This window comes from Leuresthes tenuis, unplaced genomic scaffold, assembly GCF_036924035.1.
Source record: "Leuresthes tenuis unplaced genomic scaffold, fLeuTen1.0.hap1 SCAF_6, whole genome shotgun sequence".
Taxonomy (NCBI): domain Eukaryota; kingdom Metazoa; phylum Chordata; class Actinopteri; order Atheriniformes; family Atherinopsidae; genus Leuresthes; species Leuresthes tenuis.
The window spans coordinates 18,339,059-18,611,951 of record NW_027325360.1 but is presented as its reverse complement, the minus strand read 5'-3'; the positions used below and the strand labels follow the sequence as shown (position 1 = coordinate 18,611,951).

At 40.9% G+C, this 272,893-nt stretch overlaps 20 protein-coding genes across 31 annotated transcripts in view; 12 read left to right on the top strand and 8 right to left on the bottom strand.

Moving 5' to 3' along the window:
* Positions 1-21,854: 21,854 nt before the first annotated feature.
* On the top strand, positions 21,855-26,277 carry slc14a2 (solute carrier family 14 member 2). 2 transcript variants are annotated; one of them, XM_072388039.1, is made up of 10 exons: positions 21,855-21,980; positions 22,931-23,002; positions 23,086-23,269; positions 23,630-23,819; positions 24,036-24,164; positions 24,453-24,645; positions 24,867-25,014; positions 25,330-25,464; positions 25,612-25,661; positions 25,746-26,277. In XM_072388039.1, the coding sequence occupies exons 1-10, from the start codon at positions 21,957-21,959 to the stop codon at positions 26,166-26,168; spliced, it is 1,548 nt and encodes a 515-aa protein (XP_072244140.1). In that variant the 5' UTR covers positions 21,855-21,956; the 3' UTR covers positions 26,169-26,277. The 2 variants fall into 2 exon arrangements, with proteins under 2 accessions (XP_072244140.1, XP_072244141.1); XM_072388040.1 differs by lacking the exons at positions 21,855-21,980; positions 22,931-23,002 and having other exon boundaries at positions 23,184-23,269; positions 23,601-23,819.
* A 6,097-nt stretch (positions 26,278-32,374) lies between these two features.
* Positions 32,375-49,385, bottom strand: lnpep (leucyl/cystinyl aminopeptidase). Its single transcript, XM_072388038.1, has 22 exons — positions 48,935-49,385; positions 46,144-46,238; positions 45,246-45,448; positions 44,057-44,168; positions 43,621-43,878; positions 43,352-43,542; positions 43,069-43,207; positions 42,333-42,467; positions 42,039-42,159; positions 41,774-41,925; positions 41,573-41,686; positions 41,346-41,477; positions 41,051-41,185; positions 40,577-40,731; positions 40,415-40,503; positions 40,137-40,320; positions 39,866-40,022; positions 38,826-39,010; positions 38,455-38,616; positions 35,986-36,126; positions 35,795-35,876; positions 32,375-35,689 (listed from the first exon to the last, which is right to left on the bottom strand). The coding sequence occupies exons 1-22, from the start codon at positions 48,960-48,962 to the stop codon at positions 35,558-35,560; spliced, it is 3,102 nt and encodes a 1,033-aa protein (XP_072244139.1). The 5' UTR covers positions 48,963-49,385; the 3' UTR covers positions 32,375-35,557.
* A 462-nt stretch (positions 49,386-49,847) lies between these two features.
* erap2 (endoplasmic reticulum aminopeptidase 2) lies at positions 49,848-57,455 on the bottom strand. Its single transcript, XM_072388037.1, has 21 exons — positions 57,366-57,455; positions 56,251-56,576; positions 55,944-56,130; positions 55,698-55,867; positions 55,482-55,620; positions 55,267-55,401; positions 55,040-55,160; positions 54,804-54,958; positions 54,559-54,672; positions 54,338-54,469; positions 53,940-54,071; positions 52,629-52,697; positions 52,354-52,529; positions 52,204-52,283; positions 51,931-52,114; positions 51,668-51,824; positions 51,386-51,570; positions 51,090-51,251; positions 50,733-50,873; positions 50,467-50,548; positions 49,848-50,372 (listed from the first exon to the last, which is right to left on the bottom strand). The coding sequence occupies exons 2-21, from the start codon at positions 56,430-56,432 to the stop codon at positions 50,226-50,228; spliced, it is 2,850 nt and encodes a 949-aa protein (XP_072244138.1). The 5' UTR covers positions 56,433-56,576; positions 57,366-57,455; the 3' UTR covers positions 49,848-50,225.
* Positions 57,456-60,330: 2,875 nt separating this feature from the next.
* rgmb (repulsive guidance molecule BMP co-receptor b) lies at positions 60,331-68,669 on the bottom strand. The gene is made up of 3 exons (XM_072388036.1): positions 68,070-68,669; positions 63,835-64,382; positions 60,331-62,562 (listed from the first exon to the last, which is right to left on the bottom strand). The coding sequence occupies exons 1-3, from the start codon at positions 68,185-68,187 to the stop codon at positions 61,804-61,806; spliced, it is 1,425 nt and encodes a 474-aa protein (XP_072244137.1). The 5' UTR covers positions 68,188-68,669; the 3' UTR covers positions 60,331-61,803.
* A 45,431-nt stretch (positions 68,670-114,100) lies between these two features.
* riok2 (RIO kinase 2 (yeast)) lies at positions 114,101-118,847 on the top strand. Its single transcript, XM_072388035.1, has 10 exons — positions 114,101-114,273; positions 115,613-115,751; positions 115,856-115,972; positions 116,211-116,386; positions 116,518-116,606; positions 116,715-116,906; positions 117,006-117,098; positions 117,261-117,665; positions 117,925-118,024; positions 118,316-118,847. Exons 1-10 carry the CDS (start codon positions 114,208-114,210, stop codon positions 118,475-118,477), a joined length of 1,539 nt encoding a protein of 512 aa, XP_072244136.1. The 5' UTR covers positions 114,101-114,207; the 3' UTR covers positions 118,478-118,847.
* An 897-nt stretch (positions 118,848-119,744) lies between these two features.
* LOC140309164 (protein limb expression 1-like) lies at positions 119,745-124,769 on the top strand. Its single transcript, XM_072386989.1, has 6 exons — positions 119,745-120,053; positions 120,491-120,696; positions 122,205-122,351; positions 122,431-122,526; positions 123,426-123,503; positions 123,598-124,769. The coding sequence occupies exons 1-6, from the start codon at positions 119,972-119,974 to the stop codon at positions 124,057-124,059; spliced, it is 1,071 nt and encodes a 356-aa protein (XP_072243090.1). The 5' UTR covers positions 119,745-119,971; the 3' UTR covers positions 124,060-124,769.
* Positions 124,770-125,035: 266 nt separating this feature from the next.
* epg5 (ectopic P-granules autophagy protein 5 homolog (C. elegans)) lies at positions 125,036-144,407 on the top strand. Its single transcript, XM_072388034.1, has 45 exons — positions 125,036-125,672; positions 126,283-126,945; positions 127,224-127,484; positions 127,567-127,765; positions 127,895-128,031; positions 128,131-128,238; positions 128,325-128,398; positions 128,503-128,611; positions 129,298-129,412; positions 129,492-129,642; positions 129,749-129,910; positions 129,999-130,156; positions 130,372-130,523; positions 130,829-130,969; positions 131,069-131,230; positions 131,307-131,429; positions 131,541-131,803; positions 131,906-132,046; positions 132,154-132,298; positions 132,635-132,832; positions 132,963-133,070; positions 133,170-133,292; positions 133,619-133,785; positions 133,872-134,108; positions 134,485-134,608; positions 134,736-134,880; positions 135,507-135,678; positions 135,782-135,944; positions 136,029-136,171; positions 136,346-136,502; positions 137,218-137,412; positions 137,504-137,717; positions 138,450-138,598; positions 138,695-138,902; positions 138,996-139,071; positions 139,324-139,427; positions 139,517-139,692; positions 140,572-140,796; positions 140,881-141,090; positions 141,421-141,565; positions 141,666-141,908; positions 142,129-142,342; positions 142,434-142,652; positions 142,743-142,857; positions 142,943-144,407. Exons 1-45 carry the CDS (start codon positions 125,619-125,621, stop codon positions 143,123-143,125), a joined length of 7,731 nt encoding a protein of 2,576 aa, XP_072244135.1. The 5' UTR covers positions 125,036-125,618; the 3' UTR covers positions 143,126-144,407.
* A 3,563-nt stretch (positions 144,408-147,970) lies between these two features.
* dnajb5 (DnaJ heat shock protein family (Hsp40) member B5) lies at positions 147,971-156,511 on the top strand. 2 transcript variants are annotated; one of them, XM_072388033.1, is made up of 4 exons: positions 147,971-148,099; positions 149,317-149,581; positions 150,321-150,982; positions 154,565-156,511. In XM_072388033.1, the coding sequence occupies exons 2-4, from the start codon at positions 149,371-149,373 to the stop codon at positions 154,796-154,798; spliced, it is 1,107 nt and encodes a 368-aa protein (XP_072244134.1). In that variant the 5' UTR covers positions 147,971-148,099; positions 149,317-149,370; the 3' UTR covers positions 154,799-156,511. The 2 variants fall into 2 exon arrangements, with proteins under 2 accessions (XP_072244134.1, XP_072244133.1); XM_072388032.1 differs by lacking the exon at positions 147,971-148,099 and adding an exon at positions 148,108-148,580.
* Positions 156,512-157,508: 997 nt separating this feature from the next.
* Positions 157,509-160,529, top strand: akr1a1a (aldo-keto reductase family 1, member A1a (aldehyde reductase)). Of its 2 annotated transcripts, none has more exons than XM_072388030.1 (9): positions 157,509-157,635; positions 158,250-158,347; positions 158,434-158,553; positions 159,044-159,195; positions 159,302-159,497; positions 159,577-159,626; positions 159,722-159,871; positions 159,995-160,154; positions 160,415-160,529. In XM_072388030.1, exons 1-9 carry the CDS (start codon positions 157,545-157,547, stop codon positions 160,478-160,480), a joined length of 1,083 nt encoding a protein of 360 aa, XP_072244131.1. In that variant the 5' UTR covers positions 157,509-157,544; the 3' UTR covers positions 160,481-160,529. The 2 variants fall into 2 exon arrangements, with proteins under 2 accessions (XP_072244131.1, XP_072244132.1); XM_072388031.1 differs by having other exon boundaries at positions 157,566-157,635; positions 158,206-158,347; positions 160,415-160,528.
* A 284-nt stretch (positions 160,530-160,813) lies between these two features.
* On the bottom strand, positions 160,814-169,496 carry vcp (valosin containing protein). Its single transcript, XM_072388029.1, has 17 exons — positions 169,353-169,496; positions 166,962-167,073; positions 166,675-166,847; positions 166,404-166,546; positions 166,152-166,282; positions 165,927-166,058; positions 165,469-165,571; positions 165,106-165,239; positions 164,796-164,931; positions 164,208-164,320; positions 163,829-163,993; positions 163,599-163,721; positions 162,818-163,030; positions 162,378-162,686; positions 161,864-162,019; positions 161,558-161,712; positions 160,814-161,413 (listed from the first exon to the last, which is right to left on the bottom strand). The coding sequence occupies exons 1-17, from the start codon at positions 169,367-169,369 to the stop codon at positions 161,308-161,310; spliced, it is 2,421 nt and encodes an 806-aa protein (XP_072244130.1). The 5' UTR covers positions 169,370-169,496; the 3' UTR covers positions 160,814-161,307.
* Positions 169,497-169,892: 396 nt separating this feature from the next.
* On the bottom strand, positions 169,893-178,394 carry fancg (FA complementation group G). Its single transcript, XM_072386988.1, has 14 exons — positions 178,265-178,394; positions 177,566-177,659; positions 177,328-177,453; positions 177,044-177,216; positions 176,585-176,723; positions 174,839-174,969; positions 174,596-174,742; positions 174,220-174,380; positions 174,043-174,109; positions 173,591-173,913; positions 173,473-173,513; positions 173,178-173,351; positions 172,102-172,216; positions 169,893-170,237 (listed from the first exon to the last, which is right to left on the bottom strand). Exons 1-14 carry the CDS (start codon positions 178,343-178,345, stop codon positions 170,144-170,146), a joined length of 1,866 nt encoding a protein of 621 aa, XP_072243089.1. The 5' UTR covers positions 178,346-178,394; the 3' UTR covers positions 169,893-170,143.
* Positions 178,395-180,825: 2,431 nt separating this feature from the next.
* Positions 180,826-184,724, top strand: LOC140309945 (neurofilament medium polypeptide-like). The gene is made up of 4 exons (XM_072388028.1): positions 180,826-181,617; positions 182,851-183,050; positions 183,164-183,288; positions 183,381-184,724. The coding sequence occupies exons 1-4, from the start codon at positions 180,867-180,869 to the stop codon at positions 184,606-184,608; spliced, it is 2,304 nt and encodes a 767-aa protein (XP_072244129.1). The 5' UTR covers positions 180,826-180,866; the 3' UTR covers positions 184,609-184,724.
* Positions 184,725-187,196: 2,472 nt separating this feature from the next.
* Positions 187,197-195,058, bottom strand: thoc5 (THO complex 5). 3 transcript variants are annotated; one of them, XM_072388026.1, is made up of 20 exons: positions 195,017-195,058; positions 194,616-194,720; positions 193,195-193,338; positions 192,394-192,507; positions 191,957-192,054; positions 191,581-191,727; positions 191,367-191,481; positions 191,030-191,162; positions 190,849-190,926; positions 190,695-190,738; positions 189,755-189,854; positions 188,858-188,966; positions 188,665-188,766; positions 188,486-188,582; positions 188,293-188,404; positions 188,109-188,212; positions 187,938-188,025; positions 187,748-187,863; positions 187,478-187,668; positions 187,197-187,388 (listed from the first exon to the last, which is right to left on the bottom strand). In XM_072388026.1, exons 2-20 carry the CDS (start codon positions 194,712-194,714, stop codon positions 187,325-187,327), a joined length of 2,055 nt encoding a protein of 684 aa, XP_072244127.1. In that variant the 5' UTR covers positions 194,715-194,720; positions 195,017-195,058; the 3' UTR covers positions 187,197-187,324. The 3 variants fall into 3 exon arrangements, with proteins under 3 accessions (XP_072244127.1, XP_072244126.1, XP_072244125.1); XM_072388025.1 differs by having other exon boundaries at positions 194,920-195,052; XM_072388024.1 differs by having other exon boundaries at positions 194,956-195,052.
* Positions 195,059-195,430: 372 nt separating this feature from the next.
* Positions 195,431-200,328, bottom strand: tfip11 (tuftelin interacting protein 11). The gene is made up of 15 exons (XM_072388023.1): positions 200,215-200,328; positions 199,629-199,836; positions 199,375-199,543; positions 199,108-199,264; positions 198,866-198,993; positions 198,609-198,770; positions 198,190-198,381; positions 197,862-198,041; positions 197,620-197,754; positions 197,380-197,483; positions 197,066-197,234; positions 196,682-196,925; positions 196,407-196,549; positions 196,115-196,280; positions 195,431-195,940 (listed from the first exon to the last, which is right to left on the bottom strand). Exons 2-15 carry the CDS (start codon positions 199,832-199,834, stop codon positions 195,594-195,596), a joined length of 2,502 nt encoding a protein of 833 aa, XP_072244124.1. The 5' UTR covers positions 199,835-199,836; positions 200,215-200,328; the 3' UTR covers positions 195,431-195,593.
* A 344-nt stretch (positions 200,329-200,672) lies between these two features.
* srrd (SRR1 domain containing) lies at positions 200,673-202,498 on the top strand. Of its 2 annotated transcripts, XM_072386987.1 has the most exons (7): positions 200,673-200,940; positions 201,072-201,112; positions 201,215-201,399; positions 201,475-201,573; positions 201,937-202,088; positions 202,175-202,207; positions 202,316-202,498. In XM_072386987.1, exons 1-7 carry the CDS (start codon positions 200,792-200,794, stop codon positions 202,413-202,415), a joined length of 759 nt encoding a protein of 252 aa, XP_072243088.1. In that variant the 5' UTR covers positions 200,673-200,791; the 3' UTR covers positions 202,416-202,498. The 2 variants fall into 2 exon arrangements, with proteins under 2 accessions (XP_072243088.1, XP_072243087.1); XM_072386986.1 differs by having other exon boundaries at positions 202,175-202,498.
* A 1,280-nt stretch (positions 202,499-203,778) lies between these two features.
* On the bottom strand, positions 203,779-215,871 carry LOC140309942 (clustered mitochondria protein homolog). The gene is made up of 28 exons (XM_072388022.1): positions 215,575-215,871; positions 213,970-214,079; positions 213,705-213,876; positions 212,990-213,127; positions 212,741-212,895; positions 212,495-212,649; positions 212,189-212,311; positions 211,944-212,076; positions 211,744-211,836; positions 211,497-211,663; positions 211,140-211,319; positions 210,589-211,026; positions 210,417-210,490; positions 210,220-210,324; positions 210,028-210,128; positions 209,781-209,933; positions 209,621-209,683; positions 209,280-209,512; positions 209,109-209,193; positions 208,801-208,954; positions 208,546-208,685; positions 207,381-207,461; positions 207,172-207,297; positions 206,955-207,064; positions 206,785-206,878; positions 206,570-206,695; positions 206,413-206,486; positions 203,779-205,226 (listed from the first exon to the last, which is right to left on the bottom strand). The coding sequence occupies exons 1-28, from the start codon at positions 215,621-215,623 to the stop codon at positions 204,710-204,712; spliced, it is 4,149 nt and encodes a 1,382-aa protein (XP_072244123.1). The 5' UTR covers positions 215,624-215,871; the 3' UTR covers positions 203,779-204,709.
* A 1,312-nt stretch (positions 215,872-217,183) lies between these two features.
* On the top strand, positions 217,184-229,081 carry ddhd2 (DDHD domain containing 2). Of its 2 annotated transcripts, XM_072388020.1 has the most exons (19): positions 217,184-217,272; positions 217,830-218,009; positions 219,108-219,300; positions 220,409-220,602; positions 221,662-221,751; positions 221,899-222,019; positions 222,107-222,196; positions 222,310-222,451; positions 222,558-222,766; positions 222,864-222,925; positions 223,040-223,156; positions 223,269-223,364; positions 223,621-223,785; positions 223,892-223,918; positions 224,326-224,481; positions 224,736-224,838; positions 224,932-225,084; positions 226,887-227,055; positions 227,137-229,081. In XM_072388020.1, the coding sequence occupies exons 2-19, from the start codon at positions 217,890-217,892 to the stop codon at positions 227,216-227,218; spliced, it is 2,289 nt and encodes a 762-aa protein (XP_072244121.1). In that variant the 5' UTR covers positions 217,184-217,272; positions 217,830-217,889; the 3' UTR covers positions 227,219-229,081. The 2 variants fall into 2 exon arrangements, with proteins under 2 accessions (XP_072244121.1, XP_072244122.1); XM_072388021.1 differs by lacking the exon at positions 223,892-223,918.
* Positions 229,082-230,841: 1,760 nt separating this feature from the next.
* LOC140309939 (transforming acidic coiled-coil-containing protein 1-like) lies at positions 230,842-250,670 on the top strand. Of its 5 annotated transcripts, XR_011916409.1 has the most exons (14): positions 236,009-236,707; positions 238,176-238,267; positions 241,672-242,092; positions 243,480-243,534; positions 243,639-243,720; positions 246,043-246,089; positions 247,077-247,211; positions 247,313-247,389; positions 247,599-247,642; positions 247,790-247,950; positions 248,395-248,501; positions 248,597-248,717; positions 248,846-249,468; positions 249,509-250,670. XR_011916409.1 is itself a non-coding variant. In XM_072388019.1 (13 exons), exons 1-13 carry the CDS (start codon positions 231,083-231,085, stop codon positions 248,912-248,914), a joined length of 1,473 nt encoding a protein of 490 aa, XP_072244120.1. In that variant the 5' UTR covers positions 230,842-231,082; the 3' UTR covers positions 248,915-250,670. The 5 variants fall into 5 exon arrangements, 4 of the variants coding, with proteins under 4 accessions (XP_072244120.1, XP_072244119.1, XP_072244118.1 ...); XM_072388019.1 differs by lacking the exon at positions 236,009-236,707 and adding an exon at positions 230,842-231,147 and having other exon boundaries at positions 247,080-247,211; positions 248,846-250,670; XM_072388018.1 differs by lacking the exon at positions 236,009-236,707 and adding an exon at positions 230,842-231,147 and having other exon boundaries at positions 248,846-250,670.
* Positions 250,671-255,404: 4,734 nt separating this feature from the next.
* Positions 255,405-265,596, top strand: plekha2 (pleckstrin homology domain containing A2). Its single transcript, XM_072388015.1, has 12 exons — positions 255,405-255,666; positions 258,043-258,204; positions 258,340-258,396; positions 258,916-258,964; positions 259,098-259,195; positions 260,962-261,093; positions 261,321-261,410; positions 261,488-261,556; positions 261,639-261,709; positions 262,382-262,445; positions 263,590-263,673; positions 263,818-265,596. Exons 2-12 carry the CDS (start codon positions 258,064-258,066, stop codon positions 264,268-264,270), a joined length of 1,308 nt encoding a protein of 435 aa, XP_072244116.1. The 5' UTR covers positions 255,405-255,666; positions 258,043-258,063; the 3' UTR covers positions 264,271-265,596.
* Positions 265,597-272,609: 7,013 nt separating this feature from the next.
* Positions 272,610-272,893, top strand: part of tbx5b (T-box transcription factor 5b) — a 10,081-nt gene continuing 9,797 nt past the window's right edge. The window contains exon 1 of the mRNA XM_072388014.1: positions 272,610-272,723. The gene's annotated coding sequence lies outside the window, so the exon portion shown is untranslated. The remainder of the gene's footprint in view (positions 272,724-272,893) is intronic.

Sequence of the window (272,893 nt, the reverse complement as noted above, 5' to 3'; positions counted from 1 at the left end):
ATAACAACATGCATGAAACAGGCACATGTGATCAGAAATTGTAAAATGTTGGCATTTCCAAGGCATGCCACATTTTACTGCTAATTATTAGCACATGGTTTGGCCCACATATTAGAAAAAAACACTGCTACAGTTTGGCATCCCTTCCTGATACTGCAGCCCAATACAAAAGAAAAGACAAAGTGAAAAATTACCACCACACAATTTCTGTGCCTCTATTGTGACTCCAATATGGTTTGAACATGGTAACACGTCTATCTGTTATACATTTTCTTGTGAGACGGGGCTGGAACGAGCCCTAAAAAGTAAGGCCAAGCCCAAACCTTTGCACGACGTTTCCTTTCTTTATTTTAACTGTCAAACTGTACAAAAAATAATCTGTCAGTCTTGCATAGAATATAGAAAAAATAATGTGTGAGGCCTTTCGGAGGCATCATACACCTTTTCATTTTTATTCACTTAACCATTCACAGTACAATTCATCTTGACTCTATGCCAAAAATTTGTATAATTTCAGTGACACCTTTTGTTTAAGAAATTTCAGGGTGGGTTTTTTTGCTCAACCATTTCTTCAAGTTGTTTTGCTAAAGTAAACTAAATGTCTTCTGGCTCCAGATTTGTAGCAATGTAGCAACTCAAGAAAATATGAGCGTGGAAATCGGTGATTTCCTGCAACTGAATGAGTGCATGTCCAAAAAGTTGATCTGTCTGCCGTGGAGATATTTTTCAACAAGTCGCACACTCTGCAGGTAAGAAATGTATTTACAAAAATCCAAGCAGAGCCGGACTTGTTGAAAATATCCGTTTTTAAAAAGTATTTCCACATCTGCGATTTCTTAAACTAGCTCCTTAGCCATCAGCAATGACATTCTGAGTAAAGTTGCATGAGTGAATGCCAATGAATACCAGATTCTGTTTCATGCACATCCAAAGCCACACAGACCACCAATAACAAACAGAGCCATAAATTTACAACAGATACTCCTGCAGTCCTGGCCAACTAACCAGGAAGCCTGCCGTAACCAAGCGTCCCCTCAATTTATCTCTGTTGGTGTTTTCAGAGGATGACTATTGCTTGTGTTTATGAAGATGGATAGAGCAGGCAACAACTAAAGCACCTCCTACCTCCCTCCTCCTTCATTCTTCTCTGCACTGTGATGGGAGACACCATCTGGTGGTGAAACATTACAATGCGACTTCAGCCCTCCAAAAACATTCACGTCACAGCCACAGGACACAGAGCATCACCTATCTGATTGCAGTTAAAGCAAGAACTGTGACAGCTTCTCACACACAGTTTAAGAGGAAAGAAGGAAGATGAAATCCCTTTTCAAGATTCGAAGGATAAAAATCTCCTCCGTGACCTGGAGAAGTCAAACGTGCACACCAGCAGTGTTTTATTCACTGAACCACTTGAGACATCAGTGCAGAAATGATTGTGGCTGAACGGTGGTTATGACAGGAAAAAAAGAAAAAAAGCAAAAGCAAAAAAAAAAAAAAAGCAGAGATATGACAGCACGTGTTCTGCATGGAGCCGGCCACTGTTGCCACGGTGACAGTGTGACTCATGGCAGTTTGATTTGGGTTTAGAGTGGTGCCCTGTTTTGTGTAAGATGTGTGTGTGTGTGTAAGAGCATGTACCTGCCTGCATAAATGTCTTTATATTTCATGTATGTGGTGTTATGAGAAGACAGAAATAGGAAGTAATTGTCCACCTCTCGTGTCTCCTCAGTCACAGTAAAAATCTTTGTCAGTAGATTGACTCTGCCCGTGTCTTATCAATGATGCCAACACTTATAGTTAATGTGGCTGTTTGATGAGAATGAACCATTTAATTGCACTATTTAGGTTCCATCTCTCTCTCTCTCTCTCTCTCTCACACACACACACACACACACACCTCCCCCTCATTCCTCCTAATAAGCTGTCTCTCTGTCTCCTGCAATTTGGCAGACGAGTCTATTATATGATACAGTCATATTTTATTAATGGACCCCAACGGTGAACATGCACACACCCCTGAGTGAATGAGATTATGTGACGCACAGGGAACCTGTCTCCATGTTAAAAATGGTTTCAACTCCTCAGTTAGTTCTCATCTGCATCGTTCGTCTACTGCGTTGTTAGCACTGGGGCTGGAAGGCTGAACCGCAGGCATTTCTGCTGAAGTTGGCACCATTCCTCCACACTTCATTACACTTCCATCAGCTCTGTGATAACATGGAACAGTGCAGCTTCAAAAGGGCGAAAATGGCAAAATAAAAGCAAGCGTTCAATTATAGCGTTTAACGTTTGGTGGAAATGTTCTTCATGTCTCTGTCTCTCTCTGTGCCTCTCTCCTCCACAGTGCTGTGCAGATAATTTATACCATATGCTTCAGCGGTGCCAGGCATTTCATGCAACTGTGGTTACGTTTGCTCCTCCAAAACTAATTTTCTCAAATACTACATTGCTTCAGTGAAATAAAAGCCCACAAATTCAGTACGGTTTTCACATATTTGCAGTCATATCCTGAAATGTACTGTACGTAATTGTCCTCTATGATACAAATATTGATATCAATAGCCAACAATGACAGTGCTAACATACAAAAGACATCTGAGTAACATTACTCAGAAACACAAAGCTGAATTTGAATGCTTTTAGTTTTCGAGGAATTTAATCATAAACCAAATTGTGGGAAAATGACATTTTTGGCCTGATGGTGTCATCATGACGTGACCATAGTTATCTCCAGTCATGCTGAGGGGACGTTAATGTGCACATGCAAGGTTTTTCAACAACCCATTTAGCTGTTTTTGAGATTGTTAAATCAAAATGAGAAAAATTAGAAACTTTGTGGTGCCACAAAAGGAGAAGTCTGAGGATCCTCAAACTAAATAGGACTCATTCTCTTGGGACCACAAAAATACATGGCAATCTGTCCATAAACCTGCAGTGATTCAGGCTGGGCAAACAGATGGATGCCAGCCTCAGTTACTCACTCAGACTGACATTGATTTGATTACTGAAAGATTTGTTTGAATTCTGCCAATTTCACACACATACACACAAATGCAAGCACACATAATGGCCAACTCAGGGGTTTCTTAGCTCTGATTGGAGGATGAAAGAGAAACAGCAAAACAAATCCATATATTCAAAGTTCATGTTTTGTTGTTTTCTCAGTGAAGGTAAAGGTGCACAGATGTTAACATTAATTGGACAAATTTTATACAAATTCTCTACTTCTGCACTACTCGTAAACAAATCATTATTCCACAGTAATACACAACAAAGTAATATATCAAAGTGCTTTAAGTATGCTTGGAGGAGTGGTTTAAATCACTGCCTCTGAGAGCATCATTATAATCTGTACACTCTGATTTACTGCCTCCTAACGAGTCCAGACGATTGCTTCTGTTGTTGTATAGTCTTGTTAGAGCAGATTAATAGATTAAGTTCTTTATCGGACTGATCTACTCGTCCATTCTTTGCTTTAATGCCTGCAGTGGCTTGTACTCATCAATCCACTGATAAGGAAATACTATCTCATTGCAAATTCTTCAGGAAATAGTCCAGTCCACTACAGCAAAAAATGAATTGCAGTATTTATAGCAACATCAAGCTTTGTTTTTTTTTTTTGTTGTCCAGACAAGCTTTCTGGAAATATGTGTCTACACGCATCTCTTCGTTTGTGTACATCTGACATATATGTGTATAATAAAGAAGAGTGAAGCTGTGAGGTGTCAGACGCACGTGAAGCTGTGTGACACTCAGGAGTTACATGCTGAGAAGAAACATATGATTAAAGTAGCTGGACTGGAACCGAGAGGTTGCTCATTAAAAACACTATATGACAATGTTTGATTGTGCACCTACATATAGAAATGTTCTCAGGCAATCATTAGATTAAAACATCTGTGCAGACTCTTCAATGTGTCAACAGAGGTGAGTGTGAGACAGAGAGACTGAAAAAAAGAGAGAAACAACTCATCCTGTATATGCTGCGTGGGAAAAATACTGAACATATGCGATAAATGTAAAAGTAAAGTTAAGAATACAACATCTGGAGTTAATACAACCTGAAAAACTAGTCCACATAGGTTTTTGTGGTAGAGAAGAAGAAAATACTTTTATAGAAAACAGCAGGTACAGTCTGACCTCTGCTGCCCCTCTCCGTGAAGCCAAAGCATTTTTCCTTCCTCTGTCTGTGTCAATTTCAAACCTCTAAAGCACCTTACATAACCACTCTATTATTTTTTCCATCGCCTGACTCTTTCTGTCTGACTGACATGGCAGCAAAAACACGAATCCAAACAAGGCAATGATAACGTCTAGCTCCTCTCCTCCTACCAGACTACTTGTCCTACCATGCCATTTATTTTCAACATTTTCTCTCTGCCTGTCTCCTATTCTCTGTCATCTCTCTTTCTTCTGTCCCAGAACAAGTTTGTTTCTTCACCCAGCGTGGTGCGCCGGCTTTACATGAGTTCATTTCCCTTTCTCTCAGAATGTGCTGGTGTGCTGCATGTATGTACGTGTGTGGGTTGTGTCTGTGCACACGCACACGTGCATGTGTCTCCCGAGTCTCAGAACAGTATTATTGTAAACATATCATTTGATGGGGCGAGTGGTTCACGTTGTTGGCCGCCTGCCCTGCTTTCTTTCGGAATTGAGCTGCCAACATCTGGACTGTGTCAACACTCACCGACAGCGTGTGTGTGCGTGTGTTTCTGTGTGTGTATCGGGGTCCCTGCCTCAGCCCCAGAGCTGTCTGCCATTGGATGGGGAACAGATTTGTGGAGATTAATCAAAGGTGTAGCATCAATAAAAGAAGCCCTGTGCCTCCAAGCAGCCATTTTAAAAGCCTGGGAGAGCAGCTTTGCATCCTGCAGAATGACCGGTGGACGCAGTCAGTGTGCAGACAGGCAAGCAGTCCAGGAGAAGGTTTTACATGAAACGGTCACAATCTTGTTAAACATGAAACATAAAAATGTTAATATACTTTTATGTTAGATTCTGAGAGGCAAAAGGTAAAAAAAAAATTAAAATTTGGTTGAAGAACAGTGAAACATTTTCTGTCTTTGCTGTCTATATATAAAAAAATAAATAAACAATTAAAAGAAAAAAAAGAAAAGGAAACCAGATTGCAGTTTGCTGCCAATCTGACTAAAATAAAACACGGAGAAACGGAGAAACAAATTATGTGTGATATGTGAACTTTCTGAACTTCTTTATTTAAATCTAAGCCAAAATGTGTTGCTATGGATGGATTATAAAACATCGGGCCCATCACCACAAAAGTGTTCTCCGAAGAGTGGCTGGGCTTACCCCCAGGGATGCGCTGAGGAGTCAGCCATCCGGGAGAAGTTCGGAGCAGAGTTGTTGCTTCTCTGCATGAAAAGAGCCAGTTGAAGTAGTTCGGGCAACTGGCCAGAACGCCTTTTCGACATCTCCCATGGGAGGTGTTTTGGACATGTCCCCCTGGGAGGAGGCTTCTGGGCAGGCCCGAGTCTAACTGGAGAAATTATGGGTGGAGTTGAATAGTCAAAGAATTGACCTCCAATTGTCTTTTCCTACGCTGTTTTCCTTGACCTCATTGGAAAACGTCATTACATTATGAAAAGACGCTGGGACAAATTTGCCCTCCAACCAAACTAAGGTGTAATGTGAGTCTGCAGCACAGACTGTTCAGTGAATAATCTAATAATTCAAAAGGAAAAAAAGGAACCAAAGTGAAATAGATTGCTGTTACAGGCTGGTCACTGTCAACCCTCTGTCCCCATATTCATCCAGAAAAATCACAGTTTGTATGAGTAGTTAAACATAATCAGGCATCACTCAAAGTCGAGGCTACAAGGAGTTGTTGGAAAAAATGAGTTGTTTCCATTGTGAAGGATGCTCCAATGTTTCCTATTTTGAAGGAGATTACAAAAGAGGCACTGAAGCTTATTTTTTTTGTATTTAGTGAATTTGAACAGCAAATACAATTTGTTTTGTGTCTCAAACTATGTGTCTTGCAGAGGTTTGGCATCGTTTTGCTTCTCTTTATCATGCTTTAGCTTTCATTTAAGTCATTTGCTTTGCTTTGCTCTGTTACACTGAGACTTGGCTGCACGAGACAATGCAAAAGTCCCTGTCAGACGGCCCAGAATTGTCTGAATATGTCCAAATAAACCCTTGTATGCACAGAGGATTTTTTTGAGAATTCTCAGCAAATTAGTCTTCATGCTGATAACAGTTGCCACGTCCCACTCCTTTAAGCTTACCTGTATGTTGCCTCCATCCTCCAATATCAAACATACATAAACATGTAACATTCATATCATAACCAAAGCAGTCATCATAATGGATAAGTAGGGAACCTCATCCATCATCCTCAATGAGCCATAAATAAAACACAGTGAGTTTCCCTGCACAGTATTTTTCTTCATGTCATGCCTCTTGTGGGCTTTAGCCCGTTGCCACTCAGGAGTATTGTCAGTTGTGAAAACTCTCCTCAAGCGAAGAATCTCCTGCTGTTTAGTGCATTTGGGAATGAACATCTGCGGAGAAAGTCTGGATCCAGTGTTCCAGATATTCTCTGCTGTTCATTTCCTTTAGTTTACCATTTTAGTCAAATTGTGTTTAATTTTCATACATTTTGATTATGTATTATTTGTTTCCATTTTGATGTCTTACATCTTTGTTTTAATTTTGTGTGACATTTCGTATAACATTGGTCATATTTGCTCGTATTCCGGTGATTTTGTGTTTTAATTTTCATTCAGATGATTTTGAAGGTCTTTTATTGTCATTCGTTCATTTTGAGTCTTCTTTTGTTCATTTTCTGGTCTCTTTCTAGTCACGTTGTCGCATATTTTTCTTGTTGTTTGTTTGTATGGTAATTTACATGTGATCCTTTTGTCTCTTTCTGGCAAATGATACATCTCTGGGATAAGACAAGGGGCTCCTTGGCCTGAGCCTGGTTGGCAACTTCATTAATCTTTTTGTGTGTGCAGCCACCAAAGATCTTGAGATACACATGGTGCTTAACTGAAAAACAGACTATACTCATAATATTATGCAAACTGAGTAGAGGTGCACGTGGATCACTGGTCTTTACATCACAGTGACACAAATGCCATAAAAAAAATAACTGGCTATGAAAAAGAAGTAGAAATTAGAAGAACTTTAAGACCGTTCTCTGAATGTTTACTCCAACCTGACTTGTATACTTGTAGCTATTATTAGAGCAAAATCAAAATGACAGTTTCCTTCCATTTGTGGTGGAGAAGCAATATCTTAAAGTACATGCATGCACACATCATACAAGACGTTTAAAACCTCAAGGTTTTTGCAGTCATGAGACAAACAATTTGCTCTTCTCTTTTCCAGCTCGATGAATGTTATCTCTGAATCCATTTTTTGTGGTTACATGTTCTCAGTGAACGTAAAGTAAATGTGTTAATATAAACATTGCTGTTAATCTTCCCTACAGCAGAGTCTGAATTCTCCGTCAAGCCTCCAACGAGCAGTCTGGGCTATTGGCTCTGGCAGGCCATCTGATCCGGCCTCGCTGGGCTACAGATATTTGGGTGTAGTGCATGGTGGTGTTATTCCTAAGCTCTGGTTAAAGCTGGGCTCAGATATATTTGGGTTGGCTGGCTGAGGGATGAAGCCTGTTTGCCTACCGGGGCCGAGGACTCTGCAGGGGGCCTGTCTGATCTGCTGCACCATCCGACAGCTTAATTAGTGTTTCACTGCTGCACTCACATACAATCTGCGTACACACACATTTCCTCTTTTCCACACATGCACATCACACTGGGGCATAGCTCGTTAGTCTAATAAAGAGCCATTAGAAGGTTAAATGTGGGTCTCATTAAAGATTAGTCATTTACTACCATGCATAATAAGACTCTCTTGTGTGATTCTGATAAATGCTCATATGGCTGTGAAAGTGAGGAGTCAACTCATGCAATGTTAATTTACCATGCCACAGCCTGGGATTTGGCTCGTCTCCTGCTGAGAGTATAAACACCATGAGAAATGGATACAGTCACTTCCAGTCAGAATCTGAAGGCTTAAATGTCATTACATGATTGTGTCTTTATGCTGTGGGTGCAGACTACACGGCGTAATTGTTTGAGATGATTTTGACGAGAGATGATCCAGGATGCTTAAGCTATATGGAAAGGAGCCTAGATTAGCTTGAATGGATTTAGAAGAACTTGTGGAAGCTCGGACTAAAGACTATTCAAATGTCAAAGATGATCATTTTACCTCTGCTATTTGTGAAGCTCCTTGTCCTGATACCATTTAAACAGCCACATTGCATGGAAGCAAGCTCACTCTTTGCTCGTCAAACTTTTCTGATCCAAACAGTGCTTTTGCCTCAACTTGGACCTTAAGGACATTTTAGTTTTGGTCACAGCTACATGAAAAAGCAAATGAGCAAGAGCCATTGGAAGGTTAGAGAGAATTCTTTCTTTTTTATAGCGAGAGCTGGCCAATATTCCAGCCTTGTTTTGGACCTGCCAAATTTTTGACTTAGTGGCTAAAGCCTCTGGGCAAGTTTGGGTGGAGAGAGATAGCGCAAGAAGCTGTGAGAATGTCAAACAGCAGGCGGCTTTATAGACTGAAGACAGGGATTAGCCATTTGAAGCCTTGTTTTGGAGTTAAACTGTTACTGAACAGCCAATGACTAACCTGCAGTGTGAAACAAAGTCTTCGCTGCATACCGATTACAAAAATTTGCTGCATAGATAGACACGAAGGCTGTAACTAAGTTGTTAAATCGACTGACAAAGTTCCCTTTTTGGCCAAGCTCTATGCATGAAATAGTAGAAATATCTGATGTCTTCTGTTGTTGTATGTTTCAAATGATATGACTCACAGGATGACAAGTAATGGTACAACAAGCTGACTGGGGTGAGTATTTCAAGATGCATTCTTCCCCCTTTGTGCCACTTTCGTGTTATCTGCAAGCTTACAGCCTGCATGTTTAAAACAAATGTTTTTAAGGATTTTTTTGACACTAGTGGCCTTTTTATTGAAAAGTTGCTGTACAGCAAATGAGGGCATAGACAGAGAGGGGGGGAGTGACATGCAGCAAAGGGCCCCGAACCAGGACTGGAACTCAGGGCAGCTGTATTGATGAGTTTCAGCCTCTGGACAGCAGCCTGCTCAACCAGTTGAGCTCCACAGCAATGTTAAAAATCTTTTGATCAAGATTTAGACCTTTTCCTGCCTTCTTTGTCTCTGTGGAGATAAGGCTGACAATACAAGACAGCGCTTTAAATTTTATTGAGCGAAACGTCCATCCATCCATCCATCCACTTTCCACACCCTCTCAATCCAATTTAGAGTCCTGCGGTGACGCGAGCCCATCCCAGCTGCCCCAGAGCGAGTACACCCTGGACAGGTCGCCAGTCCATCACAGGGCCACACAGAGACAAACGAGACACACAACCACACACGCTCACACTCACTCCTACGGACAATTTACAGTTACCAATGAACCTGACTTGCATTTCTTTGGGTGGTGGGAGGAAGCCGGAGTACCCGGAGAGAACCCACGCCTACACAGGGAGAACATTCAAACTCCACACGGAAAGGCCCCAGCCGTTAATGGAACCTGCAACCCTCTTGCTGTGAGGCGACGGTGCTAACCTGTGCGAAAGATTTGTGAGGAAAAATGAAAGTCCAATAAAGTCCTTTAAATGGACTTAGAACTTCTTCTTTGAAGTTCAGAGGCATATACTATCAAATAATTTGATATTAGTTTCTTTCTGGCAGCTCATCTATCTCCTCACCTGATAAAATAATTTAACAGTGTCATGCCCACAGTAACAGATTGGATTTTATGTTTTCTGTTTTGTTAAAGTATAAGTCTGAAGACAAATATATTTTTTCCCATCAGTTGTTTGAGAAGAGTGTGTGTAATTTGTAAAATTGTTAACTCAAGCACTCTGTCATTTTCTCCAGAGTTATTTATCACATTTCCACTATTGAATGTTTATGACAGCTTGTCTAATGACTGTGTGGTTATGTAGTGCTGTGCTGTCGCTTTGTGTGTGTGAGGGAGCAATTTGTTATGAGTGACACGCCTCACTTGCAGGCAAACTTGCTAATTTATTGTTTCTCAAACAGATGCCACATTTAGCTTCTGATATTCACTTACACACAAACTTACAGTATATCACATCCAAGCATGGTCACATCTGTCCATATGTGCAGCTGTCAGATGATTTTCTTTTTTTTTCACCAACAGCTGACATCTCCAGCTGAGTTTCAACTCTTTACAGGGGACTCAAATCAAAATCTCCTCGCAAGATTTAAGCTCTGGTGCATAAACATGACAGTTTTCTGTCTCTGTTCATGCAAAACAAAAATCGTGTTGTTACAAAAAGCATGTCAGTGAAGAAATGGAGATTATATTATCCATCCATTCTTTCGTCGGTCCATCAATTATATGTAGAGGGCCACGGGGGGGGGGGGGGGGGGGGGGGGGGGGGTTGAAGTCTAGCTCTGTGAGAGGTGGGGGATACCCTAGATGGGCTGCCAGTAAATCATAAGGCTAACGTAGAGATAGAACTATGTTTACGCCTACAGCCAGTCAACCGAGCATGCATGTATTTGGACTGTGGAGGAAGAAATCAGAGCACCAAGAGGAAGCTTAAGCAGGCTTCTGGAAAACATGCAAATTCAGACAGACTCCAACAACAAAGTGCAAAACTCTAAATCATTATGCTTCCTACAGAGTAATACAATTTTTTTGTTATGTAGTATGTCTGTGTGGTCTTCTGCACCCTAGTGGTAGATGCCACAATCCCTCAGAAGGCTCTGCTGTAGAAATATGTGTTTTTTACAAAATTCTTTTTGGCCCCTGAATCCTGCAGCCAAGATGAACAATCATGCATTTCTATTTGTGTTATACATTTTTAACAGAAAGAACAGGAAGAAATGTGTTTCTTGTTAATAGTATCAGGTCATTATATCAATCATAAAATAGATTTTTCACGTTGAGCAACCAAGCTTGACATAGTTATTAACATATATTATCAGAAACGGCAAAGATCTTATGTTTATAGTGCAGTGTGTCTTTGTGAGTGTGCACAGCACGAAAACTTATTTTGGCTATGAGCCATGCAGCTGGAAGCCATCATAGAACCAATTACTTTCTGTCTCATGCTCTCCTTTGCTCTGCCTCTTTCCTCCCTTCTCTTAGTTTGTCGTTCACTTGATCCCTCTCTTCCATCTGCTCTTGTTTTTTCTGTCTGATTTTAATTCATTGGGTCTGTCCTTTTGTGAACCATAAGTTTGCTTCACCCTTGTTAACCCCTCAGTTTGGCTTTCTTTTAGAAATTTCTTGTATACAACTCATCACAACCCAATCTGCTCTGCCAAGTTATTTTCAGTACCATCTACCTCCTCCTGATTATCCTCTTGAATAAGTTTATTTTAAGGCGTAGATCTCTCCTCGTCTTATATTATCACCTCCATTTATTGATTCATGTGAAATGATTGTGAGCCAACGTGTTCTGCCAATGCTGCAGACAAATTTACAGTTACATGTTCGAGCTGCGTTTCATGGCATGAGTGAAGGGTGGAAAGAGTGTAAACACTGATTACAAACTGTGTACTAAATGAATGTGTCACCACACTGAGGGATGGAGGAAGTGGGAGAGTTAACAGTGTAAACAAATGAGGAGCATAATGAGGATGAAGTACTGCTGTGAACAAGTGAGCCTTTGTTTTCCCTTATACCTGCTGCTCTTTCCAACTCTCATTCTGTCACTCTCACACACACATGCACGCTCAAGTATTAATGACTGTATCATGTTTGGGTTTCTGGTGAGTACAATTTACTGAACATTAAAAGTGAAGAACGCAATCCAGTGAAGTTTTTCAAATTTGATTTTTTTTTTTCACAAAAAGGCCCCACATCAGTGAAGCAGATCAGGTTCATTAATGTAAACAACAGCTGAAAGGCTCCAGAAAGCAATTTGTCAAACTGTTTTCACATCATCTTGTCAAACAGCCTGAGAGTGATTATTCATGCAAAGAAGCTACAAATGCAAAGATTTGTAACGTGCTCCCAGAATGTCTGACCATTACTGGCTAACTAAGACTGATGCCAAATGTTTACCAAATGGTTAACCCTCTGTTTTTTTTCTCTGTGATTAGAGTAAGCCCCGTCAAGCAGCTGTGTGGATGGTGAGTGAGTCACTTATTGGCAGAATTATGACATCATACTAAATACAGTAGATCTGTGGGTTAAACACTATAGATCAACTTAAATATATCTTTACAGGCTTTAAATTTAAATCACCCTGAATAACTATGCCAGCGGTTCTTAATCCTGTTTTAAAAGTTACACACACTTAACTTTAAAGCCCTAAAGTTGGACAAATATAAGAACTTATGCTTCATTTGGCTAAAATGGCTCTTGCCCTCTTTCAGTCATCAATATTTGCTGGGCCTATCATGATTGTTTATCTATTACAGAGCGGATTGTATAGGACTACACAGATGAGGGCCATTGAGGCTTACTTAGAAACCAATACGGCTTCCTGTCTCTGATGTGGAAGCATTTTGATCCTCATCCATTGACAACATGAACCGAGAGCTCCCAAGAATACTCAATAGAGTAAAATGCACAAGCTGGAACTACTGAGTTTGCATGGAGGCTTCAACTTCAACTATCTTCATCCTCTTTAACTGGCTCTGGACTTCCTTTTCAGGTAATCTCTATGTTCATTTGCACTCAAACCCAAATTCTATCAAGTGGTTTCTCTGCTAACTTCTACTTTGGAGCGTAAATCATTTTCCCCTCCAGTTCAGTTTATTACCTTTTTTCAACATTGTTTCCACAAAATGATTTCTAATCCTCTCCTCAGTATCAGACAGGGAGGTATAAAAAAATATGTACGGTCATTACAGTGAAATGAGCACTGCAGACAAGTTTCAAGAGAACTTTTGATACAACAATTAGAAAATCTTCCAATAGGTGATTAATAAAACAAATAAAATCACACCAGTTTTCTGAGCAAGGGACAGTCAGACCATTTCATCAACTATAATAATTAACCAGGGAGACGAAAGAGCTGGTCATTTCTCATCGGAAACTTTTTGTATTTCCTCAAAGGATTTAGCCTTACTTCCTTTCAGAGCTTGTTAAAACTATCTGAGAACTTTACAATAGTGTGATGTTGGTATGTTATTGGCAAAGATTTTGGACGGGTTTGTATCATGCAGTGCACCCACTCTGCAAATGTGAACACATTGCATTCCTTAATGATGCATTAAAAAATGAATTGATAAAAAAAAAAGAACATTGTATTTGTTTTATTAGTGCTATTGTTTTGTAACATAACTAAAATGGTCTTGGAGCTCTTTGAAAAGCTTCAGAAAAAAGTCTGACCTAAGCCATGTGTGTTCCTCAGTTTTAGTGATCCCATGAGAGATAATGAAGAAGGCTTGAGGGGTCTTCTCATTCTACACAGCAGGATTAATTTTCAGCCTCCTTGTTTTCTCTCCAAAGATTCCTATGGCTTTAGTGGCAATTCAAGACACGTTTGTGATTTTGACATCTTGGAAGTCAAAAGGCTTTTGTTTGTTTACTGATTGCCACAACCACCATCCATGGTCAATATGAAGCCAGATTCCACATGCTTTGTCACTTTTTCTGATTATTTTTTGTTTTGTTTTTAAGCCTTTTTCTGCTGATTGTTCTTTAGTTTCAGCAAATAAGGGTTTTGTGTATGGATTACCTCTATGCTGGTAAGGTAAGGTGTGATATTAATGACCGCTCATGGTCTGTTTAAGTACATGTGATATCATTACACAAGAAATCTACGCAATGACTGAGAAAGTAACAACAGCAAAAATTGTTTTTGTGATTTTTTTCAAAACTGGCTCGTTTTTTCAACCTTGACTGATCATGGAATATTGGATTCCTGTGATAATGTAGCACACATTAATCTACTCATATTTTTCAAGACACCTCTCCCTGCGCTTCATATTTTCCTGTAAATGTTTGTCTTTGACAGGGCTTCACTTTAAAAAAGCAAAAATGAGAAGATGCAATCTTTTTTAAATGTAAAAATTGAAGGGTTTGAACTCCTAGTGGATTCTGAAGTTTCATTAGTATTGATACCAGGGGATTTTTTTGATTAATAAACTGTACTTTAGGCTACTGATGATGAAGAATTGGTTTCAACTCATTTGTGAATTTGATCACTTCAAAGAAAGAACAAGGGTCAAAAATAGTGTATGTCTGATTTGAAAGGCGAAGAAAAACTAATAACTGCTGAGAAACCCATATACTAGGTTCTTTGACTCCATCAGCCCTGTTCCTTGAACAAGAAGTTTTACCTGCCAGAAGTTCCCACAAAAACAAACACTCTCCTGAAAAATGTTGGCCCTCAGCTCCTGTGGCCAAGAGTGCAGCGAAAGAAAGAAGTTTGACTTCCACATGCTAATACATTCTTGGGCTTGTACAATGACCTTCGTTTCTAAATAATCAGCTTAGGCTTAGGAACTCCTGCAGAAACTTTGGAGATGCTTTATCTCTCCATCTACACTGGACTGCAAAACAGTGACCCAGTGCACAATTTGTGCAAAATATACACGTTGCAATGAATGTGTAGGTAGGATATGAAAGTGATCAGTGAGTTGTATATATATTACATGAAATGCTACAGTAGGCTGTTTGCAAGATAAGACAGTGTAAAGATGATTGATGTCAATCAATAATCAATTTTCTGACAACCATTAGTGACTGAAAAATGTTCTTGAGTTACATAAACATGTTTTTGTACTGGTAGAGCCAGTATATGTAGGTAAATCTATCTGAATGAACTGAAGTCAGTAACTTCAGTGGCCATGTTAAAGGGGAAAAGCAGACTCTGAAGCTTTCATGCGACATAATCAAAACCTTACAAACAATCTGATTTGAATAAATGTCTTTATGTGTCAACTAAAAGTGAAACAAGGTGAGTTTAAAAATCAGCTTGTGGATTTATGTGTTAAGAGCATCTGATCTGTGTGATGACCATGTGGAGAAAGTCCCAAATGACAAAGACAAAGAGTACAAAGATTTGCGTGGATTTCCTACTGAACATGGCGGACGCTCAAACCAAAATGCCCTCCAACATACAAAAATATCCGGATGTATCAATGTGTGCGCACGCAAGAATCCAAGCACATTTCGTTTGTACAGCCCAACGTGAAATTAAGCGCACATGTCGGAGTACCCGACTCCTCCCTGTCCACGCCCCTACTTAAATATGCAAATAATATTTAAATGAGTCCTACACCTGCGATTCCTCTCTCTGCACGATCAAAAGTTAAAGAAAAAAGAATAAGTAAGACGGAAAAAAATAACTTAACGGAAAGCGAGATGGAGGTGTTACTTTCTGAAGTGGAGGCCCACAAAAATGTCCCCTTTGTCACGCTGTCCTACGATGTAAGCAGCAAACGTAAGAGGAGTGGGTGGGAGAGGACTTTAAGGCTGTGGAGTCTGAGAAGCGCACACAAGCAGAGGTGAAAAAGAAGTGGTCCGATATTAAGGTGGATGTGAAGCGGAGACTAGCTGCTCACCGCCAAAGTGTGGCCAAAACAGGCGAGGGAGGCTGTTTGAACAGAGACTCGGCACAACTATCGCGCACATTGCCAGCTTGCAGTCTGTTCCCAACAATTCTGTTACTGAATGTCTGAATCGTGCGTTGAACCAGGCCATCCCCACAAAGCATTTGTGCATCACATTTGATCTGTACATTGATGGAATGAAAATGTTTCCAGTTGATATGCAAATTCATCATGTGATTGCGCTTTTATAGCACTGTGTCTGCAGTCAATAGCTCCGATTACATTAGGAAAACCGGCTCTCGCTTCAAATTACGCTTCAATGTTGGCCTGTTCAACTGCATTGTGGGAATTTGATATACCTGCTGAGATGCAGATAATTCCGTCCCACTCGGCTGGCATGGCTCGGCTCAGGGTCGACTGGCACAGTTCCAGTCGGTTGGCCAGCTCCCTCTGGAATGTTCCGGTTGCTTAAACCCCAGTGTGCACATCACCTGTGGCACAAGCAGCGCATGGTTCCTCGCTGTGTTGCACTCCAACGCCGGCCGCAGCTCTGCCACAGTTCCAGGAGGATTGCCCTCAAAACGGCTGATGAGCCAGTTGTCATCATGTGCCAGCAAATCCTGTCAGTCTCTGAACACACGCTTTCTTCCAATTGCACCATTTGCAATGTCTTCCAATACCGCTAAAGCAGCCATTTTTTTAATTGTATGCATTGCAGCACTTTGCGCATACTTTTATATCCATCCATCCATCCATCCATTTTCTATACCGTCAATCTGTTAATTGGGTAGCGGGTGGGCTGGAGCCTATCCCTACTTTTATATCCATTTGTGTAATTGCAGACACATGGGTGTGTTAATTGTTCATCAGTGTTAATTGTTCATGTGTCTCAAATGTGCACATCGCTCATTCTGAGGACAAATTGTGTTCACATTTATTTATTATAACAGTTTCCCAACATCACCTCGAAGTGTCGCCAAAGAATCAACAGCTGTAGAAAAGTGCGTACGACAGCCCTGAAGTTTTTTGTGCGTAGTACCTTTTGTACATGAGGCCCCTGGTTATGAAAAAGAAAGTGAGTTGTAACTGTGGGGGGAAAAAGTACTCACTTTAGGAAGGCCTTACTTGCTGGCCTTTGTTTACTTTTTGAAATCAGCTCGTTCTTCACCTTTGACAAAAAAAAAAACATAAAAATACAAGCATACCATACAAAAACAGCGATGGGAAGGTGTAAAACAATGTACCAGATATTATAGTCATCTAAGAAATTAGCTGCATTTTTTTTGTTTAATTTACTGAAGAAGTGAAGGGGAACAGAGATTTGAACATTTTTTGTCCATTTGTCTCTGTTTAGCAAAGTTAAAATATGTAGAGAATGCAGAAGATGAGCACACACACACACACACACACCTATTTATGGTGAGATAATATTCTTGTATTATTTTATAGTAGACTTATCATGTTGCATGAATCATCACACCCATTCAAATTTGGATAAAAATCCCTCTTTGATTGTTTGCTTTGGCCAATCCATTTGAACATTCATCTGCAATCTATCACTGCAGAAACTGCATGGAAGATGAATGTAGCTCATTTGAATTCATTGATTGGTTTGTGAACTTCTGTTGTTGGACTTCATGTTTGACACTTGACAGCTGCAATCATGGATTTAAGGAGCCGGACGTTGCCCATATACAAATGAAAAAGAGGAAGGATAAGTTTTCGAGCAAAGTCACTGCCAGCTAACCAGCTTGGTAACAGGGTAAATCTATAATTCACCTAAAATGTAATATTAACTAAGAAGCTAAACGTCTCCCTTTCCTGTCAACCCATACCCCGACATTTGGGGTATATGCATTCGACTTGATGTTTATATTGCCCATATAAGTGCATTAAAAGCTATCTATGAAATAAACAATTACTTACCATAAACAGTGTAACTAACTAAACTAACTAAAATCCCTTGATATTCTGCTGGTGCAACATAACTGAAGAACAAACATAGCAAACATAGCTTTTTGGAGAATGACTCGCATACTTCATCAAAAAATTAAAGCTCTGTCAAGGATCGACAACACGTTTATGGCTCAAGTTCACAGACGAATGAGTTTTCTGGGCAGTCTCCCCTAAAAGTCTTGTCAATCAAGCGAGTTGCATCCCCCAAACAAGTCTTGACATTGAGACTTAATATAGCCTTAATAATCAAATTAAATTAAATTCAGAGAAACCACCAGCACACTGATCAGGATTAAAATGAACTCATCTTACTGACTTGTGGGAGAAAGGCGTTAACTTAGTATTTACTGAGAGAGGGTAACGTTGTTGTATGGGATTCTACTGGGTTCACCGATGTTTTGGGGGCCATAAAGGGAATTGCACTTTAAGGTACTTACAAACTAGTTTTACTTATAACTCAGTGGTAATGCCCATCTTGTACACAGTGAGTTGACACCATATATCCTTGAGGAGTTACTAGTGGCACCCTAACCCTGGCACTGATTTAGGAAAAGAAACAAGATTATTTTCATAATAAAAACAATTCTATAAAATACAATGTTGAATACATATGCTTTTTACAAATAAAGATTCTATCTTCAACCTTTTTCATTTGAAGGAGGGTAAATAGTTCCCATTGCCCGTGCATCCATAAATACTCCACAATGTCCCCACAGGATTTTTCATCTTTGTGGATTTCCTCACATGTTTCCAGGCCATTAGATCAAAGCTGAAGAGTCATTCAGCAATCTGAACTATAGAATTTCACGGCTCTAAGTGCTGTGCGGGGGTCGGTTGTTTGTATTCTGGTGCAACACCTTTCAGAGGTGTACAAGAGAACAAAACCTGTGCTTGTACATGACACACTTCCAGCACTAAAGAAAGCTGAAAAACCACTGGAGGTCAGCAGAGATGTCATTTTCATAGCTGTGAATGACACTTTTTTTTTCTCCTTGTTCTGTCCAGCATTATGGCAGCAGAATTGTAATCTGAATACCTTTTATGCCAAACAGATTTGGGAAGCTTTATAAATGAAAAGCTCCCCTTGATGCCCATCAACTGCCCATTTATTTATTTTTGTTTACAGTATATATAACATGTAATAGAGCCCCAGGAACCCGGGTCCGGTGAATGTGAATGTGAAAGTGAATGTGACTTTTTAAGTGTTTCCCATCTGTCTGGTGACAATGAAAAACCTTAAAAATATCTAGAAGTGAAATTACACAAAAAATATTTTCAGTTAACAATCAAACAAACATTTGCCTACATGTCCCAAGGCAAATGTTCTGAGGCACAAAAGGACAGCATGTCAACAAAAGATCGGACAACCATCACACGAAGAATGTCTCACTCTGCTGAAAGAGGCCACTCATGAAAAGGGGGCAAATTGTAACAAGTAACACTCTCATACACATACAAACACACACACAGATGGAGATGTGGCCGGGCTTCAGGCCAGATGCTCCAAGAGAAGGAAACTCACATTCTTGTGATGGAGAGTCATCAAGTATCAGGTTCCATAGAGCTGGAGCCCCTCACCACTTCACCACACATGCACAATACAAACACATATACAGGGGCATACTCTGCAGCCCGTTCATTTTCTCCTAAAAAAAACCCCACTGAACTGCTGCTTAATATAATCTTTATGTTCATAATCAGGCCGTTTTCTGCAAAAGTGTTTAATTGTGACTGTAGATGTCATCGTCAGGTTTCTATTTTACCTGCAAAACAAAGATAGAGATGTTAAAAAATGTTAAACAAAAAGTTGATTCAAAGGGTCCCTACAGATGAATGGACCCAGACTAAAGTGGTGAGTTGGATTTAGTAGTGGTATACCGACAAAATGATCACCATGGCGACAGAACTGATACGTAATTTCCCCTCTTTCCACTAGATGTCAGCATGTGGCAACTCTTCCTCCACTGAATTTTCCCAGCATTCGTCTCTTTGAATGTCAGAGATTGAATGTTATATTGCATGACCGTTTCTCCAAGTCTCCATTAGGAATTTAGTGATTCCATGGCAGTTACATGACCTTAAAGAAATACTTCTTGATTCTTCATCCTAGTCACTTGGCATGAAAAGTTGGCCTTCAGGTACAGCCTGTACCTGAACTGAACTGGATGGCAGATTGGATCTGTAGATCTATAGAGATCATGATCGGAACTGTTATGTAACAGTTACCACAGCTGACCTGAGCAGTTATATGAACACAGCTCTAAGGCCTGAGAAGAGTTGAGAAGAGCTTTTTTCTTATTTTCTTAATGACTGGTGGCTTATTTAACTGCACTTTATCTATATGACATCTATCTAAATCTTTGCATATTCAAGGAGGTAATGCTTCATTTCACTTTGGTCAAGCAGCTTTTAACATATCAGTAACCTTGTAATAAAAACATAAAAACAACAAAACATAGTTTTTCATATAAGTAATCCCCTGGGGTATTGAGAAATATTCTGTTTGGCATTAATATCTGATTTTTTGATTGTTTTAAGGAGTGCAAGCAAATGAATGCCCATTTGGTGAAACCATGTGTTATTTTTACATTAAAACATAAAATTCTAGAAATTGCACAAAACATATTACGCTTGATTATTCAAAGCCCGCTGCTTACCAGAAGCAACTCTCTTAAAACTCAATCCTAGAAAGATCTACAGAGTTGCGATCTGTCTCACCGGACCTGTTTGTTGTTCATGCCTTTCTTAATGGGGGAATTCACCTCTTCCACCCCATGACCACCCGCAACCCCGCCCCCTTTCAACACCACGCATGCTTTTTCATGCTGCTCCTCTTCTTTCATCATCAGTGATAACAAGATGTCTGCAGCAGCAATCTGTGCTGCGAATCAGTCATGTGATCATATTTAACTTCTGGTTTTAAAATAAAGAATAAAAAGCCCGTGCATAAACTCACAAGTTTACTTTCACGTTATTGATCTACGCGCGTGCACGTGTGTGCTGTTTGTGATAATACTGCGAAGGTTTTCTTCAACAAAGCTAACAATATGTATCAAAGTGCATCTCTACTGGTGTACATCATGTTACATTACACCTTTACTCATCTAAAACCCTGACAGATTAAAATCTGTATCTAGAAAAAACACTTAACTGTTAAATTTAGAAACAAAGCAGTGATTGAGAGATTATGCAAATTTGAATAATTAGACTTTTTACTTTGTTACATTCACCAAACCAAAATGAGGTGAAAGTCACACAACTGTCAAACTATTTGCATTAAGCAAATAGATTAAGGTTTATTCTTTACTTTTTGTTGTAATCTTTAAAGAATCTGTTCATCTTTCCTTTTATCACTTGTTCAAAACCACTCTATTTCTGTGAATATGTTAGTTTTGAGCTGTATCGCGTTGATGTTTTTCCTTTCTATTTGTGTTTAGGTTTTTATTTAAATTCTGATCTATTTCTTGTACTGGTCCAATGTGAGTGCATCTACACCTTTAATTAGTTTATTCTAAAGGGTTTCCACAGTTCTGATGGTTTTAATGAGCCTCAGAAATTTAAACCTTGAGGCTGTTCAAAAAGTTGACCAAAGCGCTTCATAAACACATAAGATTTACAGCTAAAATGACAAGTAACAATTTTGAATGACATCAGATCGGAAGGGGTTCTGAATGGGTACCTACTTTCTGAAACTTGTAACCTATATAGACGATCACGCTATCTCTCAGTAAGTAGATCTGTTGATTGAAGAGGTTAAGTGAACAAAAATGCTGCTGCTGCACAGCTGGAAAACATTCTTGAAAAAGCTCCCTTCCACTCTTCCACCTTAGGAAGTGAACATACAGCATACCGTGTGTTTAAATAATTTTTTTTGCATAGGACAGAAGAAAAGTGTTGGGAAAAGAGGTCAACCTAACAGAACTATACTCAAACCGCCTCAGGACTAAAGAAACTCAAACAAATTAATGAACATAACGTAACATAAGGGAACTTAAATACTGGTTCAGCTAAACCAGGGATGTCCAAAGTCAGTCCTTGACGACCGCTGTCCTGCAGGTTTTAGATGTTTCCCTGCTTCAACACACCTGATTCAGATGAAATGGATCTCTTCAAAAGATTGCTAAGTTCTGCACAAGCCTGCATGATGCATTGATCTGATCTGAACACCTGAATTTAATTATTTGCCTGGGTGAATAAATACTTATAGTGTAACTCCCTTTGTGACTCCAGGTGTCATGTACAAGTCTCTGGCCTGACTTCACCTGACCTCATATCTACCACATCTCACACATGATAAAGGACGAGAAAAAAAACTAACCTATGGGTGGGTGTGAGGGAGAGGTGGAGTTTTTTCACTGTTATAAAAGCACTTCTCAAAAGCACCTGCGACACAGCTTAAAAGAAGCTGACAGTTTTTGCACCCTTTGCCTATTCTGGGACATATGACTGGATCACACTGCACAAAGGTAGGAGCACTTTCTTGTCAAAGTCCCTGAAGTCAAGTAGAGACATGAGCATGATTAAACTGGAGATTATGTGTTTGATCAATATGAGCTGATATTTAAAGAAGATTAGAGAATTATTGTGTGGTTTTTGTTGCTTTATCTTAGGGCACAGATTTTCATGAATGATTTATTAAAAGACAAACTCTAACAGGTAGTCCTTTAACAAATGTCAAAACAGACTGATGTCATGTGGTTAATCAGACTGGGTAGGAGGCAACATGTTAACCTTAACTTTAGCGTAACACAATAACAAGTGAATAACCTCTTTTGCATCATGGTAACAAAAAAGTCTAAAAACAAGAGGCAATATTTTTTTCATTCATGTTGATAGAATGAAGACACAGCAACAGATCACATATAGTTACACCTATAGTTACACTTTTTTGTCCCCTCACAAACATTTTCTATGAGCTAGAGTTGTATTGAACATATGCCATTCCACCTTTTAACATAGAGAGGGCATATACAGGTAACATATTCATATGTATATGTTCTCACATTGTAAAAGTGAAAACTTTAATGCGCTAACAACAACACATAACCTGTCCCCATAATAATGCTCGTTCAGGGGACTATGGCCCCTTTGGCTCAAACTAGTACATAGTTGTAGTACAAAGCTTTTCCCCCCCAGGCCATCCGTCTGTTCAACAGTGAGTGTTAAACTGGACTATGTCACTTTCTTTCTGTTAATACTGTACATTTTAGATGCCTTTTTAGATACATTTTTTATTTTATACACTGACACTTTACACAGACATTTTTAAATTGTGTGTGACTATTGTGATAAGGCTCTTATATTACTCATATTTAATTCTAATTCTTATTTTATTGGTAGCAGTTGCAGTTGAGTTGTAGCAATTAAGAGTGCATTTTCATGGAAAATATCTAACTTTGGGATTTTTTCTTCTCAGGATATTCAGAGGAATATCAATTACTCCACATCTGCTGCTCTGTCCACCAGTTCTCCTGGCCCTATCTTAACTGTAGGTATGCGTTCTTCTTTCTCTATACAGATACAAATTTTAATGTGATTCAAAGAATACATGAAATTCTAAAATGGCTCCAGGAGCTCCAGCCCCTGATGGATCACTCTGACCTGCCGCCTAAAAATGATAACTCCGAGGAAGACAAGAAGGAGGGTCAAGTGCAGCCTGTTGTACCAACAGCCCTGCAGATAGCCAGGTCCCGCTTCCTCAAGGGAGTTTCCTACTTCTCTGGAGACATGGAGGTGTTTGGAAAATGGATGGAAAGTAAGTCAGCATTAACACCCAAAGATAGTATATTAGTGGTGTTACATAAACAGACTGAGATTCTGTTTATCAGCTCTGTATCTGGTATTTGTAGAGAAACGCAAGACATAACTTGAATGACAGAGGAGTGCTGCGGTACAATATCTAACATGTGCTACAGAGAAGGAAAGTTTGAACTGTGCTCCAAGGTTAACGGGGCCATAGGGAGAATAAACTGACCTGAAACAATTCATTTTTTTTATTGATTTGTAGGGTTTATGAGCCATAACACAAATGTAACCTGTGTTGTGTCCGAGCCTCACTGTGTCTTTTCACGACCTTTTTCTCACAGTCAAAAACTTCTTTGGTCCTGCCTTGTAGAACGGTTCTTCTTGCTGCAGCTGCTGGACTGGGTTTTGCGTGGAGCGGCCCAAGTGATGTTTGTGAACAACCCTCTGAGTGGCCTCATCATTTTTGCGGGTCTCATTCTGCAGAATTACTGGTGGGCCCTCAATGGTTTTGTAGGGACACTCTTTGCAACCATTTCTGCCCTCATTCTGCAGCAAAACAGGTGTGAACACAAGCTGCGTCTTGACGAATGTGTTTAGTAGCAGTAAGCAAGCATTAATTTGAATACACTGGCAAGAAACATACAAAATCATTACCATTCAATGATCATCATTTTCTTTCCAACAAATGATTAAATGACTTTGGAGAAAAAAAAAGCTACTTAACTTTGTTTTAAACTAGACACACATAAATTTATGAATTCAAATTCTTTCTTCAGGGGTGCAATAGCTGCTGGGCTATATGGTTACAACGGCATTCTGGTGGGTCTGCTGATGGCTGTGTTTTCCAATGCAGGAGACTGGTACTGGTGGCTTCTACTGCCTAACATCTTCATGTCCATGATGTGGTGAGCAGACAGATCGTATAACAGTTAAACAATCCAGTGAGGCCATAGTAAATAATGAGAAAATGATGAACCAAGAGACCTGATTAGTTTCAGCAAAATGATCACATGAATGTTGAGTCTTTAAAAGATCATTTAATTGTATAAAATTAGGCTTTTAAACCTAAATTCAATTAGTCTGATTCAATTCCTGCTGATACAGTCAGACATAGAAGAAGCCAACGCTTTACGATAGGAAAAAACGGTGTAATTATAACAGAGATTGTGTTGTACTGGTTCATTGTGTTTCAGTCCGATTGTGTCCAGTGCCCTGGCATCTATTAACAGTCGCTGGGATCTGCCAGTGTTCACCCTGCCCTTCAACATCCTGGTGTGTCTCCACATGGTCGCCACTGGCCACTACAATCACCACTTCTCCCAAGTCCTCATTCAGCCACGCTCGGAGCTCCCCAACATCACCTGGGCTGAAATCGATGTAGCCAAGGTCAGTGACATGCCATGTTCTCAGAAATCTCAGAAAACAGGTCGACACACAATAAGGAGTAGCTATGTCATACAACCCTAAAGTCTTAGCTGTACTGTAACAGTATAGTGACACAGGCAACAGAAGAAATCTACAAGTTAACACTGGTGAAAAACACATCTGCATCGTTGTTTACATCTGGAGTTCTACTCATGTTGCCCTTTCTGGTTGTACTTTTTCAGCTGTTCATGTCAGTGCCTGTGGGAATAGGCCAGGTCTATGGGTGTGACAACCCTTGGACTGGAGGAATCTTCATCATCTCACTCTTCATCTCCTCCCCTATCACCTGTGCTCACGCTGTCCTGGGATCTACAGTGGGAATGGTTTCAGGTGAGAGTACTATACAACGACTCAGCCTGGACTCGATATAGGGAGGGTGTAACATAACAAACATCAGATGTATATGTCATTCTGTCTCAACCCAATAAACTGCACATCTTTTTTGCTTCCCTACATGCCTACAGATTGAATTCAAGCTACAGTCAATATGTTCCATCACCAAGATGACACCAAAAATATCTGTTAAAGGTGCAAAATAACCAGTAGGGTTATTACTTATTGAGATAATTAAAACTTAAATTGAACTTGGGCCTGCTTTGACTTACCGTTTGAGGCTCTTTTGTCTCTGTTGTTTTTCTTTTACAGGTCTGGCTCTGGCAGCTCCTTTTGGTGACATTTATTTTGGCCTCTGGGGATACAACTGTGTATTAGCCTGCATCGCTATTGGAGGAATGTTTTATGCTCTCACCTGGCAGGTGCACCTGCTTGCAATCACATGTGGTAAGCAGACACTCAGAGCTATGTGAAAATGCACCTTATCTGCACATACAGGTTATATAACAAGTCATTCATTGTAACAATAGGAACAACTGAACAGGTATTTGTAATCTGTGAATCACACAGCACATACTATCCTCTTATTTGCAGCTTTTTTCTGTGCTTACCTCGGTTCGGCCATTGCAAACATCATGTCCACGGTAATTACATCTTTAAACACCACTCCGCACACTAAACACATCAACCTGTTGAGACGCATGCTACAAACTGTTTTTCTTTTACAGTTTGGTCTGCCAGCCTGCACCTGGCCTTTCTGCCTCTCTGCCCTCACCTTCCTCCTCCTAACCACGGGGGCCAAAAGGATATTCAAGCTGCCGCTGGCCAAAGTCACCTACCCTGAGAAAAACTTGGCCTTCTACTGGAAGCTGAAGAAGCAGGAGAAAGCGGAGACAGTGGAGACAGCGGAGAAAGCGGAGAAAGCTAAGAAAGAGAGAGAAGAGCAGCAGAAAGCTATTGAGGAGGAGATCACACAAAACGAGAAAGAACAGCTGAAGTTGAAGCTTCAATTAATGGAGGAGGGGAAAGCAGGTGAGACAGCAAAAGTCAAAAATGGGAAAGCACATGTCGAAGACAGTACTGTTGAGGTGGAAGAGCAGGTTACTGAGAGTGACAAAAACAGAAAAGACATACCTGATGATTATGTTTGATACTTCATTCCTGCAGAGACAGAAGGAAGAAACTATATATATGGCACTGAAATGTACAAAGAATTGTCTGGCTATGATGCATAGCTGATTTTTTGTGGTTTGATGGCATTTTGTATTTTTTCTGTAAAGTTTTGTTTAGAATTAAAGTTCTATTTTTATAAGTCATTTTGTTTTTCCATCTTTTTCTTATGCAGTGTTGTCTAAAAGTACCTAAATCAGGCTGAAAGAGAAATTACAACAAAAAAAACCCCAATGAAATAAAAATCCCAACATATTCCAAAGTCCTGATAGTGCAGCAAGTAGTGTCCAGCACTGTGAATATTATGAGAACCAACTGTTTCCCTTAGGATAATGAAAAACTTCTTCATTAATGAAAATTAATTGGTTTAATGGAACTTGTCACTGGGTGTGGCCCATTGTGCGTTAGTCTTTGTGGCCTGGCTCTGCTGTTTGAATAGCACAGTGTGCTTGGAACATTCCCGAGTTCAGTGACGCAGGCAGGTCCTGTTTTGGATGGTTGCGTCATGAATTCAGATAATCATATCTGCACTGGTCTGAGGGCCCAGCATATGGAGCAGCCATCTTCTATAATTGGAGAAGGCATTTGTGACACTTCTAGCTGTTGAAATGTGAATCTGTTGAAAACATACTCATAAACTTTGGATTGGTGGTCAAGGCAAAATGGTACAGCTCTATTATTCATTACCTGTAATCATGTATGGTTAATGGGGTAAAGGTTAATGTTTCCCTCAGTTATTGGGTTTAGTTAGTTAATAACATTAGTTAATAATGAAAAAAAAAAAGAATGAAACACCTAAAGACAAAAGTCACCTTCAGACATAACCCAGTTGTCATGGGAGCTGTTTTGGTAGCATGTGGATGTTTCTAATAGGAACTATGCTGCTAAACGATCTGGCTCTAGGGGCTGATACATTTTTCGGGTACGTATAAGGAGTTTTAAAAATATTATCGTGTTATTAGAGGAGAGAGTCCTTGATTCCATGTTGGAAGTGTCAAAACTGTGATGTTCACTCTGATAACAACTGTTAGAGATTCATGAAAAAGTCAAATCAGAGGAGGTCATCTGTTGGACCTTCCGCAAAGGGGCGAAGGAAACCTCTCTGATTTTGTATTTCAGTGAAGTCATGCTTACTATCTCTGCTCAAAAAGTGAGATGAAAAATATTATTACAGTCGACTGATGTTTTAGCTCTACTTGAGGGTTTGCAGATTTTTAGTTTAGGAGGTCGAGTAGTCAAGCCATGGAGCTGCAAAATAACAGCTATAGCAGCATGTGCATGCTTTTCTCCAGTGAAAATATGTAACCCTAACCTTTCTGGAAGCTTGCTGTGTCTCTTTTCCAAAGCCAAAACTGTGAGATACAGAATGAAGATAAGTTTTATCGAAGATTATGTAACTGTTGTGACAACATGTGACAACAGAGGTTTCCAGAATTTCTTGAGAGTCCTACAGAGGATGATTCAGCAGTATATGAGCAGTTTCAGTCAAGCTTTGATTTTAAGTTATGCTTAAACTCATGCAGGACCATGGTATTTCCTGGTGAGCTGTCAGATGAAAATGCTTTAGAGGTAGAGACCTGTCACAGCACAAATCATTTTTAGGACTCTTTTTTTCATTGCTTTTGTTTGTATGTTCTTTAACCAAAAATTATATAAAAACGAAATGATAACTCTCCATAAATCTTCAAGTCGAGACAAAAGCACCGCTTATAGCTACTGTGTGCTGTTCACATAGCTAGTCTGGTCTACTTAGATTCTTTGAAATGATTTGAATGTTTTTTTGTCAGTGTTGGAACAGGGCATGTCTTGGACATTCACTTTTAGTACCTAAAACCAAAATAACTCAGTTTGCTAATATGCTCATTGGCACTGGATGTACCACAACGTCATGGATGTTCAGGTAAACTCTGGTGGTGCAGCACAGCAGTTTTGCCAGAAGCATTTTAAGAGAAAGTGGGACATATTTCAATCCAAACATCGCTATAACACAGAGGTTACTGAAAGTCTGAGACAGTCTTATCAACTTCCTCAAACTAAAATTAGGAAGATATACTTACTAAAACACTTCATTAGAAGTTATACAATAAAAAAATAAAGGCTGAAAAGGTAACTTCAGAATGGAAGAAAATGTAAAATGGAGGTCTATGCTATCAAAATAACCTAACTTTAGCTGCATGTCTTAAGTTTTGTATCAAATTGCATGACAGTTTTAGTTCAATCACAAGGCTGCACATCTCGGACAGTTAACATCTGCAGATTTCCGTCATGCCCTGTGCTTCACGCCATGACACTGTACATTCTGGAAAGCCCTCAGGTACTTTAATTTTACATGTTGCGTCTAGCAGTGACTCCTCTAGTTTAAACAGCAAAACTCTGCAGTAACACTTTTGAGCATCAGTGAGCTCGGTCTCAGCAGAAATGATAGCTGGAACAGTAATATATTCACTCACACTGCTGGTTTATAGCCACCCTTTAAACAGTTAACAGAAGGAAAGGCAGAAAAAGTACGACACAGAGAGTGAGGAGCTGAGGGATGCTGTGCTCTAAGCTCTTATTAATGATAGTTGGTTCCTGAAACCAGCGCAAACAACATTTGCATGTAGTCTGCAGGTCCATCAAATGTGTATCTAATCAATTTCATATTTGGGGTCACACTCACATATCCTCAATTTAATATTTTCAGTTTTAGATATAGAAGAAGTCATCAGTTGCTCTGCAGTTCACCCCATCATGTTAATCTGATACATTAATGTATTCAGTCAGGTGACCGTGACAACCCTGATAGTGTCAACTTGACATTTTGCTGGGCTGCATAATTCAAATGGTTGGTCAATAAGGGTTGTCGCAGAAAGCCAAAAACTATGACAGATGGATGGCTGATGTGTGATTGCATCACGAATCCCAAATAATAGAGTGGGTGTGTGATTCATGACACATATGGATGTACCCTGTGATCTGAATCCGTTTGGCCTTCTGAATGTAAACTGTTACCTGATAATCACTGCTGATTAGCATGTGCATCACTTCAGGAATTTTGTCTCCTAGAGAATGAGGCCTTGTGTTATCGTGGTCCCTCTTACCATATCTATTCTTTCATCGACTGTGCCATGTCTACACTTTGATCTCCCCCAAAACTCAGATGACTAAATGTACTCTGGATATGCGGGTGGTAAGTGTTTGCAGGTGACGCAGTTACTGAGTTACTGATTGGTCCGATAAGCTTTGTGCGTCAAGACAAAAACTTACAGTCGCTGCGTTCTTCAGGACTGAGATGATGTAGAAGTGCTGCGCAAAAGACAGAAATGAGGAACAAGTATCAGCATCTGTTCAAGTATCACACTCACCATCTGTTTCAAAGTACCAGCCAAATGCTGAAGTATTAAAAAGAATGTTTGTGTTGTTTTTCTATGATGTTTTTGTACATATTTTAAATATAAAGTATCTTTAACCTATATGTTGTTCACAATAAAAAAATACAAAACAAATCAAAAGTTGAAAGTGAGAGTGACATTATTCTATTGCATGAAAAATATTAACTCATCTTCAGTTTGATGGGAGAAACACATCTATAAAACATTGGGACAGGGCCATGTTCAGCACTCTGCAACATCCTCTCATCTTCTGACAACACTCTGTTGACATCTGGAAACTGAGGAGACCTGTAACTGGACCTTTACGAGAGGAATTTTGCCTCATTCTTGTCCGATATTGGATTGTAACTCCTGACCAGCCTGCGTTCTTCTTTTGCCGTACTCCTGATGCGCCAAATGTTTTGCAAAGGTCTGCTATCCAGATTTTTTCATTTTAAAGTCTTGACTGCAGGGAGGCCAGTCCAACTGTTGTAATACATGCATCATGTGGTTTAGCACGTCTTGTTGAAAGATGTAAGACCTTCTCTGAAAAATGTGTTTATCTGGATGCTGCATATCTTGCTATAAAACCTGTATATACCTTTCAGCACTGGCAGTTTCCCACTGTGTCTCAATTCATTTGAATGATAATTGACAGTGCTGCTTCTAGCTCATGTTCACATATGGCTTCTTCTTTGCATGACAGAGCTTTAACTTGCATTTGTGGCAGGCAAACTGAACTGTGTTCACAGACAGTCACAGGCAGTGTTCCTGAGCCTAAGCAGAGACGTCTATGACAGACTCAAGCCTGTTTTTAATCCCGTTTCTACCTATTTTGATCTTGGCTGTGGCCTTGGCTCATGGAAATGTCTCCAGAATCTTTGAATCTTTTGATGATATTATATACTACATGATGATAATTTAAGAATCAAAGTCACATCAAAGTGCAATTTTACATTGAGGAACAGTTTTTTGCAAATAACTAAACCTTAATCTTTACTTCTAAGAGACTCTGCCTCTCTAAGGTGCTCCACTTACATCCAATCATGTTACTAATCTGTTTCTTACTAAATGCAACATGTTCCCCCACTTACAATTTCCTACCATCTCAGCTTTTGAGACATGTTGCTGCCATCAAATTCAAGATGAGCTTATTTAATAAAATATTGAAATGTATTGCCTTCAACATCTGATGTGTTTCTAACACACACGATGTCCAAGCTGTGCGCAGTGATATGGTGGTTAGCACTGTTACCTCACAGCAAGACGGCTCCTGGCTCAAATCCCAGCTGAGGCCTTTCTGTGTGGAGTTGGCATGTTCCCCCTCTTCCCCCTGTCCAAAAAACATGCATGCGTGTGTTTGGAAATTTGTCCAGTTTGTCTCTGTGTTGGTCCTGCAATGGATTGGCAACATGCCTGGGGTGTAACTTGCCTCTCACCTAAAACATCCAGTATGTAGAAAATGTATGACTCCCCCAACCTTAAATTGGACAGAGTGGGTATGGAAAATGGATGGAAAAATGAACAACATCCAAAACCTTTTGTCAACTCCAACTGCACTAACAAATTAACAAACACATTATTGCCAGTCAGCATTTTTGCAACTGCTGCTAGACCACCACCTTAACGAGATTTCTATATATTCAAGAAAAAATAAATACAATTAAAATCAAATCAAATTAAAATGCCCTTGAAGGGTGAGTCGTTCCTCGATGAGTCTGGCTGCTGTGTCTGCTTGTAGATTCTATAATTGCTCTGGTACATGTCGTATCGGCTCATCAGCAACATCTGTGGCAACTTGCTGGACAGTTCATCATCTTGTGAAGAATAATGCTGGAACCACGTTTTGTTTAAAATGTGCACACAAACAGATTACACATGGCGTATATATCCAACCAGTGGCTGATATCTTAACAGCACTTTTGATGGATAACTGGCCTTCCAATGATATGTTTTCCGTTACTAAGACTCTCAGCTAAAAGATTTGAACTAATTTGTAAAATTAGTAAAATACATGATACATTTAAGAGAAATAGTTTGAAGTGATTACAGTGATTAGCATCATTCACATTCACAACGTTTAATATCTACAAACAAGCTTGACCCCAGATTTCAGGAAGTTTCCAGAGGAGCCAGAATGCCCTCTGGTGGTAAAGCACAGCTGAGAAGCATTACGGAGCAGGAGCTCTACTCTTCTTTGCTGCATCAAAAAGTAAATTTCACTTTTACATGCAGCAAATATTGCAGCTGTTAGAATAACAATTAAGTAGTTTTCCAGATGTTCTTTGATGAGCTTTTCTTTCCCTGCCATCACCCCCCCCCCCCTTTCCTTTATATTCTTTTTCAGAAGAATGAAGATGAACTGAAGATGAACTGAGGCAACGTGGAAAACTGTGCTGTGGTCAGACTGATTTGAAATTGGAAATCATGAACACTGTATCCTCTGGACGAAAGACAAGAAGGGGCCACTCGGCTTGTTCTTAGCACTCAGTTCAAAAGAACTTTTTTTTAAAAAAATGTATTACTGTGGTTTAAAAAAGGGCAGAAAAATGACTGCAGAAAAATGACCCCATGCCAACTTTGAGCAAATATCTTTCACGAAATACTAAAACTTTATTCGAAATATTTGATACCCTTTTTGTTCTATTGTGAATGAAATATTGGTTTATGAGTGTAGCTAATATTTAAATTTGGATGCAGCTTATTTCTAATTGCAGTCTCAATACTGAAGATCTCTAATCTCATTTTTTGTCAATAAGTGACTGGAAGCTTACAAACAGGAATGAGTGAACAATTTGAGAAACTCTGATCGATTGTGAAAGAATGACGACCCAACGTTAATCAGAAAACAGCTTACTTGTATTTTGTCACGTGAAGAGCAATAAAATTACAGATGCATGTACAGCATTTCGTCCTAGTGCAAAAACAAAGATAAATCTGACGGGTTTACTGCACTTACGGTTCTCTGCTACAGTCCTGTTACGTATTGGTAACACCGAGGAAAGAATCTAGACATATAATACTTGCCAAAAAACAAAATGAGATGATAATAAGGTGGGCTGTAAGAATATGAGAAGTGTTAAACACACAATCACAGTTTGAGACTGCGATGGAATGAGGGGGAGCATCATTATAACCTGTTAACAGATATAAACTATAATAGAATCTTTAAGTAAGCCTGATTCACTCATTGTCTCAATCGATCTCACTTCTCACTACAGTTTACTGAACTGTGGTTCATCCCACACTGGCCCGCGTTAACGTCCCAACCAACCACCAGGAGTCACAAGCGTTCAGCTCAAAGTCAAACTGTGATCACTGAGGGCAACGTTAACAGAAACTTTACACACATCTCACGAGTTACCTCTTTAGCAAGAGTTTTTTTGTTTTTTTTACATACATCAGACAAAGATGCTTCAATAAGAATAACGTAACAAACAAAGCAAATGCAAGCAAGTCAACCTGAATACGTACCACTTTGGATGTGCTTCTCTCTTTAAATAAAATCTTGGGAGAAAACGAAGGGAGAAAATATAAAAACACTAAATAAATAGCTAATTCGAAGAGACATAGGTGGTTAAATCTGGAGTGACCTGTATTTGATTTGAACTGACAAGCAACCGCTATCAACAGTTCTACTAAGTACCTGCACATTAGCCCTTGTAACAACATTCTTAAGTAAAGGACTTTCCTTTTGGTTTTATTCAGGAGGAAGAAAAGAAAAAAAAAAAAGAAAAGATTTTTGACCTAGACTTTAAATAATTTAGCCGTCCTCCTTTAGACTCTATATACACGCGCGCACACAGAAAGCAAATGTTAAATGCTAAAGGTGAAGATATTTAAAATGGTACGTCTAAAAGCTCAAGGTTGAGAATATTTACATAATTACAACTTTTACAAACGAGTAGAGTGAAAGAGTGAGTTTGCACAATGACTGCACAGCAGGCAAAAAGAAGCCATCAAACTGAAACGTGTTGATCGGAGCTAGAGCTGGGCGACATGACCAAAAAAATAAGGAAATCTTGGTACTTTCAGACAGAATAGCAGTACCTGGTATACATCTTGGCGTTTTCTATGAATATTTAGCATTGTCACACTGCTAATACTGCTAACGAAAGCTCAAGTGTTTCTACCTGCGGTTTCACTTTCAGGCATCGACCTCTGTTTGTTTCTCTCCTGCGATCTCTGCTCTCATTACTGCATTTCAATCCAACTAAATAACGAACAAAGTTTTCTTATGAACATTTTTTGCTTCCTACTACCGTTATCAGACATCAGTAGTCAACATTAGAGATCGAAACCTGTAAATACTGCAGGTGCATGAGCAATGACACTGAAAATGTTATTGCGTTTTTCCATTACACGGTACAGAACGCTTCAACGCGGTAACGCGCTTCCATTTTTTCAATTTTCACTGGAAATTGTATCTGTGTGGGAAGATTTAGCAGATGCTTTTATCCAAAGCAACCTAAAAGGAGTTAAGAGGCGTACAGGGCGGCCGTTGCACTGACTGAGCTGGTAACAGGCTTTGAGCAACGTCTGAGTATCTTCATGGAGCGATCATACCCACTGAGTGCAACAGAGCTCACCTCTGGCCAGTGGAGAAGTCCATACTCACGGCTAATAAACATGCTCATATATCCATAAATCGTGCTCACAATAACAGCAAGAAGTGTGTCGTTGTGTGTGCTTCTGCTGCAGAGACGTTCTTCACACTCACAGGTGATGAGTCTCTCTGTCCATTCAGTGGCCTGCTGTGTTTTCACGTCACCATACAGTAATAACTTGGCTCACGTAGAACCTTGTTTGAGGTAGAACCACCAAACAGTACCATGTAATGGAAAGAAGCCATCAAGCACAGCTCACAGCTGCTCTGCTGGGCAGATGGAGGTGGAGAAGGAAGCGTGAGCGCTCAGAACGCTACTCTGGCGACACTCTGCATGGGAATTTAACCATGGATCGTCAAAAATGTCACTACATGTAAAAAAAAAATAAATAAATAAATTAAAAAAAAAAACATACTCCGACAGGGTTGCTGAGTTGGTGGAGCTGTGTGAGCGAGAAGTCAACACGCAGCTTTAAAGGGGACATGGATAGCAGTGGCATATAATGACATAAACAGACTATTTCTCTGATTTTCTTGTTTGACCAAAAGAAACTCATATCGCCCAGCCCTAATCAGAGCTAAAATGCTTTTCTGGCTGAAGGAGGAACAAAGAAAGAAAAAGGACCTTTTGGCTCCAGTGTGCACTGCCTGCTTTCACCCAAGACACATTGGTTGTTGATTTAAACCTGCACTGTTTTTAGTACATCCATCACAGTACACAGTGGGAAGGTTTTCAGTACATTCAACGGATGCCAAAACAAGTTTGGCATTTCGAGCTATCAATCAATCAACTAACGCAGCCCAACCATGACTAAAACATCAAATGCTTCACCTTAGTTATTATGGGCTGACAGGCAATTATTTGTTCTTAACATTTAGTTTCACACTAACTAAAAGCTGCTTTCAAGTAGCAGTAACTTCAATTCATAGTTGCTGGGGAAACCCTGACAGCTGCATCAAACGACTGACAGTTCTCACACATACAGCCATGCTGACATTCATCATACTTTTGATTAGTCAAGAGGCCATTTTGCAGCTCAAACGGTTAGGTGCCTGAGATTTGGCTGGGTTAAAGGAGTTTGTTTTGAGCATGACTGTCAGCTCAGACATGAGGTTCAAATGATCTGAAGAGGAGATTTGGTCGACAGCATAAAACGTGAGGAGTGTGTTTTGTGTCTGACGACATCTTGTCAGACACACAATCAGAGCCACCCTGAGGGATCATATTCATCTATCTCAAGTCTAAAACCCTGTCCACCCAGCTAGAGCACAGCCTTCACCATTGATTAGTACTCCAATCTGGATTCGTGGGAGTTAAAGAGACAGAGTCCAACAATAGTGCAAACACCGCTGCCTTCTTGAAGACACACCCCAGTTGTTTGTTACTGAGGCGGACACTGGATGGAGTGCCTTTTTAAAGCCATTTTCGGAGTGTGGAGATGTTATTGTCCATCCAGCGTTTGTTCAGCCTAATGGTTTCAAATGCTTCCTGCGCACTCCTCATCTGAGAGCCACGCTCCTTCAGACTGGAAAAGAAAGCCTGCACCTGCACATGACACAAAAACACACACAAAACTGTTACCTCCCCACAAACCTTAAAATACGAGAAAGCATAGGTGTATTGTATTGGTAAAGAACTTTAAAAACATACTTGATCAAGGTGTGCCTGTGTGGAGAACTGCGAGGTAGCAGATGTGATGATTGTCTGGATTGCAAAAGAGCCCACACGGAACCTACGGCCAAGAGGCACGGAAACTCTGATGATGCTTCATCCTTTCATTTCCAGGTGAATAAATCTTAAACTGCATTCTCATGCATAGCGTTTATGAGGCGGACACTTACTTCGCAATGAGGCTGTCCCAGTTCACTTGTATGAAATCCCACACAAACAAGTAGCCAGCAAAACCCTTACACATAGTGTTGATGACCAAAGGCAGCTCCTGTGTCTGGATGATATTCCCATTCAGACCTTCCTTAAGAATCCTGGAAAGATTGTAACCAGTGTTAATACGCTGCTCACCGTACACTCAATCGTAACTACCATGCTGCCTGAGTAAATTGTCCAGATAAGAATGTCATCAAGTACAAATACATAAGCTAATTAGCTTCTTGTATATATATATATATATTTTATGTATAGGTCTTATTCAAAGTCCAATAACGGAGAACAAGGTCTAAGGTATTCTATGGTATGTTTGTCCATGAGAATTGACAAGAGGATTTTTCTGCTGTTCTGTGTGTATGTAGCTAAAGCCATTTTCCCACAGTGGCCACATCTTATCAGCACCAAAAAGACATCCTCGATAAGCTGCTACTTTTCCTGTTTGGTCATTCAGACAGACTGAACAGCGGCAGCTTTGCCCCAAAGCAGTCTGCGCTTACAAATTGTAAGCCGGTGTTATGGAATCAACAGCTTAGCTGGTAAGAGAGGTGCACACCGTAGAGCCTCCCGCTAGTCACATATAGTCCATTTTCAGTCCCTATGCCGTGTTTGTACGAAAGAAAAGGGCCACCTTAAAAAGGGTTTAAGTCACCTTGACGATAAAGAAAAAGCAAGTTGATCAAGACTCTGTTTGAATATGTTGACAGAAGTTTCCTTTTGCAGGTCAGACAATAATACTCCTCAGGGTAATTAATACATTTCATACGTAAAGTGTATTCTTACAACCAGTCATGCTAAGGTTATAGGTTTTCAGGAGGATTTAACCAAAGTATATCCGACGCTGCAATGCTGTGGAATGTATGAGAGAACGTGCAAGATATGGTGCTTTATCTCACTTTCTCTGTGGGCCATCAGCCTACATGTCAGTAAAGACACTGTCTTTAAGTAACTTTTTTAAAATGACGCTTCAGTTAAATATCAATTTCTATTGTCTTTAGCCATCTAAGAACGGTAGCAAAAATGTGTGAATGACGGCAGCTTTATTGGGAATTCAGATGAATCGACATACACTTAAACATTGGAACACTGGATCACGCCTACGTCAGTTTGAGCGTATACATGCAGGGCGATTTGAACCCCAACCTGGACTAACTGGGTGTTTTAATCCAGTCACAATTATGATTTCAGTTGGATTGATATATTTGCATTTTAAAAGTCTGTCTTTGGTCAGATTACCACAATAATTTGTGATTCTGAAGAAAGCACGTTTAACATGACGCAAGATTAAAAAAAAAATTAAAAAAAGATAATTATGTTACTTAAACCAAAACCAGACTTTTAAACTGATCAAAGCAGGATTAATACACCCAGATAACGTGGTTGGGGTTCAAATGACTCCTGAAATTAGGCTAGAATCAAATGGGCTTAGGTGTTCTGTACATGCGCCAAAGTTCCATCTTTTTGTAAAAACAGTATAATAATACAGGCAAATTCCCAATAAAGCTGCTCTCTTTCACATATTTTACTGTTACTTTTGTCAGACAGTTAAACGGATAAGAAAGTGTGACTGAAAATCAGCCCATTAAGACAACATGTCAACTCTCAGTCACTAAAAGCATTTCCAGAAAAGCTCCGTTAGCTCTCCTATAGCCGCAAGTAGCCGCATAACAGCACCTATGAGCTAGCAGAGCAATAACACACATTTGTTCATTCATTCGTCTGGAAGTATTGGTGAAATAAAGACAGATAATGTCTTATTTAGAGGCTGCATTGATTTTGCCCCGTTCACACGTTATATGGATCGCGAGTTATCTAAATAGCTTCCGAAGGACGCAGACTTTCACCAAACTGTTCTCGGTGAGTAGATAAACGTATTTCATGCCAGAAATAAGGTCTCGGTTTAAAAATAGCGGAGTTCAACTGTAACAGTTTCTCACGAAGCATCAGACATACTTCAGTCAAGAGCTCTCTTCAGATCCCCTGCACGTTTACTGCTATAAGGATGGAGGTCCGGTTACATGGCCAACTCCAGCCGTAACCTTAGCTCGACTAAACTGTCTATGTGACCGTGCTTGGTGCAAATGTGCCTGATAATGTAGGTGGCATTCAAAATTAAAAGCTTCTGTCTCTCCAGTGCTGGAATAGGAGGAATCTTGTTTGGTTAATTGGAAATCTGAAAGATGAAGACATTTCTGAGAGGTTGGTAGGACTTTACTTGTAATGTAGATGTACCACTTTGTGAAGAGGGAAACTTTACACCAGTCAGTTAGAAGCTGAATCACATTTAAGAACAAGCCAAAGTGCAACTGGTAAAATAATCCAGAAAAGCTGAATGAACATAGATTCAAAGGACTTAGACCTTAGACCTAGACTTAGAACGGGCTTAATAGGCCTATGCCTGTTTTATGAGCTCAAACATACATACTCACCACACAACACGCCTTGGGTCCTGAGTTGATGCCAGGCCCTGCAGGATTTTTCGCTTCTCAGCATCATTGGTGGCTGTTCTGTACATGGTGAGCAAAGTCGACCAGTCTTCATCTGACTGGGCAGCCACTGAGAACACAACCAGCTGCAGATCACCTGGGATCCTAAAGAGTTAAATAAAACAGGGAAAAAAGCTGTGAAAAAGCATCAATGTCTTTCCTACAAGCCAATGCTCAGTACCCATTCAATGAAGTCTACAAATCCTTGCTTGAGATGGCTTCTCTTTGTAAACAGGTGTCTTGGTTTTACCGTTTCTCTTATTGCCACTATGACCCTGAGCAGAATACACATAATTCTTGTGTTCTTTACTTACTTGAAGGTGCCATTGGATTCCACATATTGTTTAAACAGGGATTTGGCTTTCTTAGTGCAGTTTTCCTCTTCTAGACTACAGGCAGTCCCCAGGAGAGCAGATCGCAGCTCCTCTTTAGAAACACTCTCCTCCTCTCCCCATGTTTGTTTTTCAATCAGAGAATCAAAATGCTTCAGAATGTAGGTCTGTAGCATTCAGGGGGGGAAATAAAATCACGAATACATTAGAACACAGAGACCGTTTCGTCAGTTTAACTTTGAACAAAAATGATTTTCACAATATGACATTACAGACCACAGATGTTTGCTTGACCACACGTCCTTAGAAACTAAATGCATCCAAACATTTATATAAGTGCAATAGCTCTTTGTCCTGTTAATTTAGAGGAAATCAAAATGATGCTGTGGCTGATTCAAAAATCTAAATGTGAATAAGGCAAATGTCAAACATAACAAAAAGTTACATTTTGAGATGGGGATTAACTTCAAGAAATCAAGATCAGCATTTTTGACGCAGTATGATTTGTGGTGGGGTGTGTTCATTGCTCATCTGCAGGGGCTGAGAAGCGGGACAAAGGTTTTGGGGAACAGTGCCAGATTGAGTCTGATTAACACAGCTGTCAGGGCGTCATTACTCACACTCACACTCTATCTGCAGTAGTGTTTCAAGGTCACTACAAGCAGCCAGACCACGGGAGACAGCAGGCAAACAGACAGAGCTTCTTTTAAGTTAACTATGAATACTGTTTCTGTATTAGAGTGTGTGCTGAACAGAAGGCCACAGGGACTCTGTAAGAGCGTTCATTTTTCTGCAGGTAAACTGAGGCTGTCACTGTGTGACTGAGCTGGGAGATAACCTGGAGGAGCTGGAGCATTGCTGCGTGACTCCAAGCTCTTAGCCATACAGACAAAATTAAAAATGACACCTTAAGCTCCTCATGCAGCCAATATCAGTTTTCAGTAATATTCATTTGGTGTGGTTGATGGAGACACAGTAATCCTAAATAGGACTTTGTGTGCATGTGCGTTTATGTACTGTACCTTCATGCGAGCCACGAGATTGTATTCCTGTCTTTTATCGAGCAGCCTGTAGATGCTATTGAGCTGTAGCAAAGCCTCCGTCACAGGAGAGGTCTCAGTTTCATTGGACATATAGTTCAACAGGTTGAGAACTTGACGGAAAGACACACGTCCCAGTCTGAAAGGCAGTAAGTGAAGCTGTAACAGTGCTGGAAAAGACTTTACTTTAATCACTGAATGAAGCTTTTTTTTTTTTTTTTTAAATGAGACTGTTTAGGTTGTTTTTTTATACCTGGAGAGAGCAAACATGTTATGTATGAGCGAGGCACGGTCTTCGTGCGTAAGAACACTGACATTTGTGGACAAAGCCTCAATAAGAGCGTGCCAACCCTCATCTCCATAGTGGACGATGTAAAAGCCTGTGTTTCTGTAGTTCAACTTGAGCCACTTTACGCTTTCTGGCAGCTTAAGAGTGTCTGAAAACAGGCAAAGACACAAACAAAAAAATACTTGGCATGGCATCTAAAACACTTCTATTTGATGTGAAAGATTAATGTTTTTGTATTTTACCCGACTTGGACTTCAGAGTGAACATCTGTCTGCACTCCGGGGCCAAACTACAGCTGTCATTTACGTACGTCACAGGAATATTCCACAAGCTAAACGGAGTACACAGTACAGTTAGGTTCGTCTTGTGCTTCTATGATCTCTGTATGTTGTGATTAAACCCACCTGGAGGTACGCGTAGCATTGTCAGAGGTGAGCAGGAAGTGCTCCTGTGTGAGGGTCACCTGATCTCCCTTGCGGCTTATAGTAACCAATGGGAAGCCTTTCTGTGATGTCCATGAACTCATCATCTCTGATACATTCTGGTGCTGTGTGGACACCTGTACACAGGAAGAGAAACACAGTGTCTCTGCCTAATCCAACACCACATGAATTGTTTCTCAAAATGAATAAAAATGAATAAGAGTGTCCTCTGAAATGTGGCAGGTATGAGTGGCTACTATGAAAATATGCAAGAGAAAACATTTAGATACAGAATCACTAATATGATGACAATATGATTGTGAAAATAAAGACAGACGGTATTGGAAAAAAAAACTGATCTTGTTTATAAGACAATGGATGAACATCCTTTTTAACAAGCTGATAAACGACTCTTAACAAAGTGCCTAGTATAATGAAATGAACACGCTCACATACCTGTGAGAGGCTGTTCCAGAGGTCGCCAGTTTCTGTATTCAATCCACTGAATTGTTTGAGGTATTGAATGATGCCCTTTCGGAACTGCTGATCCCCCGGAAAGGAAGAATTCAGCATCAAGAGAATAGAGGCACCCTTAAAAGCAGAGGCACAAAGAGCGTGAGATACAACCCAAATTAGAGGATCACCTTATGACTGAGTGCGAGGCGCAGTGAGGAATTCTTCACTGAAATAAACAACTGAATGCTGAATATTTTTTCTGCTGATATATCAGAAGTGTAAAGTAAAAGTTTACCTTTTCATAAGAGACTGAGTCAAACATCTCGTCCACTTGTTCTGGAGTGTTGACCTCCGTCGACACGGCGTGAGAGGAGTTTAGCGCATCTTTGTCCATGGCTCTGAACCTCACTGCCAGGAATAAATTACCCTGCAAAAAGACAAACAAGACTTACTGCAAAAGCACACAAATGCATGTGCTTCAAAACCAGAGAAGTACTCTGCGGGTCAGACGCTTGAACTCACGATGTCCAGCTTTGGCAACACTGTCTGCAGCGACATATACTGCATGTAGGTGGCAAAGCCTTCGTTGAGCCACAGGTCACTCCACCAGCTCATGGTTACCAGATTTCCAAACCACTGCAACACAGCACCAGATGGCTCAGTACCCTGAACATACCCTCTGTCTCTGCTGCTTTTACAGGCATAAAAGTGAAAAAAAACTACCTGATGTGCAAGCTCATGTGCTATGACGGAGGCAACCACTTGTTTTTCCAGAGGGGAGGACTCTTTGCCCACCAGCAGGCTGGTCTCCCGAAAAGTGATGAGCCCCCAGTTCTCCATGGCTCCTGCCAGGAAGTCTGGTATGGCTACCAAGTCTGACAAAGGGAAAGGGAGCATATAGGTTAGAGAAAAGAAACACTATAAAATAAAATGTACAAAATATCATTCATATGCAACATGAGAAATAAGCACGTATGTGCGTGCTCACCGAGCTTCTTGAGGGGGTAGTTAATATCAAAAAAATTGTTGTAAAACTCCAGCAGTTTGGAAGCAGTTTCCAGAGCATAGTCAGTGTACTCTTTCTTCTCTGGCACAGAGTAGACCGACACCTTAAACAAACAGACACGGAAATGCCATTTGCACTGTACGCACACAAGCGTAGAAAGTTTATCTGCAACATCACAACCTCTTGACATAATAATGCAGCTCTGAAACAGGCTTAAGATGCACAGCCTGAACTGACATTTGAAATGGGAGTAACGCATATCTCTGTCACACCTACCACGGTTTCCGAAACATTTTTTGTGATAGGGGTGAAGTTGGCAACAGTGAAGGCCACCAGGTATGTGCTCATGTTGACGCTGCTCTTTTCAAACTCATCCTGCACAAGGCCGTCGGAAAGAGGTGTGGATTTGGCCTGAAATGCACAGCATACGTATGAGATCACTATCAGCTGATGTAGGAAGTATTATAGTCAACTATGTTGTCAACTCTGTTAGCTTAACTGTACCCACGGACAAATCTTAGTGGGAACATGAATGACTCCAGCGCCTCTCTCCCCAGCTTCAGACAACAACAGCCGACTCAGCAACAAAAGTAAAGAAAGAGCATCTCCAGATTTCAGCCAAGTCTTTCTCACTGCCACATTTCTGTTTTTTATCCATTATCTATTTATTTGACTTATTATTGCTATTTTTCAGCACTTATTTGTCCTGCAATAATATAATTTCCCTTCAGGGACTAATAAAGTATAATTCAATAAAATTCAATAGACTCAATAGGTATTTGGTACATTCAAAAGGCTCGTCAAGAGTTTAACTAGAACTAGTAAGTTTAAGTGCTCCAACTTAAGGGAACCAAATGTAATTCATACTGTATCTGGGTTCTGCTTTATGTAATATTTCATTCAGCTCTCATATCCTCTCATATGCATATAAATCAATGTATGCATAAGCAAAAAGAAGTAAGATGTTTCTACATCTGTTACCTTGCAGCACAAATCACTCATTTTACAGTACCTTAGGCATATTGGAAAGACTCATGTAGTTTTGTTTTCGGTTGATTTTTATCAAGAACGTTGCTTTGAAAGTTGGCTCATCAAAACAAGGGAAGGCCTTCCTGGCTGACAGCGGCTCAAACTGCGTGGCTGCTAGGACCCTGTGACATGAGACAGAGCAAGCTTAAAAAAATCCAGTATCGCGGCACTGTTTTGTAAATGTGTCATTATGAGTTATTGTATTGGACATATTCCACAGCACATCTTTCACCTGCACTTACAGCACAACAATTAGATATGTGTACCTTCTGTTTCCATCTTCATCGGTGTACGAGCTGTTGTAGAAACCATCATAGCTGTGTGAGAGGTTGGCAGAGTAATCCAGGGTCAAAACACAGAACTGGCCTGCTTTCAGCTCCTCTTTGAACTTCACAGCTATCTGCCGTCTGGGTTTGTACTCCAGTACAGTCACAGCACTCGCCTGCCCATCACCCAGCTGGAGGACACAACATGTTTACGAGCAACCAGCAGATAAAAGAAAACATTTTTGGACACAAATGTCTTTCAATCCCACCTTGAAGGTCGCTTTGGTAATGTTGAAATTCTGAGCATGCAGGACGATGAGCTTTGAATTGTGAAGAATAGACATGTTGATAACAGTTCTGCCAGTGAAAGTCATGTCATCAAGGTCAGGGGTCAAGGTGAGCTCATAGCTGAGGGGATGTATGCTGTGAGGCAGTCGGAGCTGTGTCCATGGAAACAGTTCACCACTCGTGGACACAGGGTAGACTGGCTCAAGCGGACTGGTCTTATTCGGCTTACGACAGCCTGCCTGCAGAAGTATTGAAGGTTAAGGTGAGACGGAGGAATGAGTGTGTGACTAAGAATGAAAGAGAAATAAAAAGGGAAACTTTCTTGACAGACACACTGGCTCAATGAGTTTGTCTAGACATTACTACGAATACTAGCAAAACTGAACCACCTAAATATTTCACATTATATATTCTTACCTTCGTGAAGGTACAACCAGGTAGGAAGTACAGTACCATGATCATAGAGACCACTATCACCAGGAATAACACACATACAACCATGGTACGGGCTGAGGGTCGGGTACAAGACCTGGGATCAAAAAGAATGCGACATTACTTCTATTGCATATAAATGGTAATAAGGTGTAGAAAGGTTTCTAAATATTATGAAGGATGGTGCAGCAGAGGACTTTATCTATGCTCTTTGTGGAGTACCCGCATCACATTGACTTTAAACAGACTGTTTGAGCATGAAGTCATCTATCATAAAAAAAAGAGTGAACTAATTTGGCCACATGTTAGTTTTACTATCTGCTCCTTAGACAGCCAGGTTTGTCTCAAACAGAAAATAAAGCTAAACTGCTCAGTGTGGAAGATTATTCTTCTAAACACTTCCCTAACTCGAGTGATTTGACTGGAAAAGTTGCAGGTTTTGTGTGTAAAAAGCGGTTCTATCATTTCATAAACAGCAACATGGCATTACAGCACAGCTTCTAATACGCATCATGTGAGTTCAGTTACGCACAGATGCTTTTTTTTTTTTTTTTTCTTGTCTGAGACTTTGTTTAATGGCTACTTTTGGTGGTCTGGAAATACAGCAATAAGTTGAACAGTACGCTCACTGGTTTTACCACATTTACACTGATTTTGTGATGACTGACTGTTTTAAAGCAAATTGATACTTTTTTCTTATCCAACAATGTAACTGTAACCACAAGATTATCATCAGGACTTGTACGTGTAGCAGCAGTTTCAGGAAATGTTTCAACGCGAATCTGAGCTCCATTCGTTACACATTATCACGACAGGTTATTGTATAATTCTACACATGTCCGTTTGAATCTTGAGATCAAGCAGGTAAATAGATTATCATTAAGCCAGAAAAGCACTCACAACACTGTCCTCGCTACCGTCTCTTTATCTCTTACATCTATAGGTACTTGCTCATTAACTGCTCAATATCAATTTCACAGAAAGGTTTTAGAAATGTTCCTAAAGTGGTTGGACGATTAGAAAAATTTAGGCTGATTTCATCCTTTGCTGGTCAACAAAACTCTTGAATAATTAACCTCAAATATAATAGAATACTTCTAAGAAATGTCACAACACAACAGTGGAACAAACACACTGTGAAAGATTGCCAATGATGACCTTCTCCATGCATTACCTTGGCGGAGCCTGTCTGGCGTAAGGGGAAGAGCTGGATCTGAGAGCAGAGCTGCGATTCATGAAGGACATGCCCAGGAGACGAGCCGAAGACTCGCAGTCCTCCTCATCCTCATCCATGTCATTTTCTCCCAGGCCTCGCACAAGTAACCGTGAGCTACGAGGCTCATACGCCACCTCATCTGGGTCAAGAGCAGGAAATGCCTAGAAAGAGCATGTTCAGGGCACTCTGTCATTCTCCAGTTAAACTCTGCAGTGTTTCTCATAATAATAATAATAATAATAATAATAATAATAATAAATGGATTGTCTTCCCAGGTAAATCAATCAACGCAGATTAAGATGACAGTGGAAATTCGATGCTGAGAGAGGATAAAGGTAGGGAATATAGGGAACACAATGACAATATTGCTTTGATGTCATACTAAATTGTCCCTCTTTGCCTGGAGAAATTCATTCAACTTTGATTATAATTAGATGCAGCTGAGATTTCTAAAATTACATCTAAAGATCAGTGAAAGGCAAAGTGATGTGACAGAGTACACATAAGCATCGGTGGTCACCGTAACCTGGGAGCTACATGATTAAAAGAGCTCATGTTGAACCCCCCCGCCCCTTCTATCTTATTTAAACAGATTCCCAGCTGGCCTTGCACAGGCTGACACAATAAGCAATGAACTAATATTGGGTGGATTTATTACAATAAAACGCCACTGAGGCATTTCTCTAATTGGTTGCATGGCTATCTAATTTCATAAACTCCCTCTAAAAATCAAAACAAATCTGATACCTTCTAAACTAATGTGTATTTGCAGTGCTGCCTGAGAGTGTTGGGTATTCATGAAACAAATGAAGCATGCTTATGTTACTCGTAACATAAGTATATGAAAGAGACATACTGGAAATGCAGCGGAGTCTTTGGCTAAATCTACAACATCAGGTTCCTCTTCAAACATGCTGTTCTCAATCATGTTCCTCGGCAGGTTAGCACGCTCTGCAACACACACAGAAGAAGAGGAATCAGACAAATGACTCTCAAAAAGGGAAATGGGCCATGAGAAAGACAAGATGTGCACCCAAGGGAACACAAATGATTTTTGTACAGTGGCACTAAGTGACCCAAATCTTTTCGCATACTTGCTGTGTTTTTCAGAATTTCCCTCAAAACAAAGTGGAAACAACGTGCTCGTCAACAAAAAGGCTTGTTATGGGCAATGAAAGTGCAGGAAACATGAACCTAGATTTAACAAAACACTGACTGAGTGTCTGCAATTTCCTGTTAGCACACCGAGTTTCTTTCCTTTAATGGCATTCTGACCCAAATAAAACAGGTTCGTCAGGCTGGTGAGACTCTGCACAGCACACTTCTAACTAAATCTGTGTGCAGGAAAAGAATTCTCACTCTGTCTTCATAACATCTCATTTTAGTTCAATGTTGCTGCAGTAAAATCAAACAACTGTGGGTGTCCCCACAAATGAGAAGAAATGGAAATGCGCTGAGTATTTATTATCTGGCCATGTCACATGTCACTGCGGTATACAAAAGCCTGCACTTCCTCAAACTAACAAGCATCTTCGGCAACAGCGCAAGAATGAAGCCTTGTTTGACTAAATTCACGTCAGTGTCTGACTGCAGCCAAATTCTTTCCTCAGTAATTCTTGAAACAACGAGAGTCATGCTCAGCTCCCTAATTCAATACATTAAACAGTAAAACGCTGCGAGTCCCCCGTGCTTCCAATCAATCCATGCTTTTACAGAGGATGGCCATTACATTATCAGGTCAGTATTAAATGGATGTGATAGGGAAGAGAGGAAAAAGAAAAGAAAAAAAGAGGGTGACACTAAACACCTGCTGAAGTCACACTGTTCACTAAATGACAGCAAAGATTAGCTTTAAATACCCAGAACATCATCAATCCAAAAATGTGGGAGGTGGTTTATTTGACTCCTTGACTACCCTGTACAGTGTTTCTGATATGACTGCAACACAGTCTCTCTGTCTGGACTACACTGCTGTGGTATGAATGCCTATTAATAGATGAGGAGCTAAGTGGTGAGGTACTATGTAATGTGCAGAGGAGTTTCTGATAAGAATATTACCCATAAAGACATATTACACTTCATTGGCTAACATTTCCACTTCTAACAGCTTTGGATTGTTGTTGTGTTAATATGGTGCGAGACATTTTATATAAGCAATATGACATGTCTGGTTGAGAGAGGTAGTTATCACACTTGTTACTGTCAACCCAGGCTAATATAAATTACGGGTATACATGTAAATACAGCATCTTATCTGCCGACTGTGGTCTTCCTGTTTACACCAAACAGTATTATTATCCCTACCTTAGACTGACACAAGGGTAGTTAAGTATCTGTTTGAGTTTAGCAGGTGCATCCATTTATTTGGCCCCAGTGGAAACACAAAATAAACACCCAACATATGGAGGACTAAAACTGAAAGAAATACAAATATATAAATTAAATAAGTTCATACGATGATGAATGCAGCTAGAATTACAGTTGAAACTCATTTAGAAAGCAAAAATAATCATATAGAATGTGAAAGAAATGTTTTTTTTTCTGATTTAATCTTAAATTGCATTCATTTAGGCTTGTTTTAGTGTCACTGTTTATTTACTTTGTGACTCAGTTTTCAATTACCTTTATCTTCATTGGAAAGTAATGATTTATTGCAGGTTGAAATCATAGTAGAAAATAGGATTTCTTTAATTATTTTTGCATTGATTAAAACTACATTCAATTTCGAAAGCATTATTCATCTAATAAACTTATACACTTTTTTGTTTCAGTCCTCCATACCTACGTGGTTGCACTGAACCATGCAACAATACTGTAATCAAATACTGTAATACAATACTGTAAATGGCTGGTTGAATGCGTAAGGCATAAAGGAAGCATTTCGCTTTCGCACCATTAACTGACAAACATGTGATTGTACTGAAAAAATCACAAAGTCATAACGAAGAATGCTCACAATCAAAAGAAAAGAAGAAAAAAACAGGAAGTCACACTGCTGTGATTGGGCTGTTGTTTCTTCCTGTTTAAAAACAGTCAGTTTCCCTGATAACTACTATGGTGTTTGGCCTCTTGTTTGTTTTAATAAAGCCCAGGACACCCTGGGGCCACAGCAGAGGTTAGAAAACAGCTGACTGCTGGCATCCTGAGCTGAGCCGAGTATGACTTATCAGCTCTTCAAACCAAGACAAAGAAAGAAACAGACATGTGATTCTTAACAGGAAGACACTGTCTCACCTTTATGCACGAAATTGTGTCAAAACAAACTATCCTATACTTTCTGCTGACGTTGTTTGGCTCAAATAAAATAAAAATGTTACACCATGAGCTGCTAGACTTGTACATAAACAATTCTGCTCAGCCTTATGAGAGGGAGACGTGTAATTGGTACCATGTCATCGCAGGACTGTCAAATGATACTGAGATCAAGTTAGCCTCCGAGAATTTTCCAGCAGTGGAAATAAACTGGTTTACTCTGAAAATAACGAGTTGCTTTCACGAGGCTTGTGAAAAGCCCGTTGCACCTCTCTAAAAATGTGTCCTCGAGTGAATGTCACTCCCCCTGAGCCTGCAACCAGTGTCCCGATAGTTATTAGCTGGCCTGCTGCTGTTAGCTATCTGTTACTGTACCTACCGTCTTGCGTCCTTACCTGTACTGTTACTGTCAAACAGATCCATGGCAAGCTCTCTCAAAGACCTCCTCGCGTTGAAAAACGGGGTAACTTCTGTACGTTTAAGTGCCTTCGACGGAGGAGATTTTCTGGCTGGCCACAACCCACCGCAGGCGCTCACAGACGCTCACAATAAATCGCAGCCTACCCCACCGTACTACCGTTAGCTAACTACGTAGTAGCTAGCTCGGAACTAGCCAACTTTTGACAATTCTAAGTGACTGAACAACATTCAGCAAGCTAACGTTTGCCGCTTTCCTTTATCCAACTTTAACGCCCATAGCTGTATTTTAAAATAATGGGTGAATACAGGGTATGTGTCTCAAAATATAAAAGCTTAAGCTAAAAACGTGAAAACAAATCTTAACGCCAAGTGTTCTGCAAACTAACACAAGAGCGAATGTCACATTTCCTTCTCTCCAGACTCGTTGTTGACAACTTCCCATCAAATCACAGTGCTGATATCCGATTGGATGTTGCGGTCAGGGGTGGGGTCAGAAAGACGTACGTACGTAAGCATAACAACGTAAGCGCTTTTCTTTTGACATATTTCAGAGGACAACTCATTCTGTAATAGGCTGTCATGGCTACTGCATCAATTGACCGTATCTCTTCGTCATTTTTATAAAACTTGCCTTAAATCTAAATCTGAATCCATGAATAAATAGTATGATGAATACTAAATACAGAGACCCGTTGGGTGAAAGCACCCTGTTTTAGACTCAATTCCTGGAAGCCAACCTGAATTTCATGTCAAGGTTAAGAAAACGTATAAACACCAAGCGCAGTGTCAAGTACAGGCTCATGGAATTAAACAGCAGGCAGAGTAAACAGGACTAAATAACAGATACATGTGTTTTTAGGTGAAAAGAAAAACATACAAAGGTGCCAGGAGGTTAAAAGAACCATTTTATTGTTCATCTGGTGAAGAGTAGATCAACACCCGCTTTGTCTGTCACCCCGGAATGAATCTCTGTCTCACACACACAAAGACAACGCAATGTTCATGGTACATGTTGAGACTGTCAGACATGCTACTGTCACTCAGCTCCCCTTTCTACCAATCAAATTGTTTCCCTCTAACCATTAAATCCGCAGACATTTACAAGTTTTCATGTACAGTACAAAACTGTTCACAATTTCGAGACGTCAAGCATTAAAATTATCAAAAGAGAACACACGTAAAAATCCAAAAAAACAAAAAAACAACAACATTTCAACCTAGCCTTCTTTTGGTAAGTGCTAGACAGCACTTTGTATTTATCGTATTTCACTTCATCTGCTCATCCAGCCAGTTACTTAGAGTTTCTAAGTTTCTCTGAAACCAGCGAATGTTTTTCTGCATGTTGTCCAGGGCCATCTGTGTAACCCTCAGCTGAGAGGCCTGTTCTTTGATGGACTCGAAAAACAACTGCACCTGAAAGTCAAAACACATATATTTGAAATAAATATGGATAACTGAATTGCCTTATAGACGATACAGTAGTTCATCATTTAGGAGAGAATTTTACTTCAGTGAGATCGTCTTGAGATGAAAATTGGCCTGTGGTCCCAATGAGAATATTTCTGATACAAAATGAACCCAACTGAAACCTGCAGGTGAGAAAGAAAAGAGAGGAAAGTCAAGACATTTCAATATCTAAAGGGCTGCTTTTGACATGAATCAAAATATTTAAGCTACTCTTGAAAAAAAAAACTTTAATTATCGGAAAGCAATGCTTTTATGGCATCACATGTTTTGACTGGTTATTTTCAGCATCTAGCGTGATATACTTACTTTTGAACCAGTGTGTCCCAATTCTTTTTGACAAAGTTCCAAGCGAGGTAATGTCCTCTTGGGTTCCTGGCCACCAGTATGATGAGACTGGATAGGTCTTGCGAACGAATCACATCCCCCACCAGACCCAGCTCCAGCAGTCTGTAACACAAATACACGCAATGACACGCAATGACACGCAATGACACAGTCACTGCTGACTTAAATTTGCTCATAATCGTTACTTGGGGTTACTGAGCAGTTGCAAAACAAAACAAAAAGTAGAGCAGCTGAACCATGATACAATAACCCATGTTTGCCACTAGGTGGTAGCATCAACTGTTTGGGGAAAAAAAGCAGAAAGAAGGCGTACATCACCTTTTGAGTTTATCTGTGTGTCTGCTGCTGGTCAAAGCAAACATGATCTTGTGTTTTTGTGTTTCAGAGAGGGAAATCTTATATGTTTCTAGAAGTGAGGCCCAGCCATGGTCATCCTGAGCTCCCACTGAGTACACGGTCTCGGCAACATCAGTGGGTAGACTAGAGAAAATACAAGCAGAGACATGCATTTAAGGCACATGATAAAATATCACATTTCATGATCCATTGTGCCATAGCATGTATACATATATATATATATTTTGTATGTTATATATAAGTATTTTTAGACAGACTTTAGTGTTCCATTGGACTTAAGCCAGTCTTTGAAATGCTGATTTGCTTGCTCCAGACAGGGAGGGTAGTCCAGGTGGCAAGCCAGTGACAGGACCTCTGACCTCAGACGTCTCTCTGACACGGTGCCGCTGTCACTCCAGGTCTGCTCATCAATGACAGCACGGAAAAAATGCAGGATGTACCTCTGAACAGAAAAACACAGAGACACAGCATTTCACGTGGACATACATTTCATATAAAACATCAGTAATAATGAAAACTTTGTGGTCTTGTCCTCTTACTGCCAGGTTCTGTGTTAAACGGAGCTCATCTCTTTTCTCGATGATGTGGTAGAAGGCCTCCAGATAGCCCAGTCCTTGGAGGAGGGGCACTGTGTGTTCCTCCATCTGAAGATAACCAATCAGGTCCATGGCTTTATTAAGTGGCAGATGCCCTGCACTGAAGAGAGACAATAGTTAGCATGCTGTTTCATGTGTAATTGTCACTGATGTTTTTCTGTATAGACAAACACAAAACTCTTGCACGTGCACACACTCGTACTTACGTGACCAACTGAAATGCATTGTGTATCAAGTGGGTCCTATCTTTGTAGCTCAGAGCAGTGTGGTTTTCCCTCAGTACTTTTGTCATTACATCCCAGCCACCATCCTCATAATGAACCACGTAATAGCCGGTCATGTCAGAGTTTATCTTCACCCAGCTCACTTCCTCTCCTATGTGTATACTGTCTAAATGAAACAAAGCAGCAAACATATTATAACTGAACTGCAAAGAAAAGTTAGGATTGTAGAAAATTTCACACAACATATTCTCTAACCTGTGTGTGATGTCATCAGGTGTCTGTGAATGGTGCCTGAAGCGTCTGTCTTATATGTCAAAGGGATATGCCAAAGGAAACTATGCACGAGACAAAAGAGTATTACTCTGAACATTTGAAAGCTACTTAGAATTACACCAGCTTACTTACCCTTGTTGATATGTAGACCACAGAGGGTCAGAAGGTAGCACAGTCCTCAAAAACCTGTCCTGTCTGAGCATCAGTTGAGACCCCCTCCTGGTTACAGTTACCAGAGGAATACCTTTCTGCAGAGTCCAAGTATTCATCATGGCAGTCAGGTCTAGATGTTCGCCAGCAAACAGGTACTTCAGGAGAAAGTATATTGAAAATCAATACTTGTGATCACGGTTTTGCAGGCTGTATGATGACAGGTCAGTGAAACTGATGTTTAGATGTTTGCTCACTGCATTCTTAGAGGCCTGGCTGCTGCTGTAACAATGTTTTCCTGAGATGAATTCCTCATCTGAGCATGTCTGAAAAACAAACAAAAAAAAGACTAAACATTTTGCATATTTTAATTATTTTACTAATTATACAGTCCAGCCTTCGAAAAAGCAGCGTAAAATATAAAACTATTAAATGTTAAAAGCTGGGCAAGTTGCACATTTACCATTATATTGCATCACCTCCTTAAAAAAAAAAAAAAACACTCAAAGGTGTTTGGGAACAGAGGAGGCCTGTTGCTGTTTTCCTGTTCTTAATGGATGTTTTCCTGTTCTTCAGCTTTTTAATAGTGAAAGCCTCTTTTGCTGCATTATTAATTTTACAATTTGCTAAATATTGTGAGTGTCTGACAGTTCTGGGCTACAGACAGACCAGAATAGCACTCAGACCCTTTCATTGTGGAGCCATGACATGAGATAGTTTGGTATTGTTTTGTTGACAAAAACAAAAACTTCCCTGAAGAAAACCTTGTCTTGATGGCAGCATATGTTGCTTCAGAACATATTATCATTCTGCATTATTGGCGCCTTTGGAAATGTGCAAGTTACATGTGCTCTAATGCTGATAACAAGCTGGATATACTGAATTTCAGAGTGAATGTCTTCAATTTCTCCTCCATCCATTTTTAATGAGCTTAGGACCAGAGACTTTTCTGAGAGAGTGCCTTAGTACCCAAAACATTTTCAAGATTCTGAACGTGATCTCTTTACTACACGGAAGCTGTCTCCATTACTGTTCAGTTGAGTTACAAAAGTAACTCTGAGAGACTCTAAATTTCCTTTATATTGGTAATCCATCACAGCGAGCACTGTGTGTGCTTTTGTTTTCATCAGTGTTCCTGGAAAGGGAGTGAGTTTCCAGTTTCAACTCTATTGCTAGGAACAGAGAAGAGAACTTTGCAATTAAATCACACATAATCTTCACTTTGATTAGTGTGAAGAAACAAAGTCTTATCTACCTGATATTCACATTATAGCTAATTCATTGAAAATGAACGCTGCCTGGATGGAAAATGACTGTAACGCAAAATACACTGGTTTTGTAATACGTTTATGGGCTTAAACATAAAAAGACATTGAGTTGAATTGAATAAGAATAACAAATAAGAACACCACATAAATACATCCCTTTGCTCTTTGTCTGATGAAAATGCAAAGGTTATTTAAAGGTAAGTGATTCATCACCAGTACAATTTGTAAGTAGCCACATCGAGAAAATTTCCCAGAATATTTGAGCTACAAAGAGACAAAAATAAGTAAACAGTGTCTTACATTGGCCAGACTGTCCCACAGGTCCTGATTCTGAGCATTTCCATAACTGAACTTGCGAAGATATCGCACTATTCCTCTCTGAAACACCTCATCAGTCAGAAAGTGTCGAAGCATGTGCAGGACACACGCTCCCTGGAAAGAGGTGGAGAAAACATTTATTTTGACAATTATACATGACGTGCCATGAGTGCTGGAGTGACTAGCTGTAGCTTTTTGAAATCATGTATGTTCTTATTGTCTGTTTTCCAACATTTTCAAATTTGGCTGAGCTATACAGATGCGAGAAAATATCCTGTTTTAAACTGACAATGACTGAATTATTTCTGCAGGTTATTTAGTCACAATGAATTGGTAATATCAGTTGGGTGATTGAATCATTGAAGTGATTGAAATCATACTTTGTCATACGAGACTGTGTCAAACATCTCTTTGATCTGAGTGGGGTTCTCCGCAGCGCTGGATATTGGCCGAGAAGAGTTCAATGAATCATAACCAGTGGCTTGAAAGTAAGTGTGGAGTAGATACTCCTCCTGAAAAAGTATGGGTTCAGAACATGAATACAAGTGTTTCAGCCTTTTTGATTGATAATAATTCATAAGCCAGCAATTAAAACACATACCACTTTGAGGTCAGGGTAGGTGGCCTCCACCGAAATGTACTCCATGTATCTGGCAAAACCCTCATTCAGCCAGATATCATTCCACCACTCCATCGTCACCAAGTTACCAAACCACTGCAGGCAAGAGGAAAACTCACCATTCTGTTTTAATGCTAAATACTGCAGTGAAACTGAATGACTGCAGCAAAACAGTGAATTTTGCATCTTATGACTGGACAGATACAAGTTCAAACAATCATTCTCACCTGATGGGCAAGCTCATGACCAATCACCATGGTAACCCAGAGTTTATCAGAAACAGAGGAGGTGAGGGGGTCAAAGAGGAGGCTGGTCTCTCTGTAGGTGGTCAGGCCCCAGTTCTCCATCGCACCGGACTGGAAGTCCGGGATCGCAATCAGATCTGGGCATTAAAAATCATATGTGGCTTGATTCCAGAAAATAAATAAATAAGTAAATAAATGAATGAATAAAGATTCCTCACCTTGTTTGGGTAAAGGATAGCGGATGTTGAAATATTCCTCATAGAAGTCTAGCATTTTGACAGCAACCTCCAAGGCATAGTGGGTCTGATGCCACTTCTCAGGGGAAGCATAGATGGAAACCTGGCAGATTTAGGAATAAACCAACCAATAAACCAGCATTCATGGCTGAGAAAGTAATATATCAAGCAAGAAATGAAAGTCTGAAATATTGTCATAGAGCCCACACCTTCACCCCAGATGAGGTTGTTGCAGTGACAGACTTGAAGTCACAAATGACAAATGCTACCAGGTACGTGCTCATCTTTACACTTTCAGCAAACTGATCCTCAAGTAGGCCACCATTTATCTCAACTGTCTTGACCTGAAAAACGCAAACACATAAGTGAGGGCTTTCTTTTCCCCACACATATATGATATATCCTGCAGATGTGCAACACTCACCACAGGCATGTTGGAAAGAGAAATAAAGTCTGGACTCCTCCTGATTCGCACAGAGAAATTTGCTTTGAAGCTTGGCTCATCGAAACATGGAAATGCCATTCGAGCGCTCGTTGGTTCAAAGTGAGTGGAAGCTAAGGTTCTGAAAAGCGACATAAGCAGAGTGTATGTGTTGGATACTTTGCCATGTGTGCAGTGAAACAGTGAAGCTGCCCTTACCTGGTCTCGCCTTTTCTAGTTCTATAGGTGCTTTTATAAAAGCCATAGAATCCTTCTGCAAGTTCTGCCTCAAAGTCAATATAAAGGAAATACTTCTGCCCTCTGCTGAGCACCCTGGGAGAGAAAATGCCTATTTGCTCATGGGAAGGGTTATGAAGAACTGGAAGAACCTAAAACAGGAGGAAATCAATGAGTTGACTGAAGGCAACAAAGACAAATAAACTGATCCACAACATTTAAAACTACCTGATCAGACAGATGATCAAGGTTCTGGTCTAAAATGGTGGCTTTGGAGATCTGTAGACCCTTGCTGTGTAATACAACCCAATTTGTATTGTTCTGGACATCAATCTGGATCTGCACTGAGCCAGTGAAACTGAGAGTTGTGATGTTAGGCTGCACAAGGAGGTGGTAGTGAAGAGGAATGATGTATCTAAGACGAGGAAACACATGTCTCTTTTTTGATAAGTGAGTCAAAAAATAGATATCCTGCATTTTTTGTCTTTCCATTTATTTTGAAATTGTGGCTAGAGCAAATATGTGCGTAGCCTACCTTGGCAGTCGGAGACGACTCCAGGGAAAAGACAGATTGTCATCACCCAAAGGAGATTGTTCTCCTGTAGGATGAGGAGCGGGTGACACCTGCTGTGAACTCTGGGAGGGCTGAGACCCAACCAGAGACACACTAAACAGCAGTAACAGCCTCACCAAGCCCATTGCAAAGGAAATGTCCATCAACCAGTGATCAAAAAATTGTGTGACAGGCTGACAGCTGACGCTGAAATCATTTGGTCATAGCAGCAACTACTGTAAGGACCACCTAACATGAATGGCGAACGATGATGTGATGAAAAGTTCTCAGGACGTCTTCTCTTAAACCTGGAAGACAAAAGTGAAAAATACAAAGATCCCATGACGACAAAAATCTAAATGGAAATCTTTTCAGACAAAGACATTATTCATACAATGTCAGGGAGGTTTCAAAGCAGGATGCACCAATCCTCAGAGAGACTTAGAAAAAAATTCACCTAGTGTCTGTGGGGTCAAACAGCTTAGTTGTGATACTATGAGCATCCAGGCATTGGCTGTTTTGTTTACTCCAGCTATGTTAGGCTTATGACCTTCCTGTCTTCACTGAAACTTTGTCAAACATTGATGGATGAATTCAGTATTTAGGCCTCTGCTCATGACCCCGCCACACTGCAGCAGTTAAAGTGACTTTTGTCCAGAATAATTCACTCTTCCCCGTACAGAGCTGCAGGGATGAGGAAAGCTGCTAACTTGACTGTACTGAGCGCGTGTTCACTTAATACGGGCAAGCTAATCTCATTTGAATATCAGCCCACAACACATCTCGTCCTGAGGGATACTCAAACATGTGACATAAAAAAAAAACATCACATGATTTACCATGTGGAGAGAACAAGACGAGGACGCTGCTATAACTGTGAGGTGACAACAGCTGCAGTGTAAATCAGGCTGCATGGACATTATTAATGCAGCACTGTAGCATGCTGAACAGATAAAAAGGCTGGTAACAACCTCCAAGTTCACTAAAAACGCAGCAGTTTGGAAAGAATTGGCTGAAATGAGCTGTTTGTACAACAATCTATCTGTCTTGTGCCTGCCACACAGATCTTGTTGTAAAGAAATGTGAAAAGGTTTTACCTCGATCATTTTAGCTTCATCATGCTTCCTTGATGTCCCTGCTGTAAAGTTTCACTTTCTCTTTCAAGCTGCCACCCACTGCTAATAAAAAAGAAAAAGGCCAGTGTGTGTGCGCATGTGTTTGTATGTGTGTATGTGTGTGTGTGTGTTTGTATGTGTGTATGTGTGTGTGTGGGGGGGGGGGGGGGGGGGTACTATAACTGTGTGTGTACTATAACTATGAGTAAGTGATGATGAAAGAATGTTGGACAAGTTGTTGTACACTTGAAACAATATTACCTAAAAGGCTGTGTGTGTGTGTGTGTGTGTGTGTGTGTGTGTGTGTGTGTGTGTGTGTGTGTGTGTGTGTGCAGGGGTGTACGTATGTGTGCATGCAGGTGTTGTCTAATGTTCTGGGTGTGTTGATATTATCTCACCTCAGATCTAACAGCCGTAAGCAGGTGTGTCCCTGGTTGTTAGTTCCTCACTGACTTTCTGCCGTCCACATTAAAGTCCTGTCCTCACTTTTCTGTTGTCTCTCGAAACGCTGACAGAGCTTCACATGTCTAATAGCTCTCACTGTCCCCTCTTTTTCCCTCTCATTATGTCTGCGTGTGTGTTGGGAGGGGGTGAGGGGGTTCCATTGTTAGTATAAGGTCACAACTATGAGACATGTCAATCCCCCATAATGCAATGCTCCCGGTAAAGCCAAATGGCATGCTCTCATTTAGCGCACCCATAAACAAGGCACACAAATGCGCGCGCACACACAGAGCAGGCTGTGAGATCATAAAAGAGATCATAAAAGCTACAGTTACTGTAAGGTAGATATGACTAAGCCATCCAGGGGTCTCTTTTACCTCCCTATCATCTGTTTATGGACAGGTAAGAACTTTAAAAGCATTATTATTTTGAATAAAAAGACAAGAAATTTGACTATTTTCTTATCTTTGCTTTTGCAGAAGGATTGCTTAGTTTTTGTTTAAAGTTAAATAAGTCATTGTTGTAAGTGAGACAAATTCAAGTCAGTATTATCTACCAAGTCCAAAATGACAATTTCAGCTTTGTGAAAAAAGTGGTGGAATTTGTGTGCATTCGGTCCATTATTATTGATAATGAAACGGCTTTTAATATAGCTAATTGGAGGTATACAGATATTAATCAAAATCATAAAGACTGCAAGAGCCTCACACATCTACTCTCTCCCTCCTAAACTATGATCCTCTCTCCTACACTGGGGTCCCAGGGGGCGTAGAGGGTAATGTCCTGGCATCTCTGGCCCCTCCGGTCCATCTCTCGGGGGAAAGGCTTGGCTGGACCTTGTTAGTCTGTGTAGTGAGTGACTTCAGAAGAGGACGCCTGGAGATCAGCTGGAGGTCAGCATCAGAGGGCTATTTATCTATTGCACCATACAACACAGCTATAACCAGGAAGAACCGTGGCCACAACGCTGTGGCCATAATCACAGTGGCGACCAATAACTGGCCATCGTACAGTTGCTCTGTAGGCCACAGACAACACTCCAAACTAAAGAGGAAACACCACATCACCTCTGCAGGTATTCCCCATCACTTGAGTGCTCATCAGAGTCTGAGTGTATTTTTCATTACAGCTGCTTGAACTATTTGCCACAAAGCCTTTTAACACTTTCTTTCATTACAGAGGATGAAGAGAAGATTTGCAGTGAAGATGAAGCGATTGGAGGTAAAAGTTTGCTGTTGGAAAACTGTTAAAAAAAAAATCCATGTGGGTTGTGCAGATGACTTATGTTGTTCTGTGTTATTTGATCTCCAGATTTTGCTTTGTGGACGAATGCAGCAGTGGTGCTGGCTATGAGGCTGCTTCTAATGAAGATCATTGTCTTTAACACTCTGATGACCATTTATCTTGTTGTTAAGTGGTAAGTGTTTGTCATCATTTTAGCATTAACCACAGAAACAGGCAGCACACACAGCCCAGTGGGAAGAAAACTGGGGTGTCATTGTACTGGAAACTGGCTGTATTTGTTAACAAAATGCAACTAACTACATTTTTATGTTTGCAAGCACGGTACTTTCCACTTAAAGAGGCCGTCTATGTGTAAGTGTGAATAAAACTGAAGTAGCATTTGTTTTTCTTCAATTATCTTGCCACAAATTTGGTCAACGTGCAGATGTTAACTTCTATACTAGGTTCAATAACATCATTGTCATTGACTCCATTGAGGGTGGTATTTGTTTCTCAAAGAATTCCACAGAATGTTTCAAACCTCCTGCTGCATGCGTGATAATGAAAGTAGGATTTGCTCTATTTTATAAGCCTCTAATGAAGAACACCCAAGATTTTCTGTTTTTTTCTTTCTTGTTTCTATAGCGGAAGTTTGAAAACATTAGGCTCAATGAGTTGAGTCTTAATGGAATATTTGATTTTTCAGATTATTGGAGATGAAGAGCTTCAGAAGTCCAATGTGACATTGAAAAGAAAACCCAGCCAGAGGAGCTTCAGAACTCTGCACAGTGGGGGGATTTCACACCCAGGAATGGAGAGTATGTTCCTGCCTTTGTGGAGTCTTACACTTTTTAGAGTGCGCTTTTGGAAAAGTTACATGAGCTTAAGGGGAATAATCCACTATCGGGATCAAAGTCGGTTTCCACATATTAGCAGTCTTGTCTTTTTCAGTCTTTTCACATTGGCATCCCAGGTGTTTCTGACTGTGGCAGTTAAAAACAGGCTGTGTTTGTGGGGCCAAACCTGGTATCTGATCGAAACCTAACCTCAGACAGGTGGTTTAATGCTCCTACTTTGTTTGTATGCGCTCTTGTAAGAAAATGTGTGTGAAGCTACACTCGCATTAAATAATGAATTCCTTAGATTACTGAAAACACAAAACAAAAAACGTTTTGGGAATTTTTTTAACGCAAAAAAAACAATTCAGTAATTTTTGCATCCATTTTTGCTTTCAAAATTCTTGCCAATGTAGAATTAATGAACAAAAAAAGTAAGCATGAACTGTTCTCACTTTATTCTTTTTTTAAAATAAAACACTGGCACACAGTTTGTGTTCCTTTTTTTTTTCTTTTTTTTTGAGCACACACTGACATAGCAAGAGAATACCACTAGGTGGCAGTACAATCACATCTGACATTTCTTTAAATTATTATCCAACAGCAAGAATATGGAGCTTAACTTCCTCTACAGGACACTACGTTCATAAATAAGTTAAGAGTTTCAACATTGACCAGGCACTCTTCACCAAACCGACACTCACACATGATCTGAAAGATCACAATGCCAAAAACTGACATTAACAAACTGGGTGTAATCATACAGAATGTTACTTTAGAAAGGGTTGAAATTTCTACCAGGCACCAAATTCACATGACACAGTGCTTAAGCACATACTGGAGCACAGTGTAATGACATTACATGTGTAATTTAGAGTTTTATCTACATGTATTCCAACAAGAAGCCAATTCTACACTAGCAAGTTTTATTTAAAAAAAAAAAAACATGAAGAAGGGTGCTGGTTTGGTGGCGAGTTCTGAATTATTTGTACTTAAAAAAAAAAACATAAAACATACGTTGTCTGTCTTTGGCTCAAATTATACAAAAAAAAGCATCTTGTGAGTAAAAAGGAGCCTGTATAGATATGGCAATTTGGCAAAAAGGTGGGAATACCCTTAATGTGACTCATAAAAATAGGTCACATTTATCAACCCATACAAGACCAATGACGCATCCAAACACCTGCACACACACATTAGCTGAAATCATTATGCAACAAAATAGTATTGATGGCATTTGCTGCAACAATATACCAAATACATTCAACAGAAAAGCTCACATTGACTGACTTTAAATGAGATGCTGAGTTCAGCCGCTGGAAGAATGAGGCATTATAACAAAAAAAATGAATTCAATCGACTTCTACAATGAAAGGAGCAGAAAACAGATAATACACTGACAAAACGGGAGCTGTTGTGGGTTTTGGTGGAGAACGGCACGTGAAAAGAAGAAACACTGACTGGCATTTGTGAAAAAAAATTCAAATAAAGTGCTTTTGTTGAAACAAACATCCTCTGTCTGAGGTATTAAAAAAAGTCACATCAAATGGCAAAAAATAAAATAAAAAAAACTCTACACCATTACACTGTGCACTGATGAAAAAAAAACAACTATTTACAGTTGATTCACCCACACAGAAAGATTTGTGTCATTGTCAATTGCGTTCTATGTTTCTGACTCTACCAGGTAAATGCAGTTAGTGTTGCCAGTCTGTTCCCCACTAGGGGGCTTGTTAGTTCTTAAAAAAAGAGACACTTCCAGTTTCTAGTAACTGTCCAGCCTGCTGTTTCCTCTCTGCATGACAGAGGCATCAGTGCTCAGTATCAGTGTTCAGCGAAAAACTCCCAAAACTCTTTCTAGTGCACACACATACATAAGCCTACATGCATGCAGGCACACACAAAGACTGACATTCTTACATCAAAACAATGCTCAGAGCACATAGCAAGAGCACAGCAAGCCGTTTGATAGACTGAGAATCAGAGCGTAAGTTGGAGGTGGCAGAGCCGCGGGGGTAGATCCTCCATCTATCCCGGTGTGGATGAAGACTCTCCAAATCCTTCTGAGCACTGTACGCTGCCACTGTGAAGTTAGCGTCCCCGGTGGTCAGGAGATCAAACACGCAGGAGTGGAAGTAAATGTCCAGCACGTCCAGCTGCTCCCTGCAGCGCTCCTTTGCCCCCTCCACACCAAATACGTGCGTGGCACCATAGGGATATGCCTGTGTCTGTGAGGCGTAGCTGGGCCGACGCAACTGCTGTAGCTGCAGGCCAAGAGCTGGAGGAGAGAGCGGTAGGGGAAGATGCCCCGCTTGGTCGATGCGTTCACTGCTGGGGCAGCCATTCAGGCAGAGTTGCAGGTCCTGGGTGGCATCATAGGCCTGCGCCAGCTCCTCAGGGATCCGCACTGCCAACGTCAGGTAGCGCCCCAGCTGGCGAACAATTACAGTTACACCAATGTAGCCAGCATGCAGCTCCACGTGGCGCCCGGGGCTGCGCTCAGATATCCACAAAGCCCGGACCTTCCCAGTTGCACCATCTGCACCAACCGAGGTGTGGATTGGGTCTCCACTGCTCACGGTCCCATCATCAAAGGCAGCGGGGAGGTTGTCTGTGACAGCCTGGTAGACCCTCTGGTCTGTGCAACCCTCATAAGGCTTGAAGATGATGGTGATCTACAAAGCAAGAGAAAGACTATGTTCATCATTTATATCTTTTGCCAAATTCTTGGGTTAGAAAAATCAAAACTTCTCATTTTAGACTATGTACTGATCAATAAATTGGATGAAAAAGTTCCCAAGACAGGTAGGAGGGGTAATGACACACACAAATAAATATTATACACGTTGTTGACTCATCTCACAAAAATTAAGAAATGATTTAATGACTTTTTAACAAGTTGTAATTTGACACACAGCTATGCAAACATGCTGACAAATGCACAGACGCATACACACTGCAGCGGTGTGTGGAAGCAATGGTGGATGAAGGGTGTGGTGTGAGCACTACGGTTAGCACTAGCATCATAGTTCCGGTGAATGGCTGCTTTGTTCACATGACAGCCGTGAGGAATGAGGCCTGGCAGCCCATTAAGCCTGGAGGGCTGTTAATGTGAGTGTATATAAGAGACCATGTGTGTGTGTGTGTGCGTGTAAGTGTGTCCCTAATAGTCGTGACTAATAACTTGCTCCACCTCTGACACAAGGTCAGACCTTCCGCTCTAGTGTAGAAAATCTACTATTTGCTCACTGTGTGTGAGTCTATGTCTATGTGTGTAAGATTAAGTGTATGCATGGGTGTGTATGTGTTTTAATAATTAAAGCTATTGACTGAGCTAGAGAGTGCAGATCATCAGGGGAAACATCAACATCGTTTCTTTAACACCACAAAGATCACCTTGTGTGGCTCATCATCCATTTAGTGTTGTGCATATATGTGTATGAGTATCTTTCCTGTTGCACAGGGACCTTTTAACACACGTAGTGCTTTAAGCTGAGTGCAAGGAGTGCCACTTATGAACTTATGAGACGCGCGTGCACACGCAAATGCTTGCAAAGGCACTCATAAGTAAACAGTGGCTCCTTTCACACATCTCATTCCACGTTATTAGCGGGCAGGCTATACACAGCCATTAACCAAGTTAGGTTTGCAACACTGCTGCGGTCACAAGAGACAGTCACAAGATCAAGGCTGCTTGCCTCACACCTGTGGGAGCGGGTGACACACAGAATGAGGCTGAAAGAGAGAGTAAAGTAGAGCAAGGGTGTTTTCCACTTTCACACTTTTTGATAAGATTTCTGTAGCACAGAAAAGCATCTTAGAGGTCATTATAGACACACACACACAGAAATAAACCTAATTACATCAACTGTTCTCACTTAGGAAGCTCTTTTAGCCTTAATGACCTTAATGATAGCCCTTTCTTCCTCCTCTTTGACAGTTCTCACCTTATTGGTTGCTGTGGCACTGGAGCCAGGAACCACAGGAACATTAGTGACCTGCACCGACAGATAGTCATTATCAATGAGAGGCCACGCCCCCTCCACCTTACAAGTCTGGAAGCTGTCCTTAAATGTCCTCAGGTGCGGGTCCCCAAACAGCCCGCAAAACAGGTATCCAAGCCTAGAGTGGCCATGGCCATGGCTGTGAGCGTGGGAGTGTGTGTGCACGTGGGAATGCGTGTGGGCGTGTTGGGTACGGCTGTGGTAGTTGCAGGGTTCAGGCTGGACCTCCGGGTGCGTAGAGGACGTGGGCCCGTCTCTGGAGCAGTTCCTCTGGCTCATGAGGTCTGAGATGCCCAGCACGGCCGAGTGGAAGACCAGGTTCCCCCGGCAGGATTTGGCTGTCCTCTGGGTGCAGGCCGAGTACGCTCGTAAAGCCTTGCAAAATTCAGTGTGAAAGCCATCCACGGCAGGTGTCAGATGGGAGGTCAGGGAGACAAAGTCAGTGGTGCACTTCTGAATACGACACTGGGGGGTTGCCACCTGACACTTTCCTAAAGGGGACACATGGATAGAATCAGAAATACAAATAAGTGAATACGAAATGATAGTAGCTCATGAATGATACGCAGAATACAAGTAGAAGTAACCACAGATGTCTGTCTAGCTTTAAACTAGACTAAACTGGATCTTACTAGAAATGGAAAGTTTGTGCACTCACATGAGACAGCTAAGGTTACTGTGTGAGGAAGGCTTTGATCTTAAACACACAATGGTACCAGCCTGTTACAGTCCAACATAATAAAACTAGAAAAAGAACCAGCTGCTGATTGAAAATCCTGATCAATCAGCAGTGCCGCTTTGTGAGTGTAATAAACCTCAAGAGTAATAAACCAAAGAGCAGCCAGACAGGAAAGATGAAGCAAGTTTTCCCACAAGGAGTGAGATAATACTACTTGTACAGCCAAGAAGCACATAAAACATACAGTACTATAGTGAGAGGGAGAAAGAGGATGCAGGTGTGCTGTGCGTGCAAATCTATTACCATGATTTAGTGAAGCTTGTCCTATTTATTGAGGAAGGTCAGTAAGGTACTGTTTGAGATCCTTAGCTTTAGCAGAGGAAACACACGATCAAAAGTTCCCCATGAACCCGTCTGGAAGAGATTTGTTTGTCTGAAATGGTCCGTGATCTTTTATCGGTTTCTACAATTCTGAATGGAGCAAGGGTCAAATCAGCCTTTTTGTATCACTGATCATCAGGGAGAAAGAGGGAGTTAGAGCCAGAGAGAGATTAGAGACCAGACCTAATGCATCAGTCACAGCGCGCTCCTATTAGATTAAGCCAGAAAGAGAGGCTCTGCAGTGTGTGGGCAGCTGCACACAAACACCCACACACACACACACAACGAGCGATCTAAAAAAGAACGCTGCTTGTGCTTCCATTAAACGCAGAGTCTGTGATCTTCAGATGGTGGTATGACTTCCTAATGGCCTAGCAAAAGCAGAGAGGGCACAGTTCTTCTTTACTGAAATCCTCTGATTCCCTCCGTCTCAACACCAACACTTAAGTTACCGCTAACAAATAAATACACAAAAGCCAAAGGCTAAGAGCACATTCAATCCTTTGTAGGCTCATAAGGTGTTGGGTTGCCACCATTTGGGGGCAGTAATGCTCTGAGTTTTAGAAGTCAGGGTTCAGGTACAGACCCCCCACTCACACCATGCTTCAGAATCTCTCTCCTGCCTGTTAAATACTGACACAAACCCACAGATACGCACATATACATACACAGGCTGAGTGCCACACCAACCACCACTGCGCAGACTGTCTGAGCACTGAGGACACATTGTGTCTTTTGACCGGCGCACCAACAGCCTCCCTCTTACCCTACTATCTGGCCTGCCGCACCTAAATACTGCTCCCAATCTAATCAGTGTGAGTTTATTTTCTTTCATAAGGTATCAGGATCATGAGCTGCTCCAAAAACACACTAAAGCTCCTATTCAGGAGCATTTTTCCCAGCAGAGTGACACAGCAAGAAGAGAGCTGACCCTGTTACAGAGAGACACAGGCTTATACCTCTGACTTGTAAAGGTTCAAACTTTGCTGATGACGAGCATCTACTGGGATTTAAGCCAAGTCCCATTGTGTGGCTGCATAGTTGACTCTACATTCAAGCTTTCCTGTGTGTGTTTCAAGCAAAGAGAGAATTTTCATGCGGCAATTAATTGAGTTCCGACTATATCATATTCAATATTAAAGCACAATTTTCTTACTTTTGTTCCTCAAGGATTTCTGTGATCTTTTTAAGTATTCATAGCTGTAATTTCAGAGGAAAATCTATTCTTCTATGCATATAAATAAGTTGAACTGAGGTGATGAATACTGAATGGGGAGGAGAATAAAGAACTCCTCGTGTGAGGGAGTAATGTGTTCAACACATTCAGAGCTTTGTTTGTATTATCCTCGGTGGTAAAACTCTCATGGAGACACAATAGTAGTGAGCACAGTGTTCAAAATCTATTTCAGTGTTCTATATGAACCTTTCTTTTTCACTCCATCCTCCTGTTTTTTCTCCCTACATCATCTGCTGTCTTTGTTTTTTTCTTAGCTGAAATCCCTTTCGTTTTCAGCCCTCTTAGCCTGGTTCCCTGGCCAGTCCCCCCTCCCCGAGCTAGTCACTTCGCCCCCTCTCCTCCCGCATCCTGAGGCACCTTCTCCACCATCAGACAGAGGTCAAAAGATCCACCAGGCTTGGGTTTTAGCATTTCTTTGTCTCCCAATCTAGCTGCCCCCAACTTCTCTGATCTTCGAACATCAGAAAAGGATCTACTGGGATCATCTCTCAGCCAAGGGAATGGCTTGTGAAGTGCTTATTGATCACCTTGTTGTGTGCACTCTCTCGCATTCTGAGCTCAAATCACACAAATAGTCCTCTAAGCTTAGAGATGCAAAAGCTTTACAGGAGCTCACCACAGCATGCGCCCGACTGAACAATGGTCCTTGATTCAGACAGTCCTGCCCTCCTGTCCAAACAGACCCATGCAGCTGACAGCTAATGACATATGTCTAAATACCCTAAACATGCACAAGTTGTAGCAAATAAAAGATTTTGTTTGCCTCAACATACTAAACTATACAAATTCCTTCCAGGTGATGCAAGTGTGGCAGAAGGTGCCGCAAGGGTCTTAATGTGAAGTGGGTATGTCTGTTCCCACCAGGCTGTGTGCAGAGGTAGTTTTGTCCCGCTGCCTGAGCCGTGTTAAACTAATTACTGGAGGTGTGACTGCCAAACAGACAGCCGCCACTACAGCTGACCCCCTGCACACACAGAAACACACAGGCCAAAAAAAAAAAAGATTGCTTCTATGAAAAGCGGATATTATTTTTCTGCAATAGATGCAAAAATATGAGCTTTTACACAACATAAAATGACCAGTAAGCAAAGTGTCAAATAAGAGGGCAGTGAATCAATATGTCCAAGCAGCCAGAGAATAAATTCATTTTATTTTAGTCAATAAGCTTTTCTAACATTTGGCTCTCAGATAAATCAAGCATATCTGAAGCATTTATCTCACACTGTGATCACTAAACGATATGCACCCAATATAATAATAATAACCTGCCAGACTTTTAAGGAACCTTTAATCTACTTTTATTTCTTAGATGGAACAACTTCATATATTTTGAATAACACTTTTTTTCAGTAGCATTTTATTCAAGTAATCCACGTTAGGTTTAATTAGGATTTACACCGTTTCACATTTTCCAGTCAGCAACATTGCAAAATACTGTTTTAAATTTTATGTTCTGTGGATTACATATGTTGTATATGGACAGGAGAATAGTTACTCCATTCTGTTCTCCTCCTCCATAAGCTATTAAGGGGCAGACAGGAGAATGACGGCCCAGGAGAGAGGAGGAGAAACTCGATCCGTGCTCAGACTGCTGCACTGCCGCTTTGGAGAGAGCCATTGTCAGGCAGCACTGGGCCCAACTCAAGGATCGGACTCCACGATGATTACAAACACTTAATAACTAAGAAAGTGGCTATATCTACCCGCTACAAACTGTAACAGACAGAAAAAGAAGTATTGTAAACTGAGGCTGTAACTGGTGCGGCGCGCTGCAATTAGTCCAAAATAGAATAACAAAGTAGGTAAAATTACAAAAATTGTCGCAACTGTGATGGAGAGGTACGCGTGCTGTTGTAGTGTTGAAGTGTGCGAGTTAGTTACCTATATGAGCACCGAAGCAGAGAACGATGATCAGCAACAGCAGTGGCCGGAAGCGACGCACTACAGACGGGGAAGCGAGGCGCTCAGCCCCGCGGCAACAGCATCCGGCTCTCCCCATCCCCGTCCATGCAGGGCCAGGAGGGGAGAGTGGACAGACCTCCAAGGAGCGAGGAGGGGTGGTGTCCAGGCCTTCCCACTTCTCCTTCTGCCTCTTCTTCCTCACTCTTCTCTCCTTCCTCGCCTCCTCGGGTACGCAGGGGCATGAAAACACAGCTGCTCCGCGGAATGCAGGGCGGAGGGGCAGGAAAGGCGAAAAGGGAAGGGGAAGCAAAGTACGACCAGAAGTCACTTCGACGCCACTTTTACTTTTTTCCACACCCCATGTGATTTAAGAGCGCTCTCTAGCTCGGCGGCCGGACTTTTGCTTTGATTATGATCACTCTCCTCTCGCGTCCTACACGCACAATCACATCCCTCCCTTACCAAGCCGGGATCTCTCTTCCACTCCTCCCATTTCACTTTCTCCTCCTCCTCCTCCTCCTCTGCCCCTCCAGCAAATCAATAGAGAATCAACCGAACCCTGCTGGCGAAAAACCCGCCTACCACTAGACGGAGAAACAAGACCACACAATTGTGAGGACGACTAGGTAGCCTAAAAGTTATACAACTGGGAGATGCAATGATGATCTTGTATCAGAGTGTATCACAGAACCTAATGGATTTCTGATAGTTAGAGTGTTGCCATTGTAACTGGCAATTTAACACTGATCAAGACCAAACTAAACATTTTTAGCGTCTTCCTGTGACCTATAGAGTAAGGATAAAGACATTTTTTAAAAATTAAGAAAAGTGGAGGGGTGTAATGCTGCTTTCTGAGAAAGTGGGGACATGCCAGCTACGTAAAAAGTGGCAATGAAATTGTGAGCTCATTAGAAATGAGCATTTTTTCAAATTCTAAAAGTATATAGTCTATACACTCTGGCATTGTGAATAGAGCCTATATCAATATGAAAACTGTTTAGTATAACAATAATGATGTATTTGAACCACTTGCCAAATGAGCTGGATGTGAGGAGAGAGACATTATTAATTGGTGAGTATTTATTATCAAGTAAAAATCCAAAATCAATTTGAAGTTGTTTTATGTTCTTTGATGAAACCATGCAGTACTTTAACATTTGATTTTTAAACTTCAATCCAAATAATTCTGTTGCAGATGGAAAATATACATAATCTTTCATCTGCTGGTTTCTTCAGTTCGTCTTCAGCACATAAGATTATAGGAGCTCTGTGACATGCAGACTACAGACATGACAACACTGACAGCAAACGGTTAACTCTGAAACTGTCGTAAATCTCTGCAGTTAAATGAACAGAAGTGCCAAAAGTACAAGGTGAGCAGACAAAGCAAACACCGCCTAGAGATAATGACACACACTGAATATATGCAAACCAGCCAATCGTTCTCTCCACCTACAACTATAAATCATGAATGAATAACTTCAGTGTGCATTTCATAAGTTTTTATTGCAAGGGTTTGAGCCCAAGCCAAAGTCACTTTGTCTAATAAATGTTACAAGTCTGGACAGATTTTAGAACAAGTGCCAAAGCATCAACAGTTCTAGATAATCTCAATTTACTCACAATATATTGTGCATATCTACACTGTGTCTGTTCAACATATGAATATGTTCAGGATTATTCAACTAGTTTCATTCTGACTGGACCCAATTTCAGCACACTCAAATTACTTCTAGCCATACGTTTGGTCAAGGTTCCATTCCAACTGTATCAGTAAAATAAGCACAGACAGTCCCTATAGAGCTCATGAGGGTTTCACTGTAAGTGTGGCCAGAGGAGATGATGTGCCCAGCCAAAGCAGGCTCTCATATTAGATTATATTAGCTTCCTGTTTGTACCAGAAGTCTCTGATCTCACCAGTGAAGAAGTCTGCATGTGTATTTGTCCATTTGTGAGGAAATTATTTCTAATGTCCTACTGGAGTTTGTACAAGTGTGTTTTTTCTACTGTGTATCTGTTGTGCTTATTCCAGAGGTGCCTTTAAAGCAGTCCTCGATTTTAGGCAAAATAGGTGATAAATTGATAAATACTGAATGGTATCACGAATACTGACTGAACTTAACAGAAGAAATGTTGGGAAAAAATGTGGAAATTGAAAAATAAAACAAAACTAAAGCATTTTCAAAAATGTTAATCCTCAATTTGAATGAAAATTGTTCATTAAGGAGAGATCAATTGGTTATAATTAAATTTACTAAAGTACAGGAATTAAAATTTGCATCAATTTGTCTGTCACTCTGATACGCCATCTTGATGAAGCAGATATACGGACAAAAGAAGGGGATATGATAGCTGGTGGTGGATGAGCAGAGATGGCACAAGCTTCTGATGAGGCTCCTGTGGAATCAGGAAGAGGTGAAGGTAGGGAGAAGGCATTTCAAAAGTCAGGCTGAAGGGAGAATGACAATAAAGAATTGAGTTTTTAAGAACCAGAATCAGATTGGCTGGTTTTAAATCAGGCAGGCAAGAAGACTTGTTGAGAATAAGGTGATTGCATCAATCTTCGATTTGATTAAGAGCATAATTCAAAAACATTCAGACAGGGGAGTAACAAAAAAAACAAAACAGAAATGTTGCATAATGCTAAAGGAATAAACATCTCACAACCAGGGGAAGGCACGTCACAACAGAATGGCTGTGCAGTTAAAAGAGTCCTGATGATAAACTGGCCTGCCTGCAGCCTACACCTGTAACCCATTGAAAAGGTTTGCTGCATCACAAAGGGAAAAATCTGACTAAGTCAACTTTGAAACGTTGAGCGACTAAATTCCAGCATTGAGGGGGAAAAAAATGGGAATAATACGAAAAAATGCGGAAATATTTAAGCTTGGAAACTTCACCATTTGGTCTCATCAGTTTCTGAATACTTGCAGAGAGTTGCATCGCGGTGGTAGACAAGCACTGGTCCCAACTTTTTAAATTTGTGTTGCAAGCATCAAATTCAAAATGTTCAAAATACTTTTTTAACAGCTCATGTTTCATAATGTGTTTGCACCAATTTCAAGATATCATAGGGTTTGGATGATTTGGAAGAAGTCACATTTCACAGTTATTTACATTTTGAACAGAAATCTCTGAAGCATTGAATATTAACAATGTATGTTCACATCTGGCTGTTTTCGCTCTAACATGAATGCCTCTGTTATTTGGGGCTTTTTGTTTGTTTGTTTTAAAAGATATATTCAAAGCTTATTCAGAATTTACTGGAGATTTGGGGACATCATCTTGTTAAAACTATAAATGTGGTCCACATTCATCCTGCCACTGACACTAGTTAGTGGCTTCCTATGGTCCGGTCCTTCTGAGAAACTTACCACTGTTTAACTTTAATTTGCCACTCAGCTGTGCATCCTGGATACCAAATATTAGGGCAGGAATTAAGCTTGCCATGTTCCGACAGTTCGACAGATTCACTGACCAGCCTGTCACCCTGCAGCGCACCTCTCTGCAGGATGAAGCACAGACAGGTGAACATTTCATTTACCCTAATGCACTGAACAGAGACTGGCTAATTCAATTACACGTGTACGTATGGTGCTATTCATCAGGACTAATTTCCTGTTTCATTCTAGTCACACATCTGCCAACAGACACACAAAGCAGACACCTTGATAACACATGACCCTGTTCATGGGGATTAATTCTATATTTCATACTTATTCATTTAATCACTTACACCACAGCTGAGGACAGGGAGGAGAGGAAACTAACACACCTCCCCACAAATCTGCTTTGCCTGGTTGCACATGCATTCACACACTTGCCTGAGGCATAAAGACAGTCTGTCTCTGAATGTCTAGCTTGTCTTCACCTCCACACCTCTGCCTCCCTTCTCCACTTCTACCTCTCTCCACCTCACCCCACCCTCACTCCAAACAGGCCATCATTCAACAGCTCACACAAGTCCATAATACACTTGTGTGTTCATGTGTGAGCGCGTGTGTGTGTGTGTCTGGCAGAGAGAGTAAGTGTCGAGAGCTTGCATTGTTGCAAACACATCGAAGGCCGTGTTTGGACAAGGTGAAGTGATGCATTCTTTCAGGGTCAAGATACACAAGTACACAAACTTTACAAAGCAAGATTAATCGCAGTGTGTGTGTGTGTGGGGGGGCTTTGTTCAGTGTAAAACTCCACAAAAGTTATGATAAAAGTAAAGAAATCAATAACTTATGTATTAACTATGTGATTACATTGAAACTTTACTGATGTGCTCATGTGTGAACAGTAACATGCCATTGCAGCACTCTTCTAAAACCAATTAACTGGGCTCTACAACAGTACGTCATTTTTGCAAATAATTTAAATGACTTCAGATTGTTTAATATGGGGAGGAACAACTGCACCATGATTTTTTTTTAAAAAGAGAAATACAGTGGGTAAATGTCTTAATTCATTACTGTGAAGTAAATACTACATTATTTAAGTCTACATTATTCAACCTGTATCACCATTTCACACCACACTACATATTATATATTGTGAGTAATCTTCTATTCATAATCTCTGTCAACCACCACAGCACACTCACACAAATCCCACGCACCTGACTCATAAAGGTAAGGGAGTACTGCAGGTGTGTGCGTTTGTGTTCCTGATGTGAGACGATAACATAACAGATACAATCCAGGTATCAAAGCCTCTTGTAATGTGAGAGGAAACCATACCCTTTAATAGCCTGTTTGATAGCCTGTTTCTCTCTGGGGTCAAACTCATGTGGTGTTTTACCTGAGTGAGCCTTATCGGACCATCCTGTGTAGCGAGATGGATGCCGGTTTCAGGTACCAGGGTGGAGGAAGAAAGATTTTGTCTTTTAAAAAGCTGAGTAGAAATGAAGCGTCATCAGAGAACTCAGTGTGAGGGGATTCCTTTAATGTAGGTCAGAGAGGGAGATCATCACATTGTCTCTTTTTCTCTGATAAGTCAGTTGATGTGCTTTGATTGATGGTGGTGATTTAAAACCAAATTATCTTAATGACACTTCGAAAAGCAGCTTCACCTGAGGTAACTACGACATTCAAATGCTACTTACAGGTTAATGCATCGATGATGATTATCTAGTGTTATATGCTATTTACAGTACAATAACACTCCTAAAATGCATAAGCACCTTATAAGTTAGGTTGTAAGAAATTAACAGGTAAATTCTATGTGCTAATGCTGCTTCAGCATCTGAATATTTCCTCAATGTTTCTACAGACACAATACAAAACTGTTTAGTGTTGGTTCATTAAAGCGCACATCAGGGTGTCTGCTTTTTAGTGAAAAGGGAATTTAGATCAAATCAAGACCTGGCACTGAGATGATTATCATTTGTAAATAGTACACCTGTCCAGTAACATGTCACTGGCTAACAGAGGACACTCTTAGCTTGGCAAGGTATGGTACCTTAAAGAAATCTGTTACAGCAAAGTGAATTATTCATCAAAAAAAAAAGTGTTGCCATTTCAAGGTGAAAGAAACAAACATTTCTGACAATTGCTTAAGTTATTTTCTTTACCATTACCATCACCAGCATCTTCGTTTTTACTCTCTTCTTTTCACTCATCTTTCACCTCATCCTTTGTGTAAGAAAATCTGAAGCGCACACAGCTGCATCTGACAGCGCAGTCACAATGAAGCCTCTGTTTTCTTTGGGCAAACACACACACATTTGCACACAGTGAGCAGTAAGAAGGAAACAGCTGAAGGATGTAATAGGGCAGATGAGGATCATGGGGTTGCAGTTTGGTTTGGGTCAGGGTGAATGTTTGGCAGCTGTGAGACAAAGACGTGCTATTAAAACTGCTCCTCTCTCGCCTCAAGCTGGTTCTGCAATTAAACTTGTTTTGTCAGTCACTCAGTGAGCTAACAACGGCTTGAATAAGTAGAAGCCTTGTGATTTTCTCAGCACTCGTTAGGGAATGAGAGATGTCATATTTGTATGTACCAGTTCAGGGACTTTCAAAACCTGGAACGTTCTCGAGCCTGTGCAACCGATCAGGGGGATAATTGTTCACTAACTTTGTTGCTGCTTTTTTGTGTTTAATTAGATCACATTACATACACAACCATCTCAGTTGTCATTCTCCTTGTCTCACTCACATACATGCACACGCATACTTTTGTTGTTTTGCTGTTTTTGACACAAGCATACACTTATATACACACTTAGTCATCCTCTGTATTTTGATAGGTGGTCGACATATTTCCTGCTGAGTCCTCCACATCCTCCTGCAGAAAAACACAAAACCTCTGTCAGTTCAGACTCATGTGTACACACACGCGCGCATGCACACACACACACACACACATACACAGAAAAGGTATGAACATCTATAAATCACTCATACTTCAGAGCCATATACTCATACCTGTCTATAAGGACGGAGGAAGCCCAAACACAGGTGAGCACCTCACATTCCATCAGTTTTCAACCTGACAGATATACAGAAGGGGGAACAGAGAGGGACAGAGGGGGAGAAAGCTAACTTCCCCGCTATCTCTCCTAGATCCAGCTGTGAGGACCCCCTATCCTCTCCTCCCCCTCTCCTCCCATCTCTTCCCCTTGGGATAGAGTGCTCACAGAGTGGCAGATGGGTGGAATGCATAATACATAGACTATTTTGGGGGGCTGGGAGGGCTCTGTAAGGGTGTGTGTGTATGCATGTGTGTGTGTGAAATCAGTCCACAGGGAGTAGGCTACAGAGTCATTATAGATCTAATGGTTGTATTTTAGATGCTGCGCTGCGCCAATCTCATTTGAAGTGCGAAAGCCAAATGAGTGTGAAGCGTTTCATTACTCATACCCTGTGTGTACGCACTCCCCTTCAGTTCATGTGAGGCAACAGATCAGTGATGCAGTCACAACTTTGTGACTTACACACGCACACACAAAAGTGTGGGCATGTTCATGTGTATGTTTTAAAGATGTCTAACGTAGATGGGACTGTGTGGATTTGAGTCTTTTGTTCTCCGCTGTCATGGTTCTTCTGCTTCCCTGCTCTTGTAGACTTCATGTAGACATTATTTCCCTAATTACTGTGATTACAGCAAGATGAGGCCAATGTATCATAATGTTGTGTAATTAGCAATCAATTGTAACCTAACAAGGCTTCCTCAGGCATAGGTAATGGATTTTGGAAAGACAAGCTGAGTTGAGGCATGACTAATACGGCATGGGTAGGTATAATTACAGTCTTTTCTCTAGAAGGAGGTTCCATCTCATGTCATCCGTGTTGCCAGAATGAAATGTTGGCATTTAATTTTTTTTTTTTAAAAAACCACAGATAAGTGTAAAAATGAACCATGTTCACCTAAACTAGCACTATTGTATGGAGATTTTGAAATGCAAGTAAATGTACCATTGCCAGCAGCACATGGGCTCCTCCACTGTCCGGGTACCTTAGAGATGACACACATTGCAGTAATTGCTCCCATGAACAATAATGCAGACAACTAAAATGAGAGGGATGGTCTTTAACTCTCTTGCAGCCATAATTCTGACAAGCATGACCTTATGAGAGAATTTGTGATGATACCTGGCATAAGCCCAAAATACAAGGGATTCAGAATGAGATGCTAGTTGTCATGCAGACTAGTAAAATTTCCTTTGAAGTGGGATAGATAAATCTTATCTTATCTTATCTTATCTTATCTTATCTTATCTTATCTTATCTTATCTTATCTTATCTTATCTTATCTTATCTTATCTTATCTTATCTTATCTTATCTTATCTTATCCTATCCTATAACAATCAAATCACGATCCGTGCTCAAACCAAATAGTCTTGGTGCCTAAACAAAACTAAAGCAAACCAAATCAAATTGTGGGTGAGAGGGGGGAAACATAAACAAAAAAACTAAATAAAAGCAGTGGTCCTGTGTAGGACTTAAATACAGGTATCCTGGATGGTTTCTTCCAGCACCATCCCTCCAACATCTCAGAGGACTTTGTTGTGATTGATAGGCAGAGTAGTCATGCATCTTGCATGACTTTAGTTTTTGCTGTTCGTGTTATGATGCCAGACGACACTTGGTGCATATCTGAGAAGTCCAGAAACCTTAAGAAAATATGTGTCCATGGTTTGTAGAAACATACAGTGTGAACCTGTACTGTGGCAAATAAGTTATGAAATAAATGTTGAAGTTTGAGCGACCTTCAACGATGTATTGATAGAGTTATCACATTTGTGTCAACAGCAAGAATTCTCTCACAAATTATAGTTTATATACAATATAAGAAATTTACCCAGAGCAGATGAAAGCGGCTGGTGAGCTGATTTAGGCAAAACCCCCACTGCAGAAGAGATGTGGCATTGGTTCAGGCAGACAAACTGCAGGAGGAAGAAAACAAGAAGGTAGAAAACAGAGAGCAACAACAATGAAGACAAGACAGAACAAGAGAGAGCTGGCAGGAAGCCACTCTCTGGAGATTCATTAGGGTTGTCAAAAATGTTTGCTGTGAATGTGCTTGCACAGCAAGCTCCTCCGTGAGCACACACAAACATACACAAAAAACACATACGTCAACATAGATTGCTGCAGGTGTATGGAGCACTTGTCTGCTGTCAAGTAAGGATGAAAGCTCAATGGAGATTTGGGATTTGGAGTCACACTGTGAGGACAGCAGGCTGCATGTCTCCAAATGGCTGCTGCGGGAATTAACATATTCCGTATGAAGGTAAGTTCCGTGCTTAGTGAAACACAACATCAAGTGTTGAGAGAAATATCCATCTTGTGTAAATGTTACTGAAAATCTTTTTTTATTTTTTTTTATTGGGATCGTAAACACAACCCCACAGCTGCTAGTGCTTCAAAAATAACGTGTCAGTATTATTTAGAGAAGTTGTCCTTTAAGAGGTTTTCAAGTATCCACTCATATTGTATGCTGGTTGAAAAGGGAAGGGTAAAGCACTACCTACAGGACTGAGTTTGTCACTTTGTCTGATCAAATAGGCTTAATTTGTTGTTCAATGATCACTGAATGAACTAAAACAGCAGGAAACGTGTTATATCACAAGTAGGCTGCTTATATTGGAAGCATTTTATACACATGGGATCGTCTTTCTTTCTGTGTCTTTCTCTTTCTGAAATAATCAGTGAACATGTTGCATTTGTCTGTTTAAGGTGAAAAGCTTAGGAAGCAAAATGACTAACAGATGATGAAACAATCTGAAATCTATGATGTAAGCTGTGCAAGTGGGAGAGTCCTTTGTTTAAATGAGTGTGCATGATTGCATGCATATGCATGTTCATCTTGGCACAAGAGTGCTGTGTGTCTGGGCTCTGGGCAGTGTGTAAATCCCAGCGTTTAGGAGGGAGACAGCATCACTTTCTGATTCCCCAGATGTTCTCACAGCTGTTTCTCTCCCTCCTTGTTAACAAAGAAATGCTTACTACACACACACAAAGACACATCCGCATGGAGAGCTTACAGACAATTATTTGGGATTTTTCTTTGCAGACAAGTGTCCACTGAATGAAGTGCCAGCCCCCAGTTACAGCCTCTCATTGCAGAAAGGATCTCAGAGGGAGATGGAGAGACGCTCCACATCAGCAGCTGGAAGCTAGATGACTGTTCCATGTGTTCATGTCTCACTGGAGATCCATAAAGTTTGACCATCACAGCCTGGGGCCCATCCTGCTTGTGTGTGTGTGTTTGTGTTCACTGAAAGAGACAAAACCACATGCATATATTCATCACTATAAGGCAAGTATTTTAATTTCCTCTGCACCTCAGTTTCAGTGTTCACCAGATAACACTTCTATCTTTTTTGTGGGTCAATATATTTCTTCACTGCCAGTGGGCACAAAAATAATCTTTCTAACTGGTCTTTTTTTCCTGACACATATTTGATAAGTAACAGCAGTTCATATTTCCAACTCATTCTCTGTTGAAATGATCAGGCTGGCACTGGGCTTTTATTATTTCTCTTCCTTCTTCCAGATTCAGCTGCGGGCTTGGGATCATGGGACTATGTTTCCGTGACAACCAGACATCATCCATGAATGCTTACGCTAAAATAACAGACTGAATAATTTAGACAGATCCATTTTTAAACAGCATGTCAATTCACTGGCAAAAGACACCACCCTTGGCACCCTGCAGACAGGCCCACCCAGGCTGACTGCAGGGTGAGGAGCAGCGTCCAAAACTAATTTAACAACCGTACTGCCGCCGAGTGCCAGGGAGATCCTAACTGTGAAAATTAGAGTATTGTATTTAGGTCAGCGCTGACTCTTGTAATTTGCTACACTCAAAAAGTTTAAAATTAAACCCAAAATTTGTGATACAGTTTTTAAAAAAGAACAACCATAGAACATGTAGTTTTGGGAAAAATCGTGCCCCACTGTTTGTTTGATGTTTATGTCAAGACAGATGAAAGCAGCCCAGTTTAATGGAAGCAGCACATGGTTCCATGATCAAAGTTCAATAGGCACCATCCATCAGGGATAATCTTCATGTCTGATTTTCTCATTAAACTCCATTTAAAAAAAGAGACTACAGAAATTATCATTGATGACTGACCATTTATCAGGATGATGCAGTGGAGTAATATGATAATAAGCAGGTCTGATTAATTGAGACACATTTTTCTTGCATGTCATATAAAATCTGGACGAAATGAGAGTTCAAGATCTTATTCATTATGAAAGCTTCAGTCCTACCTTATAATTTTATTAATATAACAGAAAAGGATCTTTAATATCTCTTCATTAGTAATTATCACTAATCAGAACTTCATAATTTTTTGCTGCATGCAGACTCTAGTTCTTTGCAGTGCATTGTGACAACCACCGGCACACACTCAGATCTGCAGTTCGTTCTGCTCTAATTTAACAAAAGACAAAGCAAAAGCAGACACGTACATGATCACATGTCACTCACAGCTCCTGTTGATGGCTTATTCATATGGAACCCTGGGCTGTGAACCAAATATTTGCACACATTATTCATCCCACTTTCCTCACAGCCAGAGTGTTGAGAAATAACCAGACACCATTGTGTCTGCACGTGTGTGTGTGTGTGTGTGTGCTCTCCCATCATTTTACAAGCTCATATTCACAACCACACACGCCCAGTCACCAGAGCGCCAAGCAGAATAACACAGCAGGGTGGGTGAATACCCTTGCAGGTGTCTGTCTAATCTGTGTCTCTTTATGTGTACAACTGATTCAGTTTAGCTCATCCCATCCTCACCTATAGTTGGGTTTTTATCCAATCATGTGTCTTTAATACTAAGAAAAATGTTCCCCTAAAACTAGGTATGCAGGTTTAACAAGAGTTACACCAACAGTCAGGAAAAAATAAAAAATGGTATATGGAGTCACTGTTCAACCCATTAGTCCTCATCTAACAGGAAAAGGTATAGTGTCTACAGGGGATGCCTCAAGTGGTAATGGGTTAAAATTTATTTCAAAATTCTTTTTAAAAGTGTGCAGTAAGTTATGCAGGTTAAGTCCATGTGCTCTGCAGTAAAAAAGAAAAGAAAAATACCAAATTGATACTTTTCCACAGCAGTCAATACTCAAGACAAGTCCCAAGGACTGCCTCTGAATATGTTTGTAATTTCTGGCTTTAACTCTTCTATTCTGATTCAGCGGATGATTGTCATTTACATAAAAATGCCCTCAAGCTCTGTCTTTTCTTCCCCTTCTTCTGACACAGTATTTTGAATTTGACCTTATTTCTTCGTCTGGAGTTTTCGGGAAGAATCCTCCTGACACACCCTGTCATCCCTGAACTCACACAAACACACAAACTCCCTTCTCACCCCACCGACCTCCAGGCAATGCACCTGGGTACAACTCTCACATGTAAAGACACAGAGATATGTGTACTCAAAGACACACACACGCACGCGCGCATTCCCCACACATATAAATGGACAAGGACATAAAGGCGCACATGTATGTCCTCAAACTCATAAAGTAGGTCAGTCCAGTCTCCAACAGTCACTAAAGATTGTTTGTTAAATCCAGTGTTTGTGCTGCTCCTAACATTTATTGTCAGGTGGTCTCCCATTAGGTCTTATAACAGCTACAACACCATGACCACCTGGGAAATGACACACACACACAGAAACACACAATTTTAAAACCTCTGAGAGGCGCACAGCAGGATTGATCTCCCTCTGCGGTATTGATTAGCCAACCCCCAACTCAGACCAGAAGATACCAGCTGTGTCAAGCCATTTAGTTCCTGGAGCGTCCGTCTCCTGCGTGGAAGATGAAAATAACGATGCTGCGAGCTTCTCCTCTCTGAGAAATTCTGCCGACTGCAAAAGGGCAAAAAGTCCACAGGGACACAGTTACTGCAGATGAAGACAGCTCCAAGCCATTTTTTAACCTCTACCCTGGTCTTAGTAAATTTGTGTGTCTAATGCCGTTTCCTGTGCAATTTATAAAATGTAGCTCTACAGAGAGAGTGCATATAATACAAATGCAAGCAACTCTTTTTTATGTGTTCATTTGTCTGCAATTTGCATTTAGAATTTATACACACAGAGCATCACACAACTGGTAATATCATCATCAACAATATGATTTATACAAAAATCTGAAAGTTTCTTTTTCAAAGCTACAGCTTCGGCATAAAACCATCTTGCTTATAAATCTTTACCAAGATTGATTAAAAGTTAATGAACTGAACTATCTGAGCTATTTCACAGTCCAGCATCATACATCTTTTAGTTTCTGTCCTTGTTAATATCTGATTATATTGCTTCAACTAAAATCAGAGCAAAAAATAAAGAAGAAACAAAGTGAATGACCAATGCTGAAGTTTTCATTCAAAACAAAAATTGTCTTTACAGAATAAGTGTAAAAAGCTTTGTAAAAAGCTCATTTCACAGAACTGAGATTCAAGTAAAGACTGTTGTGTGAAATGTAATTAACTGAATTTGCTGTTGAGTAATTCATAAATAAGTTTTCAGTGATCAATTTGTAAATGATGACATCATATTAAGTAATTTACGCCATAATACTGACTCATAGCCAAAGAATTAGCTGTACTTGCTTTTTCCTGTAACCTCAAGCTGCACAGTTTAGTTTTCCCTGAACCCCTGTTCAAAATTATTCATTTATATTCATAACCTAATCCCATGTGTAGGGACTCAAAATCAGAAACAAAGCTCATACAAAAGCATAATTGTCCTCAGTGTTATCATGCAGGAAAGGAAGAATCCCTGTTCCTTTGAACAAGCTTCACATTGGAAGAAATTCTAAATAAATTACATATATTTTACCGGGGAGCATATACAGTAAATCACATTCAGTCACTTAATGCAAGAATCTGTGCATATTCAGCAATCATGCGTGAGAGCCCGTTTGTCATGATAAATATACCTGAAACAATACAAAACAATACTGGATACAAAGATAGGACCAATGTGTTTGTTCTTTCTGCGCAGCTGCAGCTACCTTTTCCACCTCAGCTCTTCAAACATCTCTCTGATGTGACAGACTGCTGTTTGGGTCTGAGACAGCCGTCCATTTCTCCCATGTCCAACTCAGCATGTCTCTCTGCTCTTCTGTAGTGTCTCTCTCCACACTTTGCCCTCTCTGTATTTTTGATAAGCTGGCACACTCAAAGGGCTTTGTCAAACTGTCAAACTTTATGAACTATAGAAACAGATATAGATGTAGGGAGACATAGGAAAGAGGGAAGGAAGATGAATAACAGGGATACGAGAGAAGTGTAAAAAAAGTAAGAAGACAGATTGAAAGTGTGGGGAAAGAGATATGAGCTCTCTGTGGTGAAAGACAATAAAGTGAGAAAGATTCTTTCTTTGCTGGATGTCCTCCCCTCGGGGGGAGTGCGACAGAGAGCGCTGCAGAGCCCCAGTTAAAAGAGGAAAAATGACAGGAGCCATTTCTCTCTTTCTCTCTCTGCGGCTCTTCAGTGTGAGTGTTGTCTGTGTGCGTGCCTGTGTGTGTGTGTGTGTGTGTCAGAGAGTGAGTATGAGGCAGGCAGAAAAAGCAAGACAGGAAGCCCTTGGGGCCTAGTAAATCAGGCCTGCATTGAACAGGAGAGTCCTGGAGGATCTTGTGTGAGAGGACAGGTGTCCGTAGCATTCTGGGGCAGAGGTTATGGTGAGACCCACCAGTCATCTCATACAATACACACACATCCACACAGGCTGAAAGTACCTCGAAACAAAACCTATTTCCTCCTCTTGTACCCCTTTACTATGCCTTTACTGCTTCATATTTGGTTTGCTTTTAAACGTGAGATACTGCTGTGATCAAATGATGAGAACAAACGGCAATGCCAGCCGCTTTTGTAAACAGTTTATCATTGATTATTCCAAAGCGTATTGTGTTTCACCGTGTTTTTCTTTTAGTTTCTACAGAAGCGAGGATGGCACCTCTGAGCACAATGGTTCCCTGACAACATTAGCATAACAATATTTCACAGGCAGGAGTTATGGAAATGAAATAAGATATTGTTCTTTCATTTTGCAGAATGCAGTAGAATTCCTTCAAGACATCCAGTTATTAGATACGACAAATATAGATTAAAAATGGGTGGAATGAAGGTCTGTCAGTGTCCAAGAAATCCCATCTTGGACACCGCCTCTCTACTGTCAGTGTGTGAATGGCAGTGTCTGTATGCTCAGACATAATCAGAATAAAATAAAACTGAACTGGCAGAACAGAATTTTAAATATTTTCAGAAATAAGTGCAAATAAATCAGTTTAGTGTCATATCAATACAATTATATTATTATTATTATAACATATATATGATATAGAATTATATAATGATAAATCAATTCTTTAAATTATTTTTAATAGCACTACTACGATCAATGATGATTAAAAAGAATAACAATAATTGTAATAAAAAACTACTTTTAATGAAGATTAGTTTCCACCAGTCTTCCGAAGCTATGCAGTCAAGCTTTCTTAAGTTTGCAGAGGTCCCGTATTGGATGTGTGACTCTCTGATGCCTGGCAGAGTGGTGGTTAACATTGTCGCCTCACAGCAAGAGGAGGCTTGGTTTCAAGCTGGGGTATGCACGTTCTCACTGTGAATGCATGCATTCTCTCAGGGTACTCCGGCCTCCCACCATCCAAAAACGTGCCTGTTTGGTTAATTGGTTATTCTGAACTGACCCTGAGAGAGACTGTGAGGTTGTTTTTCTCCTCTGTCTCTGTGTTGGCTCTGTGATGGACCAGCTACCTCTCACCCAAAAGCAGATGTGATGGGCCCCTGTGGCCCTGACCTGGATTGGTTGCATTGACTTTTTGCTCTCTCCAGTGGTGTCAGTGGAACTTAGGTCTCATTTCTGGACAGTTTAAAACAGTCCAGAACGCTCTACGTGTTCTACTGCTGGATACGTGCCTGAGGTCTTTGATTTCTGACCCATTGTGCGTTAATGTTTCTTGGAAATCTTCTGATTTCTTCAGTCCTCAGTTAGCAGGGGAGCTGTCTCACATTATGACAGAACCTCGACTTTGTTTTACTGTGGGTAGGGTATTCTTTTCCTGTTTTTGTCACATTTACCGAAGATCTCCACTTTGGTTTCCTGTGTCCTTGACATAACATTATTCCAGAAATACTGTGACTTATCCGGGAAAGTTTTTATTTGACACCATCCACCTTTTTGAGCCTTTTTGTATAGTGTCGTCATACTTGGCATCATACTAGGTTTAGTGTGCAGTGTTTCGTACAAACTGAAACCACCACTCTAGTGTCCTTCAATCAGCCTGAAGCTTTTTAAATGTCTTGTAGTGCTTTCTAATAATTCACACAAACTTTCATAGATATTGTGCCTTCTTAGTATCATATCCATTAAGCTGCTTAATGGCTGCCCATGCAAAAAATGTTGATAAGGTTTGCAAAAACATCATAAGGTGGAACAGCATTGTTGTTCGAGTGAGCTGTAAAAAGTGAAAATAAAAGAGAGGCTGCTGCCAGTTGTGGGAAAAAAAGGAGCAAATCAGAGACATAAAAGCCTCTTTACCAATTATTTCACAGCTGTTAGGTTCTAAAGCACAAATAAACACATTCACACCACCGCACAATCCCACACTGCAGGTGCCACATAGCTGTATGTCTGTTGCACAGATAAGTACAAAGACAGAGCAGAGAGGGAGGATGTTCAGACATTTGAACGTTTTTACAGTCCTCACCCCCACATTCTGAGATGTAGTCTAAACACCCAAAAGATTGTAGACCAAAAATGTCTCAGACGCAACAAAATAAGTGGAAAACAGGCAGAATTATAATTTGTTTGATAGTTTGGTTTTGTTTTAAAAGCATTTGTAATGCTTTTAGACATCCTTCTTTTTTCATGAAAGAAACTGGAAATAATCAGCCTTATTTTATGCAGTAAAGCCTCCTTTTTCTTTTTTTTTGGTTGGTCAATTTAGGGCACAAGATCACTGAGGCATTTACATGATAATAGAAAAAGACAAATATTACATTATTCTGACCAAAACTGGACTTTTAAACTAATCATAACTATGTGAAACTAGGCTTCTCCAAACTGGACATACACATACAAATAATGCAGTCGGGGGGTCAAATCAGTCTGCATGTAAATACTCTGCAGAACTAAAATGGACCTAAGCATTGGCATTTTTTTGGTAAAATAAAAAAACATATGTCATCTTATCTTATCTTATCTTATCTTATCTTATCTTATCTTATCTTATCTTATCTTATCAGGGTCACTGAAAGCATTTCCAGGCTATTGTTCTGTTCTAATATAGCATATATATTTATATAAGATTATAAGATTTTATAACTGCAGCTTCATCAGACAAAATACCATCAAAGTGATCCAAAGACGAAGGCTGTGCAGTGAATTTGGCTATACTTACATGTACAACGTTCTCCCACAGAGGAAGTTACAAGCAGTAGAGTATTTAGATTGTTTACTCACAAAGTCCATCACATTTTTCCATGCATTTATACCATCACAAAGACAGTGATGAAGTCCACCTGTGTACCTACAGCTCAATTGCTCAATATGTCTTCCTTGTTGGGACAAAAATCAAGTCTCAGTAACATACATTTTCAAATTCATGTTATGGTGACGTAACGGAATTATGGCTACGTATCCAGGAAATGAATGTAAGTCAATGGAATGTCATCTGAAGACATGGATACACCAGAGTGTATGTAACTGTGCTCCCCGCCCTTCACGTCCTTTTTTTCACCCTTACAGATGCAGAAAAATGAAACACACACACAAGCTCAAACTGTACACACACTAAAATACACACATAGAGAAGTCAAAGAGTGAAGGGTCCTACAGAGTTCATAAGCTAGTGAATAATAAAGGCTCCACGCTAGTCTGGGTTGTCTGTCTGTTGTAAAAATGGCCTGTCTGTGACATGAATATGATTTTTCCTGTGCATGTGTGTGCATGTGAGTGCATGTGAGTGCATTATTACACATGTGTTTGAGTGTGCTGTCTATGGTAACAAGATGAATTATTCACTGCTTACAGATGAAGAAGCATTTAGGCTCCTAAGAGTAGTGCTCAGAAGCAGGCCTCACCTCAATCCACCTCATCTCCATCGTCCATGTAGCCTCTTGCTTTTTCCCACTCACCTCCACCACACTGTCAATGACATCTCCTGTCTTTGAATCTTTTGGTGCTCATGTGATGACTTTGTGGAAGAACCACACTTTTTCAGAAATGTTCCCGTTTAAAATGTTCTGTACCTGCAGCTCCAGATCTCTGCCTGTCTGATCCCACTGTTCTAGTTGAGAAACAAAGTACTGATGGTGAAAAATCTGAACAGAGATTAACTGAGTGCGTCTGTATTAAGCTGAGGAATGGATTTCACTGCTTCCTCTTTGGCTTTACCATAGCTGAATTAGCATCACTTCACTGACAAGACCCTAATGTACAGAAATACCCACACAAGCAAAAATCATTAAAAGCCAAATTCTTCTTTATGCATAGAAAAGGGTACATGCAAATACACAACAGACACACACTTATACACACACATATTCACAATGTGCTAAAACACAGTTAATATACACACTAATCAAGCTCCTATTAGCAGAAGGAGGCTTTCACACCTGAGGACCAAACTCCCTTCATCTAATTGGTCCACTGAGAAAACGACTAAGCTTTTCACATCTGCAGGAATATATGCACACAACACACACACAGGCACACGCACAACACACTCACGCGCATTCATTCTAAGCCAATCAGTGAGGAGCTCCTTGAGCAGTGTGCACAATTCCATCCTTTCCTTTATCCATCCCTTATCCCCTGGTTCATCCCTCGCTTTCAGCTCCATCGGTCCCAATTACCACAGCCAGAGACCCCAATCCCTGGAACAGGACCTACCTAAACACACTCACAAACACACACACACACCCACCGATATAGTGCACAACCTGGTCCTTACCATAACAAAACCAAAGCTTAAAGCCCTTTTAGCCAATTTGTGTCTTTCCTATGTGCTTATGGTGTTTTGCTAAGTATGTGTGTGTGTTTGTGTGTGTGTGTGTTTTTAGAAGAAGGTGGCTTCCCATCCAAAACAACCACTGTGCTGCATATTAAACAAAGCCTGTTTAAAGCCCATTTAAAGCTGTTCTAATCCTTTCCCATTGCTATCCCTGACAGCACATATATGTATACACGTTAAAAAAAAACACACATATTTCTGAACGGATATTGGTGTCCAGCACTCAGCACCACATTTTCTCCTCCGTTAACACCAGCAGATAGAGAGAAAGAACTAAACTAAAAGAAAGAGGGAAGAGATGGAGAGGACGAAAGACTTGATTTCTCACGCATGCACATGCATACACACAATCGCACACTGCTGCAAACACTAGTTTGCTGTTATCTTCAGTCCCAGATGGGCAACTTGCCACCCAACCCTGAAGATCTGGTGCTATTCTGTGTGTGTGCAGTTGCAGAGTTTACGCCATAAAAAAGCCTATTGCCAGCGACAAGCCAGGGGCAGCATTGCCCAGTGAGCATAGTCCTGGAATATGAAGGGAACTAACTTTTCAGGCACTCTCTGAATGATAGGCTCACTTGTTATTTGCCCACTGGCAAATGCATGACTGCTGCTGTAGTAAATTTCTTTTTAGCTATTTAGGTTGTTTTGTCTGAGTTACTGTGTCTTGGACATGTCAGTAATATAGATATCTGATCTCTCTTTAAAAAAAAAAAAGTACTATCTTTTGTCCACCCAACTGAAAACCGTCCACTGCACTGTGCATATGTGGCTCATGCTTATCACACACTATAGATGTAAACAATGATTGGCCCATCCTCATCCACTGGGCTGTAAATGAGCTACAAACTTACCCGTAAAAGCTAGATATGTCGGACTATGATGAAGACATCATGACATGCATTCTTTACATATGGCTACATCTAGAGAAGAGCATGAAGTGGTTGGTGCAAATGTTGCAGCTAACCTTGAGCACTGAGCAACATGTAGTATTGGTGATGGCTTTTCCAAAATTGCCAGCAAAAACTATCTAAGACCGACTGTCTTTCTTACAGATATTCATACATCTTGCTCAATCTACAGAAGGCTTGGATATCAAGGTTCAGACTTTTTCAACTGCTCCATTTGCATATTTGATCACTGAGATCCCCCCTGCTTACCAACAAAAGAGTTCAGGTAGCCCAGTACTGAGAGCTAACGCTTCAGGTCTGCTGAGAAGGGCGAAAGTTTTACTTTTGTAGAGAAATTAGTGACAACAAAGATTGACAATGTTTTAGGCTAACCAGGTCGTGATTTCCAGACAGAAAAATGGCTGATGTGTTTTTCTGATGTATTTTCTTTTGGGGGGACATTCCCTCATATACAGCACTTCTAAATATGTGCAGTGTTATAGGCTATGCAGTGATTTTTTTTCTCTATGCTTTTCTCTACGCATTCTAACACCGATGGATGCATAGTTCAGTGTCTTGCCCTTGGACACACCGCCCTTGAATCAAACCAGCAACCTATTTGGTAGAAAACTGCTCTTCCTCCTGAGTTACAGCGACCCCCGAGTACATCATTATATTCTAAACAAGTTAGACATCTCTACGGCCAGGGTCCAAAACTTCATACCAAAACAATCTTAATGGCTAATATCACAATATGCTGAAATAAATTAATATAAAATCAAATACATTTTCTTTTAGGGGGCACCTTATATATAAGTGTTATTTCTTGTTAGTTTGTTAAGCCACGTAACAATAAATATGGAGTAACTGAATCAGAAGAAAAAGGCACTAATTCTTATATTATGTTCTGTCTACGCATAACAGACATTTTGGCAAAAAACAGTTTTAAATTGTATTTTTAGACACTTTCATTTTATCCTCCTTTTCATCAAATCCTCATCAGAAATGGTCTCCATAGAGGGATCACAGTCAAGAATCCATTCTTAAGGAAGGAAAACAGGGAGAAAAGCCTGCGAAATGCCAAATGACACAAGATTTGGACTGAAAATTTTATGGCAATAGATCTCATGGAGTAATGCATCCTCGCCAGACCCTGGACCTCAACATTATCAAAGCAATGTGGGACAAAAAGCAGCCAACATCCAAAGAAGAGCTTTGAGATGTCCTTCAAGAAGCCTGGAGAACTATTTCTAAGGAATACTTGGGATTAGGGAATGGGGTTATAAGGGATTATAGGAATGACTGTCTAAGAGGGTGCAGGCTGTGTGGAAGAATAAAACTGGTCATACAAAATATTGACTTTCAAGCTTGTTAGAATTGTACAATGTGTGTACCATTCAATGTCAATATTAAGTGTTTCAATAAATTGTTCCATCTATTTGATGTTTTTCTGGCAATAAAAGAGGGGTGGCTCAAAATTTTTGCAAACAACTGTATTGTGTGTATATTGTGCAACCGTTTGACAGTCACATTGTCAGACCTTTTTTTGTTGATGAAGCTTAATTCATTTGAAATTTCAGGATCACGGTCATGGCAACTTGAGAATCTGTCTGACCATGCTTCAAGTTATGTTTGTGGCTAAGACATACTCGTTCAGACCAATCAGCATCTGCAACTGGCAGCTATTGATTTGTTGAAGGTGTGGCAGCAGTCAACAATGCCGGCTCCAGAAAAGCTATCGCAATAGCATCAATTATACCTGAACTAGTAAGAAAAAGTCTTTCAAATGGCTTTGACAGGAGTTACGTTTATCATCTGGCTCTATCATTTGGCTGCTTGGTGCTTTGTTTTTCTGTTTAATTAAAGTTTGATTCATCTAATCATCTAGTCTAAATAACAATAATAATTTAAACATTATGATGAAGGCAAGTGATGCTTAGGCTTATGATCATTCAAAATAATGATTCTGAGGTAGTCAATACAGGTCTGTGTGTGTGTGTGTGTGTGACTAAGTATACAACTGCATTTATATAATGAGGCATGTCTTTGTGACTGTTTCCTCACTAAATGTATGAATGAGACTGGAAATGTGTCCAAATCTCTGTTTGTCCACGGCTGTTTGTTGTGATATTTCCAGCTATGGTTTGTTGTTGTGTGTTGTGTTGTGTGTGCATGTGTGTATATTGTGTGTGTGTGCCTTTGTGTAAAACTGACCAACAATAGATATAACTATTTGAAAATATGCCTGCACTCTTGAGTCATCATTTATGAAGATTGCACCCCTGCACAGGTTTCCTACATTAATGCGCTTACACACACATTCCCTTTACAAGCCCACTCACACTGAAATAGGTGTGAGTTAAAAAGGCTGGGGCCGGTTTGAAGAGCTGCTTCAGACACATGCATCCCAAATAATTTCAATGCATTTCAATGAAGAGCCCTCAACATGGGCACAGCTGTCAAGCACACATATATGTATATAACACATATATTAGAGTTTTTATTGTATTTGTATCCACAAAGAATGTGGTGTGAAAATACTGCAGAGACAGACATTAATATTAGATACAGAAGGCTATATAGGCCTCCTAAGACCAGATTTAGGTGGCCATATAGTCCCTTAAAATGGTGACGGAAGTGACACACCAACAACCAGCCCGTTTTCCTACTGAAAATCCAGACAATCAACCAGAACCAGCAGCCAGAAAGCTTCATTGCACACCAGAGCAATAAACAGTCCATAAACTATTCTGCCAATATAACAACATTACAACACCTGATGAAGATCAAAGAAAGCAAGTTAATGGTTTCCATATACTGACTTGATCTAGTTACTGAACAGAAACAAGGATGCCTTGATCAATCTGATTACATAACTGATTCCCATCTCTTGATGTGGACAGTATTGCCATCTGTGGACACACTCAGCTCAAATGGTGTCAAATGCAAAATATGTTGTGTTTTTCATCTTGATGGAGATTAGAAATGACTAAACACTTATGGATTAAGATAGGTAGTGTGCGTGTGTGTGTTTTTAACAGTTTAGGACACTGAGCATTTCAGCTTAATGTCTGAATGAGATGAAAGACCTGCTCATTTTCTTTAAAAGTCATGTCTGCGCTCACACTTGGTCACAACATCTAACATTTACATATCGTTTTCAATGACACAAGTCTGAAAGGCATTCAGTCAAATTTAAGGATTTAAATGCACAGACAAAAAGAGGTGGGTCCAGATTTGGTAAATAATCAACTGCTGTAAGAATTTTATAGAATTTATCTTTGTTTTGTTAAATTACTTTCCTACCTCATGGTTGTTCTCAATGATTATTCAGTGTTAACACCTGAGACAAATGAACTGAACAAACATATTTCTTCCCCGCAGACACCAGTCAGCTAAGAAGCAGCAGAGATGGTGAGCAATGGTGAAGTAAAAGAAGGTTTGTCTTGATTTGGCAACAACAATGCTCATTACTGTAAGTATAAATAAACCTTTGCAAGTTAGAAGATAAAGGGAATCCTTTATCACATCATCTGTTTTTGGACAGATGATGTGATCACATCCACTGCTGAAATTTTTTACACATGCATAACTTTCATGGGGATGTCTGAATGAAGCAATATGGGACTTTAACATACAAGTGACTGATTTCTGACTGGCCAAATGTTATCAGTTTATGAAGCTGGCAAAGTTATGTATTCATTGTTTGATGAGCCTTAAAAGGACTCATTGAGAAGGGCAATTGGATGGGTCTGACTGGGCCATGTGTTCCGTCAACAACCTGAGAGGGCCGGATGGCCTTCATTTTTTTGGAAGATAAAAAGAAACAATGACATTTAGCAGACCATGTTTACCATTTCCTCACTTCTGAGAATCCCAGAAGGATGTGAGCGGATCAGAGGAGTAGATAAAAGCATCACTTCTTTCCGAGATAGAGAGTAGGTCAAAGACATCATTAGTCAAGACTGCAAGAGACGAACTCTTACACACATCAAAGACACACTGTTTTCTGCATGCTAATGCTATTGCCAGCAGGAATTGTGGGCTCTGAGGCTCCAGTCACTGAGCATGCTGTAAGGAGAGCATTACTTGTTTCTGGCATAAACACATAGGAACATTTCAACCCAATAGAAAAAAAGTAAGAAAAGAGGAAGAGTCAAGGCTAACAGGTATGGAGAGGAAGCAGGAGTGAGAGATTTGTGTGCACATGTATTGTCCAGCTAGTACAAAGCCACGAAATACGGGCCACCTCTGTGACCTTTTCCTCATACATCAAGATATAAATCACTGTAAATTGTGTTTGTTCACACTAATCTAACCTTGGTGAAGCATGGAAATGTGAAGTCAGCACTTACTTCCACATAACCTTTTAAACACACACACAGTTGTGTGTCCATTATGTTAGAGAACTTCAGATTGACTTATATTAATTTCCTGGAGACTTAACCTCACGGAAGTTGCTTAAGCCTTACCTTATGGCCTAACCTTAAACCAAGTCTTCACAATTGATGCTTTCTTTGTGTCTTCAAAAGGAGCAAGTCCTTACAATGTGAACGTGTCAATAGGTTTATGACCTGACTATATGAGTAATACAAGTACACATATATTAATATAAACTTGGATTCTTTACTCTTTAAGTTCTCAGTTGAGTCACAGGTAAAGCTTTGATGTCCACCTTTAGCATCCCAAAAATGTAAGAAATTTTTCTTTGTGATTATACAAAAGCATTGCACTTGAATGAAGAATATGCTATATTTTGCTTCAGCTGTTACTGAAGTGATGCACATGCAGCAACACCACATATTACAAGCTATTTGATGCCTTAATATTAACACCCACTATTCTATCTCATTTTCCTTGTCCTCTATCCTTCCCCCTCTCTGCATGACTGCATGGTGTAATCCCATTCAGGCCAGAGGAATTCTCCGATGTTGTTCTGGTGTCTGAGTCTATATACACAACCACTGCACTGGAAAAGCAAAGGATAGCAGCTCAGACATATCCACACAAAGTGAGGCTGTACTAATATAAGCACATTGCGGAAACACACACCTCTCTGGTGGTTTTCCACCAGAGAGGGAGTGATGACAAAGAGATGTTACACCTCTCTGTCCCTCCTCCTCCCCACACAACTCTCCTCCCTTCCCCCATTGTTCATTCCCAGACATCAAGGTCGGACCGTGTTACAAATGAAGCACTGCTTCACCCCACTCCTATCCACTCTAAACACGCATAAACACACACACAGGCTGGAGAATGCCTGCTGTTGTAACTCGTTTCTTGCTGTGACATCATTAATGCAACATACTGTCCACACTGACATCATTAATAAGAACCAGGGAGCTGACTCTACCTTAATGGCACTCTAAATATGACAGGCTTGACATATTGACCATGAGGTGGTCCTGTGTTGGTGTGTGAGAGCCTCTACATGTCCAGCAGAGAGGGCTGCTCATTCAGTGCTACCTGATTTACACTACAGGCTGCTGTTTGCAGGGTGCAAGCAAATGTCATCCTGGCCAGGCTCCCTGCCTTTTTTCAGCAATTAGGAAAACAATTTCTGTCCCATCCTGTGATGCATCAGCACACACCTACACACTAATACACACTCACAGACTGGGCTTGTTCCCCCTTTGATGGCCTACACTGAGCTGAAGATGGATTGTGAATAATTAGGGAGATAATTGCCCAGGCAGGGGAGAAAGAGAAGATCAATGACCGATCTTTAAGTGAGGTTGTGTGTGTTCTCCAGTGAGAGGGGAAAGGTGAAAGTTGAAGGGCATATATGTCTTTTTTTTGTTTTAAAACTATACGTGGTTGGATTCAGTTTTGTTTCAAAGCGTTGCACACACACTCAGAGCTTGGAACAGTATCCTACATATGAAAAGGAAATGTATATGAAAATAAAAGCAGGTGTGGTGAAGTAAAAAATAAAATCGGTTTGAAAGCAGTGTGCACATAAAAGGCAATGCTGCTATGGAAGAGTGTTTCATCCTGTGTCTTTGTTCAGCCTGACATCAGTAGAAACAGACTTCCTTGCTTTTGTTTGGCAGAGAGGAGAGATGGAATAGAAAAACCAAAGAGATGCAGTTGGGGCGGCAGAGTGTGGCAGGTCAGACTGCACCTGCTAAGCAACGGATATATTGTCATGGCAAAGCTTCTTCCCCCTCCTGTCTCGCTCCATCTCTGACACACACACCAACACACAAATCTCTGACAAAAGCTTGATCAGAGCCTCCTGCTTCCTCTTCAACTTTTTCCAAATCTTCATCTCTCTCACGCTCCCGTTGCTCTCCTTCTGTGCTCCTCTTCTTTCCTCCTTCCTCCCCTCTCCTCCCTCAGACAAAGGTGAGCACATGCCAGACTCACAATCAGACAGGAGCTTGGAGCTTGCATATAATTAGCACACACACACAAACACACACAGTGACATACACGATGAGTCGCCTCCCATGGCAGCCAAACAATGAGCTCTTACTGACATTCATCTCCATCATATTTATCTACTGGCAGACTAGAGAAACGCAGTCAGCCATGCTATCTGGGATGTCTTTTCTTTTCATTTTGTCTGTATCAGACATTTGCATTTTTAGCACACTGCTCTATTCACAATGCCTGAATCTGGAATCATTCATTTAGTATCTGGTCTACCAATAAAGGCAAACATCTGGGACAGCATCAGTGTCTTAACTATTTATAGAAGCTGCAGTGCATATTGTTAAGGGTTATTTTAAAACATGGATCTGACACAGAGGGAGGAACAGCACGAACAGAGGAGGAAGAGAGGAAGGATAAGAGATATGTATTAAAGACAGCAGGGGCAGCTGTGGGTGTAATGCTGTACCAGATAGGCAATCGCAGGTTAAAGCCTGGACCCGTCAGAGACATCTCCATATGAAAAGAGCTCTGTGCCTCTCTAAACACCATGTATGCATCCGTAATACAGCTCAAACACAGGACTGGGAATTCACCCAGAGCTTCATGTAAGTGTGTAAGCAGGTGCTCAGAGGACAAATAGTAATCAATCTGAATTTGACTTGTCCTGTCTCCAGCTGGCACATATCTACCATCACAAATGCCACATCATTTTTTTCAGCCATTTCAAACAGATAACAAAGGAACTGGGAGAACTGGGTGTTCACTCGTGTAATTGTGCACTACAGTGATATTAAGCAGTGACGTTATGACGTCTGCATTAGCTTTTCACGGCATGCCTTCCTGTTTGGATAATAGAGAGAGAATCCCCAGCAGTGCAGGTCTGTGTATCTTTGTGTCTCGCTGCCTGTCGGGTGATCTGAGACAGAACAAGAGCAGCTTACAGTAAAACTGGCAGCTGAGTGACAGCTCAAGTCCAAAACATGAAATATGTTATGTCTCAGCACCTCCTGACAGATGACACGCTGGGGACGGATAGTTAACTTTAATGGTTTGCTTAGTTTGGAGGACTGTTTGTGTGCACGTGTGTGTTTATTTTGAAGCGTTGGGGCATTAAACTCACAACAGGGCTCTGTGGGTTGATGACTTGGTTATTTCATTGCAAGACTAACCACCGGAGCCAGACCACATTCGCCTTTAGAAAGACACACCTGCTAAAATCAAAATCTAAACATAAAGTCCGCTTGTGCCAGATGTTAGTTTCTCTTTACTATACTGGCAGTTACCATGATCTTTCTGATGAGAAACACTGTCATGGAATCTCCTAGTGACAAACAACTCTACTTTTTAGCCCGGAAAATATGCCTATGTATGATAGAATGACAAAAGAGCGTACAACTAACTAACCCCCCCCCCCCAAGTCTAAAGGCTTATGGCGCATTACATTTCCGGCTTTGAAATATTTTCTGCAATGTGACACATCTGAGATTTAAACATTGCCAGCAGAGGAAACTCTATCAAAACTTGATGGGGAAATGGCTTTTTCAGAGTAATATAATGTTCACAGATGAAAAAAAAAGTGAAAAAAAGTAACCACACATGGTGACAGAGTTGAGAAATAGCCCCATTATGCCTTCTCGGCAGAACACAATGCGCCATAATGGAATAATCTGCTAAACACATTAACTAAACATTATATTGTCACAAGGTGGTTGATATACTATTAACAACTAGCACTATTACTGAACTGCAGGGGCATTGTGGTCGTCAGAGGGGGTTGTACTACGACAGAATTTAAATTCCTGAAGGGTTTCCATACACATACACCTGCAGACACACACACAAGAGGGCAGATTATTGGTTGCTTGTGTTTTTGCCTTTTGTGTCCATAAACAGATCTGTCAGGACAACAGAACACAACCGTCTGGCAAACCCAGTTATCCTCCATCCACAGAGGAAATGACCTGGACCAGGCCATCTGTGAGTGGAAGTGTGTGGAAGTGTGTGTAAGAGTGTGTGTGCGTATGTATGCGTTTTAGCAAGTAAGAGGGAGCAGGATAGGGTGGGGATAAGAGTTTGCCGTTGATGCTCATGTGTTATTCATGAGAGCAAAGAGAATTTGTGGAATAAAAGCTCTTTCAAACATTAAGCAAAAAAGAGCGGGCAGCGATGTATGGAAGAGAAGGGGGGGGGGGGGGGGGGGCAGCAGCAAGGCTGAAAGTATGACTTCAGTTGGCTTTTCTCTGTTTTATCTTTCTCTCTCCATCTTCTACTCTATCTTTTGTTTCCATTCTGAGACTGTCAGACAGAAGACAGCAATGTAAGGAGCGCCTTGTCAAGAAGAGAAGGGCAGGGGAAGAATAGGAAGCAGACGGGGAAGAGCTTAAGAAGTGTTAAAGGAAAGGAAAGGAAAGGAGGGGGGGTAAACTGGGGGTGAAGGTGCTGGAGGGGGTACTGCGAGGCAAATGGGCTAAATAAGAACACATTTCAGAAAGAAAGGTAATGTGTGAGACTGTCATCTCTTTGTTTCAGTCTAAACAGCATAAGAAGAGCACTGACAGCAGATTAGCTCACAAATGAAGATAAACAAACAACATCATGCAAATATCAACATAAAAAAGCAAAGTAACATACTCTAGCCAGACATGATTGTGTCATTGCACTAACCCTGATGCATTGTTGCAAGCAGTCACCTGCGCTTTTTTTGCTATTTTTGATCAAGTTTATTTCAAAGTTTATATTGTGCCCTTTTGGAGCTGCTGTAATAGAATTGTGTAATTAATTAAAATCTCATTAAATTTCAGCAACTAATTATCTCTCTCTCTCCATAATGGAATTTTTAATTGCAGTGATTGGTCCCAAGTGATTGCTGCAGGGCATGTGTGTGTGATAAATGTTCTTGTTGAAGTTTTTCCACAAAAGAAAACACTCACCAAAGAAATCATACATTGATAATGCTAATCATTTTCTAATGCAATTTCCATTATTGAGGAACTCCAGTGCGTTTACTCTTCAAAGTCTGTTTATAGGTCACAGGGAGTCCTACCACATATGTGAAAAAAACGTTTTGTTGCTTCCAAGAGAGATGCATAAATATCTGCTGAAATGATTACTGATCAAATATATTGGCAGTAAAACAACAACAAAAAAAGTTTATCCTGTGTGTTTTGTTTTCCTATAATTAATCACAGGAAGAGTAGCAACAAAGTCTAAATGATAAATTCAGATTGTCTAGATTTTTTCTTGGGTGGCAAGAGAGTAAGATCTACACGGCGAAGGAAAAAAGACAAACAGAGATTGAATTTAAAAACAAATACGGAGCAATTTGTCAGCATGAGACTTATTTATCATAACCAAACAATTTTATAATTAATTTCTAATGGTGAATATTTGTATGAAATCAAAAACTCATCATCTCAGCTTAAAATTACTATACAAACAACTTGAAAAGTACACAGACCTAAAATTGCATTATATGAAGGTCAGATTTCATCAGGGGAGTTAAAGGCAACAAGTTGAAATGGAAGACAATCACTTTGAACAACAACGGTCCCTTTTTTTAATGAATTCTAATGTTATAAGAATGCAGTTGTGATCCAGTTATTTGCGTTTAAAGAAACGCAAATAACAATACAGTTTAACCCATCTCAAAAGCACCTCTGCCTTTTTAATCAGTGAAATGGAAAAGTTAGAGTCTGTAATAATGAATGAGGCGACAAATCAAACAAACAGCCCTGCTTCAGGCAGTGTGGACTATTTTTCCATTTCACTACCACCAACAAAAAATGAGTGCATTAAACCTGGGGCACAGCGAGAGTGTGTCTGTGAGGTCAGTCCCATATAAGTGCACCAGCAGGTGCCTGCTACACTACATCACACAGAATTACGCATTCAGTCATACACACACAGATACACACGCATAAATGGTTGAGCAGACACATCCTGAGGTCTGACTCCTGGGCTTAGCGCTGCTCATTTCCTCAAATCACCTTTGGAGAAGGCAGATACAGAGAGATTTTTTTTCCTTTACTTCTTTAATTGTGTGATAATTCACAGCAAATAACATGTTGTGTTAGCCATAAGGGGCACCATAACCGATATGTACACTATTCATGAAACCACAGAGGTAGGTCAGACGAGCGTAGGAGCTACAGATTTACTCCACGCAGATGTCTGTCTGATTAAGATGACACAGTGTTATGCTGCTTGGTTCTGCCAGGGGGGTCTGGTGAGGACTGTACTACAAGCTCTCTGATTGGCCGGCCTCTGGGTGACCTGGAGCGTGTGCAAGTCTTGAGATGACTCCAAGGAGAGCTGCATGTGGAGTATGATATTCTGAGGTCACAGAAAAAGCATTTGGGCTCGTGTCGACATTCTCACTTCCACACGAAAAAGTGGGATAAAAGGTTCAGTGTGCCATTGTTCAGGGAAAGTGTGTCTCTGGGGTTTCTTCTGTGACAAATGTGCAACTTCTCTGTCATTACAGTACTTTCAGGTGGATCAGTGCTGCTTTGTTCCCCCCTTTAGGATCCTTTCACTGCTTTGAAATGACATCCCACTTTTATTTCCCTCAATTCTTTAACCAGTAGGGGTACCTGCAAATAGAAGTCAAACATGACATAGCCTATCGAGAATCTAAAAAGGAAGCTAAATGTGCCCACTGATAAAACCATTTAACAATATCAAGCTGAGCTGTTTTTCTTTTTTATCGAGCCCCAAGTCTCCCTCTGATTGGCTTGCTTAAAATGCTGTCAGGAAACACTTAAGTTCCTGAGCTGAACCAGACAACAGCAGTATTTCAAAATATATAACACGAACACATGCCACATAAGGGGGACAGAGTGGAGAATGATGTCAATATATTGTTACATGGAACATCATTACCAAGTAGCCAAAGGAGAGTGACGTGATTTGTGGGAGTGCATGAGTGACGGCCAAATTATGTTGTGCAGCCATCTGTCAGAGCAAGGAAGATAAACTTTCATCTCTGTGGATGTAACAAATTCAGTCTTCCAGGAAAAAAGAGACACTGTATGTACGGACGAATTGTCAGGGATAATAAAAGAAAGATTGAACTGCAATGTTTAAGTTTCATTCCTTAGTCTCACTGTGGGAATTAAATTCTAAAACGTGATGTTCATTTTAGGTCCATAACTTTCAGCATGATTTATTTATTCTTTATTTGAATAAAGGGACTAAATTAACATTTTAAAGATTTTTTAAGTTCCAGTTAATACTTGGTAGCTACAGCCCTGAGTTTTACAAAAAGACAAAACTAAAAAGGCTCCATTTGTCAACCTCCACACCTCCAGCAGTGCTGGACAAGCATGGACTCTCAAGGCAAATTTTCAGTTTAGCTGTGCAGTGTCATGTTTCTCATTTTTGCCTCTCTCATTTGTGGTAACAGAATGAATTGTCCTTTTTTGTTCCTCACTCAACAAGTTTGTTTATTGCCTGTCTTTTATGTTGCATTAAATGTTGGACATACAAAAATAATATAAGCTGTACATTTTACATGAAGAAGAAGTGGCCATGAGTGTTACCCTTTCAAGGAAATTCTTATTGCAAAATACAATAAAATTTATTGCCAGTTTTGCCAAAAATACCTGTACTTTGTACACCACGGTCTTGTTTTATTCTTCTATGCACTTATTAAACATACCAGTGAGAAACTGATGATGCAACAAATTTGCAGTCAAAACTTTTTTTGACAACCTTAAAGACCACTTTGTTTCATATCATCCCACAAGAGCTCCTCAATATCAGAGTTATATATCAGGCTCGACTACTGTGGATTCAGATCTCTTTTCTGCTTAAGAGTAAGCTTAAATTTTCACTGAATTTGTTTATCTTTGTGTTTCTTTTTTTCTTTTTGCTTGTATCTACACTTTGACTATATTTGCTATTGCTGTTAATAATAAGGTCTTAATCTTTTATTCTTTCACTTGCATTACAAATGTTGGATGGGGCTCACACCATGAATACAAGAGAAAAAGATGCTCACCGATGCTCCAGACATACTTAAGGCTGATGAGGTTGATGTCCACCTGGTGTCGGCTTGGCTATTGGAAAGCAGCTGTTGGACTTTAAATAAAAGAATATAAGGCACATTCATCTAGGTTTGCATTTTTCTTTCTTTTTCTTCTTTTTTTTTTTAAATCTACGTGGTCTTCTTGTTTCCCTCATTATAATAATATAACATACAAACTACATTCCACACTCTCACACAAATTATGTCTTCTTAAGCAGGCACAGATTGTACATACTGGTTGGCATGGAATTCGTCTTTGTGTTGTGTTCATGTGTTTTCTTGTTTTTTCAGATTTCACTGATGCAAAGAGGTCCACGGTACCTCTAGTTGGCGCTAGTTTTTCATGTTAGTTCGGTGTATAAGAGCTGGAAATTGATAAGATAGAGATTCACAGAGCAGATTTTTTTTTATCGCATTAAAGGGTACAACTACGTATTTACTAATGGCCAACATGACTGACAAACAATAATAAAAGAGAATCCCCCAAAAAAACTGAAAATTGCAGTTGAAAGATCATTGCAGCATTGGTACGAACAATTTATTTATCTCCTGATATTACAAAGCAAACGTAGCTAAGCAAGGATCACAAAACACTGACTGTCACAGGCTTAGTTAAAGATTCAGTAATGTGTTGCTTCTTAGTCAACAGTGATCACTGTAGCTCAGTTCTAAAAATGCAGTAGTGTGAATGAAAGCTAATTTGACTGATCATTTATTTTTCATTTTTGGCGTAATATTAAGCAAACTTCCTGTTTCCATTCAGAAACAGGCACATTGCTATCTTCACACTTGTCTGTCCACCGGACCATCCATCTGAGCGTCAAACTACCATGCAGCCATGCATACATTCACATAAACATTCATAAAATCAGTCTATTTATCCAGGCAGAGCTGCTCTCTCCTGGGAGAGGCTCAGCTGGCTGCTGCAGCCTTCAGACATGTTTTAATAGTGAGCCGGAACTTTTGGCTCCTCTGGTTCTCCTGAGATGCACACACACAAGCACTGGATTGCATATATATCAGCAGTAGGGACAGAACCAATATCTCTATCTCATTTTTATTCTTTTGTTACTTATTCCTTGTTTTTTAGTTTGAAAAAAAAATGTTTCTCTTGTACTTTTCACTGCTTGTAAGTAGAGGCTATTTTCCCTCTATAGCAACCTTTTTGTCAAGTGCTTTCTTTTGTCCCTTAATACTCTGCTCCCCTTGTCTGTTTTTTCCTCTTCCTCCACATAAACCTTGCCCCTCCTCTTCCTGTTCACACACCATTTTTTTCTTTCAATTTTAGACCCACTCACATTTCCCCAATTTCAGTCTGTACTGTCATCCTGCCCATAATGAGTGTCTTCATGTGAATATGTGTGGACAGGATGTCTTACTAAAAGATAGCAGAAAAAGTTAACTGTGATCAGCACAGATGGAAGGACACCTGCTCAGTAATGATGTTTTGCCCACTCTGTCTCTTTTATGGTCTCATGCAAGCGCTCAAACACACACAGTTACCTCAGAGAGGCAAAACTGGGCACAACATGAAGGGACATACTCCTCCTCCTCCTCCTCCCACTCCCATGAAGCAACAGACAGATAGTGACTGATGGGGAGGAGTGGGAGTCTGATAAAAGGACAATACAGAGCCACGGAGGCAGGTCCAATGAGGGGAAGAGGGGTGTGTGAGATGGAAAGTGACAAAGAGGGAGAGACAGGGTGTGGTTCACACATTTGGCAGCTAAAACTAGCTGTGATTAATCCTGCAGACTGGCCTTAACTGTGTTCAATTGTGTGTTTGTCTGTGGTGACTGTTGTCCTGTGAGGCTGAGAGAGCCGATCTGTACAGCTACACGATAGACAGGGAAACAGGTATGTAGGCCATGAAACCCTCATAGTCCACTAAAGGGGTCTGAGGCCTGCCGCTGAGATGTGTGCAGATGTGATGCTGTGTTTAAGCTCCAGTATGTATTTATATATTATCCATAGAAAATACTAGACTGATAAATATCTAAAGCAGTGAATTTAGGCTTTAACTTAAAGGTATTCTATCAGCTGACAGATTTAACATTTGGATTCTTAAGCTGATGCTCTTTATGTGGCCTTAACATACACAAAGATGTATGATTAACAGTTTAGTAGTCATTCCAGCCTGAGATAAATAAGGCTTCAAATTCAAATGCTGCAAGAAAGGCAAAACTATTTTGTAAGAGTTTTAGTTGTCTTGTAACCTTTCTCAAACAGAGGTGAGATACTGTTGGGTTAGATGGGAAGATTTAGTCTTATTTTTCAACATTTAAACTCTGTATGCTAAGCTAAGCTAACCACCTACTTATGATTTACAGCTCAGATATGAAAGATTCATCAGACTGGGAAGAAAATAATCCAGCCTAAATGACTGTAGGCTGCTGATTTGGCACTATGTAAATAAAACTAAATTGAATTTAACTGAATTGCACAATTGACTGCTGGGATAGGCTCCAGCCCACCCGCTACCCAACCACGGATTGACGGTATAGAAAATGGATGGATGGATGAATTGCACAATTTTACCATGAAACTATAGCTGTCAAGTTGTGTGGTGGTTGTGACGTGGCTGAACCAGAATACACAAATCTAACCTATGGGAAAAAACTTGGCAAAACAAAAATCTGACTATAAAAACATGGGACCAAACCTGACTGGACATGAGTGGCTGTGACATAGCATGGATGACAGTGACTAGGCAAGGGATGACAGTGATGATCTGGCACTGAACATGAAACCTGGAGACTAAATACTGCAGGGAGGTGATTGATGAGTGAAGGCAGCTGAGGGGAAAAACACAGATGATGTGGATGAAGCTTATGGCAGGGCAGAAGAAACTGAGGTAAACATCTAAAGACAACTAAAGACTAACCCAGAAAAAAACTAAAACCGAACTTGTATAGAAAAGAAAAAGAACTTAAAACCTAACAAAACTAACAAACATGACAATAGTTTGGTGTGTTCAAAGTAGATAATTGCTTTCAGCATGTGAATAATTAGTTTGCATTTAGCTTAAGTGGATTTTTGTGCGGTGAAAAATGACAGGAAGAGGCGGTGTGGTGAATTTTCGAACAATGGTTTAGATCTAAAAAGAGACGGAATAGTACAACCCAGCAGGCAAACACACAGCTAAGCCCATTACCAGTGGTTCAGATGAGGTTCCCGGCACCATCCATGTCAATGAGGGGAACTTGACGCACAAGTGGATAAAAATACACACTGACATTCACTGTGTAGGCACACACACAGGCAAAGCAAATGAACAAGGACACCCTCACTTGGAAAATCTGGTAACTCAAATACCTACAATTACACACACACAGCACTATCTCACTTTATTCACTTATGAGAAGATTCACTATAACATAGCCTACAGGTGTCATTAACATTTCAAACATGGAAAATTATGCAAACACCCTGCCATGCTGTGGGGGTAAGCAGCTCTGCCTATTTAACACACTCCTCTGGCCGCTCAGATGGAACTGTTTTCTCATCTGTCAATGTTTTGCAAAAACAAACATCTTGTCAACATCATGCACTTTCACATTTACATTAGCACACACAGCCAACGGGAGGATGAGACAGACAATAAACAGTGCAACTAATGTTGCTAAGGAAAACCAATTTCGGAGGAAAAACATACACTTCAACATCTCACATATGAAAGATGGTATCAATGAACGTTTTCTGCTCCCATCATCTTTTCTGACCTGCTTGGATAGACTGTTCAGCTCTTTGCCCAGCAAAAGCAATCTGCTCTTATTTTATTTCATCCCAATCAATTCTTGCTTGGATGAACTGACCACAGAGTGCGTGTCTACGTGCGTGTACACATGTGTGTTTGTGTCCATCACGCACAGTGGAGGTCTATATATATATATATATGTGCAGGGTCTCAGAATGTGAGGCAATCAATCACATCATACAGCCTTAGATTAGAGCCACATCGATCTGGTCTCAGCTTTGACAAACAGCCTGACCCAGAATTCATCCACCTGGACAGGGCACATGCACACACACACAAACACACAGCATCTTTTCTTTTTCTGCATTTCTAGTCGTCCCTCCCAGGAGCGTACACCACCACATCCACACATTCCAGGAATATTTACTGAGAACCGCAGTCTCACACAGTGCGGTCCCTATGCAGTAAACATCCAAGGTGGGATGATTTTCCCCGTGGGTGGCTGTTCGTTTGTATGCTCCTTTCACTGTCCATCACCTTCCACTGCCTCTGTCCAGGAGAGTAAACATTGCTGTCGAAGCGTGACATTCTCATCATAATTTTCAACTGACTAAGGTGTGTTAGAGATTTTTCAACCTGTGTGAATGTGTGCACGTTTCATTTATTAATGCTCCATATCGTTTTATTCAATGGTTTGTTGGTGTGATGAAGGTCCTTGCCTGAGGGGAGAGATACCAAATGGGAAAGGATCTGAGATGTGCAGCGTTCACAGAATCATCAAGTCTGAACTCATGTGCCTTAGTGCATCTGAGTATTCCTGTATGCGTGCATGTGCGTACGTGTATATTTTTGTGTGCGTGTCTGTGTGTGTGTGTTGTGCTTAGCTAGAAATCATTAGCACTAGGTATGCAGTGAGGGTGTCAGAGTCTTATCCAGGCATTGTTTGAAGATCTCGAGCTGTCTACCCTGTAGTGCAGACTGCGTAAAATCAAAGCTCTGAACATCTAAGGATTTTGTGTGTGTGCGTGCGTGTGTGTGTGTGGCTTTGTGTGTGTGTGCGCGCGCGTGTGTGTGTTCAAGTATGGGGACTTCTTCCAACGATACACATTTCATTCAAATGACTGAAACTTTCCCAGCATCTGTGTTTAATAATCTGAAACACTTTAATAGTGTTTCAGGTTACTAAATGAGCCTCCATAGTTTAATCAAGACAAATTGATTTGCAAATGTAAATATGCTTTTCAAATTTAGATTCTGGAAATGTATCTTAAGTTTTTACAAAAATTGAGATCTGATTTAAACGAATACAACAACTGAAACGCAGTTTATGTGCTTTTTTCTATATGTAGCCGGAATTTTCTAGAACTTCGCCAAAAATGAAGGGCTGCTTTCTTGTTTAGATGATTGACGGATTTAGGAATTGATCAGCTACAAGAGGCTTGCAGCTTTTAACCATGCCCCACCCTAGTTTTTGTTTTAACTTTACTGTAGAGAGTTCTGTGTGTAGATATTGCACACAGATCAAATGTAATGAATTGGATCATAAGCAAACTGTATTGCTCTTTAGGTTTCTTTTGTTCAGTGTCTCTTTGTTCTAGTTTTTGATCTTTGCATTTCCATGTTTCATTTTTTAGTTTTGATTCCTGTTGTATTCTGTTGAATTTCCTGCTGTTGTCTCACACCAGGTTTGAGTTACTGATTGCCACCAGGTGTCTTTTGTTCACAGACAGACACTTGTCTCTTTTTTAACATTGTTAATGTGGGGGTAGTTTGGTTCTCTCTATACCAAGTTTTGCTCTGTTTCTGCTACGGTCAACTTTAAATTTTGGATTTCTGCCTCTAGACACCCTGCCACTGGAGCACTTGCCTGTTTGGGTCATCTCCTCCCTAACTTCTTCACCACACCATGACACAAACTGCATATTGTTTGATAGCATGTGTTTCCATAGTTCTTGAAGTAGGAGTACCTCAGTGGGTTGTCAGACTAGTAATGAGCCACACACTCTCTCTACACATCAGTGTCTACAAGGAAAACATTAAGCTGTTTTTACACTTGGTTTTGAGTGGATTTAAAAAAAAAAAAGACGTGGCTATATAGTGATATCAATTATTTGATCTCATTCTTTACAAGACAGCTAAAATAGGTATTTTAAAAAGTTTTTAAACAGATTGTGTCATAGCTGATTGTGTACATCTTCTCTCATTAAGTGGCTTGGTGTCATCAAGTTATTCTGTACTTTGATTCTCGATGTTCATACTGTAGCCTGGACGCGGTCAGTCTCAGCTGTGTTCGGTTGAGCAGCAGTTGCACAGTGAGACTCACAGAGATACACAAGTGACCAATGGGGTTATTCTGAAGGTGGGAGGATTGACCAATGAGAGAGCTGGACTGATTGGAGGTGATTTACGTTCCTGACATCTTTAACTAAATTACCCAGCATCCCTTGCGCTGTGATTGCTGTGATGCACAGTCTCTGTTGGTGTGTAAAGTGCGTGTGTGGCTGCGTTATTTTACTTCTCTCAACTGATGTAGAACTATATGCTGGAACAAGTGTGAATCAAAACTAGCAGACAAGAAAAAGAAAATCTCTGTTTTCGTGGATTCTGTTTTGGTCTGATTTCTGCTATCTCTGGCAGCCATCACAGTTATCATGCCCACTGAACTGCAGGCGAGGCTTAGACAACATGTTCTGGGTTTAATGTACTAATCTCATTGATCGGAAGTCTGGATTGCTGTCAGGACATCCAGAAGCTTTTCTCAGCATTTCTTCGGATTCATGAGAATATAACAAGCTTGTGTTTCTGTTTGATTCCAGTGCAAAATGATTTGACACAAAGGTTTTCCTTTTTTTACCACTCTGAACTATAATACATATTGATCTATGTATGCTCTGATAGAAAAATACAACAAAACTATGCTGACAAGCATTTCATTAACTGTCTTCCTGAAGGACTGAATCAGTGGATTAGAGACAATAAACTGATATGGGTTAAGTGTTGCTTTGCAACCAGAAGTAGGTCATTCCACATTTTTTCTCTTAAAAACAATATGCAACCAGCAAGAATAAAGCAGGATCAGTATGTGAGGATTTTTGTGGAAGTCTCTTTACTGAGACTAGCAGTGTTTCTATTACACTTGAAAGGCTCATCTGACAGCCTGCATCATCCATCAGTTAATTTCAGCTGCTGCACTCTCAGCCCTTAAAGACAGATAGAAGGAGAATGGCTCATTTCACAGTTGCAGTAGTTAATGTTATTAAACTAGACATACAGATAGATTGAAATGCACACATTCACACACATGTGCAAACACACGCCAACAAGATTCAGCTACTATCTGATGGCCTGAGCATCCTCCCTCATAAATAGCAGTTTTCCTTTTCCCATGACTCACACACATTTTCATCCTCTAAATAATGTGATGTGTGTGTGCCTTTGTGTGTGAGTACGTTTGCACCACCGCTGTGACTGATGCCCAACCAATCTCTCAGTGATCCCATTACAAGAGTCTGACAAGCAAGGGCCGTGTGTGCGTGTGTGATGGAGAAGATCATCTTAGCACTGCTGTTAGTTAGCTGTGCTCTCGATCACTGTGGCATGTTATTATCTGGCAAGAAGCTATGTTACATCATTCATGTTTACAGATACACACAAGCATATGTCTGAACGCACATATTACCAGCTCACAAACTCATACACACAGTCATACAGATACACACAGATCTGTCTTTTTCTATGTATTATTCCTCCCCATCGCCACCAAGCAGCAGCCTCCAGGCCTGAAAAATGCAGAGCCTTCAAAAACTGCACTTCCTCAAATGGCCACTCGAGGCTGGCTCAAAAAAGTGGTCGGGAATCTGTCTAAACAAACTGCTATGTTAAGGTGCTCAACTTTACAGCAGAAATAAACAAAAAAAAACAAAACAATATCAATTTTGGTCTGTGTATCTAACACTGACGTTCATAACAACTTTTCAAGGGGTGAATACTCCATTTGACTCACTGTCATCGTCTATGGTTTCTGTTGCTAGGTTTTGTTAGATCTTCTGGTTTTGTTTGGTTTATCTTGGCTTTGTGATTCAATGCTTCGGTTTAACTCCTGTTCTGTGTTTGGAAAGTATTTACTTTATTTCCGTGCTCTGCATCCTGTTTTTATTTTTGCAATCTATTCCCTTTGTCATCCCACCAAGTTTAGACTTCTGTGCCTGTCACCAGGACCTGGTTTTCTAATTAACCCACCTGCATTGTGTCAGTCATCATCCTCCCACAGTGTATGTATACACCAAGGTTCACTTTGTTTCCATTGTCTATTTCATGATCTCACTCTAAGCTTAGTTTTGGTCCTCACACTCTCAGCTCTGAATTTTGAAATGTACATCCTAGATAATTCCTGACACTGCAGCTCTTTTAGTTTTATTTAATTTTCCTCACCTTCCAGCCCCCAGCCTATTAGTCTGCATTTGGGTTCTCAACAACACACATCTGTGAATCTCTTTTAAATTGGATTAAAAGCTGGAGTTCCAATATGTGACATTTAGGGCAATTTGTTAGCAATGATTAGTATGATGTACATGGATTATATGGAGTTAATCCATATAATGGAGTTAAATACTGTATGAATCTAAGAACTTTTGTGTTTTTATTACTTTAGAAATTGTTGCTCACTCCTTCTGCCATGTCATAGTGTATAGTCCATACGCTGGCTCCAGATCAGGCCTTTCACATCTTTTGTTGTCAGTGTAGCTTCAGGGTATGTTGGGATAAGAGTCTGTTTTCGTCCTGACCCTTGGCAGGTAGCTGTGTACTTGAACAGTATCCAGTCCTGTGAGGCAATGCATGTATTTTCAATCTGTCGGTGAAAAGAACAAAAAGTAGTGGCACAGTCAACTACACACCCTCTGGACAATATGTGTATGTATGTAAGGAATTGGAAACAGGTATTTATTTTTGGTAAAAGTCTGTTTTTCTGCAATTGGTTGTTTTTCTCAGTAGATAATGTTGTACCATGCTCTCATTTTTAATGGCCATCTTGAAATGGAAAAAGATTACTCTTAAATGTAACTTTACTCAGCACTGATCACTACACAAACAATCACAAAACTTAATTGTTTGAGATTTTTGGAAATATACAGTTCAATACTGTTTTTCGTTTGGAGATGACAATTGGTGATGTTTTCATATTCCCCTGTTTAATATAAAGGTAGAGCTAGGAGATAGCTTAGTTTCAAACCTGGACTTACTTGTGAATGCTAACCTAGTTAAACGTCAAGATGATAAATAATTGCACTTCTTAGCACATATCTAGTTTGTTTTTATGGGCTTGGAACTTTTTTTCCGTCAGGCCATTTTCCATTTTAACGTTTAGCTGTTAATCTTGTCAAAGCAGCATCCCAAAATTACTTTATGACATTGAAACCAGCCACATAAAAGGTATGATTATTACACCTTTGATGCATTCAACACTTGTCACTGTAGCTTAACAGAGAATACAAACACAGATCACCGCAGATGTTATTAGATAGCAAAACAATGCATTTGTAAGCACACATAATTTTGAAGATGTCTTAGAATAGCAATAAAACAGGAGCCTAAAAGTACTGTGGTGCATACCAGTCTTTATCTCTATGCAAACGTGGCCTCCCAAAGCTTTACTACTTCTGGCACTGCCATTTTGCTTGCCTGAAAATTGAGCACAAGTAAGCAAGCAATTCAAGTATGCTCAGAGTGTGAGACATTTAGATGATATTGACTGTAAACCTACACACAAACACACATAATCACATCAATTCCTAATACACTCACATATACACATAATATATATGAAATATTTAATGCTTTCTGTACATATCACACACTGACACACAACCTGTTTTTATATGTGATAGCTAAAAATGCATATTTATGCTTTCTTTGAACTGGAAAAGTTGCAAACAGTTAATATAGAACAGCACTTCTCTGACTGCTCAATCAAAGCTTTCTATACATCCAAACAGTAAAATGTTTATAGAGGCAGAGATAGAGATGTTTAGGGGTAAACTGTCTGTCACATGAGCCATTGTGTATCTCTGTCTTGGACCAGGTTATGTTTCGCCTCCTCATATTTCTCCTTAGGCCCCTCATTTACAAGCCACTTGTACTGGCACCTGAGAGTAGATTATTGTTTAGGAGACTGGCAGCAGAGCGGGCAGAGAAAGTAGATCTCTTCTCCTCTCCTCTAATCTAATCAAATTTGATGTTTCCAAACACACAGCAGCTGGCTGAAGGCACAGTGATGATAACCCAGGAACAAAGCCCACGCTTGTTGTTGGAAACTTACCTAAGCTTCTCCAATTCCTGCTTCAATTTAGCATTCCCTCCCTGAAGCTTAGAGCTGGAACACAACAAGAAAGCAATTTACCGGCCTGACACTGCATGAGTGTGCGCTTACACATGTGCGTGTGTGTGTGTGTGTGTGTGTGCTTTACCTTCAAAATTGTTCACGTCTGTTTGTGGAGCAGACATCCTCTGTGGGCTGATGGGGGCAAGTCCTCCATGATCCCATGTTTACTCTGTAGAAAAACAGTAAGGGAAATTCAAACACCTGCAGACAGTGCAAACACAAACAACCCTGCAGGCCCTCTGAAAATACACCATCTTTTTACAAAGGTGCATCACATGTTCACATTTCAGATAAACAGCATGACCACATTATTTTTCTCTGTATGCTCTCTTGGTATTTATGTACAGTAATTATTATAAAATCTATAAAATCCATGGATTCTGGAGGTCAAACTAAGATGAAGTGGTAGGTATATGACAACCTTTAAGCTCTTGTACATTATTAAAACATCATAGGTACTCATTTTTCATGTGCATGTAATAATAGGGGAAGAGTCGATTACTTTGATATACTATGTGTTCATCAAATGTGGAGGTCATTTCAGTCTGTGCTGTAGAGGTCCTTTCATCACTTTGACCTACCCTGCTTTTACTTTCATCTTACACTAACGAGGGGCTCATTAATTTCTAATCAAAGGAGTCTTATGCACCGCAGGACCATAGATAATATTCAACTGTCTATACACGGAAAACTGATTGAGTCATCGCATTTCAAACAATACATCTGAGGAGCAGTGAGTGCTTCCATAAATGCAAAAGGTGGTGGGGAATCTGCCCCAGCCCACTTTTCAAGGAGATGTACAAATATCTATGCAGCTGATATTAGGGTGAAATGAGGAAAAAAACAAATGGGATTGAAGATTGAAAAGAGAACTGCTTTATGCTGAAGCAAAAAGTTCCCTCACCACATCTGGAAAGAAGACACTGTCTCACTGTTTGAGTGCATGTAGGTCTGTGTGCACACACATGCAGGAATGGCTGTTCCGCCACGTTCCAGATAATTCCACACTCTCGCTCTGTGCTTCCAGTCAAGCTCGGCTAACACCGTTGACCACTTTGGTCTACTCTTGTGTGAAACCGTCCGTCCAGACTCAGTGAAACAGATTATTGTGCCTATTTGTCAAAGGCTGCATAACAAGAAATTCTGTGTCGAGACTTAAGCTATGCAGCTGCTGGGAGCCATAGCCTTGAGCCTGTTCGATAAATCAATCAATCAAATGTCTACCTAGACCTACTGTAGCAGCAGAACATTAAGAGAAAGCTTATGAGAAATTGAGTTATGGGATGGTATGATGATTTAATCTAAATCAGACATGGTCTTTTATTACTGGTAGCCAATCAAGTTAGAGTGTTATCATGTGCTCTAGTTTGCTTCGAGCATGAAATGAGAGAAAAAAATAGTTGAAAAAGTAAAGATGAGATGAACGGGATGATACATGTATAGTTTATGCAGAGTATACGCACACAAGCCAAAACAAAGAACAAGTTTATGAAATGGAGCCTTTTATAAATCAAATTATGAGAAATTGTGTGCACAGTATTGGTCAATTGGGGGTCAAGGGCAATCTGCTCCATTGCTGAGACTTGATATCTTAGATTATAACTACATTACATATGAGAGTAAATAGCAGAATGTCTACTAAGACTAAAAATGCTGCCTCTTCAAACTGTCTTTTAATGAAAAGCTTCTCACAGTTTAAAACGTTATGCCTATTGATACCTTTAACACACACACACGAATACTTATACAAAAATCAGGAAACAATAGTGTTTGAGACAAAAGAAAGCACATTTGAAGCTTCTGTGATTTACTGGTGCTACAGTGCCATCTAGCTTCAGAATAAAGAAATAAACGCCATCTGCAATTGCTGAATCACAATCACAGTTTGTTGCTTACTTCTTGAAAGTAAAGGTTAAACATCTTTAGCATATGAGTAACTTTGTATGTAAAACACAGTGATGACATGCTGCAGCAAGGCTAAATACTCATTTGTCTAAATCCCTCACTGGGCATGACTCTCTCCAACATTTTCTTTATCAGGATTTCAGTTTTACATGTCATGGGGTGATATTATGTTTGGAGAAGCCATCTTTGTCTTACATCTTTGACATGGAAGCTGTATGACATTGTGTATACAGTATAGAAGAATAATCTCAGATAAAGGTGACTGTCACCAGCCGCATTGCTTCCAGCCTCCTTTGCCACTTATGCCTATTGGTACTGAAGACATCAGAACATATGTCTAAAGAACATCTGTATTATCTCGTACACCTCAATGCTATATAGCCCTGCAGTACAAATTGAGTCTGTGAGAATACAACTAATCAGATTTCATAGAGGATGTGTCAGAGGTGTGGGAACTCAATCATTTTAGAGTTAACCTGTGGTGGCGGTGTAGTATTATTCTGCATTTTATGGTGGTGTGTCACTGCTGAAGACGTATATCTTATAACCCAAGACACTCATTCTGAAGCTGTGAGTGAACACAACACAACGTGGTGACAAGCTAAGAGACAGGTGTTAAGAGTAGTCAGAGGTACTCTGGATGTGATTGGCTATTGCAAACAATGCTCTAGAGACTTGTTTTGCACTGAAAGTAAGTGATTCGCAGTTTGTTTTCTTATTATTGCTCGCCACGCATACACTTTTCCATTTGTTATGGGTAATAAACTTCTAATGTGTGAGAATAAATCCGCAAATAAAAGAGGTAATTTAAAGTGTGTGATGGAGTGTGTGTGTTTACTCCGGCCTGGTCTGTCACAGACAGACACGCTCTGTGCTAAAGCACACACACACACTGTTTATACTACCTGCCCCTGGAATGCACAGAATCCAGCTGCTATGGCAACCGAAACTTGCCAGTAAATCTGTTTAACATACTGTCTCTGTTTTTCCGCTCTCTAACATGCACACACACCTGACCTTCAGATTTCATACGAGTGATTAAGTGTTACCATTAGCATCTCTTTAGATGTATGCCTTTCCAATTTTCTGATATAATACGGTGTAATTGTTGCCGTTGTCGGAGAATTACTTGATGATCTATGAAGGAAACTGCACAAATATCAACTGAGCAAGGAACCATTCAATAAAAACATCACACAGCAGCAAATTAAATATTCAAATATAGAACAAATTCAAACATTGACACAACCTCATATTGTGGATAATTTGATTAGTCAGAACAGGAAAAGCACAGGCGTTGCTAATAACATTAAGAATGGCCTCATTTTTGCTCTCACTGAGCCATGATAATGTGACCAACAGTGAGACAGATGTACAGTTCAAAGACCCTAATCTAACAATGTCTGTGTAACCTCATGTTTGTTACCAAGAACAGAACAGAACATTGTCTGTTTTCCACACATATCCAGACATACTCATCTTGATCCCTGAAATAAAAGAAATGTATACGGTTAAAAGGCCCATAAAACTTACTTTCAGTTACTCCGAGTGATTACACTTGATGACCCCATTGTTTGGTATCTTGTAGGAGAGTACTGCACACTGAGGATGTTAGTGAGATTATGTCCACTGCAGTCAGTAAAAGAAGGAGACAAGAAACATTTAACTTTTTTTTTTTAAGTGTTGCACACAGCAGCACCGTATACATTTCTATTTATTGATTGACATTTCGGCCTTCACTCCCTCCTCAAGGTCATCCATGTCCTGTTTAACATTTGAATCATCATCATGGAGCTGTGAGGTATATACCTAATAGGCCTCCTTCACATCATACTGTATTTTGACTTGTCAAAAACAATTACAGTTCCAATCATTATTATAAAGACAAAGCCATGACAGCGAGCCGTCATGTACAAAAGAAGGAACTCTCAGGAGTGGAGTAAAGCTTTTACTAATAAAGCCAAGATATCTATACTGTTACAAGCCAAATGGCTCAATGTCACCACAATATATACTATTTATGTTAAAGATGTGTACTTCGAGTCGAGTAAGCTCATTGTATAATGATGACATATAGTAAACTGTATCAACTAAAAGCTCATGCTCATTTGTGGTGTTAAACAGTTTTCCTCCTTTTTATTGCATTCTATGAACTATGTCGTTGAAAGAAAAACGAATGAAAAATAAAAATTATAACAACGACGAGAAAAAAGGAAGTGACGTATCTTCTGGTGCCCTGAACTTCCGTCTTCCACGTGTGTTTACTAAAATGTGGGCATCCCACCGGTAGCTCAACAGTTATTATCATTATTTTTTGGCCTATTCGCTATAACGGTTTTTGAGCCGGTTGAAATATGGGGAAGTTGAATGTCGTGATATTGAGATACTTATCTCGAGAGGACTTCCGAGTCCTAACTGCTGTAAGTAGCGAGCTAACTGATCAGATCTATCCCGACAGAGTTAGCTTGTGCAAGGCTAACCGTGGTTGTCATAATAACTAACCCTGTGTGAGCTAACGATGCAGTTAGAAACCAGTTTTATCAGCTGCTCATTGGCTACTTGCGGTATAGGTGTTAATTAACATTATAGAAATCTTGTATAAATAGTTCGTAGCTATCTAAGTATCACGTGTAATTATATTGGCATTTACAGTTTGTGTGTTTCAAATAAACTTCATGGTCAGAAGTCTCCTGGGTTCCGGAATTAGTTACCGCTATTAATGAAAAATTATAGCATCTTTTATTTGTTGTTTTTAACTTTAAATGCCAAAACTATATATGTATGGTTTATAGGAATTAGTGGTCCTTATAATCATCCCTATGTTTCATACTAGCCCTCATTTCCTTAAGTTGTTTTATTGTAGGTGGGGGGGGAGTAAAATCAACAGTACGCTGTGGGTGCAATAATGTTTGTTTCAATACACCAGCAACTTCAGAGATAAGTGTTGGTTAAATCAAGCGGCTCCTCACTGCACCTGCTAACACGTTTCCATTTCCGTCTCTCTTTTAAAGACCAAATGTCCATAAACTCCCATTTATTCCTTTATTCTAGAAAATGCCAGAGTATGCAGGGGCCTCTAACTTTATTAGAAATTACATATGTCTGCTTGTCTGTTACTCATGTTCAACATTTTAAATACAAAATAAATTTACATGTTCTGTAGCTGTCGTTACTTGCAAATCAGCCAATCATGGCAGTCAAGTAGGAGACTTTGAAACATTCAAAACAACAATGGCATGTCAAGATATTTGTGTTCTAGAGATGAGCTGTTTTGCTGTGTGATAATTTTCTATGATCAAAGAACTTGAAGCTAACCAAAAATAGCTCAACATCACATATGAAGTTTATTTTAGTTGCAAATTTTGACTTTTGCAGACCTCAATGTTGTAGAACTAATAGAAATATCTGTAAACACTGAGCATGTTAAACAGTGGCTATACCATCAGCCACAAAGTATGCACAACCACAAATAAAAAAGGAAAAGAAAACCCCACATGTGAATCTGACAGTAAACTTGAAATGAATGCATATTAACTGTGGTATGACTTGCCCCATCTTAAATCTGCCCAGGGCCATAAAGAGAGGGAATGTGAAGCAAAGTGATTGACCAGGAAATGATTGCAGGATCATGTGTGCTCTGTGCCAGTTCATTATATAACTTTTCAGCAGTTGTACCTTTGTTAAAAAAAAGCTTTTGTTTTTAATTTTTATTAATGATTATATTCTACTTCTTCTCTCTGTCAATTTTCCCTCACACAGGTTGAGATGGGGATGAAGAACCATGAGATTGTTCCTGTGAGTCTTCTGTCCTCCATTGCAAGCCTCAAACACGGCGGCTGCAACAAGATTCTCAGAGAACTTGTGAAACACAAACTTGTGGCCTATGAACGAACCAAGGGTAGGAACACATGCATGCAGACATACTAACTTTGTCTTGTGAGTTGTGATATAGACGATTGCATGTTGGTAATTTTGCTGACATGCTGTGCGTGTTGATTTTAGCTGTGCAGGGCTACAGGTTGAACTATGGAGGATACGACTACTTGGCTCTAAAGACCTTTTGCTCCAGAGAAGTGATATTGTCAGTTGGCAACCAGATGGGTGTGGGCAAAGAGTCAGGTGAGGAAAAAGAATCTCAATTCTATAAAAATATATTTACTTCCACGTAGAGCCACGTTTTTAACTGATAACCGCAGCTGTATTACTCGCAATCTAATAATCAAGTGTTAAGTTATTAGGATAAATAATATTCTTACCCTTTTACATGTAATCGTAAAACAACACTAAGAAAAGAATAGGAGGAAATTCAACAGAATGTTACGTTACTTTTACAAACCTATCTGTTTGCTTTGTGTAGACTTATATATTGTGGCAAGTCCAAATGGGGAGCAGTATGCTCTGAAGCTGCACAGGCTCGGTCGGACCTCCTTCAGGAACCTAAAAAACAAGCGAGATTACCACAAACACAGGAAGAACATGTCCTGGCTTTACCTCTCACGCCTCTCGGCCATGAAAGAGTTTGCCTACATGAAGGTAATGGGCCAAATCTTAAGAAGTTTGTAAGTTATGTGGAACATGACAAATGTCACCAGCAACTTGGGATATCAAAGAAGCATTCATTTGGTGTTGTTGATCATTTTGAGTGGTCTGCTCTTTCTTCCCAGGCGCTGTATGACCGAGGCTTTCCTGTTCCCAAACCTGTGGACTATAACAGACATGCTGTAGTGATGGAGCTTATCAATGGATATCCTCTGTATGAAAGCAGGACATTCCTCTTTCTTGCCTTGCATTCAACAATACAAACAGTGAAGTGTAATGTGGTTTCCTTATCTAAATTGTGTGCTTTATCTGACTTTTGCAGGTGTCAGGTGCACGAGTTGCAGGATCCTTCAGCTCTGTACAGCGAGTTCATGGAGCTCATAGTCAAACTGGCCAATAATGGTCTCATTCATGGAGACTTTAATGAGTTCAACCTCATGCTTGACGACCAGGACCACATTACTATGATCGACTTCCCTCAAATGGTGTCTACATCGCACATTAATGCTGAATGGTGGGTCTCTTTTTCAGATAAAGATAAAACGCAACCACTGAAATAATGTAACTGTGAATACGTGTTTCATCCTTTCTCATATTCAACCTCCGTCTGCAGGTATTTTGACCGTGACGTCAAATGTATCAGAGATTTCTTTGCAAAAAGATACAATTATGAAAGTGAACTCTTTCCAACCTTCAAGGACATCAGGTAACTGCTTTTATTTATATTAGTTGCGACAAATGCACTCATACGCGCTGTAATTGTACTGGAAGTATACATTAAACTTCTTGAGTGTTACCAGATTACATTTTGTATTGTCAGTGGTCCTCAAAATGGACTTCTTACTCTCATCCCCTTTCACGTATACAGGAGGGCTCATTCTATAGATGTTGAAGTCTCAGCCAGCGGCTTCACTAAAGATCTAGAGAGGGATGGTGAATTACTGCACCCAGCCGGACCTGAGGAGGAAAATTCCGAAGAAGAGGAAGAGGAGGAGGATGGAGAAGAAGAGGAAACAGATGAGGAAGAAGACGGAGAAGAGACGAGTGTGGACATCGAGGAATATAAACATGCAATGCGGGAACTCGAGGGATTGAAAGTCAGCGAAACGCATGCAAACACACAAGATCGGGAAGGGGAAAAGACTGAGGTGCCATTCACAGCTGGAGGTGACGAAGAAACTGAGGAGTTGGAGGAAGAGCTGAAGGAAGCAGAGGACGAGTGCCCAGAGCTAACAGACCTCTCTGCCTCCAACAAAGAGTTTAAACCTTTCAGGTAATCGTAGTGGACTGATGACACCACAGGATTTTCGAGACCAAGAGCTACTGATTTAAAGACTTTATGTTGAAATAACCCACTTGGAGCTTCACTTTGTTAATAGAGTTGTACGGCAACTTAAAAAAAATCAGGAATTTAGAGACACTGGGCAGATATATAGGATGATTTGTGTCAAATTTAGGAAGTTTGTTGTATTGATTCCACATCTAAAGTTGACTTCTCCACCACAACAACTACTTGTGTTTTTCTTCGGCAGAGACTCAGACAGTCTTCAACAAATTGCAGAACATAGGAGAAGGAGAACAGACAGCGAAGTCACGACTGGAAGCACAGGGAGCTGCTCTACCATATCACCGGTAGGTATCTCACACAACTGAAAGAAGCAAAATGGCATTTTCATGGTACCGGAACAATTTACAATAATTCATACTTATTTGAAAGAAAAAAAAATTCCCAATTTGAATCATTGCGATAACGGGAGCTGTCGTAGTATTTACTTTTTGGCAAAAAGGAGAATGTCCTGTAGGTGTTACAAAAGAGCCTCAACGTTGTGTTACAGTTTGCAAAAGAAGCAAGCCTTCATAATGTTGTGGGCACGCAGACACACATTCATCTGTAGTAATCCGCTGTTGTTGTGCGTGCTGTAGGACGTAGTCCGTCAGAAAGTGCGGAAGCAGCTCACCAAGCAGCAGAAGGCAGCACAGAGGAGACGTCTGCAGAAGGGAGAGGCCAACTTGGTGACCAAATCCAGGAGGGAGAACCAAAATAACATAAAGTCCAGCATAGAGGGCGCCCACTTCTGGGGATAAAAAGGACTGCAGGGATGAACACGTGGAAACCGTGACAGCTGCTTTTTTTGATTAACGATCATCTTTTGTGGTTGCTCTTTGTCCAGAGAGAACTATAAGCTATGATGGATGACAGAAAAAAATACAGCAGCAGAGTCTCAGTGAACGACTGTTTTGTTCCATCATGATGAAATCGGAGAGGAATGACAAAGTGAAAATGAACTGTTCATGTTTCTCTTTTTATTTTTATGAAACATCCTTTGGTCAGACATGAGGTTTTCTTTCCAACCACAGTGCATTACATGCTGCTGTACATAGAGTCTAATGTAAATATAGACCACTCATTATATGAAGTGATGTGACCGACAATAAAACCATACATGACTGCCGAGGTGTTTTTTTTTTTTCTCCTTTCTGTTCAAAACAAGGACAACTTAACAGGAAATTAACAACTCTGAAACTATTTTACATTGTGATTGTTGAGCTAATTCTGTTATATCCGTTACACCATTTCTGCTACAAGTGTGACATAAAAGTTTTCAACATGCACTTGCAATAGACGAGAAGGTTTTAAATCCTCTTGCTGTTACCAAAGTTGATTGTCAGTTTGGGTATACTACTCACAAAGTAGTCATGTGGAGCCTTTGTTGATGCTCAACTCAACTCAAATGGTTCTCTATTAGACCTGCACAAGCTTGTGGGAGCGTGCATCTTTAAAGGTGCATGAAACATATCCTCTACCTTTAAATGCAGAGTGAAGCACTCTATAGGAAAAGATAAAAGAACTAAGTAGCCAGGAAACCACTTTTTTTTTTATTATTATTTTTTTATTCAGAATTTCGCTAATTTATGTGTAAGCTGCTTTTAGAAAGACGGTGAATTCAGACTTGAACAATAGCCATTCATATTGAAGAGGATGAATGGAGCTCAGACCCAGGGCTCAGAGGGTTCAAATTTGAGTGTGGAGTCAGAAATACCCCACCCCCCACATGTCCCGGCACCATAGAGAAGTTTTTATGATGCCAGATACCTACATGTAAAGGAATCATCAGATGGTGCTCGAACTGTTTTCCTTTTCTTCAGTATAACAATTGTGCAGTCTGGTTCACTTGGCAACTTTGTGCAGGTCTTAAACTGTGCAGCTCTATTTGGGGATTAGCCAGCTGCACAGCCAGAGGGGAGGGGCTCAGCATTCCAGCTCTGCACCTCTGTGTGTGTGCATGTGCACAGGGAGTGAGGGGCCCTCAGAGCTAATTGGCAGGGAGAGTGACAAAGGTGGTCCGCTTCAAAAGAGAAACCCCGGCGACATGTTAACACACGAGAAAAGGAGGGGAGTGAGAAAGTTTGGGGGTGTTGGAGGCTCCTTAAGAGTTTGAGTTTTCTTCAAAAAGTTCCTAACCTGAGCTAGGGGGGACAGTGGTGGCTGCTAAGCCTTAGAGTTATGTTTTGGTGGATCATTTGGATGAAGAAACGTGGACTGAGTGTGTTTGAGGCAGCAGATGAACTAAACACTGGATGAAGATGACTTATGTAGCGGCAGAGGAGAGCATCATGTCGTATCTATTACAATGTGAGACTGACACCAGCCCCAGAGACTGTGAGTAACTTTGTAGGAAATTTGAAAGTTAGTTTTAACAGGAAATAGACTCATCTTTGTTTTCGATATCACTGAAAGTTACTGTTGTTACAACTTAGAATTGTGTTTATAACAAACCTGATGATGATGCATGATTCTACCAGAACAACTTTGTTATTTGCAGGCCTATAAGCTTAGAATTGTACAAACTGCTGGTCTGAGTTAAGGGGTGTTTGCCTGTAGCTCTTAATTCAGCTTAAATAAACCCTGTCTGGGAATGCAGCAGCTCTCAGCCTGAAAGAATACACGCTTTCATTGAATTGAACTTACATACTCACTCAAAGTTAGCAGAATGATTTCTAATTTAGAATGAAGTTGATACACGTCAGCTTTCTTTATGTAAATATATTCACTCCTTCTTAGAAAGTTTTGGCATTGTGACATCCATGTCTGTGCAGTGAATGTGGTGGCCATTCTTCACAACTTCTGGGAGCAGAAGCAGTTGGGTCAGTTGAATGAATTATCCAGTGAATCGAATGGCTTTGGTGGGACGACGAGCAGACAGGCAGAGACCCTGCTGCTGTACGTGTCTGCTCCTTCTCCTGGTCCCCCGTATGTCTGCTACGTCACGCTTCCAGGAGGAAGCTGCTTTGGTAACTATAAGGTATGGCTGTCACTGCAACATCACTGCTGTCTGTCAGCAATATTCGACAAGTGATCAAAGGGGGCCAAGGGATTTTCAGCATTGTAGATGTGAGGGATGTTCCTGTTCAGATAATAAGCATAGTTATTGATTCAGATTAAACGTTAGTTTTGTCACATAAACACTGCTTTTTGGTAATATTTCAATTCTACAGTCGCTCTGCTGTAGCACCAAGTACACAGTGCTCATCAGAACTATTTGTACCTGTTTAAACTATTTTAAATACAATCAATAAAAAAGTAGATTAATAATAATAATTAAAAAAAACACTTTGTATAATTAAACTATTTAACCAAATATCAAGAGATATTAAACGACAACTTAACCGCTTTTATATATAAAATATAAATAATAACTGCGCTCTTTTGATTGGTATAAATTACCTTCTCAAACAAAATAAATAAAATTAGAACATTCCTGTGCATTGTTTTCATGGAATAAATCAACCATGGATGAATTATGTTTCTTTTCTGCTTAAAAGGGAGTCTGAGTTCTTTTTACTATGGCGAGGAAAAGAGAGCTACCACATAGCAGTACAAATGTTATATTGCCTTGTTTTCACCTCCTTTCTCCCATCTGGATTTTTTTTTCTTTCTTACAGCACATCATTTAAATCATATTGCATATAATATATTAAAAAGCATTTTGGTTGGGTTGCATCACTTGATCAACGCGGCATGAATTTCACTTTGAAAGTGCAAAAATGTCTTAATAGTGAATCAAACAAGAGACAGAATTCAGGGCCCAGCTGATTACGAACATCTTCACAATATGATGCTGTAACTGCTTTATGCCACATCTGGGATTCTCTCTGATAGTCAAAAAGTTTGGCTGAAGTTCTGCTGTGGAGCTTTGGGGCTCCTTCAAGAGTTTTTATTCAAATTAATTTTTCATTTCATGTCACTTCATCAATTCTGGTTGCTTTGTATTGGTACATTACATACGACTTCAAAATATATGTCCAGGGAAGTCTCAATACTTTCTGTTGCAATATCTAAAAAAAGATCTGCTTTTGTAAAACTGTGAAGATGCCTCCAGGATGTGGTGCAAAGTAAAAAAAAATCAATGAGATTAATCTGTGAAAGTTGGTGAGACACAAAAAATCTTATAATTTATTCAATATTAACACACCTTTACAGTTGTTTTGCTTTGTCGTTGTTCAGTTTAAATGCTACGATGCATATGTGGGCATTTTATGACCCAGACAGCAGCCCCCTGTTCACAGAAGATCATGTGATTGGTTCACTGCGAATGCCTCTATGTTCAGGTCTCAGCAGTGATTTGAGTTTTGATCCCATGACTAGCTGTAGTGAAGTGTAAAATCATCAAAAAAAATGTCAGAGTAAGTGCTTGCACACATCCATTGACCCTGAATTTCAAGCATGAAGTGGCATAACTTTTCATCTCAATCCCTTTGTGCTTTTTCTTCCACATTTCAACCCTTCCTGTTCATACCTCCTCTTCCTCAGGTGTGTGACACCCAAGCAGAAGCTCGCAGGGATGCGGCTCGTGTGGCTCTAATGAACTCACTCGTGAACGAGCTTCCATGTCGACGCATCGACCCCGAGTTCATCACACAGAGTTTGCAACAGGCAGCCAGAGAAAGTACTGGAAGTGTAAGCAAGTGCAAAACACGCTTTATCATTACTGTCATTATCAGCATGAACGTTGACCTGCACTGTTGTCTGTGTGAAGGTGTCTGTGGACGATGCAAGTGATTCAAGCACCAGTATAGGAACCTACAGTTTGCTGCTCCACTCCTACATGGGAAAGACCATGCTGGAGTTCCAGGTAAAACAGGAAGCCATTGTGCAAAATGATATTTTTCTTCAGCTGGGCTCATAAATCATGTGGTGTCATGTGGTAAATGTATGACAGATCTATTTAGTTAAAAGGATTCGGGCTTTCTGAAGCATAGCTTCGACCATGACGTCTTAAATATTATTTTAATAATTAAACAGAAAATGTAAGTGTTGTAATTTTAGTTAATGAGTAATTAACAGGACAAACAGTTTATGGTAATTCTGCCTTTCACCGGAGTAATTTCACCCCATGTCTGTTTTCAACTTCAGTGTATAGCTCTACTATTGAACTCTGGCAGGAAGTCATGGTATGAAACACCTAAAATTACTACCTTAGTTTAAATAAACTCATGCCTGCAGACAGGGAGTTATTAGTTACAGGAAGTGGGTTCATTATCATTCCTGCTACACCCCAGCTCAGTAAGATGAGGAGTTAAACACACAGTATGCTATACAAAAACTTAAATGTAGTCACACATAAAACAGTACACAGCATCAACCATGAGCTATGAACCCTGTTACATGTTTCATACATGCAGTCAGTGCAGGAGGTGTTACATTATTGCTGGCAGAGTCGTAAAACATGTAACATGGGAAAATCCGAAGTGAACCTCAACACGAGGCAGTTTACGTGTAGTTTTCCATCTGTGTCTCATTAGATCAGTTTGAGTTAACGTATACATTCTCACTGTTGTCACTTGCCCTTAACACATGGCAGCCCGGTGGTATTTTATAAATCACCTAAAATTTGTGACATCTTCTTAAAACAATCAGCCCCAGTTTAGGCTTAGCTTAACCAAATTTCAAAATGTTTTCTTTGTAAAACTAACAATTACTGGCCTGGATGTTTGGGTTTGTCTCTCAAGTCTTTCCCTCGTCTCTCTGTAGGAGATGATGACTATTTTTCAGCTGTTGCACTGGAATGGGACACTGAAGGCCCTGAGGGACAGACAGTGCTCTCGACAGGTTGCCAACCACAACGCACATAGTAAACTTTGACATAGCATCAGAATCTGTGCTTCTACATAATGACGACCACCTCTTTTCTTTCCTCCGTTAGAGTGTGATTGCCTATTATTCTCAGCGAGGACTTGATGAGTACATGCGGAGCAGCATGGCTCTGGATTGGCTTGGACGAGAGCAGAGGTCACCGGGGCTTCTAGGAGCGGAGCTGCAGGTGGCGCAGAGGGAGCTGGTGCTGGCCCGGCGTCGCGGCATAGAACTCCGCTTCTACAAGGAAAAGACAGAGATCCTCAGCTTGGCTCTAAGTCAGGCATACATTCGCCACTCACCAGAAGTCTTTGGCCAGCCGCCAAGTCACACATGCCAGCAAGAACAACTCCCTTTACACACATTATACAACCAGGACACAGAGAACCGGCCATACCCCCCCTGTAGCCTTTCACCAAGCTTCTATAACAACACAACACTAACTTTTAGCACAGACATGCCTGCTGACAGTCCCTCACCAAGTTCACAGCAGATTTATATGCCTTCTGATTACGCTGAACTGACTGAATAAAAAAAAAGTTTGGCCATCACATATCTCTGTCAGTTAACATTTTCACCTGTTACATAGAACAGAACTGATGACACATATTCACGTCTTCTGTAAATGTTATGGAGTTGAATAATTACAAAGGTTGCAGATAATGTGTAAATGTGTATGTTTTTAACGCTATACTAGAACTGTATTAAGATTCTAACATCCATTATAGTTTATGACAACAAAGAAAATATGACTTGGAGTTAATGTGTTGCAACTTTAACCACAAGGACAAATGACTTGGGTCAAATATTAGAAACGATGTCACCAGCTGTTACTTTAACCTTTTATTTTTGTGTGAAGAGCACACTCCCTTTCTGTCTTTTATGTGAGCTCAATTCTTTTGTCAATTTTAAAATCCTTTATACTTTTTTAGCTGACGTAGGCCTACTGTTTAACCCTGGACAGCTCCTTCTTGTAAAGTGAGAGCATTTCCTTGACAGAATTTATTTTGCCACAGTAAAGCAAGATACTGACTGACTATGTCACATGTTATTGGATGTGTAGGTTGTGTTTGATAATGTCAGAAAGAAACAGAAAATACATGTTTGTTTGTGTGTTGTGGTATGTGCAGTGTAGCCGGTCAGCACTTATAAGATCAGCTTTAAGAAACATCAACAGCATTGGAAGACATTGTAAAGGGGGAAATACCACATTTATCATTGTAATTACATTTCATAATAAACATTTTTGGATGGTTACTTCTGCAGTCTGCAGTCTTCTTCTTTACATTCTTGCAGACTTGCTTTAATTCAGATTTTAATATATTCGGTAAATGATACACAGTGAAAGCTTACTCCGACACAAAACCGTTATCTTTAAATTAAGCATTTCATAAGTTACTCTTTTAAGTCCGTTTTTTTTTCAAAACAGAGCAGCGTTTGCATAAGACTACATTTGGCCATTTTCGGATCCCGTAGAGAGGTGGAGTAGTCATGTGATCACAGATTGCGATCGCGCAGTTCCTGGAACAAACAAAACAAAACAAATGGCAGCCGACTAGCGGAGGTGGCTGTTATCGCATGACATTTGCGTCAAAGTGTTTGGATCTTATTTTGATCATGTGAACAACAATATCTAAAACAATGAGCCGCAGGGGAACTCAATCCTGAACGGAATTACGGGCGGACAGCTAGGCTTTAGCGTAGCCTAGCTAAAGTGAGTTTAATCAGCTGGGACTGGTTTCGTTTTCCCATAAATATGATCTCTGGATACAGCGTTGATATTAAGATACGTGTTAGTAGTTGTCTTGCTGTCCGCCATCAGTGAATTTTCGTAACGGGAAATATAAGAGTGAATTGTCTAGAGAAAGTGACAGTTTTTATTTTGACAACACAGCCAGCATCCAGCTGCTTATCACAGACAGGGTCAAGCTAACTATTTTAGCTGCTGGTTGTTTATCCGTGAAACATAGGATGACTTGTTGCTGTCAACTGATCAGCGGTTAGCAGTTGATTGTTTTAACCACCTTCGGTCGGCCTTGTGACACGGTGATCTGACCTGTGTGTGTGAGCTGATGTGAGAAAGCACTTAAAATGGAGGCAGTGAGACCAAAGAAGACCAAAGCAAAAACCAGCGGAAAGTCTCAGGTGATGACACCAAATACGGTACACTTTTTCTGCAACTATTCTGCTCTCCCCTCCTCCAGTGACAGGTGAAACGGAGCCTAATGAACACATAACTAGTTTGGAAAACTTCCAAGTGTCCACTCCAACATGCCTTTACTGTTTAGTTTAAAGTCAAAGCTTAAGATCAGTAGATAAAAACGTCGTTATCTACAGTGACAGAACTCGCCACTTGCCGTTGAAAAATCATATTTTATCATTTCTGACACATCCATAACAGGGTTGGTTTAGTCACATACCCTTTGTCAGATATATAGGTCTGTCATAATAACCGGTTTTGCTTGGAAAATATATTGGCCTAGAAATAATTGCAATAATCAATAGTTATTGTGATTGCTGTGTCATGATCATATAAGTTTATGTGGAAATGTGTAAAAAATTGAAATATCCACAATAACTAAAAACTGATGCATCATATAACTTGGTTCATGGACTGTCTGTCACAATAGTATATTATGTTATAATGTGTTTTAAATACACTGGCAGGCCTAGTTACATGTAGAAAACTGTAACTCAAGATGAATTATTAGTCAAGGAATATTAATCTCATGTCTGATTGTTCATTTGTTTTCAGCTGGTCAGGAAGCAGAAGCATTCAGAAGAGGTTAAAAAACCCACAGCTGTCTGTGATGAAGCCTCCAGCTCTGGTTTCACGGACATCCCACTCAGTCTGCCTGATGTTCCTCCTCAGGATGCTAAGGACGAGCAGCAGGACCCCGGTCGGATCTCAGAGGCCACAGAACCGCCATCACAACTGGTCTCCGTTAAGCAGCCGACCTCATCTGCACAGACCCTGTGTGCATCAGAGTTAACTCAGACTCTACAGTCTAGTCTGAATTTGGCACCGGTGACACCACACATTGCAGCTAATCTGATGGAATCAAACAAAGAGGGAGAGGAGGCTGGTGGGGTGAGAGCTCAGGGGGCTGAGTTTAAAGCAGCACCGCAAAGCATTGAGTTTGAAAGAGACATGCAGTCATGGAATCAGCCAGTTGTTACAGCTCAGTTTGAGGTAGCGAGTGCCCCTGCATTGTACCCATCTCTGCCCATCCTGGAGGAGTGTCCTGTAATACAATTATCTGATGAAGATGTGAAAGGTTGTGAAAAGGAACCAGCAGTTTTGACACTTCCTGAGCAGGAATCTTCTCCTCCAAGTCTGCAGCCTCTGGAGTCCATAGCTGAGCTTTCAAGGAGCAAACTGTACCCAGAATTACCCCAAACGGCTCCAGAGATGCAGGTGATCTCATGCAACATGTGATATAATTTATTTGATCATGTAGTATTTCCTATATCCCAGTCATTTGTGGGGGCTGCACGGTGTTGTGGTGGTTAGCACCGTCACCTCACAGCATCAGGGTTCCTGGTCCTTTCTGTATGGACTTTGCATAGCGTATTTTAAGTATAGAAAATGCATGGATGGATAGTTATTTGTGACCAGGCCCATTACTGTGGCCTCACATCTGACTGCACTGTATGCTACATGCATTACATATCTCTAATGTTTTTCCTCTGCAGGCCTTCTCACTGGAGCAGCTGAGTGTTTGGGAGCCAGGCGGAGGCTTACGAGCATGGCTGGAAGGTGTTGAGATCTGTGCTGCCCAGTTTTGTGATCTGGCCCGGCAGGAGAACCACGAACTGACCGAACTGCTGCAGAACTATTGGCGGTGCCGCAGACAGTTGACCCAGTCGCACACGCAGCTGCACACACAGTCCTCTGACTGCAAGAGCACACAGAACCGCCTCTGGAGCTTCAGAGATGAACAGCTCACACTTCAGGTATGGGTTGTAACAGACATATTGGTCACAGAGAGCCACAACGGGCCTCTGTTGTAATGGCTTTTTGCATTCTGTCCTGCAGGGTGTGTGCGCAGACCAGTCCAAGGTATGTGGATACCACCGTTTCCAGCAGGCAGAGTTTAATCAGGCTGTTCTGGCTGAGCTGAAGAGACTGTTTGAAGCTTGCAGTGAACTTCTCCATCAGAAAGTGGTGCTCCATGCATACACTGCTCTGCTGTCACGCCTGCAGGTGGAATCATACTTGTATTGTTTACTAAAAGGTGAGACCTTTTAAAAGTGCACTTGCTTCAAAGTTGCTATGCCTGTTCCAGAAATTCATCTTCTTACCCATACTGCCAATGTAAGGTGCACACACATCAGTTTTGTCTTTTTAATTTTTTTGCTTTCAGGTTTCCCTGGCAGCCAATCACAGCCTTGTTCTCTCCAACCTCTGAAAGAAGCCATCAGTGTCCTTTTTAGCTTCACACGTAGAGTCCTTGATGACACACAGTTCCAGACAGACATCCATCACTGGCTGGAGAGATTGGTAAACACAAAACTGAACTACTTTAAAACTCATGTTCCACGAGTTTCTGTTTATTATATGTTCTGATTTTTCATGTTTTCCTGATCGACTCTCCACTAGGTGGCCGTCTTATTGCATTTTGGAGGGTCAGGAGAGCACGTTTACCTGCTGTGCCATCTTCTATGCTGTCCTGCTGGGGTGGGAAAGTGGGCTGCATCCTTCCTTCAGGTAAGATGGAGACACATCTTTCTTTTTTATTGTCATGTCAGTTGTTGTACATACAGGTGACTAATGTTTTGTTTAATCTGTGCCAGATTCAAGTTTGGGGAAACTCCTCTGGAGTGCAACACTTTATGCAGGCGCTGGCCATCTTAATGTCCCCTTCCAGGTGAAAAAAGAACCCTCTATAATGGTACTGTCTGAAGATCTGATCTCCCCTCTGACTTTTAAGGGTCTAACAACTTCCCCCTTTGGCTCTCTGTTTTCACTCAGACACCGTGCAGAGTTTCTCGGTCATATGAAGCCATGTGAGAGCCAGAGCTCAACGGCTTCTGGACCTGATTCTGGCAACTGGACTCTCGTTGATGAAGGAGGGGAAGAGGTAAGTGAGAGGAGGCACTGATTGCATCCTGAGAAAGGAACACAACGGACCAATTCACAGTTTTAGAACAGGAATAAAGGTGTCAGTTAAAATTAAAATGAACAATTTTAGGTGTACATCTAATCGGTTAATGGAAATAAATAATATTCTTCACACTGATCGCATGGAAGCATCTTATGTTTTTATGTTTGTAAGTACAGTGTCAAAGGCAAAGCAAAGAAAATGTATTTATGTAGCACAATTCAACAACAAGGTGATTTAAAGTGCTAGCGTCTTTTTTTGTGTTTTACTTGACATATTTTGATGCAGATAAATCTTCAGTCTGCTTGTTGTTTCAGAAGATGTAATGTATTTATCGAGGGGTGTAGAAACGTAAACACTGACTTTTATGACTATCTTAATATCAGTCTGCTTCCTTAAAGCTATGACTTCTGCTATTACTAATGTATTTCCTGTGAACCCCTTTGTTTTCAAAGCTTTTATTGTCAGTTTTATTGAGCAAAACATAGTGTGTTAATCTTTATAACATTTGTATCTGTTATTATCTTCTTGTAAAGGCTACTTTTTCTCCTCCCCTCTAAAAAATATTCAAAGAAGAGCCAAAAAAGCCTCTCAAGGTGTTCAGCAGAGTATTTTGCAATATTTAGTTGCTGAACTTTAACTGCCCGACCTTGTTCTGTGTACAGGATGAGGACCCAGAGAGCAGCTGGTTGCTGCTCTGCGAGGAGGATCTGATCTCTCTTCTGACTCAGTTCCCGTTCCAGCAGCTCTACTCACACATGCTGGGGATGAGCAAGCTGGGTAAGAAGGTTTATCCGTCCTGCCTGTCTTGTGTTTGTTTCACTCGTTATGTTGGCTGACAGAGGGCTCTTTTTTCCAGGTGTCTATGAGCCCCAGGCCTGTTCCAGTCAGAAGATGATGCGCGTGTTTGCTTTTGCTTCTGCTCTCATTGAAATTCTCGCTGTCGGCCTCCAAACCTATAACAGAGCGCGATACAGGCAGCTAGTCAAACGAATAGGACACATCATACGGTCAGTGCACATGTAATATAAGCTGTATATGCTCACTTTTCTCGTGCCAGATCAAATAGTCTGAAAATGCACGAACTGAATGTTTATTTTCTGTCCTGTACCTCAGGATGACAGTGTGCTACGTCAGTGATCACTGGGCCCAGTACGTGAGTGTGACTGATGCTGGTGGATCCAGCTCTCATGTACACTCTCTGTCTCTGGACAAACTGCAGCTGGAATACGATCATCTCTTTCTCAGAGCTGTTTTACATGTTCTCAGAAACAAAAGGTGAAAAACTGACCTCAAGTTTACATTTCAACTTGAAGCGATTTACTTTCAGACTTTTCTATTCATTTGATGTGTTTTCCATTCTCAGGTTGGGCATTTGGTTGTTCATGTCTGAGATGCCCTATGGGACTTTATCCAGCTCCATGCTGTGGAAGGTCCTTTATGTTATGCAGTGTGCAGAGACAGCAGGACTAGAAACACTCTGCACTGCTGGTGACACACAATCCTGCATTCAAGCTCTCAGAGGTATCATTATACACACTTAACCTGCATGAATATAATTGAATACATGCATTTTTATTAATGCCTAAATGAAGCATTGCAGTTTCTTTTTCTCAAATACTTTCCAATGCATTTGGCAACTGTACTGCGGTGGAATTTTAAAGTTAGGCATAAATATGTCATCGTGTCATCTATCTATCTCGAGTTGTCAGCACGATTTTTTGTTCTCTCTGTTGCAGACCAAAAGCACCAGGAGAGATTTGAACAATCGCTGTGTGAGGTGAACAGCTCTGACGGCATCTCCCTCCTCACAGCACTGGCACACATGGCGACACCCACTCAGCACTCTGACCCCGCATTCATCACTAGCATAACTCTGCTGATTTACCAGGTGTGTAGAGGGGATCCAGAGTGAAATACTGGAATGGTTACAAGAAAAATAAAGAGTCATTTAGAATATGAGTGAAGCGGCTTTTGGATATATTCAGTTTTGTGTTATTTCCATGGCCTACAACACTTTGCAGGAAATGCAAACTGCATTCAGTTGCCGCATTTTTCAACTTGACTCGGAACTCAGTTTGTAATTACACTGGATTTTTTTCAGAGAGTCTGAACTGCATTATCCTGGGTAAAAGTCACTTTGTGAAGCTGTTTTCCTTTTCTTATTTTATCTTCTGTTTTCTTGGGTTTTCTCAGGTATCTTATGTGAGCGTGTCGACCAGAGAAACGTACTCCAAGGTGGGGAGGGAGTTGCTGGCTGCCATAGCTACGGCTCATCCCTATGTTATCTCTTTGCTGCTGGAGAGAGTGATAGAGACCATACAGTGTGTGGGAATGGTTGGTACTGCTGTTCTAAAATTGCATGAAGTGTACAGTTGTTAATTGCATCCTTTTGCAGATGTCAATCTTTTGAGTTTTTGTTTTGTCTTATGTTAGGTGGCACTATACTTGTGTAAAGAGCTGCCTCTGAGTCTCTGGCAGCCGAGGACTGAGGAAATATGTGTGATTGGAGCCTGGTTGCTCCAGCATCCCCTGTCTGCAGTGGAGAACCGGCTAGCCTGTGTTATCCTGGAGGGCCTGAACTGGGGTCACGCACAGGTAGTTACGGCTACATGGGAACTCAATAGTTGCACAGTTGCAAGTTTGTAGATGTCTATCCCATTTTCTTTTGCAGGACGGCTCTTTGGTCCTGTCGTCATTTCTTCACCGCGAGGTGGCTCTGCTGGTGGCTGAAGCCTATCAGAAGTACCTCACAGATAAACCGTATAGTGGCCTCATCTCAGAGGGAATCAAACAGGTCCCATATTCTCATTTTTCTCATACACTCATTGTGAACCACTTTCATTACTTGATTCAGCATCACTTTGTATATAGTTGAATCTCTTTATATCTTTCTTTCTCTCTTTAGGTGTCTTACCTTGCCAGTGTCCTTCGTTTGGGTGTATCTCCCGAGGCATCTTTCAGTCAGTGGGCGTGGCAACTGTTGCTAAGGCTGAAGCTCCATGGCAATGCTCAGAATCCTAAAGGAGCCTGGGTGGTGCCTGCTTTGGCATCCAACCCACCTCCAGAGCTGACACATGCACCTAGCATGCATTCTGTTCTCAGAGCCGTAAAAGCAGGCATCCCAATTGGAAGCTACCTTTCCATTGCCATGACGACAGTGGGACATAGGTTTGTTATCACAGAGACAATCTAAAAAAAGTTATGTGCGATTTCTTTGTAGAATTTGAATTAAGTTGAATTCATGGTTTGTTTGGTTTTTTTTTTATCCAGTCTGGAAAACTTTTGTACTGAGGGAGTTGGGTTGTTAAAAAATCTGATTCAGTCTCGCCACCTGAGAGCTGCTGTACATCTGCTGGATAACATCCTACCCCCCACCTACCCTCTTAGCTTTTACCTACTCAACAACTCTCAGTAAGCAAGACGCAACCTTCATACAACATGCAGAAACTGCAGCTTATGCATATCATAACCTAACTTGTCTTTCTGTATCTTTTGTTCCCTGCCTTTGTCAATGCCAGGTTTGTAAGTTGTATTCAGTTATTCTTGCAGTGCGACAGCGTGTGTCCTCAAGGCGTGGCACAGCAGGTCACACATCGAGTAGCTCCACTCCTCACCGGAACCAGCTATGGAGACAATGTCCGTCTGCTGAACAGCATGATTCAGGTATGTCCTTTAGATTTAGATAATGAAGGACCTAACATATTGAGTCATCTTAAAACAATATTTACATGAAGGGTCCTCGGAGTTATCTGAAACGAAGATTAATACTCACTGTATTTCTGGAAAAATTTCACCCAGCGTCCATAATGAAAATATAAGGACTGAGGACTGAAACCATCTTAAGAAAACCTGCAGGAACTTGTGATTTAGGTTCTACCACATTTTTATGGTACATTTTATCAGCTATAAAAAAAGGAATTTGAAGAGGTGATGGAAGACTTCAGAAGAACAGTCATCTCAAGAAAAACTGTGTAAAGATGTTTGTAATTTATCTTTAAGAGTCACATCGTGGAAAGCTCACGGCCCGGTCGTGTCGGAGCTGAAGCAGTGCTGGAGTTTTGGGTGGGAATCCTGACTCAGCAGAACTTGTGGTATCGAGACAAAACAGTCCTATTCCTCATGGATCAGATTTGCTGCGCTGCCTTCACTCACCACCAGGAGGAATGTGTGCAGAAACTCCTGTATCAACAGCATAAGGTATTTACAACGTTTTGTTTGTTTTTCATAACTGAGGGAGTTCAGTTGGTCTGTGAGGTGTCGATCCCACATTTAGCATTGTAAACTGCCTTTAGCAGAAACTTGACATCTGTTTTCATACTTCATGCAGGATGCCCTGGGTTACCATGGAGATCGGGGTCTGCTCTCTTCCCTGGTTGGCTGGATTGCTGGAAGTGCCACGCCATCCTTCGTGGAGGGCCAGTCTCTGAGTGCAGAGGTAAGGGTCCCTAAAGCAACAACAGTGTGAGCAAATGCTGTTGATCATATTTGTGTTTGTCAGTCCTGACAGGCCTGCTGTTGTTTGTGTTGTCTGTAGGTGTGGTTTGCCTGGCTGGTGCTGAACATGGAGGGCATGTTTGAGGAAGATTCTCAGCTGAGACGCTGTGTCGAGCATGAGCTACTTTCAGATTCCAACATGTCACCAGATCAAGCCTTAAAGGTAGACAAACGCTTAAATCATACATTATTGTGTAGATTGACTGAAATTAAACTGATTTACTCACATTCTTAGTAAGTGTTCAGTGCTCCTTTAGACTTAGAAATTACAACTTATTGCACAATGCAATTTTGAGACGGTATGTGGAAGATACATTTTAGGGATATACTTTGTGCCATTTTAATCTACATGATTAAAGATTGTTTACAATGTCATAGTCTAAAGATTAGTTGCGGAGAGTTTAGTTGTTTGGTGTCCTGCAGGTTAGTCCTGATCCTGAGTCTTGTATTTTTGATCATTGATAAAGAGTGTTTTTGTGTCTGAGCCAGAGGGTACAGCAGAGGCTGAAATTGCCAGCAGCCCAGTCTCTGCAGCGGCTGCAGGTGTATCGCTGGGCATGTCAGGCCATAGCCACACCACCTGACCACCCCCTCCTTCCCCTCATCTGGCAGAAGTTCCTACAGCTCTACCTCAGACAGCCTGGACCAGAGTATGGGTAAGATGCACAATCATCACTATCCCGAGCCAGAGAAAAAGGAAAAAAGGCTAAACAATTCGGTTCATCTCTGTGTTGCCCGACAGGTTAGCTGCAGCGGGATGTATTGGCCGAAGGTTTTTTCAGGCCTCTGCTCAGGCTGCTTTACTGAATGATCTGAGGCAGAGAATACAAGAGGTGTCTGACTTCCACCACACTGCCAGCCAGGCCCTCAAGGTGCCCCCTCCGCACACACCCTCATCAGCCACGCAGGGGGATGATAGTCCCAATAATCCCAGGCCACCGTACCTCACCTCTCCACAGCTGCACACCGAGCTGGTCCGGTAGGTCACTGATGCTGAGCGTGTCCTCTGAAAAACACTTGTTTGAAATATATGTTTGCAGGCTCAATGTTAGTTTTTTTTTCCTTTGTTTATTTAACTGGGACAGAGTAGGTTAAAGAGTCAGAAGTGCCATAAGCATGCCATATTAAGCTCATTTATATCCGTATACCTAAGGCAGGTAAGAAGAAATAAGAGAACACTACAAGAGATCACAGAAATTCAGATAAAACAAGAACTTGCAAACAGACACAAAACTGGATACATAAAGCAATAAAGAGTTCATATTGTGCAAATGTTAAAATGGATTGATGGTTCTTCAACCACTGTTTGAGATGAGACCTAAAGGTGAAGTTCTCAGCTGATGGTTGGTCTGCAGGTTGTTTGGTGTGTTTGCTTTGTGGCTGGAAGACGAGACTCTGCAGAAGCAGGAAGTGTACCTTCCCTCACTTCCTCCAGAATATGAACCTCACAGATTGGCACTGGTCATGCAGCAGCAACAGGTCAGCATGTCTTCATGTTTGTGTTTTTTGTTTAAAATAAGAGTGAAATCTTCTCATGTGTCAGTAAAATGAGTTGTGCATTATATTCTCTTATATTTTACTCCCATGTTGTCATGTTTCGCTGTAGGAACTGTGGCTGGAGTATGTGGACCAGGAACGTCTGCGGTATGATGAAATGGAGGTTTTGTCTCTGTGGGAAAAGGTGCAGAGTGAGCCAACATTCCTGCAGACCCAGAATATGGACTTCACTGACAACACCAGCCTGAAAAATGGTACGGAGACTAAATTGTTACTTTGCAATCAAAGCATTAACAACAAGGTTTATAATGATCTGATAAGTAGTTATCACAAATGCAAAAATGTGACAGATACTTGCTAGTATGCCGTGTACCCTGCTGAGCCAGCTAAGTTCCTCTCTTGCTGATATCACTGAGATCCCTCTGGTTTGGACTGTACTGACTCAGAAGATCAAATACAGTTTACATACAATACAAAAATATAAAGCAATACAGAATTTACAATTCTGGAAATGGGTCACATGCTGTTTGTAAAGCTGAATTCTCTGCTTTAGACTTCAGAACAGACATTGTGCTTTGTCCTTTGAAAAAGCTCAAATGAAGCAAAGTTGAATTTGTTGAAGTGTCTTATAAGACATGAAAGTGAGCCAGCACACACAAGAGCTGGAACTCACTTCATTGTGATTCTGTTTTTACATGGCAAAATGATGTGGATTACTCTCTACATTAGACCAGAAGCATACTGAAATAAATAGGATTGCAAATGGAGATGTTTTGCACTATTTCACCCTATAAACACGTTTAAAGTTGATCTTTGTCCTAAAAGACAAAATCTCAAAAGAGTTTTGTTTAATGTTTGCGTTTTGTGTATCTTTGTTCAGCAAGAGAGCGTATCCTGTCCAACCTTCAGAAACATCCAGCTCCTCATGCACCTCCTGAGCTGCAGCAGCAGAAGGCTCCGGTGGCCGAAGTTCCCTCCACCTGTCTCACTGACTCTAAGGCTGCTGCCGAACTGTTACAGCAGGACCTCTGCATTTTGCAAGATCAGGCCAGGTAGATGACGTGGCATTCACGGACATGCACATACTTGTTCCTACACTCGCATTAAGAACAGTAGCGTTTCTAAAATTCTTTTTCTTTTTTTTTTTTAATGCAGAATTGCAGTCGCACGTGAAGCCCAGCAGGTGGCAATGGAGCAGGAGCTGCTAGAGAGCCTTCCTTTGTTGTTTAAGAATCGACCAGAGCAAGTCAGCATGGCCCTGGAGTGTAAAGGAAAGGGAGGGCAACCGTGTCAGGGACCCGCAAACATCACCGTCACAGTACGATCACTCATGCAGGCACATTTTACAGAGCTGTTTAGCCATGATTTTGTTAATCAGTGCATGTTTTGTGTAACTACATAGTGTGAGCGTGTCCAGAGGCAGGAGGCGGTACACAACCAGATAACATCTTTGCGCAGGGACCTCAAGAAGCTTCAAACTGATGCTATGGCTCCTCCACCTCAAAGCCTGGCCCAGGCTGCTGTCCACACCGAGAACTTTATCACGTCAGTACTTAACGGACTTGTCATCTCGGCACAGAATAGGCATAAAGCATGTTTCAAATAGTATAACTGCTTATAAAACATATTTAAAAGAAAAGATGAACTGATTATTTAACTTCAACAGGGTTGTTTTGACTCATGCCTGTTTTTTTTTTTTGTTTTTTTTTATGTGCTCAGGGCTCTTGTAAATATGTACAAAGCCCAGAAATCTCCGGTGGTGCAGCAAGTTGGTGTGTCTGCTTTTTACCAGGTGGTCTCTTTTGTGTGTGAGGACACACTGCGACATCCCCCAACACGGCAATATCTCTCATCTTGTGTGGAAATACTAGGACAGGTGTGCACACACCTCCCAAAGAGACATACTCTCACACACAGTACACCGAACAGAAAGATTTATATGCACAAATTCAAATCCGCCCGACCTATACCAAAGCTCTAAGGAACTTTGACCGAGCACGCTGCCAAAGAACGTCCTGCACTGTAGTATTTTGGCCATAATAATCTAAAATGGACATATATCTAGTGGAAAAAAAGCAATCCTTGCTGTATAAAAAACATTAAACAGCATAAACATATTAGGTAGGAAATATTTGCACTATTCAGACTATTTTTTTTTTCAAAGAAGCAAAACAAGAAAGGACTGCATTACATTTTTCTTTAACCACAACTACAGACTGAATTTGTTACCTGAGTTGTAACCCATGCTACCCCACACCTTGTTCACCAAAGCTCTTCTTCTTATGCCTGCTTTCATGCATGAACGTCACATGTAAAGAACGCAGTAAGTCTGCTGATATATAAATCACATGCATATTGTTTTATTCAAGTGTACACCTGAACAGGAAAGAGAAGCCTGGCAGATTTGTACAAGAATGTTAGATTTGATGTTTGTGCTGTGATTTTTGTGCACATGTAAATGACGAAGACAATCAGCAACTTGCCTCCTGCAGGGTAGAAGCTGAAATCATTTCAGTTGGATTAAAGATGCGGTACTTCTTTGATCGAAAGGGGCATCATTGGTAATAAGTTATGTTTGCTTTTGTTTGTAGGTGTTTATTCAGTTGAATGCAGACGAGTGCGGTCGTGTCCTGAAGACCATCCTAGAGCAGAGACGTCTTTGTCCTCTCGTCTCCCCCTTCTTCACTCCCAACGCCGCACCCGATCAGCTCGTCTTCCTCTACCAAGACGTGGTGACATCCCTACACCTTGACAGCGCTGATGTCATTTTCATGCTACTCACCAAAGTTAGTCCACATATAAATGCAATGAAGAAGCATGCTGATTTACACCACACTGACTCGGTTCCAATACCTACGTGTGCGTCTTCCCCTGTAGTTTGATTTGTCCCAGTGGTTGAACGAAGCCCATCCCGTGTTTTCGGAGAGAACTCGCTTGCTGGAGTTGGTACATGGAGCGCTCTGCGTCTGCGGCCGAGACCCTGAGCCTGAACTTCTCACACCTTTTCACCTATTCACCAAACACTGGACTATGCTCGTGAGGCATCATTTCCCAGACCATTACAGCGATTGCCTACGTCTGCTCATGACCAGTGAGTTATCCATCATGATTTATTCATTCAAATCAGCGAATGCCATTTTATTTATTTATTTATTTGTATTCTTGCAGCAGACTGATGTTGTTAGGCTTTCAGAGTCTCATATATGGAGCATAGCGCAAGTTTGAATGTGGAAGAGTCAAAGTTTCTTGGATTTTTACATTTGACTCCATCCATAGTGTTAAGTAATGAAAATTAGCCGGTCATTTTGTCAAGATAGGCAGAATTTTTAGGTACCTCCAAGAAGTGGTTAGAGAGTGACTGGAAATGTCCTTTTCAAAGCAAAATCTGTAATGAACAGTCTTCTTGTTCCTTCATCCCTCTGAAACAATCCCTCCTAGTTTTTATTCCACCAACATTAGATTAAAGTGAATGATACACTAGATTAAAATTAGCTGAAACATTCTCTCAGCCTTAATGATTTAAACAGTCTTTTGAATGATTCATTAAGATGAGACTATTCCTTGTCAGAGCCCCAAATTCTATCAATCATTAAAGATCTCGAATAATCAATTCAGGCATTTAGCACCTAACAACCTAACATATGTAATCTGCACATCTTTACTTATTCCACTTATGCTCTGTCATTGAAACAGATTTATATTGATTTAGCACTCAGTATAGACCAGGGATTCGTATCGCACATTTTGTTGCTTTGGCTAAAAACATCTACTAAACAACTTGATATGTAGCTTCTTCAACAAAGTCCTATTTCACTCTTGTCAGGTTCATCCAACCAGTTGCTGAGTCCAGAGTGTTGGAAAGTAACCCTGCGAGTGCTCGGCTGCTTACCTCCATCCCGCAGCTCCAAGAGCAAAGCTGAACAACCCTCAGCCTCTCCTTACAGATCCCCCATAAGCCTCTCTCCGCAGCAGGTAACGGTTGACGCTGCTGTTGATTCAAACCTGCCTGCCTGTTAATGCTTATCATGTTAAATTGCTTTAATCCAGCAATGTCGTGATATTTTGCAGGTGGATGAAACGATTGATTGGCTGAGTGACTACTTTTTGCGAAGTCGTCTCAGTAAGCCAGACCTCCGCAGTTTCGGCCTCTACTCGGCCTGGACTCCATACATCAGTGACGTTGTCTCCTTCTGGGAACATTTGATTGGTTCCTTAATCAATGTGCAGCTGAGCGGCTGCGCCAGAGAGCCAGTGGGCAGCAGCAAAATAATGAAAGGTAGCTACTGATTGGCAGATTACAAAGAGAGGGGGACTTGTAAAATCCTGTTTCCTGTTTTATGAAAGGGAAATGTGTCTTTTCTTCCCACAGCTCTGCAGAACTTACACAGTAAACTTGTGAAGTTATTTAAGCCATGGATCTTTCCTCTGGACACAGGTGATGGCGGGTGAGTGTGGCACAACATGTTCAACACAACAGACTCTGGAGAAGGCAGAAATATCCATTTTGCTTGAGATTTTTTTCTTTTATCTTTATCTTATTTTCTTTTTCCTGGAATACAGGCTTATAGCATCAAAGTTTTTCTATTAACGGAACTGATCCCGTTTCTGAGCTACACGATGTATTACACAAAGCACAAACACAACACAGACATAAACAGTGAAACTGAAGTGTGGACATCTGTGTCTTTCTGTCTCAGTAACAGCAAGTGTTACCCCTGGCTGGAGACAGATGCGAGTGCTGCAGGATGTCTCGTTGGTCTTTACGCTCAGCTTACTGACACACTTCATCACAAATTCAGAGGCAAGTTTTCAGTTCTTTTTAAACCAAAGAATACTGACAATACACATCTGCCTTTTTTACAGCTTTAACTTGTCTTGTCCATGTCACAGATCGTCTGCTGCCTGGTCAGCAAGGTGCTCTCTGGCTGTGTATGATGCAATACTGTGAAAGCTGCACCTCTCCCCGTACGCCTGAGTACTTGCTGTACCTGCACCACACACATCTGCACAGCCTGCCCTGGAGACACCTGCACCCCGACACTCAGCTCATGCAGCAGCTCTTCAATGTAAGGTCCTCTGCCCTCCTAGTCATAACTCCCACTGCTTGGGGAGCTTGTTAATGCGAGGCCTTGGCCAAGCTTCTATTATTAGTCCAGGTTTCCATCATTTTAGTCCCAACATGCTTTCCTTGGAAGAACACATTCTCTTAAGAGCCATAAAGTGTATACAGTTTACCAGAAAAAAAATTACTTTGTAAACCTACAACATAATTGAACTAATGGTATCAAAAATTCCTTTTGAAAGACAGATAAATGTATTTATTTATCAGTGAATGGTAAAAGATGGGGTAGGAAGACTAAAAAAGCATTTAAATTTTTCACAGGTAAATAATAAATATTATTGACAATAATTCCTGTGAATGTTGCCTCATTACGATATTTACTGCTACAACAGGCTGTCTGTCTCTTATACTTCTTTGATAATTGGTCATGATGTGTTATTCAGTGAAGTTTTTCAAATATAATTGAATATCAGCAAATTGTTATTAAGCATATTGTTACTTCTCTTCATTATGTTAACTTAAGTTTTCTTCATGTCCCTCTCTCCTCCTGTTATCTGGAAACACAATCCCTTTTACTTTCTGGGATTTTCCAATCCCTTAAGTGCAAAGTGTGGATGCATCAATGGCAAATGCTTCTTTGGGAGTTATGGGTAATGAAGCAGTACAACAATGGATGAGAAAAGTTTTTTTGATTTAGCCATTTTGGGTCCTTCCTTCTTTGTCTCCCTGTCATCCTCAATGGGAGGAGGAAAGATGGGAATGAGAGATGTGAGAATACATTTCAGCGTAACGAGAAGTCTATTGACACCCAACAGTTTGCAGTGTTTGGTGTGTTTGGACAGTATAGATTTTTATTTAATTTTACGCCTTTCTTTGCCTCCAGGTGGAGAGAGGAAGTCCCAAGAGCTGTTTCCTCTTTATGGGAGAGCTGTTATGCGAAGTTAACTGGGTCAGTGTCCTAAGCGACCACTTTCAAACACCTGCCAGCTCCACAATGTATCCAACTCTACCAGATGTGGGCACACAGAAGGAGTCACACACCATGCTGGTCTATCTGCTATACATGCTTGTTTTTCTGGCAAAGGAGGAACAGCTCCTGAGTAAACAGGTGAGTCCAGTCTACTTTGGAGTCACATTAGGGTCAGATCTCTTCATTCATTCATTTCTTCTGTGTTTTCCTCCCCATCTCCAGGACCCCCCTTTGCTCAGTCTGTTGGTTCAGTCCACCTCTCTGCCCTGGCACCAACTGGACCTGTCCTCATACCAGGGCATTCTGGGATATGTTGGCACCCATTATCCACCCTCTCTGCTGCTCAGTGGTGATTCTGCACCTCAGCTGCTGCTGAAATCACTCCGTAGTGCTGCAGGACTTCATCCCCGCCCCAGTGAAGCTCCGCACCAGGTGTGACACTGTAGGACCGTTTGTTTTATAATTAGAGTTTCTCATTTCTTAATGTACCGTAAGGCCTGCAACCACATTAAATGGTCTTGTACCTTTAGTGTTGCGTTAGTGAAAATAACTCCTGATTTAGTTGTAAAAAAATCAGCATTAGGTAGTACCTTGATTACTTCAGTGGATATTTTATGACTCAATCAAAAGTCACTGTTTTTTTTTTAATAATTTGAACATCATATACATGTTCATAGATGTGTGTATTTTTTAAGTTATTTCTATATAGCATTAACATTAAAAATGATTTACATGGGTTTCCTGTTATCCTTCTTCTGTCAGGAGGAGACACTCAAGGCCGGAGCCTATGTGTGCTGGTGTGTGCAGTCACTGGTGACACTGGAACAAGGAGGTAGCATCAACCTCAGCAGCCTGGAGGCTCAGCTGGAGACACTTCTGGAGAGCGTTGTCACATTCAACCCACCAGGTAAACTGTCCTCACATCCTTCCTCATCAACATCATCAACCACGAGAAATAAATTCTTTGCTCGGTTCAGCCGTACCACTTCCTCCTTTTTCCTTTGCAGAGGTGGGTTTGGAGCAGAGGCACATGGCCTTCTGCAGTCTCTTCAGTGACACGCTGGCTTTGCTCAATGGAGTGGGCGTTTCAACGGGTGAGGCGCTTGCTGCCCATGTCATTGCCTGGCTGGACAGAAAGGGGAGGGGCTTTCCGATTCTGCCTCTTCTCACAGCCTGCTCCCGTTGCCTTGCATCAGTGCGGCACATGACACGTATCATGGAGGCATGCATCACAGCATACTTCAGCCATGGTGAGAAACATGTTGTCCTAACCTTTTCATCTAAGTTAGTGCCATACCTGCACTTATATGGTCAAATATAAGATTAGTTTTTTCTTATTTTTTTCCTGCCAGTTTTGTTTTTGCTTAGAAGCCAGTTTCCTCCTAAAATGTTTTACATTTATCGTAATATCTCCCTCTGGAGGAGAGTTTTAACGTAATATTAATGACTCTGTGCCGGTGTTCACTGCAGCTGAGGAGGAGACAGTAGGTTGGGGTCCTGTGTTGGCGTCACTTCAGGTGCCTGAGCTCACAGTGGATGACTTCCTCTCCGAGAGCCAATCAGGAGGCAGCTTCCTGACGCTCTATGCCTTCATCTTGCAGCGCCTCAACACTGAATACACAGCAGCGAATGAGAGGAGGACTTTGGGTCTCATTAATACATGGACCACACAGGTCTTCCCCAGGTTTGACCCTCATTCAGTATGTCAGCTTGTGTGATCTATCAGCTGTAGGCATTTTTAACATGTTAATACGACATTTTTTATTTGTGTTCAGTGGTCCAGATGATGAAGCAAAACTGTTCCTTTGGTGGCACAAAGCACTCGGTCTCTCTGTGGAACAACTGCAGCCACAGGCAGGCCAGAGTGAAGTGTTGGGAGTCGTCATGGGTCTGATGAGGCTGCAAACCAGGCTCCTTCAACTGGGAGAAGAAAGACTGAATTCTGGGCTCCTGGGAGCTATAGGCCTTGGAAAGAGGTCTCCTGTTTCTAATAGGTGAGCTCAAGTGCATTTTATTTGCAACTCTAATCACCTGTTACTCAGACAGAGTAAAGCAGTTAATAAACCAGCTGTTTATGCATTCAGGTTCAGGGTGGTGGTTCGGAGTCTGGCAGCATTCTTGTCCATCCAAGTGCCATCAGAGACTGAGCTAAGACTCCAACCCACTTCTGACTTGCAGCTCTCTGCAAAAGCACAACAAGTATGCACAAAAAACTGTAACGTTTCCATTTTCTAGTCTGCAATTATTTTCTAAGAATAACTTTTTTTTTTCTCTTTGGATGCAGATGTTGGGGATGTTAGAGGCCATGCCCAGCAGCAAGCAGTACGCTGACTTAGAAGATTCAGTGAATAAGGCTGTCCAGTTCATCCGCTACCCAGGACACTGTCTCAAAGATGGGCCCCGACTGTTGGCCCTGCTAGTCAACTTTCTTTACCCAGACCTCAGATACCTACATGTTATTCGTTAGCCTTGAATAAACCTGCCAAATGTTGCAGATTTGGAGGACCTTGCACTCCTGTGGCAGATGAAATGACAGTAAACATCTGCTCTGCACATGCAAAATCTTACTGGAGCACAAAATTTTATAGAAATGACACTGGTACTCAGTGGCTGTTGTGATCCCATCAACGAGGGCTTTGCATGACAGAAACTGGCAATGTGACAAATGCGGCTCGTGAAACCAGTCAGAAGTCGAAGCAATTTCATGTTCTAATCGCTGACATTTTTAGCACTTTATTTTCTTCTCTTACGTTTAAGCCATGTTGCTTTTTAAATATCTTGAACACCATATGTTCTCATGATTCTAAAAGGAAGTTGCTTTTATTTATTGCAGCCACAACAGGCCAGAGTGAGGTGTTGGGAGTCATGAGTTCATGAATCAGAATTCATGACGTGTGGATGTGGAATATAACAGAAAAAGATGAAGGGTCCACAGATCATTTGCAAGAAGATGAAGGACAGAGCTGATAGGCCTGTTAAGTTGTACCTTTTTTAAGATGGAGTGGGGGGACATACCAGGGAAGCTGGTAGACTATGTTAATGGTGTGATTGCAACTCTTTTAGAAACTCAAGCTAGAATCTGAAGTGTCTCAATTCTAGGTACCTTTCACATACAGACACAGTGAAGTCCTGAATGAAGTGATCATGCTTAGTAACTCAGCATTTGCAAGTATCGTTCACATTAAGCCAAAAGTTTTTTCCTTGTTTCTGCCAAAGAGATTTTATTTTCATTTGCTCTGTTACTTACTTAATCGCATGAGTTCTGTTTGTTTGATTTGACTCCGTTATGTCCAGGAAGTGCGGTGTGAAAAAGCACACACACTTTGATACACCAAGTACACTTGGTTGGCTTCCTTATAAAGTATTATGTGCAGGGTAATTCAGATGTCTAATGCTGCTGGTATTTCTCAGAGTGAGGGATGCAATGCTGTTGAGGCTTGTGCGTAACTGGACTTTTACACACTTGTTTAAGAATAAATGCAGATTTTAAACTGGATCCACTGCACATTCGAGGCAGTTTTCACATTTCATTACTCTCATCCGTTCTGCACCTCTGTTGTTTTGTGCCATCTTAGTAATAATCGAGCTGCACTTCGGCTTGCCTTATTGCCAGTGTTGCGTTGTTGCGCTGTTAATGTCAAAAGCTTCTTTTTTTTTTTTTGTATCAATAACAGATCTGGAATGGGTCTTAAGGCTGGTGCAGGAAGAGAGCCACTGAGCCAAGTAAATAAAGTAGATTGAATGTTTCACCTCTGGTCTTTATCTGTTTATTGCAGGGTTGTGAGAACATGTGTTTACATGCAGCCTCTGTGATTAATCTTTACTCCTGGGACAAGCCACATGGAGACGCATTTAAGTGTTAGACTGACCTGATTGGAATGGAGCTTGTTAGGAATTCAAAGGCACAATACACTGCAGCCTTAACAACAAAACTAACTGGTCTCAAAATCTGCTTTTTTCCATCCATGATGCTGCAGTGGGTTAGACTGATATTACAGTTTTAAGAAGCTTCTACTGACAAGCATTACTGTACAGTAATTTGACTGGCATCCACATCCTCTTGTTGCAAAAGCAAAGGACATGTGTGCCTCTTAAAAAAGAAAAGAAAAGCTCAGGAGGGTGTTTTTAAATCAAATTATGTGCTTTTGTCTGCATTTTTATATCCAGCTGCCTCATTTGACATCAACACGTCTGCCAGGAAGAAACTTCTCCTCAGGCAACGGTGGTCTCTATGGTTACATGACTGATGCAAGTGGGAAAGGGTGGGGTGATCTGAAGCTGTGAGACAGAGGAAGGGGGAGTGTTGGAGGGAGATGCTTACAGACGCTTCCTCCTCTTTCCTCTCAAAAATGACTTTAGTGTGTTCCGTGAACTCCTCGTATGCTGCCCCTCGCTGTTTAATCAGCCTTCTGTCATCTTTCAGCTGAGGTGGGGAAGACTCATCCCATGTGCACACTGCGTACATATACATGTGCTCAGAGGACCCATTGCAGAGACTGTATTCCTGGCAGACACATCACTGTCTGACAGATTCCTGTGTCACCATGGAAACCCAGCATTAAGTCAGGAATAGTTGCTCTCAGACTGTTTCAATGCACACTCAGCATCAAAGGGACACATGGATGATCAGTCATCACTGGCAATTAGGATGCAGACATAAACTGCAGAGGAGTGATCACATTGTCTGAAAGATGACCAGTTATGCAAGAATTTCTACCAGTAATAGATAAAAATACTTGACTGTACAGGCTGTGCGTTGATAAGGCACAGAGATCTCAGAAGTCATCTTAACCAGATGGTTCACTTATTGCATGTTTTAGTGTCACTCCCAGGCTGAGCATGAATAAAAGTCCACTGATAACCAGCTGCTTTTTTTATGACAGCTGCACTGTCCAAAAGTCCCTCCTGTATGCCAAAACACAGACACACACACGCTGGACGTACAGGAATGTCTCTTAACATTTCTCTGTTCAGCAACTGCTAAACAATGCAGCAACTTCTCGACGTGCTTGCATTGTTTCGAATGTTTATATTGAGTGAGAACAAGTGTGCACAGTATGTCTGTGTGTGTCAGACGACTCCTCCATTGAGACACCCACTTTTCTCACACCTCCTTGCCAGTATGGTGACTCAAACTTAAGAGTCTGTATTTCGCTTCCATTCTGTTTCTCGCACTGACCGAGCAGAGCATAATTGCTTCACCCTGTTGAGTGTACCTTCATTTGCACTCACATCTTCACCTGATTGTTGATCTGTTCTGGACTGAGAATAGCGATGAAGTAAGGTGGGAATTATTGCTCTTTAGGATAGACTTTTATATGGCTTTCCCAAGAACCAAACCTCTCTGCAGTGAACAAATAAAAAGGAAACTCTTCTTTGAGGGTACATTTTGTCCTGGAAGCTTGTGTGTTGATTAATTTCTGGTTTGTGTAACAAATGATTCAGACAAACAACAAAGAGATGTTTGGGGGGGTGTTGATAGTGTTAGACTGACGTCTCATATTTATCTAAAATTAGTGGCAGTGCGAGGCTGTATTGACAGCAGTCAGAGAACTCAGACATTCGGGAGGTCGATAGGTCCGTTTGTATGTGTCAGCTGGTTTGGGCTATTTTAACTAGCGGTGGAGGAAGTACTCGCATTGTTTACTTAAGCAGAAGTATTAACGCCACACAATAAAGATATTCTGTTATGAGCAAACATCTTCCATTTGAATTGTAAATAAAGAGAAATCATGTAAGTGTTATTAGAGAAATTCACTTAAAGTGGTGAACATAATTGTACTTGATCCAGAGGAATGTCTGCCATGATGTTCACATGATCATGTATTCATGACTGGATGAATATTACCTGTGAATCAATGTAAAACTCTGTTTTATGTGATGGTAGTAACACGTCTCAAAAAGGTTGGGACATGGGCAACAAAAGGCTGGAAAAGTGGCACTAAAAGAAAAAAAACTGCTGAAACAGCATATGTTAAATGGCAACAGGTCAAAAACATGCTGCCTACATCCTGCATCTATGACAACAGCATATCTTCATTGTAGAAGAGTCTGGGTGCTGGACTGGCATGTGTGCAGTCCAGATATCTCACCAACTGAAAACATTTGGCACACCATGAAATGTAAAATACAACAAAGAAGATCCAGGACTGTTAAACAGCAAGAAGACAGCGTTCCTCTCCCAAGGGTCCAGCAACTGGTCTCCTCAGTTCCCAGATGACATTACCACTGTGTTAAAAGAACAGGGGATGCTACACAGTGGTAAACATGACATTGTCCCGACATTTTGAGACATGTCATCCATCTCAAGATGAGCACATATTTTTATCAAATAGTAAAATGTCTCCCTTTACACTTTTGTAATGTTTTGTGTCCTCATAAGAATATAATACTGGTACAATGAGATCAACCAATCATTGCTATTTTGGCATGCTGATCATTCTACTGTTATTTCAGCTGCAATAGTTGAAAAACAAAGTCAAGGGCAGATTCGTTTATAACAGATTTAATCTATAAATAAACCTTTTCTTTCCATCACTGATATTAGCTGAATAATTGTTTGAGAATGTGTGCTACTTAAGGACACATCCAAGGCTTAAGGTAAATCCTTACTTTCTGCATGTTACAATCTGATGTAGCTTTAAGACATTTCTTAGTTCAGAGTTGTGAACCATATACAGTATTTATTAAATATTCCTAAAGTGATTTGTATTTAAGAGGGAAGCCATGGGTCAGCTTTTTTGTTTGAGGTCCCTCTGGCAGCGTTGAGTCAAAATTTGGGGGGGGGTTGTTTTGGTAGAACAACCTAAACTTAGAGTTTTATTGGGGGGGTGGGGGTTCGTGATGGGGTCACATAATGCATTCCTGATTATTGTTGGCAACTTAGCTGAGGTGAGGTCCAGTTTTAAACTCAAGGATTTGAACCAAGGTCAGTGTTAATGGCACAAGAGGGGGGTGCGGAGGGGATATGTTCGAGTGTTTTAAGTTGGGTTGATTTGGTGGTTTGGTGCTGGATTTATAAAATGTGATTCCATGGCATGCTGTGTCTTTACAAAGATAGAAACTGGAGTGTGTGGAGTCACCATATGACTCAGCAGGGTTTATTCAGACTCAATTCAGGCACGACTATATGATCACGAGCATGAACGCGCACATCTTATTTCGTAAATCAGGTAATTAGAGACGCTACACTCTCTGCGCCCCTGAGCAGTGGACATCCACAGTCCGCTGACCCGCCTGTGCCCTGAACGATCCTATGGGTATAGAGGGTTAAAACAATGCGACTATAGCAGAATGTTTAGTTACACTTGATCCTGGATGTGTGTTTTTGAGCAGATCTCGAACAAAGAGCCCTGCTGGCTGCTGGCTGGCTGAGGGGGCTGGGTCTGCTCTCCAGTCTAAGCAGCGATTTTCAGGCACAGGTCCAGGAGCAGCAGGCTCGGTAAGGAATTCTGTTTAAAGTTGCTGTACATCTTAAAGTACGGAGACCACGCCAGGAGAGATCGATTATTGATTGAGAATATGTTTCCAACCCATCACTTGAGAATAATGGCATTCACATGCTCGCATCAGCTGAGGTCATAGGATTATTTTTTCCCCTCCTTATCTCGTTGATGACAGTCTAATTTTGCTCTCACATCATAACAGTTGTAGTGGTATAGATATGGATATAGGACTGTGGCAGGCTGTATGTGTCCGAGGTTTTCCAGTGAAACGTCAGACGGACTTCAGGGTTTGATCAGCGGTTATTTCAGAGCCTGTGATCCTCCCGGCGTCCTGACGTCAATTTATAAGGACCCAGCAGAGCCGGGGAGGCAGGCATACAGCGGGGCTGAGGGGAAAGAAGAAACAGAAAAGGCAGGAGGAAAGACAGAAAAGCGGACCATGTTGATCTGAATCGTCCTTGATTATTAAGCATTCTGGTAGGATTTTTCTTCAACTCTCTCCTTCTTTCAATTCCTTTTCAAGCTATTTTTTCTGCCACTTCATTTGATTTTCATTGTGTGGGCTTCTGTGTATGGAATATATCCGTCGGGAAAACCAGTTGGTTGGTGTAAATGACACACAAATGAAATTTGCAGGCTGAAGGGTTTATTTTTGGCTGTACAGAGAACTGTATCTCTTTGTACTGACAGCATATAAGTAGCGTGTTACAGAGGCATAGATGGTACCAGGCATAGATTTCCTCCTCACTGTGCTCTCATGATCAAAACTGGAGATTATTATGTACTGCTCATAAGTACTGGAGAGCCACAGTGAAAGGGTCTGTCTGTGCCCTGCTGGTTAAGCTCAGCAGAGGTGGAGGTAGATCATCAGCATGATTTCCAATCAGTCAAATGGTTTTATTTACAAAGCCTAAAAACATTTAAAGGTAAATGTGTTGGAGATAACAGCTCTAGTTGAAAAGGAAAAAGCAGATGTAGGGAATTCCTCTACTCTTGTCTCAGGCTACCTCAGCACTGCAACCAGATCCCCATAGCAACAGTTAGTAAAACCAGCACTCTGTGTTCCTAAGACTAAATAGACTTCACAGTAAAACCCCGAAGGAGAGCTCTTGGTTTTACACTGCACCTTTGCCAGGTCATATATATAGGCTCTTCGTCTGGGCAGCGTCTGTCTCAGGGGAGTATTATAGGAGTCTTACTTGTATCTCACCAGTGACACACCACAGCCTGAGCTGAAGAGGGGGATCCGAGTCCTAATAGTGCAGGTATGGGAAAGGACTACTACAAGATCTTGGGAATCCCCAAGGGCTCCAACGAGGATGAGATCAAGAAGGCGTATCGGCGAATGGCGCTTCGCTTCCATCCCGACAAGAACAAGGATGCCAACGCAGAGGAGAAGTTCAAAGAGATTGCAGAGGCCTATGAGGTACTCAGTGACCCCAAGAAGAGAGTCGTCTACGATCAGCTGGGAGAAGAAGGTGAGGGGGGCGGGTGTTCCTATCTGAGTTTCACCATGTCTGACTGTCTGATCGTTTAGTAAAAGGTTTTCAGAGAGCAGGCAGAGCAGCCGTCTGTTCTCTGTCATTGAAGTCTTGTTAAACAGGTGTTATAATGGAATAGGCTGCTGCTGAGAAAACTCAGGAACAGATCTAATATCACAGAGGATAACCCTGGTGGGTTTCAGCCACTAAAGTAATAATCCTGCCTCTTCAATATTTTTTTGTGTTTATGAGCAGGACTGTGTGGGTTTGTTAATCATTTTCTTTTGTGGCAACCACACTTACCAACTCTAATATCTCAGTCTACCTCAGCCACTTGTGCCGTGTGTGTTAGTTGACAGACAGATGGCTAAAGATCATTACGTGGTTGAGATATGAATAGCAGGGACTGCTGTATTTTGCATTTGTGGGTGTTTTGTGCATGTGTGTCTGTTGAAAAGGAGTGTGTGCTTGTGTTTTAGTGTGAGTTTGTTGGATGGAGTGACCTGGTATTTCATGAGTTTCTCCACCACCAGCACTGTTGGAAGATCAGTGATGCTGTGGGATTTTTCCCGCCCACATGGGTTTCACTCTTCTCTCTGCTGTTACCCACACTGTGTTTTCTGAACAGGGTCCTGCGTCTGGTGTATGAGTTTGTGTTAATGTGTGTCTTCAAATGGTGGGTGTTTGACTGTAGGCATGTGCGGTCACATGTTCTCATCCCTCTTTTCTCTTGCAGGTTTGAAGACAGGAGGCAGCAGCTCTTCAGGTGCTCCTGGCAGCTCAACATACCATTACACTTTCCACGGAGACCCCCATGCCACCTTTGCCTCCTTCTTTGGCGGCTCCAACCCCTTCGACATGTTTTTTGGCTCCAACCGCAGCCACAGCCGCTCCAACGGTTTCTCCTTCCACAACGACCACAGCAATGACCCAGAGCAGGACGTGGAAATGGATGAGGATGACCCCTTTGCTCATTTCGGGAGACAGTTTGGCTTTCCGGGAGGGATGAACAATGGCTTCCCAGGGGAGGGTCGCAGGAGGAGGGGAGGCCCGTCAGAACGCTTGGGGACCAGTCGAAAGCACCAGGACCCCCCTGTGGTTCATGAGCTCAAGGTCACGCTGGAAGAGATCTTCCACGGCTGCACCAAGCGCATGAAAATCACCCGCCGGAGGCTGAACCCAGATGGCCGGAGCATGAGGACGGAGGACAAGATCCTCAACATCGTCATCAAGAAGGGCTGGAAAGAGGGCACCAAGATTACTTTCCCAAAAGAGGGAGACGAGACCCCTGAGAACATTCCTGCCGACATAGCCTTTGTGCTTAAAGACAAAGGGCATGCCCACTTCAAGAGAGACGGTTCCAATATCATTTTTAACTGCAAGATCAGTCTAAAAGAGGTGCGCCTGTCTCTTTTAATCTAAACTCTATCTTCTGATTCTCTATTCACTTTCTATTCATTCTTTTTTCTAGCTGTGCTTGTAGATTAGTAACTGTTGCTTCTAGGGTTGGGAGTTAGATTCCCAGCGGAGTTGGCACAGCAGAAAAAGTAAATGCATTCAGTCCAGTTGCTCAGGTAGAGAGGTATGCCTGTAGTTTAAGGGTGTGATCATGTACTGATGGGTGGTTAAGGGTGCTTATTCATGTGGTTGCTGCTGTCAGGCAGGATCAGTGGAAGCACAGCGTCTCTGCCACTGTGGTGTGAGAGAGGCAGCAGGAATGTGGTGTCCTTGTGTGACAGGAGCACAACCATCATCCAAACGTGTTCTGTGCTGCACTATGAAATCATATACATAAACACTCAAACCAGCACACAACATCCAGCTCTACACAGCCATAAACGTGCAAGCAAAATCACTCTCAGTTAAAGATGGATTGTATTGTAACAGTGGTGACAATCCAGGCGGCTATTATTGTGATTGTCAGGACATTTAATTAGCTGTTCCAACAGTACGAGGTCAACGGGTGCAGCACAGCTTTAATGTTTCCAGTAGCATTGCCACTCACCAGCCAGCAAGCCACAGGTTGACCTAACAGCAGGTGTTCTCAGACAGTCAGTTGTTGGTGGAGATGTTTGAACGGTTCAAAATTGGCTTATACTTTCTTCAAACCAATTTTGAAGAGTTTTTATGGAAAAGCTACCCTGACTCTGGCAAATCACCCTAGTGGTAATGCATCGGAAAACACAGTTGCATTCACACAGCAACACAGTGGAGAAAAGAGCACTTTAGAGCGTGCTGAGTCACATTAAGCAGAACATTTCACTTAATCAAACCTGCACAGGGATTAGGTTTGCACTGCAGAAGTTCCACAACTAAAACCCTCAACTCTTACCACAGCCAGATAAGAGACTTAGGTCTGATGCAGCTGAAGACGAGATGGGGGAGAGAGGGGGATATGTGGCTGGAGTGGAGGTGGTATCTGGGGAATATTAGGGAAGTGGGTCAGATGATTCAGTTTCCAAAGCAAATACAAGCTCTTATTGCACGGCTCCTTTCTGCTCTGCTTTCTCTGAAGACGTGACACTAAATGCTGCAGCATTGCACACTAAACAACCTATCACATACTGGAGAGAATGCATGCATTTCACCAACAGATTACCTCCCCAAGAGGATCAATCTTTCCAATGACTTAAAATGATGCAAGCGCAGCTCAAACACACTGATATTTTGGAGTTGGAAATATTTTGACTTTTGATGCTTCCCCAGCTATTTGGTTGCTCAAGTTTGTTTTCTGCCTGAAGCATGCCCCAGTGTGCAGTTAGTGCAGCCAAAAGCATTTGGCCATGTTGTGAAACTCCTGGACGGCTTCTTTCAGCTCACAGTGTCCTCAGCGTTTAGAAGGGTAAAGATATTGTAGCTCAGATTTGGCACACATAGCTCTCTCAAACCAGACTGGATCAGGATCTGCGGGAAGGCTCTATATGGCATTAATGATGTCGCTGCGGTGTGCTCTTATCATCATCAGCATTTTTCTCTGTTCAGCAGCAAACCCACATCCAAAGACAAGTATGTGCTAATGATGTTGAATCTGTGGAAAAGAGACAGCACAAGCATTTTTAGCTGCTGTTGTGTTTTAAACCTGCCACCTCACTTAGCATTAACAGCCAGCTTTTTAGACAAGCTGAATTTTGAGGACACTTTTAGCTGGGAAAAACAAAATCAAAAGTTCTACTTTTAAGAAAGCAACAGTGACAGTTACCCTTAGGACGTGGTCTTCGGAAAAGAATGCAGATCTAGAGAAGGATCTTACAAGTGTCGCAAAAAGTGCTTGTTTGTTTGTGTCGGTCTCTATGGTGTTGTTGTCTGAGCTGAAGCTTATGCAATCAGTGGGCTCACCGATCAGCTGGCAGTGTGTGTCCAGCGTCATGGCAACCTGTCTCAGTGTGTAAGACTTGAGTTAGTCAATGGAACTGTTCATAACAAGAGGATGAACCACTAGTCCCGAGCACAGTTGTGGGCTAAGTCACACCATCATGTATGTAGTGGGTAGAACGAGACTGATGTCATGGCCAGAAAAGTCTGTCTGTCCTCTGAGGCAGCTGAAGTTCAATGATCCACATTTACACCTGTTTGTTTGACAAGTCCACCAGACGAGACAAGAGAATCCACCAATAGTCTTAACAGAACACTTGCCAAATAGTGACATGGGTGAGGCCTTAGAGGTTGCCGTAAGTATAATTTAGCTTCAGGAATTTGATCCCAGACATTGCTAAGCACATAGCAGGCCACCCTTGATATGATACACATTAACCAGCCTCTTTTGAAATCATTACAGTCTTGGTATCCAACCCACATTTTCATTATCTGCTGACTTGTCTGTCATTTGATCGGTTCACCACTTTGGTCAATAGATTGTCCAGAAATGCTGTGGAGAAGTTTATGTTTTTTGCATTTAGCTCAAAGCACTTTCTGTCAAGGTCTCAAATAGCAAAAAATGTTGTGAACAGTAATCCTGAATACTGAAAAGCAGTGCAGGACACAGATGCCCATTATCAGCAAAGAAATAACGGGAAAAAGGAAAGCAAGAGGGAAATATGGAAAAGGTCATCACCCAGAAATTACAATAATGGGTATCCCGAACCCACTGTTTTTCTTTAAAGCACCCTTCTTCCTATAATTTCCATTTATATACCTTCTTATTTATCATTTGGTTATTTAATGAGTTTCCAAGTTACTAGTTTGGATTCTTTTTCTTGCCCATTCTCTTGACCTAAGCCTTTATCGCTCCGTGACCATATGGTCTTACACAACATTTTTCCATGTGTCTCTCTCGACAGTAACTACTCACTGACTTTATTACGTGTAGAGATTTAGTTTGTAATAGTTGCTACTAGGAATAGAATGAGAAAAGTTGAAAAAGTTTCCTGAAAAATAGTTGTTTCTATTCACTGTAAATGTGGAGCCTGATTCTCCCTGGGAGACCCGTGACATCGTGATAACCACAGCTTGTAGTTTGGTGCTCTCCATACTCTGACTGGATTCATAGGGCATTGTGGTAGGGAGGTGAGGCTGTGTGTGTGTGGATCTGACAAGTCCTCCAACTATTTACGAGCTCAGCCGATTCCTGCCTCCCTTCATTAGCCTCAGATATGAGACCCTTGCTAAAATTAGTCCCCTGTGCAATGCTGACACACTTACACATTCACACGCAAACACACGCACACAGAAAGAGCTGAAAACTTTTCCACTGCCAAGTCATGTTTCCCTAATGTTCCTGTTCCAGAGGCTGCTCTCCAGATCCTACAGTGCTGTAGTTGGTGCTAAATAGTTTGTCCGAGAATACACACTTTTTCTTTTCCTCACACATATTAAACCAAAATAAAACAGAAAAGCATAAAGATTGTTCTATGATGACATACTGGGGGGGAAGATAAAGTCCAGCTTTACTTAATGGAAAAATTAAGTCACTGAGATATTCATGGCTTTGGCATTTCGTTCCCTCTAAAGATATTAACCCTTTATGTGTCCTCTCCTCTGCAGGCGTTGTGTGGGTGCACTGTGAGTATTCCCACGCTGGAAAACCGTGTCATCTCGCTCCCCTGTCATGATATCATCAAGCCAGGGACGGTGAAGCGACTCAGAGGGGAGGGTCTGCCTTTCCCAAAGAACCCCTCGCAGCGCGGTGACCTCATTGTGGAGTTTTCTGTCCGTTTTCCCGACAGGATCCCCCCTCAGTCCAGAGAGATTATCAGACAACACCTCCCTCCGTCGTAGGAAGATGCACATTAAATCTTCCCACCACCACACACTCCGGACAAAATCCAGAAAATCTATCAGGATTTTATTTATTCACGTTTGTCTTTTGGTCCAAGCACACACACAAGCACCTGATGAGTGGAGCACTGCTGACGATGGGCTCAGCACAACTGTGGCTTTTACTGGAACTTCTTTTCTTAACTGTTTTTTATGGATTTGTCAGTGGTTTTATAGGCTGTCCAAGTCTCTGGTTTTGGTCTTTTTGTGATAGGATAAAACATGAAGCATTTTTTTAAAGGACACTTTTTTTTTTCTTCCAGAATTTTCTTTTGCAAATGTTTCGAAATAGGATTCTTTCATTTTACCATGAGTGTCGCAGCAGCTTCAGTGTGTTGAGTGCAAACCCTGGCTTTAACATAACATCCCTTGCGCCTGCTTTCCTCATGCTTTCAGTCCAATTTAGCATTCTGTTTGAAGTCTCTAGGCTGTTTAGTATGATCTGTCCCCTAAAATAAGTTGACTTGTGTAATAACATAGTTCACTTTAAGTCCAGCATTAAATGGGATTATAATAAATATAAGCGTATCAAGGCTGCATTTGAAAATCTGGAAATGACAATCACATACTGTAAATGCAGTGAAAGCTTCAATACTGACATCTGTATGTAATTTTGGTGCTTTCCCTTCTGAGCTGTCTGGCTGCTCTGCATTGAATAGCCTTGTTCATTTTCTGAGGGACATATAGGTGCCTTAGCCCAGTGACATACCACATATGTGAATGCACACACAGGTCACGCTGTAATAAATACAAACAGCCATGGTGAGAGCACAACAGTAAATGCCCCTCAGTTGTGTTATACATTACCATTAGGAGCTGGTAATTTCAGAAAAACCATAGGTGAGCAATTTAAAGCCAATGTAATACTGTATAAAAGCGAGAGTTTTTTTACGATAAGATTTGATACAAGATTGAGAACTTTTGTAATTGCATCTGTGTAAAGTACCAAACAATTTCATGTTGGATTCCCCAGAGGAATGTCAGCATGGCTGTATTCTTTCAAATCAATAGTCAAGATTCCTCTGACAGACCTAGCTTTTTTTTTGTGTGTACATTTTGCTTACTCTATTGGCATTTAAGGGCCATGTCTCGGTGCTAATGTGAGCAGTGCCAAAAATAAACCACACTGGTGTCTGCTTTTGGGTTTCATGGAATCTTTGGAGTTTGATAACTGCTTCTGGTCTCTCTTAACACTTGTCCTTTGAGCTTTACATCTGTACAGCTCGTAGAGAACCCTGTTTAGGACACGGGTTCTGTAACATTGCAGCAGCAGCAGCAGCAGCTGTTCTGTCTCAGCTGCAGGGGACTCTGAAACCTCAGCTCTTCCTACTGTACAGCAATTCTAAAATGTATGTATCAGCACTGATTATGCAGACAGTTCTTGGAGGTCACATATAGAGATTATATGAAAAAATGTTTGAATACATCATGGTTGAGTTTTTTGTTGTACGAAATACTGACAAAACTGAGATGATGGGCAAGACTTAAATGACGTCTGTGTGTGTCACTGTCCGTCCTGCCTCTGAAGGCCTCAGAAGACACTGAAGTGTGGCTGCAACCAGAGCGCACATGTGCTGCTGCTGCTGCTACTGAATGACTCACTGTCACTGCTTATCTACATTTTACAATATAGTATTTATTAACTTTTCAAAATGGAATAAATAAGCCAACTGTGTGAAGTGAAGTTTGTGTTATTTGCATTTGTTCTATAAGAACTATCAACTACTCGTGTGCTTCACATGGGCATCAGCAACAAAGCTGTCGGTTTTAATTAGTATATGAGGATTACATAGAAATAAACCTGGTAATTCCTATCATTACATTCACGGTCATAACAGTACCAGCTCTCCGATCAGCAGCAACCAGGTACATCTTGATTGTTCAACATCTAAGCCCCCTGAATGTGCACCTCGACACAGATAGGTGTCTGGAAAAAGTGACAGACCCACATAATTTAGACTTTTTTTTCATGCTTTAGTTTGTAGATCACCACTTTACTCATAATCTAACATCTAACGTTGATTGCACACAATCACTACTGCTTTCCTTGTTTCTATCAGGACATTTCCGTGGGAATTTTGTATTTTCACTGCAGAACATTTATCTAAAAGCTATAGTTACAACTGATCTTAAGATAGATAAGAAACATGTGATGTTCTAAAATGATAAAACCATAACTGTCTAAAGCCTAATAAGATCAGATCATCCCAATATCTAACAAGAGGAGAGGTCAGAGATTTAATACAGATCTTTTTCCTTTTTTAAATCTTTAATGATTTACTTTTTACAGAAAGGGGGAAATTTTGTTTTTGATTCTTTACAGTAATTCTATTCTAACACAATTTTAAAGATGGGACCTTGCAATAGAGTTTTGGGTTGTTTTTCTTTAACATTGTGTTGTCACTGTTACTAATTAAGTGAAGCATCAGCTGAGGTATCCTGGAATTAAGGCACATCTGTATACATATGATCACAAGACTGTGCACTGTCGTGATCATATACACTGAGACGCCACATCATGAACAAAATCAAAACAAGTATAAGAATTAAAACTGGTTTAGTGATGCATGTTTGTGTTTATTTTGTTTAGTAAGCACAAAGATGGAAGATCATTCATATTCCTCATGGTTGACACTGGTGTTTATGTTTAACTATGAGTACAGTAAAGTTTAGAGATCTTCCATTAGTGTGTGTTACAGATAAACAAATGGAAACAGACTTTGACCTCAACTTGCCAAACTTCCAAAAGACACACAACCCTCAACGGATCACTGGAACATCCATCAGAGCGACCCCAGGTATGAGCAGAAGTTTTCACTGACAAATGTACCTTTTTCATTCTCTGTTTAATGTTGACAGTGTTTGAGGATGAGGGACTTACACTCTGTGGTCTGCAGCTTGGTCAGGAGGTAGTCAGGTCAGATGATCTCTGTTATGAGACACCGATTATGTGAAACAGCTGCTGTGCTTCAAGAACAAAGTGTGTGTGCCACATGGTAAGTATAAGCGAAATTAGGGAACCATGTGTAGGGTGCCTGAGATCTGCTCCAGCAACACTGCACTGTGACTAATGGCATATAGCGCTATCAGCCATTTCTAGCTGTATGGCTGGGTTCACAGAGGGTTTAACTTACTCACTGAAAAGTTCTGCTCAGAGGGTGAAAAACAACTCACAACAACTGGGTCACCAAAAGTTGGTTTGCTGCCTGTATGCATAATGGCTACTGCTTTAAGAAAGGCTCTTTCATGTGTGAATATACTGTACGTGCACAACCCCTTCTGCAGAACAGAGTTAATGAATCCTGCTGAGTGATAATCAGTAACAGAGTATTAGGACAGTCATGATGACTGGATGGCCACTTCCACAGGAGTCTATAAGAGGAGACCTCAGACTCTTCTCTGTCGTTGTCAGGTCCTCCGAGTCGAAACATGAGCACTTTTGTGACTCTCTCATCAGGGCAGAGGATGCCCATGATTGGGCTCGGCACATGGAAGAGTGCTCCAGGACAGGTAAAGCGATAATCACTCCCACAGGTTTGAGCCTCGACCTTGTTTTAGATGTTGAGGAAGCATATGATGTATCTGTGCATTTTCAGGTGAAGCAGGCAGTGCTGACAGCTTTTGACTGTGGGTACAGACACATTGACTGTGCCGCAGCATATGGCAATGAACAGGAGGTTGGAGAGGCTCTGGCGCTCTGGGTTGGTCCAGGGAAGGTGAGGAACTACTTAATTTATAAGTCAATTTTGACAGTTTGTTCCCGTCTCCTCTCAAAACCCATTCAATTATTTTTAACATTAGAAAGTAAAGGCAGACAGCACACAATCGGTCAACTTACTGGTTTATTTCATAGCTTTGAAGCTTAAGAAGCTAAAGTTAAAGCTAAAGAAATACTGGAATTATCTTAAAATCAATCTTGGTAGCTTAATTTATCTGCCAACAACTGATTACAACAAGTCCATTCGTTTTCAGCTGAAAAACAACTTCTAAGAAATAGTTAATCTTATATGTCGATGTTGGGTTTAAGATTAACACAAGGGTAAAGGTTAGAGTCTGAGTGAAGCTGCGGTTGGGGTCAATGTTTTCCCAACCAGAAAAGATTTGGGTGAACATCACTGAATTGGGCTTTTTCATCTGATAATTCAGATTTTCCCAAAGTGTCTCCAGGAACAACCAGCTGTTATTCTATCTGTCTCTCCACCTCAGACTCTGCGCCGCGAGGACGTGTTTGTGACCTCCAAGCTGTGGAACACCAAGCATGACCCAGAGGATGTCGAAGAGGCGTGCAGAACTAGTCTGGCCCACCTCGGCCTCTCATACCTGGACCTTTACCTAATGCACTGGCCCATGGCCTTTCAGTGAGTGGCCATACTTTCAGTAACAAAATATTGTTATCCGACTAAGAATCAGAGTGAAGGAGAAAATATTGCATCACGTTACTGAAACAGTATGCGGATGTTTCAGGCGGGGGAAGGAGCTGATGCCTCGCCGAGATGATGGAAGCATTTGTTACTCTGACACACACTACAGAGAGACTTGGATAGCCATGGAGAGCCTTGTAGATAAAGGTCTTGTCAAGGCTATAGGACTGTCCAACTTCAATGCCAGACAGACTGATGACGTCATCAGCTTTGCCAGACACAAACCCGTGGTGAACCAGGTACAGCTTTCTAACGGGACACGTAAACGACGAATCAGATCAGTAAACCTCTAATTAATATTCATCTGTCATCCCACAGGTGGAATGTCACCCTTACTTGTCTCAAACAGATCTCCTTTCACACTGTCGGTTGGTATAATGGCTGCTTAACACTCATCTCTTATAATAAAATCATCAAAGTAACATTTTTATTGATAAAGATGGCGCTCACGCTTCTATCTCAGGTCTGTAGCAGTTTGTGTCACAGCTTACAGTCCTCTGGGCAGCGGAGACAGACCCTGGGCATCTCCCGATGAGCCTAGTCTTCTGGAGGATCCACGACTGGGTGCCATCGCCCAGAGATACCAGAGGTCACCCGCACAGGTGATACTCAGGTAACAGAGGAGACTTCAACTTAGCCAACTAAAAATCGGATCCTTTACATACACACACACACACACACACACAGCTCTGTTGTAAATGTGAATTACACAAAATCCCATCATATGGCACCACAGGTGGCACATTCAGAGGGGTGTAGTGAGCATCCCCAAAAGCGTGACTCCCTCCAGGATCCAGCAGAACGCGAAGGTGTTCGACTTCGTGTTATCACAAGAGGACATGAAGCTGATCGAGTCGTTCAACCGCAGCACACGTTTCATTGCTCCAACAGTTGAGGTGAGCCAGCAATTGTGTGACGCCACATAACTTTCCACAGCCTTCTCTTCCTCAGTGTGTTGAGCTGGATTTTCATGATGAAAAGCCACAGCACTCAGACACAATAATGCACAGCGGAAGCATCACTCACATTTCAATGGACCTCCAATACGGTCACCCCGTTTGTTTAAGAGAAATATTTTGGTTGGCGATGCGTTACAAATTGTGGTTTTATAACAAGTGAGCTTGTGTAACCATTTGGTCTTTTTTCTGCTCTACAGAAGGACGGCAAGAGAGTGTGGAGAGACGCAGAACATCCGCATTTCCCCTTCCATGATCCTTACTGAGTCTACAACAAGTGTAATATCAGCCGTTTGAAGATGGGTGTCAAATACACTAAATAAAAAAATCATGAAAATTCCAATGGAACCAAAGTAGTCACTTTTTTCTCAAAGTGACAACATTTATGACAATGGACAAAAAAGCTTCAACTACTTTTTTTTCAATAAATAAATTTGCCCAAAATACCATCGACGTGGGCCAACCATGTGTTCAAAACTTTATCGAGCGCATCTCTGTTGAGCTTTTTTTTTACATTTTAAAAAGCCTCACAGTCCTACCAAAATCTGACAAAAGTGGAACTTAGCGAAACAAACCAGCTTAAAACAGACACTGGTGACTCCATTTGGTGAGATTTTATTTTGAACAACATAACCTTGACAAATTTGTAATACATTATATGCTACTGTTTATCTTAAAAAAGAAAAAAAAAAACAAACCAAAACAAAAAAAAGAATAAAGAAGTCGTCAGCAATGTTTTTTTTTTTTCTGTCACAGTCTAGCATAGAAACCTGTCAATATAGCCATTTATGTTTTAGATATACTGAGAACGAGGCCACTCAAAAATGCCACCCCCACCCACCCCCTTCCCTTCAGTGGAAATAACTATTTGCATCAGTCACTCACCTTCTATGACATTACCCCACCCACATTAAAGTCAGGGCAAACCAGGTGGCTACATGCTTTCTCCAAGGGGGAAAAAAAAAAAAAAAAGAAAAAAATCATACAAAAGAAAAGAACACATGAAAGAAGCACAAAGTCCTAAAAATGTGGAATCTGGTGAGAATTTTTACAGATGTGATCCCAGAACTGACCACTGTGGGGCAGTGTACTTTTATCCATAAAGATCATCATCGTTATCTTCATTGAACACTGGGCCACTACCAGTTCCACCTGTGCCGTGAGCTGGTCCACTGCCACCTGCAGTACTGGAGGGAAACCTGAACCACATCAAAACAAAGCCACTTAGTTACCTTTTTTGATTACTTCAGTACGAACCACAATTAAAAGACAAAAAAATGTTTTTTTAAAGTTTACACAGGCACAAACGCTACGTGCGAGACATTAAACGTCAGAAAGTGTACCTGAAGCTGCCAAAGCCACGGCTCTGCTGCAGAGTCTGAGCAAACATCTCATATTTGCGAATATCATTGTCACTGACAGAGCGACGAGCAAATCGCATTGCTTCTTCGAAGTGGTCCTTCCTGATCTCTGGCACAGGATCATCCTCCTCCACCTCCTATGGAGGGATGAGGAAGAAAAAAGAAAAAAAAGTTTGTTCCATTTTTTTTTTTTTTTTTTTTTTTAAACAAGACAAACCAGAGGCAGCAGAAAGCAGGTGATCATCCAAATGATCAAAGATGAACAACAGGGCAGAACAGGTAACTGACCATGGCTGAAGGATTGGTCTGCCTCTCCCTCTCTCTGCGGATCTCATTCTCAATGCTTTCTCTGATGGCCAGTTTACACGCCCGCTGGCAGATCTCTGTGAGATCAGCTCCAGAGAAGCCATTGGTCATCTTAGCCAGGAAGTCCAAGTCCACATCCTTTCAAACAAAAATACAGTATGAAAACCGTGTTTCCAAATCAATGGTCATTTTTACAAGTTGCATAGCAGAACAGCCATTTTCAACTTTTTCTACAGAAGATTTGCAAGTTTTGGATGAACACAGGATTATCCCTTAATAGAACAGTTAAGGGTTAACTTGCTTAAGAAACAACATGTGTAAAGTATTAAAGATGTTAAGTTAAAGACACCATGGTAGATAGAAAATTAAATACAACTGCATTCATAAAAACCCTTGAAATAAAATACATTTAGCTCCAAACAAACTATCCTGCTGCAGACACTGTACAAGTAGTGGATTGGTTGGTTATGTGAATAATTGGTCGCATCATAGTGACCTTGCTGATGGGACTCTTGCGGAGATTGGCCTTCAGGATGCTGATCCTGCTCTTCTCGTCGGGCAGGGGGATGTAAATGAGCTGATCGAGACGGCCAGGTCTCAGGATGGCAGGATCAATGATGTCTGGTCTGTTTGTGGCTCCAATGATGAAGACGTTCTTCTTGCTCGACATTCCATCCATCTCAGTCAGGATCTGGTTGATGACACGGTCGGCGGCTCCGCCACCATCTCCAACGTTGCCGCCACGGGCTTTGGCTATGGAGTCCAGCTCATCAAAGAAGAGAACGCATGGGGCAGCCTGCCGAGCCTGAAAACAAACCAGAAAATGCTCTTACAAAGAAATGTAAACATCTGTTTGGCGGAGCAACATCGGTTTAAACATTTTTTAGGAATGACGATAAAGATAAAGTTTAACAGGAACCTGAACAACACTCTTACCTTGTCAAAGATCTCTCTGACATTGGCCTCAGATTCTCCAAACCACATGGTGAGCAGCTCAGGTCCTTTGATGGAGATGAAATTTGCCTGGCACTCATTGGCGATGGCTTTGGCCAGGAGGGTCTTACCACAACCAGGGGGACCGTAGAACAGCACACCTTTGGATGGGGTCATGCCAAACTTGAGGAACTTGTCTGGGTGCTCCACAGGGTACTGAATTAGGAGGAGGGGGCATCATTAGCACAGTAAGACACAGCATCTTAAATATGATATTTGTAGGGAAAGAAAATGTGATTGCAAAAAAATATTCCATCTAAAAACTCATTTTTCATGCAACAACTATTGAAGATTTGTTACATTCTGACTACTAATGCCGTTACATCACCAAATATTTGCTATAAGATTAGAGTTTTAGGTAAAGCAACTCAAATAAAATAAATAAATTGCCACACGACCAATAACAGCATTTTATTCACAGAGCTAATCTGCAACAGTCTGTAAAGGTTCTGTGAAATGAAGCCATTTTAAAAAGAGAGCTTTTTCTGATTTCATTAATATTGGAGATGGTGACGCTTAGGGGACACAACACCTAGCCAGTGATTGGTAGAAGTCCAAAATACTGTACTTCCTTCATAAGGGGTGCTCATCTTTAAGGAAAAATAAAAACAGGAGAATAAATCATACTCCCCACACTTTTCCAGACCGTGAGAATAAAATCCAGAACAATAAAATGACAGCTTTCAAAAATATCCAAGAACTCCAGAAATGATCACATTCATACCTGCACCAACTCCTGCAGCTCCCTCTTAACATCCTCCAGGCCTCCAATATCATCCCAGGTAATGTTGGGAACCTCAACAACTGTCTCCCTCAGAGCTGATGGGTTGCTCTGGCTCAGAGCCCACTGAAACACAGCGTTGATTACGTTAGTATCGACTCAAGAGGGCCGTTGCCAGTTACCTGATACAATTCACTCTCACTGGATTTCAAAAGATCACATTACAGGTTTACCTTGAAGTCATCCATGGTAACGGCAAGAGAGTTCATGACTTCAGCATCGATGGTCTCATCCTCAAGGTCGATCAGGTCCATCTTCTTCCTGATGGCCTGGAGAGCAGCCTCAGAGCAGAGAGCAGCCAGATCTGCACCCACATGCCCATGAGTCTCATTGGCAACCTAAAATACAACAATAAAATAGGTCCTTTAGCAACATCTTTCATCCAAAGCATTATGACAAAGTGTGGTGATAGCAGTGATGTGAAAGGTAAATGTGAGTAGAGCAGCAAATCCAATAGTTTATTAAAATGCATTCTACCTTAAATAGCTACATCTACTCAACCTCCGATTTAGGAAAATAACGTGTTGTAGGTGGTAAAGCACAGGCGCATACCTGTTCCAAGTCAACATCGTCAGCCAGTTTCATGTTCTTGGTGTGAATCTGGAGGATTTCCAACCTGCCAGTGGCATCAGGGATGCCAATGTCCACCTCCCTATCAAAACGCCCTGGAAGTGGCGAGAGGCCAAGCGCATGCACGTCAGTTTCAATAAGACATCCTAAAAGTTACTAACATCTACATCAGACACGCCTCAAGACAATTCAAAAGAACGGTCTAAAATTATTTAATGCTGCAGAAGTACGATTTGATACACTGGTATTACAACAAGTAACCAAGTATCAGAATTTGAGGACTAGACAAGATGCATTTCCAGCGCTCTGTCAAAGCTGTCAGGAACATTCAATAATTTCTTTTAGAAGAGTGAAACTGGACAGATGTCAGTAAGCGACCCAGCGGGATAACTGTCCAGCTACCACAGTAAAACAACCACGAGCAAGCAGATTCATTCAAAACAAAACCAGTTAGTCAAAGATTACGTTAGATGTTGCAAGAGAATGAAGTCAAAAACTTTTGTCATCTCTTACCGGCACATTAAAAGATTTAAAAAAAAATTAAAATAAAAGTCGTTAAAGGTAATTTACCAAATCTCCTGAGGGCTGGATCGATGCTGTTGGGTCTATTGGTGGCAGCCATGACGATGACATGAGCTCTCTGTTTCAGGCCGTCCATAAGTGTCAGCAGCTGAGAAACGATGCGCCTCTCCACCTCTCCGTGAGTCTGGAAAACACAACACACACCGTTTCTACAAATCCCATCCAGACTTCAGTGTTTTAACCTAAACGCAATAGTCAGACTGAGGTTATGTGAGGGACAACTGTAAAAAGAACTTTTATACCAGATGACAAACTGACATTGTACTCTAATCCCCATTCTGCACAGTTTTGCACTTACCTTCTCTCTCTTTGGAGCAATTGCATCAAGTTCATCAATAAAGATGATGGCAGGAGCATTTTTCTCAGCTTCCTCAAAGGCCTTTCTCAGGTTACTCTCGCTCTCTCCTGCCAGCTTACTCATAATCTCAGGACCTGAAACACAGAACAACATTTAGATTTTGGAGGAAACTATTCTCTTCCATCCCAGCAACAATTAATAGGATTCTCATAAGTGATAACTGTAAAATTGCTCATAAAAAGCAAAAATAATCGTAACTACAAGTTAATGCCATTGGGGATGTATGGCTTTCGGATGATCAAGAATTAGGCATGAATGCATAAAACAGTTTTGTTTTTTAAAAAAACAGTTGTGTGTTCACACCATTAATCAGGAAGAAGAAAGCTCCTGTTTCATTGGCCACAGCTCTGGCAATCAAAGTTTTTCCAGTTCCAGGGGGTCCATAGAGAAGGATTCCACGTGGGGGCTGAAAATGAGAGCATCAAAACCATCAAATATCTCCTGTTGGCTAATTTTACCATTTTTGATATCCTGCACATTTAAACTATTTAAAAAAAAAAAAAAAAAAAAAAGAAGACTCCAAAAGTTACCCAATACAGTCAGTAAAAATATGACTAAAGCTCATCAATATTTTCCTCTGGTTATTTCGACTAAAGTGTGATTACACAACAAGCCTTCAAAAGTTTTCAGATGGAGCCATTTTGGGCTGTAGAATCAGCTGTAGTTTTGCACTTATCTAACCCCCCCATGTTTACTTCAAAATGAAAAATGAAAGTCAAAGCAGTGTGCTCATTTCCCTACACATTAAACAGATGGCTCACCTTGACTCCTATAGCCTTAAACAGTGCAGGGTGTCTGAGGGGCAGCTCCACCATCTCCTTAATCTGCGCCAACTGCTTCCTTACTCCTCCAATATCATCGTAGCCGACCTCGTTCAGGGACTCCTCCTCATCCTGCGTGTTCAAAAACCAAAATATTTCAAATTTCCTCTCCGTTTACTTTTGGTAAATGTTAATCCATGGATCCCTCCCATTCCAGATACTGACCTCTCTTCTGATTGGCTCACCCTCGCAGTGAATGACGGTGTCAGGAGCAACGATGCAGTAAGGGGAAGGGTCGGTCTCTACCACCTTGAACTCCACAGCACGCATGCCTCCTCTGACCAGGAAAATGTCACCTTAACGAGTTTAACAATAAAATAAGAAACCTATTTAATACTCCAGCGCCACATGGTTTTTAAAACTGAGTAACAAGATGTAAACAAATTCTTCGCCCTGAATATGGACGGTGGCATTCACCTTTGCGGATTGGCCTGTAAGCCTCTAGGAAGTATGGCTTCAGGTAGACCTCAAACAGGTTGCCAGTAATTCCCTCTACTGTGTCATCTATTGGGAGGACATGGATCCTCTTTCCATACTTCACATCGGGACATGGCTGAATGCTGTGAGAGAAATCATTGTAAACATCACCCATCCATAAAAAAAAAAAATCAAGTTTGGTATTTAAAAAAAACAAAACAACAAAAAAACAACACAACAAACGCATTTTTCCTCTCTTTTTCTCCCCCACCTGATGACATCACCAAGACGGACCCTCAGGTTGTTGCGGACCACCCTGTTCATGCGAACCTTTTCATCAGAACAGGTGTCATCAGACAGCACGATGCACACAGTCTCCCGCCTCTTTTTACCCTTCATCAGCACTGTGTCTCCACGGAAGAGCTGCAGCTCGTCCATCTTGGTCTTAAAATTAATCAAACAATTTTTTGGGGGTGTGAAACTCAGTTATCGACCGTCACCATCTGATAGGAATCGTATCTTTTTACAGCAGCAATGAACAGAAGCTTCAAGGTTTACCTGAGAGAGAGAGACAACACTGTTGTCTTCATTGATGGATTCATCAACCACCAGTCTGTTGGGTCTGTTCTTTTGTTTCAGAATAGCAGTTGCTAGATCATCATTTTTGGATCTATGAGAAACGGAAGATAAAGCCAAACAAAATTAGTATCAACAGCTTTCTGCAAAAGGCAAGTACCTGTTGACAAAAAAAAGTGCAGGAATCCTACAACATCTTGTGAATAGGGACATAGTCTGGCACTTAACTATTCCATAGTCATCTCCCCCATTCACTCTTCCTCTATACTTGTGGTATAATTAATTTGTGACATCTTAAAAGAGCAAAAATAAATAAATTTAAAAAAAATGTATGCATTATCCCTTAAATTTAATCCTTTCTGTATCAAACTGCTTTTGCCCCCCCTCAATTATTCTCTCTAAAAAAAAAAAGAAGGTGCTATAAATTACATCTAATTGTACTAGTATAAGACAATAGATTAAAATGAGATCCAATTATTTATCAATGTGAGATAACTGCAATAGGTCTGCTGAACTGCATCAGACATCGATCCCTTGACAACGCAGAGACAACACAAGACTCCAGACAGCAGAAGAGCCATCAATCAGAGTACTGCAAAACAATACTGTTGATTACCCGTGAACTTTAAAAATACATCTACTCAAGTGCTCTGCCATTTGAGAGCAAAATAAACTTGCCCAGACAGACACATTATGGACAATCGTTCAAATGAGGAATTTAGAAACCAATTTAGAAGCTTTTTCCAAAAAGGTTTATGCTTTTTCCAAAAAGCATAAACCTAAAATTGATGTCATCTGGCACCCTGTTGTATAAATGAGCTCCCGCTTTTAGAAAAATTAAAAAAAAAAGATCATTCAGGTTGAGCAATGTATTGAACAGTTGCTATGGAGGAGTCTTTTAGAAACTAACTTATTCTGAGAAACTCTATGAAACCTTTGAAGAGTTTCTGATTTAGTCTCAAGGGTAAAACTACTGTGAATCCAGAACAACCCTTTTTTTTTATAGCTGCTTTAGGTGCTTTTATTTCAACAATGGGCTAAAATGATACTACTCCAAAAAGAAAGTCGCAAAGATTTGAATTTTGAATCGACGAGTAAACACTGGCCATCCTTAGGACTTAGTCACCAGGACACAGAAGGTTGTAATTAGTAATGCGGTTTTACATTGTTTATAGCAGCACTACGCGAAATTGCAAGTTTACTTTAAAGTAAGTAACATACATCCCGAAATCGAATACAGAGTAGAGGAGAATTCTACAAATATTATGTTGTGTGTACATCGAAATTTCTATTAAACATTTTAACTAACGCATTGACAAGCGCCAACTCGTCGTTTACACAACTCGTCAATGACGGTGGTTTAACGTAGTCGATGGAAATATCACAGAATCATCCGTGTAGTTTAAAAAAATAAAAACTAGAAAATAACGACTGAAGCATTTATCGTTTCTGAGAAAGTACGTGGATTGTTTTAGTGTTTTCTCTTTCATGTTGACAGCATGCCAATGTTAGCTTTGCGCTAACCGGCTAGCGAGCAAGGGAACCCAGATGACACAGCAAAAGAATCTGAGAGAAAAAAAAAAAAACTTTGTTAGCTGGTATGGTCCCTCCTCTACGGATTCCCTTTTAAACTGCAGTGTGACTTTACAAACGTCGTCATAAACGTCCGGTACATATTAAAATTAAGTGCCATTTTACTATTTATACGCTGAGTACGAATACGTCCCGTGTTGTGCTGATCATTCAGAGTGACTCGTCAACCCCATTAGCTTGCTTTGGTACACTGTGTAGGATAGCTGTAAGATCACTGTGAAGGTAATCATAATTTTGCCAACTGTTTACTTTCGTAAAACCGCTGGTCTGTCGGTCAAATAGTTGTCATATGCTAGTAGGTTAAATATCTGTTGCATTTACAAACTGAAGACGAGTCTTAAGGCAGGCTAATAGCCAGTGGATAGGCCAATTTCTCAGTGTGATGGTGGATGGCTTTGGCCTTGACACTCTTGCTAAGCTAACGTTAGCAACCAAGCACGACTGCGATGACTGCGCTTTGTCAAGTCGCTGTCACACAACTGGCCAACTCAATACCGTTAATGGACTAACGACAACTTCGTTGTGATAACGGATTAAACCAATCTGTCTGGATAAAATACATCTGCTAGTCGTTATCAAACCACTGGACTTAAGTGCGGAGGTTGAAGTAGCTGACCCCATTAGCTCCCTTGCTAGCAAACTCGGCTATGTATTAGCATTTGAGCTAACTTAATAAACTAATGGATTCTGAATTAACGTTACGCATTTTGAGGGTATTTGTTGAAAGACGCTGTTTCAAAATAATACATGTCACTAAACATATACAAGGTTTATACTTACTCCCCTCCCGAAGCCATGGTGGTCCACCTGGATTGCAAGTAATAAATAAAGAAATTCTAGCTAAATGTTTAAAAAGGCTTAACCGGTTTTCGTTACTCTATGTTCTCAGCGATGTCACACGAAAGAGCAGCAGTTTCCGTGCCTTCTTTACGGTTATACCGTGAGCTAGATGAATCTCGTGATCTGATTGGCGAGAGCCAGTCCGTCAAATGTGAGAACCAATCCAAAACCTGCCAGTCTATCGTCCCCGAATGTATTGTGGAAGTTTGGCCAGTTACAAATGCATGGAAGGTCACATGGTTGTCAACTTTTTTTCTTATTGGTCTTTTAAACAACCCAATCAACCAATTACCGTTTACCGCGTTGATGTTAAAGAATCCTGAAAACATCAACTGGTAGGTTACTCATGGTAACAGTGAGCGTTTTCTAGTTCGGTACCTTAAAATCGTTCCTCTAGGCAAGTTTATATAGAGAGAAAAGTGAACTATTTCCTTACGTTTTATTTAAGGGAAACTTCTTAAATGAATTGGATTTTGTAACAACAGCAGCACAATATATATACTATCAAAAATATATTCTGTATATTAAATTGAAAAGCACAACACAGTCACAGTTTCCATCCCGGAGCAGGTGGACATACTCTGGGTTTTTGTTTGAACACTGGCTACCTTTGAAATATGCCTTATTTTACAGATCCCATTGATAAAAGTTTGTTTAGGGTACAATTGTCTTTTTACATGCCAGTCCTCTTCAATAAATAGCAGGACATTCTTCCTATGTCTCCAGGCTGATTAGAAGGGGCCAAGTTTCTGTATTCTCTGGCGCAGTTCTGTGGAATCCAACAAAGGGCCCCGTTGATCTTCTAGCACGTACACGGGAAGATTCCTGCAAAATAAAATTCATGCCAAGATTTAGAAGGAGAAATATCAGAGCACAGTTAACCGGTTTATATCAATAGATTGTTTGGAACCATTAGGTGCCCACATTTAATTTTGTCCTCAGCCTTCATCTTAAATAAATATGTATTCCGGTTGTGTCGGGATCCAGCTGTGACTGTGAGGGCCTTGCAGAGAAATTACTCTGCACCCATACCATCTCAAATCTCAAGTATCCTCATATGATTCGATTTCGGCATAGCAGTTTACGTTTGAATTCAGACGACAGCTGCTTCAAAAACTCAATGCATAACCTTTACAGCTGGCAAAACAGTTTTTCGTCAAGTCAAATTTTATTTCCATAGTACATTCAATTCAACAATGTCAGTCGACCAAAGTGCTGTACAGGTTATAAAAAATACAAATATGATAAACAGTCGCCAAATTAAGTAATAAATAGAGACTGAAACCTGCAAGGAAACACCCCCAAAAAATGACACAAAATTAAATCAAATTGTGCTTGCACGATAAAAGCAAATAAAACCTCTTCAACAAAAACGAAAAGACATAAAAAATAAATATGTTTTGAGCAGGGTTTTAATGCTATCAAGGGTCACTTAAATTTAAAGGTTGGCTGTTTTAGAGATTAGGAACCACCACAAAAAGGCTCCAACCCCTCTGTTTTTTAGTCTTGGTCTTGGAATGTAATTGGTCTGTAGACCGAGTGCTCTGGTTGAAGTTTAGGGCTGTATAAGTTCAGATAAATAGGGTTGCACCATACCATGTATACTCTTAAAGCCAAGTAATAAAATCCCAAAGTGAATTCTGGAATGGAGGCAGTGCAGGGATGATAGTACAGGTGTGATGTGATTATGTCGTTTCTTTCCTGTAAAAAAAGTGAGCCGTTGCATTTTGTACGGCCACGAAAAGATGACCAATCCAGACCAACATTGAAAGAATTAAAATAATCTAATCAGCGGGATGTGGTCGTCACCTTACTGCAGAGCCTTTACTGAAAACAAGCTTGTATTGGCAACTTAAATTTAAAGGGGCAGTCATAAAAACTGATTTCTTGCAAATGGGTGGGAGTAGGAATCTAAAAGGCTAACAACACCACCGCAACCATCTAAAAGGTTGGATTGTCCATATAAAAGGATTTCTGTTTTGTTTTCATTGAGGGAGAGGAAGTTTACAAATGCGGAATTGGCTCTGAAAATCACCTGCAAAACAATGGAAAGGACATATTATACTTTTCAAAAACACCAAAGAAAAGAAGAGGTAAGAAGAGAATAGGGTAAAATGGACCCTTTCTGACAGATAAGACTGGAACCATTCTAGGGCTGTGGAACTTCTAAAAAATACCATTTAAATCAAGAAATGTCTGTAAATCTAAAATGAAAAAGTATACTACTTAATCTTAAACCTTTGACAGAAAAGGGAGCTTCAAAATAGGCCTAGAGTAAGAAATAATGGAATCAAGATTGCTTGTTTTGCTGCTGGGACACAGTCAGAATGACAGAAATGAATCAGTTCAACAATGTGTGGTTTTAAGGCATTGAAAACATCCTTAACGAGATGGGATGGGGTCCTTAATAAGGGACAGTAACATGGCCGCAAATGCCTATTTTAGTTAAAGAGAAAAAAAACGACACTTGCTCAAATGTCTTAATAAGATCTCACTAAATATAGCACATAATGATTTATTGTGGTCGGGAGTAGATCTGTGACAATTTTCTCTCCAAACAATATAGCATACAAAGAACGCCTTTACTCAAATCCCCCTAACAGACTCAGGGTTTTGGTCACATGCATGCATAATCAGTGTAAAAATATGTGTTGAAATTGAAGTGAGGGAAGTGAGTTCAGTGTCTTACTCTGGTAAGGATTGTGTGGGGAGGCTCCAGGTCTTTTCCCAACAAGCTGCTGCCTCCCGCTGCCTGCCAAGCCTCCACAGCACCTCACCACACCACAGTCCTGCACCCACAGCCTCTGAAACAGAACACGATGACATGTCCTGACAAAGGACCAAGCCAGTCACGAATGTGTTCCCATGCAGCATATGTGTAGATGCCCACGTTCTGTGACGCATATGTTAAAGGAAACGTGGATGCCGTGTAAGGATGTGGTTTTCTAGACAAAACACTGGTAGATTATTCCATGTTTTGGTCTTTCATTTCTGGTAACTGAAACAGACAATGGCGCAGGCATAAAACATACTGGGTGTGTTTATCAGTAACTTTGTGTCCTTCCCTGACTTGTCACACCCTTACACAGGGACGGCTAACAGGGCCTAGCCCTACATAGGTTTTTCAATAAATAGAATTAAGAAGAAAGAAAGAAAATAAATTAAACTTGAAACAGATTGTTTTTATGAAGCCAAGAGCAGCAACGATGCCAAATAGTCACGTGACAAACACTAAATCTGTCTAAATGGGCTAAGTATTTACAGCCAGAGCAGAGCAACACAAAGTTTTATCTGTCTCTGCTTTGACAAATGATTGACAGGCAGCTTGACACGCCCACTTCATTCGACGTTCATTCGTTGAGCCAATGACAGGAAACATAACGGCTAGTGAGAAGTAAAAAGATTTGAGATGTTGTGCAGCTCTGTAACAGCGTACCTCTGCCAACTAACAACACACAAACTGAGACTGTCGCTGCCGGACAGGCAGGTTTTCTTTAAATGTTACATCCTATGACATAACATTCAGATGCTTAATACAGAACGTATCAGAAAACAGAAGAGTGAGAAAACATCCTTATGGAGACTTCACAATTATGAGAACATAGTGAATGTTTTCAAACTGTAAAGGGTGTGCACCTGAAAATGTGTGGGTCATATTGAGAACAACAGGGCTGTATGGCAAAGTTTGCTAGAGTAACAGATCAGTGGAAATCATATGTCAAAAATATCCTTAAACTCAGCAGCACACATCCTAAAGTTACAGACCTGGGAGGAGCTGTAAGCTGAGCTGGAGGTCTCTCAGGGCCTCTCTCAAGTGATCCATATGGGTAAAGCTGATGCCCCGTCCAGCTAATGACAGCCCTTTCAGTCTCTGAAGGACGCACAGATCCATTCCCTGCTTGACATCCATATGTAGACTGAGACTTTGTGGCTGGGAACCTGTCAGTGACCATTAAAAAATAAAAAATAAATAAATAAATCAACAAAGTAATAGAGACTAGATGTGACGTGAGAGGAAAAGTTCTCTCTCCAAAAATACAGAAATCATAAAGTTACTCACCTTTCCTTTTAAAGAGCACCTTCACCAGCAAGTTAATACACCTGTAAAGCACAATACCATCTTTGTTTACAATCCCAAAAACCTGTGACATAAGTTAGATCATTCTAATCTGACAGACCTTGTGTAGTGGGTCACAGCTTGTTTCCAGTCCTTCAGGTGGGTGTAGCAGTGACCCTGGAGGTGATAAGCAGCTGCAACCCAGAGAACCATTGCCCCTCTATCTGCACCTTCCTCTTGCACATCCCTCGTCGACGTCACACTGCTCTCCTCTGGCTCTTCCAGCACCACTTTCTCAGGGAGCAGCTCCAGTGTCGTGCTGAGGACTTCACTGCAGAGCGTCATACAATCTGCAGGTCGTTGGGCCATGAGCAAGGCAGTGCCTGCCTCCAGGTAAAGCTTGGGTAACTTGGGGAGGGTGGAGACCTCACCCTCAGTATATACCTGAGTCAACATACAAAAGTCGCATGCTGATTAACAGGCTCAGAAAATATTCCTTCCCAGAGTTAAAGCAAGCATCCTGATGACAAAATGTTTCAGTAAAAGTGTGTCTGTCTCTGTTTTCAGTCTTACTCCTTGTTGATCTTCTGAGTGAAGAGCAGCCAGCAGGTCCAGATAATGTTCAACACCCTCTGACACTCTACAAAAACACCACACGGAGTCGTTTGTCAGCCTGAGTTCAAAGTTTTAGCATAGATGCTGATGGAGGAGACATGCAGAGAATCTGAGAGTCCATGCTACTCTTCCCACCTGCCATGGAGCACACACTTGAGGGCCAGACTGTGAAGGACACTAATGGCAGACGGGACTGAGAGCAGGCTGCTCAGTGACTGGCTACGGAGGAGTAAGGGTGGAGAGAGGAGATGGGTACCAGCTGCAGACGGCTCTGTAGCGGAGGGTAACAACAAAGTCTGTGGCACAAGAAAGCTTTCATGTTTCAGAATCCAAGCTTGCATGTAACTGAATGTGTCAGTGTGCAACTCAGCAGAAAAATACATATAAACATAGACTATTGTTTAAAAGCAAAATGATCTATCTGCATCTACAAGACAACATTTTTAAACTACTGCCCTCTTGTCTCTGCAAACGTATTCAGTGTTGAGTGCTTTGAATGGGAGTTACTCACAGAGTGCAGTATACGAAGAGCGTGTATCTCAGCTTGTGTGTTTCCCAGCTGCCTGTAGATCAGCGTGCTCTGGTAGAGTGCACATACACATCGGGAGTCTGTCTCCAGCGCCTTTCTGTAACACTGTAATGCCATCTGAGGGCGGCTCTGGAGACAAATGCAAACACATACATACTGCAGGCAAAGAAACCTCCATGCTGGTGCTTTGTTGTACGAGTTATTTTTTTTATTGTGAATGTGTACCATGTGGGCGAGGCACGAGCCAGAGAGCAGGTGTGTGTATGATATTAGAGCTCTGGGAGCTGGCTTGGCGGAAGCTTCCTGTAGACATGACAGCGCCTCTGAACTCAAACCCTCACTCAGCCTTTCTGCACCTTAATGAAACAGAAAATAGCAAACACAAAGATGATCACTCAAAATGTCTTTTTAGAACATAAAACATAAAAATCCCTGATGTGTGAAGTGAAAAACATGATTCTCTTGTTACACAGGGCACCTGTCAACAGGTGAGATATTAGGCAACAAGTGAGCAGTCAGCTCTTGATGCTGACATGTTGGATGGAGAAGGACTGGGCACATAAAAGACAAGTGAGCATCAGAATTGAGCCGCAAAGAAATGAAAGATGGGGGCTTGGCCTTATCATACTATGAATGACTAGGTGAGTGGGAGTTATTTAGCTGGGGAAAGGTTGGCAGTAGGGTAGAGAGAACTCAAGCCAGTGACACTTTGGGCAACATTCTGCTCAGAAAACCCAGGTCCTGGCATTCATATGGAAGTTGCTTTGACACATATCACCCTTTTAAACATTGTTTCAGGCCAAGCACATCCATTCATGGAAGCAGAATTTTCTGATGGCAGCGATCTCTTTAAGCAGAAAAACGCGCCCCGGCATACAGCAAGCGTTGCTCTGAAATTATTTAAGAAACGTAACACAGAGGTTATGATGTTGACTTGGCCAACTAGTTCCCTCCATCTCAATTTGATCAAGCATCCGTTGAATGTTCTGGGAGCACAAATGCAATCTTTGATGGTCCTCACAACTTACAGAAGTTCAAGGATCTGCTGCCAACATCTTGGTGCTTGATGTCAAAGGACACCTTCAGAGGTCGCATGGAGTCTGTTCAATAGTCCGTTTTGCTTAGGAACTTAACTAAGTGAGGGAGATGATCTGGGAGTTGAGCCATGACAGCAACTGTTCAACTCTAAATGCTATGGAAAGGAGCTCCAAGGCTTCCTTTATGATCTCCTTTAGCAAAGGATGACAACAATGTTTTTACATTTTTAAATATCTCCTATTTTTTAATAAAAAACCTTGATAATAAAGTAATATTCTATGTATGAGATAACCTTCATGCAGCAATGTGACGAGACTGAAATAGACAACATAGTTTCAGTGCTGCAGACCCAGGTCACAGCTTCGCGTGTTATTGAATTCTCATTGCAGACCGGTCGGCAGTCCTTTTTCCTACTCTGTTTCCTTAACCCCATGACTTCTTCCACCACGGCCAACACAAAGAGTTTAGAAAAAGATGACAGGAGTTAATAATATTGACTATTTGACTGGACCCTGTGTCTGAAGGACTATGAGCTCAACACCATATTAGACACCTGGCTTTACAGATGTGGCTGACTGGTGTGTGTTTATGTCTATAAGTATATTAGTGTAAGGGTATTTCTAGATTCTCAATTCACAAACCTTTGAAGCATTCCCTAATACCGGCTTAGTGAGCATGCTTTTACTTTAACACTTTTAAACACAAATGCATACCACATCATTCTGACTTCAGATAAGATTTCCTTCCCGAGTACTCATAGGTGATCAGATTACAGCAAGATAAAATATACCTAGATTGTCTGTCTATATCACCTGACTGTATTACAAAACCCTGACCAGAAACCCAGATATTAGGTTTAAGCTTCATTAAATATCAGTCTGATAACATTCCGGATGAATAACCTTCATAATACACCGAGAAAATGTTGCTGACCTTCGGCGATGACAGTGGAGATCTGCAATATTTCAACAACCCTTCTTGGGTCCATCACCAGTCTTGGCATGTTAGAGAACTTTTCCTTTTCCTCGTCGCCACAACCATTCAGTGTCTCAAACAGAGATGACATCTCCTCCTGTGTAACAAAAAAGACGCAGTGATATGCTGTTTTTTTTCTATCTCCTTTGTAATGTCATATCCACAATAACACAACAAATACAACATCAAACCTGTCCTATTTCACAACAGAGCTGAGACTAGTCACAGGTGATGTAGTTGCATGTTAATCATATTGGAGTTAATCTGAATCTAATAGAACCATCATTTCACAAGATCTGAGACAATGCTTTGGTCCCCAACAGTTATAAATGAAAGCCATCTTGTGAGCTTAAGCTGGACTGGAAAACTAGAAGATGCAGTTCCTTCACACCTCATAAGGTGAAATCTTAATCTTACCTTAAATTCCTTGATAGTTTTAAACTGGCAAGTGGCAAGCCATACTGCCCACTGCAGACAGGGAAGGTACAGGACAAACGGATGCAATGCTGCGTTTCCCACAAATTTGAGAGCTGTTTTCCAAAGCCAAAGAGGGTCTGATGTACTAGAGTCACCTCCTGTCATCTGAAGAACTGAAAGAAACAATGTAAAAAAAGAAAAATCAAAATAAGGCTAGACTTATTATATTGGTTTCTGTATCATCTATATCTACAGCTATACCAGGATTTTAGGTAGAGGCCCACCTCTTTTTGTGGCCTGTGTGAGGAGTGACTCAGCCTCCGCAAACTGAGATTGAGCAATAAAGCACATGCAGACATTGTACACAACTGAAAGCTCCATTTTAGCATAATCTGCATGCGGAGGGATACCTGCAGAGGAAGGACAGGGGGAAAAGGAGTAAGGCAAAAGGATAATAAAAGAAACTAACAGTCTGTCCAGCTTAGCAAACTACGCATTTGTATTAAGAGGATAAAGGAGCACCTTGTATTTTCCTTAAGAGCTTGTGAAACTCAGAGGAACATCGTCTCACATTGGTATGGTTTTGGTCTCGGCACAGAGCATTTTGTGCTTGTAGCTGCCAAAATAATTCAAAACAAACTTGCAACATGAACAGGTTGGAACACAGAATTTGCAACAGTCAGACAATATTTTTGGGGTGTTTACATGAAAGTCAACTTTCATTCAGAAATTAATCAATCAGATAAATGTAAAAAAATATATATGACAAGTTGAGTACATGAAGCAGTGTTAAAGATGACACTATATACCTGTGTAGTCATACACAATAGGTTGGGTTAGAGAAACTTCTTATGAGCACATCTTAGGAACATATCAAGTTAGAATAAAACATTGGTTTTCAGTTAGATTTTTTTAGGATAACTTTTTTAGGCACTCCATAAAATCAGATTAGATTTGCCATGTTTTTAGACGAACCTGCAGTAGGTTTAGCGATGTTTTCAGTGTTTTAGTGAACTATGTATTCAGGTCACGTTAAAACATAGTTTCAAGATGGCATCGTTAGCCAAGATCAAGCTATCAAAGTTAACACAATAATACGTCTCTCTCAATGCATTCTTAATAATAAAAACCTTTCCATTAAGATCAGTAAAAGGATAAAATGGTAGACAGATGAAGAGTGATGTGCTGACTGCTGTACAGATGCCGGCTAACGTTACTTACTTTATAATTATTTACCAGCTCGTTATTCTCTTGTGTCCACCTGTCTAATAAAGACACCGGATGGTACATTTTCTCAGACATAACTTCACTTTTTTTTTTCTTTTTTAAAAAAAGCGTAAGCGATACTTTTTTTCTAAATTTCCCTCGTTTACCAAAGATGAGCTAACACAGGAAGTAGACATTAGCGGGTATGTAGGCGCGGGGCTCTGCTGCCCCCAGTGGACAGACCTGTGAACTACGTGGACAGTCTGCTAACTGTCCAGCAGGTGATGCTGTAGGTGGGACAAGTTTTCGTGTTCTTCTAGAAATTTCACTCACTGGATTCTTATCAGCCCTAAAACTGTTTAGAGCCACTATTTACTTATGGCAAGTAACCTTCAGGAATCACATGCAGATAATCACACTGCCTTAATGTATTCAGTTTTATTCAGTACTGTGAATGTCTACCACTTAAGAATACCTCCACTTAAGAATATCTTCCCATTGTGGCATGCTGCCCGAAATCCATGCATACATATAAAAGCACACACACATATAGGTGTAATGCAAGTAAACACAATCCCAGGACTTAATTGTATTACAGCTGAGTCATACCTGAGATTGCCAAGACAGCCATTTTTCTAGATGTCCCCTTCAAGGTGACTCCCTCTCCTCTCACCTAGTTCTACCCTTCTTCTTTCGTCCCTGTCTGTCTATTATCTTCCATCGTCCATCACCAAGCTGTTCATCAACCTATTCTCTAATACCCGCAATGTTCACTGTCTGCCTTCAGCACGACTTCCCTGCTCTTCCTTTCTTTCTGTGTCTCAAATCACTGAAAGGTCTAAACATATCCTGATGGAAAAACAAGGGGAGCTCCTGACAGTCACTGCTCCACAGCATGCATTTCAGCACCTGCATCTGCAAAGAGCTGCGTGCACACAAGATACCATTCTCTGCTGACAGATTTCACTTTTATTGTGATATTTTTCTCTGTATTGATCTTGATCATTTCCATCTCAATCTGGCCCCTCTGCAGTTGTTTTCCATCCATCACTTCAAGGACAAGGTTGGAAAGAGTCTCCTTCCTCTTCTCTCACTATAATTTCCAGTGCCAAACTTAAAAAGTTCCACTGAATATTTGGCTATGATGTCAGACATGGAGGTGCAGAGGAGCAGATTATGTTCACAATATAACAAATTACAGTTTCAGAAACTGAGTGACCTGTCAGTATTTGGAAGGTCCTACTTTGTGGGAGAACTGCTAATAATGTTAATAAAACTAGCAGAATAAGTCCTATGAAGGAGCTTTGAACAAAAAACTCCCCATAGTATGACACAGGACATAATCTGCCCACTCTGTTTCTTTCATCTTAATCAATAAATCCTGATGGAGAAAGGGAATACGAATGTTATTTCTATTCTGCATGTCCTTCAGCCCTCCTACCATGTGAGATGTGGTACACAATACACAAGGACTGTGTTTGTGTAAAACATGATCAGACTATTTGCTCCATCTGTGAGTTTTTGAGAGCATTTAGACTAACGCAACTCAGTGGTTGGCGGACGCACTCAGGACAGTGCCACTGCACTGAAAAACACTGAAGAGAAATAACTGTGCTGATTTGCCTATTCTTTAACACACATCTCAAGAGAACGGCAAATACACTATTTTCTGAACTCTGTTAAGGTATGCAGCGTAAACTCAGTCACCCTGAGTTTGAGTAATCAATAGGTGCTGTACATGCTCTTCAGACCAGGCCCTCTTTTCAGAGCAGCCATCCCTTTACATCAGCAGAGACGGCTCAGATTTTGTGTTAATGCTGTATCATTGTAGCATAAGTTACATCCTGATGTACATTCTCTTTAAAATTCCTCTTAATAGTGCAGGCGTTGTTGGTTTTCATACAATCCTGGTGTGTCTCACATGCTTGACCTGCAACCAAATCTGAACAACTGTATATGAATTACTGCTCAGCAACATGAAAAAGCTAAAGAAAGGATACGTTTTTCTATCTTTTTTATCTTTTAAGTTTTATAAGGGAAATGTAAATCTTTGAGTCTGTTTGTAGAAAGAGAGTGAGATGTCAATGGCGGCAGTTGAGGTGAGCCCCAGGAGGGATGATCTGCCAACTCACACTGCAGCAGTGAAGCTACAGAGAGCATCAGCAGAACACTCTGAACACCCACATAATCAGTTCACAATGACTGTACCAACAGCCTCTAAAAAAACATATCATCACATTTTTTAAAACTTATAAAATGATTAATAAGAGACGTTTGCAAATAAAAATAATTAGATAAGTTACAAAGGGGCCTGAACTGATCATTTAAAGCTTGTGCTTTTCCCAGGTGTTACTTTTGAATATGTAAAGGAGGTGAAGCATGAGAAGTTATAAAGCCAATACTGGGTTAGTTGAGTCAATAAATTAAAAGTTGCCTCACGAACATCTTAAGTTAAAATACAATTCAGCTTTCCCTCTGCAGGCAGTAGTTTTCAGAAGAAAAGATGTCTCTTTAAAAAGAGCGTGTCGTGGTGCTGACTAGGGAGTTTTCCCTCCCTCCTATATAAGGCCAGCCTTTCCCTCTCTGCTGCAGTCACTTCTCCTCCGGCACAGCCAACATGAGTTTTACGGTGGACCACCACTTCATGGGCCCGGGCTCTTACCGCAAGGCTCGGCCCGCCTCTGTGTCCTCCAGCGGCTTCCACTCCCAGCGCCGCCGCCTCACCTACAGCCAGCCATCCTCAATCGAAAGCTTGGAGACCTTCAACGGTGACATGACGCGTAGAAGCGAGAAAGAGATTTTGCAGGCTCTGAACGACCGGTTCGCCGGCTACATCGACAAGGTGCGTAACCTGGAGATGCACAACCGCAACTTGGAGGCAGAAGCAGCAGCGCTGCGGCAGAGTCAGGCCGGACGAGTCTCAGTTGGGGAGCACTACGAGCGTGAGCTAAATGACCTTAGGGGTCTCCTACAGCAGCTGACCGGGGAGAAGACCCGTGCGGCTTTGGATCACGAACACCTGGAAGAAGACATTCAGCACTTGCGAGTCAGGCTGGAGGATGAGGCGCGGAATCGGGAGGAGTTGGAGGCTGCAACTCGTGCCATGAAAAAGTATGCTGAGGAGTGCAGGCTGGCACGACTGGAGCTGGACAAGAAGCTCCACGCCCTGGAAGAAGAAGCCGCTTTTCTCAAGAAGAACCACGAGGAAGAAGTGTCGGAGCTCCTGGCGCAGATTCAGGGCGCGCAAGTGAGCTTCGATATGAGAGACACGCTCAAGGCGGACGTCACCAGCGCGCTGCGAGAGATCCGCTCGCAGCTGGACACCCATGCATCAAAGAGTGCAACGCACACGGAGGGATGGTTTAAAGGTGAGTTAGATTTTTTTCCCATTTATATATACATTAATTGAATGAAATAAAATAAAGAAGAAGAAAAGAAAGTTAAGTTGCGCACTTTTCAGCGCAAAAACAATGGTGGTTCTCTGTCCATGGTGCTGAAATCCAACGACCGTTGGCGCCTTATTTTGGCCAATGATTCAATATGAGAGATTAGCGTTATAATCATTACACTTGATGACCCATAACTCTTTGCGGGATAGTAGAAGCTTGTCTTTTTTTAATTATATGTACATATATATAGCAAATCGTTATACCAATATGAAAAACCACAAACAATAACAAAAGAGAATAAATAGCTTTTAAATGAACGCAGACATATTAAGTTAGTTAGTTTTTTAATCCTCTGCCCTATAGCTTAGTTGGTGATCCTTTTCTATGGCTGTGTCACTGCCACAAACTGATTATTTATTTAATCATAGCTAAAGCACTGCATGCGTTGTGTGAAGGCACACAGTTTTGGGAATATGACTAATTTGCACTCTGGCAGGGTGTGACAGTGAATATGTGTTTTCGACTCTGCCCCTCTGTGTTCCTCTTTTGTGTTGATGGGTTTTAGTGGGAGCCTCTACAAGCAGAATAGTTATTTTCAAGGACACTGCGTGGCAGACAGAATGATAATGCTGATGTTTAAACAATCACCCTCTCATAAACACTGTATATTTAGCTTCTTCTAGAAATTATGATCTTACTGAAGCAAGGCACTAACTGAGGCATCAGACTTCACTCCCTGTAAGAATGAGATGCACGTAGTGACTCTGACCTTTATGATGCAATAAAAAAAGAAGGTTTGATGTGTGCAGTAGTTTAAAGGCCTGTCAAAGGACTTAAAGGTCTGCACCAACTTTTGCAGTGCCTTCATATGCTGATCTGATTCAGACTGTGAAGGGAGCAAGCTGAATGACCTTCTCTGTATCAAGCTGACTGCAGCAGCAGCTCATTCATGATAGGAAGCTGAGTCAGACTGACAGATGGTTAGTGTCAAGGTTACTCAGGCTCCGAGTGGGGACTGTCTGCTCTCGAAGACAGGACTGGTCAAATGCCTTTAGATGAAAAAAAGTCTAATCCATGTGCATATATCCTTGATTTCTCTTTGCATTTTTTTTTTTTTGTCTGCATTCGATAAGTCTGTAAGTTGTGTGACACTGCAACACGTCATACATTAAAAGTGATTTTCAAAGATGCCTTTCTTTGCTCTTCCTGCAGTGCGCATGGAGCGCTTGTCTGATGCTGCTAAGTCTAACCAGGATGCGATCCGTGGGAGCCAGGAAGAGATTGCAGAGTACCGCCGTCAGCTCCAAAGCCGCACAATTGAGCTGGAGACTCTTCGGGGAACCAAGGAGTCACTGGACAGGCAGCGAATGGAGAGTGAAGACAGACATCAAGACGACCTCAACTCACTACAGGCAGGACATGAACAGAGACATGTGGAAAAGCAGAAATATATTGATTCACACATAACCTGTCAGAAACTCAGCGTTCTATATTTGACGTGCACAGCTGTGTTTTCATTCTGCAGGAGACCATCAATCAGCTTGACAATGAGCTGAAAACTACCAAATGGGAGATGGCCAGCCAGTTGAGAGACTATCAGGAGCTGCTGAATGTAAAGATGGCCCTTGATATTGAGATTGCTGCTTATAGGTTTGTCAAATAAAACACAGATTTAAATTGATTAACTGATTTTCTAATGTCAAACATTCGTAACATTTTCATTGTCTGTGTCTTTGAAACAGAAAGTTACTGGAGGGAGAGGAGAATCGCTTCGTGTCAGGTGGCACTTCATACTCCTACTTGGAGAGCAGAATCTCCGCCCACATGAAAGTGAAAAGTGAGGAGATCTCAGATACAGTAATTGTGGAGGAACAGACCGATGAGACACAGGTGACAGAGGTGACAGAAGAAGCAGATGAGGAGGAAGAGGAGGAAAAAGAAGAAGAAGAAGAAGAAGCAGAAGAGGAAGAGGAGGGTGATGAAACCAAAGAGGAGGAAGGTAAAGATGAGGAAGGAGAGGAAAAGCAGGATGAAAGAGATGGAGAGGGAGAGGAAGGGAAGGAGGATGAAGAGGAGGGAGAAAAAGTAGAGGAAGAAAAGGAAGAGGAACAGGAGGAAGAAGAAGAGGGCGAGGAAGAAAAAGGTGCAGCCACACCTCCAAAGTCCCCTCAGTCCAAATCTCCTGCTGTCAAATCACCCGAATCTAAATCCCCTCAAAAGTCTCCAGAATCCAAATCACCAGCAGCCAAATCCCCAGCCAAGTCTCCTGCAGGAGATGAATCCAAATCACCCGAGTCAAAGTCCCCACCCAGTAAATCCCCTGAATCTAAATCTCCTCCCCCCAAAAGCCCTGAACCAAAGTCTCCAGAGAAAGAGAAGGCCAAGCCTGTTGATGTCAAAGACACACCCAAAGAGGAGAAGAAAGAGGAGAAGCCACAGCCTGTCAAGGAGGAAAAGAAGGAGAAAGACCAGCCTGTAAAGGAGGAGAAGAAGCAGGAACCCAAGGACAAAGAGCCAGAGAAGGCAGACAAGCCTGACACAAAGAAAGAGAGTAAAGCAGATGAAGCACCAAAAAAGGAGGAAGCTTCAAAACCTGCAACCCCCAGCAAGGCCTCCGAGGATAAACCTACCCCCAAACCTGAGCCTAAAGAGAGTGCTCTCCCTGCTAAAGAGGAGAAGCCTTCTGCTCCAAAATCAGAAAAGACCGAGCCCGAAGCAAAGGCAGCTTCTAAAACAGTACCTGAGAAAACCGAGAGCAAGAAGGAAGAGAAGAAGCCAGAAGAAAAGCCTGTTCCCAAAGTAGAGCCTGAGAAGACAGAGAGCAAGAAGGAAGAGAAGAAGCCAGAGGAGAAAAAGGAGGCTAGTAAAGAAGAGAGCAAAGAGGTGAAAGAGGGAGCAAAGACGGAGAAAGCTGAGAAACCTTCTGCTACTGAGTCCAAGGAAAGTAAGGAGGAGAAGGCCAAGAAGTAAGACTTAAACACAGTGTTTAAGCTCCAGAGCAGAGGAGGAGGAGATGCCAAAGAACTATGAGGGAGGGAGGTCAGACAAAAGCTTAAGGAGTATATAGAACAGGAGAAAGGAGCTGGGTGTATCCAGCTGTTAAGATGGGCACTTTGATGCCCAAAGCAAAGCAGGCAACAGTATGTAAGCAATATTGATTTCTGTAGCAAATAATCCCCTGCTCCCTGTGTATGGCCTCTACATATCCCTGAAGCTTCTCATGTATGTCTGTAATGAATGCAGAATGCTCTAAGCTCTTTATCTGAATGTGACAACTGCCCTTAATGAATAACAAGTGCATTTAACTGAATCCTGATGGGGCAGCAGGGTACTGCTGTGCCCACAAAAGCCTTCAAGGGTAGAGATGTCAAAACAATATAACGCTAAAGATGGTGACAAATGATTAATATAAAATGTATATTTAAGGAAACAGAAATATCTATGTTATATTTGCAGATACATTAGTAAGAAAGACTTGAATTTTGCTTGTCGTGCACCTTAATCCAGCTTCTCCTGACAGGTGAACTGTGGTGTCTCACTCTTCCAGTCTGCAATGCTAGGACAATGATGACTGTGCTATGTATAAACTGCTGAGAATATGCATCATGAAACAGTAAATAAAAAGTGAAAACTCAAACACAAAGAAGCTTTGTGGCATCTTCTTAATATGTTTATACTGCAAAAAATCTATAGGACATGAACCTTTAGGGGAGATTAATGAAGTGTCCGTGATACTCATACAAGGTGTGAAGGCAAAAGGTAAATGCTGCGAGTTACTGCACTGCATTGCGGCTAAGGAGAGGGGGAGCTGTGCCCACCCAGCTCAGCTGCCAGCGCCCCCTTCCTCACATCCAACAAAGCACATTCATGTATAATTCGCCTGCTTGCGAAGAACGGACTGAATTTGGCACTTTTTCCCCCAAATCTATCTCACTAGAAAACGGGGGCATAGCAGAGAACTACTTGTATAATCTTCTTACATAATGATAGGCTCAAAATCATGGAATTAAAAACTACTAATCCTCCCTTACATGTTTGGTCATGACTTGCAGTTTTTGATTTTCATTCATTTCTGCATTCTTTCATAAACTGTATATTTCAATAAGGGGGGAGAAAAGTGATATATTCTAACAGTCAATATCAATCTAAAATAAAGGAAATTGTTGAAATTCTGCCACTAAGAAAACACCCATTTACTGGCACCACAGAGCTGGAAGTACAGCTATAAATATGGGTGTGTTGTTCAAAAGCTCTGACCTGAAAATGTTCGAAGTCAGATTGAAACGTTCTCTCCTGGTTGTGCGCACGACCTTTCTCTATACAGACACTGGCCACACTTTGGCTGACACCGGTGTTTTCTTTGCGTCATTAGATCCTTAAAATTCAAACTCACTGCATCAGAGGGATGGCTTTGTATCGAAGCTGCAGCAAACAGACAAACACATTCATTCAAGTCAAATTTAAAAATAAAGCTCCCCTCCTGTGGAGCTTCCTTCTTACCTTTCTCCTAAGCCCCTCCCACCAGACAAAACACAGTTATTTGCATGCTTGATACATGCTAAAAATAGACCAGCATTGATGGCCCCACTCTGACAGCATTGTCCATTTAACCCTTTCATACACCACATCCTACTTCTGCTTTTTACTGTACCTCAGATGAACTCATTAAGACTTGTAAATACATAAAAATTCCTCAGCACAGGCTGCATTTTCTAAAGCCTGCAAATCATGCTGAAATTAGAAATCTACTTTCGCCAGAGACCACTCAAATTACAATATGCTCAGAGGTTGTGGTACTTTTGCTCAGCGATGCAGGAAAATGACTGCCGTTCTTGGCTTCAATGAGATCAGCAACTAAATTACAAGCGACTTTTGCTTCTGCTGCATCCAGTTCATGTAGAATTCGATGCCATCACCACCGTCATATATGGGTGTTTTTGTAATTTTACTTTTACTGAAATAGCTTGAAGCACTTGAAAATAAATTTGCTCTTGCTCCGAGTATAAACTGTAGAGCCATGAAAAGTCATTTGGTTTTATTTTTCCTACTTGTTACTGGTGCTGTTTTGTCATGTAGCTTTTCCATATATCTGCAATGTCACTTTGCCTTTTGAGATTACGTCCAACAAAGCAAATATCCAGAGCACAAACGTCCCCAGACTGTTTAAGTTTTCACCACCGAATGAAAATCACCAGACATCTTCTTCATGGGGGTCGTTCAAAGACAGACAACAGTCCCCCAATATTCTATGATAATAAGTAAGAATGTATAGAATATGTAATAAAATGTGCTTTGCTGGTACTGAAGCCATCAGGATAAATGGCAGGTCAAAGGCTAACTGCACACAGCCTGCAAAATATCAGCCATCATTCTCTGTGGAAATGACTCAGCTTGTTCCTGCACTGAACCACAGTAGCATAATAATCAACGAGCTCTGACAACACCTATAAATAGAGCATCCCATAGAAAGATTAGGGTAAAGAGGACGGCAAAAGTAGCAAAAATATAGAGCACCAGACAAAACCTGCATGCAACAAAAAAGATGCGGACAGACTTGGTGAAGAAAATATGCAGGTGTTTTTATTTTCAAAACTTTTAAAAAGGATACTTTGTGTGTCAAAGAGTCACAAAGGTAAGCTTGAGAGTTACAAATTCAAAATACAAGGAGAAAATGACATATAGAGGTTTAGCGGTGACTGAAGAAGCCCTGAGGATGGTTGTACTTGAATGGTTTCAGGCGATTCGGACCCCTAAATTGAAAGAGAGAAGGCATGTCAAAGGTCATCTATGCAGATAGATAGATGCATGTGTAAAATAATGTTTGTCTTTAACTGCATACCTGACAGTGCGCAGGCACATTTTCTCTCGGGGGAACTCACGAGGTCCTTCCACACTGTCGTCCTGTCCTTCTGTCTCCAAATACACATCCATGCAGACGCAGAGGCGCTGTATCTGATTGGTCAGCAGCTGGTGTCCTGGACGTGGTCCTTGCAGTTCATTTTTGAACACATTGATTTCACTCTCCATAGCCTAGAAAATGTAAGAGGCCAATTGAAGCAAGGGAAATGTAGTAAGAAACAGGACAACAACCCCAAATAAACTGTCATACTCTGAGGTTGTCATCGGTGCGTCCGCTGCACTCTCCCTTCCAGCTGAGAGAGAGGGAGAACAGGGGAGGGATCTCTGGGTAACGGGGACTCAGCACCACTGCAGCCTGGAGACGAGCTGAGAGGAACACAGGAATACATCATTGAAATCGAATAAATAACATCCAACATGTTGTCACTGATTGGATTTACCTGTGCCTCTTTCAAGCACTGCCATAAAGTACAGATCAGTCTCCTTCGCCAGCCCAGCGTCAGTTACATGACGTGTATACGGCAGATCCTTCAAGAGAGAAGAAATATTGCAGTGAGTTATGCCACTTCATTTGTAATTCTGAAGAGTACTTTTCTCCTTCTTCCATCTACCATGTACTCCTGATGACTGATGGTGGTCCAACGTGCTAAACGGGAGAGGATCTTGGCAGGAAAGAGGTGCTGACAGTCACTGGAAACTGGGATGATGCTGTTCTCTGAGGACAGGAACAAGAACAATCTCAGTCAAAATGTACAATTAGGAAGAACGAACGTGCAAAGATGTTCAATTATGCACCTATGGAGGCAAACTGTTTCTGCAGGGCCAAGCGGGACTGGACTCGCCCTCTCAGCAGCTTCATGGTGTTCTCCATGTGGTTGGCGCTCAGAGAACTGCCCACAAGGACACCCTGGAAACACACCAACGTTTTACAATTGGAATGCAGAAAAAACTGCGGTCTCCTGGAATACCACTGAACCGCAACACAAACCTCTGAGCCTTCACTAGGAAACTGAAGTCCTCCGAGATTCTGGACCCACATGAAGGGATATCCCAGCTCCTCCACATAATCAGAAAAGGAAACAATCCTAAAGGGAAATTCTGGGTTAATCCTGCTGTAATTGAGTCAATTTCAATTTCTTATTCGCTTTGAATACCTGTCGTTCTTACCCGACTTTATCGAACTGATAGCGATTAGCAGGATTGGGAGTTTCTCTTCCCTGGTCACTGGTGTAGAGACAACTGAGCAGAGTGTCTGATTTAAGAAGCTCCCTGATTTTTAAAACAAAAAAACAACATTGTCATTCCTTTTACACTCTTAACGGACACAAACAGCATAAAATGGTTGCACTAGTGAACACACCCTGCACTGATGGCAGTGATGACTTCTGTGAAGGTGGAGACTTTAGTCTTGACAGTCATAATGTTCAGATTCATCAGGTAGTAGAAGTAGAGATGGAGAATGCTGCCATCTGTGGAGACAAGGAGGAAAGCACATGCTCGTAAACTAATCCACGGCTATCTTAATACTCTCTCTGTCCTCCTTTTACTAATCCTGCCAACAATATCCTCCCTCCCCCCGGGTTTACTTTACACTGCAGTGCATTAGAGGGCAGTAACAGGGTGTGGTCTGAACGGCAGCTAGCAGCACCTAGGGAGCACCTATTATGCTGATGGTCACCTTTAACACTCCACCCTCTGCAGTTACGATGCACTCAGAAACACACCGTCACTCACTCACACCTACACTGCTCACTTTTCATGCTTTTGCTGCAGCAGACAGCAGTGAAGATGAACTAGGAAGGGGGAGGGTGTTAGAATTAAAAGCAGAAGTCAGGGAGAGTGGTGGTGAGAGAAAATGCTTACGAGATGTTGTAGGTGCTGCAGACCTACGATACTGCAAGCATTTTTCTCACCTCTCTCCCTCCCCTCCCTACTTCCACTTTAGGTAGAGTTACGCCTGCAATGCAGATCTCCCCCATAATCTGTCACCACGTTCCTTTTGTTGCCAGCAGAGGGAAGACGAGGGTCAAGCGGTGTCATATCACAGCAGAGTGGGTTAAATTTTCTTTCACATATAATCCAATCTGTATAGAGTTACTACACATCACAGCAAAAGCATCGGCACATTACATGGGATGCAAAAGAACCGTAAATATTTGGGTACATGCGGCTTAAAAAAAAGTAACCGTTTCTCTTTGCAGAAAACGCACAGAGTTCATTCATGTTGACTTCTTCAAAGACACACAGAATGAGTTACCTTTACACTTAAGATCCAAGCAAAGAGACAGAGGATGCCTTTTCAGCATCTCTCGCCTTTTGTCATCCAGCTGGCCACCGGTAGTTGGCCTTCTTCTCTTCTGTCAAACAATAAAAAGCAAATCAATTGATGAAAAGACAAAAAAAAAACACTGCTGCATATAAAGCACATCAGAGGAACAATTAACTAGAAGAACTATGGAAGAAATTTCACACAGAGACTGGATCCAAAAAACAACCTGGAATAAAACAAACTGACCTCAGTTCACAAATTCCAGAGATTAAACTCTGCATACATGGCTTTCCCTGTACATGTGTAAAGCTGGAACTTTAGATTCAGAATTGAACCCATTTGGGAAATCAGAGGTGATATTTAACTCTACACAATGATAACAGAATTATTACTTTGAGGGCATTTTAGCACACTGCAGGTACAAATGAAGTTAGGGAATTCAAAATAACAGAAAGACTTATAACAGCAACAAAAGGTAAAAAAAAAAAAAGTGAAGAAGAAAAGTGTTTCAGATGAGCTCGTTTTTGGGGGGTTTTTTACCCCCCATATCAGTAATTGGAATATACATCCACCTCTCAGCTACAGACACATTCTAACATAAAGCCATCCTGACATCCTGACAATAAAAGTGAGTATTGGTTTGCTGCTGAATGTGCATTTCCCAGATGGACTCAGGTTGCAGTCACCTCACCATTCTTGGTAAATATTTCCCAGAATTCCCCACTGGCAGTCCGGATGCAGCAGTCGATCGATTGCTACCGCTCCCCAACCCACCAGACCATAATGTTTGATAGCAAGACTTCGGGGACAGTTCATGTGTCCAGTGCAGAGACAGATATATAAAGAAACAACTGAACTTATTGACCTATCTAGGTGTGTGTGTGTGTGTGTGTGTGCTAGAGAAATAAAAAACAGGCCTCGGACTCACCGTTTTCTCTTGTTCCTCCTCTGCATCTGAATCACTCTCATCATCTAGATGAAAAACAGAACATACAAAAAGAGCGGTCAACAAAGCGAGAGGTTTCCATTTCATGTGCTCAGACTGTTTCCATGACGATGTGCATCCAAAGCATCGTATGCACCTTGGGAATCATCTGGCGGTTTGGACAGTGCCCTGGCCTCATCCACATCACCACTGATTGACACACTCAGATTCTTGTCTGAAACGGAGACAAAAAAAAAGAACCACTTATAAACAAAACTTAAATCTTGTATTGACAAACCCCATTTTTTCTTTGAGACATAGTATATTCTGTCGCTTACCGCAGGCCTGGCCATATGCATTTGCTTGGACAAACAGGACATAGAGGGGTGGAGGCAGGTGGCGGGCAATCTCTGCCTGTTTCTGAATCTGTTCAAAGGGCATGGACAGGTAGTCCTGCACTGGGACAGATGCCTGGGGAAACAAACCAGAAGGTGGAGGAATGAATTTGTGACACTTCAGGCAAATGTTCACCTCACTGAGGAATGAGGGAAAGAGCCCCCTCCCCCAATAAAACAAGATATATAAATCACACGTTTCAAAATCATTTCGATGGACTAAGCTGAAACCTAAAATTATAGCACATTCTCCTAAAAAGCTTCTTCTTTTTTTTTTTACCTGCATTATTGCATTGAGTCCTGGCTGCAAGCTTCTCAGGTGCTCCTTCTTCACCTCAATGCTCTTCTGAATTTTCTCCTTTGTTGCCTGTGACTCCTTGTATTTCTCTGCCAACCTGTACCCAACCACAAACAGTTTAACATTTGCTTTGAACGCCCTCAATTCAGGGCTGAATGAATCTAACAGAACAAGCTGCAAAAGCCCTATTTTGTACCTCTTCCTCTGTTCGAGCTCCCAGTCCAGTCGTGCCAGCGTGAGCTGGTGAGGATCATTTTTGGTGAGGTTGGGTCTGGAAATCTCCTGTGGGGCCTCCTGATAAAACTCTTCCTCACTCACCAAGTCGATTTCCTCGTGTTTAGACCTGAGAGAGCAAAGAGGCATTTATTACCGCTGTGAGAACAAATCTTTCTGAAAATCTCCATAAGAGCCATGAACATTGGAACTAAAAAGTCACAACTCCAGGCATTACTCCAAGAAAGCAACTTTAAATAAAGATGTGCTCCGGTAGAGTGACCGATAAAAGTGTCACTGAATGTCTCACCAGGACTTCAAATTATAATAATTAGTGCATTAAATATTTTTTGACTTACTTGAACTCTAGACACTTGCTGATTTCCTTCTGAAGATGCATAACTTCATACAGGAGGTTTTGAAGCTGTAGATGCAACACGTCGACCTTCTGTTTCGCCTTCGGATAAAAATAAAATAAATAAACATCTACTTAACAATATGCCACGATTCAGATGTATGTTTCCATGACAACAGGCAGAAATGGGAGCTGAAGTAATACGCTCAAAATTTTAACAAATAAACCCAAGGGTATATAAGCTCTCCTTCCTGACTGTAGCATCTACTGCCATTAGGTGTAAAAAGGAGAAGAAGAAGAAGTGCTCAGTGTTAAACAATATATATGTGATCAGCATTGAAGGAACGCGAAGCAGCATTTTATCAAATGAATGAAATAGTGCAAACTGAAATCCTTCTTTTAATATCTTAAAGGAAGAGGTCGTGGTTGTGTGGACGTTACCTCGTGCGTCTCGTCTCTGCCTTTCTTCAGCTGCATGTGAGCCAGACGGTTGAGTCTTTTCAGATTCATGAAGTGGATGCAGCTCTGCATACGTTTCTGCTCAACCTCTGCACACTGAGAAGTAACAGAAATGTTGAGATTTTTTTTGGTTTTCACACGTACGATGCAGGGGGCTGGCACATGTGAATGCAAATGTCTGCAGCATTCACCCTCAACCACTTGCAGGGATTTTCCAGCAACCCTCCTATCGAGGCTCAGTGGGTTTAGACAATGAATAAATGTAGCAGCTACTCTGACAGATTATTGACTGTAAGTAAGATTGTGCTGGAAAGAGATACTGTGTCATACTATTTTCTGCTGACACGTGCATTGTTTTCCACTTCTTTATAGATATTCTGGACATGTTTGAATAAATGTGGCATTACCATCAACACATTAGCAATCATCACGGCGTCTCATCTGCCATTCCCAATGTGTTAAGAAAACACAGCATTCCTTTTTTTCTTCATGTGCTACCTCCTCTGAGCTCTAAACTGACACTGCCCTGCAAATCTCCCACTGTGCGGTGAACATGCCTGAACAGCCACTTTGGAAAAAACTGAATACTCCAAACATTCTTCTGAATATCTCTGATGTTCATGTGTGACAACAGCTGATCTCTGCTATGGAGAAGGTGCAAAATCAAGCTCAAACAACCATATGCTCCACTAGTTTTTGCCATAACCACATTATTAGTTCAAATCGAATCCGCCTATAATGATAAAGATGCTTTTATGTGTATGTCCGAGTCATAATTCTTACCCCCTCCTTAGCTCCACTGGCTTTCAGCTTCTGGATCTCACTCATGAGTATAGCCAGGTTCTCACATGATTTTTTGTACTGCAAGTGGTCCTCTTCAGGATCCCTGCTTTCCAGCTCCACCTCCTCATTGTAGACACGCACATCCTGGAAAGAAAAAAAAAACAAATAAACAAAAAAGCAGCTAAATAAATACAGTAAATCACTTCCCTGTTGACGATCACAGACCCATCAAAAATTATCGTAATGATTTCAATCTAAACACTTAACAATATCAATCAACATACTCAAACTTTTCCCTCAGTGCTTCTATGGTTTAACAAGGAGCTGCGCTTCAAATATGCAGCCAGTTTATTTTTACTGAGCAGCGTTTGACACCAACAATAATTGGCTCTAGCAGCAAATACAAACACTACAGCATCGTTGTAGACACATCTGAGTTTTAAGCCAATAGGTAACGACAGTTCAATAACTGCAGCAGGTGGACGTGGAAATTGGTGGGAAATAAATAAATAAAATAAAAAAAGGGTGGTAGTGAAGACATTAATACCAACTAACAGAGGCATACACTGAAAAGTAAAATAACTGGTTTCGTTCTAAAGCTATAGGTTAAACTTTGGCCCAAATCCAACAGCAATTCAGACATTTGGTGAAAGTAGACGGGAGTGTGTGAACTCCTGTCCCAAATTCCACAACTTTAAACTTAAGGTCATAAGTTTGTGGTACTGACAATAGTTTCAGTGCCCTAAAGCAATAACTGTTGAGGGCCAGCACTTTACGGACAAAACATGGTATCATCTGCATACATCAAGCGGTTGATGATGGTTTTATCGACCATAAAACCTTTGATAAATTATCTATACATGCATTAAAAAGAAAATAGACTAAATGTTATTCTGTCTAACTCGAATATGTTGAATGGGGCAGAGACAGAGCTACCCCATTTGACCTATTCAGACAAATAAGCATGCCAGAAGGACAGATTTCTAACTAGAGATTTGGGTACCTCACTGTTGTGCAACTTTGAAAATGACTTTTCATGATTTACATGATCAAAAGGATTACAAGCATCAATAAACTTCATAGAAATTCAGACATTTTGCCTGTTTTATAAATCTAAAACATACTTTAAGGCATTACAACACGTCTGTGCTATGATTAGGTTATAAACCAAATTGGTTGCCACAAGTCAGAACAAACTATTCCAGCCTGTTCAGTGTAGTCTACTCCAAGAGTTTGGATAAAATACGGGAAACAGCTACAGACCGAGGCTTTTTCTATGCCTTTTTTTTTTTTCAACCAACATAAGAGACAATATAGAAGCAGGCAATAACACAAAAGGCAAGCAGAGATTCTGGTCAGGGTGAAGGTGACTCTGTTATCATATCGTGTTCTATTTTTCTCAACCCCTGCCCTCCTCTTACATGCTGGTCCAGCTCCCCGCGACCCCGCTTTATCTCCGCGGTTCCTCCTTCACTGCGAAGAACCTTCGACTTCCGCTTCTTTAGTGCGTCGGACGACATGGATATCTGGATGTAAACATTGTATTTAATTAAAATAACACGTTTAAAACCCTAAGGCTGGTTACAATAACGTACTGTTAGCATGCTGGCTAAAAGTAGCACCACAGCCTCTGACTGCTCAGGTAGGCTCGCTGGCTAACAGCCGTTAGCTTGTCGGCACATAGAGGCATATTTCCCCTTTACAATTAGTAAACTATCAACATACTTGTGCCTGCAAACACGTCGATAAAACCCCACGTACGTATTTGGTTAAAAAAAATATTCCTGTAATCGTTAAATAGATCGTGAACAAATATACACACAATGCAGGGTGCTCTAAGGTTCTTCCACTCCAGAGAGCCGACTTGCAACGGAAGCCCAGCTTAGCCAAAACTCGACTGAAGAGTGACAGAAAGTCACAGCGCCACCTTGCTTTACCTTACCGCCAATGTTTCATTTGTGTCTTTGCTTTTGGCCTGTACTGTATATATTTATTTACACGTGAATGTAACATTCTACGAAATCCACCCTCACATACATTAGTTAGGGTTCCATCTATTAATTTTCTGACACTTACCTGTGACCGGGTCACAAGGTCAACGGTCTGAGCAGAGATGTCCAGCTTTACTTAATTTCCACCTTAAGTAGATTTCTAAATATACTACCAACTGTAGAAATATAGTGCTTAGACATATTTTATTAAGCTCTAATAGAAAAAAGCAGAAAGAACAACCACATACGCACATTTTTTAATTTTATTTACAGTTTTGACATTTTTAAAAATTTAGAAAGAGACATGGGACAAATCCTACATGTACTGAAGCTAGATAAAAAACAAACTATTTCTCTTTATTTGAATCTTTTTACACTTGGTAGACCAAAGTATCAGACTGCCAGTGCTCACTTTGCCATATCTATCAGACTCTGCAAGGATGTGGGCACCCAAGTCTTCTCTCCCTGCACAAACACAACCCCTCTGTCTATGTAGATAACAATACGGCCAAATGTGTACAGCTGCTTTCCCTCGTGCCGTTTGGCCACTAAGGGCATAAAGACAATGTTGTTCTCTTCAGCTTTGGTCTGGATGAGATCTTTAAAGTTAGTTGGCACGCCAGCACTAATGCCTCTATGAGCCACACTCTCAGCATCCCTTCGCTCCTGCAAAGCTTCATACTGGAAGTCCTTTCGTCTCTCGGTCTGTGTGAGATATGCAATATTCTCCCTGGCTCCAGGCTGCATATATCCACCTGTGAATATGATGGAGAACAAGTGTTTCAGTACGATTTGGTCAAATAAAAAAAAAAAATTAAACAAGGGAAAAAGATCTCAAGAACTCCATTTTCTCAATCGTGTTTGACAGCGGAGCAGCCCTTTGATGTTCATGTGTTTACAACGTATCCCTACAATGTGTGGGTACCAACCCATGCCTGAAGAAACTGCACGGTTCATGATGTCCAAAGCTTCGTTGAATTTCTCTTTAACGAGGGCCTGTGCCAACAAGACATCACTAAACATGCTTTTCCAGCCGAGGTACCATTTGGTGATTTCCTCATAGTTAGGACTGTTGCTCAGCCATGAACACAGAACCTGTAATCAATATGAAAACAATTGTATAAAGATTGAATCAGTTCAATGATAAACAATGATAGGCTGGGGCTATGTTTCCATAACCGTCCAGTCTCAGTATGCATATTTGGGAGTACGTTCACTGACCTGCAACCATTTTGGGAAGAAGTTTTTGTCCAGAAGGGAGACTAGGCTGGAGGGGGACAGCATGCCCTCCCAGTCCATCACCCAGTGAAATGGCTCCATCTGCTGCTGGTGAGGGTTGATGACCAGCTCTTCCAAACACAAAGCTGAGGCAGGAAACAGGCAATAACATGACAAAATATTAGGAATAGTTGATAGAGGACATGATGATAAAAGTGAGAAAGTTTTGAATAATATTCACATGTCAATATTTCATGTGTTCACCAATGAAGACATACCGAGTTTAGGGATGATGTTTTTCACCATGAAGGCTTCCCATGCACCTACTGTGAAGACATTCTTCCATGGCTGAAGGATGAGGCGAGCTGAGGTGTCGCTGGGATGCCACCGCTGCAAAGCGTTGGATAGTTTGCTCCTAATTGGTGGGTAAAGAGGCTCGAGACGTGATTGGAGCAGAGGCAGCCAAGGGTGGATCCAGGAGTGGATAGGAACCGTGTCAGTTAAAGGGTTCCAGTTATCCACCTATTAACGGGGAAAATTACAAGACGTTTACATGTAATAACCTCACTTCTGATGCTGATGAAAGTATAGAATAAGTGCAACAGCATGTGAGACTGCCACATGCTTGTGTATTGCACTTCATCTGAGTGTGCGTGTCTTGCCTCTCGCTGTAGTCGTGGTACGATCAGCTGCTCCAGCAGATGGTCCAGAATCCACGGGGGCAGGAGAGGAGCCCACATTTCCACACAGTCCACCATTGGCCCGACTATCCGAGGCTGCCAGCCTGACACACTGGACCGCATCACTGGGAGCCACACCTCCCATAACAGTCTGTATCAACAAGGACAGAAAACATATTTCACAAACACCTTAGGTTCTAAGCAAAAATTCCTTTTGCTTGTAGCGATAAAAGAAAGAGGAAACATTCATATTAACCAACTGGAACAGCTTAACATGCATTTGCCGTTAAACTGACCTGTGATAAGGATCCGTGTTTGAATCTGGACCACTGGAGTGCATGTCTCTGGATTCAAGGATTGATCTCCACTGACCGATTTCTTCCAGACAATAAGTGCAGTCCTGGAAAATTAAAAAGAAAAGAATGACATGAATGAAATTAATGAATGAAAGAACAAGAACGACAGCTCGATTATTCTTGATTTAACACAAAAAGGGCATGTGGTTTCTTCAAAATAAGACCTCCATAAAAGAATACCTTCAGAGGGTCCCATGAGCAAAGTTTCTCTTTGAGTAATGGATGGACAACAGCTACAGCAAGGTCTGCCAATCCCATCATCTTGTATTCCTCATAGTAATCGTTTTGTAAGGTCTTGAAGATCCGGGCACACTCCTGAACAGAGAGAAGAAAAGCACATTAAAGAGAACAGGGTTTAAACTGCGTACGTCAAACAGCCTGATGACTGTGCCGAGTCAGCGCGCGTTCACTATGATATGAACCTGCAGGGTGGGTCCCTCCCCTGGTGCCGTCTCCCCAGAAGGAAAGCGTTCCACCAACTCCAGTACAGCCTCCATTCTTTGGATGGCATCTTGCTCTACATCCAGTCTGCTCTGCAATGCTCGTGACTCGTGGCTCAGAGACACAACTACATCTTTTTCATGCTGCAAACGTCTGGCAGACTGCAGAAGATCCGATAAAAGAAGAGAAAAGTCTTAAGAAATCACGTCGAAACTCCAAAACAAGCCTCAGGCTTCTGCGCTACTGAAGTATTCTTAAGTGTGTGTTGTCGCCATATATTTGTGGAAGGAATGCTTGGTTTCTTCTCACCTGTAATATGTCCTGTTCTGTGAGGTCTATCAGCAGCTGCAGGTTGTGCTCAAGCTCAGGGAGAGCAAAGCCAGATCCCTTCTGATCCCGAGCGGACAAGCTGGGTGGAGCTTCATCAGGAACGCTGTGTTTGTTGGATATCTGACTGTAACTGTAGTAAACCTTTTGCTCTCTTCCAGTCATATCTATAACCTAGACAGTGAAAGATATCAGGTGAATTAGATTAAAAAGCTTAAATAGCAGGCAACACTGTGCTTATTATGATTTAAGTTTCTCATCTTCTTAGTTTTGTTCTTCAAGTTCAGCTCAATTAATGTGTTCCTGAAATGTATTAAAACATTGAGACCACACCATTGTGCCTTCATTGTAATTCTAATTAACCTGGGTCAAAGAATCAGTGATACAAGACTTAAACAAACCTTGACTTGCGCCAGCTCCCCTGCAGATGCTGCCGTGCTCCGACCAACTATTTTGCCTTTAGCCTTCAGCTCATCTGCAGTTTTGTAGGAGTACTTGGGTTTCCTCTTTCCCACAGATCCTGCGGGATCCTTACGCCATTGTCCTAGTTCCTTCTGAAACTCCTACACCAGACATTGAAAATAACCTTACAATACCTCTACATTATAATTTCAGGTATAAAAATCAAGGCAAAGACCATTTTTAATCGACACGTTACCTTTTCCTCCTCCTCCTCAGAGTCAACCACAGGAAAGTCCTGAAGACTCTGTTGGGTTCGCTCATTGCCATAAGCACCAACTGCTCCTTTTCCCTTGCGCACCTTTGCCTCAATAGGGTTTACAATACCTGCAGCAATAAGAGAGTGCCATGACAAAGTCCCTTAACTCCACCATGTTCCCCCTAAAATAAAAACTAAATCACATACCATGTCAATAACCTATCCTCATCAGTTGTACCTACCTTGAGCATTCTTTCCCAGGCCTTTTCCTGGCTGGTATCCCATTTTCTGCAGAAGTTTCTGTCCAATTCCCCTAGTGTGCTTCTCCCAGTTACCAATACCTTGTCCAGACTGTATGCCACCTGCAAACCTCTGCGACTGATGTCCACGGAAAGTACCCTATAAAAACAATGCATTTTTCACACATCATGTCATTGTGACGATTACTCTTAAACTTTATAAACTCAGCAATAGGAAATATATGCACACACACACACACACAATTTTACCATCTGAAGTTTTTTTGGTGCAGACCCGCGAGAAGGGGGAGGTGCTGGAGCATCATCATCCTCATCAGAGTCATCAGAGACTCCTTCCTTTTGCTGCTGTTTCTCCTCAGCCGCAGTCTTACGGAGACCAGCGCTCACAAAGCTCACAGGGACAGTGTAGTCTTTAGATCTGGCATGAACAACACAAGTGTTTTACACAAACTGTTGCTAGTGTTTAAAGTGAATAGTGAGACAACAACAAATCCAAGGTTTACCTCTTGCCACCAAAGCTTGGCCTCTCGTCTTCGTCTGAATCCCTGTCAGCCCAGATACCATAGGTGGCCTGCTCCTTGGTCTGCCTAAATCTGCGGCGTTCCGGGTTGAACTCATTGGCCAGATCCCAGTCTGTAATCTCAAAGCTCTCAATTTCCACACCGTCCTCCTCCTCCTCTCTTCGCCCATAAAGGTGGGACATAGACATCTCTGAAAAAAAAAATCTAAATAACAGGACATTTAAAGAAGTTTGATTACTCTAAATGATTGAATATACCCATCTCTCTGGAGCAATAATGATTTTGTCTGTAGTTGCAGTTTGAGGTGAAACACAGAAAATATTTAGCAAACGTTAGATAGAAATAAACTCAGAGAAAAAGAAAACACACTTCTACTGGAATATGTAATCATAAAGTAAAGTAACACCGACGCTCACACACTGAGCCGCTTCGGAAAAAAAACACAGGTTATGCTAATATTTACTAGCAAAAGCTAACAATTGTAAGGCAATATCATATCAATTACTGAACGCACATGAAGAATACTGCGTGCGAGGAAATAATAAAATATTTATTTGAACTATCTTACCGAAAATTGGGTTTTTTGTCCACTTTACAGATCAATTACTCATATTTTCTCATGTGCTAATAAGAGGTAAACCAGCTAACGAAGAAGGCTTTCGTGTAACGCACAAACGTACAAATACTTCCGGTTTAGTGGTGTTGCATCAAATATTGTACCCCCCCTTCAATTTTCGCTTTCCTATAAATTAAAGGATATCAGAGGGATTTTGTATGTTACAATATCACGATAATCATTATTTTAGATAATAATAAATTTTTACTCGTCTTTTCTAATATGACATGTTATAAGAATAAAGAAGGAATAATATAATTGATTAACGCCATTGAAAAAAAACACTAATGTTTTACCTTAAACCACAAGTGTTTGCAGATGTGTTGACCAGAAATTACTTTTAACAAAATCCACCAAGAAAACATTTAATGATATGCAAAAATTGTCATCACACCGGAAGAAGACCTATGTGTTGCACTCAAAATAATCCCACGTGTTACGGACTATCCAACACCTCAAATGATGTGGTAATGAAATACTTGTTTTTATGACAAATGTATGTGAACAAAACACCAGTTAGTTAGCAGAAATGTCGGGTACCGGAGAGGGATGGCAGGTAGCCCGGCGGCGAAAAGGTGCGTCAAAGAAATGTAAAAATCATCCAGTGTCTTCGGACTCAAAATGTGACCAGGAGAATCTGGATGTCGGGCAACTTGTCAAACGGATCAAAAAGACAATGTAAGGATTTAGGCTCAGCAGTAACACTTTGAATATTATGTAGACCCCGGTGAAAACACACTTTCCCCACAGGCTTGTCCACAAATCTAAGTAAATCTCACATTATGACTGTTCATTTTCTGCCCCCAAAGGTCTGATCTGAGATGTGAGGAGTTTTGGAAAGAGTGGAAAGGTGAGAATGTTGGCCAGCTGAAACTGTCATCAGATATTTGGCTTTGTTCATGAATAATTCAGTTTGTAGGTGGGTGATTTTTAAAAAAATACTTCTCTCCAGAGCAACTGCTGGTGGCAGCATCAACATCTCTATTAAGACCTCCAGAGAACAATGATACTGTGAACCAGCTGGGGGAGGTTTATCAACAGCTGGACTGTGTTTGTTATGGCCTTGGTTCTTTTTCGACATGTGTCTCAGCCCGTTACCAGCTTGCCATGTTGCTGCTGCTCCTGGAAACTGGACAGGTCAGAGGATTGGCTCTTTAACATAACACACACTTAGGATATCCAGATTATTTATGTGTGTTTATATCCTTGTAGATTCCTCTGCATGACTGCTCTGTTTATGATCCTGCTTTCTCCCATGGAGAGAGGGACGTTTTGAGAGAGTTAGGTCTGACTGTACTCACAGAAAATGAGGTTGGTTCATGTTTTTTTTGTTCTTATTTAAGTGAGACACTTGTCCAATGTACAATATGGATAACGGTAGTGCCTTTTGATAAACGACTGCTACTTTCCCAATTTGCTGCCATTTTGTAAACAAGCTTCAGAATCTGTCAGCTAGCATTATGTTTTGTCAATTCAAACTTATATGTTGCAAAGATGTACTTATATACATCAGAGAGATGTTCAAAGGAGTAGATTAAACAAAATGTCAAGCAATTTCATTAGATGTAATTTGATTTCTGCTGCCTATTGGCTGCCTGAAAGATTATTGAATAAAAACTTAATAATAAAAACTAAAAAAAAGAAAATAATAATCTGTCTAACTGTATTGCACAGGAGGGGAAACGCCCAGTGACTAAGCCCACTCTTTTTTACATGATGCACTGTGGAAAAGCCCTGTACAACAATCTCCTGTGGAGGAACTGGAGAGCACAGAGTTTGTCTCAAGTGATGATCATTGGAAACGCCTTCAGCGGCATGAGGGAGAGGTTTGTACGAGACAGGCACAAATGAGATTATGTTTGAGGAAACAGAAGAGAGATGAAGTGATGTTCACTGTCTGTTGCACCAACAGGACGATTGAGAGGGAGTTCAAGCAGGACTACAGGTACATCAGTGAGGCTGTGGATTTTTGTGAGGAGAGACAACTGCAGTGTCCTTCCTCTCTGATAGATGTCTTCAGTGACACAGCCCTCATCACCTTTCCTTCCAACAGCATAAACAGACTCCCACAATCTAGTTGGACAGATTCACCTGAGCCACAGTACCAACATCGTCCTGATTTGGAGATTATACTGAGGGCATCTCAGAGCTGAGACAGAAGATGGATAATGGTGGACATGTTTTTATTGTTGACTTTGATATAGCCACTTTTTAAATAAATCATCATTTAGTTCTACTGAGCATCTGTTATGGTAATTTTATTAAAAGACTTCACAGTGACGGAAAAGGTAAGGATGACCATCTTTTATTAATGAACTCAAGCCTGGTCCCAGGCAGTAATGAACCTTTTTTGTAGAGTTGGTATGACTCGTTTAAGTCTTTGTTTCAACTTCCATACTGCTGTTTTTCCATGTTGTGCTCCATTTATTCTCTGTTACATCTATACATCTATGAATTCTTGCAATTTTAATACATTTCTTCAGTCAATCTACTGAAGCTTGAATCTTGCATCACAGAAAACAGTCGTGTGAAGAAAAGTTGTACATACCAAGAATCGAGTTTACCGCTGAACATCAACTAGACCAACACTCACTCTTAGTCAAATTGATTGTATAAGACAAAGGCTTTTGGCGTTTTTTGTAGCGATGCACAGTGGAAGATGTCTCAATACCACAGAGTTCAAACCTGGAAAACTGGTGCAATAACAAGTGATCCATGACAGTCAGACCAGGTCTAGTTCTAACCCTTTGAATGGAAAAAGAACAGATAAAGGCCTTGAAGAAAAGCCAATGAGACTGACAGAACATCACTGGAGGAGGTCAAATGAATTGAACTGTCTGTAATTGGACTTGAATTAGAATAATTTACCTTCTCTGTTCAGGGCCTTTAGATTACTGTTGTTGTGAATATGTTTCACATAACCAACCAGAGCTGTACTGAAGCCATCACATAGGTGACTGATGACATTGAAGCGAGCTCTGAAAAAGAAATAGTAACTTTCTGGCCTCTCAACAATATCTGACCACACAAAGATCCGAGTGTTAAATTCCAACGTGCTGGCAGTCTACCAGACCGCCCCAAGAGTGCAGATCTTCATAAACAACTGTCAGCAGATGACTCCACATATGTTGACCAGATAGCTACACTGATCACTGGCGGAAGACCCCCCAACTACCTGCAGAAAAAGGCATAGAGGGATGGATTTGTCTTATGCTCTAAAAACTGGCCTAGAATCCACCAGACATGAAATCTCCAAAGAAAATTGAGGAGAGGGCATCGTCAAGGAGCACTTTGCCCAAGGACCTAAAGACACAAGCACAGGCCTGAGTTATGGGGCGACTTTGTCAGTGGCTGATTATTGTTGTTTAGCAGATGGTTTACCAAGAAAGACAAATGTATCATGTCTGAAATACAGTATGACAAGTAGATCCCAGCTTCTACTGCTTATTTTCACTTAATCCAAGGCTCAAACAAGGCAGAAACTTTGATACATTTAACATATATATATGTATGTAAAAAAAAAGACTCCCTTCAGTTTGTTTATTCTTATTGTATTTCAGCAGTTGTCTTCTTGGCACAGCTTCATTGTTACATTATGGTGGTGTTTCCTGTGTTAACACCCTTCAGGTTCAACTTAAAACATCTTACACTCAGTGAGACTTTCAGATTCAAGATTCCATTCATTAATCATAACACAACACAAGACAACATCATGAAATTTGCCTATAAGAAAATACCACTTGAACAAGATCAGCCCAACAGCAAGTGGAAGTAGAAAAAGGAAAATATGATCTGGCAGAAGCAAAATGAGGATGTGGGAGGGCTTTACAGCTGCCTGGAATGTCCAAAGTATTTGTTCCTCTGTTTGAATAACGTGGACAGGCTGGTGGAAATCAGGTAAAACTGTCTGTTTGGGGAACAAAATCAACAGCTACTATTAAAATACCATTTGGTTGTTTTCTCATGTGATCACTGATTATATCATTATATCATATCAGCCTGCATTTTAATTACATGGTATTCTACCATGCTTACCAGAAACATGACTTTGTTTAAACTTAATGTGAAGTTATTGGCTGTTTTGTTGAAATTTTAATTTCAGCGACATTGTAAATGGATTCATGCCTTTTACACACCTTGCTCGTGTGCATATTTAACTGGAAGTGAAAAACAAAACAAACAAACGAACAAACAAAAAAAAAAAACAAGCCTAAAGTTGACGTCAAAGAGGGGAGAGCAAATGTACACCACAGTACATTTGCTCCACAGTACAGCCCTCTCACATCATCTGTGACAGTAGAACATCTGCAACACAAAATAATACTCGTCCTCCTTATTAACTATGTCTTTCTCTACTTTGGATCACCTTACATATTGGATCCTTGGAGTTCCATCTTACAGCAGTGACTTTGGAAAACTAGTCAACAACCACTTTAGTGCAACCTCTTCACTCTTCAGTGGCTCCGTTATCAGCTACACTATCTACTCCATTTACTGCTTTGCTTCCTTTCCCATTGGCTATGGTTGGTTTTGAAGTGACAACATCTGCCCAGCTCCTTTTACCTTTATTGTCATCTTCATCTCCATTTTCCTCCCCTGAACCTGACTTCACCTCATCGTTTTCATTTGCCATCTTGACCCCAGCATCTGAAGCCGCTCTGCCACTGTCTACATCAGCTTCCTCCCCATGTTTGCTTTGCCCAGCTGGCTCCACCCCATGACCGTTAACTGAGACTATTGCAGAGGTGTCTTCCACTGGCAGCTCCTGCTCGCTGTTGTTCTCCGTGGCTGAGTTTCCTCCATCCTCGGCTTCCTTCCCGCATCCTGTTTCTTTCTCCAAGCTTTTCTCTCCTCCTTGTACAAAGCCTAAGGTGACGGACCCAGTAGTTAGTTGGATTCCCAGTTCCTTTGCTGCTGCCGCCTTTCGCTCCAGGTGTTTCTGCTTATACTCCTGGAATCTGTCACTATGAAAATACAATGAGGTCATGACTGGGATTTCACATGAGACAGAGTATTGAAATATGCCGAATATAATTAAAAATAGTAATACTTGGAGTCTAATTTGTTATCTAAATTATTCCATTATGTAGTGTATATATTCATAAATAAAAACTTAAGAGAAAATGTATGCACCACTGACTGCTTGAACATTTTGATTTATACTTTGTGTTTTATTTCATTTTCTTTTTATTGGTTGTACAATCAAGAGAAATAATAAGCGGGTGCACTACATGAAAATATGCGGGGCCAAACTGTTCTAATATAGTTTACTGCTGAGATAAGCGAGGCCAACTCTGAAAAATATGTCATCTGTCTGGCCCAATATGTTGATTCAAAACATCAAAAATATTCAACATTAATGCCACGCTATCACAGATGTAAGCGTTTCAACCTTGCATTGATAGCAAACCAGATGGTCCCTCTCTTGTTAGCGCAGAGGCATCCATTATTCCAGATAAAAGATTAGAATTTTTATTCTTTAGACCATAGGCAAGGTTTTCCCTTCACCTCTCCCCATCTTAGGACCAGAAGATGTGCCTTTGGATATTGTTTGTGTAGTTTTCTTTCTTCTTGTTTTGTTCCTGAGTCCATATCGTGATTTTCACCACAAGTTTGTGTCTGCTTTTATTGTAGTGTTTCCAAAAGATCCTGTTCTCTCAGCATTGGTCTTTAAGTGTTGCCCCTGAAGTGCAGAGAATTATCTGGATTCTTTTAGTCTTTTATAATGTACAATAAAAAGGTACAGATGTACATTAGATCATGTGACTCTTGAATTCCCCTCCTTTACTTATGCAACAAATCGGTTGGTTGGGAAGCTCTTATATATCCAGTCATGTTACTGACTTGTTGCCATTCAGCCTAATTAGCTGTGAAGTGATCCGTTACGTTTTTCTTATTCCTGTCCCAACTTTTCTGAAATGTGTTGCTCTGGCACCAAATTCAAAACGAACAGATATTCAATAGAAATACAAATATAGTAAAGTTCAACATTTAATATCCTGTTTTTGTACTATTTTCAGTTGAATATTGGGTTTAAGTCATTTTTTAAAATAATAATAATAATCAGTTTTGGGGGGATTTCCCACTTTTTATTCTGTACCATGTTAAAGCTGTTTTGGGTTCAGGCTTCATATCATAGAAAATATTTACCTCTGTGTAATCCTCCTGATCCCTGTAACCAGAACCAACTGCTCCAGAATGGTGTCAGATGTTGGGCTCAGACACTGAAAACACAGACGACAGCAAAGTCAAACACATTTTCCTTTTCCTCTGTACGGACTTTTTGGACATGAGCAGCTGCGTGTACCTCCACAGTTTGCTCGGTACCGTCAGCTCCTGACTGTCTGAGAGTGCGCTCCACCTTCACTGCCTGCTTGGTTATGGTGGACAGGAACTCTTTGCTGCAGCGTGACTGTGGGTGATCCTCCCCAAACTATGTGAGAAAATCACCATAAAGGTGAGTTGAACACACAACCAGTCCACCATGCATTCTCTCCCAATCTCTGTTACAAATTTACTAACCAGTGAAGTAAAGGCAGTGAGGGCCTCTTTCTCATGCGTCATAGCACTTCTGTAGTCGCCCTTACTGCACATCCACTGGGCCAACAGGTGCTGACTGCACAGACAAATAAGAGGTAAACTAACTGACTTTATATACAAACTATCAATGTGAGCTACGAATGATATTTTACTTGAGAGCAGTATGCAGATGTCTGGGACCGAAGAAGGAAGTGTTCAGTCTTAGGGCGTTCTTTAGGAACTGTGCTGCCTGATCTTCTGTCAGCAACAAGCCGAGACAGCTCTGCAAGGAGACAATGAGAGGACAGTGATCTTCTAAAAAAGTGAACATTGTGAATGAATTACTTTTCTGAGCTTGTGGTGAACATGATTTAAGCTGCTGTAACCTACATCCAGTGTTGCGGTGTATGGGTGGTCCTCTCCGTGGACTGTTAGCAACAGCAGACGAGCTCTGAGAAAACACTTTTGAGCAAGGCTTGCTTCCCCTCCAGCATACGCATACACACCCAGTAGAGCCTACGTATAACACAACATTAATCACACTTTGACAAATAGACATTATATATATTGCAGATACCTAAATGTGTAGCTACACTCACGTATTGCTGAATAGTGTTGGGATGGTCAAAGCCAAGCACCCTCTCGCTGATGACCACTGCTTTCAGCTGGATGCTGCGGGCCTAAACATCAAAGAAAGTCAAAGTGATGACAAAAAATAGATAGCCAACTTCATAGACTATCCTAAAATAAATGCACACACTGACCAGTATTACAGTTCCCTCTGATACATACAATAGCAGTGATGTAAGATGTATGATAAAGTAGTAGTAAAAGTATGTTTAAATTCGGACTCATAGTTTTAGTATAATATTTTTTAGATTCTTTAAATATACTTAACACAAAGAATAATACAAATCAAGCAAAGATTACACATTTTTTTCAAGTGTTTTAGTCCAATTAACAAAATTTAATTTAATCAGATCACTGATTGTTGATGCACTGACTTGTAAGCAGCATTACCATGTTGTTCATGTGTAACTTATTTGAACTAATCTATCTAAATGTATAAAGAGTGCGATTCGAGTAATATAACAACGCATCACAAATTAGAAGCTGATTTTTTTTTTTAAATTAAAAGTCGATCTGTTTGAATTTTATGATAAAAGGACTGTATGTAAATAGGTTGTATTACTTTGTTCTATCTTTCAAACCTGAAGCCATGGATCAACATATTCAAGAAACACTTTTTCAATTCTTAAAGAATATTGATAAAGGGCAAAGTCAGAAATGTACAACAAAAGTTGAAGTTTTAACCTTTCAAATGTTTTTAACATTATGTTTTCAGTTTCTTCAGTGGCTGAGAAATAAAAAAGTGGTAGACAGTGGCAGTGTTTTTAGAAAACTGAAACTGGGTTTTAAGAGGCTGTTTCAAATGAAGCCTTTGGTCTCCTTCTTCTGTCTTGTTGACCAATCAAAGCCCTTTCCAGGATAAACCAGATTAATCTATTCCATGAACACCTTATTTCAAACAAAGTGCGTCGGGGTGTAATCATCATTTTGTCTGTTGATATTTTGACATGTGGACTGGAGAAGCTGAGGACTAAACCACTGCTCTTCCAACTAGTGAATAACGGCTCTTTTTCTGAGCCCCAAGTGAGTTAGAATGTGCCCTTATACTGTACTATGAATTGAGTTATTACCTCCCACCACTCCTAAGTACAACTGTCTAATAAAGTATGAAGGGTGGTGGAATAGTGGGTCTACCTCAGCTGTCTTCCCCTGCAGGTAGGCCACCTTGGCCAACAAGCTGTGACAATGACAGGCTTCAGCGTGCAGATCATCACACACTCTACCAAAGAGGTAAACTGCTTCCTTCAGGTGCTCGTGGGCCTGATCCAGCAGACCTGCAGGTGGGAGATACACAGTCATTTTGCAGACATTTTGAAATCATGAAATCATTAAAATCTGTTCAAAAAGATTTGATAGGCATAAACACTCCAGTCTGTTTTGTTGGCCTACCCTTTTGAATGGAGTTCTGTGCAGCACGATATGCTTTTAAAGCATCCACAGTCGGCATCTGAATGTGCTTGACAACAGGGAAGATGTTAAGGATGTCGTCCGGGCTGATGGGAGCTTTATTCAGGTTGTCAAGGGAGTAGTCTCTCAGTCTCAGCTGATGTAGACAGAGAATCAAAATGTTGGTGGTTTTGTCTGACAGCTAATTTTGTAATAACTGTATATTCAAATATCACACACATATGTGTTAGTCTGGTGTGTAACTCAAACAGGCTAATAGACATGACATCCATGTTTCAGGTATCTGTTACCTGTACTCCGGTCTTTAAACAGAACTCTCTGAGCAAGGAGAGTTTCTGAAGGCCATAATGTTCCACCAGGTGGTTCGGGCCAGAGCTGTCACAGAGAAAGAAAACATTTAAACACTGCACTATTGCATAACTGTCATAGGGGATCTTCTAGCAAAGATTGCATGTTCCAACCCAAGACTGTCAGAGATGTCATATGTTTCAACAGCATCCTGAGAGACCAGATTCCACAGCTCAGCTCCTGTCAGCATGCTCCAAGGAGTGTTCTCCGAGGCCCCAGCCCCGCGACCACGCCGCCTTGACTTTTTCTTGCTCTCCTCCCCAACTTGAGCGGGCATGAAGTGGGGAACCAATAGGCAACAGAGGAAATGACTGACAGCTGCAGAGAGACAAGGCACATCCACACCCTGCAAAGACATGACAGAGGGACGTACTTTATTCTTTCTAGGGGACGTGGATCTACACGTGCTCCTCTACAACCACCCAACAGTAAGGTGTGCAAACACAATAAGCACCTGGAGGAAAACGTTGAACACTCTCCTTGCTGAGCGGATGAAAATTTCACCAATCGCTGACCTCTGTTGAAAATAGAGAGAGGGAACAGAAATCACTGTTAATAAAGGTGTTGCATAATAAATGGTGTTTTAAAGTTAGCTGCTTTTACATCAAACAAACCATTATATGCCTCAGATGCTCCTTGTGCTCTGCCTGGGTAATGGCCTTGATCACATGCCCCAGGTACCGGAGATTGATGCCTCTCTGATGTAACGCCTGTTTTAAAGAAGCACCGTCCATCGGTGCCTCATTGCTTTGTAGACAACACTGCACCTGCAGACACAGACACACAAACTTATGGTAAGCATATTTCATTTTTACATACAACATGCCTGTGACAACATACTAACACAAAGGAGCCCCTCACAAAGGCTGGTATCTGGTGTGTGATGATGAAAGCTGCAGCTTCCCTCAGTAACCTCTCCTGCAGTTTTGTCGATGTGTTTTCCCCTGGAGGAAAAGATATCCCTAAAGACAAAGCAGTAAAAGTATATGGTTTAATAACAGAATTAAATGTGTGAATGAGTATTTTATGTGAATGTGAAGTTACTGTGTATACCTGGAGAGAAAACATTTGGGTTAAATCGCATCTCAAAGATGATGTCACTAACTGAGCCCACTTCTTTGCACGCAGCTCGTACTGCATCAGTGGATCGGGAATCACCTGCATTGATGAAAACGATTGTCTGGAATGAATATATGTGTTCAATATAATTGGGATTTCCATTCATAACAATGTACAAAAACACTTCTTACAAGCTGTTGCACATTCTTCAAAACCTCCATTTTCGTCCAGCTTCTCTCTGACGCGATCAGTGAACTGACAATGTCTAAAAAAAAAAGTTTTAAAAATCAGCAAAAATGAATAAATCAGTAAACACCATGAAAACTTTAAAATTTTTATTATTTTCTTTTATGTAGAACTCACTTGTGTTGGATGAAAGATTGTATGAGCTCCAGTCTCAGCCTACAGAGGCTATGGGGAAAGCTCTTAGGAAGTCCACAGTTAGAGTGATAGTTTTCTGGCCAGCCTTCTTTCTCACAACTCTTCTGCCCCTCATCCTCTTTACAGCTTTTGCTACTCTCTTCATCCCCAGTGACTGTCTGATTTGGTGTCTCCACCTCTGGACAGAAGTTGGCATCAGCTGGGAAGCTTCTGAACACATCCAGTAAGTAAAACCTTCCATCAGCTCCCAGCAGCCCCTGTGCATCCACTGAGGTGAACAGTGGTACCTGGTGACCGTTGGATGTCACAACAACATGCCTCTGGAGGGAAAGAGATTTGGCTGAGTGAGCTAAGAGTGCCAGCAGCCGTCTGCGTTGGGGAGACTCTTGGGGTCCTGCATTCACCCCGTAGAGCAAACCTCTGAACAAAGAAGGAGAGAGGCATTTAGCAGGAAAAACACAAAAAATGTCTAACGCAGATAATTTTTTCAGGGGGACACCGATCTTGTCATAAAATGAGATTTAACAGCGTACCTTGAGGCAGGAGTAGCTTCCTGATCCTGTGATGGGCCTTCCAAGCCAGGAGCCAGGCCCTGGGCAGATAGGCGCACTCCTCTGTAGTCTACAATGGCTGTCGGTAGAGTGTGTAGCCCCTGCAACCCGTCCAAATCACTGTAAGCCTGTACACCTTTAAGCTCCAGCCTCTGAGCCGCCCTGCAAACACAAGATGATTTATAATGAAGCTAAAACTCTTTGACGATACTCCTATACAATGCAATAAAGGACTATGGTATTTACTGTGGGCTGTATGTGTATAGTTAAGAGCAAACTGTCAACCATACGACCATCTTGTCATGCTTTGGTATGTGTGTGTGTGTTGTCTGCTCCCACCTGCGACCCCTTTCACCACCAAAGACAGCACTTGTGGCTCCCTGGCTCATGAACAGGCCACTCCATAGGAAAGCTGGGTCCTCCGGGTTTCCATTTACTGGCTCAACAAATCCATCTACAACATTCTCTGCCCCTTGCATGACAGCCCTCACAAATGCACTATTAACCTGTGGTCCAAATAAAAGAGAGAGTAGAAAGTGAATGCCCCGATGCCCCAGTTAAGCAACATCACATTATTAGTACTTACTTGTAGCAGAGCTTTGTCTCTCTGCAGCCTCTCCTCCAGACTTCCCTGTGGAAGATCTCTAGCTGCTTGTAATTCCTCATTCCAATCTGGAACCTATATATAACACACATAAACAATTCCACATGTAGCTAAAAGTAATATCATTTCCAACAGCAAACTACTGCCAATGAATAGTAACAAACTGATGTGCTGTAAATAACCTGTGTCGCTGCCTGTTCATCCACCCCCATTCTACTGAAGGTGTTTTTATGAGAGCGAGAGGTACAGGGAGGCCCGAGCCAGCTCAGGGTGTGGTAAGGAGTGGGCATCGCTTCCACTGGCGGTTGCTGAGGCCTAAAGTAAAACAGAGAAATAGGAATAATCCATCTACATCTCACTCCTCTGCTGGGATTATGGCAAAATACAATGGCACTCAAGCATACTCTCTGCAAGGATACAATGTTACCTGTTTTTTAGTGTGGTAAAGGTTTGCTTGAATGCAGGGCTGATATGACAGAGCAGGTCGGTGAAACAGTGAAAAACTGCAGAAGATTGTGCAGGACGAGGATCAAACACATCTTCTGTAGACCTGTAGATGACAAAGGGAAAGAGGAGAATCATTCTTCACGTTAAAGTTCAATAACTAATGTCGTCATATATATATTCATACGTATCAAAGGATGGGGAAAAAGAAACAGACAGCTGTAGATTATTGTTGCTTTATGTTTTTATAACTATTGGTAGTTTGACTGTTTGCCCAGAGTTTCTTCACCTATTGAGAAAGAAACCTTTAGGACAGGATGTGATATCATAGCGTCGCCCCTCCGTTGTCAACATTGTGATGTACATGAAGTCCCCTTGCATCTTTCTGTGTCCTGGAGGTGGGTTCCAACAGCTGAGTGACAGGTCCCTCAGGTAACTGGGGGCCTGATGATGCAAGCATAAAGACAATGTGTCAGTACATGAGTGTTTGGTTAAAGTAGCCCAATGCTCATACAGATTATTGGTAGTAACACACCTCCGGTTGAGAGCTGTGGGGCAGTAGGGCCATGAGAGGTCTCTCTGAAGAACCAGGTAGGAGGTACTCAGGAGGAGCTCCATCCTGGTTGGTTGATTCTGCTTTTGCGTTGATTAAAGAGCGTTTCAGGCTCTTTACATTTGGTAAGCTCGAGTCTGCACCAAACAGAGAGGGATTTCACAACGAGTTAGATACTACTTTGTGTCCTTTTGTTGGCTTCTGGTCTGGATGCACAGCTAGGGTGTTTACCGGGTGTTTGTGCATGTATGAGTGTCTCCAGTATGCTTGGCGAGCGTCCTTCTCTCAGTGCATCCTGAGGTCCAGATGCTCTCAGTAGCTCCACAGCACGAGCCAGATGTAGCCTGGCTGTGTGGGAGGTGTAAGGCTCTGGAAAGACATGTTTTGGTTAACATGAAATTCAGACTGAGCCTCTTTATGAAAGTCGCAGTAATGTGAGAAAAGTCTAATGAAGTTGTGAAAATTAACAACTCCGTAGACACAGAATGTCAAAGACAGTATAATACTATCCACTTATAGATGAGAGAGTTTATATGTACAATATTAACAGTAATTGTCAAGGACCAATTGATAAATGATGCATTACGAAATATTTGTTTAACTGATTTAACACCTATGGGAAGATAAATTGATTTCTTGGTTGGCATAGTTGTAATCTCTGCACCAATAAATATTTGTGACTACAAGCGCTTTTTGCAAGAAAAGTTGAGTTGTCTGTTTACATAGTGTTTAAAAACCCTAGCTCTGTGTGGAAGTGAGTTTGTGTGGTGAAAATTAAAATGTGAACTGAACTATTCTTACTGAGATCCTAAACCTTGAAACTACTTGCACCATAGTAAAAGACATCTGTCTAGTTACAACAGTTGTAGTAAAATCTCAGGTCAAAATTGTTATGGCATGAAGCACAACTGGAGCACACAGTTATACAATCAGTTCAAAATGCCACCTTCCACCAAGCGAATGATGGCCCCGGCTTTCAGGCCCTTGACGGTTTGCAGCTCAGCAAGGGGATCCAGAATTGCACCAGCTAGTGACAGAGACAGGTTGGAACGTGGATGCACCTCATTCCTCGAAAGCAGAGTCATTATTGCATCTTGAACAAGCCAAAATCCGTGAGCCTGTAAATACGCATCAAGAAATGTCCTGCTGTAAACCTGCCTATTTGATAAAAAAATGATATATCGTCTCTGTTACCATTGTTGGGTTTGTACCTGTAGTTCAAATGGCTCTACCCCTGCTCCCTGGATCTTCACAGGGAATGGTGTGTTGTCATCTCCCTTAATACCAACAGCGTCATCTCCACCAGGCAGGCTGACTGCATCTGAGGGAGAAATTAGATGAGCCAAAATAACTGAGAAGAATCCTGCAAACCAAAAATATTTTTTGTTGTTCTCATGCCTTTTCCACATTATGCTCCTTTATAATTTACAGCCCACAGTGACCTTGAAAAAGCTTTGATAGAGGAATTTTAAAAAAGGATTATTGTATAATCCTGACATGTCATGCTCGGATCCAATCATCTGTTTTTGCTGTTCAGTCTATCAAAGAGACTAATGTCTTACCAATTTCTTAGCTGGGCTGCAGTGTGTGTGAAACTACCAGGGGGTAAGGGGCTTGAGAGTTAATTCATGGAAAAAAAAAAGAAAAGGAGAAAAAAAAGCCACACGAAAGGAAAGTGAGGTGTGGCTACTATTTTACAAATACTTGTAGAACTAGAGGCAAAGCAGGACTGAGCGTGTTCCACAAACTGAAGTGTGACTAAACCTGTTGAATTTGCCTTCATGTCATCTGACGGTGAAGGGACAACCACACCCAGCACTGGCATGTGGAGACAGCAAAATTATATGATCAAGAAAACTGGCAAAACCTAAAGTTTGGCTGCAGCGCATACTTGTTTGTAAAGGTGCATGCAAATTATAGAACAACACTGATGAGCCAAATTTTATTTGTTCTTATATCTGATGACGGTTGTTCATTCTACACTAGATCCTCAGTTCTTGCTGTCGGTCTGGGACTGCTTTAAAAGTGGAAAGCACCCAAAAAATAGCTGTTAGCAATTGGTGGAGGAATGTCCCTCCTCCCTTCAACCTTTGAGCCATCACTTCTTCTCTTCATAAGCTTTATTACAACAATAGATAAATAAATAAATAAATAAATTGCTCTTGAAAAGTGAGAAAGGTTTTATTTGGCACTGAGCCCTGAAATTGGTTTGCACCATAATCTAGCATGCAAATATAACGTACTATTTCTCATACAGTAATAACACAAAATATAATTTGTTCATTATAATGACACAACCTGACTATCAACAGATTCTTATTCTATGAGGAAGCACCTCAGGTTGATCTAATCTGGAGAAGAACCAACTCATACTCTACCTTAATTCAATCATTCTGCTTTCTAGTTGGGGAGTGGCTGGTGTGAAGAAAGGTAAAGAGAGTGAGTGTGTGAAAACAGTACAGGAGATTATGCAGTGCAAAATAATGATGTGGATGCTTTTATTCTGTTCAAAGAGCAAGCTGAGTTGTGTTAAGTATCACATAAAATCCCTCCATTGAGCTTCTGTAAGGAACTAGGTCATTACAATATTTTTCCAGGGATTTCAGCCATAACAAGTCTGCCTGTCTGCCTGAAGTAATGCACCATAAAAGCTGCAAAATGCACAGCAGATTCTCCAAGAGGCAAGAAAGTCAGCACCAGCCATGTTCAGAGCAGCAATGGAGTGCCAAATATCCCACCCTCCCTCCCCACATTCTCCAGTAAGGAAGGCACCAGGAAAAAGAAGAGGAAAAAAATGCATTGTACAGTTTACTTACCAGGTTTGACTTGATTTCTTCCTCCTCCTCTTCTTACTTTGTCCTTCATGGCTGTGTGTGGAAGTTTTTGCTGCGCTGACTTCTTTGTGCTGCAAGTTGCTTCCCTGCAAAGTCTTGCCTTAGACTGCTGGAGCACAGTACAGCAGAGGGAACGAGGGGGGTGTAAATGTCTAGCTGGACTGTTTGAGAGCCCAGCAGAATGTAGGTAAAATCCTGACTGTTCAGGACCGCGACTCCTGCCTCTCTCTACCACGCAAACTTAGCTTATCTGTTCTCACTATGTAAAAAGAAAAAAAAAGCCACTCCCTCTTATTGCTCCACACAGGCTCCCTCACAAACTTTGTTGGACTGGGTGTGTCTGTGTTGTAGATTCACTCTCTCTTCCTCCCTCAGGCATGTTTCACTCCTCCCCCAAAGCTTTGGAGTAAGCATGAGAATTAAGCACATAGTATTCAGCTGAGTTTTGACCCCAGTCAACCAACCCCACTGCTTTTATGATTTAGGATTTCATGTTACAAATGTGGACAATCGTTTAGTGCCCCTGTGCACACAAGTTTAAATGGCAACAAAAAACATAAAGAGTAACTAACTTTGAAGAACTAATTTTCCTCTACTCCAGAGTCAAACAGGTTCTACCAGGTGCAGCCACCACATTTTAACTCTTCAGTGATGAGTTTGCAGAGATGCTACAATAAGTTAATTCAGCTTCCACAAATGGCTGTGCCTGGGCATGACATGGTTACTCCTTGCTATTGAGAGGTCTACACCTATTACACCCACATTCATCACATACTTAGGAAACATTTCAGGCCGAACAAGGTTAGGCTGAATAGGTGACTTGTGTGGTATAATTATAATGCCAGGAAATGGAAGAGTAAAGCAAACAAACAAACAAAAAAAAACAAGATATTGCAGAGTTTACTAACCAAACTTGACTTTAAGATTGTTGATGAAGTTACGTATGAAATTGCTGGGCCTGCATTAACTCATGACTGAGAGTCACAACAATCAACCACAAAATATTAGAAAGGCTATTGACCCTGTGACACAGATTTATTGTGTTGTATGTAAATGAGTGTGCACGGCTATCGAATGAGCTTGATGTGTTTTGAGATGTTTGAAACGTGCACTCTTTGATTTTGCTGCAGTAATTAACAATAATCAAATTGATATATGACAAATTCGTGACGAAAGCATTTTATTTGGGGGCGGGGGCCTAGTGTTGAGGTGTGTTCAATGTTGCCTCCACGTGTTCTTCGTAAATCTGAGGTTTATCAAAGGAGTTCAGATATATGACTTAATAAGTGATTATTTGGGGTGCTTTGGTTGATTTTAAGTTCAAGTGCTTAATAGTTACGTATTGTCTTACCGTGGAATACTGCTCTGAAGAAAATGTAAGAGTTTGTTAATTAAGAGTAAACGCTTGCTTTTATTGTCACTAGAATCTCTCTTCATGTTTCTTATAACATAAAATAAGTTTAGTAAAACTTGAACTCCTCATAAAATTTATTCTAAAGTATTGTCTTCATCATAAGTCTTTATTTTTTTTTTTTTGATGATTTGTGACCGTTCATCTGGTAATCTTCGTGTTTCCGACGACACCGTAACTTAGCATCACTTGACAGCAGGCTGTCCTTGGCTAGCCGTGTTAGCTAAAGCTAGCTAGAAAACAGACAAATCCTCTGCAAGACGTTATCGGTGAGTTTTAGTTAACACCAGTCTGTTAATAGTTCGTTGATGCTCAAAAACCGAGTGGATATGAAAACGAAGAACTTGTCTCTAATGACCGGTCCAGCTGTCGTAACTCAGTTAGCTTAGTCTTCATCAGTCCGTGGCCTCAACATTGTGTTTGTTGTGGTTTTGCGTTCTTTAAAATATCCTAACAACATTAGACGTAACCTTCAAAGTTAGTAATTTTGTTCAAGCCAGTCTCCTGAATTTCAAAACCCACGTACATCATTGTAGCTTGTAATTCTCTTAATAATGTGACTTATAGGGGGTTCAGTTTATATTTTCCATTTAAACGCTACTGACCAGTAGCTGAGGGGGCAGCGGTCAGAGTAAGTACTAAAACTAAAGCTAATGTTAAAGCGCTGGAAGGTTGTCCGTCAGTGTAACCTGACTTGTCTTTCTGTCCCATCACCTGGAAGGTCTGTCATAAATGTGGATATTACAGACAACAACACGTTATGTTTTAATTGTGGCGCTCTTTCAGCCTTCTGTTTTCTCAGTAAGTCGTGTGCTGGTTGTTACAGGTTTTGTGACTGCGTGGCCTCCTTACTCCACCCCTCAGGTAACAGCCGGGGGTCGGGCTAATGTCATCGAGTCAGGGTGAAAAGGGGGGTCTATCTGAGGCTGCCCCAAACGACATCACCCAGGAGTTGTTTGAAAGTCCAAGTCAGACTGCAACCACAAGCAAGACACCTGAAGAGCAGGTGAGGGTGTGTGTTGGTATGAATGTTGTTGGTGTTTTTTTAACCATAACCTTTAACCATAGTTGTGTCAGTGTCACAAGAACTGTGCAGAGAACTGGTGCAGTTATGCCTGGGGCTGGACTGAATACAGGCTTTATATTCCATGTGCCTGGATATCTTTATAGGATAAGGTAAAAACACAGTTTTTTGCACTTTAACAGAAAGTAGATATCCAGGTGTCGGGTTATTGTAGTCTGGGTGAGCCTCAATATTGACTTGAATAATCCTTTTGTATGGTCATGTGGCTCTGTTTAAATCCTGCTCTCGGTCAGTTTCATTAAGAGATGAAAAAGCACAAAGTAAGTGTTTATTTAACACATTGTTATTTAATAAGAATGGTGAGCTGATGTTTAGCTCCATGTTTGGCTAGTTGTCAACAAAATCTTACAAATAAATGTACGGCTTATTACCTAATTATTAAAAATCTGGCAAACGCTACACATACAGCGGCCATTATTTGCAAAGAAATGTATTTTTTAGGAAGGCTGTTCCAACCGCATTCAAGTTACTTTCCAGTCTTATCATAAATCTGTTTACCTGCTGTAATCTCATTCCTCTGAAAATGGCATTATTGATTTGGCAGCAACAGGGGTGTCACACGGTGGCAGGCTCTCTTATTCAACACTTAGAAGCAGCCGCCGTATTACTGGTTGCATTGTTTGCAGACATCAGAAATTCAGTGGAAATAGATTGTTTACAAGCTGTAGTTGTTTCAGTTGTGGAAAGAAGAGACGAGACGCAGCTTGTAGAGGAGGGTAGAATGAAACAGGGCTTTGTGTGTCTGGCCAAGAGGAGGCCTGATCTTTTTTTTTTCAAACTGTTGTGTGCTTTGTTTGATTGTCTTAGCTTGCTTTTTAGGATTTTAGTAGAAGGGCACAGACTTCAGTGTTTAATCGTTCTTGTAACTGCTGATTAGAGCTGTGGACGGGGGATAACGCAAGTAAACTTAACATACCAGGCGCTTGTTTTTCACTTTGTAACTGAGCAGTAATGCTTACTAATGCCGAAGAAGAGGTATTGACTTCAAATCTTGATAATTTTGCGATAATTTTTGCTCAGGTCTCGCCTGTGTTTGATGAGGCCTCTCCTTCTTCCACATCCTCTTTTGAGATGCTTGACACAGAGTCGGTTCCAGCCCCGTACCAAGAAGTTCAGCCTCACTGGTTCTTCTGTTTTCGGGCTGACGACAACACATCCTGGCTTCCTTTTAGCAGAGAAGACTCTGACAAATTGGAGACTGCTTTCCAAACTGGTAAGAATGTTTATTTTTACATGTACATTGTAAGCTTTTGCTTTTAGATTATTGTAAATACTGTTGGCTGATTAAAAATGAATCATTTTATGTTCATTTTGTGAAAAATATTTGCTCATTATGAATTTGATCATGTTGCAAAAAAGTTTAAACACTGTTGAAATCTGCAAACGTATGTAAGATAAAGAGAACAGCTGTTGCAGTTTTAAAAGTGAAATGTTTTCTCATTATTGTTTTAGACATTTCAGATGCTTGTAGCCTGCTTGGTTTTTTATTTATTGTCAAAGATTCTCTCCTCTAACAATATGATTAAATTGAAGCTACCTTAATGCTATAAAATCCTGTCGATTTCCAGTATTGTAAGTGTTTCAGTTTTATTTGAAAATATACATTGATGAAAATAAGAGCAAAGTCAGTTATTTACAATAAAATCTTAACTTCTCGAGTGTTTCTCGTGTTTCGTTTTCTTCAGAGGCTGATAAATAAAAGGTTTAAGTGGAAGTGAAGTTTTCCTGAAAACCTTCAGGTTTTAGAAAGCTGCTTTTAATCAAAGCCTTTGTTCAGAAGGACTTGATGTTGTATAGAAGCGTGACGATGCATTTCAGCGTCATTTGTTTACTTTTACTGGTTTTGGTAATAAATTGTTATCAAATTTTACATCCAGTATATCCAGGTCATATTTGATTAATTCTGTGGATAAGAAAGAAAGAATGACAGTGCTCCGTGATTTTCAGATGAAATTGAAAACTTTATTCAACATTGTAAACTTAACATTTGTACAGAAACAAATTGTGTTGTTGACAGAAGAATCCGCATAGGTGCTGAGTTCATGCAGTGATTTCTACTAAACTAATAAACTATTTTTAAATAACTACTTTTTGAACGAGGGGCTATGAAGGCTTAAACACTCTGTAATTTCTTTCAGTGTAGCCTTGGATATTCCCATAAGAAATAAAGGTGTCAATATTCTTCTTCAGCACATTCAGATCAGATATTTTGAGTTGTTTGGTTCTTAGTAAATTTATCTTCAGAGCACCAGAATGCTGCCTTTTCTTGGCAACTTTTTACTTGGGAAATATTCAGAATTTTTCTTTTTGTCTGTTTGCAGGTAGAGACAAGGAGGATGATGTGGTGGTTGCCGTGGATGGGGAGCGGTATGATGTACGTGTCAAGGAGAGGAAACGCTACGCTGTGTATTGGGAGCAAGGTCCTACTGAAGTCCGCCGCTGTACCTGGTTCTACAAAGGAGATAAGGACACCAAATTCATGCCTTACCCTGAAGACTTCAGCAAAAATCTGGAGGTAGTCTCACACTGATGCTGAGCTTTCATACCACACTGCTCCTTTCTTTGGAGTCTGGCTTTTTGTTAAAAGGGACATATTATGCAAAAATCACTTTCCCAGCTCTTCTACACTAATATCTTTGAATTTGGGGTGCGTACCACCCCCCCCAGTGTTAAAAACAACAACTGCGTCCATTTTGCGTGCGCTGCTGCCGCCACACTCTGTCTCCACCCTTTTTTCTGGGCGAACCTGTCAGATTCCGCTCCTCTCGCAACAGGCAAATAAGCCAGACGCACTTCCTGAGCTCTCCAGCAGAGGCCAACACCCGGGGCTTCATGTACAAAGACTTGCGTGGATTTCCTACTGACACATGGCATATGCTCAAACCAAAATGCTCTCCAATTTTTTGACTGTATATTTTTAGTATATTTCATATTTTGTATATTCATGCGTGCGCACCAATGTGTGCAAACAATATTTAAATGAGCCCTGCATCTGCGATTCCTCTCTCTGCACGATCAGAAAATAAAGAAAAAAGAATGAGCAAGACGGGAAAAAAGGATGACTTAACGGAAAGCGAGATGCTACTTTCTGAAGTGGAGGCCCACAAAAATATGCTCTTTGGCACGCTGTCCTACGATATAAGCAGCAAATGTGGCACAAGCAGCGCATGGCTCCTTGCTGTGTTGCGCTCCAATGCTGGCCGCATCTCTGTGCTCAGTTACGGGAGGATTGCCCTCAAAACGGCTGATGAGCCAGTTGTCATCATGTGCCAGCAAATCCTCTCTGTCTCTTAACACACGCTCTCTTCCAATTGCACCATTTACAGCAGCAGCTCATTTTTCATTTAAAGGGACAGACACGAAAACCGACTGCCTGAGCGCAGAGTGCTACAGACAGGGTACAGAGAGGGCTGCTGTGCTTAATCTGTGATGAATTTGCCCAAATGATTTCACACACATATATTAAGGTGACTGGGACCTGTGTGAACTGGTGGAAAAGGGATATAATTGTTCTCCTTTAATAAGTCACTCTTTTCATTTGTATGCATGTTTCCACCTTCTTAAATTTCTTTAGGAAGCCTACATGATAGCAGTGACCTTGGATGAATGGAAGAGGAAACTGGATTTTCCCAATGGAGAGACCGTCATCTTACACAATCCTAAGGTGAGCTGTTAAAACTTTCTACATTACAAAGCTACGCCATGGGATTTCTGAATATACAGGTATCCCAGAAAGTATTTGGTCATTTGAGTCGCATGGCACAAGCACAATTCCTTTCTCATTAGCCTTTTTTGACCTCTCTTCTCTCAGCTCATAATGCAGTATCAGCCTCTGGGATTGCAGGATGACTGGGTGTCTTCCCCTTCGGAGCAGACTCGCCCTCGCACAGTTAAGAGGGGAGTAGAAAGCATCTCTGTAGAAATACCTGATGGTCTGTGCGTTTGTGTATTGTAAAACAATAATGTAACATTTACACAGTGTCAGCGCTTCTGAGCTCATTATGTTTCCATGTATCCAGGTGAACCAGAAGAGGTGGACCACCTTGTGTTTATGGTGCATGGCATCGGCCCTGCATGTGATTTGCGCTTTAGATCTATCATACAGTGTGGTAAGTTTGTATTTATACATATATATATATATATATATATATGTGTGTGTGTGTGTGTGTGTGTGTATGTATTAGCATGTATTTATGGCTCCTTTTGATCGGCATGTCTACAGTAAATGACTTCAGGAGTGCTTCGTTGTCCCTCCTGGCCTCCCATTACAAACGTGCCCAGCAGGATGGCCAGGTGGGCCGAGTGGAGTTCCTCCCAGTCAACTGGCACAGTGCTCTACATGGAGACGCCACTGGTGTGGATGAGTAAGTATGATGTGACTTAGTGAGTTGGCAAAACAATGTTAACATACTTATTTCTGTGTTAACTGCTAAAAATGTTTTTTTTTTTCCCCCATCCGCTACATTCCAGGGACATCCAGAGGATCACTTTACCCAGCATCAGCAGACTGAGACATTTCACCAACGACACATTGTTGGACTTATTTTTCTACAACAGCCCCACATACTGCCAGACCATAGTGGACACAGTGGCCTCAGAGATCAACAAGCTGCACACCCTCTTTAAGCAGAGACACGCAGGATTCAATGGGGCAGTTTCAGTGGTGGGCCATAGCCTGGGTTAGAGTTCCGCCAACAAAGAATCTCACAAGTTCACTGGCAAACAGGAGATGAAAATGCTGAGTTTAATCTGAGTTTTTTTTTTCTTGTTCTTCAGGTTCTCTGATCCTGTTTGACCTGCTGACCAATCAGAGAAATGGATCTCAAGCAAGAGAGGGGGTACGATATAACATTGTCACTAAATCATAACATTAGTAGATTGATTTAAAAACATTGCATATTTCTTCTCCTTTAGAAAGAGATTGTCCCATTTTGTCACCCCCTGTGATTAAGGTGCCCACTGGTGAGCCGTCTCTGAACGGCGACACATTGGAGCAGACTCTGACCCGACTGGGCCTGCAGCAATACGTGGACGTGCTGCAGGGAGAAAACCTTGACATGGAATCACTGGTATCACATGCACACACTCATAATAGACATACAAATGAAATATTACTGGATAGTTAGAACCACAGGGCTATGAATACTGTACAGATATTGAAAAAACATTTTCTTCTTTTAGTCTCTCTGCCAAGACAGTGATCTCAAAAATGTAGGGATTCCACTTGGACCTCGGAAGAAGATCTTAAACTACATCAAGAGGAAGTGGCTTCCGGAGGTGAGCCATAACCCAAACCACTCTGGAGTTTTCTGGTTTTGGTTTATATAACGTCACACATTTTTCAGACTTTTCTACACTTGTTGCTCAATGTTTGAACAATTTTGGTAGTTGCTGCGTGTTTTTCCATTTCAAAATTCAAATGATGTAAGTTATTTAATGTAATTCATGCTCTTTTCCTCTAGACTTTGTCTTAAAATCTTAGTAACTTCACATATAATTCCATTTTATTTTACATCATTTGATATTTCTATAGAAAGCTGCAGCACATCAGTCACATGATTCACAAGTTCCACTTCACGCAACCAGCGATGGTAACCAAGACTCATCAGGATTAACGTCCCAGCAGTCCCATTTCCACCGAGCACAATCCGTCACCAGTGCTGTAGACTATGAATACTTCGATGTCGGCATTGGACAGGTAACACAAATCCACGCAAACGCAGCATAATTTTTTTTGTGATTGGGAGACGAAGCTTTGGCGCGTCACCATCCTGCTTCTCTCCTTCCGCTGCTTGCCTGGAAAGACCAATGGAGGCATAGCCAAGGGACAGGTGTGTCTCACATGGTGTCAACTTTTCTCCCAGATCTTGTCCCTTCATGTACTTGAAATCACTTTGCCAGCAGTTTCCATTCGCATACAATGCTGTCTGGTCAAAGAACTTTCACTGCTCCTGAATTGTGTTGGAAATTTTCCAAGCAATAGAATTTTCATGGTTTCGTCATGTTGTGTTGTGATTAAAACTGAGTTGTACATACCAAATCCACACTCTGTATCTGTGCTCACATATGTGTCAGTTATGCATGAGGGGTCATCTCCCCAATCTCTTCCCTATCCACATCTATCAAGACAAAAGCAGTACTATGTAGTTTCCATCTGCCCTACTGTGACCAAGAACTATAAAAGTTGCGCTTTAGAAAATGAAGTCTTTCAAGTAATTCACGTCCATTCTCTCCACAGGTATCCATCGATTACCCACAGCTAGCATTCTACCCGCAGACATTTTTTGCTTTTGGCTCTCCTATTGGTATGTTCCTGACTGTACGTGGACTTAAACACATCGATCCAAACTACTCTTTCCCAACCTGCAAAAGCTTTTACAACATCTACCATCCGGTGAGTAATTGCATTATATTGACTACATGTGCTGGTTTAGGCGCAGATCGTGGGCTCACCCCCAAAAAGGGCTTCTCTTCCAAATATACACAGATTTGAGTCTTGAGTGTTTCAACATTTCATGGTGGAAAAATATCCGCTAGACTTTATTCAACTACTTGTTGCTTCATAGATTATGTCACACCGACTCGTTCTGTTAAAGATGATTATCGCAGTAAAACTTCTCTTCTCGCATCCTTCCAATCCCTGTGTAGTATGACCCTGTTGCCTATCGGATAGAACCAATGATTGTTTCAGAGGTGGATCTGGAGCCAATGCTAATACCTCACCACAAAGGCCGAAAGAGGATGCACCTGGGTATGGACCTTTGCTTGACTTTGTTGATCAGCACTGTTGTATGAATTTTTTTTTTAAGGTTCGTCCAACTTTTTTTTCTTTTTTTTCTTAAAGAACTTAAAGACAGCTTGACCCGAATGAGTATGGATCTGAAGAACAATGTGCTGGGATCACTGCGAACAGCCTGGCTGTCCTTTGCCAGACTACCTGTTGCTGCACTGGAGGAAGGAGAAACTACAAATGAGACAAACCCTCAAGAGTCAGAGGGTAGGAAAACACTTTTTGCTGCCTTTTTTTTTTTTTTTTTTTTAAATTCTGGATGCTGTGTGTGGTTTTTTGTATGTGTGTATGAGAAACACAGTGAGAGAGAACATGCACCAGAGTGTCTAACCCCCTCTCCTCGTACTCCTCTCACCCCTCTCTGAATGTTGCTACCCCTTGCCCTCTACTGCTTTCTTCAACTCTTACCGCTTTACCTTGAACCTCAGTAGCGCATGCTGCTGTTGCTAAGAGGGAAGGCCAAAGTCCTCATTTTTGGACTAAAATACTGGAGTGGCCCAGGGCCCTTCATAAACATTACATAAAAGGTAAGCCAGGATAATACTTAGACTGAAACTAAGTATGAAAAAATGAGTAATTATCTCTCATTGTACATCTGTGGTAGTGGTTTAATGATCCAATTTACACTCGTAGTTCTCTCTGGAAAGCAAAACCAATTTTGTGAAAGCCTGTGAGTCCAGTTTGTTCAATTTGTTCCATCTCTCAGCACCTACTGAAATCTGGAAAACTATCTTGAAATATTGTTACCACATTTTGTCAGCTATCGTGCAATACTTTGTTGAACAACAACACTCTCCTCAGTTTCAAAGGTTTATTTTGGCTCATTCTCAAGGAGTAGACGTTACATAACGTATGGCATTATTGCCACAGGCTTTCACTGCTCATCTGCTCCTCCTCTCATGCCAAACTGCTTCATCACCTTCTGAACATCTAGTCTTTTCATCTGATATTTTAATTTACTGACGCCACCCCCGGGGCTCTTCCTCCCTCTCCTGCTCTAAGTTCTGATTGGCTGAATTCACTGAACGCTTCACTGATCATCACCATCATAAAGCGCTTGAGAATTGCTTTGGGCTCTTTTGGTAAGAGCTGAACAAGTAGCTCCAGCAGTAATGCAGTCATGTCAGTTGTTTTCTAACATGAGTAACTGTCTGGATCTGAACCTGTACATTAACTCTTTCATTATTTGGTCACCCATGGTAGCTGCAAAATCGTTATTTGCATAAAACATTCTTACAAGTTGCGTAATGTAATGTAATATTCTAATAACAAGCCAGTACTTGCACAGGCAAATTGACAGAAAGAGACCTTCAAGGGGCTGGCAGTTCAGTCTTCCATCTTTGAAATGGCCCACCAACTTATACTTACTTATTATTAATATAAGCCTTACAGCGTGAGTATTTAAACATTCATCAGGCCAAAGCTAAAGTCTGACACCACCGTTAATTGGTAGTCGGATGGAGTTTTTAAATCAAACTTAAGGTCCACACTTATTGATTCAAAACGGTCGCAAACCTTTCGAATCGTCTCTGCCTCTGCTGGATGGTTATAGATGGCTGATGAAATACAAATCCTATTCAACCAACGCCTGCAGTGTGTTTGGTTCCTTGTAGCTTTGAGTTAAGTATCCTTTAAACTTTCACTGTTCGCCCCGTTCTGGCATGCTAGAACTGGAAAAACATCACATTTTGTGAAAAGATAACAAGCTGCTATCTTATCATAGTATATTCTTAAACCACTCAGACACGAGCTTATCTCACGAGCAGACAGTAGAATAGTATTGTGTGTTTCCTTCACCAACAATGCAAAGGTGATCTGCACTGTTTTGCATTGGACCTGCTTTGAATCTTACTTGCTTCAGACAGCAGCCACCCTCCTCGTTCCCTCCTGTTATGTGATTATGTGTTGTTGTTTTACTGAATAGAACGAATCAAAGCAGATAGCTTGTGCTGGGTATTGTTTTGTTACCCGCCCGTACAGCCTATCTGTACCGACTTCTGTCCCTGCAGGAGAGTTTGCAGAGGCCGAGTCCTCAGAGTCAGCAGAGCAGAGAGAGCATCCTGAGATTAAAATGGGGATGTTGAATGGAGGACGACGGATTGACTTCGTGCTTCAGGAAAAACCCATTGAAAGCTTCAACGAATACTTGTTTGCCATTCAGTCACATCTGTGTTACTGGTGAGACTTTTTAGATTCCTGATTTTTTTTTTTCTCTTTGAAGTTTTTAATTGCTAATCAAATTTTCTGTCTGTCATTTAGGGAATCGGAGGACACAGCTCTCCTGCTGCTGAAGGAGATTTATGATAAGCTAGGTGTGACCTTTGAACAGCCACAGCAGTAATAAAGTTGTATGAATGTAGACTTCTTGCATGACATTAACGTGAAAATGAAGGCCAACTGACAGAGCCAGAGACTTGACAATCCTCCTCCAGAATGCCTTAAAGTCCGGGTGTAACCTGACTGCCACAGTCCCTCCTCCTCAGACAGAGGAGACTATTTGGCTGCAGTCAGGCGATCTTGGATCACGTGCTTGTCAGACCTAATTTGGGGCAAAGGTGGTTTCATGACATTTCCTGAACTCCCACTGCAGGACTGGAGTACTGATAGCTGATTCAAATCCACCAAAACATCTCTGTTATGGTCCCTTATTGCACTTTGTTCATTTTACTTGAATTAGCACTTTCAGCTGCTGGCGTATCATGCTTATGTCTGAAAAAGATAATGACAAAACGCACACAGCTCTCGTGTATATTGATAATGAAACTGGACTTTGTGTCAAAGTGTAATTCATTTTCAGCTGGCTTTTCTTTGCATTTCACAAGAAAAATATGTTGAAATATTCCGAAACATGTTTATAGTACACAACAATAAGTCAAATTATGAAAAATGTTTTTTTTTATCTTGAACTTGAAATCCTCCTGACTAAAGAATCTGCCTAACGTGGTTTTACTCCTTAAGAATAACTAGTTGTGATTATTTTTTTTCTCAGCTTAAGAACATGAAGTCTCCCACAAGTTTCCTGGCAGCTAAAGTCTTTCTTTTTGCATCAAAGCCACGTGAAACCCAAAGCAAACACTTCTTTATTTGAGCAATATTACAGTAATGCCGGTCCTCTGCATTTTGTTTGCCAACATAATCCATAGCAGTAATCAAAGTGATGCAAAGTCCATGCAATCACATTTTTGATTTGTGGTATGTATGCCACCATGATCGGACCCATCAGATTTATCTGAAAGAAGTAATCCCGATGAAGGATAGTTTCAGAAATGAAGTGCAGAAATTTGGGTGTTTTATTCTCCTGGTTTAAGTGTGCTGTAAGAGTGTGTGTGTGTGTCTGTAATATAAAAACTGTACAAATAGGTTGTTTCCACTCACTCCAGGTCCAGATACATTCTCTTTCCTAAAATGTGTTTGATGCTGAATCAGACTCCTGTGAACTCATCTTGCTTATCAAGGGGCCAAATCTTACACATTTTTCTCATCAGTTCCTTGTGTCAGTGTATTCACCTTTTCTGTCTGGACTGCATGCGCTTCCTCGCTAGAGCAGAGTTTCACAGCATATTCTGGTCCTTACTCATATCATACTTTGGTAATTTCTCAAGGACCCAGCAATAAGAGAGCTGTCAAATAAAAATTGTTTGCTTTTTATTTAAAGAGTATGATGCATTTAATATGAAGGAATTGTGTGTTTTAAAGCTTTTCACTTTAATATACAGTGTATATCATCAGTTTAGCAGTGTTGCACAATAACACAGACCTGCATATCAACTATCAACTAAACATCCAGACAACAGAGTTAAACACTTTGTGCTAGAGGTACTCAACTGTGTAAGAGACTGACTTGTTCTGCATTGTTAAGGAACTACATCCCTCCTGCACCAAAGTTGTTGATGACCTGTAGCCCTCTAAGTGTAACATCCGCACAATTAACGAATAAACCTACTGGGACTGTAACTTTTCTTTCTTTAGTTACAGCAGTATTGTTCCTCTGGATCCCACTATTGTCTCTGTAAATGTCTGTGTCTAAAACAGTAAACGCAGGATTTTAGTACCCTTGACTCTTCTTCGTTTTCATAATCATTGTTGCAGCGTTTGATACTCGTGTGTTGACACATGCCGGAAAAACAGACCCTCTCCTCCCTGAATACGCACACTATGGATGTGGTTACATGTTCTATGTGCCATAATAAATCATTTCGTGTGACTTGTGTTCTTTGGTGTCCTCTAAATTTAAAAACAGTGAATTACCCAGCATCCCATTGTTAACTTTTCATCTCGTCAATGTCGTCAGAAACTTGCAGCGCATCTCCAAATCAAATTGTAACAATTTCCTAAGAAACAATATTTCAGTAGAACCATGGAGTAGGGTTAAACCATAAGAATAACGTCACTACAAACGGTGCAGGTCACGTACACAGAGCTTAGCTCAGTTTTTCTGAAATGCACATCTTGAACTTTGTCAATTTGGTCAATAACTCGAGCATGCGCAGTCGTGTGATAAATTAATACAGCATGACCTGACCTGCAGCGTTGGATAACCATGAGGCAAGTCCAAGTCGTACACTTGAATTCTACATTTTCTTTAAAAAAGAAAAACAGCTAAAAACTGTTTGCTCCTGTGCAAGCTGAACCGCGGACATTTGCTCGTAATTCGCAGCGTTATTCGAGTATCAACCAAACAAAGACTAGAGCGACAGTTAGTGCTGATTTTACCTTCACGGCAGATAATTTTAATTTTAAAATCACATTGTTAGAAAAAAAAAAACTTGCATGGTCAGTCCCATGTGGAAAAGTGTATTTCAGTGCTACTCTGCTGTCGCATAATGTTTGGGGTTGTGTCTCGTAGAAAATGAGAAGTTCAAGGGCCTCAGATTTAACATAGTTTCATGTGATTCTTGTCAGTGGGAGGAAAAAGGCACCAAAGCCTCTCTGTAGTCCTCAAAGGCTGGTCTGTCCAAGGCTTGGACACCACTGTTTGACCCATCCACCCCACCCCAGCATTTTAGAGTTCTTTAGCAATTACTCATTTAATCTAACGAGGCTGAGTGGATGGGACTGGCTAATGATCTGGCTCTCCGCTCATGGATTAACCCAATAATCTATAAAAGCAGGTTTCAAGGCTTTCTTTTATATGGTTTATGAAACAGTGTTTGAGTTGCTTTTCGCATGTTCGTATTTTTGTGTGTAAAGATTAAGTTTCAGCCCTGGTCATAAAGTGCAAAACACATCACTGGAAAAAGATCCAACAGGGAAAACAGAAAACACAACATTTCAGTAAAGGCATTAAAAAGACGTTTCAGAAAACGCAACAAATAAACAACAACAAAAGATGCGAATTAGGACACAAAAACATACTTTTCCCAAAACACAACTCATTTTCCTTTTTAAATGTTTTTTTTTTTCCTTTCTTTATCATATTCACTGTTGTGTTTTAGTTTTTGTTGTGATGTCATCTCCAGTGTTACGTTTTTCACCTTTTTCAGTGTAAGAGGTGAAAGTGTATCTAAAGATGAGTTTAGGAAATGAAAGCATGCAAAGAAACTGAGAGCCTTTGCAGGGAAGGGCATGTGTTTTGTCATTGTAAACCCCTGGGGAAGGGGGGGGGGGGGGGGGGGGGCTTTGGGTCACAGCATTTAGTGGGAATGTGTTACAACAAGTGGAGCTGTGTTTTATTCCACCAACTCTCCCTCCTCCTGGATCTCAGATCTGTTATTCAGCTGGCTAACAATAGGAGAGACCCTTCTCTCTTGAACAATACTACTGAAGCCTGCCAGACACACACACTCCATCTAAGCCCCCCTCCTACTCCCTGGACTAAAACTGCCCCCCTCACACATACTCTATGTCCCATCTAAGGGCTTTGCTCTGCTTGATGAGAGAATGCAAACTGGTTAGTATTCAGAAGAGAGGGAGATGATGGAGGCTGAGAAGTAGAGCGAGGAGGCGGGACTGTCACCAGGGCTGTTCATGTGTACTATTCCTGATACTATAGAGCATCAACAGAGACGATAACAGAGGATGGATGGTGTGAGCAGAGGCTGGTTGGTTAAGTAATATTTAGTCAGTCATGAGAAGTGGCTCATCGTGGGGCTGTTACACAGCGGCAGGCTGTCTGGAGGGGAAGCAGAGGTGAACCTTGGAAGGAGAACAGGAAATTCAGAGCATCTGGAATAAACCTATAAGAAGCACAGACTTTGCTGTTGCCATGGGGGGCTCCCTCAGCCAGAGCAGGAAAGGATCCTTCAGCTCTCCAAGGAAGAAAAGCAGCATGTAAGAGCAGATTTGTTATGTTTATCCTTGTTTGTGTGCAAATCTGGAATTTGTGAGCTTGTTTGGCCCCATTTAAGAGGAAAGAGGAGTGGAAGCTAAGGACTTGAAGGGCACTGCTAGAACTGGAAGCAAATTGGCCCCATCATACCACACTGTTCAAAGCATCAGCTGATTAGATGGTTTGAATACTATTTAGCTATTCAAATATAAGAAGTGGCTGAGGGCAAGACAGAGGAGCGGCACAGCTGATAACCTTTGTAGAGACTAATGTCATGAAAATGAGCTGATTGGCAGGCTCGTGAAAATTAAAGCACTACCCTTTCTTGGTTTTAACAGATTCTGTGTCTTAGCAGAGATAAAAAGCTGCTTTTGGCTATTAGTTATGCAGCTGTGACCCTAATTCAAAGATGATAGCATACAAGCTGCGCAGTTTGTTTGTGGGATAGCAGGTTCCAGAAAGTCCTGTTTTATTCATGCTGTGTGTTTCGCATCCAATAATTACAGTGGGATGTTCGAGCTGCAACTTTCTACAGCCTTATTGTTGACAAAATATATGGAAAGAGAATGATTATGTTCCTGTGCAATTGTCAGCATTTGTCAGCTTAAATGCACTTAGTGCCCCTTCTGCTTTCTCCTCTTTTTTCCCTCCAGTTCTTTGTAAGAAGAGTTATTGTGTTCACTTTGTCCTAGAAGGGATACTTTTTCGTTACCGTTTTTTAAAAGCTTCTGGTAGCCCCTTGTGGTGGATTGCTTTATCTCGATGACAACATTCATTCATATTAGAAGCATTGCAGGCATATACTGAAACAGATGTTGTGGAGATGGCGGCAAGACATACAGAAACATGTGGGCTTCAGGATCCGACAGCTCAGAGAGACAATAGCAATGCTGCTTGATATTTTGGTGTCAAAAAGAAATCCCTCACACCAAAAAAGCACCTTCTTCATTCATCTGTGTTTGCGTTAAGTCAGGTGGGGGTTGGGGTCCTCCCTGTGGGGAAAACAGGGAAGCCAATCATTGCTACTGGCTTGCAGCTTTCAGTGCATGGACTAATTTTAGCTTATTCATCCATTTTCATATTAACTGGAGCAGTCTTGGATGTACTGTTCTGCTTTCTGAAAGCCGGGAACTTACAGATACTGAAGTCCCACGCTGGGAACAGACTGACCTGCATTTGGAGCTCATTACTTTCTGCGGCGGTATAAACTCTGGGAACTGTTGGCAGAAAAACTATTTTTATCTTTGGTGAAACACACTTTGAGAAATCTGAGGTTAAACTCTTTGACATTGCATAAGCTTTCACTGACCATGTTTTCTATCTTAAGAGTGAAGCTCACAGCTGAATCATAGTGTAGGAATGAAAACATACTTTATCTAGGTTTACAGTCAAATATATACATTTCCTGTATATTATGTAGGTTTGTTTAGAGAAAAAAGATTTAAAAGTCAAAGAAAATGGATACACATATAGAAAAACATTGAGATGGGTTAATGGGACATGGGGGCGGGGGTTGGGTGCTGCCTTTGTTCCGTTATATTCAGGGACAGTTGCTCAGCTGGTGTTCCACACATCACTCCTCTTTGTTTTTTATGCCACTGCCATTCATGCTGTTCTACAGTAGTGTAATACTCTTCTTCCCCTCCACTCAGTCTAACTCTGTTCACTTTGTATTGGTTTTCTGCTCTAACTGCAATTAACTGAATGTTTTCTGTAAACGATGACACATCAGTGACTAAGACTGCTGTGCTTCCCAGAAAAATAACAAGGAGTCTGGCGCATCAGTCTTGATATACATTTCTCTTGTGAGCGTGTTGTGTCTTGTATAACTCTGAGCTGCATTCATGCATAGCAATCAATATATGTTAGCAAATGTCACCTGCGCTATCTTGCTCTCTACATATCTCTGTATGTAGTCTGTGGATATTAGCATAGGTCAATACACTTGAGACTCATTGCTGAGTGTTGCCATGGTGACACCAGAAACCCGTCGACTCTCTTTAAGCTCCCAAAGGTGACATCAGACTTGTCATGCATATGGCTCCCTTGGTTTCTCTTGCACGTTGCTTTTTCCCCCGGCTGCTTTTCTGTTATTGAATTGATGGCTGAATCTAAAGGCTGCTATCTCTGCTATCTGTTTTCTTTTATGTGAGGAATATAAGTCGAACAGGGACCACTAGATGGAGCTGTATCATGTGACATATTCACGCACCGATAACTATGACGTCTCCAGCTGACATTTCAGGAGAAAAAATACTTCTATTTGTCTGGAGGTTGGTGATTTAAAACGTCACAAGTTTCACTTTAGCCCAATTGTCTCCCAGTATAAATTTGTCTTGTAGGGAGGGTGAGCACACACATTCTCAAAATAAAAACTGATGAAATATGTGAACAAAATTTGCAAAAACACCTGTAAACACAGATCAGTCTCGAGGCTGAACCCTATAGTGGGAGTCCATCATGTGCCTCCAAACTAGTGCTAGTTTGGGGGGGGGGTCTTGGTATGCAGCAATTTTAGGAAATATCCACATGAATGCCAGGAAGATTTCACAGAAGAGCATAGCATTGCTTCTGATAAGTCTAATTACAAGCAAAGTCAGCACTGGCTAAAATGGCGTTGTCAACATCCCTAACAGCCAATCTGTGGAAAAAGCAAAGATCTACCTTCTGTGAAAAGTTGACCTTTTTGCTTAATTGATGAGAAGATAAACACATTCCTCACTGAATTTCATTAGATTTGGCATATTTGAGTATGTTTATTTCTGGAACAGAGACTTAATATTTATCATCTAAGGACAGAGATATTTACAGCTAATTTCAAATAAATCCATCTGGACTGTGGTCCTGTTCGAAAGGAGGAAGATTTAGACTTGGAAGTAACACTACAGTGAGATTCAGACTAAATTTATTTTGGCATTGAGGGTATTAGGAGCAGAGATAAACAGTTGACATACCTCGCTGATTCCTTCGCAGTGTGTGTACATTCATATTTCTCTCATCCAGTACCCGATCCCCTCTGTTGTGGCTTGCAGACATGTTTATCATGGCTGATGTTATTCTTAGCTCATAACCACACATGCTCCTATCAGTCAGAATCTAATTAATGATTAAGGATTTGCATTCTTGCTGAATGACTTTCTACAAATGTGTAAAATAGCCAGGCCCATGTGTATTTAACGAAATATGTCTGTTTATCTGCTTTGCTGGTTTCAAAACGTGAGCTAAGCTGACAGTCTTAGTTTATGGGTGTATGTATGTGTGGGTTTTACTGCTGGTGCTCTGTTATTTGTGGTTTCAAGGTATTACATAAGAGCTTATTCTCTTTCCTCTGTTTTTTTTTTGTTCTCTGTCAGTGTTTTGTGCTACCAAAGAGAAACAGGGGTATTTGCAGTGTTGTCTGCATGCCTGTCTAGTAACACAGCTACAAGGTGTGGCTGGTTGAACAGTTGGGTGTCCTTTTATGTTTTGAGGGGTGTTGTAGGCTCCAGGGAGATTTGCTTCTGTAACAGGTTTGTCTTCTTAGTTGTCCTGACAGATGAGAAAACAAAGAAAAGGAGACAATGTTGGGAAAGAAAGGCAAACAAAAGTTTTAGTTTCCAGACCTGCCCAACGTTCGCTCGCTTTCTTTCATTCTCTTTGATATCCAGAATGCTCTCAACCGCCTCGTCTCCCTGTGTCTCTCTCCTCCGTTTGAGTTGATGCGGTTTTCTATTAAACTTGCTTGTAGGTTGAGTAGTTCTTCTCTTTGGCTGTCGAAAATTGATTAGAGCCTCTTTCTCCGCGTTCACCAGTGTGTAACATTATTTGAGATTGCGTTGATGCATGAAATCTCCTCTGTCGGCCCGTGTGCGTCTTTGGGATATTGTATCTTCTGTTTTTCTTTCCTCATACTTGAGTGTGAGCTGTATACAGCAGGAAAAACGCTTTAAAGTGCAAATAAAACGAGAAACGTCTCCCGTTTCTCTTTGCGTTCACTTTTTTTTGCACAGTGGCTGAATCATCATTCTGTTATTAGATTAGTCACGGTCCATGTTTTTCCAAAGAACACTTCTTATCCGGCCTAGATATCCTGTGTGTGTGGGCCTCTGTGTCGCAGAGAGATGCACAAATGTGAACGCCTGGATTTGGAGTTACATAAACCACCAATGACCAGCCGCAAAGGAACACGTGTGATCAGTGATGAGAGCCTCCATTTCAATTTCTTCCATCGTGATAAGCAAATTCATCCCTGCCGAATCTGGGTCTGTTGTATTGATTTATATTGGGCTGGCCTGAATCTTTTCAGTGAACAATGGATCCTCAGTTTTGGTACACCGCGTGGCATTAACAGCAAGTCCGATTTTATATGTCTGTGTTAGTTATAATGGGAACATTCTTAGTCCCTCTTGAAGATATTTGCTCATTTTTATCACAAGAAAAGAAGCAGACAATAATTGCTCTGTTTTTGCAAAGCCCTGTTGTAATTGCCCCCAGTCTTTGCTGCCAAGTAAACAAACTATTAAGATCTCAGATTACCATCAGAATACCTTTTATAAACTAACAGTGATCCTGCTATGTGAGAATAACAGATTTGACAACACATGCCTGTTTTAAAACAATAATAAAAAAAGGGTGTACCTAGAAAAGCACAACAATGTCCTTATTAGATACCTAATTACAGTTTTGTTTTTAAGTAATATCGGGCTGTATATGGGAGTATGCTTACAGAAATGTAAGGGTTTTATAGTGGTATGAATTAATTTTCTTTTTAGATCACAACTCGTTTCCTTCCTTATTTCTTAAAATACACTGTATGCCACATCATTTCCTCCCTCCTACTGTGATCTCTTTCCATCTGCTCTCTCTTGAAGACACAAACGTCTGCTCGTCTGTCTGTTCCAGAGAAACCAGACTCTTCTTGCCTCTTAAAACAGGAAACATTCCCTCTCCTTCCCCCTCTCCTTCACCCTCAAAAACCCAGAGAGTAGGGAGGGAGGGGGAGAAGAAAGGCAGGCGAGTTAGCAAACACGTGGGAGCAGAGCGAGCCGATGTGTGTTAACCAGCTGATCGTCCACCCAGGCAGAGTGAGGAGAGGGAGACGGAGGGGAACCGAGGGGGGAGTGACTACTGATGCTACAGTAATCTGCATCGCTTTAGTCAGTGCTGTGGAGGGCAAAGCAGAAACAGAAGCAGCTGCAGCAGTGTTAGGCACGTTCCTCTGGCACGAGCGCCAACAACACAGAAGAGCAGGATGGGAAAGCTAAACAGCTAAGCAAGATGAGGAAGTGAGCCTCCCGTATAGAGAGCAAGACAGGAGGCAGTTCTACAGGCTTTTGAATTTGTAGTTCAAAGACTGTTTTAAACTGGAAAATCACAGAGTTGCCTATTTGATTGACAGCAGCGGCATTCTAAACTGATCCAGAAGAAGAGGAAGTTTACTGTTAAACCTTCGAGGTAACATCAACGACGTGTAAAGATGTCCTGGTTGTCTCCGGTCCAATGGGCCAAATGGACATGGTCAGCAGTGACTGGAGGTACAGGAGATGATGGGCAACCCACAGCGAAAGATGACAGAGAGGACAAGTAAGAGGGCAGGGCCACGGGCATTAGTGTGTGTGTGTGTGTGCGTGCGTGGGTGTGTAGACAGAAAGATGGATGGTTTTGTATGAGACTCAATATCAGAAAAAGTTTCTCGATGCCATAGACCGTTAATGTGTGTGTGTTTATGTGATGAGGGCAGATTCTCCTGAGTCATACTGACAAGTGATGAATATATACACACAGACGTCATCAGTGAAGCTGTGGTATATCTCAAAAAAACAAATGACCAGATTTTTAGTGCAGAGATTGTTTTGTGTGTACCTGTTTTCTGTGCAGACACAGAGGATATAACCGTCTAGACCTGTGTATGAGTGTGTGTGTGAACCATCTGTGGCAGTTGGGAACAGTTGACAAAAGCTGGTGGATTGGATAGAAAGCCACAGTTTCCAAAGCTTTTGATGCATTTTTTTTTCCCTCCTGTCCATTTCTAGTTTCTAAGTAACCATCCAAGACTGCAGCCGTTGGGGCCATCACTGGGCTGTTCTCCCGTGGGTGGGTGTGTGTGTGTGTGATTGGGAGTATTTACATAAGGATAAGCTCTGACAGTGGTGTTGTATTGAGTCTCAGATTATGTGAGTGTGTGTGTGCCTCTACTAGTTGTCAGAGAATTAAGTGTTATAGGGTGCTGGCACAGTGAGCTGGGTTCGCTCTTGGGCTGTTTTTCATTAGAGTGCAGACGTTTTGATGTGCGTTTAAGTGGCTGAGTATGGGAACACACACACAAACGCTCACTGTTGATGTCCTTCCCCTTCTTTTATTTTCTCATCAGTTTGGGAACGCATTTGGTCTGGGTGTCCAGGCAGCCCACTAAGCAAGCCAAAAATTGTGTATGTGTGTGTGTGAATTAATGTTGTGGGACACAAGGTTTGGTTATTGAGGAGCAAAGGATGCAGGTGGCCTTGTAGGGCTTTGCTTCCTCTCCTCTCCCTTCCTCTGACTTCCTTTGAAATAAAAGCAGCTTGTTTATTTTGAGCTGCATTGAACTGTGAAGTCCATTGTTTTCATGCTTCTTTAAGAAAATAGAAAACTGATACTGGAAAGCCATTGTTTTTTTTTGTTTTTGTTAGAATGAATCTGACACTCTTACATATGATGAAAGACTTTCTAGTTATGCATAAAAGTATGCAGCATACATATACATTTAGACTGATAAACATTTTCAAATTTGTTCTCATTGTTTACTTGAGCTTTAAACCAGTCAGTGTGAGTTATTGTTGTCACATGTTCTAAGTCATTTCATAGAATATGGATGTTGGTCATTTTTCTTTTTGCACATTTTCAAAATTTGCGATTGTTCCATATAGTATCCAAAATAACTAAGCTCAGTTTGAACTGTGTCTGCTTTGTGTTAGTATTTTTTTTTTTTTATATCAGTTTTGGTCTTTGTCTTTGAAAGCTATCTTATTAAGATGAAACATGAAAGAACTCAGTTTAATTCTCTCTCCTACAGTTCAGACTCCGAGGGGACCTTTGACACTCCAGAGGCCGAGTCTCCAGGTGTTGTGAAGCTGATAGGCCAACTGGACAACTCCACCCACACAGGTGAGATGTTGTAGTGCAGCTGGGTGGTCAGTCTACAGTTTATTTGCCTGTCAAACACTATTAAACTCAAATGTTGATTTTAAACACTATCAAGAATGTCTGTCCACCTTACCTTATGACCTTACATCTTATGATGATGATCATAAGATCATCTTATGATCATCATGCATTTTTGGCTCAGTGGGTCAGACTATTCTGTGTCCTATAATACCAGCTGTGGGTGGGCTTAAGGTGTGTTAATAGAACCAGTGACGGCTCCTAAGTACACCATAAGTTGTACCAGACATTGAGTAAGGCCTAATGGAAAGAAGGCTCGGAACAGCACTTGTCATGACTGAAAAGATTTTTCACAGTTTTTCCTTTTGGCTCTGCTGGAAGCTGTCTGAGGTTGATTGGATGAACCATCCAGTCAAGATAAACAGAGTATTATTTGAAAGTGTCTGACTTCTCCCGCGAACAGCTTCCCAGATTGGTCCGTATAACAAACCTTTTAGTTTTTTTTCTGTATTTACTGAAATGTGTGTGTATTTACTGTAAATAATGGACATATGATACACTGTCAGATTGGTGGTTTCGTCTGCTTGTGTTTTCAATCAAATCCATCCTGTAAAACTTTATACAATTACAACTTTTAAAGTTTATATTACGTACAGTTTGTAGAATGTTTGTATGGCTGCTTGTACTCCTACAAAAATAAGTAATATGACTTTCATTGAGTAGATGTGCAAATAATACGGTAGGCTTGGCCTGCTAGGGAAATAGCTTGAAATAGGCTGAAATAGCTTTTCCTTTCAGAGGCATCACTGTGGTTGAAAGGGAGTTTGTTGGACTTATGTTCATACTATGTCTCTCATTGTTGTGAAGTAACATCTTAGAATTTTTTTAAAGGATCAAAAGATCAGCTAATGTGTCAGCTTTGGATACTTTGATGTTGGTGCTAGCAAATCAGATCTAAATCAAGAGTGAATTAGATTGGTAAAAGCAGAGTTATCATCATCATTACTTACAATTCATAGCTTGCTGCCTAATGTGATGATCCAGCCATACATCCATGAACTGTACTTACTATAGGGGGGGTCACAGAGAGCCTGTTCCAGCTGACACTGTATAAAAGTTAGTGTTCGCCCCGGACAGGTTTACAGTCCATCATAGGGCCAAAACGGAAGGGCAGACCAATGTGCACACTCACATTTACAGTGAGAACATAAAACCATGATCTGACAATCATTGCAAATAATTCTTTATTGGTAAAGAAATATTTTTCTTTATCTCTTTCTTTTGCAATTAGGATGAACTGACACTTTACTGTTGCAGTAATTATACTATTTCTGTAAACTGCAGCTTTACTCTGGTATTAGGAACATATGGCGTTGACCTGCGTTAACATGCCTGAGTCAGATCTTACATTAGTGTGAGGTCATCTACCTGAAGCATGTATGTGAATGGTGATTAGAAATGGAAATGATCTCTCTTTGGTAAAAGTTCTAAATAAAATGGCTGCTAGTTGAGTTATTTTTTTGTGAAGCTGCCAAAGAGTCTCGCTGGTTTCCAGTCCCTCCTCCTCCCCCTTCTGCTTCAGTTGCCCTGCTTTCATCCACACACACATCGCCATGGTAATTATTGGGGCTATCCACAGTGCCATTTCTGTGCAAAAACAAATATGAATCTCACCACTGTTTGCAAACTCAGATTCTGTATCAGTGATCATCAAAAGAAATGGATTTGGACAGTTTTATAATTGGATAAAATTGTTTTGCATGGATTGAATGTCTCAGCTGTTTAGATTCAGACATGCCTTCACAACAGTATAGAGAAAATTCGCCAGCAAGCAACATAAATTTTTTATTATTATTATTGAGTCTAGTTTACAGGCAGTAACCATATCCTTTGCATGTCACATAGTCAGAGCAAAATCTGAGTTTGTTTCATAAATAGAAGATCAACTATATAGAGCAACTCCTATAATTAGAAGACTCAAATGGGTCTGCGTGTTTATGGGAACAACCACACAGCACCCTTCTATCTATATGTGCCTTTAAACGATTACGTATATGAAACCTGAGACCGCTGTGTGTCTACGTATCTGTTTCTCTCTCAATGACACTGTCTTACTTCCCCCTCTGTCTCCCTTTCCTCTTTCTCATGAGTTGTGAAACTGTAATAAAGCTCAGTGTTGCTGAGCCATGTGGTGGGGTGTATTCTGCATGACTGGGTGTGGTTCCTCTACATCTGTTCCTTTTCTCCAAAGGGCGTGTTTGTTGTGCATCTGAAAGTACCAAGATTTTGAGCTGCAGCTCATAAAAACTTTAAACATTAATTGATTGTGTGATGTAATGAAAAATGATGCCGGGAAACTGTCACCCACTGAGCTGAAAGCAGTGACTTCATTCATCTTGTGTGTTGAGAAGAAGTGTGGTGGAGGTTGTTGTGGGTTTATTATTGTGTGTAGTTGTGTGGGGGTGATTATTTTCAGCAACAAAGATGCCTGTGTTTCAGCAGCAGTGTGACTCAACCGAGACCAGCCTGCTATGGTCGTTAGCTAGCTGTTAACGGGATGTCTGGGGACGCAGGAAGTGATGTGTTCGGTGAGGAAGCCAGCAATCATTTTAAGAGCTCCAACAGGAGAATCCGAAGTTTTATCAATCATTTCAATATTAAATCCCTGAATGATGATAAAATCCTCAGGTAGACACAGGCTGGGGAAGTGAGGATTTACAGTTTACTAAGAGTGGGGTTTGAGGAGGTGCATTCACAAGTACTTATTTTACAATTCTGATGGGAGCCTCTCTGTTGCTGATGCCAGCTCCTGGACAGTTACTGCTCACAGGTGAGAACATTGGAGATTTTAGCATTTAAAGACTGAGATATTTGATAGAGGAATCAATTGCTGCTCTTTATTTGCAAATGAATAACTATTTGGCTGCAAGTCAATCAAAGCTAAAAATGGGATGAGTGTTACAATGGAGCAGATGCAAACTTCACTTTAACATCTTGAGTCTCTCATTTGTAAGAGAAAAAAATGTTCAGTGTTCTTTCTAATTATTTTGTTGCCTGGATGAAACATCCTGAATCTCCTACAGATGGTTAAAAATTCAGCTGTTAAGATAGCAGCCCTGTCTTCTCTAGGGACTTGTGTGACTCAGGTCTTGATCTGATTACACTTATGTCTTGAAAGTAATTTCAAGGTTTCTTGACATTTGCAGGTCGGTTATTGAAAATATAACCTAGTCCCGTGTCATTAATAGATTTTCTATTAATTTATTAATAGATTAGATTAGATAGATTAGATTAACATAAATCTACCAGTTCATCTTTTTCATAGACCTGTTTGTGTCTGTTTTATTTTCTTTTGCTGTATAAACTAACTTATCTTTTCCTGTTTTTTTTTTTTGTTTTTTTTACAGTTCTTTCTGATGTTTCAAACCAAATTCTGGACAACTCCGACCAGGATGTTGCCACAGCTCCATCCCAAGAGGTTGACTCCCTTAACAATCTCACTGGCTTCTCTCGTAACAATGGAAACTTCAGTTTGGATCAGAACCTCAATTTGACCCTAAGCCCTAAACCTGGTGCTGAGGAGGGCCTCTCCCCATCCAGCCCTCTATCCCAGACTCAATCTCTGCGGCCGCCATCACTGCCTGTCCTCTCTGCACTGAACAAACCTGATCCTTCGGAGGTGGATGAAGAGGCCCCGCTGACATCTGACTCCAGCCCCGACTCAAACTTGACCGTCAGTGATGACATTTGTGTGGATCCTGATTTGCTCAATGGCAACATGAGATCAGAAATTAAATTAACCCATGAGGCCAACAACTCAATTATCACGTGAGTAAGACGTTATAGAGGCACACACCCAAAGGTCAGTCCTCCTCAGTGATCCATCATAATCTTCCTCGTCCCATTTGGTGGCTGCAGTTACACACAGGCTGAAAGTGAACGTATGTCACCAACAGATTTAGATTAAAAATAGTCCTCTCTTTCATTGGCTGCAAGGAATAGTAGTGAATGCATCTTTTGTTCACAATGAAATTTAAGTGTTTCTATTTTAACCTACAGTGGAAGCCTGTTATGCATCTTGAAAAGACTCATCAGCTGTTGTTTCTCCTCTTCAAATGCATTCATTATTCGCCAGTGTTATTATTTACTTTGATTTATAGGTTTTGTTAGATTTGATCCACATGTGTTCATTTAGGACTGTGTTCACATTACAGTGCCAGATTAACTATTTTACTAGCTGCTTTGTGTTTGAAGGCAGAGCATTTTCTTGAAAGGTTATGAGGTCTTAAAATGTGAAACAGGGACCTCTTGTGGTTTGTTTTTCATCAAATCCCCTTTATTTCCAGTGACTTAGATTAAAAAAACAACTTTTACTTTTCAGCAACAGGCTGATATTTCTGATAAGCAAAAAAAATGCAGTTTGCAAGACTAAAAAATGTCTGGGCAGATCATTCTCAAGCTTTAGAGGTGCTCTGATGGGAAGAAAAGCTGTCATAGTCTTTTATGTTTACTTAGCAGGACATTCACTCGTCATGCCTGCAACATCAGACAACATCAATTGTATCAATTAATATATTGTTTCAATTGACAGAAAAAATGAATCAGCTTGATTCCCTGTTGCACTCTCAGATGTCTGATTTTAAGTTTTGGTTTACTAAACTACAATAACCCTGCACTCACCTTGTGTTTAAGCTAACCCCCTGTCCCATCCTGTGTCTTTTCCTTCCCTTTTCTTCCACAACCTGTCATTCTGTTTCCCTTTTCTCCTTGTGACATCAGAACTTCTGAGCAAGTCCATTTCCTCTGTGTTCTGTTGTAAGTACTGTGTAGTTGTCTGTTTTGTAACTGCAGCTCTCTCAGTCCTGAACACATTCATTAACTCGCTCTCAGTTGCAAAGTAAAGTGAACTAAAGGTTGTGAGAAATGCAATTGCAAAGTAGAGGACAGAGAATGTTAGTGGAAACTCTTTAATTCCCTCTAATGCTCTGAGCAAATTTTGGAAACACTTCCATTAATCTGCTTTTTCTTCCGTGTAATTCAGCACTTTTCGAAGAGCATGTGAGCTTAGCACAAACAAAGCAAAGCTATGTGGTCCAGCTGTAAGGCTTTCTGTGTCTTCTTTCTTTTCTCATCATTGCACTCGTCCCCATGTACGCACATACAGAGCCATAACTTAGCTTGTGTTAACACTGACGTTATTTACCTTCATGCTCAGGAACTCCTGTAAAGTCAAGCAAAACCAGCTGATGCAGAAGGACATAGGGGCCAAGGTAAGGTCTGCTTATGTTTCTATTGTTCAGCTTTTGAGTGACGTCTGATTGAGGGGAAAGCATAAGCTTTGTAAGATTGTTGATGAAGCTTCCTTTGGTTTAAGGATGACCATCATGGAGGCCACGCTACGGATGAGGAGAAGCTGGCGAGCAGTGTCGGCACTAAACCAGAAAAGGACCAAAAGAGTGAGTAAATGGGTCAATTGTGGTTCTGTCCTTATAGTGTCCAATTAAAAGTCACAATGAACACTGTTACAATAGTGCGTAGTTGAGTTTTAACACAGTGAAGGACTCTACTGTACAGAGATCAGATAACTGTTAAAGTTTAGCCAGCATACATTAGCTTCCCTCTGGGCAGATGATCAGCCAGGGTCAGTCAGTACTGGATAGCAACAAGGTCATCCTTTTTTACTGTTACACACAAACACTCAATGTTGATTAATCATTAACTTTACACATGCTGTACTGAAACTGTGAGTCATGAGCATAGAGGACGGTTTGAAACCATAGTTTGGTGAGCTGTTTCTGTTTGAACAGAACTTTGTTGTTTGTTAAAGCATAGAATGCATTCAGAAGGTGTTATCTGTAGTTTAGATTTGACCTTAACACCACCTGCACTCAAAAATATGTTACTTCTCTGTACAGAATGGCGTGTTTTTAGAGTTTGATTTCTGTATCACAGGTCCTCCACTGACCCTGTGGAGAACAGCATGTAACCTCAGAGTGTGTCATGTGGTGTCCGGCACCAGGATCTTCTGGGGCATATGAGTTGTAGAGGGTGGGGGCTTGTTCACATTGGAATCTGAGGGATTTTGCGCTGCATTTGCACTTTAGGCTTTATGTCATGTTCTTTGAGCCATGAAATTCATGGTGGAGCATTGTCCTGGGTGAGGATGCTGTTGTCAGAAAGTGCTGTTGCAATTAAAAGGGTGTGCTTGGTCTGTAACAATGTTTGGATGGGTGATGCATACCAAAGTAAGTTTTTCCAGCAGAAAACTGATATGTAAACACTTAATCAATGTAATTTACTTCTTCAGTGACCTTTTGTTACCAAAGACATGGTACGCTTATACTCTGACAGTTAATTTTGTTTAACAGATTTGCTGAGAATACTCTCAGAAAATATCCGTTTCTCAAAGGTTTTCTGATTCTAAAAATAGTTCTTCAACAAAAAAGGTGAGAGAGGTGTTGATGTAAGCTCACTGTCATTTGTTGCACAAAGTTAAGACAACCAGCAACTATACCAGAATCATTTCAAGAGTGCCATATTTTCCGCACCATAAGGCACGTAAAAGCCTTAAATTGTCACAAAAACCGGCCATGCGCCATATATGCACCGGATTCCAAAATCTGTCACAGATACCACCATTTTGAATTTACCGCAGTGAGCAACGAGCATTCATCGGGGCATTAAGCCCCCTTCGCATCACTCACCGCTCTCCCTTCGCGCCGCTCACCGCCAGGTTCACTTTTGCTGCGCCTCTTCGCTCTCGTACATTGGAAAAGAATGGCAACTGGCCACTTCCATCACTTGCTTTGGGTTCGGTGTGAATCCAGGGTTAGGCGGATCCCAGCCATTCACTCTGAATGGGACGAAGATTGTATCGAGCTAGTACTTAGCGATTGAATCGTGTCATCATTAATGCTTTTGCCCATGTCCCAGTGAGTGCCTGTTCTTCAGTCTGAGATGGGTGATGCAGACCGATGTGCAGTTTATAAGTGTAAAAACGGCCGACAATGTTGTCCTTGACCGTCGGACCATTTCCCGCTGACACAGGGACTAATACATACACTACATGTGCTGGCAGCAATAAACCCATCAGAGAACATTAGGTAATACGTACGCCTTATAATCAGGTGCGCCTTATGAATGGGTTAAGTACAGAAATGGACCCCATAAGTGAGGGTGTGCTTTATAATCAGGTAAGCCTTATAGTGCGCGAAATACGGTAACTGTTTAAGATTCAGTCTTCAAGACACAAGATAAATAGATTGATTCAATGAAGAAGTGAAACAAGACCTTGTGTTATACCATGTGATACTGTGAGTCATAAAAATATTTGGATCACAATTTGAACAAGTGATGCCATCTCATCTCAGCCACTGTGACATCAGATTTTCATCCATCCATCCTTTTTCTATGCCAGTTTAATCCAAGTCAAGGTCATGGGGGGGGGCGGCACATTTTTGGATGGTGGGAGGAAGCCAGATACTTGGAGCCTGCACCTATGCATACACGGGTAGAAAATGCAAACTCCACACAGAAAGGCCTCAGCCTCAAACCAGAACCCCATTGCTGTGTGGTGACAATGCTAACAACCGCACCACTGTGCAGCAGTGCAGCATTTTATATTTAAAAAAAATTTTGGGCAATAAAGTAACATTTACCCTTCATTTACTTTCACCCGCTGGTCATGCTGATTAACTATTTTGGTCTGTATGATTATGCTACTTATAACCATGACTTTTTTTTTTGTTCCTTTTTTTTGTTCTTTTTTTTCCCTCCAGAGTGCCATGTGATGTCCAAATCTGTGGAGTCAGACTGCTGCTCTGTGGTGAGGCACTTATTTCATTCTCCTTACATCTGATGTGTGACAGTTAGTTTATTCATCATCAAAGTGGGATACAATCATGTACGTTGGGTTAGATTTGATGGGTTTTGTCAGTGTTTTGAATGTAATTGTAATGATGATGCTACCAGTAACCACTAGGTGGGGCTGTAGCCCCCTTTGTGGCTGTCACCACCAGCACCTTAGAAAAATTGTTTTGACAAGTCCAGTCATGTCTGAGCATCACATTCACAATGGCACTTTCACCCCCATCTGCTTCATCATATACAGGCTAAACCAACTGCTTTAAGGCAGTAGATTTACAAAAGCAGAGCAAGTAAAGTGATTTATTGTGACTTATAGATGCAATTGCCTGCCCAGTTTGGAGCGAGCTGCATTAAAAGCTTTAGTCTGATCTGATAATGATGACTGCAGTGTGCTTTAGGACAGCACGAAGTACTTAACGTCTGCCACCATGTTCATCTGCTCAGGTGACAGATGGATTTAGATTATCACCCAGGAGATTAGAATATGAGTGTCTTAAAGGGGAACTCCGGTATTTTTAAATCTAGTCCTTATTTCTGGCATGAAATACGTCTATCTACTCACCGAGAACAGTTTGGTGAAAGTCGGCGTCCTTCGGGAGCTATTTAGATAACTCGCGATCAGTGTATATCCATATAACAGAGTGAATAGGGCAGGGATGATGCAGTCTCTAAATAAGGCATTATCTGTCTTTATTTCACCAATACTTTAAGAAGTTGCCCCGTTCACTCCGTTACTCCGGATATACGCTGATCGCGAGTTATCTAAATAACTTCTGATGGACTTTCGCCAAACTGTTTTCGGTGAGTAGATAACTTTTATGGCAGTATTATAAGTGCTGTTTGTTAAAATGGAAACAAATGTAGTCAATTAATTTGAGGTTGAACCCATTATGACTACTTGGTGCACAGGAAGAGATGGGCATTAATGAATTTCTTGTGCTCTCAGCAGTATGAGGACACGTGCAAACTGAAGAGCTCATCAGAGGGAAGTGAAATGCAGAAAACGGGAAGTCAAGTCCTGGATTCCATCTGCATCAGTGAGGCAGAAAAACAGGCAGTTCTCACCCTTATCAGAGAGGAGGTACACACTTTCGTTTGTTTTAGCCTCAGTAGCTTGCACAGGTTACTGACAAGGCTAAAGTCAAGCACACAGTTCTGCTCACAGACAATGTTTCCTTTCAGATCATCACTAAAGAGGCTGAAGCCAATGACTGGAAGAAAAAGTATGAGCAGTGCAAACAAGAAGTCGATGAGATGAGGTTAGAAAACAGGCTACCCTATACTTTCACTCAGTAGTCATGGAGGAGAGAATATCAACATGAGTGATCATGTGAAGTTTAAATGGATTGAGCTGATTTTTTTTCAGTTTATTAAACCATGATTTTGGGGTTTGGAGGTATTAGTGCAGCAGTAAGTTTGCTGTAAGTATAATCATTAAAAATCATCTTGTATCATGTCTGTATTACAGGAAGATTGTTGCAGAATATGAGAAAACAATTGCTCAGATGATTGGTGAGTAGAAAGCAGATATAGTCAACCAAAACATTCAAACTGTGACTTATCCTGTGCTACGAAGCAGCAGTTTAAAAAAGCTTTTTCATGCAATTGCTGTTAAAAGACTAATTAGCACTCCTCAATTTTATTTTCTCTATCAATCAGAGGATGAGCAGCGCAACACATTGAGCTCCCAGAAGGCTTTGCATGCTGTTACAATGGAGAAGGAGGCCGCCCTGGCAGACCTGAACTCTGTGGAACGCTCTCTTTCGGACGTGTTTCGGCGATATGAAAACATGAAGAGCACTCTTGAGGGCTTTAAAAAAGTAAGTGATATCAGGACAGTGATTCCTGTCTTGGTAATAATTTGCAGAACATGTCATTTTCTGGTGGGATTGTAAGAGGATTAAGGTCAATGAAAGTATTGTGCGATTAGCGGCAGCAGTTGTACGAACTGTAATAGGGGTTTAGATTAATAGATTTTTCTCAAACAGTTTCCCCCTGAACAAATCAACACAAAAGCCACCCGGATAAAGCAGTTTATGCCCAACTGTCGACCTCCATGAGCCAGAACTGGTTCAGAGTTGCTGCTTTTGGGGAAAAGAAGAAATCTGGGAAAAATACAAGGAGAACAAGATACAGTTCATATTAGAATTTTAAAAATTTAATTAAAATATTAAAGATTGTATTGTATTTGTAAAAAATGTATTTGCTCTCTCCATGTATATAGTTTATAAATAAACCAAACCGTGTTTGATCTTCACACGCAGAATGAAGAGGTGCTGAAGAAGTGTGCTCAGGAGTATCTGTCCAGAGTCAAGCAGGAAGAGCAGAGATACCAGACACTAAAACTACATGCAGAGGAGAAACTAGACAAGTATGACCAGACTAAAGAGTAGAGAGTTTCACAAAACTAACTTAATTCTTGCTGTTGTATAAAAAATGTATTAACTTCCCTTATGCATCTCTCAGGGCCAACGAGGAGATCGCTCAGGTGCGGGTGAAGGCGAGCTCAGAGAATGTGGCGCTGACAGCTAGTTTGAGGAAGGAGCAGATGAAGAATGAGTCTCTGGAGCAAGCCTTGCAGCAGAAGGTAGAAATCACTGTGCTGCATACTAATCCCTTCAAAATAATAATAAAACCCCCACATAATTCAGCTCTGTTTTAAGTGTATATTTATTAGATGGAATGTACTTATCTTCCTTGGTGGTGTTTTTACAGAATCAAGAGATCGAGGAGCTCACAAAGATCTGTGATGAGCTTATTGCCAAAATGGGAAAAATAGACTGAGAATTTTAATGGGGATCAGCCTTTATTGTCCCTCCAGCCCTGCCCACAGTCCTGCAGTGACGCCCTGTGCATGCCCCAGACCAAGAAGCATCTCTTGTACACTACTGTGTGCCTGCCCTACATCTCAGAGCCTGCTTATGTACAAACATCTGAAATAACCTTTGTTTTCTACAATTGCACTATCTGTGACCAGAACCTGTAAGGCCCTGTACATGTTGATTACATGTGATAACTTTGTTTGCATTTTGCGCCCATTATGGTGTCATGTGGAGCCCTTGAGCTTTTGTCCATCAGGTCAATGAACAACAAACTCCTTGTGACTCAACTTGTATTCCCAACAGCTTAACGGCTAAATTCCCAGCAACTCCTTCTGCAGGATGACATCAGATTTAATGCCGGCCGGGGTTTGTTTCGTAGTTACATTTAGGCTTATGCTTCGATGGGCTTTTGATCAGGACTATTTTGTTCTAAAGCAACAATAGATACATGTATTTTTATATGGAGTTCACTCTGCTTTCATTATGAAAGACCCAAGTTCAGAGGTATTGTTTGAGGTCAAGGTCAAAGGCAAACTGCACAAGAAGCGTGGCAAAGGATTTTTCAAGGACATGTTGTTCATTGTTCCTCAGAGTTTGTTTGGAACTCGCACTAAACCCAAGCTGCTAATGATTTGCAGAATTTGCTTCATCTGGTTTATGATATGACACATTTGGGATTCTGGACACTTCAAGTAGCCACAGAAAGTTTTATCCACATAGAGACACATATATCCGACAATCATCGACCTAACTGTGACTGTGCACCCCTGTCTGTTCACTAACCTATGTGAGGAATCCTGAACAACTGGAAAACTAATAAATAAAACATAATGATTATATTTTGATTGAGGATATTTACAATTATACAATTTGCAAGTGCTGCTATGTGTCAACCGTTTTTTTTGTTTGTTTTAAACATCAGCCTGTCACTGATTTGAGTGTCCAATAATCAGATTTACCTCCTGCCACAAGGGAGACATTACATGTTTGTGAGAGGTTTTTTCTCTTGCTCATGTGTGATGAAGATGTGAGCTCTTTGTGCCTGTATTTACAGTAATGCACTAGTCAACAAATAAAGATGTTTCTTTGCATGTTTATTCTCACAGCTTTGCATTTCTCACAGACCGCTTCTTAACTCGCCAGTAAGCACAGGTTAGCCTTGGCACAGCGTTGACATGTTATAGGTTGCTTTGACTTAGTGGGCATCACTGAAAAAAAATCCGATTTTTGTGCCAATACAATACCTGAATCGTGGATTTTTCATGCCTTTTTAAAGAAAGAAATTTCCCTTTCCTTTCAAGAATCTAAAAGTTCTAAGCGTTTGGAAGGATTTGTATAGTCTAAAATGTGCAATTCTGTCCTTTATATTCACAAAATTTGTTGAAAGAAACGGGTTTAGAAATAAAATAATTTAACTCTTATTTCTGGTATGTTAAAGTAATTTTACTCGGTCACATTTGACCAAGTTTTAGTTTGTGATAATGAAATCCAATAAAAACATAAGGATGAGCTACAGTATATTTGTGCCCGTCTGATGTCTCGTTGCCTGTTGTCACTCAGCTACATCGTTTTATGAAATATCGTCTTCTAACTGAAGTCTCTTTCTTTGATTTTGCTTTAAGTTTGTACTTGTGGGTCAGAAATGATGATCTCACACTTGTTCTGAAGTGACGTGAATGTGTTTACAGTTGCCTGAATAAACATTGATATAGCTTGTTCCTCTCCATTGTACTTTTTTTTTGGTGTAACTTCAACTTTTACAATTGTTCACGCACAACTTTTTCATCTACAATTCCGTTTGTGTCTCTTTTAGCCAGAATGCATCTCAGCCTACCTACATATCAGTATAATAGCTTTCAGCAGCTGCAAAAATTGCCCCGTAGAATATAAGAAATAGACCTTAGAATTTATGTTCATGAGCACGCTGATGGCTGTGTAACACTGAACTGTAACTGTGTCGCCCTAGTAAAGCTTGCTCAATTAAGTCTATACCTGCAGGGTGCTGGCTGTGCAGCATAGATGGAGATTATAAGGATAAGACTTTAATTCCCTCAGACACCTTCCAATTGTTAAACTCCCTCCTTCACCACCTCAGCCTCCGGTGTAAATCCATCAAACACTCATCCATTCCATCTTTGGACTTTGGAAGACACTGACCCATCAACCAGCTGCTATGAAGACTGCCTTGGCCCTGCTCATGTTCATCTCTCTGGCCTTCCACAGTAAGTTTCTGTTAAACAGGTTGCTGAGTTTTTTTAGCAGCAAAGAAAACTACAATTGATTAGTAGCTGGTATGCAGACTGCTGAGATGATACACAAACACTTTTTATTGCAGAGGACCCAGCATTTTTTTTTCATCAGAAATGCAGACTTTTGTTAAGGATTGCAGCAAATCTAAGCAAATGATGTGCACTACATGTCTGTCAGCAGTGGATTTAGCCTGCATGATGGACGAGTCTTGTGCAACTATACCGTAAAAGTATGAAAATGTACTAGAATCACAAATCTGAAATATGCAAGCTTAGTCTCAACCCAGTTGCTTTCTCCTTTTAATCCGTCTGCGAAGGCCATGCTCTAAAATGTCACTCTTGTGTGGCGTCCAGTGACGATGAATGCAACCGACAGGGCTCCATCTCCTGTCCTCAGGACGCTGACGCCTGCTCCACCATCACTTGGCCAGGTGAGTAAACACACAAATCACACACCCTTAGACATGCAACACGGGGAGCCTCACTAGAGGTCAGCACAACGCTGCCAACAACAGCAGTCACTGTTTGAGGGTCAAGGAAGTCTGGTAGGGCTTAAAATAGCATCCATCCAATTTTCATTGACAGATATGTTTTAATTGTGATGCATAATGAACAAAGGCCCAATACCCCATCCTGCATGCTCAGGATGGGGTATTGAATTAAAGAGAAGTTTAGCTAGAAAACTGTTTTTGAATTGGTTCTGTATGAATGAATTTGACTAATTTATTTGATTTTATTGATTGGATTATGATTACAATGAATTGAACTCCATTCAGTTGTAATTTGACTTTACACAGGATGTACTTCTAGAAAACAAAAAACCTAAACATTTGACATGTTAGCTTGTGTGTGGTGTGTGATTGTGTGTATGGAATTGTGTGATCATAAATCCTCCCTCTGCGTACTCACAATTTCCTGGAAGTTTGTCCAGCAGTTTATGACAATCACAGACTTTTGAAGGGAAGAGAAGTGGGAGTCAGCTAAACTGATTCACAGAGTCAGTCCACAACATCTGTGTCTCTCTGTCTTTCAGACATGGTGATGAAGTCATGCATGTACAAGGGCTTCTGTGACAAACCGAACGGCATCAAAGCTGGAGCTAAAATGGAGTGTTGCTTTGGTGATGACTGTAACGGGCCTCACCGGAGTCACAGCCACGGGGATCACCACCACAACAGCTCAGGGGCTCTGGCCTCCAGCCCAGTCTTGCTGATCACAGCCCTGCTGCTGCGTATGGCCTTTAGTCAGCTGTGAAATCCTCCACCTTGTCTTGTCCTCCAGTGATTCACCACTTCCTCCTTGTCTGTTATATTGTTATTGATTTACATCCAAGTTTAAAAGTGGATTTAAGTTGCTGAGAGTTTATGTTAGGTGAGTGAGAATGTGGAGAAAACTTAAAGTGTGTCATTATTCTGATGGCTTTGGTGGTGCATGAAAAGGCCATTCACACAAATGCAAGCTGCATTTCGGCAGCTTCCATTGTTTTTTTTATCCTTTCAAGGTTTTTTTTTTGGTAATCTAAACTTGAATAACGTTTTCTATAGTTGGATGTTCAGATGATGCAGCATTTGAAGGCAGTATATGAACCTTGGAGTATTTGTGGTGAGTAAATGTGTGAAAAGTGATGATGAACGACCCACAGCTCTGGTGTAGCCAGGCAGACTTGGGTGTAGTTTTTGTAGGTGCAGTAGTGCACAGTTTGCTCCACACTGTAGACCCACATTATTCTACTGTGTCAATGACATCGTAACCTGCTCGATTTTGTGCTTGCAAGTTATTCTGAATAAAGATACAGTCACACCCCTATTATTGTGTGTGTACGGTTTTAAAAAATGTGTGTTTATGGTCCTGAGGTATGAATACAGAAAACACTGACAATTTGGGATTCTCAGCAGATACTGGAGGGTCTGTGGTAACTTCAATACTTCCTCCTTCATCACAGTGTGATTTCAAGTCTGTGCAGTTGCCGCGGCATATGAAATCAGCAAGGTAGGTGTCTGTCCTCGGGCGGGTCATATGACGTGTAACCACTTCCTCTTAACAGGAGAGCACAAATTTTTACTCAAAGAAAGATAATAAAGCGCAGAGTCACTCCTGTAACTGTTGGAATCTGTTATGTCAGAACTTACAAAGTTAACAGGCTCAGCACAAAGAGAGATTGTACTTGTGATCAACCAAAAATCATGACTAGACAAATAGTGGAGTGTTGAAATAAAGGAGACAAGGCCAGTTTGTCCTCTGAGCTCTTATTCTGCCTCTCACAAGATTTAAAAATGTGGTTAGCTTTGTTTGAAGGTGCGAGAAATAGTGAAGCAATTGCGATGAACTGCAGGAAAGTTGCATGCAGTTTGAGCTGCTTTACATTCAGTGAGAAAATATTTTTCATTGAATTTCAGGAACAGCATTAGCTTACTTTGTGGATTAATAGGTTGCATAAAATTAAAGATAAACTCAAACTGAAGTTTAAATTGTAGTAAGGCTAAGTACCACCATGAATGAACTCTAATATAAAAGCATATACTTTAACCAGCTACAACAAGCCAACAATTCCAGCCAATCATTTTTTTAAAAAGCTGACTTGTACAGAACACAATGTTGTAAAAATGCTCTAAAATAAATAAATACCTTCCCTAAACATGATGTGGTTAAAACTTTGGAAGGATTATTGTACAAGCCAACTAAGCCCGTGACCTCAAGGGATCAGGGGGCCTCTGGATCTCAGTCTCAAGTGATTCATAGCAATTCTTCTTGGGAAGTCAAACAACCACAATGTTATGTACAAGAAATTATAATGAGGTGCAAAAGGGCTAAATCAAAGAGACTGAAAATTGCCAGAACATAGTTTAAACCCAGCCACAAAGAAATCTGAACAAAAGATGTATAAAATTAACAAAACAGATAAATATTACACCAAAAAAATCCCCAGAAGACAGCACCAAATTAAGATAAGAAAATGAACCTAGTGAGGAAGGCAGAAAACAACTGCAATATAAGATGCAAAATAACAAATTGCAAAGATAGAGAAATATACCTGAGAAAAATAAAACGACCAGAAAAAAAAGATTGAAAAGAGCAAAATGCTAAATATACTAAACAACTAAAAAGACACAAAAACCAACTACAAAGATAGCCAGAACAACTATAAAGAATAGAAACATACCACAGGGAGATGGAAATGATATATAGTGATGCAAAAAGATGACAAAGATATGCAGAAGGACCACAAGGGTAACATCAACCCCCCCCCAAAAGTTCATCATGACAAGAGAGATACACGTGATACATGATGACCACGAAGGAACTAAAAACAACTATAAAGATAATGCAAAGGTCACAAAACATAATATAGGAGGACTGGACAGTCCTTTTTGTGTGAATCCTGGGGCCGACAATCCCCTACAATGTTAAAAGATAACACATAATTGAAAACAGAACCTAGAAAGCAATACCACGAATAATATTTGCATTGTTTCAAAGCATTGCAGATTTGTCATTGGTGGAAATTATTTACGTTTACATCATTTTACTGATAACTTACAGCTTATATTTATTGACACTTTTTGAGAAAGTGGGACATTTATTCAAGGCTGTAGCTTCTTGTAGAGACAATGAGATTGTGTGACACTCCTGAGTTGAGAGACTTTTTACTCAAAAGCAGGGTTGAGTCTTATTTCATGAACTCAGGAACTGAGTTTTTTTTTTTTTTTAGTTGGTCAAGTGTTTCAACAGCTATAGGCATATTATGTTGCACCTGCCTCATGCCTCACTTCCCACAACATGTAGGCAAAGAACTTATCTTCACTGAGTTCCTGTTTGTCCAGGTGTGTACTCTTTTCTTTTACAGCTCTTTCATATGAACCACCTGATTCAGCAGTGTGTATTAGTGTTTGACCCAGTTACCAAACTGCGACCTGAGGGATAAAAAAAAAAGAAAAGAAAAAAAGCCCAGATAATATATGGTATGCAGTTGCAGAGAGAAAGATGTCACACTGAAATACCCCAGTGAAAAGATGTCTACCCCCAAAAGAAAGAAGACAAAGTTTACGCCCAAAAGCAGTTGAAATGAGCGCAAAAGTAGGTTAAACACTGTCAGAAAGGCCTGCTGAACACTGCAAGAAGTTCCTCATACAATATGAACTCAACGGCAGTAGAGAGGAGGAGGAGGAGGAGGAGGACCCGGCTGAAGCTCAGGGGACGCCTAGATCACATCCGGGGCCGGTTTATTCTAATAACGAAACGTCCAACCCGGAAAAAAAGACAAGTCGTCTGTAATCCGATCACACAAACAAACACACGGTAGTGTGAGAGTCCATTGCACGCCGGTCTTCTAAATATTTGCTGTTCGTGAAAGTTGTTAAAAAGTTTGTGTGCCATGATCGTACGTGCCAAACTCGGCTCGCTCCTCTCTGCGTCGTAGCGCTGCTGCTGGGCGCTGGCTGTGGCGCACACTGACTCTCCACAACGTGTAAGTAGTCTGTTCACTTTATGACAGTTTCTTTCTGATTGTGTGCATTGCCCCTTTCTCGTGTGTATTTGTGCGCGTGTGTGTGTGTGCGTGAGTGTGCGAGCGCGAGCGCGAGTGGTACAGTAGGTGTGGCAGATCGTTGAGTCGTTGGTGTTAGTGAGTCAATGCAGGTCATCTGAGAGCTGAACAAATGTTATGCTTGTCAGGTGCTGCTGAATAATTCTGTCTGATCACATTGCATTTCGTGCTCATTATTGTGTTGGACGTACACGCCCATAACTGTGAGACTGGCTTTCAATGGCAACCTTCGCCGTACAATGACTTTTTCCAGTAAATGTCCATCAGTTTCAACCTTCAAGAACCCAAGGTGGCATATTCCAGTTGGCCGGCCAAACAGTCCCAACAGCAGTTTTTTTGTGTAATTGGATTGCAAGCAATCATTCATAGTTGATAGAACAAGTTATGTCCAACTGGTGTCTGTCGAATTAACTTGTCAAAGCCAGCCTATTTGTCACAGATAGCACTTTAAAGCCTGTGAAAACAGTTAGTTGCATTCAGGAAAAGTGTAGGAGCGATCTTTGAAGTCTGACGCATAAATGGGTTTAAAAGTTAAATAGCTTGACTTTTTCTGCCCTTATTCTTTCTCTCAAATCCCTGAATGCTTAAACCAGTCATCGGTTTGAATCTGCTCAGAAACATTTATACTATTCTGCTCTGTCAGACCGACATGAAGCTGAACTTGTCTACAAATAAAGCAGAAGTGTAGGAAAGTTTAATATATTTACCCTGAATGTGGTAAGACAATAACCATGATATCACTGCTTTGATCTAAATGATCTAAATGTCTGGAACACACAAACTCTGTTGTTACTTAGCGCTGGATTTGTGTGTTATGTTCCTACATTTAAAAACCAGGGCACTTAAAATCTCATTCTGTCTAAATTATACTTATTGGTTAAGTTTTGCCAAAGATGCCACAACCTCACCACTGCTTCTCCATGTGATGGTTAAGCCAGATGTTTTCTGATACCCAAAATGGTTTATGAGAGTGTACTTGTGTGCGTGCGGGGGGGAGAGAGTTGGTGCACCAGTCTCAGCATTAGTATCTGTGTGACCTGTGTGGCACCTTCCTCATTTTTCCGTTGCACCCTGAGTTTCTGCAGAAGTCTTTTGTATGTTTGACCCGTTTCAGTGGCAGACCTGCACAAATGACGCATTTGAAGTGCAGCTCAGTTTCAAAATGAGGCATTTTCTTACCCACTGATTTAAAAATAGCTTAACAGGAGCTCCAAAGGCGCAGTGAAATTGTCGTTTGTGTGTCTGCTGGTATTTCTTTGTTTCTCTTGTGTGGAGACTTGTGTGAATGTTTTCATGGAAATGTTGATCATTTTCACCTCATGGAAGGCTATGGACTAAGAGAATCCTGTAAAAGCTCTGGCAGAAGGGACAATTATTCAGGCCTGATTTTATATATATATATGTGTGTGTGTGTGTTATATGACTGTCATGTTGTAATCTATTTCCTTGAGTATAAAGAAAAAAGAATAAGTCACAGATTTGGCCTGGTTAGCCATCATGTTACCTTTGTGCCTTTTTTACATTCAAGTCCTTCCATAAATTGAAACATGTACGCAAGTAATGTCCTGGAAAACTGAATGTTGAAAAACTTGTTTTGGATCTACTCGTGTTGTGCATCCAGCAGTATGCAGTTTGTCAAAGCAGTTACTTCACTTTAGTGTTGAAAGATGAAAAATAAAAGACTGAGTGTTCCCTTGGTCACATATGGAGGACAGAAATATGCAAAGAGCCAAAAACCTTCCAGCTCCTCTCAAAAATCCCAGTGAAAAAAAAAAAAAATTTTCTGTGTGATTTATGCCGATCGCAAACTTCTACTGAAAAACAACTAGTGTTGAAATATCAACAGCATGTCTGAGGAGCTGAATGATACATGATCGAAGAATTACTCATCAGCTCAGTAAGTAGCAGGCATACGATCATTTTAATGAATACATCTCGCCCACCCCCCCTCCACCTCCTTCTATCGTTCTCCTCCTTCTTCTCTGTCCAGTGGAAATGTGCGTGTGTGCAGATCTTGAGTGCAGTCTGTAATTTTTGGCTGTGGTGAAGGGCCTCAGCTCAGCCTCAGGCTTTCAGGGTTTGCTGCTCAGCCTCAATCACGTCACATGAAAAACTGCTGAGTGTGAGTGGGTCTCTTTCTTCCTGTGTATGTGTGTGTATTTGAACACTAAATGAAAGATGATTTACCCTCTATATCTGCTGGTCTTTGCCTTTCTCTCTTATTAGTCTATTGCTCTTTTTACATTTAGCCACATATTGTCCATCTCACGTCAGTCTTTGCCTTTGTGATCACCCTAGGTGATATGTGATAGTGGCAGTATGCCATATTTGGACCGGCTGAACCGTGTGTGCGGCTTTCTGGACATTGAGGAAAAGGAGAATAGCAGTCGTTTCCAGAGACGATACTTCATCCTTGATACACAGGGAAATGCTCTGCTGTGGTATATGGACAATCCTCAGGTGCTCCTCACAAACTGTGCATACATTACACACACTTACACAAACACTAAGAGGGAAAGAAAATGATCAATAGCATGCATGGAACCTTGGACTCTTGAGCTAGGGGTGAGTCTATGTTTTTGTGTTTGCATGCAGAACCTGCCCAGTGGAGCCAGCTTTGTTGGCAGCCTTAGATTAACCTACATCTCAAAGGTAAGCCAGTTGCTTGACTTCTTTGCCCCCACTGTGGGCTGTAGTAACGTTATGACTGGTAACTATGCAAACCTCAACATTCGATTTGTGTAAACCAACAACTAGCATGTGTAATCAAAGATTGTAAGTGCACAGGATCTCAATGTTATCTGCAGTAACAAGTACACGTCACATGCAACATTTGGCTTGTGTAAACTTTTTGAAGCTTTCCAGACGTCAGTGTGCTCACTAAGATGATGACATCTGGCTTCACTGCACTGTGCTGACAGCTCCACCTGTCTCAAAGATAAAAGATACAGATTCTTCTCTTCTCTTCTCTTCTCTTCTCTTCTCTTCTCTTCTCTTCTCTTCTCTTCTCTTCTCTTCTCTTCTCTTCTCTTCTCTTCTCTTCTCTTCTCTTCTCTTCTCTTCTCTTCTCTTCTCTTCTCTTCTCTTCTCTTCTCTTCTCTTCTCTTCTCTTCTCTTCTCTTCTCTTCTCTTCTCTTCTCTTCTCTTCTCTTCCGTTTCATCTCTTCTCAGGTAAGCGAAGCTACGCCGAAGCAAAAACCCAAGACAGAATTTTGCTTTGGTGAGTTTTCAGGCGAAACACTGACTCTTCCTAGTGTGATAGTACACAATGTCATTAATCTTATTAGCACCTGTAGTAGTCAAATCTAATGTGGTTACAGTGTATTTAATGAGACTCGTCTCTATTTCCTCAGTTATAAATGCAGTTTCACGGCGGTACTTCCTTCAAGCCAATGATGTGACTGACATGAGAGACTGGGTGGCTGCTCTCAACAAGGCCAGCAAGATCACTGTAAGTACTACACACATCTGTGCACACAAACATGGTAACTATAGCTTGATGTCTTATTATGGTTGTGACAAGGGCAGTTATAGATTGGGGATTTATTTCCACCTTAGCGCAGGAAGCTGTGTGGTTGTGAGACTGAAACCAGTTTGGCCCAGGAGTGTGCAGATGCCTGTACATTGTCCACAAATGCCTTCTCTCAAAGTCGGTGAATGGGCAAATTGTGAATGTGATGATACACGCAATAACGCAAACAAACACATGCGTCACTGTGGTGAAGGTGTCAACATTTAGTTTGCACATTTGCATAATATTTGAGTATTCACCCATCACCCTCTGTGGCCAGTATCATCCAGATGGCTCACGGCAGCAGGTGACAGAAAAGAGTGTTTCTCCTCTTCGCTCACCTGCTCATTGACACAGGAAGCAGTGCTGCTCACTCTCTTTTTCACTTCCCCAATCGAGAGGGTAGCTGCTCTGCTGCTTTTTCTCAGCTTCCTTGGCCTCATTGAAAAGTTGTGTGAAGCAGAATGGACAGGATGTAGATGCAGCATTAAAAGGGAAACAGACTAATGAAAAAAAATAATACGCTGTTTAAGTTTAGCTCTTGAAATGTCTCCTAAAAAAAAAGAACTAGTGCCATCCTTTGAAAATACTTTGTTTCAAACAAATGCCATAAACTTCTTAACATAAAGTACATAAATATTAGCAGCAATATATATATATATATATTTTAAAGTAAAATCATTATTTTAATCCCTTTGGCTCATATGTCATTCTGTGTGGCATTGGTGTGCGAGCAGTTATAGCTGCTGTAGATTGGACTAGTTTAAGCTGCTTTATGAAAAGTTTTAGTATCCTACAGTATGTCAGACAAGAATGGGACAACATTCCAAGAACATTCCTCTCCCAAATGTTCAGCAACTGGTTTCCTCAGTTCCCAGATGTTTACATTCTGTCGTCAAAAGAAATGGGGATGCTACACAGTGGTAGACATTGCCCTGTTCCAAATGTTTGAGACATGTTGCGGCCATCAAAATTAGGATGAGCAAATATTTTTCATGAAGTAGTAAAATGTATCACTTTCAACATGTAAAATATTGGTTTACGAGATTTGCATTGCAGTCTGTTTATTGTTCACATTTTATGTGTCTTAACATTTTTGGAGTTTAGGTTGTACATATAAAATGCATTCTATAATGCATTGTACGTACAGCTGAAACAAGTACATGTTTAATGAGATGGCTTACAAGTCTTTAGAAGCATACTGTTATTTTACCGATTTATTTTTTTGGTGAGCTGCATAATTAGGTTTTACTTTCACTGTGGCACTTACATGGCAAAGGCGATTCTCAAAGAACTGCAGAATCCTGACTATTTTGTAGTTCTTCTGTTTTAATGTCAAGACCCCCATTCCCGTATGGCAATAAATATTTGGCCCAAACATGGCCCATAGCTAAAGTATGTTTTTTGGCTCATATTTTGCCTTGAATAACACTGTTCACTCAGAGTTAATGTGACTGCCTAAACTCAGACGTGGCCAAAAAAAATTCTTTGGACCAAGCCTGGCCTTCGCAAAACTTACCAAAGCCCTACATAGGCCCAGCTTTTGACTTATTGGCCATGTCTGGGACACAGAACACTTGTCAGTTTTGTAACTGAGTCAGAAAAGCATGCAAAGTAGCCAAGATTAGGCCGGGTTGAAAATAAAACCTATACATTCCCTTACATGCTATTATCTGGGTTGTTAATGTTATCATACCCGTCGACAGGTTCCTAAATCTTGCCCTGCACCTCCAAAGTCTGATGTTACCACAGTGATCAGTGACGTCCAAGCAGGGAAGAAACAGCAGGCCTACAAGACTGAGATCATTGGTGGTGTGGTGGTGCATACTCCCATCCAGGTAAAGTAGAGGAAGCAAGAACTGAGCTGATTACCACAACAATTGCCGTGACCCCAATTAGGCAATATGCCAGAATGGAGAAATGGCAAGCAAAGAGAGGTTATAAGTAGTATAATTTTTCATTTGTTTTCAAAAACATGTAGTGTGTTAGCTAAGATATCTGATGATGGTGGTTTCAGTGACTGTGATTAACTGATGACAAAGATGGTTCTGATTAAATGTTGTAGAATGAGAGCGAAGAGACTGAAGGGAGGGAGAGGAAGGGAAACAGGCCTGGTGTGCTGAGATGTGGTTACTGTGTCAAACAAGGAAATGTGGTGAGTGCCTACCCTCTTTCAACAGATTAACTCTGCATTTAAATTAACACTGAGTTTACTGTGGTGTATGTTTTTAGAGGAAGAGCTGGAAGAGGCGGTTTTTCACCCTAAATGACCACGCAGTCAGTTACTACAAAACTGATATGGTGAGGAACGAGCGTTTTTATGCTTTCCTGCCTCTAATTGATGTTCTCAAGTGACTGTGGTCTTTGTGTGGATATGTCCCAGGACAAGGAGCCTCTCCGAGCCATTCCACTGAGAGACATTCAGAAAGTCCACGAATGTCTTGTCAAGTCAGGGTGAGTCATGCATGAATCAGAGTCAGACTCTGCTCACATTCTGCTTCCTCTCCCCATAGTTATCCATCTTGTACAGAATAAAGAAAACAAAGAAAGTATGTGGATATAAGCAGACAATTCACGCTGAAGAGGTACAAATATCATTGTGTTGTTGCAGCGAGTATCACTTATGACAATGTTTGCTGAGGATAAAGTTTGACTCATGTTGCATGGGTGTTAGTTTTATATGATCATCAGCATTTAAGCCCACAGTAAAGGCAGATTAATGAGTTAAAGTTTGGAGTTTGGAGTCATCTTTTTAAGTTAAGATGTTTTTTCTTTTTTTAAATAAAGACTGGACAAAAGTTTTTCTTTCTCTTCTTGTTTGCACTTTTTTGGCTTTTTTTTTTTTTTAAACCTTTCAGATTTTTCCTTGTAGGATCTTCAAAGTAAATTTCTTTCATATGATATACACATCTTTAGCTTTTGAAAAGAAATCAAGCAGCATGAGACAGTACAGTTTCCACACTGCTAAAACAAGGGAGAAACTGTTCATTTGAACCACTACTGGTACGTGGTGAAAATCTTGTGTTTATATTTCAGGTAAAATTAGATATGAGGAGGAATACCAGGGACAGTAGAAAACAAATTTTTAGCAAGTTAAAGTGAACCCACTTTCTCTGTGCCTATCAGGGACCTCCTGCTCAGAGACAACCTTTTTGAGATCATCACCAGCTCCCGAACTTTCTATATACAGGTAAAATCTGGGCTTCTCTCCACATTGTTTCAAAGTTATTACTGATGTATTGCAGAGTAAATGAGGAGAATGCCCTTTCTTTATTTTTAGCTACACCAGTAAGCACGAGAAGACTGACAGTATATTCCCAGGTGTATCTGTCCTGATGTTTTGACATGTTTTCTCTAAATGCTCTGCTGTTGATGTGTGACCTGGGCACTTTTTTAAAGAATTGAAACAGTATGTTTTTATGAAAAGGGCACAGCCATCTGTTACCTTAACAACAATAATATCCGGTTCCTCCCCCTGGGAGAGCAGCTGACTGAGATGGCGGGCTCGGATCATATGGGAAGTCCTAGGAGAGAAAGAGACGGGCCGCAAACACTTTTTGTTTTTTCTGTGCATGAAAAAAAGGAAGTGTGAAAAATACTTAGTAAATTCAAATAAACAAAAACAGATTATATGGACGTCCATGGCATAGCCTAAGCACCGGCACCAAAAATGAGCTTAAAGTCAAATTAAATTTGCACAGGACATAAAAGCGAGAGGCCTTTATTTATGCTGTAAAGTATGACAATCCTAATAGCAACATAAACTGTGGTATGTATACATACATATATATATATATATATATATATATATATATATATATATATATATATATAAATATACACGTGTGTGCTTGTGTGTAATTAAATGTCTGAAAGCCAGAATTCACATTTGATAGATAGACAGATAGATGCCTCAATTGCATGAGCAAATATAATGTTTATTATAAGTGTTATAATATGAAACAACATCAGTGTGTCACCTTTTTAAGTATTCTTCTATATTTCTATATATCTATATTTTCAAACACAAAAGCTTTCTTAGGTGTAGAATGATTTATATTCAGCTGGATGTGATTAATTCAATGGATTGGGGATTATGATGATTTAAGAAGCTGCTTAGATTTTAGATTTGCGCACCTTGAATTTGAACTTATCCTGTTCCTTGTTTGGAAAATGGAGGTGAAAGTTGAAAATAGATCACATAGAGTAACCTATATAGATAAATAATTTCAGCAGAAATAACGCAGTTATTAGAGAACGCGTATTTTAGCTCGTATGTCAATGATTTCACACGTGGTGCCGTGCTGGAATTTATATTCTGGTTTTCTCTATAGACAGACTCACCGGAGGAGATGCATGGTTGGATCAGGGATATTGAGATGAAGATCCAGGAATTCAGAGGACCACCGAGGACAATGGTCTCCTCCCACTTTTCTTTTTGGGCAACTCGCCAAAAACAAATAACCCCTTTCTCTTTCATGGCTGCTTCTCATTAGAGGAATCCTGAAAACTCTCAGTTAGGATTTATAATGTTTTTTCCCCCCTCTCTCTTTAAATTGCAGGGTTTCCACGAAAAACGTGCAACTTCTCTCTATCGAAGTCATAATGCCTCCTGTGCATCTCGTGGTCAACACGGCGATGAGCGAAGACCTCCGCTGGTCAAGTCCTGCTCTGTGGCACCGGGCTGGCAGCCCTGGACGCCTGTTCCTCCATGTGAGCCATCCATCCAAGACATAGAGGATGAAGATGGCGTGTTCAGCTCCGTGCTCACTCTGCCTTCTCTCTCCTCCTCCTCCACATCTTCTTCCACCTCATCTTCTTCCAACTCCCTTTCCACCCTGACCTCTTGTCCCAGTGCATCCCCAGCACCTTCGACCAGTGGGCTGGGGATCCTCACAGCATCAGCAGATGTGGCCAGCGGGCGGCGGCGGCACCGCTCGCAGCCTCAGCCTCATACCGCCTGCAGCTTCCCCTTCAGACTGGATGATGATAGCATCCGCACCACAGACGTCTAGATCAATTTAGAGGTCTGTCCAGACTCCAGTGTGGACTAAAGTGTTGGTAGCTGTTTTGTAATGGTGAATGTGACTGCTAATGATAGTATTCCCTGTTAATGAAGAGACACTGTGACCATCTGCCCCAATGCCATGGCATGTGGTTGGGGGCCCCCTGCTGGTGTTGTAGATGCTTTGCAGATGAAGGATGCACCCAGCAGGAAGAAGGTGGAGGTACACTGTTGTTCACAGGACTGTGAAAACGTTTGATGGAGTGTTTTGGATTTTTATTACTTTTATTACTATTTTTTTTGTGCAACCTCCTTTGAAAACTTGAATAATCGTGTTAGTTGCTCATATAGAATCAAAAAATGATGGCACATGCTTTCAGTCTGTTGCACTTGACACTCATTGGTTTTGTATTACTGTCACCAGGACTGTTTTTTCTCGCTTAAGTATTCTCAGTGTTGAATGGCAACACATGTGTATCCATACTTTATATATATATACACACACACACATGTATATATATATATATATATATATATATATATATATATATATATGTCTAAGTACAAGTCTAAGTACACACGGCCGGTACAGTGAAACTGCGAATTGCTCATTAAATCAGTTATGGTTCCTTATGTGTGTGTGTGTGTGTATATGTATGTTTTTCAAGCTTCTTTTAACAAATAATGCTAAATATTTTAGTGTCTGTTGCGCCCAGCAGTGTTTTTGCTTCTTTTCACCTGAAACTGACAGTATGCACAAAATAACAAATTGTCTTCTAATTATCAACAAGCATTTTACTCCCAACATTCTCAATGTGTTTGCTCCATGTTTGAACATGGGCTTTTAATACTTGGCTAAAAGATCAATTGTCAGTAAACTGTGACTCCCCTCTGAGGTTGTAGCGTAGTTCCATAATAATACTGCAGTGTATCAATGGTACTTGTATTTAAAAGTAGTACGAGCATCAAAGTACAGCCAATCAGTTGGTTACCAGCTTTTTTTAATTGTAATTTTCTTTTTGCTGCATTTTGTGGAAAGATTTGCCACTACTTTTGGTAATTTAACTGTAATTCTGCACTTTGCATTTCTTTTTTTTTTTTTTTTTACTTGTGGTTCTTTTTTATGTTTTGTCTCAGCTTTCACAGCAGATGACTACAGTTTCCTCAGAAACTCTGTGCTCATACACCAGTGATCTCAACTTTTCTAAAGCTCACCTTGAAGCTTCATTGATGTGGTACCTTGTTCATTCGTGTTTCCGTTCTCTGAAGCTGTGTGCACTTATCTGCCTGTGTGCCATGTTCATTTTCTTTCTTGTACATTAAATGATGCTTTTTATTTGTCTTGTTTGGGTTGTTTATGATCAACTTTAAAAGTCTGACATATTTCCATCTAAACTTTTCACTGAACCATTCAGGAACATGTGTTAGTACATATGCTGCACTACAGTACACAAAAAATGTTAGTTTTCTAAATCACCTTTTGATGAAAGTCTTGACAAGAAGACCTTCATGTGTTTTGTGCCTAAAAGGCAAAACTGGCCAACTGCTAGACACGCAAAGGGTCAGAGCTAACAATAAATTTGCCCTTTAACACTGTCACCTTAAATACATGCACACCATGTGCTCTAGCTTGTATACACATGTCAATCTAGTTACCGGAGGCTATGTTAAGTGATGTTTTTCACACATCTAGTGCAAAGTCTACTAGGTAAAAGGCCTAAAACTGTTCTGGTCTCCGTCCACTTACCCTTATGCCTCCTAGTGCAGCTGTACAGCTGCAGGAAAGTAAAACGTCTCCACTGAGCAGTTAAAATTGTGTCGGTACGTAGAAAAAAAAGCCCTGAGTGCTTGTGAAATGTCAGCTGTGCTGAAATAAGTTTTCACTTTGTGAAAGATGCATCTCCTCCATTTAGAGAGAAAGAGACGTTTGGAGATGAAGCTGATGCAAAAAAATCATAGGGGTTCACAGGGGCTGAACATTGTTTATTTGTGAAAACGTGTTACTTCGGCCACTTGAAAAGCAAACTGTGATGTTTGGTACATTTATTCCAAAACTTTAAACCAGTATGATCAGGTCCTCTGCTGAGCTCCAGGTTTCTCAGTGATGGTTCGTAGCCTGAGAAAAACAAAGCGATGAATGTCTGAAAAAGTGGCATCGCACTGGAAGCCTTCAAGGTTTGATTTCTCGTCCCTGTGTGCGCAAACATAATGTAAAGGTCACGTAGCACTTCAGTGTGACGCCTGTGAGTGACAGGCAGCTCTGAGGGCAGACACACACACACACACTGCTTGTCTAAATGTTAATGTTCCCACATGGGTGACTCTGCACCACACTGCTCTGTCTCGCTGTCTCGACTTGATGTTGCTACACTCTGACAATTTTAAATGTAAGAAAACATAGTCATTGCTTCCAGTGCAGAGGAGATTGTCATATTTTGTTGCTTGTACACTGATATAAGAGCTATATATAGATATATATATATATCTATATATATGAGATGAAGACTGATATGGTGCATTTTGCTTGTTTCTTTTGGACTTTGTCATCTTGATGTGTATGATCCCAATTTTTTTTATTTTTTTGCCGTTTGCAGAAGAAAACCACTAGGGGGAGCTGCGAGACACCACACCACAGTCTAGTGAGTTTAAACAGTGAATGGAGGGGAGCTGTGTTACAGCACTATAGTAGAGTGATCGAATACTAATACTTTACTACAGTGCACTCAGTGCACTGAGCTCATACAACAATCCTTCTAGTTTGCAGTTTAAAAAACAAAAAATACAGTAAAATTTTCACAAGGGGTAACAAAAAGTCAGTATCAATCTCAATATTAAAGTCTGACATCATTTAAAGTGACAAACAAAAAGATTGATTTTTTCCTGTATTTATTCACGGTACCACTGATCCTTATAGTGAAACTCCAGTTATAAAACTGGGATGTAAAATGAAAACGGATATCATATATCATCAAAATGCTATGTGCTTTATCACATCCTAATAACCACAGTCGACTATTTCAGCCCCAAAATTAGCCATGAAAACCAGCACATCTTTCAGTCTATCAAAGCAAAAGTCTCCAGTTATATAATTAGTTGAGCTGTCTTGAAATTTAAGAGGTGCGTGTTGCTGCTGAATCTGATCCGGTCCATGAAACATGTAAACTTGTCTATTTCATTACATCGTTATTGAATAGCTGGAAGTCAAAGTGAAGATGAACTTTGAATCGCATTTCAGACCTGCAAATTTTTAAAAAACAACTGCTGTTTCTGGAGCCATAACGGAGGTTGAGTCACTTTTTCAACTTCTTGTAGAGTTTGCCCACACTTCTCAATATGCTGATAATTTAGATTCACTTGATCAATATTGTGGATGTTTGATTATCAATTATGTATATCAATTGTAGGCCTTTTGTTTAGCAGCAGCAATATTTCAGTTTGACCTGACAGAAAGGACCTATGATGCTTGATGAGACACCAACCAGGTAATCAGAAGGCACATTTACAACAGGCCAGATGATGTATTATTGCAAAAGAGCACAACATTGAGCTAGGCCTGTGCAGAAAGCAGCATATTTCTAACATCTGTAATATGAAGTCATATTAATGTGGAACAGGTTTCCCTTCATCTGGACTTTGAGGGCCCTGTCTGGACTGCAGCCAAACCCCCAGCCTCTGCTATTCCCACATCAGGCCACCTTACAAACTGGAGGCAGGGGGGGTTGGAATGTATTTTGCCCTGTGTGATGTGATTGTTTGCAGAGAAATGGGTTGACCTTGCCCTCTAATACCACACACACACATGCACACACTCACTCAGGCCAAGCTGGAGGTGTGTGAGACAGACCTGCTGAGTGCAGGAGGTCTGGGACCCCTTCACCACTTCCTCCAGACAGAGAACAGAGGATCCAGTCAGCTGAAGCCAGGATGGGACAATAATGAGCCTTCCAGCCACCACCACCACCTCATTTCAGGTATGACTTAAAGGTTTTGTTACTTTTGCACAGCAAGAAACCTTCGGATGAGACGGAATGGAGAGTTATATTCCGAAAACAATAACTAGCTTGAAAATTAAATAAATGGCTTAAATGATGAAGATTGAAATTACAATAACTGAGCTATTTTGAAAATAAAAAAGAATAAAATCAGAAAACACCTACCTTAATATGCTTTGTGTGGCTTAAAGTAGTGCCACCTTCATACCCATTATCAAAGGGTCACTGAAAAACTTTTTTCTTTAATTATGTCGGAAATTTTTATAACATGATTGTTATTATGTTGTGAATAACAATTATTAAGAGGTGCGTGTTGCTGCTGAGACAACAAAATGCTTTCAATTTCTAGAAAGAATTTCTAGAAAGAAAAAAAGAAATTAAGAGTTCTGGAGAATCTTTTTTGTTTTTATTTTTATTAATTTTTTTTGTCAATTATAAATTCTTCAGGATTTATTGGGGATCAAAAAACATGTAATCAATTTTTCATTCCAAAGTTGAGTCTCAATTGAATAATTCATCAAACAACCAACAAGTGCAAATCAGGAAATCAGGACGTTTTACAGCGACAGAGACACACACACATAAAATTCTATATAATCAATTAATCTTTTTGATTAATTTAGTTTACTTTGTGTCTATAAACAGAAGCAGAATTTTTAAATGATAAAAACGTTACACAGATTTTGTACATTTAATTGAATTTTGTGGGAGATTTTCTAGTCTTTTCCTGGGAAACTGTAAAAGTTTGTTTTTAAGAACATGGCTGGGAAAAAAATGAACACATTGCGATGAATCAAACAGAGTCAATATTGAGTGGAGAGCTACAACGTTTTGTCGCATATTTGTCGTTCATATTTAGGAAATCCTTGGCCATTCATTTAAATTTTTCCTGTCTGTGTCTGAGGAAGACAGCTGTGTCAAAACACTGGCAACGTCTAAAACATCTAACTCTGCAGCTGTTTTTAGAGGGATTTAAAACACAGAGTGTAATTATTCACATGGGTCACGACGAACAAAATTTGAACTCAGTTTAAAAAAGAAGAAATAAACTTATTAATCGTCACCAGAATTTACTGGGACTTTAGATTTCGCAGCGTTTTCACAGAATTACAGTTTTTAGAAACACGAAAAATAGTTTTTTTTTACCTAAATATAGTGAGATTTTAAAAATATTAAGACGTGGGGTTATTTGTGTTTGCCACCATATGTATGTGGACAACAGAAATACTCAAGAACAAGTGTAATAAATGTTAAAAACAGCATTTATCTTATATCTGAAACAGTAAAACTATCTGATCATCTGATCTGATCATACTGTCTTTTCTCTCGATTTATTTTTTTGATGAATTTCTACAAAAATTCTTTGGGACAACCCATGGTGTTCTCACCAAAAATGATTGCATGATCATCAAAATTTTCCGTGTGAATGTTTTTCACATCAACAATCTGATGAGATAAGAAAATTAAGTCACATGATGCATTCATGCATTTGAATTCTGTATCTTGCGTAAACAACAAAATGCCACAAGCATAACTTGCAGAAGCCCGTGTGTGCAAAGTGGTGGGTATAGAAAAAAAAATACGCGGAAACTGTATGGATCCACATTCAGATACACGCGCATGCTCACGGACACGCGCACAGGCGTTAAGTGTAGCCTGGAAATCGCGTCTTTCCCAGTGGCAGCGCGCTCGGTGAAGCACCCGACAGGCTGTGGAGCTGTGGCAACAGTCGTCTCTCACCAGATTTCGATATTTAGACGGTAAGAAATACAATTATGACTTATTTTGGGAACAATGACAAGAGTGGGCAAACAAAACGACGAGAAATTGTACTGCGTAAAAGGCAGGTTTTACGCGCGAAAATTTAGGCTTCATATATTATGTTAGTATATTTTTAATATGATATGTTGGATATTTCAGTTTTCTGTAGCCTACCCTGGTGTGTTTCGGGGCAGCCACATTTAAGGCAAATATAACTATACAAGCAGTGGAAATGCCAATGGGTATTTTAAACCACCTGCCACGTATCGCGACGCAGTCGGTTAAAATAAACAGCATCCGCCTCATTTCATTCAATTATTGATCACAGACTGGTTGGTGGCAAGGCTACTTAAACAGAAAAAGAAGAAAAAATGGTATGAGACAGCGTGCGTAGTGAGGATGAGTTACGCCTGTGGAAACGTGCGATGGTGGCATGCTGACCTCCCAGTGACCGTTTCAACTTTCAACTCTGGATGCCTGCGGTTATCAGGATCTGCTGTAATCCAGTCAGGATGATGCGCGCTCGCGCCAAGCTAATGCTGCCACTGCTGCTCTCGGCCTCCCCCTCCTCAAATCTATAATCTTCTTGAAACATATTTCTGTAGGCAAAGTCTCTCATATGAGTTTAAATCTCTTGTAGATTTTTATTTTTTTTAAATATTTTTTAGGGGGGTTCTTTAAAATTCCCGTCCATATAACAATTGGATTTGATGACTGGTTGATAATAAATAGCCTACACTTGTGTTTTATTCTCCAGCAGCCTATGCAGCACATTCATGCATTAATACCTTCATCAATCTGTAAATTGTCACCAGCCATCTACTTTCCCGATGAGGAATGAAGAGTAAGTTATCTTCAAATTGGAATAAGAAAACACTAGTTTTCATCTCAATGGGGCCCGTTGTTGTCTTTGTCTAGCAGCTCTGAACAAAAGTTCAAATTAATGGTAAAGTGGAGCCTTTCTACTCTGTTTTAACCGGACAGCAAGTTTATCTGATCAATCAGGACATTCATATGAATAATATGTGTTATAAAAGTAAATCCAGCAGAAAATGAGCCCTTTGTCGTTTTGGTGTGTGTATGTGTGAAGTGATACCAGAGACGCCTGTGATATAAAGGATTAATGTGCCTTTAGGTCGACATTGTGAGAACGAGTGATTATGTATTTTTTAAATAAATAAATAAATAATACATACCGCGTCGCGTGTGCGTATAGGATCAGTGATTGTGTGTTCATGTGCTCTCTGTGCGCGTCACTGGCCAGTGTCACAGTCATCCTTTGGTCCGCGGATAACCGCGCAGACCTATGGCAGAGCAGGGAAGGCTGAAGGGGGAGGGCAGAAGATGTGAGGCGGACTTGACTCCATTCGTAATGAAGGGTCTGAGAGAGGGGGTTCAGATCAGGTCTGTAACTGTTGCTGGGTCTGTTTGGATCGTACGGAGTGGGCGAAGCGAACAAGAAAGAGTCGTTGCCGCTTTGAATAGATCCGTGGACCGAGTGGAGGAAAAGCCGCGATCTGAGCGCAGGGAGACGGACAGCGGAGAGCGGAGAGCGGAGAGCGAGACAACCAGATTGGGAATATTCTTTTTTAAACGCTTGGACATTGGCGCTTTATAAATATTTAATTGGAAATACAAGCAAGCCACAAAACACACAAGCAGCTTTCGGAGTGCGCAGGAGCAGAATGAGACTGTTTTCTGCAGGGGACGCAGGGCTGTGAGGTAAAGGCCCACAGAGAGCATCCAAAACACACAGGCACATGATGAAAGGCACACTCTGTGATGAGACTGAGCACATTAACACTTTTACTCAGAATTCAGCTGTTAACACGCTGCCATTTAAAGCCGAATTTACCATGTACTGATGTTGAAAACTAAATACAGCATGCAATTACATCCAGATTATGATTAAGATACAGACTAACTGGAAACGACCAATATCAATTCATATACTTTTATAGTTCTTCGAAAATAATGTTGAAAATATTGCCGGAGTTTAAGCGGCACATTTAATCTCATTTTAGTAAAAGCCAGCAATTAGATTACTGGATCAGTTGGTCAAAAGTGTTACTCGCCATGAGCCGTTGTAATCTAAGATAACACTTTATCCTCAATTAAAACAAAACAAAACAAAACAAAAAAAAAACGATGAACATGAACGTCTTTTTAGCTTTTTCCCAAAATCAACGTGGGAAACTCGATGGCCTCTTTGTGCGTCCTTTCGACAAAGAGCTGCTTGTTTGTCTTCAAAGTTTAACAGCAGGGCGTCATTTTTTCAACCCCCAAATTTAAAAAAAAAAAAAAAGTTTTTAATAGGACATATAGATCTGAGGTGAATACGCCCAGCCTTAGTTTTCCTTCACAGATTGATTCATGTTGTAGGTTTATCATGTTTAACTTTAATTTGATTTTTTTTTGTTTTTAATGTCAGCAAAGTTTATGTAGCAACTTGCTTTTATGGAGCCACATTCCGATCTGGCGTTTTCCATGATCAAAGCCTGTGAGTGTGTGTTGCGCTTTATTATAAGCTGTGATCAAGTGCACATGCCAACTTTTGTTCGTATGTGTGTGTCAGTGGAACATGGCGAACGGAGGGGACCAGTTCGGCCTTGCAGAGAGCCCGGACCCGGACTCCCCAAAAGAGAGCAAAAGAGAAAATCACATCACCTTAAACTCTGTTGCGTCACCGCAGACAGCGTCCAGTCAGCAGGTAGAGGCCTGTGCTGAGGATCATGATGTAAATATTTATCATTTACTAAAACTGACTGCTAACCGAGGCTCATTCAGTAGTTTCTATGGTTGTCATTTTTCTTTCTTCACAAACCTAAAAATAGAAAGGATTAGGAATCCATTTTCTAAGACCACAAAGCGTTGGACAAT

What these genes read in the sequence shown, in the direction of transcription:
- thoc5 (XM_072388026.1), bottom strand. Translation starts at nt 194,714, where the DNA reads ATGTCGTCCGACGCACTAAAGAAGCGGAAGTCGAAGGTTCTTCGCAGT. An exon ending in ACCGCCAGATGATTCCCAAG is followed by an intron (nt 190,739 to 190,848) that starts GTGCATACGATG and finishes TTTTTCATCTAG; the next exon opens with ATGATGAGAGTGATTCAGAT. An exon ending in ATGTGCCTGCGCACTGTCAG is followed by an intron (nt 187,389 to 187,477) that starts GTATGCAGTTAA and finishes CTTTCAATTTAG; the next exon opens with GGGTCCGAATCGCCTGAAAC.
- tfip11 (XM_072388023.1), bottom strand. Translation starts at nt 199,834, where the DNA reads ATGTCTATGTCCCACCTTTATGGGCGAAGAGAGGAGGAGGAGGACGGT. An exon ending in CACCAAAAAAACTTCAGATG is followed by an intron (nt 199,265 to 199,374) that starts GTAAAATTGTGT and finishes TTGTTTTTATAG; the next exon opens with GGTACTTTCCGTGGACATCA. An exon ending in GGGAGGGACCCACCCTGCAG is followed by an intron (nt 197,755 to 197,861) that starts GTTCATATCATA and finishes CTCTCTGTTCAG; the next exon opens with GAGTGTGCCCGGATCTTCAA.
- epg5 (XM_072388034.1), top strand. Translation starts at nt 125,619, where the DNA reads ATGGAGGCAGTGAGACCAAAGAAGACCAAAGCAAAAACCAGCGGAAAG. An exon ending in ATCACTGGCTGGAGAGATTG is followed by an intron (nt 128,032 to 128,130) that starts GTAAACACAAAA and finishes ACTCTCCACTAG; the next exon opens with GTGGCCGTCTTATTGCATTT. An exon ending in CAGCAGCAAAATAATGAAAG is followed by an intron (nt 138,903 to 138,995) that starts GTAGCTACTGAT and finishes TTCTTCCCACAG; the next exon opens with CTCTGCAGAACTTACACAGT.
- vcp (XM_072388029.1), bottom strand. An exon ending in TTGCTCCAAAGAGAGAGAAG is followed by an intron (nt 164,932 to 165,105) that starts GTAAGTGCAAAA and finishes TGTGTTTTCCAG; the next exon opens with ACTCACGGAGAGGTGGAGAG. An exon ending in TCCAGCCCTCAGGAGATTTG is followed by an intron (nt 164,321 to 164,795) that starts GTAAATTACCTT and finishes CGCCACTTCCAG; the next exon opens with GGCGTTTTGATAGGGAGGTG.
- riok2 (XM_072388035.1), top strand. Translation starts at nt 114,208, where the DNA reads ATGGGGAAGTTGAATGTCGTGATATTGAGATACTTATCTCGAGAGGAC. An exon ending in GGCCTATGAACGAACCAAGG is followed by an intron (nt 115,752 to 115,855) that starts GTAGGAACACAT and finishes TGTTGATTTTAG; the next exon opens with CTGTGCAGGGCTACAGGTTG. An exon ending in AAGAGTTTGCCTACATGAAG is followed by an intron (nt 116,387 to 116,517) that starts GTAATGGGCCAA and finishes CTTTCTTCCCAG; the next exon opens with GCGCTGTATGACCGAGGCTT.
- LOC140309939 (XM_072388016.1), top strand. Translation starts at nt 236,601, where the DNA reads ATGTCCTGGTTGTCTCCGGTCCAATGGGCCAAATGGACATGGTCAGCA. An exon ending in AGAAGGACATAGGGGCCAAG is followed by an intron (nt 243,535 to 243,638) that starts GTAAGGTCTGCT and finishes CTTTGGTTTAAG; the next exon opens with GATGACCATCATGGAGGCCA. An exon ending in AACAATTGCTCAGATGATTG is followed by an intron (nt 247,643 to 247,789) that starts GTGAGTAGAAAG and finishes TCTATCAATCAG; the next exon opens with AGGATGAGCAGCGCAACACA.
- LOC140309945 (XM_072388028.1), top strand. Translation starts at nt 180,867, where the DNA reads ATGAGTTTTACGGTGGACCACCACTTCATGGGCCCGGGCTCTTACCGC. An exon ending in ACGACCTCAACTCACTACAG is followed by an intron (nt 183,051 to 183,163) that starts GCAGGACATGAA and finishes TTCATTCTGCAG; the next exon opens with GAGACCATCAATCAGCTTGA. An exon ending in ATTGAGATTGCTGCTTATAG is followed by an intron (nt 183,289 to 183,380) that starts GTTTGTCAAATA and finishes TCTTTGAAACAG; the next exon opens with AAAGTTACTGGAGGGAGAGG.
- erap2 (XM_072388037.1), bottom strand. Translation starts at nt 56,432, where the DNA reads ATGGACATTTCCTTTGCAATGGGCTTGGTGAGGCTGTTACTGCTGTTT. An exon ending in CTCTTTCCAACATGCCTGTG is followed by an intron (nt 55,402 to 55,481) that starts GTGAGTGTTGCA and finishes TGCGTTTTTCAG; the next exon opens with GTCAAGACAGTTGAGATAAA. An exon ending in CAACCTCATCTGGGGTGAAG is followed by an intron (nt 55,161 to 55,266) that starts GTGTGGGCTCTA and finishes TAAATCTGCCAG; the next exon opens with GTTTCCATCTATGCTTCCCC.
- lnpep (XM_072388038.1), bottom strand. Translation starts at nt 48,962, where the DNA reads ATGGATCTGTTTGACAGTAACAGTACAG. An exon ending in GTTTGACAGTAACAGTACAG is followed by an intron (nt 46,239 to 48,934) that starts GTAAGGACGCAA and finishes TGTGTGTTGCAG; the next exon opens with AGCGTGCTAACCTGCCGAGG. An exon ending in AAAATGTTTCGGAAACCGTG is followed by an intron (nt 42,160 to 42,332) that starts GTAGGTGTGACA and finishes TGTTTGTTTAAG; the next exon opens with GTGTCGGTCTACTCTGTGCC.
- dnajb5 (XM_072388033.1), top strand. Translation starts at nt 149,371, where the DNA reads ATGGGAAAGGACTACTACAAGATCTTGGGAATCCCCAAGGGCTCCAAC. An exon ending in CGATCAGCTGGGAGAAGAAG is followed by an intron (nt 149,582 to 150,320) that starts GTGAGGGGGGCG and finishes TTTCTCTTGCAG; the next exon opens with GTTTGAAGACAGGAGGCAGC. An exon ending in GCAAGATCAGTCTAAAAGAG is followed by an intron (nt 150,983 to 154,564) that starts GTGCGCCTGTCT and finishes TCTCCTCTGCAG; the next exon opens with GCGTTGTGTGGGTGCACTGT.
- ddhd2 (XM_072388020.1), top strand. Translation starts at nt 217,890, where the DNA reads ATGTCATCGAGTCAGGGTGAAAAGGGGGGTCTATCTGAGGCTGCCCCA. An exon ending in TCATCTTACACAATCCTAAG is followed by an intron (nt 221,752 to 221,898) that starts GTGAGCTGTTAA and finishes CTCTTCTCTCAG; the next exon opens with CTCATAATGCAGTATCAGCC. An exon ending in GAGGCATAGCCAAGGGACAG is followed by an intron (nt 223,919 to 224,325) that starts GTGTGTCTCACA and finishes TTCTCTCCACAG; the next exon opens with GTATCCATCGATTACCCACA.
- plekha2 (XM_072388015.1), top strand. Translation starts at nt 258,064, where the DNA reads ATGCCATATTTGGACCGGCTGAACCGTGTGTGCGGCTTTCTGGACATT. An exon ending in TGGTGCATACTCCCATCCAG is followed by an intron (nt 261,094 to 261,320) that starts GTAAAGTAGAGG and finishes TAAATGTTGTAG; the next exon opens with AATGAGAGCGAAGAGACTGA. An exon ending in GAGGACCACCGAGGACAATG is followed by an intron (nt 263,674 to 263,817) that starts GTCTCCTCCCAC and finishes TTTAAATTGCAG; the next exon opens with GGTTTCCACGAAAAACGTGC.
- slc14a2 (XM_072388039.1), top strand. Translation starts at nt 21,957, where the DNA reads ATGACTGGATCACACTGCACAAAG. An exon ending in ATCTTCATGTCCATGATGTG is followed by an intron (nt 24,165 to 24,452) that starts GTGAGCAGACAG and finishes ATTGTGTTTCAG; the next exon opens with TCCGATTGTGTCCAGTGCCC. An exon ending in CCTGCTTGCAATCACATGTG is followed by an intron (nt 25,465 to 25,611) that starts GTAAGCAGACAC and finishes TCTTATTTGCAG; the next exon opens with CTTTTTTCTGTGCTTACCTC.
- LOC140309942 (XM_072388022.1), bottom strand. Translation starts at nt 215,623, where the DNA reads ATGAAGGACAAAGTAAGAAGAGGAGGAGGAAGAAATCAAGTCAAACCT. An exon ending in TAGAGCCATTTGAACTACAG is followed by an intron (nt 213,877 to 213,969) that starts GTACAAACCCAA and finishes GCGTATTTACAG; the next exon opens with GCTCACGGATTTTGGCTTGT. An exon ending in TGAAGAATGTGCAACAGCTT is followed by an intron (nt 210,325 to 210,416) that starts GTAAGAAGTGTT and finishes TCATCAATGCAG; the next exon opens with GTGATTCCCGATCCACTGAT.
- LOC140309164 (XM_072386989.1), top strand. Translation starts at nt 119,972, where the DNA reads ATGAAGATGACTTATGTAGCGGCAGAGGAGAGCATCATGTCGTATCTA. An exon ending in TGACACCAGCCCCAGAGACT is followed by an intron (nt 120,054 to 120,490) that starts GTGAGTAACTTT and finishes ATGTCTGTGCAG; the next exon opens with TGAATGTGGTGGCCATTCTT. An exon ending in ACAGACAGTGCTCTCGACAG is followed by an intron (nt 123,504 to 123,597) that starts GTTGCCAACCAC and finishes TTCCTCCGTTAG; the next exon opens with AGTGTGATTGCCTATTATTC.
- akr1a1a (XM_072388030.1), top strand. Translation starts at nt 157,545, where the DNA reads ATGGAAACAGACTTTGACCTCAACTTGCCAAACTTCCAAAAGACACAC. An exon ending in TCTGGGTTGGTCCAGGGAAG is followed by an intron (nt 158,554 to 159,043) that starts GTGAGGAACTAC and finishes TCTCCACCTCAG; the next exon opens with ACTCTGCGCCGCGAGGACGT. An exon ending in TCATTGCTCCAACAGTTGAG is followed by an intron (nt 160,155 to 160,414) that starts GTGAGCCAGCAA and finishes TCTGCTCTACAG; the next exon opens with AAGGACGGCAAGAGAGTGTG.
- fancg (XM_072386988.1), bottom strand. Translation starts at nt 178,345, where the DNA reads ATGTCTGAGAAAATGTACCATCCGGTGTCTTTATTAGACAGGTGGACA. An exon ending in AAACTATCAAGGAATTTAAG is followed by an intron (nt 176,724 to 177,043) that starts GTAAGATTAAGA and finishes TTTGTTACACAG; the next exon opens with GAGGAGATGTCATCTCTGTT. An exon ending in CAGCTTACAGCTCCTCCCAG is followed by an intron (nt 172,217 to 173,177) that starts GTCTGTAACTTT and finishes GTTCTGTTTCAG; the next exon opens with AGGCTGTGGGTGCAGGACTG.
- srrd (XM_072386986.1), top strand. Translation starts at nt 200,792, where the DNA reads ATGTCGGGTACCGGAGAGGGATGGCAGGTAGCCCGGCGGCGAAAAGGT. An exon ending in GTTTTGGAAAGAGTGGAAAG is followed by an intron (nt 201,113 to 201,214) that starts GTGAGAATGTTG and finishes ACTTCTCTCCAG; the next exon opens with AGCAACTGCTGGTGGCAGCA. An exon ending in CTGTACTCACAGAAAATGAG is followed by an intron (nt 201,574 to 201,936) that starts GTTGGTTCATGT and finishes TGTATTGCACAG; the next exon opens with GAGGGGAAACGCCCAGTGAC.
- rgmb (XM_072388036.1), bottom strand. Translation starts at nt 68,187, where the DNA reads ATGGGGAGAGCCGGATGCTGTTGCCGCGGGGCTGAGCGCCTCGCTTCC. An exon ending in CTGCTTCGGTGCTCATATAG is followed by an intron (nt 64,383 to 68,069) that starts GTAACTAACTCG and finishes TGTCCCCTTTAG; the next exon opens with GAAAGTGTCAGGTGGCAACC. An exon ending in GTGCCACAGCAACCAATAAG is followed by an intron (nt 62,563 to 63,834) that starts GTGAGAACTGTC and finishes CTTGCTTTGTAG; the next exon opens with ATCACCATCATCTTCAAGCC.